Source organism: Archocentrus centrarchus, chromosome 7 (genome assembly GCF_007364275.1).
Source record: "Archocentrus centrarchus isolate MPI-CPG fArcCen1 chromosome 7, fArcCen1, whole genome shotgun sequence".
In the NCBI taxonomy this organism is placed as follows: domain Eukaryota; kingdom Metazoa; phylum Chordata; class Actinopteri; order Cichliformes; family Cichlidae; genus Archocentrus; species Archocentrus centrarchus.
Genome location: NC_044352.1, coordinates 26,028,951 through 26,248,688, shown reverse-complemented (window position 1 = coordinate 26,248,688; position 219,738 = coordinate 26,028,951). Strand labels below are relative to the sequence as shown.

The 219,738-nt window shown below is 41.7% G+C and overlaps 5 protein-coding genes across 7 annotated transcripts; 4 read left to right on the top strand and 1 right to left on the bottom strand.

Annotated features, from left to right (window-relative positions):
- Positions 1-6,138: 6,138 nt before the first annotated feature.
- Positions 6,139-135,373, top strand: celsr3 (cadherin, EGF LAG seven-pass G-type receptor 3). 2 transcript variants are annotated; one of them, XM_030734282.1, is made up of 36 exons: positions 6,139-11,911; positions 29,798-30,141; positions 32,284-32,572; positions 53,119-53,341; positions 60,169-60,284; positions 60,649-60,737; positions 61,441-61,598; positions 66,197-66,360; positions 70,010-70,135; positions 71,179-71,348; positions 72,440-72,625; positions 75,330-75,440; positions 75,592-75,760; positions 88,196-88,337; positions 91,016-91,136; positions 92,433-92,616; positions 93,688-93,789; positions 93,913-94,007; positions 95,030-95,239; positions 101,105-101,303; positions 104,781-104,969; positions 105,061-105,247; positions 106,012-106,179; positions 107,951-108,077; positions 109,141-109,347; positions 114,105-114,279; positions 115,834-115,946; positions 116,504-116,583; positions 117,019-117,145; positions 117,264-117,383; positions 128,164-128,261; positions 128,766-128,857; positions 129,057-129,230; positions 131,061-131,255; positions 133,550-134,371; positions 134,990-135,373. In XM_030734282.1, coding segments are annotated over exons 1-36 (11,739 nt in total). In that variant the 5' UTR covers positions 6,139-6,246; the 3' UTR covers positions 134,992-135,373. The 2 variants fall into 2 exon arrangements, with proteins under 2 accessions (XP_030590142.1, XP_030590141.1); XM_030734281.1 differs by having other exon boundaries at positions 133,550-134,615.
- Positions 135,374-139,371: 3,998 nt separating this feature from the next.
- On the bottom strand, positions 139,372-146,591 carry fsbp (fibrinogen silencer binding protein). Its single transcript, XM_030734288.1, has 4 exons — positions 146,129-146,591; positions 142,753-142,805; positions 142,463-142,631; positions 139,372-140,298 (listed from the first exon to the last, which is right to left on the bottom strand). The coding sequence occupies exons 1-4, from the start codon at positions 146,331-146,333 to the stop codon at positions 139,937-139,939; spliced, it is 789 nt and encodes a 262-aa protein (XP_030590148.1). The 5' UTR covers positions 146,334-146,591; the 3' UTR covers positions 139,372-139,936.
- A 279-nt stretch (positions 146,592-146,870) lies between these two features.
- Positions 146,871-153,886, top strand: wdr6 (WD repeat domain 6). The gene is given in 8 exon segments (XM_030734285.1): positions 146,871-146,984; positions 147,262-147,410; positions 147,703-147,807; positions 148,233-148,564; positions 148,566-150,982; positions 151,545-151,622; positions 152,433-152,549; positions 152,806-153,886. Coding segments are annotated over 7 exon segments (4,047 nt in total). The 5' UTR covers positions 146,871-146,984; positions 147,262-147,340; the 3' UTR covers positions 153,734-153,886.
- A 5,727-nt stretch (positions 153,887-159,613) lies between these two features.
- LOC115783675 (solute carrier family 26 member 6-like) lies at positions 159,614-182,007 on the top strand. Its single transcript, XM_030734613.1, is given in 20 exon segments — positions 159,614-159,839; positions 161,603-161,793; positions 162,949-163,139; positions 163,227-163,366; positions 164,044-164,154; positions 164,363-164,502; positions 164,651-164,815; positions 168,031-168,183; positions 168,940-169,022; positions 169,665-169,812; positions 172,144-172,257; positions 172,425-172,502; positions 172,757-172,852; positions 172,956-173,062; positions 173,311-173,380; positions 175,384-175,473; positions 176,876-177,037; positions 178,081-178,135; positions 178,588-178,712; positions 181,876-182,007. Coding segments are annotated over 20 exon segments (2,475 nt in total). The 3' UTR covers positions 181,906-182,007.
- A 10,728-nt stretch (positions 182,008-192,735) lies between these two features.
- On the top strand, positions 192,736-216,747 carry slc26a6.2 (solute carrier family 26 member 6, tandem duplicate 2). 2 transcript variants are annotated; one of them, XM_030734287.1, is made up of 21 exons: positions 192,736-192,852; positions 192,978-193,061; positions 193,188-193,327; positions 196,504-196,643; positions 196,847-196,957; positions 198,107-198,282; positions 198,833-198,997; positions 199,363-199,515; positions 200,414-200,496; positions 200,682-200,829; positions 200,910-201,023; positions 201,895-201,972; positions 202,194-202,289; positions 203,720-203,826; positions 204,338-204,407; positions 208,049-208,141; positions 210,427-210,549; positions 210,702-210,848; positions 211,085-211,139; positions 213,432-213,568; positions 216,378-216,747. In XM_030734287.1, exons 3-21 carry the CDS (start codon positions 193,200-193,202, stop codon positions 216,399-216,401), a joined length of 2,148 nt encoding a protein of 715 aa, XP_030590147.1. In that variant the 5' UTR covers positions 192,736-192,852; positions 192,978-193,061; positions 193,188-193,199; the 3' UTR covers positions 216,402-216,747. The 2 variants fall into 2 exon arrangements, with proteins under 2 accessions (XP_030590147.1, XP_030590146.1); XM_030734286.1 differs by having other exon boundaries at positions 193,182-193,327.
- The last annotated feature ends 2,991 nt before the right edge of the window (positions 216,748-219,738 follow it).

Below are 219,738 nucleotides of genomic sequence, written 5' to 3'. Positions count from 1 at the left end.
TATTCATGTATTGAACACGACTCCGTCCACCTCCATCTTTCTCACTTTATAATGGCAACAGGAGTCTGCCCCACTTATCTACATGTGTTTGGTCAATTTATAACATAGATATGCCTTTTAATATTTCTTTTTGGACTTCAGGTTTGCCCCTACTGAATCAAATGACATGCCAAAGCACCTCCCTTTGGAATGCACGTGTAAAAAAAATAATAAATAATGTGTAATGACCATGTAAGAAAGGAAAGTTGTATAATGCAGTACACTATCTTTAACAATAATTACAAAGAAGAAGAAACATTGTTTACATAAAAAAAGGATACTTACATATTAAATTGTGTATATTTTGTTTATTTTATGACAAATTTTATTTTAAAAAAGCTCAAAGGTATTTGTGTCTCCTGTGAATTGTTTTTTTTTTTTTTACACTTTCTTGAGTTGGACCTTCCTCCCTTCATCTCCTCCATCTCACTCTTTCCTCTCTTTCCCATTCTGCTTTTTTACCCTTTAGCTACCATTTCATGTCTCAGATCAAACACTTGTTGCAGCTGAATTTTTTTTTTGTAGTGGTCACTTTCTTGAATATCAATATCCACATTCATGTTAAAAGTGTTAACTTGGCCATTTCACAGATAATAGCCAGTGTGGGCAGAAGGAAACCTCCAGGGGGACGAGAGAAAAAAAAAAAATCCCACTGAAATTTTTCAAGATTCATGCGTTACAGCAGCTTATCATTCGGCTCCTTTCTCGACCTCTTACACCCTCCTCCCATCATCCTCCTTCTCCCTCTCTGATGTCAGTGTCCCACTGGGTCCTGTAGTAACTGTCTGTCAGTCATTTTCGTTTAGTGTTTGTAGTCAGCACCTCCTCCCTGATCCATTATAAATAGCTGTAAGTGGCACAGCACTCCCTCCATGCCATCACTCAGCGCTCCGTCAATTAGACTTCACCTAATTAATCTGGCCGGTTGCTCAGAATAAATATAAAGGTACACAAAACAGTCACATTGGCTGAATGTAAAATCCTAGTAGACTATCATTATTAAAAAAAAAATGACTGAGCATATCAAAGGTAACTTAATTTTTTTAAATGTGTTTATTTAATGAGACATGCTGAATCATTTTGTTTGCTTAATTAGAGCAACAGGGAAGCAGGACTTAGCCCCAGCTGATTTACGTCAGATTTTTATTTGATTTGACAGCCAGTGCTATTTATAATTCAGGAGTTTTCAAGGGTGCACCGGGGATTCTTCAAGGTCTTAATATCGGTGATGTAATCTACACCTAGTTTTTTAAATTGCTAGTCAAAATAAATATAGTGAGGGCTGAACGCCCTTATTAGCACTAGAATTTGACCTTTTTGGCACATTGGGAACTTTTTTAGGAATGTATGCTTTTGTATTTCCAGGATCTTTCATTAGGTTTAATGAGGGTTTGTCAGGGCACTCTCTACTCATTAGAGTCTGTTAGCAGATGATTAGCCAATAGCGTACCAAGGCTGTACCCATGGAGCCAAAGTGGCTCCGATGTAGATGTGTGTCATAGCTCTTGCTCAGGTAGGGAACATGCAACACATGAAGACTTCTGCTTCATCAAGTTACACAAACTACACATGCATGGCAACATACAGTCATTGACTGACACTTCATTCAGTCTGCATGTGGGATTTCTTAGAGATATAACGGAATGAAAACATTCATTTTAGAATAAGCCTGTTTTTAGTTGCTGGTTGAATCTCTGGGTGATTAAATTTCCAGGTCTCTTAGCCAGAACCGACATTAGTAATTACTGACACCTTTAAGAAAAATGTTATTTATCCATCCATCCACTCCACTTATCCAATTAAGGGTAGTGGGTTTTGGGGGGCTGGGGGGGGGTGCCTATCCTGGCTGAAGTGATGAGTTCTAATTGGTATGGTGTTATGACTTTCCCATCAAAAACTGGCAAGTGGAATATGTTTATATCCTATCTTTTCATTTTTAATACATTTTGATTATTTCTGAATATTTTGGGTGGAAGTCTGGGGTTGTTCCCTCATATATATATATGTGTGTGTGTGTGTGTATATATATATATATATATATATATATATATATATATATATATATATATATAAGGATTGGCCCATTCTGATGGTGTATTCTTCAGTGCAAATGAGACTTATGTTGTTTACTTCATGATGAACAAACAATTTTATTTTGGTATTCAGCCTGGGTCTGTTTACATCTCAGAAAGTTTCTAAACCAACAGACTGTGTGAGTTTTCACATTCTGGTGTTATTAGAGTCGGTATAATTGGCTGTCTATCTTCCAGAATAGGAACCTGAATTACTTCATGCCAGAAAATTTCCCCTGGTGGATTCACTGCTGTCTGGATTTTATGCGCCCTGATAAACCAGAGGCTATTAATACCTCAAAGATTTTCAAGGGGCAAACAAGGGCAAACAAGGATTAAAGTTATGAAATGAAGAGAATTTTTATTTATGTTAAATATGCAATTTAAGTTGCACCTCTCATTGCATTGATATTCACACCTTTGATAGTATATTAGTCTATCAGAGTTCTGTTACTTTGTAGTGTCTGTTCTAAAAGGGGTCATATGTTCTGTAACATTACATCTTGATATCTCAAGTGTGACCTCTTATGCTGCCAAAAAAATTAAAAGCCTCAGTTTACCTCATCCTGAAAACAAAGATCCCTAATTACCAGTGGTCTGCTCCAGTTTTAGGACATTAAAATCCAATTCAGGAATTTAGCGTAGAATGGTTGATGATTTCTTTGAAATCTGTGAACTTCTTCTTTTCTCAGCTGGAGAAAACATAATGCAGCTTTTGCATAACTGAGCTGCATTCTCACACTGAAAGAGGATAACAATGAGATTTAATTACTGGTAATTGTGCTACAATGACTGAAATTAAAACTGTAATAGCCTTAGTGTGGTAATTTTCTAGTGAGGAACGCTGTAACAATAAACCATTCCAGTGTCAGTTTCTGTGGTCTTGGAGACAGCGCAGCAAAAAGAAAGACCTTTGTCTAATTAGAGACTCAGTCAGCAACCACCTGCCCTGTTAAAGTGCTCCATGGGCCACTTTGACCTCTGACCCCACCCTGATTGGTAGCAAACAGAAGCTTCCGCAGTGTTTCTGAAAGAGCTATCATTACATCTAAACTGTCATTGCTGAATGTGTAAACTGCATAATACCTGTCACACTCTTTCTCACGCTGCCTAGTCACAACTTGTCTAGACATCCTCATGCTCCCCCGACACATACCCATTCCAAATCCCGTTAACGCCGCCAGCCTGCGCCACAATAACCTACATTCCACAGTAATCACACTCGCTGACACTGGCGTGTGAGGATGTTGGACGTGCGACAGAAAAAAAAAAATTGGTAGCAAATCCCGGGGACAGAGCACGAGGGTGGTGGCAGGCTGCTGACACTCATTGAGGGGAGGGTGAGAGGGAGGGAGAACATTCTTTTTTTTTTTTAAGTGCTTCCAAATCTTTTCTGGAAAAGGAGGATATGCATTTCGGAGTACCATATTGCTGTGGCGGTGCTCCAAGCTTCTGTCAGCTTTGAGAACAAAAAGAAAGAAAAGGTTCCAAGCTGACTGAGCCACACAGAGAGATGAAGACACGGTCATTGTAGGAACAGTTATTTGTGACGTTTATTTTTGATTTACACAGCTGTGGTTACATCTGAGCTTAAAGAGAAAAGACTCATTACAATCTTTGACCAGTGTGTGTTTGTGTATAAGTCAGAAGAATTAGAAAACAATGTTATGTGCACCTTTATGGCTGACACAACTGTTTTTATGTCTGACAGATTCCTGATAGCACTGTGCTGATACATGGATTCTCATTAGTTTGACAAAATAATTCTTTTCTTCTGTTTTACTTTTAGGGAATCATTTTCAGCACCACAGTTTCTCAAGTTGTCTTATAACAGTCCAATTGAATTCTACAACCCAGTTACTTCAGACAATTATGTGACATTTTGTGTCACAATCATATTAGTCTGTCCCAAATACAAACCCAGTTCCAAAAACATTGGGACAATTTGTAAAACGATAATAAAAGAAAGCAATGATTTGCTAATCTTATAAACTCAAATGTTATTCACAGTAGAACATATAAAACATATTAAATGTTTAAACTGAGAAAACATGTTCAGAAAAATATTAGCTCATTTTGAATTTGACGGCAGCGAAATGGCAAAAAAAAAAAAAAAAAAAGTTGGGACAGGGCCGTCCTTACCACTGTGCAGCATCCCCTCTTTTTTTTAACAACTGTAAGTAAACATCTGGGAACTGAGGAGAGCAGTAGCTGGACTCTTGGGAGAGGAACTGAACTGAGGTTGTATTACACAGGTGACACAATATGCTATTTTGTAAACATTCCCCATATGCATATGTGTACTTTTTTAATATTGCAGGATATTTTTTATAACTGGTAGAAAATGATTTTTGATACCACTCTGACAGTCAGACAAGACTACACTGTTAAGGCCTCAAGGGAAAGAGAAATGAATTGCCCCAGTTTGGGGGATTTCCTCATATCTTTCTATCAAATGCAATAGGAATCAGTTCAAAAATACAGACTAAGACAACAGCAGACATGCAACACAGACAAAAGGAAAGCAAGAACACCGGGTGGATGTGCATGCGCCCGTATGCACAGATGCTGGCAGCACCAGAGATCAGATTTTGGCTGCTTTCCTTCTTCTCTGGGAGCTGATGCAGGCATCCCCGACTGACACGCCTTGTGCATCTCCTCCCATCAACAGGAATAAATCATAATCAGTTTCATCCGTGTCATTAGAAAAACTACCACCACCCAGCCGGCATTACAAATTGGTACTGAATAGGAAGATGGTGAGCAAATAGAGGAAATTTGTAGCCAACATGTTTGCATAATGTTTTTTTTTCAATAAGTATCAGGAAATGGATCTGCCCATTTAACCATGCAATTAGTGTTAAATAGGAATGACTGCCGGATTGGGCGCATGTGCCTTTACTACTGATATAATCACAATAACCTCTATAGTAAAATGTGGGGGTGACACCTCTGGGACTCCCCTGCTATCTCTCTCTCTCTCTCTCTCTCTGTCTCTCTCTCTCTCTCTGTGTACGTCCGTGAATTACTCGTGGATGCAAGATGACGTCACTTTTCCTTGAGCTAACCTAAGCTTACATCACCGGACTGGAATATAAGATGCTGCTTGACATATTCTGCAGGGACTGATACAGACAAGAAATTCGGGGGAGGGGGGGGGGGGGGGCTGATGTATTTCCAGGAAATTAAATATCCTGGATATCATATAATAAACAGAAATGCTTTATCACTGCAGAACTAAACTTACCACAGTCTTTGTCCTTTAAGTAAAGTTTCTAAAAATTACTTTTTTGCTCTAGCACTTCCAAAACCACTCTTGCAAAATGTCATTTTATCATTAAAAAATGCAATAAAGACAGTTTCTAATTTCTAGGACTCAGCCACGCTCCTCTAATCTCGGTGAAAGGTGACAGACCTGCGGGGAAATTTGTTAAGACGACAATTCACCAGACGATACGGTGATGACGGTGTTATTGTGTAAGATAAGAGTTTTTTTTTTTTCTACCTCATATTCCAGTGGTGGATATGGCGACCGCCGCGGGTGCTGTGTAACAGCCCTGCGCACCGGAGCCAACCATTATGAGAGAGAGAGGCTGTAGAGATGCAAGCAGTAGGGGGAGGGGTGGAAAAGGAGAGAGGAGGAGAGCGTGATTGTGTGTGTGTGTATGTGTGTGTGTGTGTGTGTGTGTGTGTGTGGATGGATAGTAGCCTGCCACCGCCACTGCTAGAGGAGCGCGCACACACATACATGCAGACACACAACACATACACACATACACTCTGAAGGCTAGTGTGTGAGCCAGTCAGCCAGTCAGTCAGTGTGAGTGTGTGAGCCATGTTGGATGTGAATGAACGGGAGGAGAGATGCTGTTGCCGCGCCGCTCCTAACGCTCAGACCTCCAGCTCCACGGACCACAGCGGGTAGATGCCAACTCTCCAGGCCGACAGAGAGACGGGGGAGCCTGGGGGAAGGTGTCGGGCGGTGCTGGCGGTCCTGGAACTGGCCACATAGCCGGAACGAGGGAGAGAGAGAAGTAACGGGGAGAAGGGAAGGTACACTCGTGAGAGAAAGAGAGAATAGGCAGAGGTGGAAGAGGGAGAAAGGAGGGGAGATACAGAGAAAGGAAAAGACTAAATGGCTGCACCGCTACCGGGCTTTACCCCGCTCCTGCTCTCATCTCTGGCACTCCACCTGCTTCTCCTCGGCCCTTTGTTCGCCTTCACCCCGGGGACGGTGAATACAGGAGGAGTTTCCAACAGATGGACCCCGGGCCTCTGCTATCGAGACGCCGGTAAAGTGAGCCATCAGCATCAGCAACACCAGTGCGAAGAGGCAAGGGAGTCGCCGAGAGGCAGCTGGAATCTACGCCCAAGCAGGTGGACCGTGGAGCGGATACAGAGTGAGGAATGCTCTGGGGTGCAGCGCGCAGGAGAGACGCTGGGAGGAAATCAGCTGGATGGAGCGGAGGGGACGCAGAAAGAAGGGCTGAAAGAAGTCGGGACGTTTTGGAAGACTGCATACGGCCCCCCGGCTCCATGGCCACCTACTCTCGAACTCCACCCCGGTATTAGGAGCAGGTTGAACTCCGATGGCGTCGGTGGAAGAGAGAGAGTGGAAGGAGGAAGGCAGGGTAGGAAGGGCGTTGTTTCACCTCCCACTTCACCTGTTTCCACCCCCTTGCCGGTTCAAAACGGCAAAAAACGGGCAGTACAAAGGACTAGAGCGTGCGCGCAACGGTGGCCGGCGTCGCGACCACACCTCGCCAAACGTGGTGCCGCCAGAGCCTTTGTGCACGCCTCTGGCCTGTACGGGGCACCCGGAAGTGGAGGGAGGAGATGGGGAGAGGTGTGTGAGAGGGCTCCTGAGGTGAACAGACTGCTCGTTACATGGTGCTCCCCTACACACTGGCCATACCCCGACAAACAAGCCCTCTCCGTGGCCAACACTCCCTCACCTGGCCTCTTTCCAGCCGGTTCCTCTCGCTGCATTCATCCTTTTTCTGGATACATTTCACCACACTCTGATGCTTCAAACCACACATTAAAATTCAAGCTCACTTTTACCAACACTTCAGACTGTATCCGGGCATCACAATTGGATTGCATGTGTAATTTTCATAACATTCAGCAACGACCAGTTTACAGGAACGGCAACAGCGAGAAGAGCTTTTATGGCTCAGTAAGCGTGAACAGGAGGCCCGGTAATTGTTCTCATTTGGGCTGGCATAATGTTATCGATCCCAACAAGAAGAGGGAGAAGGGTGATGATAGCGGGTTGACGGGGTGCATTAGAGAGAATGAACGAGGGCCGAGAAGTGGGGGAGATAAGGGGAAGGAAGCGTACAGGTGTAGCACGCTGGCAGAGATTAGCCACGGTACCGGGGCGCATCTCTGTTGTTGGTTACCTCCTCTCTGTGAAGCAAGGTCTAAACGTGCCAGAATTAATCATAAAGGGAAGGAAAAGGATGAGAGTAGAGAGGTAAATTATGGAAGAGGAGGAGGAATGAATCATGGCAACAAACACATCAATTTATCTAATTATCCGGATAATGGTTTGCCTTTTCTGATACTGACGCTCTCATGTAGTACTAATAATGAGCTTCAGCAGGGGAAATCAGTACCAGCAGCTAAGGGGCAGAGAAGTCAAACCCGGGGAGAGAGCAGGGAGGACAGGGTGGATCCCAGTGCTTGCTTTGGTTATTTAGACAGAGAAGAAATGGGGGATGGATATTTAGCCGAATTTACGATACCCAAGGGAAGCATAGCTCAGAGGAATCTCCTCATTCAATTTACCCTCAGCAGCATCACAGAGACGCCTTGCCAACAGTTTCCATCCAACAAAATCACCATTCCTAAAACCGCGTCAAAATATTCTGGCTCAGAAGGTAACACGCCCACTCAAACAGAAACAGACGATAGTGCAGAGAGTGGAAGACTAATCACAGCGCTCCGTCTATCTGCTGAAAAAGTGAGAGCAACTTCAGAGACAGAGTATCCCGGTGACTCAGGCTTTTCCTCGCCTGCTAAGTTTCCCGTTACATCTCCCAGTCACTCAGCAACAGCAATGCAGCCACATCTTCTCACGCAGCCTGATCACACTACAACAAAGTACCTCTCGTTTTTCTCGGAAATTAACCTGACCACGTGGCAGGTGGACTCTCCGCGTTCGCTTCACTTCCCCCATGTGGAGGATGTGCTTTCAGCACGACGGACAGCTCCCCTAGACGCTGGGCGCGTGTTTTTGTGGAGCACGTTCAACACTAACAATAATAATAATAACAAGGAAGTGGAGAGAGGCGACGAGGTAAATGGATATGAGTCTGAAATAGAAAAATCGCTGTGGCATGACCAAACACAACAGCAAGATCTGTGGGAAAGCGCACTGAGAGAGATGGTTCACTCAGGCTGCGCTGGCAGCATTTCTACTGACTGTTCAGCTACCGAGCGCGACGACGGTGCACATATGCAATTAAAATCCGGTAAGCAAGTGCCATTAGAGCCCGAAAGTGTCAGACAGTCAAATGGGCGGCAGATGGGAGCTGAAGGAGAAAGGGAGAAGGATGCGGTGAGGGAGGAAGAGGGTTTCGAGGGGTCTGCTGTTGCTGCTGCCTCTGTTTGGGGAGGAAAATTACAGGTGGGGGAGGGCCAGAGAGAGGCGCGGCTGATGGGAGTGAGAGAACCAGGGGCAAAGGAGGAAGAGGAGGAGTGGGAGAGGGAAAGGAGAATAACAAAGGCAAGCCAGGCAGAAGAGAGAGAAACTGAGGGAGAGAAGGGTCAGGATAGGGGCAGTAGCACCACCATCACACAGCCAGATGGCAAAATAGGGAAGAAAGAAAGCCAGGGGCATGAAAGCCACTGGGGAGGAGAGAGGGGGGAGGGGGAGGAAGAGAAAAGGCACAGTTCAAGGGGAGAGAGGAGCCTGGAACAACTGATAATAGTAGCAGATGATGAAACCTCACAGGGAGAAAGGGAGAGGAAGATTTCCATGCCATGGTCTCGCTCTAGACGTGCAGCCAACAGGCATCCCCATTTCTCCCAGTACACCTACCAAGTACATGTAGCTGAAAACCAGCCACCTGGCACCTCAGTGATTATCATGTCCGCCTCAGACCCAGATGCTGGAGATGCTGGCAGGATGAGCTACACAATGGCTCCACTGATGAACAGTCGATCATCTGACTACTTTCACATCCACCCAGACACGGGTCTCATCACCACCACTCAGATTCTTGACCGAGAGCATATGGATCTGCATTACTTCAGAGTCACAGCGACTGATCATGGCTCCCCTCGCCTCTCTGGCACCACAATGGTGGCCATTACTGTTTCAGACCGGAATGATCACTCTCCTATATTTGAGCAGTCAGAGTACAGGGAGACGATTAGGGAAAACGTAGAGGAAGGCTATCCCATACTACAGCTGAGAGCAACAGATTCAGACTCCCCGACCAATGCCAATATTCGTTACCGGTTTGTGGGTGACTCGGCTACAATGGCACGGGCGGCCTTTGAGATTGACCCACGCTCTGGCCTCATTACCACCCGTGGATCGGTGGACCGGGAAACAAACGAACACTACACACTGCAGGTGGAGGCCAGTGACCAGGGGAAGGATCCAGGGCCACGCTCTGCTACTGTTAAAGTTTTCATCACCGTGCTGGATGAAAATGACAATGTGCCACAGTTCAGTGAAAAACGCTATGTCGTGGCAGTGAAGGAGGATGTCAGGCCTCATTCTGAAATTCTCCGTGTCAGTGCCACAGACCGTGACAAAGATAGCAATGCTGCTGTTCACTACAACATCATCAGCGGTAACAGCCGTGGACAGTTTTCAATTGACAGTGTCACTGGTGAGATCCAGGTGGTGGCACCACTAGACTATGAAGCCGAACGAGAGTATACACTCCGTGTTCGTGCACAGGACAATGGGCGGCCACCTCTCTCCAACAACACTGGAATTGTCAGTGTCCAAGTGACAGATGTCAATGATAACCCACCTATATTTGTCTCCACACCATTTCAGGCATCCGTGCTTGAGAGTGCCCCAATTGGTAGTTCAATCCTCCACATCCAAGCCATTGATACAGATTCTGGTGACAATGCCCGCCTGGAGTACAGGTTAACCGGCACAAGCTCTGACACGCCATTTGTTATCAATGCTGCAACAGGCTGGGTCACTGTCAGCTCCATTCTTGACAGAGAATCTGTGGAGCACTATTTCTTTGGCGTGGAGGCCAGAGATTACGGCATGCCGCCCCTTTCTGCTACAGCCAGTGTTACTATCACAGTGATGGATGTTAATGACAACCGCCCCGAGTTCCTCCAAAAGGAGTACTATGTTAGACTGAATGAGGATGCAGTGGTTGGGACCAGTGTAGTGACTGTCACAGCTGTGGATCGTGATGTCAACAGTGCAGTGACCTACCAGATAACAGGAGGAAACACCAGAAACCGCTTTGCTATAAGCACAGCGGGAGGGGGTGGGCTTCTGTCCTTAGCTCTCCCACTGGACTACAAACAGGAGCGCCGTTACGTTCTCACTGTCACTGCCTCAGACAGAACCCTCCATGACACCTGTCAGGTGCACATCAACATCACAGATGCCAACACACACCGTCCTGTTTTCCAAAGTGCCCATTACTCTGTTAGTGTGAATGAGGACCAGCCACCTGGAAGCACCATAGTTGTGATCAGTGCCACAGATGATGATGTTGGCGAAAACGCTCGAATCACATACTTCCTTGAGGACAATATCCCACAATTCCGCATCGACCCAGCAACAGGAGCCATAACACTCCAGGCTGAGCTTGACTATGAGGACCAGATGACCTACACTTTGGCTATAACAGCTAAAGATAACGGCATACCACAGAAATCAGACACAACGTATGTTGAGGTGAATGTCAATGATGTTAATGACAATGCACCTCAGTTCCTCAGTCCCAGATATCAGGGGACAGTGAGTGAAGATGCCCCTTCCTACACTAGCATTCTCCAAATTTCAGCTACTGATCGTGATGCACACGCCAATGGTCGTGTTCAGTACACCTTCCAAAACGGCGAGGACGGGGGTGGAGACTTTACCATTGAACCAAAATCTGGCATCGTCCGAAATAGCAGGCGTTTGGATCGTGAGAACGTGCCATTCTATGAGCTCACTGCTTATGCCGTTGATCGCGGTGTTCCCCCTCAACAAACCCCGGTCCACATCCAGGTGACCGTCCTTGATGTGAATGACAATGCTCCTGTTTTCCCTGCTGATGACTTTGAGGTTTTAGTAAAAGAAAACAGTGCTGTGGGTTCTGTGGTAGCCCAGATCACAGCTACTGACCCCGATGAGGGTGCCAATGCTCAGATCATGTACCAAATTGTAGAGGGCAACATCCCTGAGATCTTCCAGATGGACATCTTTTCAGGAGAGCTCACATCACTCATTGATCTTGACTATGAGACCCGCAATGAGTATGTCATTGTAGTCCAGGCCACATCAGCACCTTTAGTCAGCCGGGCTACTGTCCGAATCCGACTGGTGGACCAGAACGACAACAGGCCAACTCTACAAGACTTTCAAATTATCTTCAACAACTTTGTGTCCAATCGGTCCAACAGTTTCCCCAGCGGGGTAATTGGGAGGGTACCTGCCCACGATCCTGATGTGTCAGACAGACTGTACTACACCATCGAAAGGGGGAATGAGCTTCACCTGCTGCTCCTGAATCACACCAGCGGAGAGATCCGACTGAGCCGAAAACTGGATAACAACAGGCCGCTGGTGGCTCCCATGCTGATCTCCGTCACGGGTAAGAGACCATGAAGGGAAAAAAAGTGAGGAGAGGAAAGGAGGATGCATGTGTGTGTGTGTGTGTGCAGTCTGTTTAGGTTGCTCTGTAGCGTTATTCAGTGTAAAAAACACTGTGAAGATAAGGAGTCCAACTCCACAGGTTTGTATGTGAGTGAGGAAGTGGGATGATAAGGCTGTATGTCACATGGCTGAGCTTTGTGCATCGTTTCTACATTTTCTTTTTGTGTCTTTTTCTTGTCAAAGATAAGTTTTTTTAAAAAATGTTTCAAGTGGGCTTTCTGAAACACATCCCATGTGCATGTATGTTGTGCTGATTGAACGAGTTATTGGAGCTGAAGTAAAAAAAGAGTAGTATAGATATACTGATAAAAGAGAAATACTGATAGAAGCTGAGTTTCAAACAGTTTTAAAATGTGGTGAGAAAGGCATGTGTTTTGTGTCATGTGGATCTTCTGTGAGAAAAACACAACTGAGCAGTGAAAAATATTCAATGGCATTTCTTCCAGTGTGAGATGGGATGCTGATGATCATTTTTAGTGTGCTCGCACATCTAGTCTTTATATCAGTCAGCATGGTTGCCTATTTTCAAGACATGCTGTTGCAAGTAGTTGGTGTAAAATGGGTGTTTTTATTCTGGGGATGGCAATCACATTTTTCTTGGTGGAGCAGGAGCTGTGTAGTTATGAGCAGCGATCAATATCACAGCGCTGCAAACACGGTTTGATTGGCAGGATCTAAGTGCAGTCCAAGTTGCCTTAGCAATTTTGCACAATTAAAAATCTACTGAGCAGGGAAACAAGAACCTGCATGACTCTGACAGGAAGAGTCAGATATCCCATTAAATTGTCTTACTGCTTCGCAAACGTGACGTCTGTTCTGATGAAATATGTCACAGGATCAGCCTTTGCCAGCTTCTCAACTTAACTCGTTAATCATGCACCGTGGATGGCACTGAAGAATATTAAACTCAATTTCTTGGCTTTTTTTTAACTTAATATTTTAAGCTATATTTTTTCCCACTTTGTTGATTGTTTGTGTGCATTTCTCAACTTTGGCTTAAAAATAAAGCCCTTTTAGGAAGTCTGTAAAGATACTGATGTTATTGATCAAAGCCTTGGAAACAAACAAAAAAAAGGAAGAGAAAAAGAAACGAGTGCAGCATTGTTGTTTTGAGGACCTGGATAGTGCTGTGTTTGTATTCTGTCACAAAGCATTAGTAGAAGAATGCCGGCTTGGGACTGTGTGTGGCCTCCTACCCTATTTATGCTGTTCTGATACGAGCCTCACCAGTGATGATGCTGGTTTATACATATTCCATTTGATGTCATTCTGGATGAGTGAGTGAAGAGAGTATCATGTGAGCTAGTGAGGCATCCATCGAGTGAGCGAAGAAAGAAGTGAGTGAGTGAAGAAATTAGTAAATTAACACAAAAGAGACCAATGAATGAGTGATGGGGTCGGAGGTGATGGCATGAACAAGGCTGAGTAAATGAGTGCAAAAGCAAATTAGCTTCTGTGCTCATACCCAGAGCTGCGTGCATGAGATAACTATATTAAGGATATCTGTTCTCACTGATGTCATACGGGTCCAAGAACAGAGGAAACTGTCTGAATCAGAGCATTTAGAGCAGTCTGAAGCTTCAACTTTTAGCCCACTGGGATAACTTCTACATATACTGACAGTGTAACTGCGTATGAGCTCAAAAACCCAGAATTCACACTATTTGAAAATTAAAATGCAATGTCATGTTCTTAACATACATATTTTCCTAACAACTGCTCTTTTGGTAGAAGAGATATAATAGACTGTCCTAGGATGATGTTGTGGCCTGAATTATTATCTTGCTCCACCCCCCCGTTGCTGGGAATTTACTGTCACACCCAATTTAAACTCAGTATTAAAAAAAACATTAACAAAGGCCAAATTAGTCCATAAAATAAGTAACTTTGTAAATCAGTTAAAGAGTGAGCAAAACTGCAAATGAACAAAGGAATGAATGAGAAGTGTGCATGTGTAACACCTGAACTAACTAGTGATTAAATAAGAGGAACAGTGAGTGAAAAGGTCCGCAAGCAAGTGTGTGTGTGTGTGTGTGTGTGTGTGTGTGTGTGTGTGTGTGTGTGTGTGCGTGCGTGCCATAAACTGTATGCATATGTGTATATTTGTGTGCGCCGGCCTTTGTCTCCACCTGCATCTCTCGATGTGCATTCAGCTCGCTTGAACCAGACGTATGGATTCATTTCCAATTTTCTGACTATTTGTCTCCCACCACGAGCATGCTTTACCCTCCCTCACCATTTCTTTCCTTCCCCTCTCTCCATTGCTCCAGGATTTGACAGTTATGAGATTATAATGAAACAACAGTCAGCCAGAGTCAAGCTCGGAGCAAAGCTGTCACTTTCATTGTGTGCTGTGTGTTATCTGTGACTGCCCGTCCCTCCTCTACCCACCACTTTCTTCTTCTCCTTTATTCTACCCATCTTTGGATGGATGAATGAGTTCTTCATTTTTATCCTTTGTATTTCTCCCTCCTAATAATTCCTCTGACCATTTCTTCATTTTTTTTCTTCCATTAGCCATCTTCTTCTTTAGTTTCTACCTTTTTCTTTCCCTCGGTCCATCTCACATCTGTCGTGCCCCTCTTGCCTGTTTCCCTCTTTTCCCTTCCACCATATTCACTCCTCCTCTTCAGTTTCCCTCCTGGTGTTCCTCACCTAACTCTCATGGGTTATTTCTCTTCCATGGCATAATCTTTTCAGCTCTGCTCTTCACTCCATTTCTCCTGTTTTCACTTTCCTTCTTTCCTCTCCTCGTGTGTGGTTGTGCATGCTCTGAATGCCTGAATGTGTTGTATACTATCAGCAGGCATGTGCAAGTGTGGTTTATGTGTGCGCTTGAACCGAATTTCTTTTTTTTTTTTTTTTTTTTACCCCATTCGTGCTTGTGCATTATTTGTGTTTGTACAGCACTTCTGTGTGCTTCTGTGTTCATAAGTATGTGTGGGTACTCTCAGGTGGCTCAAAGCATTGCACTTGAGGGTGTATTCATATCTTCTCAATGAATAATATCTATGTACACCAGAGTTCTGGGACATCTCTCCTCTCTTTGCCTGTCTTGCTTCCTTAGTTCCTCACTCTTCCGTACTTTCTTCCCTCACTGTCTTTGTCTTCCCTTTTCATTTCACTCTCATGCTCTCAATCTCTTCTCACTCTTATTCTCTCTTTGACGGTTTGTCGGTTCTCAAGATAATTCTTGTTGTTTATGGTGCGCAGCGATTAAACACAGCATTCATGTGCGTGCTGACAACAGTTTAAGCACACACAAACACACATGCATGAAACTGGCTTTAGGGTCAGCTGGTTGTGGCAGTAACCGTGCTGTTTGGCACCCCAAAAGGATCAGCTCAAGGTGCCCTTGAGCAAAGCAACCCCCAACTGCTCCAGTAGCCAGCAGCAGAGACTGTGCTTATACTGGCAGACTCCCAGTAGTGAATGTGTGTAGCAGTTTGACTGCACAGCAGAGCTTTACTGGGACAGAAAAAAGAGCCTAACTAGACTTCTCTGGGCAAAGGAAGGTTGGAGCAAAGACACTACGGTGCCGTTTACCTCAGCAGACAATTTGAAATGGCACAGTAAAACCTCTGGTGTATATTATAAAATGAATGACAGCTAAAGTTTATTAAAGGTCCCGTTATTATATGCATATTGGTTTTTAATGCTGAAATTACTCAGACTAAATTATGTACTGCTTGTGCTGTAAAAGCAAAAAAATGACCTAAATGAGGCTATAAATCAATATACAGCTAAGGAGTTGGTGATAATTATTGGTGTGTTTGTCACTGTATACACTTTGTCTCTGGGTTATTAATTTTGAAATTAAGGACATATGGGGAACAAAATGAAATGGTAATGATGTAGTGACACAGACATTGTAAGTTGGGACGGTTCGTGCTGTAGGTTCTGTGGGTGGGTGGACAACTGACACGATAGCATGCTATTAATTATGATTGTGGTATATTCCACACATGCATGCACTGGTCACTTCATTAGTTGCATCAATGCTGCTTTAATTTTTCATGGCATAGGTTCAGTAAGTTTGAGATGGTTTGAGCTTTGTGACATGTTTAAGCAGCCATCAGAAGATGGGCAGTGTGGTCATAAAGGGATAGATAGCAATGCTCATGCAGGCTGTGGGATTTAAGCAATGCTCAATCAGTACAAAGGAGCTTAAAGCGTGCCAAAAAATATCCCCGACACCATTATACCACCACCAGCCTGCTTTCACTCCAAATTCTGAACTTACCATCCAAATGTCGCAGCAGAAATGGAGACTCATCAGATAGGCATCAGTTTCCTGTTTTTAGCTGACAGGGGTGGCTGCCAGTGTTGTCTTTTGCTGCTGCAGCCCATCTGCTTCAAGGCTTGATGTGGTGTTGTACTCAGAGATGCCGTTCTGCATATTCTAGTTGTAATGAGTTGTTATTTGAGTTACTATTGCTTTCCTCTCAGCTGGAAGCAGTATGGCCATTCTGCTCTGACCTCTGGCATCAACAAGGCATTTTCACTCAGAGAACTGCCGCTCACTGAATATTTTCTCTTATTCGGATCATTCTCTGTAAACACCAGAGATGGTTGTGCTGGAAAATCCCAGCAGATCAGCAGTTTCTGAAATACTCAGACCAGCCCTTCTGGCACTGGTAAACATACCGCATTCAAAGTCACCATAATCACTTTTCTTCCCCATTCTGGTGCTCAGTTTGAACTAACAAGCCAAACTCACATTAGATTAAATCAACATGCCCAACATGAACATACATACATAAGTTTAATTTATTATATATGGTGTCATAAATAAACATGCATCAAATAAGTACAAAACAGTGAACATATATATAGGTCACTGCACTGATGTTAACTAGAATCTTATAGCTGAATACGTCGATGGTTCATGCATGCATGGAGGTCAGCTGAGAAAGTTAAATGCCCAAAAGCATATATATGTTCTGAATTATATTTATTTTACATAATAATGTGTTTTTACAGAGTGCTATAACCCTGGAGGGAAAAGAAGATGAGAATGGAGTCGCCATCATTCTCAATTCATTGTGGTAGTTGATGTCATGGTTAAAATAAATTTTTCCCTCTTTCTATTTATTTATTGCCTTTCCTATTTTTTAGATTCCACAGAGAAACAAGGTTTTTAGTGAAGCAGGAGAATTTCAATTCAAAACGCAAGACATACTGCAGGACAGAGGTTCTCAAACTCTTTCCAGCATGCCCCACTTCTCACGATGAAATCTTTTCTCTACAAAACAATTTCTGTCACTTTTATGTGTCTTCCAGGAATGAACCTAATAAATATCTTCCTCTATGAGATTGACTGACTCATGAGTCAGCCTTGGAGTGAAGCTTTGTGTCACAACCTGGCTCAGATGGGCCGTAACTAAAAGGAAAGACACACTGTTTTCAGCAGTTTATCAAGCGCAGCCAAAAAATAAAGCTTGAAGATCAGAAAAATCTGTAGTGCAGCATCTGATTTAGAGTGAAATCTAGTGTGTGTGTGTGTGTGTGTGGTAAGGTGCAGAAAAACTAAATAAAAGGACAAAACTTAAGAGAGACTGAAAAGATATAACCATGAGGTAGCAAAGCAGAAGAGCCGGAGATATTGGAGCATCAGTTTTATAGACTGGGAACACTGGGTGTCATCCAGGTGTTTCCAGTAGATCAGTACATCAGGTACCAGGGGTCAAACACTTTTGCCTTCAGACATATTTGGATCAAGTCATACAAATTAGTAATTATCTAGCATAAAATCAGCTTGATTACTTCCTCCTGTGGTCGTCTGATAACGGGAAGCCATGCTGATGTTTTTTGCTAAACCATGCTTATCGCCCCAAAGAGCTTGAGAGAGGATAAAGACACACATGGAGCATGAAAGTGTACAAAATGGGCCCAAACCCATATCATCATGACTACATAACACCAAAGTTCACTTAGCATCCACACTGAACTACATATACAATACATAGCTAACCACAATGCAGCAGTTGCACTTCAGAAAAACTTTCACCAACCCATTAAAATCCATTAGATGTGCTCTGTCTCCGTCTCAGGGTCAGGCTGTGGAGTCTGACGTATTTTCCTTTCTTTTCAGAGTGATGCAGAGCCAGATGGCAGGTTTCTCTGGTAGGTAATTAGTGTCACGTAATCATGACATTCAACCTGTAATCTGGACAGATTTTTGCACTGGCCAGTCTCTGTCCTATTTTTCATATCCGTATGCTTTTGAGCTTCTCGTAAATGTAACTGTGTCATAATTGGAGATACAGGGAAATACGGGCGGTGACTGGTTCTGATATAAGACAAATGTCTGTGTAAAGCCGTCTGTACAGGAACATTAATCTGATTTCATGCAGTGGATTTTTTCGCTAAGTGAATGTCGGAGATATTTAGTGGTGGATGGGTCGGGAGCCGTGACACCATCACAGAGTTAACTGCTTGATGGGATTGTCTTACAGGAAATTAGGCTTCAACTTAAAGAACTGGCTTGGGTGGTTTTATGCAATATAAACAGATTAATGAGTCACAGTTGTGTCTTTTCCTCAGCTTTCATATTTGCAGGATTTGCAGTCAAGGACCTCTCAAATGTCAGGTTACTTTGCAGTCATGCAGCTCTGCAGGTTGTCACCTGGGAACTGCCCTTTATGAATGAAGTCCACTTGATAAATATCTTTTTGCTAACAATGTGGTTTGAGTGGCAGAATAACTGCTACAAAATAGTGATAAACAAGGCATCATTATACACAGGGGGATTGCTGAGAACGTGAAAGAATATTCTGACAGACATTTTTACGCAGTTGAGAGCATAACAAATTCGTGCTCCCCACTGAGAGACTTGCAGCTGCTCTGGGAATCCTCTGTTACTGAAATCTGCTTTTTACACCTTTTTTTTTGCCACCTACACTCATTCTGAGCAGACTAACATAAAAATCTGTCCACTTCAAAGCCTCTTAATAATATACCTTCTTATATTGAAGACACAAAGTTCTTATCCATCAATATCTGTCTGAAAAGAGCTTGAAATAACACAATTTTCAGGTTGAAACTGATGTAGATTAACCTTTTTTAATGGAGAAGTGAAAATCAAACCTTCACGCACAGCCAATTTCTCCAAAAACCACTTCAGCACTCAGCCCTCCACAAGTGTTTCTTTTTTTTTTTTTTTTTTTTTTTTGTCTGTAACAATTTCTTTGTGGTGAAGAAGAGACTCAGAACTCATTAGAAGTGCATCACAAACTCCAAGATATACGGGGTTTATTACCCAAAGACCAAGTCTCCTACCTTTGAGGCATGAAAGAGCCAAAAACGAATTACAAGATTTCATAAACAGGGTTTTTTTTTTGTTTTTTTTTTACGACTTGTTTATGCTCATCTGAGGCTAAAGCAGAAACTGGAACAGGAATAGGGTAGAACTTCAGTGCTATGTTTAGCATTGAATCATCAATAAATCATTACCACATTAGGTTTACGACTCTAACATGATTATTGTAAACAAACAAGATCACTGCAAGCGGAGAAGGTGGACAGTAACCCAGCCTCTAGAGACACAGAGTTGGATTTGAAAAGGCTGCAGGAGGCTGTTTGCTGCTGCCTTCAATACAGTTCAGCTTTGCTGTCTCAGGTCATGTTTTATCATGTTAACACTCCCATAATTGGACTGAGATTTGACCTTATGCACACATATTTGCCATTAACTGGGACTCCCGATCCACTGTGATCACAATGGTGCATAATAATTGCATCACTGAATTATTGGCCAAAGAATTGTGAACTGCAAGGAAATGACACATATTGCTGCTCTTGTAAACAGTTTTAATTGGTAGTCACGTGCTGCTGTTTGCGTTCTGTGATTCTCTGGGTGTGTTCGGGTTAGTCGAATTTTGGCTTGGGTCTAATTATCCTCGCATTAATTTGTATTTGGGCCTAGTATATGTCAACATGTTCCCCCAGAGGTCTGTTTTGGATTGTCGTCCATGTCATAAGGAGGATTGTGTCAGGATTACATTTTCCGCTGTGAAAGCGTTTTTTCAGCTTTTCTGTGCCGTCTTTTGATTGATGGTGCAGCACTGAGAAAAGACACATTCCCGCATTGATCCTTTAGTGCAATCAGACTAATAAGTCAACACACAGACTTTTTTAAGTGTTTTTGAATGATTTCTCAATCATATAGTATCAGCATGTCTTTTTGTACATAAGTAATGCTGTCACCGTTTCTTACATGTGTGTTTGTGTGGCTGTTTTCTCCCATATGGAATCTTAATAAAGTCTGAAGCTGGATTTGAAAAGATAAAGTTATACGTACAAATCTGGTTTACTTCAGAACAGATGTCTATAACTTGGGGATTTATTATCTCATGTAACTAACCCTTATGTTAACTAGGTAAGTGGCCACACCTGGAGCATTTTCTATTTGCATTTTGCTGGTTAAGCTCCTATCTGTTTCTCCATCTGCCACATTGGGGGGTGGGGGCTGGTGGGGGAAGCTGGATGCTTGTGTTTGTGTAAGTTTTGACTTGCAGAATGATTTGAAAAACTGCACTAAAAAAGCCCCACTTCTGGCGACAGTGCAGTTGAAGGATTCACAGGGAGCCAGGGTCTTCTACCGACAGTGTAGTTTCCATCATTTTTGCTCTTTAAGTTGAACGCTCCCAAAGCTGAAAGCCAATAATTATACTTAAAAACATTAGTGTGCATTCTCTCTACATGTGTTTGAATGATTGGCATACATAAGTAAGAATCACAGTTGTCCTTTTTTGCTGCACATACTGTGCTGAGTAGACCATTACTGCTGCACTATTGCACCGCCCCACAAGAGCAATTGTTTGGAAAATTTAAATTTGGGGTCTTTTCAGCTGAGAGAAGGCCCTACCAGTGATAACAGCAATGAAAAGCTTCTACAGACACACCCAACTTCAGGAGCTACGTTTAATAAGGCAGCTACTGTGCAGCCCATAATGCTATGTTCCAAAATACCAAATTATTTAACATAAAAACAGCACTGGGCAGTGCCCGCAAAGCACAAATAATTAATAGCATTGCTTTCCTTTGATTCCAATTCAAACCTAATGTTTCTGTTGTTGCACATCTGAGAGAGAGTGCAAAAAAAAAAAAAGACAGATGCACGATGGAGGATGATGGCTACTGCTCCAAACAGCTGCTAACCAATGTCACATCTGCATTTTAGAGAGGTCACTGCAGATTTGTTTCTAAGTACAATAAACATGAGAGTGTGTGCAAATGTGATACGGGCTAAAAGTGAGAGCCGTTACATGTGAGGAGTCGAAGTGCATCTGGTTGAATGCAAAGGATTAGAGCTTCTGTTGTAAAAGGGCGGTTTAACCCATTATGCTGCTGTGGCTGCTGTGTGTGTGTTTTTTTCTCTTCATGCTGTGTTCCACTTTACACTGAAAATAATGAGTGCCTGGACCTCAGGGGCAGAAAGGCTTTAACAAACAAACAGAACACAGAAATCAGCTGTCAAGCCAGCGCCTGGGTGCATGTGATTGGTAGTGATGCATACCTGCTATTGTTTTACGCTTGTATTATTTTATCAGTATTAATATATGAGCTACCTCTCCATCTGTTTATTATTTTATTTGTGTGCGAGTGCCACTTTGCCCGTCCGTACTGTTACGCTCTCTCTGGGAGGCAGAGTCATTACTTTTAGGTGATTGTGCTTCAGACGGTCTTTCTGCGCTCTTTTAGCAACTTCAGAGAATTTGTGCGTGTTCAAAAAGGGCACCATTTGTTCAGCAGCTACCGTGCCTATTTATTTTCCCAACCTGAGGGCATCTTACGCAGCTTTAAAAGTCCACACAATTTTTGTTACACGGCGTTTCAAAATTTCAGCCTGCCCTTGTATTTATTTATATTTGTTAGGGCTCCTCCACAGTGGAGAGGGAGGAAAAGGGGCAAACAGAAGGATGTGACAACACAGTGTGAAATGGGATTTAAACCCTTGTGGTTGTGAATACATGGACTGTGAAGTAATGGGCTGAAGGCACCATGACAGCATTTAGCATTTCGGAGATGTGGCATATGGCTTTTGTTCAGTGTAAATCCAATTTGACTGTTTTTGGGTGTTGCATGGTTGCTGTAATATATCTCCCCTTTTGGTTTTTTTTTTTTTTTTTCTTTTAATCTCAGCTCCTTTTATAGTGCCCAGAGTGCACACAGTTTGAGCCAGACATTTAACAATGGCAGTGTTAATGCCATATGTGAATGGCTGAACCATGCACGGATTTGAACTACTAAACCTGGCAGTGTTACGTAGCATCCACACCCATAGCCACAAGGAAAATTAAAAGAAAAAAATGTATGTAAAATGTATCGCTGCATATACAAGCACTAAGATCCTCCACTCAGAGTTCATGTTTTAAAATGACGATGAAATGTCCATTCGTAAATTTTCAGCTAGTAGCTGAATCACCTTGTTGGTGCAAAAATATCATTTTATGCCTCTCGAACATTTTTTTGTATATTCAATTAAAGAAATGAGAACAAATGATGTGTTTTAGCGACAGGCTGCAAGGACACCTCAAACACCCCAATTCCTGTGAAAATGGTCAAGTAGAAGGACTGGACTGAAAATGAGTGAAAAAGCAGCCAGTGTCTAAAGAAAAACTTTGAAAGACCTGGAGCACTACTGCTTAAGACCACTTTAAAGACTACAATAAAGTCTGGCTCCTTGGAAGCAAAATATAAAGAAATGAGGGGTGGCTCGAGACTTTTGCACAGCACTGTATGTCTCCACATAAGCCAGAGCCTGTTGTACATACTAATATTCACTCAAATTCTATTTATAATTTTCCTCAGCCCGTCCCCTCAGCTTCTGCAGGGCAACCAGGACAGCCTTCCGTAACACCTGTGTGTTTTGTGATGTTTTCAGAAAAGAAAAATGAAGTCCATCCAAGCAGTGTCGCCAAACCTTTGGTGTTGTGACTCTCCTCTTTAAAGGAAAATGGCAGGGCCCTGCTTTGTGGCCTATCCTTCTGCCCTGTATTGCAGCTATTAAAAATGCTTCTAGGACTGTTTTTTAACTCCAGCCATGGGCTTCAATTGTATGCTGCTTTGCAGACTATTTCCATCCGGATTTCCAGGAAGCGAGCTCAGGATGCTCTGACATTCAAGATGCTTTGAGTGTGCTATTAGTCAGGCTACCTGGTGCAGTGAGATAGCACTGAACCCCTTCAACCCTGTGAAAGGCTGGGGACCCACAAAGCATCTTAGAACTGGAGCACCGATCGGAGACCAGCCTCTCTTTCACGGTGTGTTCATGTTCAGGAATCCATGGGACCATGCTGATGATTCCAGATCAGTGTGTTTATTCTTGGAGTCTTTATGCATACCATCCCCAAGCTCTCCACCCTCTTTGAAGTGCAGACACACGTGGGGAGAAATGCTGGCTCAAAGCCCAAAGGAGCCATGAAAGCTTGCGAACGCGTCTCTAAGTTGTTATTTACAAAATGCTTTGTTTTCCCATGGTCCTAACGAAGTTAAAATAACCTTCCATTTGTGGTGTTTTCAGTTTGGAGATTATAAATGTTTTATTGTTTCCGTCCAAGCTAAAGTGGACTGGCATGAAGCTAGGATGATGCATTAGTTATGACTTCCTGGCTTACTGGGGAAGATCACCTTTACTCACCTCTCACCAACAAATCCTCCTCCTTAATCAAGTGGCAGCACGAAGGGGTTCGAGTCAACATTACCCATCAGAGTCACAGAGATATGATTGACATCAGGGAGTTGTGGTGGGAATTTAAAGGACAGCAAGTGACTTGTCATGTTTGATAAAATGCTGCTTTTATGCACTGGATTGTGTTTGAATTTGAGATGAATTTATTGATGTTAGATTGAACTGAATGGCTGAGTATATGTGTCAGGCCTGAGGCAAAGTAAAGAATTCCTGAATAAACACAGCGGAAATGTACTTTGACACAAGCTGGATTCGACTCCAACTGCCCAGATTTCCCACTGATTTATTGGTTGTAACTTTTCTGCTTTAGCCAGGCTCCAGTTAGGATGCCAGGTCATGTACCTGCGTACAGCTGACCTTACAGAAGGAGGTGATTAGTGAAATGGCCTGGTCTGTCAGGAAGCGGGCAGGGTTTGCTGTCTTAATTGGCCGTAATGGTTGCGCATGCTGAATTGTTGCTTTTTTAGCCTCAAAGTGTCTTTGTAGAGGAATGTGTGAAGAGCCTCTTGGTAGTGCATGTTACCCAAATTACTTGCAGTCACAAAAAGGAGCCAAATGAAGCTATTTTATGTGTATATTTATGTCACGCCTGCCAGATTCAGTGCAGAATGTATTGTCTGCTGGGGGCTGATGCTAAAAAACCATCAAGACAAACATGCAGTGATTCTTTTGAGTTTTTTTTCATTTGAGGCTGTTAAATGACTTGTCAAATGTTCCTGTTTGAATGGCACTGTCGGTCCCCTGTGGGCCACTGAAGGCGATTCTGAGGAGGTACTGAAAATATTCAGCATCTCTGGCAGATGACACTGTATTTTTTTTTTTCCTGTCAGAAAACAGTTGAGCACACAGTTTGCAGGAGACTAACATGATATGACTATTACTCTCAAAGCAGTGTGCCAGCAAATAACACGAAGCACTCAAGAGTTGCACCAAGTCTTTGTGGTGCAAACTCACCGTTTGCCTGTCAATATAATCAATAATTGTTTGAAAGGAGTTCTCTGTGTGTGTACAGTATGTGTGTACATTTACTTCTGCCTTTTTACGAAATGTTTTTGGAAAGAGGAAAATGTGCCATGTTCTCACTCCTTGAAAGAGCTGTTTGAGGTTTAAGATGAGGTTTTATGTTTGTGTTTAAGCGTAGAATTAGACTAGTAACTTTCTTCGGCTAAAGGTGTAATTTACAAATTTTACAGATAATTTTTTTTCTGAAGAGGGGAAAAAAAAAAAAATAAAAACAGCCAAATCTGCAGATTAGCAAGCTTTGGCTGAGCTGGAATGGATATTGTTAAACCTTTGAGCTGAACTCCCGAGCTGGGCTAGCATCCAGACACGGATCCTTTGAATCAATCTTTCTCATCTTGCTCTCAGCAACATTCAAATTTTTACCTACTGGATACAAGACATCACTGAAAGCACATTCTCCGTGTTTGAGCAGCTGAGGCTTAAGTTCATCACCTCGTGTCACACATGTCTGAGTTGCTCGTTGGATCGGGATTGGCTTCCAAACTAGTTGTAATGACACAAATCCTGCCCAAAGGTACATGGCTTAAAAATCAGACTTCATAAGAGAGCCTGGATTAATTTAAAAACGGTCTCCTAATGTCAAATGCTGAACATACAGCGTTAAGAACGTGTGTGTTTGAGATTGGATACTACTCGAGCAGATTATCCCGGGTCCTTTCATAGATCCCTGTCTCATTTCAATGACAATGGGAGATCAGTGTCAATTAGTGGTGTGTCTTTGCATTGTGATCCGGAGAGGCGATAATAAAGCTGGCTTCTAGCCCCAGAAGACGAGGTGACATTTAATTACTTCACCTAATGTATCGTGTATGCCCTGTACTGTATGAATGTATCAGTCTGTTTTATCCAAATGTATACATTATTTTCTCCTTATGTCCCATTAAAATGTCCCCTGAAGATTTTTGGTAGGTTTCCTCCTCTTTCCACTCATCCCTCTGGCTGTTCATTTGTTATGATGGGCTCTGGATTTGAGTGTGTGTATGTGTGCATGTGATTGTACATGTGTGTGTGTGTGTGTCTGTGTGAGATAGAGGTCAGTGGGGAGTGAGGCTCTTCATAATCCGGTAATCAAACCAGCTGCCACCAGACCCAACCCCCAGGCTCCATACATCCCTCCGTCCGTTCTCGCTCCCGCTGTATGTCCTCCTCCATTTATTCATTTTTTTTTCTGACAGTTTTAGCTTCAGTGTTTTTCTTCCTTTTGATGTCTTTTTTTCTTTTCACTTTAGGGAAATGCCAAACAACAATATATAAATAGAAATGTAAATAAATAAGTTATTTGATTTCATTCCTTTTTTGAATTAAATTTGCATCATATAAATGCAGTTAATAGCATCCTGATGTATTTTTTGCTATAGCAATAATAAAAATTCCTTTTTATTTACAGTAGCACCAACAAATCAAACCATAATCTCTCCTTTTTTATTAATCCCCGGATAAAAGCCCTCATTCTCTCGCTCTTCTTTATCATTTTTCTTTTGCTTTGTCCAATTTTAATAAACCTTCTTTGCGCGCCTTCACCCTCCACCGCCTCTCTGTCCTCCTGCTCGTGTCCATGTCACATCTTCTCTCTGTCTTTTTCATCCCTCACCCCCCCATCCACAATGATCTTTCCTTTTTTTTCCTTTCTTTCCTGTCTTTTTTTGGTATGGACACCACTCATGCATTGCTTTCTTATACTTTCAATTCCTTTGTATGATCATTTGCCCTGGTTGTGTACATTTGTATTCCTGTATAGCTTATTTGCCAGCTTGTTGCACCAAATTGCTTTACAGTGTAAAGCATAGCCCAGCTCTATATCCAGTGTAGATTAAACACATCTCGTGTCAGTGGATGAAATGGGTGTTGTTCTGTTTGTGAGGGTTGTGACCTGCTGCGACTCCAATGAGCTCATTTTGCAGACTCCCAGCAGCAGGAGTGAGCTGTTGAATTTGTAACTTAAGCTTCGTGCAGGAAGAGGCTGGAACCTCTTTTCTCTTACTTACTGTAACACACGATAATGAATTGCATCATCCTTACTCGAGACTGAAATGAACCTCAGAGGATTCAGCACTTTTATATTGCAAATCTCATATCAACCACGTGTTATGCCTGGCATGTAGGTCCACAGATGATGACTGAATACATTCATACTGCATTACTAAGTGTCTACAGCCAAGCTGTTTGATCTGCAGGGTTGTAGTGGAACTAAGAAGAGCAAAAAGAAAAAGCAGCACTAAAATGCTTTGTGCCATCCTGTCTACATGAGGATTAAGTGGGTCTCAATGAGACCCAATGCAAAAAAGAGTTTATATTGAGCTACAGTATCTGCTGACAATGTTCAAAATCACTGTCTGCAAAATACTCTTATTGTATTAAATCTACTGCTCTGAACTTGTTGAAGCTTAGGTGGTTCTTCTTATTAGTGGTTATTGTTAAATATTTAAGGCAACATGAATTATTACACAAACCAAGGATTGTAATACTCTAAAAAGACAGTGTGAGGCTTCTGTGCTTTGTATTTCTAACCATAAATACCACAGTAGGTCAGTCACATTTTAATGTTGCCTATGCAAGTAGTCCACCTCTTTCCTCCAGTGCTTACCCGGACACAGCAATCGAGCAGGCCACGAATCCCTGTACGTCACCCAATAACAGCCCATCTGACTGCCAGGCTATCCTATTTTTTAAATTTTTTTTACATTTTTCCTTGGGGGCTCACTAATTTAAGTTGCTTAAGCTTGCCTGCTAGTTGCTGCTGCCTCTGCTGCCCATCTTTCACCCCAGCTCCTTCTCATGCAATAACTGACATAATCAGTGTCATATCTGTTGTCATGGCTGCCTGCCCTGTTTTGTACCCCGGGGTCTTTGTGCTGCTGTCCCTTCATTTCCAGGTTTCCATCTTTATTTATTTAAATTTTGTTGTGGACATAAAAAATTAAAATATTTATTAAAATTATTCAAGTTAGGTGGCATCAAAGTGCCCTGTAATATTTATGCACTGTAGATTAAAAAAAATAAGAAAAACAACTGTTGTCTACTCTGGCCTCTAAGGTTGCAACGATTCATCGATGTAATCGATGACATCAACTACAAAAATTAGTCGATGTGGAATTTCAGCGTCAAAGCATCATATTTTAAAACATAGACATTTATACCATATTTTAAAACCCATCCATCTATTTTCTTCCGCTTACACGTATCATGTGATTTTGTAACTGCAATACACTACAGGAAGATATGGGGGCAGTATCTGGTTGTTAAGTGATGACGTAGAATTCCATTTCCGGGTCCAGGATAAGCGGAAGTGAATGGATGGATGGATAGATGGATGTTGTTTCAAACTCGTATTTTTATGGGTCATTTTAATTGTGAGAAGAGACAACAAAGTGATATTAAGAGGTGGGCAGGCTTGAACAGGTGAGGTAAGATTGAAATAATCGTTGACTAATCGACTAATTGATAAAATAATTGACAGATTATTCGACTACCAAAATAATCTTTAGTTGCAGCACTAATATGCTCCATAGGCATTCTCTTTTTCTTCAAAACCTGCAATCATAGAACAAAGGCACTGATACACTGACACATAATTACATTTTAAAGAGGTCAAGTAAAGAGAGTTAAACATTAACTGTAAATGATATCATAAAGAACTTTATCTAAACTATCCAATAACCAGAGAACATTTTAGGTCAAAACTTGTATTCAATCCATGAAGTGACAGGGTCTCAGATAGTGTTCCTTGCTAGACATTAAGACATCTAAGTTTCCGCCTCTTGATGCAAGTGACTAGCAATTGTTTTCTGTTTATATTTATGAATTATAAACAGAACTTGGATTCTGTGTAGGCAAAACTAAAATTAACTCAAGCAGAAATAGAACGGCAGTCAGCAGAGCCCACAATAAAATTTCCTTTGTGTCGATACTATGCTCTAATAGATACCACCCAATGCCGTCAGTAAGTTTTGGTGTTAGTTGTGTGTCACTGGGTTTATTTCTTACTCTACAGGAGTGAATCATTTTTTGACCCTATAATTTTTAGCATTCCGGATCATTAGAGCTGAAGTCCTCCTTGGATTATGAACAAACTTAAGATCATGTTGCACCCTAATTCTTTTTAGAGGATTCCGACTTATCCTCATGTGGTTAGTTGCAAATATTTGGAATATTGTGCCTATCTCAGAATAGTAAAGAATGCTTAAAAATTCCTGGATCCAGATTATGATCCAGATCACCACCAAAATGTAATCAATTGTTCCTTGTACCACCCCAACAACTCCAGAAATAGAAACCCATTCATAACTGTCTTAGTTATCCTGCTAACAGACAAACAGACAGACTGATGTGAGTGGAAACATAACCTCCCTCCACCTATTGGTGGGTGAGGTAATAAAACCATCTTTTATCAAAACCAGCTAATGAACATTGCCAACAGCTAAATTCTGTCTTCAGTCTGGTAAAAAACTTAGTTTTTGTGTTATTATAAACACCACACCTCTGCTAGTTTCAGTTACCTGTGAGCTTCTCTCTCACTCTTAATCAATTTGAGTAACATAAAATTACATTATGTTTCCTTTTACTGCTCTAAAATTACATTAAGGCTTCTTTTACCGCTCCAGGTTGTGAGTGCTTTTTTCCTGATTTCCGGAAGTGGCCTCTTCCAGCATTTTGACTTTTAATACAGCTTCAAGCATGACTTTGTTCATTTCAGTGACAAAATCATTTTCTTTCTGACTTAAGGGCACCATTAATTGTAAAATGTCATGATTGCAGTCAAATACCAAACAGTTTTGGAAATAATCCTGGATTTTTCTTTAACGTATTTCTCTGTCTTGTGTGATAACACATCGCATGAGGTAACATAGAGTCTTGCCTGCCTGCTTGTCTACACTCATCTCTGCTGACATGGTTGTGACTGCTTCCTCTTCTGTCTTAGTATTTGTGATTCATCCCTGACCTTCTGTATTTGTCTCAGTTCTTTCTCACCTTTTCAAGCTTCCTCTCAAAGTCTCTCTTTTTGCTCTTTGCACTGTCCACAACTTAATCCCTAACTCACTTTTTTAACTTCCTCTTCTATCCATTCACCTAACTGGCTGTCCTCCGCTTTCTTCTTCAACTCTTCAGATGGTGTCCACAGCATTTCGGCCCAGTGTGTTCTCCGCGTCCTCATTATCACAGAGGACATGTTGGGCAGCAGTGTCACTGTCCGCCTTCAGAACATGTCCCAGGAGCACTTCCTGTCACCGCTGCTGGGAACCTTCCTGGAAGGTGTGTCCGCAGTTCTCTCGGTTCCTGTCGAGGATGTTTTCATCTTCAACATTCAGCCGGATCTGGATGCAGCACCCGGAGGGATCCTGAATGTCAGCTTCTCTGCTGCTTTGCCGGGTGGACATTTTTTCCCCTCTGAGGCCCTGGAGGAGCAGCTGTACCTGAACAGGCCGAAGCTTACGTCACTGACACAGATGGAGGTTAGTACATGTGCAAAACGATGCACGCAGGAATCACACTTCTGAGTGTTTCATGTTAGTGTGTGTGTCAACTTTAACCCCTTCACTACGCCACAGAGACAAAAATGTTGGGAAGCATATGAATCAAATTTAAGCCTCTCTCATGTGGTGTTTCGGAGTGATTCAAAGCGTAGTCCTTTTTGCTGTATTAAAAATGAGTATGCTGTGAGATTATGGAATATGCCTTTAATATGATCAGTTCAAAACTTTCTTTTTGTGAATGCATTTAATAATAGGATTACACTCCTATATGCTACATATCTGCTGCATAAAACTGCAGTAAACATTTATGAGATATATCATATTTCTTGAAATTATTTATTTGCAAATGTACTGACTTATTCATTCACTTGATAAAAGTAATGACAGTAGGGCCTATATGACAGGGAAATATTCATTAGGCACACCTGTTTAACTGTGCATTAATGCAAGCATCTAATCAGCCAATCACATGGAGCTCCTCAGTGCATTAAGGTATGTAAACATAGACAAGTCGACCTCCTGAAGTTCAAACTGAGCATCAGAATGGGAAAGAAAGGTGATTTAAGTGTCTTTGAACATGGCAGGTTTGTTGGTGCCGGGCAGGCTCGTCTGAATATTTCACACTCTGATGATCTACTGGGATTTTCCCACACAATCATCTCTAGGGTTTACAGAGGATGGCCTGAAAAAAGAGAAAATACCCAGTGAGCCGCAGGTCTCTGGGTGAAAATGCTTTTTTGATGCCAGAGGTCAGACGAGAACTGCCAGAATACTTTGAGCTGAAAAGAAGGTAACCAACTAAGAACAGGAAACTGAGGCTACAGTTAGCAAAATTAGACAATAGGGGATTGGAAAAATGTTGCCTGGTGTGATGAGTCTTAATTTCTGCTGCAACATTCAGATAGCAGGGTCAGAATTTGGTGTAAACAAAATCAAAGCATGGCTCCATCCTACCTTGTATGTTGCTTGTGGTATAATGGTATGGGGGTTATTTTCTTGGCACACTTTGGGCATCTTGGCCCTGAACATTATTTAAATGCCGCAGCCTACCTGAGTATTGTTGCTGACCACGTCTATCCCTTTATGACCACAGTGTACTCATCTTTGATGGGTGCCTTCAGCAGGATAACCCACCTTGTCCCAAAATCCATATCAAACTGGTTTCTTTAGCATAATATAGTAGAGCTGCTGTGGCACAGCAACCGTGTGACTTTATAGAACAATAGGCAGATATGACCACTATATGTTCTCATGCATGAAATCAGGAACATCTGGACATGCACATCAGTTATGTAATGTTTACACAACCCAAGGGAATCTGTACAGCGAGAGAGGGAGAAGCAGAAGGTGAAACCAGAGGAAGAAAAGATTTATAAAGGGCTGAGAGAGAGCCCAGTGGCGAGGGCAGAGTGCCGATGACCTCTTAACAGGCACTGTTGCACAAACACACAAAAACACATGCAAACAGAATCTTGGCTAAAAAAAAACACACAAAGACACAATCTAGTGAATATATCTGGTCCACTGGCCTTAACAGCACGCAGCAGCTGTAAATATGCTTTTTAGGAAAGTGACTGGTTATGCAAAGAAAAACAGCACACTGTTCTGATGGTGTCCAAGGAAGCATGTGAAATGACTGACAGCTGGGAATTATTAGACCTGTGTCGACGTTTCAGAGAGATTGTTGATACGACTGAGTATTTACCGAAGTACTAAAGAGACCTGTGGGTGTATTTCTTGAGATGCCACACATGTTTTATATTATGGGTGTTTGTATATTCTATATTATTTTGTAGAGCTTGTATTTTATGCCATATTTGTTGCAGTTTCGAGATGTTTTGAGTTTGTATGGCTGCTGCCTTGGCCAGGCTTTGCTCGTAAAAGAGATTTGATCTGAATGGGACTTCCTGGTTAAATAAAGGTTTTAATAATAATGTTCAAAGTAAATGACTCTTTTGATACCCTATTCTTATACTAATAATACATTAGTACTATGTCTATGCACAGAACCTGCATCATGAGTCACAAGTCACTTTATTATGAGTCCTGCGTGAGGATCTCTGAAAGATCTAAGATTAGATCCTTGCCTCATGCTTCACGTTTCTCCTGCCATCACTCCAGGTTCTGCCATTCGATGACAACGTATGTTTGCGGGAGCCGTGCCAGAACTACATGAAGTGCATCTCGGTGCTGCGTTTCAACAGCTCTGCCCCCTTCATCTCCTCACCCTCCATCTTGTTCCGGCCCATCCACCCAATCGCAGGACTACGCTGCCGCTGCCCAGTGGGATTCACGGGTGATTACTGCGAGACAGAGATCAACCTGTGCTACTCCAACCCCTGTCTGAATGGAGGGGTGTGCGCCCGCAGAGAGGGAGGGTACACCTGTATCTGCCGTGAAGACTACACAGGTGAGTAGAGAGCAAGTGTGTCTGTGTGCGTGTGCTGTGTATTTTTGCAGCGGTGGATAAGAGCATGCGTAAAAAATCGGTTTGTGTGTGTGGGAATGATGATGATAAATTATAGTGCTTGTATATATTTGTTTCAATCAAATGTAGAATAAGCCCAGCTTAATATTCATTAGAAATCATTCGTATCTAACCAACTGTCCTCCGTACTGATCACTCTAGTTGTCCACCTGCACCACACACTGTACTTGCCTTGGATTCAGTGTCTGCAGGGTATTCGTTTAACTGGTTAACATTTCCAGTGAGTCTGCTTTAATAAAGCTGACACTAAGTTGGAAATGTGGTTAAGAAAATAAAAGATTTCGACAGTCTTGTGAGTTTACTAGAAGACACACTGTGCAACATGGACCTTATCAAGCTTGGAGTGACATCAAGGTTTAATGCACACTGTTCAACCACTACACCAGCATGGTGTTACTGTCTGAATCACAGGCAAAGCTGCTCTTTCTCAACATGCTGTGTCCTACCTGGCGCAGTCTTTATAACAGCTGAAGGACACATCATACAAACAAGGCTTCTGCTGCCCACCACCTAGCCAGATTTTCTTTTGTTTTCATTTTTCCTGTTGGTTCATCAGTAGACATACAGTGCTGTGCAAAAGTCTTGAGCCCCCTCTCTTTTCTTTATATGTTGCTTCCAATGAACTGCAATTTCTAGTAAATTTTAAAGTGGTTTTGTATAATAGTTTTTCAGGCTTTCTGAACATCTTTCAAAGTTTTCTTTGAACATTGGTTGCTTTTTCTTGTACCCACTTATATATATCATTTTTTATGTTAAGATACTTAAGACTGACCTATTAATCATTTAAGTATTAAAAAGGCACCTAACTCAAGGGATGAGCCAGTGTTGTGTCCACACATAACAGACAACTCGGCAAAGAAGCAGTTTTAAATTGTATTGTTATACACTTTGTTACTAGCAGCCTTTTGCAAAAGCACATTGTTTGTTTTCATTTCTTTAGCTGAACCTGCAAAACACGTCAACAATAACACAGTTTGGTGTGCACAAAATAATATCTCTATCTCAGCATGGTGGGTGTGCAGTGTGTCTTTAAAAAAAATCTAAAGAAACTGGACAAGTGGAGGATAAAAGAAGAAACGGTAGACTTAAAAACTACAGCAGATAAACAGTGTCTGGAAGTCATGTCCTTAACAAAATCCATCAAAGAGCTGACACAGGACCTGAGAGATGCATCCGGCCCTTCATTTGATCCATCTGCTTTTCACTGAAGCCTCATCAGGAATGGTCTCAGTGGAAGGGTGGCTGTAAAGAAGCCATTCTTAAGGAAGGGAGACAGGGAGAAAAGGTTGAGGTATACCAAATCAGATCCGGATAACAGCAGTTAATAGGATGCCAAACACATTTCTTCATCTTTGTTACTATTTCCTATTTTAAGCAGCAGGAGAAAAAAACCTTAAGAAAAAAACAGCAAAAATGTTGGTGAAGTTTGTGAGACTATATGCTGCCAGTACTTCAGTTTTTAAACTTTCCCAGCCCTGGTCTCACAGCTTCTGCTTCTATTGTGCCATAACAGCCACTTTTAAACTGCGTCACCTCCATCATGTATTTTGGATCTTCACCTCTTCTTCACCTTTCCTGCTCTTTGGCGTCTCATCGATCTGCTGAACTTTTAACCTCCTCTGCTCTCTCCTCCTGTTCTCTCTCCTGTCCTGGTTATAAAAGGAATGCAATCTGCATGTGACAAACTCCATCCCATTTCTGATGTGATTATTACATATTTAACATGCTATTTATCAACTTATTTTATACATTGACTCAACCAATTATTCAACAAATATCTAATTGCAGAAATTAAAATGATTAATGCACTAATTCATGCCATAAGAGCAAAGCAGTCATCAAAGTCAATACTGAATGTCGGCTACAAGCCAATATTTAATGCAGTCGCAGATGTACATAAATCCTACTGGATTCTGTCCACTTTCCACCTAATGAGGTACCTTTTATCACTGAAACTATTTTTTTTTGCACGGTTTTCTGTTTTCTTCTGTTTGTTGTCTTCACTAAAGCCAAAATTGTGTCTAAACAACAGACACAGCATTTTCATTTTGGTACAAGCTGCTTGAGTTTTGCAGTCGGCTCAGTGTTGGACTTTTCCTCCTCATCGTTTTGCAGACTGCAAAGTCACAGGTTTTAAAGAGGACAGTACATAAAGGGGGAAGTATTAACAGAATATAAAGAAAAAATTAAACCGCCGACATGGGCAAGACTACACCAATTAGAGGTGTATAAATGTGCAAATTCCCATTTTTCTAATAAAATATAAAGAGATGAGGGGTGGCTCAAGACTACAATACTGCAGTTGTCAAGATATTTAATTTTAACCACATATGAGACTCTCATAGCTACGTTAGAGGAAAAGCCAAGGCTCAAAACAGGATCCTGATCCTGTGAGGACCATGACTCTTTGTTAAAAATAATAATAACAGCTATCCATCTGCATCATGAGTGACACCACAAATGCTAGATCCATATGAGAACAGCTGGCCCCGACAGCATTTTCAAACACATTCAGCTATTTAGCTCATTTATAGAGCACAGAGAGTGTGTGACATCATCGTAAACACTGTATACAGATACTTCAAACAACATACCACTACTATTTTGGGGACTAGATTTACTTGTACTCTAATAATTGGACTATCAATCTTTTTAATGACAGTTTTAATGAGTTTTACCCATTCACAGTCTAAAGAGCCTAGTCCTTTCGCACAGCACTGTAGGTCACAGCATCAGTCCCATTGTGGGATGGTTCTGTCCCACATGTCAGTTCTCTGTGGTCCCAGGACTGCTTCAACAACCAACAATTTTTAAAGTGCGACACAGGACCTCAATTTTGGAGCCATGACCAAAGAAAATGCTTCTTTTATGCTTTTATGTTGATCTTTTTTGTGAAACTGATTTTTTTTTTTTATGTGTCTTCTTGTTCAGTGGCACGCAGAAAGTCACACTGATCTTTGGAAAGTTGATGAAATGTTTTGATTTTTAAAGTTAGGTCGTTAAAATAAATGTACAGTAATGACAGACTGATTGATAGGTGTCTGTATGTGTGTGTGTGTGTGTGTGTGTGTGTGTGTGTGTGTGTGTGTGTGTGTGGGGGGCTTGTGTGGTCAGAATTGATTTCTTTGCCGCATTGGTTGGTGGTGGCCACAGAGAAGAAGAGAGGTGTGTTTTGAAAGGAAAAGAATGGAGTGTGTGTATTTGTCTGTTTGTGTCTGAATGTAGTCTTTAATGCTACGCTGGAAAACTAAACCTGACTCCCTGTGCCTCTTTGTTCATGTCCCACACTGACTTCTGTTTTGATCTGTGCTGTTTTCTCTCTTTTGTCATGTTGAGCTGAACAACATGAAAACACACACACTGCCTCCTGGGAGAGCTTTTTCCTCCTCGGCACTCTACCTGTTACATAGTCTTTTATACTCACACATACTCACATGTACACACTACCACCACTGCCACGCTTACTGTTTTCTAATTTGTTGCCTTTTCATGCAAACTCTAACACACACACACACACACACACACACACACACACACACACACACACACACACACACACACACACACACACACACACACACACACACACACACAGAGTGCTTCATTCTTTCTCACCTTTCCCAATACACCAGACTCATTTCAACGCGACTCCGATTTTTCCTGTCCCTTCATACTGCTGCATTGGCTCAGCGATTGAATGGATGTGGGAGAGGGTAGAAGCTATGAATGTCAGCGTGCGTGTCTGGGGGATATTTCACATTGCCTTTTATTCCGAATCAAAAGAGAGCTGGGGGAGTGAAGCAACACTTTTCTTTCATGAGTGAGACAGAGCGTTTTCTGAACTCCCACTGAGGCAGACCAAAAAAAAAAAAGAAAGAAAAGAGATGAGCAGAGAGATAGGAAATGAGCAAAGGAGAAATGGAGGTAGAAAGAGATGGAAAATGAGAGGGTGGGAGACAAAAAGTTGAGTTTGAGTATGATGGAAAAGGAGAGAGAGATGGAGGGAGGTGAGAAAGTTTAAGAAAGAGAGAAAAACGTTAAACAAGGATGAAAGGAACTTGAAGAGGAAGAGGTATTAAAATCACAAGGAGGAGTAAAGATGTTTTTATAGATCATTGGATTTTGGCTGGTATCAGAGAGAAATTTGGAACTGAAATGGAAATAGAAATTTTTGACCCATGTTTACAGCATCTACAAGAACAGAGAACATGTGAGTGAGGGAAGAGAGGGTGGACAGAAAGAAATGACACAAACCGTGAAAGATTGGACAGGAAAGATGGAAAAAGAAGACAGTAAAGCTTAAAAGATGAAGGAAAAGAAGCAGAAGGACGGCCATGACAGCAATATGAGATTTGGGAGACGGATGAGCTCACTGAGAATAACACGGGAGTAGAGCTATAGGGGGAAAAATGGGATGAGAGAGATCTATGAGAGACTGGGATAGAGCAGCGAGAGATGGAGTGAAGGAAATCAGATGGATTCTGGGCAGTCATTGTTGTGCTTTTGCTGCGTAGGCGTCGGGTGTTACCGTGTCTAGTCAATGCCCCGGGGCTAGTGGGAAGAAGAAGAGAAGGAATACAACAACTAAACAAGGACGAATTGATTCCCAAACACAGAACTCTCCAGATATTTCCCGACTAAGTTTGTGCTACTGCTCATTTGGGTTTTCAGTTTTCCATCCAGCCATTATCCATCCCCTCGTACGGTCTTTGCAGCTTTGAATTGGGTTTCCCTGAATGTCTGTGGATTGCTCACACAGGCAGGAGGTAAGCCTGAGGTTTTGACCGAAAACTTTCTTTTTACACTGAGGGGAAAACCTAAAAGTTGAAAACAGCAGCATCCAACAGATCTGAGTCAGATGTGATCTCTGAACAGCTGCGCTGTTTCTTCGGGGTAGGTGGAGCACAGTATGCCTATCACAAGGAGCACATGGTCCCCCCCCTCCGAAAAGTCGTATCTTTATCATGAATGAGATTCTTCACCCTCTTCACCAATAAGGCAAAAACTTTCAAAGGTTCTCATAGTACATGTAACCTCAGGCTAACCTTTCTCTAAACTCCACTTTTAACCCCGGGATAAGTCATACCTGACACTTTGAAGGTGGGTTACTGCTGCTTTTTACCCAAGCTGTGTAGAAAGGTTCACACTACCTTTGTGGTGCCAACTTCAGAGCTATAGCACTAAAAAAAATAGTGTGAAATACTGCATCAGCGGGGGTCATGTACTATTCAACTGAGTACTGAATCCCCGGGGTTAGCCCGGGGGGTTTACATAAAACTGTGACATACTATATGTTAAACCCTGTGGGTTAGACTCTAAGATTAAACTATTTTAGATTTTAAAAAAAAGCAGGATTTTATGTCGACTTTGCTAACTAACCCTTTTCACAGAGGACATTTAAGATCTTTGGGTGTTTCTAATAACAATAATGACTTTCCTGCACCCAAGTTTGCCCGGTAACAGTACCCATTTATTTTACCACCTACTTTCTTTTCTTACTGTTACATGTTCAAATTCTTCTTGGAAAAATATTAATGAACTCTCGTTATAGTCTCTTGTCCGAGTCCTACCAATGCTACTGAGCTTCGTGCCCCCCCCCCCAACACATACATGGTGACAGCAGAGGAAACGAACTACAAGAGAAACAGTAGCAAATCAAGTTAATAAATTGCAACCATTAAAATGTGGAAGTCTGTGGAGAAACAGAATCCTTTATCGAGCCTTCTGAATAAATTTGTGTTTTTAGAGAAGATGTCTGATTTTAACAACTGGAGCTACAAATACTGCTAACAAATGAGACCATATTTGATAGGCTAACATCTGATTTACACCACTCAAAATTAGGATCATATTTCCCATTAGCCTTCTACACATATCAAAGATTTTTTTTATTTGAATAGCAAACTTTTTGTGTCCTGGCATCTTCATCCTTAAGTAGTATCAGTTTAAAATGGGAGTAGAGCAACTCGGTAAGCTACTTTCTCACATTTAACCTCTGACCTCTTCTTCAAGGTCAATAGATTGATCTGAAGGTCAAAGCTTTACAGAGCTATTTAAAACTATGTTTCTTTCTTTTTTGGAGAAAACTTGCACTTTACACTTGTTTTTACTGCACTACAAACTTCTTAAGTTTAAAAAGAACAAAGAAAAGAAAATGAATATATACATAATATAATACTGTTCCTTTAAAAGTAAATACTGCCCAGAGAGTGAGCTGCCTCGGCTGAGGTTTGCGCTCTCGGAGTGCTTCTTGTTTCTTTTACCTCTTATATTATTAAGCACTCCTCTTAAACTAGACTTTATTCTGAGCTGCAGGTTTTGGTGATAAAAAGTAGACAAAAGGAGACATTTACACTAACTATAGCAATCTAATCTTTTTTGTTTTTGCTCATTTTCCAAGGTGACATATGTAGCATGGAAATTATAGTTCTTATTTTCACTTGTACAAAACTCAGCTGAAGCTCTCTGTGTTTCTATTCATAAAAAAGAAAGAAATATTTCTTGCCTCAAGCACTCATTTCTTTGAAAAACATGCTAAGCTTACTGCGCTGACAGGGATGAGCAACAGTCATTAACCCTGAAAACAGGGAAAAGACCTCAGTGGTATAAAGACAAGTTCCCGCTACACCTTGAAGGCAGAGATAACAGCTGACTAAAAGAGACGATATCTGATCCTTCTTACAAAGTGAAGGAAAATAGACTCAGAAGTGATAAAGATTGATGCACATTATGCAGATTTAGTAAGATATACTACACCTCGGAGAGTTGGGAGATGCAAAGAGGAGATGACAGAAAGAGAGAAATTGGCGTGGCTGCAGACTAAATAAATTCGTGAAAAAGATAAAATGGGGAGAGATGGCATAGGTAGAAATTACTTGGTTGTGGGGAAGCGATTTGTATGTTACATCGAGAAACAGAAGAAGAGGGAAGGAGACGGAGAAGAAATGCGGTAGGCAGAGGTGGGATTAGTTTTGGATGTGATAAAGAAGATATGCATGTTCCACTGAGAAATTCAATCCAGCTGACAGGGATGAGAAACAGAGTACATACTAAGAACAAATTAGCTATGTGAAGCTTGTGAAGAATGATCCTAGCGTACAAGTGAGTTTTAGCTTTTTGGAGGAGGTGGAGAAGGTTTAAAAGTTAAAGAAAATGAAAGAGGAGTGAGTGACTGAGAGAGAGAGTGGGCTGCAGCGAGATAGGCTGTGAGACTAAATTAGTTTGGTTATGGAAAGAGAGAAAATAAAGTTATTGGAAGGAAAGGACAATGAGGTGGAGTGAATTAGTTTTAGTTTTAGTTTTAGTTTAGTATATTCCTCATAGGCATGCATGGTTCACATCTATCCTGCTGTATCATGGGAAGAAAATCAGTAGTTCTCCTTAAATCACCTTGACTCCACAAGAAGAGAAAGAATCCCTAATGTTGGACATTTGAGGCTCAAGAACATTAAAGAGTTCATCCATGCTCCTGGAGGACACTGCATTTATTTGGTTTCTTGTTTTAATCACACCTTTTAATTGACAGATACTGAGAACTGTTATTATCTACATCGTATTACAGCAAACAATTTTAGTCGTAGGTATTAGTGTCGTCCTGATACTACCCAGAAAATACCCAGAAAAATGCTCAATACTCAATACCATTTTGACAAAAACACAAAAACTTGAGAGGCATTTTTTTAATATTAAGATTAAAACAGTACAAACAGTAAGATCAATGACTGCACTGTTTTTAAACTCACATAACTGTAAGATATATATATATATATATATATATATATGTATATATATATATATCTATCATTGAATGGTTTCTGTCCTCTGGGTGCTAAACTTCAAGCTCAAGGATGACATGAACACCTAAAACAGCTCCAGAATCAGCCATCTGAATAGCTGCTGTTCCGCTGTCCTACATACCTGTTTACTGTATCACACATGCTGGAGCAGAAAGAGCACCAAAGACTGCTTTGTGAAGAAGAGCTAATCCAACTGGAATCTGAAGTGTGAATTACAGTATTTCACAGTCGCTAAAACACTAAACCCCATTCCCTCAACTAACTAAACGAACTTCCCGAATCACACACTCTTTTGGCCAAACCGTGAACACAGTTCAGGCACTTAGCTACATCCGGTGCAACTCAATCACTCTCTTTTGTGCAACAGCGAATACATTCTCGGTCACTAAACACACTTCACACGTGTGTTGCTGAACCTTAAACACAGTCACACTCACTGAACACATTGCTGCAAAACCGTAAACACTGGCAGCAGAATGCGAACACAGCTCCAACACCGCTGTCAGCTGTCACACACAGCAACTCACAATTTAACACAATTTGACCAATGATGTGACCAGACCAACTGGGCAGGATAAAAGTCAGTTTAGTGTGCAGGTGGCACATGTGCATCTACAATGGACAGACACATACAGAGAGGCAGAGAAGGAAGAGTGCATGTGAGAGGTGGCGGACGAGGAGGAAGAGGAGGAAGAGGACGAAGATGACCGAGAAAACAAACCATGTCCTCGTCCACGGGATGACATCTGAGCAGATTCTCTGTGGCAGCATCTTCAGGACATTCACTGTTCCATGCTGTACAACATTTGACACACAGTATGCCACACTGCAAGTACTGTGATGTTCATTACAGTGCAATGTCCACTGGCAATATACATTCGTAAGTGCACTCCCCCTTTCCCAGAATTGAACAACCACCACATGTGGGTCGCAGGAGCGCCCTTTTCATGCAACATGTGGAAGTCCCTAGCCAGCGGGCTGGCAGTGTCACCCTCTGTGCAGCCATTGGTAACTGGGGGGGGGTGGGGGTCCTCCACCGTCATGCTAACCTGGGGCCATACAACACCGGACATCTCTTCACATTTCTGGGTGGTCTACAGGATTGCATGGCTGCGTGTGAACAGCTGGATGAGCAAGCAGTGCCTCCGTAATACGTCATAATTTGGGACAATGTGAACTTTCACTGTGCCGTCCAGATATGCGAGTGGTTCGCAAACAATCAGCACTACATGAACGTGTTCCATCCACCTTCCATCCCCTTCCTCAATCCAATAGAGGAGTTTTTCTCTGTGTGGAGGTGGAAGATGTTCGACCGGCAGCCCTACACCGGAGAGAATATATTGGAGGCAATGGAACATGCATGTGACAATGTTACACTGTAAACCCGGGTAAGTTGAATCTACTTAAAAAACCAAGGTAACTCGTTGCCTTAAATTTTTTAAGTAATGAAACAGTTCATTTAACTCAGCTTGTTAAGTAAGCACTACTTCATTTCCAATTGAACTAAATTGTATGTTTTAATTGCCCAAACTTATCTTTTATAGTTCATGAAAAAATAAAATCTCTTTTGATCAGTCAATTCCCCTATCCTTTTCATGGTTGTGTGGGTGTGGAGCCTATCCCAGCTGACAAGGCAGTAAGATGCAGGATACATCCTGTACAGGTCACCAATCTGTTGCAGGGCTGACACAGACAACCATTCACACCTGTGGGCAATTTAGAGAGATCAATTAACATAACCCCAGTAACTGCATGTCTTCAGATTGTGGGAGGAAACCCATACAGACACAGGGAGAACATGCAAACTCCACACAGCAAGAGTCCCGGGCTAAGGTGGAATTGAACCCAGGCAGCCGTGCTAACCACCACACCACTATGCTGCCCAGTAACACAAATATTTTTTACAGTGTTGAACTGTGTCTGTTTAAATTTGGTAAATAAACATGATAAAACTCAGCCCTGCTGAACACTGGTACATTAACATTTACAAATAACATTTGTCCATGGAACAATTAAAAAAAACTATACGAGAGAGTGAACAAAAACACCAAATGTCTACTATTCCAAACGGCGAGAGACCTGGGCCAAGCCGGAATTGAACCCAGACCTTTTAGATGGCATTCTACCTGTAAGGTAGCAGTGCTAACCATCATGCCACCATGCAGCTGCGCATTAAGTCAGTCTGTTAAAACTGGTATAAACTAGATTTTTAGCAGGTGCAAAACTTGATCATATTAACTTGTTTGAACTCAAACACATGATTACAATAAGATAGACCATCAAAAAGTACAGTCTACTCAGCATTAACAAGTAATGTTCACATTCTAGGTAATTTTAAGTAATATGAACTCAGTATTTTTAAGTGGAATCAAAATTTGGGTTTACAGTGTACTGTAGAGTCCTGTCAAGGCTGGATTCGGCACAAAGGGGGGGTTTCCCCTGTTGCCTGGCAAGAAACCACATTGCCTGTGATGTGGATGAGGTCCTCTGACCGGACCCCACACAGAGACATGACGGTGCAGACTGAATCTGTGTCCTACAGTGCTGTGCTTTTCATGTACTTTTTATTTTTATTTTTTTGTTTACATTCAGCACTGTCATGTCAATCCAACTATGGCAGTGTTTCACTGTATACATTTAAAATAAACATTTTCTGTTGACTACATGCCCTGCATGCTGTGTCTTAAATGATTTGATGTAGTGTGTAACAGATGGTCTTTGTGAATAGATTTATTACTTGATGTGTGTGACCACAGTGTTTGGTTTTGCACAAAGGTAACTGCTTTTCTGCAGTGATTATTTGATTTTAACGGGAAAGTCTGGGATTTGGGGAAATTAGCTTGAGTTTTTGGATTTGTGTTTAAGGTTTTGGGAAAATGGGTGGTGGACTCAGGAAATGTGAGTTAGCAGTTCCGAAATACTTCAATAACAGGGTGCACACGAGCGGTACACAAATTAAAATTTTATGAGAAGTCTTAAGTGAATTCTAAACCAAGAATCTGTGGATTATTCTCCAAGGGGAACATTTTAAGGGAAGCAGGAAAAAGTATTAGCCTAACTTGCTACGCTCCCAAAGACAGAAAAAACCCTTAAAGTTTGCACAGATGACAAAAAAGCAATACAAATGAAAACTAAATTAGTTTTAGAAAGATAAGACACAGCGCGAGACTTGACAAGGAAAATGAATTATGCGTCAAAGACAAGCGCCTTAACGATAAGACAATGGCAATATTTGAAGAAAAACTGATGAGAGGTTGTAAAAGGTGGAATTAAGATCACTTACCAGAGTGGGGAGGAAAAGACATGGTGCTGAAGACTGTGTATATCATGCAAGAGATAAAGTTAAGAGAAAGAATACATTTGACAAAAGAGAATGAGATGAGTTAGAAATAGGAGTTTTAGAAGTTTTAGGAGAGCGCTGAACTGGGAGAGAAAGAGAGCAAAGAGAGCAGAGTTTTATGGTGAGAGTACGAAAGAGATGGAGAAAATGGTATAAGATGAATTATTTATAGTGACATACGTTTTAGAGGTCATTAATAGAATAAATGATTTTGTGTGTGTTTGTGTGTGTGTGTGTGTGACAGAGGAAACAGATAATAAAGTGTTTGCCAGAGCAATAAGACCAATTGGTTTCTGGAATAAGCACAGATAGCACAAGAGGATAGAAAATAGAGGAAATAGAGACATGTAATATATATAACATAATAGAATAGAGGTAATGGAAAAGTGCAGGGGGACGTGATTTGTGGAGTTGAGTGGGCTAAACGCATTAAACAGTGTGAGAGGAAGGAAAGGAGAGGCTAAATTAGTTTTAGGAAGATAAGTTGGGGAGCAGGAGGAAAGAGGAGGAAGTTCACATACCCCGGCTCCTCTCTGGTGTTACACATGTGTATAAACAGTCAGGATTTCTTCATGTGAGCATAATTGCAAATGTGACAACTGTAATTCAGAGTCATTTCTGGTGATTCCAACATTTACTTACTCTCTAACGCGAGTATAGATAGTACTGGTAGGTTTACGACTTCAGTCATTAGGATCTTTCAGGTATGTTGCCTGTTCTGTTTGTACCACCTTCCTTTCAGTGGTCCATGCAGAAGTCTGCAAGTGTGTGACTTTAGGCCCACCATCAGGTCTGTTCACCATTTTCTACTTCACCAAATAAAATAAATTGAGAAGGTCCAGCTGATTCTAATCGTGTACAAACTCTGTCAAACTTAATGATTTTCAACTAAAATGCAGTTGCAGCTTTAAAAGTTAGATTAATATATAAACAATTCTTATATTTAAAATTATTATAATCTTTCCAGTTGTTTTTGAGGCTCTTAATTTGGGGGGTGAGGTGGGGGTGTAAAATTAGCTGCAATTCCTAAACAGTTAATGCAGTGCTTTTGCTAAAACCCATGAATTAAAGCTGAAAGTCTTCACATCGTGATTTCAAATCTACTGTGGTGGTGTACAAAAAAAAGGTGTAATTGTTCAAGAACTTATGGACCTAACTGTATTTATTTCACTTGAAAATATATAATTTCATAAAATATGATTAATTTTATCTCATAAATTATTTTTTAAACTGACTTTGTGTCATTTTTTTTCAGTCTCCCAAAATAACCTCCACTGGGCTGATAACTGGTACAGATGCCAATATTTTTTAGTTAGTTTATTATTTGAGCTTTCCTTCTTGGAAAACATTTTCAGTGTGAGTGTCTTTTGTCACTTTTTCACACTAACTTTGAACGAGCACAGATTCAACCATAAAAATGTAAAAAGTGGATCCTAGAAATATGGACTGAAAAATACAAGTCAACATTTGGCCAATAAATCTGTGCATACCTGATAATTACTACATTAATTTACAAAGTAACTCATTCATGTAATCTGTGACATTGAACACAAAAGTTCCAGTTTCTGTTTGCACGCTTATAGGTTGATATTCAAACTCATTCAGATGAGGACGTAACACTGCAAAATCATAAAAAAAAGAAAAAAAGAAAATGTACGGTGCAAGAAAAAAGAGGAACAGAAAAAGACAGAGAGGGAGGCCTGGAGGGTGCAGAGAGAAGGTTAAAGAGAATCAAAAATCAATGTGGGAAGTGATGGTTATCAATGCCCATGATCTGATCTTTTAAAAAAGGAGAAAACAGCGAGGCAAGAGAGAATTGTGACAGAGCTGGAAGTAGATGAAAGCTGAAATGGGATTACTGAAAAAGGAAGAACACATGAAGAAAACGAGGAGCATCAAACAAAAGGGGAAAAATGCATAAGAAGAAAAGTGAAGAAAAAGTGAAAAAAAGCTTTGAGGAAAAACACGTTTGCACGGGAGGGAAAGACGGTGACTGTGTAACAGAAATAAGTAAATAGCAAGTAAACTAATAAACAAGATAGAGCAGAGGAAGAGAAATATGAAAGGTCAGGAAAACAATATGAAAAAATATACAATATTAATCAAAGATGCCTGAAGGAAAAAAAGAAAGGAGAAACGTACTGTAGAGACTGAAGAGGAGGAGAAAAATTGAGGGAGAAGGAGGACATCTAAAAAGTGCAAATCAAAGCTGCTACGTAAGGAACTAACAAATTAAAATTTCTTCACCACTGACACAACACAAAATCTGTTGAATGTGCCCAGTGGATGTTGTTTGAGTCAGCACGGGCAACGACTGAGGACTGAATCCAGTCCAAAAATCAGTCTGTGTGGATTTCAGTTAAAGAAGTGAGCGTGGAAGCCTGATTTTCATCTCTGCTTGAGGCTAGCAGCTCAAGGCTACATTAGATGCGCTGCTGGTGGAGTTGAATTCTGGGTAATAGAGGGACCAGGGCTTTATTTAATTTTTTTTTCCTAAGAAAGAGACAATATCTCCCTCATCTATTGTGAGTCTGCGGTGTTACACTGTTGGAGCGCTCTTCTCACCAAAGGCACGCACTGCAGCGCTATCATACATGCACATCTTGAGCTGCATGACACACAGTGAATAATGGAACAAATAAGACGCTATGACAGAAGCTTTCCTTTGGATGGCACATCTCAGAAAATGATGGAGCTGGAGTCACCTGATGACATCATCCTGATTCACATCCCCAAGCTTTGATTTCCAGTCTCAGCAGCCTGTATGGTCCTATTTCCTCCAGTGAGTCACTTTAGAGTTCTGGCTTTCCTGTTAGATTTGGCCCTTTTTATGAATTTTAAAACAGCAGTAATAGCCTTTCAGCTTTGTCTCTTTGTGTAATGCTGAGCTGCAGGGCCACCTGCCAGTCAAACACTTTCTGTATGTGGTGTTATTTGCTTTGTTCCGCTGTTGTTGTGGCAGTTTATTCAGAGTGAATGAATAATGATAAATGAGCCATCACTTCTTGCACGCAAGAGAGTTTTTTCTAAGAATTCATTCCCACTGAGTGAATACTACTTATAAGATCATTCATAAATAGTATCAGCATAATTGAAAATGTAGATGCAATTTTGCTATTATTCAATATCGCTACTTAATATCAGATATGAGAACACATCACAAATTGGAGCATACGTTTCACTAAATGAGGAATTTTCTCATGGGGTTGTATAGGCAAAAAAAAAAGGAAGCAAAAGCAAGACCTACAGTATAGAGGTGATACAACAGGAAGAAGCGGGGGGGGGGGGGGGGGGGGGGGGGGGGGGGGCAACTGGAACGTGTTGGCCTCAAGGGATGCACCATGTGTTGGGGTGGAGGCGGAGGGTTATAGGGTGGGCTATTGGGCGGAGCGAACTAAGATGCCGGCGGTGGTTGAAGAATACTGGCTTTGATGAATAAAACATCTGAATGAATGAAGGGGTGGTGTGAATGCATTAAGCCCAGCATAGAGGGAGGTTAAGAAAAAAAGAAGATGGTATAAGATGAAGGGAGGAAGGAGAAAAGGAAGAGCAAAGCATGGAGCGGTTTATATATAGAGAGATAAGGTGGAAGTTAGAAAAGGAAGGAAGAAACAAAGAGCACAAGGAGGATGTAGGGAGGGGAGGAAACGATGAGGTGAATGGAAATAGTGCTCTGCTTCAAAGAACAAAGGCAAGATGGAAGCGGAGAGAAGTTTTCAGACTTGATTTTTAATTTATTTCTTTTTTTTTTGTTGTTGCTTAGTTTATGAAAAGTGGGCAGAAGCAGACAAGTCTTTAAAAATAGAATGACATATGAAAAGGTTCCGCTTTTTAAATGATAAAAGTAGAAAAATGTACCTAAGTATCAAAACTGAAATTAGACATTATAACGTATCCATGTGAATCCAACTTTTCTAAAATAGGAAGATTTACTGTGTTTCTCTGATTCATTTCACTTTCAGGCGTTGCACAAAGACGACTTTGTAAAAATAGGGGTTTTTTTTGCTGTTTTCTGGTCATTTTATCAACTGAAAAAACCAAAAAACAAAAAAGGTGTTGCAGCCCTGCTTCGACTGTTTAATCTCATTCAGGGCAACCAGTAGCTCCAGCAGACTGGCGTGCATTACCGTTCCTAAAATGTATACAACAAAGCATGAAATGCACTTGTTACTTTTTTACCAGTGGGAAATGTGCATGACGCCTAATTGTGTGCGTGCGTGCGTGCTTCTTTGTTTGGCTACATGTCTGTATTAAGTAAGCGGTGTCTTATTTGTGTGGGCGTGTGCATTCCCGTTCTTGTACGCTCATTAAAAACCATCTGTGCATGTTCGTGAAGTGTTTGTGGGGAATTTTAAGTGCTACCTTGCTATCGGACACCCACGGTTTAGCAATCGCTTGACCTTTGTGCCTCTGTGTGAGTTAAAATGCAGAGCCAAATGAGGAATTGCACTCGCTCTGTCCTGCTTTAGTTCTGTGTGTGTGTGTGTGTGTGTGTGTGTGTGTGTGCGTGTGTGTGTGTGTGTGTGTGTGTGTGTGTGTGTGTGTGTGTTCTGCTGCTGTTGATCAGTCTAAGTGCCTTTGTCAAGTGGACGCCTTCACCGTCTGGGCAGAAGACCATTGTTGAGTCAGTCTGAGATCACATCTGCTCTGCTTTACGCCTTCTAATTCCAGCATGAGTGGGTCTGTGTGTATCTGATGGGATTTTTGTGTCAGCAAATTTGATTTTTGATACTGTATAAGTGCACACAATGGCTGTTTTCTTCTTCCTGTCACTCTTCCATCATCAGTTTACTTTCAGTCAGCTTAGTGAGCATAATAAATACACATGTGTAGGTGTGTGTGTGTGTCTCTGTGTGTGTGTGTGTGTGTGTGTGTGTGTGTGTGTGTGTGTGTGTGTTTTTGCAGGTGTCTGTAGTTAGAAGTCTCACTGCGTCCATAATTCATGAGTATTAATGTCTATTTATTTATTTTAATATTAATGAGGGGGTCTATACGGATGAGTGGCTGCAACGGACAAAGGCAGGAAAATGGTGCTGTGTTAGTGTGTGTTGTGTGTTGTGTGTCTGTGGGGTTTCTCGGTTTAATTGGTTCCCTGTTGTGTGCACTTACATAGAAGTATATGTTTAACGTGAGAGTGGAGAGAGGATAAGAGAAATCTAAACAAGGGCAGACAGATGTGATAATTTGAATGTCCTTGGGCTGTTGTAGGCTGGGCTGGGTGTTTGACTGGGCTTCTTGCTGCATGTCTGTGTGTGCGTGTGCATGTGAGTGTGTTTGCCCATCCTCAGGGTGATTTGGTGGTGTGTGAGAGAGTATGTTTGTCAGCCAAAACCGGCAGACATCGGCTGCCCGGTGGCACATGGGGGAAGGTGGTGTGGGAAAATGGGTTGGATGAAATGAATAAACTGATAAAATGACTGATAGAGCAGTTATGGATTTGAAGAGCTTGGTTAGGAAGTGGAGGACAGGCAGATGTTGGAGAAATGGAGGAAGGGGGTAATGGCAGGGGAAAGATGATATATTAAGCAATTTATACCATTAATTCTTATGCAAGCATAAAGTGCTTTATCACTGTTCAATTCAGGTTATGTTGTATGTGTCACGAGTAATCAGTGTGAGTGTGTATCGAGTCGGACTGCATGTACTTTTAAAGCTTTTCTTGTCTTTGTGTTTCTGACTGTCAGTGCATTTGTGTGTGTGGTCATGACTCACCCTCAAGTATCTGTGGATGCCTTATGCTGTGTGCGTCAGATATTATTTGTATCTGCGGAAAGGTGAAGACGTTTATTGACTTACAGCCACAGTAAGTTGTGTGTGTGTGTGTGTCTGTGTGTTACTATTAAGATGTGAGGACTGCGCCAGTGGGTACGTTGGCACAAACTAAAAGCAGCGCAAACATAGTGCCAACAGAGACAGTTACATGATAAAACCCGACAGCCTCGAGGGCAGGAGCGATGATCCATGTGTGTTTGCACGCTTGCGCATGAGCGTCCGTGCATGCGTGTGTGTGTGTGTGTGTGTGAGAGAGAGAGAGAGAGAGACAGAAAGAAGAAGAAAGGACATGAGATTGGTGTGTGTGTGTGTGTGTGTATTTGCATTCATTATTTATATGTTTGGTTATGTGTTTTTGTTTGTTTATTTGGTATCTTCCTGGGCTTGCTTGTGTGTGTGTGTGTGTGTGTGTGTTTGGAGCCGTCAGCAGGTTCTAAAGTGGGTCCTCAAGGAGCCATCTGTCTTAAGGCTAGTTTCAAACCCCGTCTGCTCTGGTTATATGGAGGCCACTGGGTGTAGGTGTTTTTTTGTATGCAGCTGCTAAATGTCAGAAAATGTGTGTGTCCAAATATGCTTTAGGAAACGTGAAAGCCTCAAAGAGAGAATGTTTTCCTTCATACCATTTTATGTGGTTGATTGAATATGTGCTTCTGTGTGTGTGTGTGTGTGTGTGTGTGTTGTGTGGGTGTTTATACCTCTGGAGACCGACGCTTCTTTGACTGGCAGCCAAATCTGTTTATTCTTGTCTGTAGATTTGTTCACGTTGTTTTTGTTATTCAGAATTTAAGTCAACAGAAAAATACCCCCCCCCCCCCTTTTTTTTCCTAGCATAATTTTAACTCCAAATACTACACACCTAGACTGTTGTTGTTGACAGGTGAAATCTTGCAGCTGTAATTTTTTTATATATTTTTTTTATACATCCAGCTTGTGTTTGTGTGAGCGATGGCAAATGCTAGTCCTGTGCAACAATTCCTTTTATTACTGCTTCTCAGGAATCAGCACCCTGCTGCTTCCATCTTCTAATCAGGGAATAATTTACATGTAATGCTCTCGGTGAATGCATTTGACTGCTTGATAGGAAAGGAAACTCTCAATAGACATAACGTGTCCTTCACTGAGGGTAAGGAACGTCTGCAAAGCAGCAGTGAGTGTGAAGACTGATTGCATCTCTGAATGTACATTGTATTTCAGATATATACAGTATATATATATATATATATATATATATATATATTAGTCCTAATTTAAATGTTAAACTCAAAATTGTATCCACTTTCAGTATTTAGTTGTGCTTTTGCTCTTTTGCAGAATAAAACCTGACAGTTTAGATTTACTATAATAAAACAAAGACCCCAGAACAGGAACTGATATAAAAGCCAGAACAGCTTTCATTACTGAGCATTACTCTTCACTCAGGCTTCTGGAGACTGTGGGAGTCATCGCAGACAGTATGTTGGTATATCCACAGGCACTGAGTAAAAATGCCAGTTTACAATCCTTTTTACACCACTATCACACTCCTACCTTTGTGCACTAAACATGATGGACCCCATCTGAGCCAAAGAAATACACCACACAATCAAAAATGGTGCTAACAATGATCAGGAGGCCTTTTGTGATGTTTTTTTTTTTTTTTCACTTGCAGTTTTATGCTGAAGAGCAGTAACATTTTCCTGCAGTTCAGTGAGGTTGACATTATACATTATGTGATCACAGATGTATTCATGGTTGTTGCACTGAGTTCCTGTATTTTAAATACAGTTTTACTCAGGATGGAATTTGTGAAAATAACACAGGGGAAGATTTTTTATTTTTTCCTCCTCTTTTAAGCACATCCTCAAATCACTAGACAGGAAGCAGTGACCCTGTTCCATTTGTGTTCAACAGCAGACTTTTAGACCTTGAGAGTCAATAAATATCTGAAAATGACTTAGCACACTAATGTGCTACAGCACATTTCTATCCCCACCGGGGATAAAGAATAATTTAGCAGAGGCAGGGACGTCTAGACCAGGGTGGGAGAAATCCCCCTGTCCCCCTCGGCAAATTGCACCCTGGTCTTATTGAAATATTGTTTTTTGATTGCTCATATGAAGGGCAGCATGATGGTGTGGTGTTTAGCACTGCTGCCTCACAGCAAGAAGGTCCTGGGTTCAAATCCACCATCTGGCTGGGGCCTTTCTGGGTGAAGTTTGTATGTTCTCTCCAGGTCTGTGTGGGTTCTCCCTGGGTTCTCTGGCTTCCTCCCACAGTCCAAAGACATGCAGTTAGTGGGGTTAGGTTAATTGGTGATTCTAAATTGCCCATAGGTGTGAATGTGAGAGTGAGTGGATGTCTTTCCCTCTGTGTTAGCCCTGCGACAGGCTGGCGACCTATCCTGGGTGTTGAACAGGTGTAACTATTTAAGTGGCCCGTGAGTCTACATAAAGAGTTCGGTTTTCACTCCTCTCATTTGCTGTCTGTCTCACCGTGTGTTTCACCCTCTTCTCACAAAAGTGAAGTTACATTGAGTATAACAGATTGGGTTAATTTGTCTGTGTGGGCTGATATTGGTGCCAAACTTATAAAAGTCAAGTTAAAATATCTGCGATTTGTACACCAGCACACCTGAATGTGGCAACAGTGGTGATGCTAGAACCTCTCCCGTCTTGCTGATAAGATTACAGCCGCCTGTCGACACTGAGGAGACAGACAACCCCCCCGTCTCCAGCTAATGCATCACAAGGCGATGATGTAGCATTATGAATCGATCCCAGACTCTAACTGTAACACACTGACTGTGCAAAATTTCTAAAAGTATCTGAGAGTTTGGTGTTTATATGTGTTCTTTATGAGTAAGCACACTTTGTTGATTTATTTATTTAATGTGGAAATTTTGAGTCATTTAAACCCTGAGGGAGTGAAGTAAAAGAGTAAACTGTGCACAGAAAACAGCAATAAATTAATAGTAAGTGCATTTTTGATGTTGATGTGGCAAATAAAACAAGCAGTACACACAAAATATTCCTGCAATACTTGCAACACGGTGAGAAAAACATGTTTTACACTTACACGGTGATTCATATTTACCGCTCATTATTCCTGTCATCCTTAGATCAGTAGATTATTCAAATCAAGACTGTTTTATTTCAACAATAATCAAGCATTTATTGCATTTCAGTAGAGCTCCACTGTTCTGAGCAATGCTTTGTTGCACAGCACCTGTGTGTTTTGATGGACCTGCCAATGAGAGCAGTGAGGTCAGAACCTGAATATTAATTGCCTGAAATCCCTGTGAAACAAGCATCGAAATGGCAAAAATGCCAGGATACTGATGGGAAAAATCTTTCTTTTTTTTTTTTTGATGGTAGCTTTTTATATTACAGAAAACAATTGTGGACATGTTCATTTATATCAAGCATGTTTATTTCTGAATCTGTTGCATGGCTATTTTCACCTAAATCCAGAAACTGCGAGTGTAAGTTTGATGATCTTCTGCTCAATCACTTGAGGGATTTATGTATTTTTCAGTTGGTTTATTTTGATAACAAACTTTGACTTTTCTTCTTCTGCGTCAGGTGACCGTTGTGAGTTTGACCGGCGGCAGGGCAGGTGCATGCCAGGTGTGTGTCGTAACGGAGGGACGTGTCGGGAGCTTTCAGGTGGGGGTTTCCGATGCGAGTGTCCTGCAGGAGGCTATGAGCGTCCGTACTGCACGGTCACTGCCCGGTCTTTCCCGCCTAAGTCCTTTGTCATGTTCCGGGGCCTCAGACAGAGATTTCACCTCTCCATCTCGTTAACGTGAGTAGACCGAGTAAGCGTTCTATCATTTTGTTTGTCTCTCTTCTTCTGTATTTTTTTTTTTTGTCTTGATTTTTACCTTGTCTGCTGTTCTTGGTCCTTTTTTCAGTTCACATCAGTCATAGCAAGGCTGGATAGACCACTCTCTGATTCCCTCTTACAGTGTCTACACTTTTCTTTAATCTATTTTTTTTTTTTTTTATTATATCATCTCCATCTTTGCGATTGATTCTTTTATTCATGCTTTCCTGTATGCTGCCTCTACTTCTCTTCAGTAAGAAGTGTGGTTTCTCCTTTCACTCGTAGCTCCTTTGCTTTCTCTCTTCCTCCTCTGTGTTCCTATCTTACATCTGACCGACCACCCTTTCAGTTTTGCACGTTTATGCAAAGTTCAGTGACCTCACGGTCTTTTTAATATGCAAGTTACTAACTAACAAAAAATGTGACATTAATTTCAAATGCCTTGTTAATACTTAAAACCACAGACTGTACATGAAAGATGGCCATGCCACCAAGATGTGACATTCTGATTAGAGGACCCCTCTTCTGAAACTTCAAGTTTAACATTAGAGCTGTTGCCATTTTGTTTTGGAGAACGTGACTATATTTGAATGAGAAGATGAAGTTTCTGAGCCAGCTCAGTTAGCAAGCTGCACACAGTCATGGTTAAAAAAAAAACAACCAAACAAACAAAGTGCTCCCTGTTTCAGTTAAAAGATTTTGTGTATCAGGAGTTAATAAAAAATCATCATGATCCTTATCAGGTCTTAAAATTAGGTAATAAACAACAAACCACAAGGCTTCTGGGACAGTGTCTTTTGGAAAGATGAGGCCAAAGTGGAGATTTCTGGCCATAACGCACAGTGCTCAAACACCTCATACTAACTATCAAGCACAGTGGTGAAGGGATGATGGTTTGGGTACCTTGCAGTCATGGAGTCGACTATAAACTCCTCTGTGTATGTACCAAAGTATTCTAGAGTCGCATGTGAGGACATTTGTCCAATAGCTGAAGCTTGGCCCAAACTGAAGTCCAAACTTGAAATGCTGTGGCTCTTAAGAGGGCTGTGTATAAATGAATGAAACCTCAATGATCTGAAGCAACATCGTAAAGAAGAGTTGGCCAATGATGTGAGAGACTGATAAAATTGTACAGAAAGCGATTACTTTATGTTATTGCTGCTAAAGGTTTCTGCAAGCTACTGAATCATTATTTTTTTATGCACTATTTATGTTGCCCTGATGGCTCTGCTCTACTCATTTACAATAGCCAAACACCTCTGAGTCTTTGTACAGTTAAACCTCCACTACTTGCGGACATACACTGCCTACCACTCACTTTACCCCCTAGGACAGGGGTGGGCAATTCCAGGCCTCGAGGGCCGGTGTCCTGCAGGTTTTAGATGTGTCCCTGATGCAACACACCTGAATCAAATGGCTGAATTACCTCCTCAGTATGCAGTCAAGTTCTCCAGAGCCCTGCTAATGGCTTCTATATGTGATTCAGATGTGTTGGCTCAGGAACACATCTAAAACATGCAGGACACCGGCCCTCGAGGCCTGGAGTTGCCCACCCCTGCCCTAGGAAGTTCTCAGAAAAGGGGCGAAAACAGGGTGGCATCCTGGTAAAGACTTACCTGAAATCTGTTAGATGGACTAATTGTAATACTATTACAAATGTGTTGCCACCTTCTCTGCTCTCTGGTGCCGGTCCAGAGTCAGATGCCTCCTGTTTCTTTGGAACCTACAGGTGAAGCCTCCACCTGTCCGAGGGTGGGTGTAGTCCTACAAAGGCAGCGTGAATCATGGAAATCTTAGCTTGCTGAGACATGCTCCTGTTAGTACTAGCACGATCACACTTTGGATGGATCCCCTGAGCACCAGTTCGCAGGCAAACAAAAATTTAATCTTAAATTATTTTTGTGCAGCGTTTGTAACTAGTCTCCTCTCCCTCAGTACTCTGTGCTGTATTCTGTATTCGATACAGTTTGATATCGATGTATCATCCACCAAAACACAGTAAGGATTTTAACCATGATTTTGCTGACTTATGTTAACATGTAATCTTGTGTAGAGATATGACCGTGTTTTAATTGTTGGTGATTTTAACATCCATGTTTGTTGAGAGTCTGGACCACTAGTAAAAGACTCCCTCGCTCTTAAGTTTGATCGCCGAACATTTATGGACACAAAACAAATTAGACTCACATTCAGCTGTGTTTACAATCTGATCACCACCAACAAAAGCCGGCTCCTCGGTGCAGCACAGTGCTGAAAACTTGAAGTCACATGGTCCAATTTTGTATTCTGATTGGTTCTAGGGACATGGAGGCTTTTGCAGGAGGTGGGAAGTGGTGTTTTGAGGCTTTTGGTAATTCAGATTACTCAGAGACGGGTATTTAATGGGTTATGATGCAACATGATTGATTGATGTATAGTACGTGTGGAAAGGATTCCGTAAATATCATTACTTCATTTTTGATGGAGGTGACGTTTAGCGGCTTTTGCAATTGAACTCTTCATATTTTTTCCTCCGCACTAGGCTAGTCTTGATGGAAAGCTCTGGCAGGTCAGATGTGGCGTTTACAGTCGACGTTCACTTCCTAGATTCTGGAGTAACCTGCCGCTTAATATTCATACCGATGTCTACCCAGTCTTTTAAATCCCATCTTAGAACTCACTTTATTAGCTTGGCTTTTAATTCAAGTTCAGTTTGAGTCCCATCAGGTTTTTTCTATGTTGTGGTGTCTTTTTGTTTTAGTTTGTTTTTGGTCACGTTTATTGTATTTGTTTTTATTATATATATATATATATATATATATATATATATATATATATATATATATATATATATATATATATATATATATATATATATATATATATATATATAATTTACTAAGTTTATAATTTAAACAGGGGAACTGACATTTACATACAAGAGCATTTTTGAAATACTTTTTGCTTGGCTTGTTACTTAACCACAGCTCTTAAGCATGTTTTCCTTTGGTTTAATATTTTGTGCCTGAGAACATATGTAATGCTAATGTTGTGGCAGAGGTCAGTGACTTCTTTTAACCATCCAAAATCGTTTTTCAGTTGCTACTCGCCTCTAGACATACCAGGCTCACGAGAGATTTGAAGTGGTTCTTAAGAGTGGTCAGGCAGGGTTATAGGATGGATGGTTGCCATGGGTGATGTCGTCTAATGATAGTTGCTAGGGTGATGTTGCCCATGGGGTTGTTGCTAGGCTGATGTGGCTACGTGGAGTGGTTGCTGTGAGACACTGTGGTCATTTGTATTGCTTGCTAAATGAGCATCATTGGTGTATAAAAGCACTACATGTGGTTTCTTCTGTTGATTTGTGGTCACCATTAGTCAAGTTAAGGAATGAAGTGTGAAGGGCAGGTTTCCTTCTTAAAGAGAAGGTTTTGTGTTAACATTTCTCTGTGTGTTGCTGATGGTTTAAAAATCCCAAACTGGGTGGAAAGATCTGGGTGAAAAAAGTAATTAATATTCTCTGTTCTTTCAGAATGTCAGTCAAGCAGTTCTTGAGAAAGGCAAAGTTTCTTTTGAACAAATACTGAGGTGTCTTTTTCAGCACTGCCCAGCTTCCACGTTCACTCAAACCCAGTCAGAGCTCTGAGATTTGTAACTAGTTTGTAGCCCTGTCTGTATGGCACCTCCAAGCAACAATCTCCAGGGCTGAAAAATGAAGCCAGTGTGCCAAAAGCTGCAGTTTTTTGAGTGGCCACTAGAGGCTGAGAACTTTAGAACCTGCTACAAAAAGCTCTGCAGCTAATTTGCCTCATCATAACAACTGTATGAAGGGTGATTTTTTTTAGAATGATTTTTTTATTAGTTATTGTTACTAAACTGCATTAAGGCTTAAGTATGTAGTTACATTTTTAATGCAATTAAAATCAAATAAATTTTATGGCTTGCTTTGTTCCTAATAGTATTATTCTCCCAGAAGCTTGTGCTCCCATTTTTGTGAAGGAAATTCTTGTATTTTATTTATATGTCACCAAATTGGAAGTATCCTTTTTTTCTTCATGCCTTAATTGGCTGACCTCTGGCAACTTTTGGTCGCTAGGGAAAAAAATTTAACTTTGTGACAGCAAGCAACCTCCAGCAACCACTTGCCAACCAGTGACTGGTCTCTAAGCATACGTGACTGGGGTTTTAGCAATCAATTTCACAGTGACTCCCAGCAACTACTCATACCTGATCAGGGAATACTCACCTTCCCCTGGTTAAAAGGTGGTTGCCATCTGGTCTCCAGGCTTGCGACTGGGGCCTTACCTAAACAAAACATGCTAGCATTAGCTGACAACTTACCCCTCCACACTTTCATCTGAATATGCTCACTTTTGGCTCCAAATCAACAATATGGCAATATGCTAATGCTGAGACTTCAAGGCAAGGGTTCACAAACTAATGTGTGACAGCCCATTGGCTATGTCCATGTGCAGTCCAGGGATGACATATTATATGGCAGAATAAATACACATGACTTGGATTGTGAACTTTCCCCCTACTCAGAGTTAAATTTAGGCTCCTGGTTCATGGGCTAATTGAGGGTAAAACAGATTTCCTTCACAATTAAAAAAAAATATATATATTTTTTTTTATGTCTCCATAGCTGTAACTGCATACAAACACATAGTGTGTGTCTGTGTGTGTGTTTTTTTCCTCAGCTCTGCTTGAAATTGGCTGCTAAGCTAAAGGAGTTTAAGGAATAAAAATTATCATAAACACATGATGTTCTGCCTTGTAGTTTATTGCTTTTGGGAACAAGTCACCTCATATTAATTTGTTTAATGCCGTTCTTGGCTGCATATAATGAATTTCTACAAACAGTAATAACACTGACAAAAACAGACACGCTGAACTTATAAAACATGCTTCTGTGCATTTATTTGCTCCTTCGGTCCCTCTGTGTCTCTGCTTGGCTGACTCCACACATAATCTCCAGTTATTCTATCAAAGCTCAGGTTACAATAATTATTTTGGGCTATTTCTGGTGGCACGTACAGATTAGATATGCATACTAGATATGTTGCCACGGTGCAGTTGGAGCTACAGCAAAGAAGGCACATATCTGCTACCAAATAACCCGGGGTTTATTTTAGACAATGGCAGCATTCTCAGATAACACGGGTATAATGTTAATGGAAATGGCGATAAGATGCTCTTCTTTCCTTACAAGTCTACACTGCAGGAATGACAACCCAAGAATATAAAATGCAGATATGATATTTTTAACTCAACAAAATAGGAAACGGTATGAATATTTTTCTTCGACAACTTAAAACAGTTTGAAAAAGCGGACATTTATAACCACGCTGCTCTGGGGCTTCTTTTCTGTAGCCGATCCTGACCTTTTACATTTGTGACTGGATTTATTTGACTCTCCAGCGCGGTTGGGTTGCATCCAATTTTTGACACCACTGAACCTTTCTGAAGGCAGAGAAACCTTGAATAAAAATTTCAGGGCCCTGCAGGTGCTGTTTGCCAGCAAACGTACAAATTTTAGTGTAGGAATTTCAAATTGACGGGCTCAGTTGAATGAAGTAGAGAAAATAGTCAAACTGTTCTGGTATTTTATTTAAGACAAAATGAGGGTACTTTTTAATGTGGACATTTTATGCAGTGCGAATCATTTCTGTATCTTGCCACCAGGACAGAGTGTTTTTCATCTGCTCTGTGCAAAATAGACTTCTGTATGTGTCTGAGCAGCTGAGGGAGAGGAAGACTCCAGCAGCATAGTTTATTAACTCTAGCATTGTCTGAATACCTTTTGTTCTTCCACACTAAGCAGGAGTCATTTTTGTTCTGTTGTGTGAAACTAGTTTGTTTTTTTTTTCCTATTGCTTGCTGTGTCAGGGTGAAGAATATCATTTAGAATGTATCGTATTTATATCATATAAACATGTACAAGGTTGGTGAAAAGAAAGTACACCCTCTGTCAATTTTGAAGGTTTTACTTATCAGGACATAATAAAAATCCTTATCAAGTCTTAAAATGATTTAAATATGACCTCAGATGAACAACAGTACATGGCATATTACACCATGTCATTATTTATTTAACAATTACTTCAAACCAAGCCCCCAGTAGGTATGAGGTGTTTACTCTAACTTAGTGCGTTTGGTAAGTTTGCAATAAGCCGGGCGACTAAATGGCATTTGATGCCATAGGAAAAGCTTACACAGTACTTTTCTACAGTACATGAGCACTCAAAGGGCTTTATACAACATGCCTCATTCACACCCATTCATACAGGCACTTCTATATCTTTCCCAAGGATACTTTGGCATGCAGACTGGAGCAGCCAGGAGTTGACCCATCTTCATTCTGATTAGTAGATGATCTGCTCTGCTTCCTCTGTAGGGGACGCTCATTTCGGAAATGCTCATATGGGTCGTGTAGGAACAAACAACTGATAATGTCATTCAGATTGGAGGGTGTGTTTTTCTTATAGTGCTGTAATGAACTTTAATATTTAATGTGCATGCATTTTAATTCCTACGGAAGCAGTAAGGGTGTGTTTATTTTTTCACACAGTGCTACTTCATTTTAACTGACTTTTTGTTAAATAAATGATAATACGGTGTAATATGTCACATGTTGTTGCTCATCTGAGGTTGTATTTACCTAATTTTAAGACCTGGTGAGGACCAGATGATCAGCAGATAATTTAAGTTCGGATAATTGACTGAGGGTGTACTTTCTTTTTACCATGACTGTATAACAAATTGCACTTTACTGCATACAGAATTTGTCAGTAAACTTCACATTTCTCTGTGTTGGCATCTTTTAGATTTGCCACCCTGGAAAATAGCGGTCTTCTCTTCTATAATGGACGCTTCAATGAGAAACATGACTTCATCGCCTTAGAGATCCAAGAGGGACAAGTGGTGTTCAAATATTCCACAGGTATTGTATCTTTCTGTGTGTGGTTGTGCTACACATGTGTTCTATAATGTAATTGTATTTATAGGAAACTTTGTGAGATCATATGTTTGGTGTTGTAAATTTTTCTGTGGCTCACGAACATATGCAGCAGACCCATAAAACAAACTTCCCTCCCGGGACAATAAAGTCCATGTGTGGACTGAGGTAATGACTGATGCTGCTTTGGTCTTTACAAACAGCGCTTACAGAGGTTTGGGGTAATTGTGCATATTGTATATATATTTGCAGCATTTATACCCTTGAAACATGAGGATACACTTAAGAGATATAATAGTAATGAATATAATACATTTTAATGACACAAACTTCATCCACCTGCCTGTAGGTGAATCGTCCACCCAGGTGAGTCCCTTCCTTCCTGGGGGTGTGAGTGACGGAAACTGGCATACAGTTCACATTCACTACTACAACAAGGTGGGTTTGCATCTCAATCCCTGTGTGCCCTACACCCAGTTTCATTTTGATTCTTGCATTTGAGCTTGCATTTTACATTACCACTGTCTATTTGGGAAAGTTTTTTTAAATTTTATTTTACAGTTTGTATATTTTACTTGTTTTTAGTTGTACTTTTGTTGCGTCGGCAGAACAGTTTCTCAGCCTTCGTGCCGACAAAGCACTTTGAATTGAGCTGAAGTGTTTGTGTGTGTACAATTATGTGGGCGTCTGCATGTCATCATTTTTATTCATGCATATTCGCCGCACATCTCCTTTAATTTTCTTCATGTTCTTTCATTTTCCTCAGCCTGCTACACGTTATGTGAGTATGAGTGTGTCTCAGTGCACATACACTTCCTCTTTTCTTAGCTTCTTTTTATCCATCTGTCTTTCTTTCACCAGCAGACAGTAAGGGAGGAATGAATGTGTTCGCCTTTCTAGCTCTTAGTCTGTGCTCTTGTGCAGAAGCAGTGTTTATTTCTTCCTCTATGTCCTACTAACAAAAACTTTCCCTTTTTTCTTCTTTGCATTATGTGCAGTAACAGTGCAAATACTAATCTGATGTGTTGAATCTGATGTAGTGTATAATGCAGTGATGTGAACTCTAGAGCTCATGAAGGCTCTTGTATTTCTTTCATGTTGACTGATTTTCTGTTTTCTCTTGGACTGTCTGCATGTTCAGCCCAAGCGCAGTATGAGTGGTGAAGCTCAGGGTCCATCAGATGAGAAGATCGCTGTAGTGAGCGTCGATGACTGTGACACAGCTTTGTCACTTCGCTTTGGCACCCAGCTTGGAAATTACAGCTGTGCTGCGCAGGGCAAACAAACCAGCAGCAAGAAGTAAGTTTTTCTTTGTTTGTTTGTTTTTTTTTTTTTATCAGTTCTTAACTTTTTTGATTATTGATGCATTTATTGTTAAGTGACTTAAAAACATCACATCTGGAAAAATACATCATGATATCTGGTTATGACTGTGAAATGATAACGCAACTACATTCGCAGTCAGAACAGAGTCACTCGCAACAGACTGCATATAATAGATGGATTTAACTGTAACAGTTAACACTAGCACTGCTAAAGGGGTCATTTTGAGCCCTTTGCATTTCAGTAAGGAGAGATCGTTAGGAGGAATTGAACATGACTTAGTGATGAGAGGAATTAGGGCAGGTCCCCCCAGGAGTCTAGACGCTGGTGGTGTTGAAGACCAAGATGAAGGCTTGGAAGGAGCTCTTGGGTGGTGGGTTGCACGAATGAGTCTGAAAGGGAGAATGACAGATGAACAGTGGTATTTAAAATAAGCTGGATGGAGGCCGGTTGGCTCAAGGAAGGCCTGCAGAAAGATGATTGGACTAGAAGTGATGAAGTCAGCACTGAGTTTGACAGTGTGGGAAAGTGGAAGAGATGTAAAACAGAGAAGCAGCCAAACACCTGGGAAAGTAGGCAGATAAGTGATTACAGATCCTTCCTTATTGAACTTATGCCTAAGCTTCTTCTGACCCCTGTAGAAATATATACATATATAAAAGGCTCTGTAGTTATTAGATAAAATCTGAATAATTGCTGCAGTTCTGAATGGGTTGTGAATGGGATATTGAGCCATGGCAGAGCGGGGCAGGGGGCAAGACTGAACACATGGAGAACCATGTGGGTTGCCCACTGTGCAGAGCAGTAGGACAACTGTAGCTGAACTGAGCGAAGTCCATAGAGTAGAGTACTAATCTGAGCAAATAAAGAGTGAAATCAAAAGCAGAGCAGCCTAATCAGATTTTAAACATCAGTGTTTAAAAAATGATTTTTGCAGTGAATTCAGTCGAGGTGTTTTAAATAGAAGCAGAAGCTAAAACCTTTAAACTTGTAGTTAAAGACATTTCTCAGTAGTGACACAATGAAGCAGAACATAGCAGGAACACAGTGCAATACTGTGGCTTGTTCTGTAGTATATATGTCTGTGTACCTGTACTGAGATAGTTGTGCTTCATCTGGAATGAATTTATGACATTTTTGGTCAACGTATGGAATAAATACTGTATGATCAATAAAAAATCTCAATGAAAAAACATTAGGCTGAATTCTATCCATCCATTTTCTTCCGCTTATTCGGGGCCAGGTCGCAGAGGCAGCAGCCTAAGCAGAGAAGCCCAAATCTCCCTCTCCCCATCCAGTGGTACACCAAGGTGTTCCCAGGCCATCTGAGAGATATAATCTCTCCAGCATGTCCTGGGTCTGCCTCAGGGCCTCCTAACGGTACGACATACCCGGAACATCTCACCCAAGAGGCACCCAGGAGGCATCCTAGTCGGATGCCCGAACCAATGGCTCCTTTTGATGTGGAGGAGCAGTGGCACTACTATGAGCCCCTCCCAAATGGCTGCACTCCTCACCCTTCGGAGGAAGCTCATTTCTGCCGCTTGTATTCGCAATCTCCTTCTTTCAGACACTACCCAAAGCTCATGACCATAGCTGAGGGTAGGCGGGTAAATTGACAGCTTCACTTTCACACTCAGCTCCCTCTTCACCACAACAGACCGGTGCAGCATCCGCATCACTGCAGCCACACCCCCGATCCGTCTGTCAATCTCCCGCTCCTGTCACCCGTCACTCGTGAACAAGACCCTGAGATACTTGAACTCCTCCACCTGGGTCAGCAACTCGTCCCTGAGCCAGAGTGGGAACTCCACTCGTTTCCGGCAGAAGACAAGGGCCTCAGATTTAGAGGTGCTAATTTTCATGCCAGCCACTTCACACTTGGCTGCAAACCATTCCACTGTGAGCTAGAGGCCACCACCTGATGAAGCCAACAGGACTGCATCATCCGCAAAGAGCAGAGATGAGATTCTGAGGCCAGGTGGAAACCTTCTTACACTTGGCCATGCCTAGAAATTCTGTCCATAAAAATTATGAACAGAATTGGTGACAAAGGGCAGTCTTGGCGGAGTCCAACACCCACAGGAAGCGAGTCCGACTTATTGCCTGCAATATAGACCAAGCTCTCGCTCCGCAACAACGGGCCAGACACCCATACTCCTTTCCAGCACTCTTTCATAGACCTTACTGGGGAGGCTGAGGAGTGTGATCGCCCAATAGTTGGAGCACACCCTCCAGTCCTCCTTCTGAAAGATGGGGACCACCACCCTGGTCTGCCAATCCAGTGGCATTGCCCCAGATCTCTATGTGACATTGCAGAGGTGTGTCAACCAAGACAGCCCTACAACATCCGGAACCTTCAGGAATTCAGGGCGAATCCCCCTAGGTTGAATTCCTGCAGGTAAATTTGTTCTGTTGTGTTCAGCATTGCAAATGAAGGACTGAATAGTCACTGACCCTAAGCTGTGCGAAGTGTTTGCACAGGATTTACCAGCTTCTTTGCAAAGACAACTTTCATTAAACATAATCTGTGACTGAACAGAGGCTTAAGAGATATTCAAAGATAATTTCCACTAAGTAGAAAACCAATAAAGCTGGTTAGTATGTGCAGTAGAGCCGTCTATGAGCAACACGCTGGGCAGCTGGCAGCTAGTGGGATGTAGCTTGCTAGATTTAAGGTATCAAAAGGTAAACTATGCAAAGTGACTGATGGTAGCAGTATTATATTGGTATACGTGTGCGTTCGCTGAGCTTGGCTTTGGTGCCTGTGTTCTCTTAACTGCCAATTAAAGACTCACAGATTTGAAATGCTAAAGTTAAAACAATATTTATTCTGGCTTGTAAACAGATGTCGTGGAAAATTGCCTCCAACAAAGATTTATGTTTTGAAAAGAAAACAAAAATATGTTACATGTGATTCAAACAATTGCATCTGTTAAAAACATGCTGAAATTTTTTTAAATCAGACAGGATCGGGGTGATGAGGTGACTAGCAGAACTCTGTGGGGGGCCTCAGGCTTTAATGAGGCACGACTCTTTGACGTCTTTATGCTCCTTCCTGTCTGTCTGTATCTCTCTGATGGTCTCGTTACTAGTCGGCTCATTCTGCTGCATGGATATGTTCATTTCTTTTCATTATCTCTGCTCGTCTCTCCGCCTCTCTCACACAGTCTCATAGGTGCGACTAAAAGATCCAGATTGCTGGTTTTAAATGCGCTGCACTGCTGAGCTTTGCCTGTTCTATCTGACCTTGTCAAAGTTTTGTTCAGTCTTTTTTCAGCTACGTTTTGTGTGTGTCTAACAAATAAATGTCTCCATATACAGTATACTTACAAGTGAACACACACACACACACACACAGTGCATCCACACACGCACTAAAAGAGCAGCCTGTCATAGTGTTGATGCCTGGCCTCGCCTCTGTAAGCTGTAATCACGTTTGCTGTGTCTGTCAGCACTGAGGCTGAGCAAAGAGAAGACGGATCAAAGAGGAAGGCCAAAGACTAACACGTCAACACTCTTCCTCCACTCCTTTTCCATTTCTCCAATAAAAACTCTCCCTCCTCTGGCTCAGTCTTGACTCGTCTAATGATGTTCTCTGCTGATATTTGCTGTAACTCGTTATTAATCTCGTGTTTATTTGATTCAGCCACCTTTTGTTTCTTTGACGTTTTGATTCATATTCCACTCTTGCTTGGAAAGCAGCACGTGTCGATAAAGCGATCTAAAGAAAAGAAATCTCAATATGACAACACGACATTTTCCTTCTCTTTGGTTCTTTTCACTTGCGCAGTCCCTTAACTGTCATTTCCTATCCCCCAAATTTTTGTCCTTGTATTCCTGCTTTCCTTCCCTATACCCGTCTGTTTTGTCATCTGCCTTTACTCCTCTCTCTCTCTCTCTCTCTCTCGACATTTGGTGTAACTCACACTTAATCTCTTGTTTGTTCATCTGTCTTCTGAGTTGAATCCACGTGTCCCTTTTGTCATAGCCATTTTTTTTCCACCCTCCTTTTGATGCAAGCGACTCCGCTATTTGTTGAACATCCACCACCTTTCATTGCTGGATTGGGTCTCCTTTCTCCTCCTTTACTGCTACGTCTCCTCTCAAAGCATTTGCTGTAACTCCTATTTAATCTTCTGTTTATTCATCTGTCTCTCCATCTGTCTTTTCTTTCTCAGTTTATTTTTTTCCACTCTCTCTCTCTCTCTCTCTCTCTCTCTCTCTCTCTCTCTCTCTCTCTGTCCCTCTCTCTGTCTCTCTCTCCCCTGTTTCCACGTTTACCTTAAAAAACACCATCATCTCATGTATCCTCCACATCTGCTGCTTTTCTCTGATCTTGATTCTGAATGATGACACATTTCATTTACCTCTGATGACACATTTAATCTCTAGGTTTGTTTAATCCCTTTGCCTCTCTTATACCATCTTTCGTGTTTTTTTCTTACCCTTTCTTCCTTCATCGCCCTCTCCTCTCACCTCCCCTCCATCCTTGAAAAATAATGCTGCATTTCTTCCATAACCCCATTTCTTCTTCACTACATTTACTCTTATTCTTTTGTATCTTTTCTTAGATCTCTGGACCTGACTGGTCCATTATTTCTGGGTGGAGTCCCTAATGTGCCCGACAACTTCCCCTTTGGCACCAGGGAATTTATCGGTTGCATGAAAGAGCTGCACATTGACAACAAACCACTGGATATGGCTGGATTTATCGCCAATAATGGAACGCTTCCCGGTCAGTGATGTGAACCATGTTTGTTGTCCTTGAAACATGAATTACTTTGCATTTGTAACATTTAGCACCTTGGCAAGGGCCTCTTGGCCCGTCTTGTGACATAACATGTACAAATGATTGTATTTAAATGAAGCATCTTTTGAAGGTTTGTGTGCTACTTTGTAACCGTTTCAAAATATTATTGAAAATAATAATAACATCATTGCGCTGAACTTGGATTTTCACTGATGACTGGGTGCTTGCATTACATTTTTTAATTATAGTTTTCCTGATCGCTTTGATGCAATTCTCACAATAGGAACCTCATTCTCAGCACTCTTAATGCAGTTCTCAAAACAGTTAAGGCCTTTTTCATAAAACAGACTCACCTGTGCGAAACAGTCAAAACCAATGAATAAAAACCTTTTACCACTGTTTTAAAACTTAGACACCTTCCTTTTTTATTTTTATCTGAACCTTACTGACTTTGGAAAGATTACTACAAAAATGGGGGCCTAATGTGGAGTAAAAAGAGAAAGGAAAAAATTATGCATCAGAAAATAGTCAAAGAAAATACACAATCTGAGAACACAGCACACCTACTGTATAATCCAGTCTACATACATTCATTAGCCACTTCGTTAGGTATGCCTGTTCAACTGCTCATTAATGCAAATATCTAATCAGCCAATCATATATCAGCAACCTAAAGCATTTAGGCATGTAAATATGGTCAAGACAGCCTGCTGAAGTTCAAACTGAGCATCAGAATGGGGGGAAAGGTGATTCAATGTGGTTGCTGGTGTCAGACAGGCTCATCTGAGTATTTCAAAAACTGCTGATCTACTGGGATTTTCCCACACAACCATCTCTATGGTTTACAGAGAGTGGTCCAAAAAAGAGCAAATATCTACTGAGTGGCAGTTCTCTGGGTGAAAATACCTTGTTGATGTCAGAGGTCAGAGGAAAAATGGCCAAATTTCTTTGAGCTGATAGGAAGGCAACAGTAACACAATCAACCACTTGCTACATGTAAGGTATGCAGAAGAGCATCTCTGAATACATAGCAGACCTTGATGCAGAGGGGCTAGAGCAGCAGAAGACCGCACTGTGTGCCAATCCTGTCAACTAAGAATAGGAAACTGAGATTACAATTTGAAAAATGCCGTACTGCAATGGCCTCCACTGTCACCAGATCTCAGTTCAGGAGAGCACCTTTGGGATGTGGTTGAAGGGGAAATTTGGGTGACCAGCTGACAAATCTGCAGCAACTGTGTGATGCTGTCATGTCAATATGGATCAAATCTCTGAGGAATGTTTCCAGCACATTGTTGAATTTATGCCACAAAAAATTAGGGCAGCTCTGAAGGCAAAAGGGGGACCAACCCATTACTTGCAAGGTGCACCTATTAATGAGTGTGTGTGTGTGTATATAGTTTGCTTGTGTGCAAAAGTACTAACTGTTTTGATGAGTTTTTGAGATTCAGATGAGAAGTGCTTCAACACAGGAACAAATATCTTTTGAAGTGTGTGTAGAACCTATAGCAGTGTGTACAAAAACAATGAAAGAGACTAACGTGGGTGGGGGAATGTGTTACTGATTTGAGAACTGCATTAAGAGTAGAGAGAATGACGCCTTTGATGTGAGAATCGCACCAAAGCAATTGAGAAAAACTGTATAAATGAAATGAAAGGAATGCATTTGTTATACACTGCCTGCCAAAAAGAAAGTCACCACCTGGATTTAACTAAGCACATAGGTACGAGCCTCCTATTGGATAATTACTGCATGGGCAATTATCTTTCAGCTGGCAACAAGTTATTTAACCCCAACTGGTGCAATGAGTTGCTTCTCATTTCTTAAACAATCATGTCGAAAGTCATCGCGTGGTCGTGGAAAAGATGTCAGTCTGTTTGAGAAGGGTCATATCATTGGCATGCATCAAGCAGAGAAAACATCTAAGGAGATTTCAGAAACTACTAAAATTGGATTAAGAACTGTCCAGCGCATTATTAAAAACTGGAAGGATAGTGGGGACCCATCGTCTTCGAGGAAGAAATGTGGTCAGAAAAAAATCCTGAATGATCGCGATCGGCGATCACTTAAATGTTTGGTGAAATCAAATCGAAGAAAAACAACAGTAGCACTCAGGGCTATGTTTAAGAGTGAAAGTAAGAGCAGCCTTTCCACATGCACAATACAAAGGGAACTCAAGAGATTGGGACTGAACAGCCGTGTAGCCTTAAGAAAACCACTAATCAGTGAGGCTAACCGGAAAAAAAGGCTTCAATTTGCTAGGGAGCATAAAGGTTGGCCTCTGGAGCAATGGAAGAAGGTCACATGGTCTGAGAGTCTAGATTTACCCTGTTCCAGAGTGATGGGCGCATCAGGGTAAAAAGAGAGGCAGGTGAAGTGATGCACCCATCATGCCTAGTGCCTACTGTACAAGCCTGTGGGAGCCTCTGGGGTTGCTGCAGTTGGTCAGGTCTAGGTTCAGCAACATTATATGCTCAAAGAATGAGGTCAGCTGACTACCTGAATATACTGAATGACCAGGTTATTCCAACAATGGATGTTTTCTTCCCTGATGGCACGGGCATATTCCAAGATGACAATGCCAGGATTCATCGAACTCGAATTGTGAAAGAGTGGTTCTGGGAGCATGAGACATCATTTTCACACATGGATTGGCCTCCACAGAGTCCAGACCTCAACCCCGTTGAGAATCTTTAGGATGTGTTGAAGAAGGCTTTGCACAGTGGTCAGAATCTGCCATCATCACTGCAAGATCTTGGTGAAAATAAATGCGACACTGGATGGAAATAAATCTTGTGACTTTGCAGAAGCTTATCAAAATGCATGCCGTAATCAAAGCTAAAGGCGGTCCAACAAAATATTTTTTTGGTGGTGACTTTTTTTTGGCCAGGCAGTGTATATTGTTGTTTTACTGTGGGACTATGTGGAACTGTTTGGGGGTCTTCATACAGATATTTTTGAAGACTGCTGACAATAAGTTTTACGACCCCATCTTATTATTTTATACACATGATAACATCAGTTTCACATTTCAAGCCTTATTTTGTTGCACAATAATTCTCTGTGTTTTAATAGTAGAACTTATCATGGGTATCCTGCAAAGATAACTAGACTGAAAACATTAAACACTCTGAATTAGAAACTGACTGATATACTGCAGACTGATACTGCTATCCCATATTTTAAAAATCTGATATTCGATATATTGTCGATTTTTTTTTCCATGCATACCAAACATAAACAGATTTCCCAATCATTTGTTATTTGTAGTTAATTATTTACTCGTTTACTCTCTGCCTGACTAGCTGGTTGTTGCATCTTTGGCGCTCCAAATACTCTGCCAAATGGAAAGTTGCAGATTGCCCTCTGATGGAAACATGGTGCAACGCTCATAACATGGTTAAAGGGTGTTTCATCTCTTCTTTACTTTTTACATTTTAATTCATCGGTCATAAATGCTGATACGTGGAACGATAAATAGCAAATATCAGTCGTTAATATCGGCCTGCCAATAAATCAGTTTGACTCTATTTTGATTATGCACTTGTGTAAGTGAGGAAGATGTTATAAAACTGAAAGTGACAGCAGGAAGATTTATCAGATACCTTTAGTGATTCCTGCTGCTTCTGATAGGCTGCAGTGCCAAACACCCCTTCTGTAAGTCCAACCCCTGTCAGAACGGAGGAACCTGCAGGGTGAGCTGGGAGACTTTCTCCTGTGACTGTCCCTTAGGATACGGAGGGAAGGACTGCAGCCACGGTAAGAGGCCATATTTTTTCTTATCCTGACGTCCTACAGTTCACGCTGCTTTTGTAACTAATAGTAATTTTGTAACAGTAATAGCAACCTTTAACAATGTTTTAACAATGTCACTTTTTGGGGCCACTTCAGTAATTATTAGTCATATAATTGCTGGCAGAATGAGTGGTTTCTGTCTCAGTGGTGATCACAGTGGCCATGGTTTTCAGGTGTTTCAAAGGCCTTTATTTTCTTGCTGTAATTATAATAATGCCTCTTTAATTAGTTCACAACTTACCATTGCTTACATTCTCCAGGTAACACTTTTTTACTTGAGTGGTGTTTCCGTGAATGTTGACCTACATAATATGAATGTATTGACTTAAATAAAAAGGGAAAATTGATGATGGAAAACTGAAGTCCAACACACTGAGCTAAGAATGAATTTAGCATGTGAGACAATTGTTGCTGGATATCTGGCTTTATTTTCTGTGTATAATTGAACTTTAATAAACCTTAAGAGCTTTCCCAGTCACGAGTGGACATTTGGTGGCCCAGGTGGTTTAAAGACAAGTTTTGCTCATTTATTTTTACTGGCATGTCTTGATTGCGAGCTCAGACGTCCAACTCTAAGGGGAAATAAAGCGGCGAGATGCACTTGAGGGGAAAATAAATAAATAAATAAAACCCATGTTCATTGATCTCAGTGACAAATGTTCACAAGTTCTGGGATTTATTTTGTACTTGAGAGACTGCAATGTAACATATGTTTCATCACTTAATTTTTGGAGGATTTTATGCCTTTAATTGGTAATTAAACAACAGAAAAAGAGAGCTATTCGGGCCTGATGTGCATTGAAAATCCCATCATGCCCATGCAGACAGTCTGTTTGTCCTTAACCTCCAATCCACTAGCAAAGTTTATTGATCCAGTCGTCTAAATGTGCTACCATCTAAAAATGAATGATTCACAATAATTATGTCACGGGCTGGGAGTTGTACCATCTGGAGATTGTTTTGTATATTTCAGCACTTTTTATTTGCACTTTTTCTCTCCATCTCAGTGATGACACACGTACATCGCTTTCTGGGTAACAGCGCCCTCTGGTGGGACCTGAAGAATGACGTAACCATCTCTGCGCCGTGGTACCTCGGCCTGGTGTTTAGAACCAGAGCGCGTGAGGGGACTCTGCTGCAGGCCCAGGCTGGCCAGTACATCAGCCTGGTGTTCCAGGTGGGCACACACACACACATGTTGTGATCTTTAATCTTTAACATTTAAGAAGCAAGGCTGAGATGGTTTGGACATGCACAGAGGAGGGGCACCTGGGATATACTGGGCAGAGGATGTTAAAGATGGAGCTGCCAAGCGGGAGAAAAAGACGATGAGAAGAATCATAGATGTAGTGAAGGAGAACACTTGTATGTGCGTGTGCGTGTGTGTGTGTGTGTGTGTGTGTGTGTGCATGTGCGTGCATGTGTGTGTGTGTGTGGGTGTGTGTGTGTGTGGGCGGGGGGGGGGGGGGGACAGAGGATGATGCTGGGGATATGGAGAGAGACAAATTTAGAGGGCTTCTAAAGGGAGCAGTATTAGTGCCAAATGAAGTATTCAGTAGTTCCCATAATAACAAATTAATCTACATCTAAGATTATTGTCCTCTTTCAAATGACACCAGCCTCAATGGAGGATCACATTTCTTAAATCTGTTCATTTCTGATGTTTAAGGACATTTTTGTGCTTCGCGCTCTGAAACACTGACTGCTGGTTTTTATTTGTCTGTCAAAGAGGATAAATGGTGTCCTTTCCTTTCACCAACCTTCCACCTTTGCCAGAAGCTCAAAAAGCTTTAACTGCATTTAGGCTAAAACCCAGTTTGATCTTGTGCTTTAAATCTGAGCTGAACATTTAAAGCTCAGGCTTACCAGCTGCTCCAATCCGGTGTAACAAATATTATGTTGGCTGCTAAATGTGTTAGCAGCATTCACACTGATCAGAGGAATCATATTTATTCCTCTGTTTATTGGATCTATTTGCTATTTTTATGTAAATCTATTAACATAAATACCTTGAATTGCTATAAATGTATATAGTTTAAATTTCAGATGCTAAATCCAAAGAGCGTTTTAAATTAGCAGAATCTTGGTGGAAGCTGAGCCAAGACGCTGGATTTCACGCTCTTACACACAGTCGCACACATGCAGGTACACACGTGCAGGTACACATATACAGTTACACACATACAGTTTTCCTCACTCTCCCTGTTTTCGTTATTTTGTTTTTTCTTTTCACGTGCTTTGCTAACACTTATTCTTCTCTTTCATCAGGTAGTAAATGGTCAGCTGGTCTTTTCAGTGACCCGCGGTTCAACCAGACCCGTGCGTTTGCGGTTGGATCAGGTTCAAGTGGCAGATGGTCAGTGGCACGACCTCCAGCTGGAGCTGCGAGACGTTCGCAGTGGCCGCGAGACTCGCTATGTCGCAACACTGCGGCTTGATTTTGGACTCTATCAGGTAGTGCAAATTAGGATATGAATCTCAAAGAGGGGTTTTTAATACAATTTTAATGTCCGGCTAAAAGGGAACACACTTACAGTAGAGACACATAACGCAGTGGAATTTTTTTAAGGGGAGGAAATTCAAGTCCTTAAATAGTGTTAAAAACGAAGTATTAAATTTATCCTGTAAGTATTATTTAAATGAATAACAAGGTTTTTGTCATATCTGCTTTATGAAATCAATAAGACTTAATTTGCCTTAACAATTAATTTTCTGGTAGCACCAAGCATAACAGATTCCCAACTATAACTGACTGTGTTCAAATTAAAAGAGGCAGTTTTTTTTTTTTTTTAGCTGTAATTCTCAATTTATATTGTCTGATTAAAATCTGCAGCTATGAGATGGACAATATTATTCAGCCTAATCACCAGAGAAGTAGGCAATTGAGCTTTTAAAAGAATTAAATAATAGAGGCAAGTGATCATATTTAATTTCCATATTTAATCCAGAATGTCCCCACATGCACAGATTTCTCTCTCACTTCCTGCTTCGAGTCAAAGCGGTGAAGGAGAGTACTGAAAAACACGTGTGTCAATATTGTGTACCATAAAAACTAAATAAATCAATAAACAATCAATGTTATTAATGCTTTTTATTATTAGGCTGAACAACTGCCTAAAATAAGCATTTTTTTTTAACTATGAAAACTTTTTGATGTTAGCAAACAAATTCCACAACAACAGTTGCCTTAAGGTGCTTTATACTGTAAATGAAAGATGCTGCTCTGGTGGACATTTCTCTCTAATAATCAGACGATCACCTGTGAGCAACAGTGGGCGAAGGTGGGAAGGAAGAGAACTCCCTTTTAACAGGAGGAAACCTCGGGCAGAGCCAGGCTCAGGGAGAGGCAGGCATGTGGAAGAGAGCACACAGAGTCAGGGTCAAAATGTGGGGGCAAAAGGTGAGTGCAGAAGAAATGCTCAGTACATCACAGGAAGTCCTCCAGCAGCTTGAGCCTGTAGTACCATAAGAAACAGATCGTTCAGGGTCACCTGATCCAGCCCTACTGTAACTGTACGCTTTCTCGAAATGCGAAGTTTTATGTTTGAAAAGGTTGAAGAGGAAATGGCGAGGTTTTGGTGTTCTCGGTCAACAGGTGCTTAATAAAGTTCTCATCTCTGTTTCTGAATGCACTGCTCTGCAGAATGAAATTAATAGCTGAAGTTTTAATATCAGAACATAACTGCCGTTTATTTGTCTTAATTTTCCTTCCTAATTTTATTGGCCACCATTATATTCAGCCCCACATGCAAATAGTCTTTGTAACGTTCCAGAAATTATTTCACAAAAATTTTAGAGCAAAGTTTATCCCTCAAGTGCATTTCATTATCACGACTTACTGCCGCCATTAGCTTTTTTTCAAGTCATTCAGGAGAAGATGCAAATATGTGATGCACAACTTTGTATATTTTGTGAAAAAGTAAACAAGGATAAATCTTGTTGTCTTCCTATCTCTTTATTTCTCACCCCATTATTATTTCTCCTTCCTTCCTTTCTTTGCCTAACAATCCTTGAAAGTATTATGCAGCAACCTGCCTTTTTAAAACAAATACAAAGCCTATCTCAAAGAAACACACACACGTACATACATATAAATGTTTATAGCATATACAGGTTTTTTCTATAATCCTGCATAGAGTCAGACTCCCCAAGATGTGGGCTCCTAATCCTCGTTTCCCTAATCTCCGGTGTATTATTGTGTCAGATTGTACCGGATGATGTCTGTTTGATGTTTATGTGCGTGCGTGCGCTCGTACAATGTATGTGCATGTACATATGTGGCAGTACCATGAGCACAGAGAAGCGCGCACACATTCACGGTCTGTATTCTAATCATCTTTGGCTCGGTTTAAGCAGAAACAAACAAGCCTTTGTTGTGTTTTTATGTTGTGCTATTTCTTAAATCATCTGCCAACAACTTATGTCTTTCATCTTTTCCCTGCAGTTCTGTGGGCTATTCTCCAAAGTGCATCAAGTAACACTCTGAGTAAATGGTGCAGAAAACATTTTAAATATGGAATTACGAAACAATTAAACGGCGTTTGCCTTTGAAAGGGGTTTGGCATGTGTGCCGCTCTTATCAGACATATCTCAGCCTCCATTTTAGCATCTTCCACTGCTGCTGAAACGGTGATGAATGCGGCTCATTGATTTTACTTTCATGGTCCTTGCAAGCCAAGTTGCCTGTCAACATTTCTTCACAGTTCTGCCAGAGTTATCACTCGAGCATTGACCTTCTCCGCAGTGATTGCATATTATGGTTTTCTTCTATTTAATGAAGCCAATCATTCAGTCGAATCCTTTTCGCACTCCTCTCCCCTCCCCTTCTATTTGACTGTCACAAGCCTCATAATAACCCGGCTCTGCTCAGTGATGTATCAGTAAATAAAAATATAGAGGTTTTTGAAAATCAATAATCCTTCCAAGAAAAGAAAAGGACATTCTTATCTTCTTCACTTAAATTTGGTATAAACCGATAAAATAAGCACATCATCTTTTTATTACATTTTTGCAGATGCTAATGGTCACTTTCCTTTACTTGTAACTATTTTTTTTTATCCTTAATAGCACTGAGTGTGTTTACAGCTATTAATAATCATATTCTTTGCCTTTGCTATCTCCATCTGTTCCCCCACCTCTTTCTCTCTTTCCCCATTAGGGAACAGTGATAGTGGGAAATGAGATTCATGGATTGAAGGTGAAACATCTGCATGTTGGAGGAGTGTTGGGCTCCGGGGAGGTTCAGAATGGAATAAGAGGATGCATACAGGTGAGGATGGAGTTTTTCACACCTACAGTGAAGACATAAAAATCAACAAAAAAAAATGACTCAGGGGTAGGCCAGTGAATACATTAATAAAGCTGCTGTTGTTTTGTGTATTGTGTCAAGGCAAAATGACCCTCGCTTTCTCTTCTTACAGGGCGTTCGTTTGGGTGTGAGACCGGACGCCCCCACTCTGCCCCGCCCGTCTAGAGCTGTCAAAGTAGAGACTGGCTGCAGTGTTGGTAATCCCTGCATCTCATCTCCCTGTCCAGCTCACAGTCGTTGTTCCGACCAGTGGGAGCGGCACACGTGTGTATGTGAACCTGGTGAGTGAACAGGCAGGTGGTGTGGGCTTTGTAGGTGAGTTTGAGGAGGAACAAAGCAAGATGCATATGTCCGTTCCCTGTTGTGAACTGGCATGTGATATCTAGGGGGTCTCCAGTGACTGGCCAGTTTCAGGAAAACTTTTTGATAAGGAAAACAGATTAAATTAAATTAAATAGAAGCGTTATTTTCAAGTTCTTACGGTACAGTTACACTAGGGAAACAAGTGGTTGGAGACCGCAGCATGACTGAAATTATTGTGACCATGTGCAACAAAGTTGTGATCTCATTGCCTTTGAGGTGGTTGTTTCGAAGATGTCATCTTCTTGTTGTCTACGCTGCAACTTTGGTTGCGATAATTACTCCACATAAAACAGCAATAAGATGGAGTCAGGCTGTTATCAGTCTGCTATCAGTTTGCGATTGCAGGGGGTTGGCAATTACAGTACATGCATGTCTGTTTGTGACAATATGACAACTGATAAATCCTCAAAAATCACAAGTCTGTTGCCACCCGTTGCAAATGTGTTGCTGTCCACATGTGCAAAAATTCACTGGTCACATTCAGAGTCCACCCAGAACCAGCCATAGATTTGAAACAGAAATTCAGAAATTACTAGTGACGTAGTTGCTGCAAAAAGGTGATTTAACTGCAAAATGGCATGCGCACCTGGCAACCTTGCTTTACTGTATGTAGGAATATAACTAGAAACATTGGAAAACCAGCTGAGTCGAGTCCCTTAGTGCAAAGAGATGCGTCACAGAGCGCTCATCAGTGCAGACTGACTCAGATTGATTGCAGTGTGTTGGCAAACTGTCTGAGAGTGATTGCAGTCAGTACGAGTCAACCCACCATCATTTGGAGACAAGTTGCCTCCCGCCAGGCGACCTGTCCATTGATTGAAAGTGGTCACGCAGAGGTTGAGGGTGTTGCACTTACACATTGCAACTGCTCGTAATCAGGAGCTGAAGATGAAAAAAAAATTCAATGCAATCACAAGGCAACCAACAATTTTCCCTAGTTGCAAGGAGGTTGCAATTTTATTTTTCTTCGAGTGTGACATTAGATCTGAACCATTACAGCGCAGTGGGTAACTTTTTTTGGCCTTATGATTTTTTTTTTTTCTGGCTAAACTGTGCATCAGATTGTTTTGTGAAGTAACGTTCATGTCTTACCCCAAATGTTTAAGACTGGTTCACCATTTTTGTCATCCTGCCTGAACTAACATCAGGCAAATGTAGAATGCATACAACAGACAGAATTTAAGGCTTGGAACTGCTGGGTAATAATTTATATTATTTTTTGACTTTACCAATGAATGCATTCAATAAATTTCACACAGCCAAAAACTATTTTCCACTTCAGTTGTACAAGTTAAATTGCATGTGCACTAGCCTCTGAGCCAGGGCAAGGCGCCTAACATTTTGAGCACTGTGGACAGAGTGAAAGGTGAAAGAACCTGGCTTAGTGAGAAACACAAAAAAAGGGGAGTAATTATAATGTGTCCATATGCGTAGGTGTCTGCCAATGCTGTAACTGGGTTAAACTGATATTTGGGTTTGCATAATGAGGCCCCATCCACCTGAGACCAAGAGAAAGAGACCAAATGCAGGCTAACTTCCAAAATCTCCTTAGTAAGGTGAATATAATGAGGCAGAATTAATGTGGTGGAGAAGAATATGATTAAACGAGAAGGAGAAGGGTGGAGGAATGGAGAGACAAATGAGAGAGAAAGGAAAGTATACACTGTATGGAGAGAAGCAGGGAGAAAAAGAAAACAATAGAAAGATGAAAAATGCAGAGGAGGAACAAAGAGAGTGAAAATGTTAATGATTAATGAACAGTAAAAAGGCGGGTGGCAGAAATAGTGTTAAAAAAAAGTTTGGAGGCAAGAGAAAAAAGAGGGCGCGAGAAAGTCAAATCAAACAGTCTGAAAACACTGGTGACACGTTTGGGAATATATGTACACAGAGATGCACTTAGAAGCAAGAGAAAATTAACATGACAGTTGCACACGCGAGAGGGTAGCATGAAAGAAGAACAGCGTAAAGAGTGATATTCGATATTTATTTGGTGCTTTATTGGCGGCAATGCATGCAATAGAAGCGCTTCAGCTCTAAAAGCATTGAAGAAACATGCAAGACGAACTGAACTGGTGGTGATTAAGAGATTATTTATATTATGGATAAAGGAGCTTGGCTAGCAAATTAGGAGGAAAAAGAACCGTGTGAAAGACGGAGAGCAAAAGTTGCCTATCCCCTTTTTCAGATTAGTTTGTCAGGATATTGATGCTCTTTTTCTCAACATCAGTCACCTTCCTTCTGCCTGGATAGATAGCCATATTTTCTGTGCACACATCAAAAAAGTGTCTAAAACTACAGTACTTTTTTTGCCTTTTTTTTATTTGATAGTGCAACAGTGAGGAGTAGACAGGAAAGCTATGCAGCAAAGGGCTGCGGCTCAGACTCAGACTGTTGACGTTCAGCCTTAAGGCGTATGGTTGCCAGTTCATGGTGTGAGCTAATCTGGCACCCAATCTAGGTACCTCATTTTATTGTGAAACTCCAATATTTGTTTCAGATTAAGAGGAAATCATGTAATATAAAGCAAACATTCAAAGAAACAGTGGATTATAATCAAGCAGCAACCTTTAGGGCTGAGAAATGAAGCTGAAGTTCAACAAGTGGCCACTTGAGGCTGCCTCCAAATGCAGGTCAATGCTCACAGGCCCAATGCTGAAATGACTGGATAAGCTACTTTCTTTCTTTACAGCAAAATAAATAAAAAAATAAAAATACATCTGTTTACAGCCTAGAAGTACAAAGAAATATTTAAAACATTTTTTATAAATAATAATTATTATTATTTGCTAATAACTCATTTGTGAAAGGATCAAAGATCTGAAAGGTTTTAATGTGTTTGTTGTGAGTTTGCGTTATTTCAAGCATTTTTTTTATTTGCTAGCCAAAATTCAAAAATCAAGTTAGTGAATTTAAGCTTTACTTTCTCTAAATATGGCCAAATGATAAAGTCAAGCATTTAAAATGGTAGTCCACAAACCACATGGTGAACTTTTATGTACATTTTATGGTTATGACACAAAACAAACAGGAAAAGTGATGGTCTTCACTCTCATTTTTGGTTTTTCTGCATTTTTCTGTTCCCTGGGCTATAAATGCATCCAAAACCCATGGAGGACAACCAGTCCGTCCGTCCGTCCGTCCGTCCATCCATCCATCAATCTTAACCACTTAGGCTTCAGTCACACAGGCCTAGAGACCAGTTGGCTGCCCCCTGTATGTATTCCCTTAGTCAGGGATCCTCACAGGTGAGTTGAAGCAGAGACACATCTAAAACCTGCAGGACACCGGCTCTCGAGGCCTGGATGTGAGGATCCCTGCCTTACTGTAAGTGGTTACTGGAGGTTGCAGGCTGTCACTAGGTGAAATTGGTCGCAACTAAGGTGCTGACCCAAAAAACTGTGAATGCTTTGGTTGTTAGCATATTGCCGCAGTCAGCTGTAGCTTGTATGAAAGGTACCATGTTGTCTGCAGACACTCACCATTAACTCTTTGAGCGGCAGTGAAGCTTGAAAAAGTGCAACACAAACCAGGAATGGAGAACATTCTCCTTCAAAAGTAAAAGTTGCGCTACTGCTTACCGCTACTGCCAACACATTTCAAAAGGCGAAACTTTTACTTTGAAGCCGAACTGTCTCCTTTTACGGTTTACATTGCAGTCAGGCCTGAGTGATGGAGCTTTTGCAGTCGATTTCACAGAGACTGCCAGCCACCCAACTCTCCAGCCGTTCATGGAATACACATTTTTCCCTAGCGACTGGTGATTGCCAGATCATTGCTGTCTGGTGTTTAGGTCCGTGTGACTGGGGCCTTGTGCAGTTCAGGGTTGGGGTAGACCCTGGGACAGATCGCCCGTCTACTGCAGGGCTAAATCAGAGAGATGGACAACCATTAGTCAATTTAGAATCACCTGGAGTCAGGAGTAGCCAGAGAGGATCCATACAGCCATAGGGAGATCATGCAAACTCAAGCCAGAAAGACTCGAACCGGCCAGCCCAGGACTTTCTTTCTATGAAACAGCAGCGCTAACCACTGCTATTCTGTAGTGTAGGATGTGATTAGACAGGCATGTTACGCCATAAAAACACACAAGCAAAATGGGTCACATTTGTCAAAAATCAGACTGATTTTGCCTCGTAAGGAAAAGCAGCAAGCTTGAAATGAGATTCATGAGATTGGTGTGTTGGGCTTTTTAGCCAAAGATGTCTGCCTGCAAGGTCAAACTAGCTCAGCACACAAGAAACAAACAAATAAATATATCAACTTGCATCACTCACTCCTCTGTGGAAAAAGAAGGAAAGAACATCACTTGTAGCACCCCAAAGTCTTCTGCATAGACTTCTACCGCAGCAGCTAATTTTAGAAGGCAGAAGTAAGTAATGAAAAGTTGCCCAAGAAAGAAAAAGTGATGAAAATGAGGGTGAACCTTGAGGGAGTGAAAGAAGAGTGAGGGTGTGACTTTGTGGAGGATATAGTGCACTGAAGATAGAGAGCCTCAGGCCTGACAGCATGGGAGAGGAAGCAGAGAAGCACTGCTATCCCTGTAGCATCCTGCACCAGCCCGCAAGCTAATGCTAACACCTTGACTTATTAACTTGGAACACGCGCTCAGGATGGGCGCGCACACACAGAGATGCACTCACACCGTGACTCAACCACACACACACATACAGCATTTCCACAAACTTCATATGCGTGCACTTATTTACTGTACACACATGCGCTCTCATTATCATTACATTTCATCAGCACAATGAGCATTAAAAATTGAGACTGTTAGAGAATGAATGCCGCTTAGAGACAAATCAAAGTTTAATAACAGCAGAGAGAGAAAGAAGTAGATGTGCACCCTGAATAATTCCCTTTCATGTGTGTGTTTGTGTGTTTTGGCCTGGCGCTGAAGCTGGCTTAATGGGTCTCATGTAACTGACAGTGCATCTGACTTTGTGCAACACTACCTCCTAGAAGAAACATACCGTCTCTCTATCGCACGCGCACGCACACACACACACACACACACACACACACACACACACACACACACACACACACACTTGAACAAGGTTCTGCATGACAAAGCAAATATCTGCCTTCACAACTCCTCACTGTGTGTGTGTGTGTGTGTGCGCGCACGCGCGCGTGTGCGCGTGTGTGTGTGTGTGCGCGCGCGTGTGCGTGTGCGTGTGTGTGTGTGTGTGTGTGCGCGCGTGCGTGTGTGCATGTTTGTGAGTAAGCATACAGTATGTATGGCTTTATGTGTATGCTGCCTCCAGCTGCTTCAGGCTAATTCACTGCTGTGAAAAATTAGATCTAATATGAAAAATTGCAGCCATGTTGATTTATGTCCATTTGAGTTCTGGGAACCATTTAGAAACCAACACGATCATATGCAGAAATCACAGTTTGAGAGCAGGAACTCTTGTAACTGCTTTTACTGCAACAGGGAGTCATTTATCAGTGTTTTTACCTTTTGTCAAGTTGTTAGAGACTGTAAACAAGTGGCAAATAAATATTTCTTTAAATAGAGTTTGACAGGGGAAGAACATTGTGTGTGGTTGTTGTTTTGGGCGTGGTGTGCAGCTGCAGTATATTAAGCTCCATCCCTCTGGGAAAAGTGGTAGAGATTTATGAGTTTCGAGTTGTATTTCCTGTGTTCTAACCTATAGTAGATGTCAGATCCACAGGGTGCTGAATCAGGGTAAAGTTGTTCACTGTGACAAATGGCTCCTCAACTGGAAGTGTCATTTATTGATCAGATGTGATATAAAAATAAGAAATGTACAGGTACACCACTGTTATATAAATAGTGTACTGGATATACTGTATAATGTTTACTTCTTTAATCAAATATATCTCTGAAATGGTTGTTGCTGAGTCTCCAACTCGGTCACAACATCTGCAGCAAAATGTTTGCTTCAGCGGCAAAGCCAGAAAATCACTATAGGCAGTGTAGTAACTCTGGTAACGGTAACTTATAATTTGTAAAAGCAGGGATGATGCTCATGTAGAAGCATATGGTGACTCATTTACAATAACCTTTTTTTGCTTTGAATATTGTTTTGTACTTAAAGGATTTCACTAATTATTCAAGACCTCAGAATATTTTTGTTCTATCAATATATATGTGTATATACGTAATATCACAAGAAAGAGCAGAAAGCTCAATTTTTAACACTGATGTGAAAACATTTATTGCTGGGATATTTTGTCATAGTGTTAATGTAACCCTCAGTTTATTAAAAAAACCCATAAATGGTTGCCAAAGTTAATCTTTTTAAATTGTGTGTCCTAAAATGTGTCCTTGTGGCAACAACAGCCATTGCGAAAGGGTTCCACAATAAAGTTCTGATTAATGAATGCATTTACTGCATTTAATTCCTCATATAATATCTGATCCATGTTTCTCACTGGTCTGGCGCAACCTCTATTCTGCATGGAAACAACGCTGACATCTGCCTGTCTAAGGTTCAGTTTTTGGCATCATATCGCAACCAGTTTAGATCAGAGCGATGACGTCGGGGTATCGACCGTTTGCTGGGTATTTGCTAATCGACCTTTTGATGCAAGGCAGGTAGCACACAGTGAGTCGCCTTTCCACAGAAAGTTCCTGTAAAAACAAGTGATGAGACTCAGCGGTTCTGCACATGTAACTAAAAAAAAAACAGCAAAACACAAACTGAACTAAAGGCGCGGTGCATATATGAAAGAGCACTTTGGTTCTTTCATCGTGAGCCATCATTGTGAGGTAGTCACTGAGCTCAGTGCTCAGTATGATCATTTTGTTTTGGAAATTTCGACATGCACAATCTTCCCTCTGTCAGAAAAGACAGTTGGATACACAGAGGATGAATGGATGGTTCAGTGAACAGATGACTCATTGGTCTTTCCTGATTGTAGTCCTGTGGAGAAGTCAAGCCGATGTTGGTTTACGGAAAAGTCAGACACAAAGCTGTGACTCACGCTGAATGTGTGTAGAGCTCGAGAAGCATAACTTTTCAAATAAACTCCAGCACCCCGACTGTGAAAGATGAAAACATATGCACGCCACTCTTTGTTCTTCAGGCCCGGCCCTCTCCCTCGCTCTCGTGTTGTTATGAGAAGGCTAAGCATCTGAAAACAGCCAAGGCCGTTGTCGTCTCCCTCTTTCAGTTGCCATGGTGAAAGTGTAAAGACGTATAGGGCTGATAGAAGATGATTGAGAGTGAGCGCATGTGTGTACTTATGTGCGTGTATGTGTGTTTAAGGGAGAGCAGCAGAAATGGAGAACAATAAAATCAAAATAAGCACAATATTTGTGTGCATTTGTGTGTATTCCTGTGATCTTACCTGCGTGTATTTGTTGTTAAAAGAAAAAATGGAAAGTGAACAATGGATGTAATTATCTTCACTATGTGAAGGTTGGAGGCAAATCAGGGCCAGTGTCTGTTTTTTTTTTTTTTTATAAATTATATAGCGTGTGTGGGTTTGTTTATTTCACAGAGAGCAGAAAAAGTTAGAGAGCGATGTATTTTCAGAAAAAGGATTCATTTGAATGCTAGTGTAAAGCAAAAGCCAAGGCCACACGCTTGAAAGCCGAGCGCATTTCTGCATTTTCTTTAGACAGACAAGTGAAGGCAGAACTCACACATGTTTGTCAGCTTCACAGATAGGAATGCAGACCTCAGCAAGCTGCACACACATCAGGCACTCACACTTCGATCTGCAGAGATGTCCTTCTGTTCAGTGCTGGTAAATTAAAAAAAGAGAGCTTGAAAGCCAAGATGGCTTAGGACAGGAAAGCAGGCATTTGTTGATCAGTCTGGGTTTCTGGGTAAAATATGATAAAAACATTTTCACTGGATGGTTAATATTGATATGAATATTAACATGACAGCATTGTTTCAGTTTTGTTTGTTTCTTTTTAACGCTATCGGGTAAGAATGTAGAATTTCTGAAACTCTGGTTTATGACAGACTTGGCTGCACTTTGTGTTTATTACTAATTAGCAGATCTTGAAACAAATACCTTCAATCCCAACATCAGCCATACACACATTCAGTAAAAGCATGAGTCTGTGTTCCAGGCATTTGTCATATATTTATTATATATAAATATGTGATAACCACATTTTACTGAAACACACATTAATAAACAAATGGAGCTATATTAAGTAAATGGAGCCCATCCATCCGTCCATCCATCCATCCATCCATCCATCCATCCATCCATCCATCCATCCATCCATCCAGGGGGGATTCTAGGATCAAACCTTTATGGGCCCCAGCCCACCTGTCATAATTTCAGTGCCTTGTATTTAATATTATTGATATATAACAGAATTTGCTGCTTCCAAAAGTTTACGTTTGCAAACCTCAATTCAGTTGAGTACAAATTAGAATGTTACCTTTAAAAGCAGCCTAATTAGTTGGATGACCTATTGCAGTGCAGAATGACTCAGAATGAATAATCACAGATTTCAATATAAATGTATGTATTCCACATATTTTAGGGTGGAACAATTTGTGACAAAGCAGATAAGAGGAGAAACATGCACAACATTGTTTCAGTGTCTTAACCACATGCAACAGAGGTAGTCCATCAAATCATCAAGCAATTAAAGTAGCATTTGAATCATGACAGTGGCCTCTCCATACATCTGGACAAGAAGCAAACTGGTCAGAGATTTGCTTTGACATTAAAGTTTCTGAATTCATACAAACGCTCCCTTACTCAGCACAGAGCATCGTGCACCCCGATTGTGGAGAATAGATTTGTAGTCTGCCACATCAGTATAGTGGCAGCCATCCTGTTCAAGCTATGAGAAATATGAATGCTGTAAAATGCTAATATTCATTTTTTCTGTGCTACTGGAGAGCACACAAAGCACCCATGAGAATATAAAACAATGATTGTTTTTCCATCTAACTTCACCATCTTGTACAGTCTCTCTGTCCTCTTTCTCTATCCTCCTCACTCCTTTGCACTGACAATAACAAACATTGTATTCACCTAGAAAATAACAACAATATAATCTATAATTATTATTACATATAACACACTGCTTAGTTCTGTGAAATCATCATCAATGAATGTGGGTAAAACAGAACCTACATTGACTTAATAACTTTTGACTCTAAAAACTAATAAAAGGTACAAACTGATCCATATCAATTTCTAGCAATATTCAAACCGAATACAGGCTGCTGCTGCTGGCCATTGACGGGTAACATAATTTTGACTTGCTCTAGCCTGGATCTGGAGCTGAACTGTAAACAAACAATGAAGCCCAATCGAACCAGAATAGAAATGGAAGTCTTTAATAAATTAAAAAATATAAACTGTACTAAAGTACATCAGCTGGCTGGCATATGGCAGCAGACTAATGGCTTTGAAAGCTAACAATCTCCAGTGATCTAGCCTACATTAGCTAACGTTTTTGACGCTATTTAGAGAACAAATACACATAAGCATACTCTTTTGAAGTCCCAGCAATGTCCCCACATTATCAGAACACTTTGTACTTTGCCATATTTCAGGTAAAGTGTTTTAAATCGCCACTGCTGACTTGTGTCATGAAATTACCTCTTTATCTTCTTTCAGCTGCAGCAATGAAAGTCTGATTTATTAATGACAAACCTGCTGTTGAAGCAGCAACACCTCTGTGTGAGTGACTGTATCGTCATGACATCAGGAACACGGTTAAACCTGTTTTTATTCTCCAGTAGACGAGTTGGCAAAACATAACATAACAGAAGACAATGTCAAAAAACAATACTAAAATGCAATATGATTACTCTTATTACCATAGTAGGAGTGCTATGATGAAATTTAGATGTGCCTGAAAGGGTCAAAAGACTAAACTCACCCATCCATCCATCCGTCCATCCGTCCATCCATCCATCCATCCAATCAGGGTGCAAATGAAACCCCAATCAACAAAATTATTTTACTGTAGTAAATTGCTGTTTTTTTTTTCTTTCGGCTCTGGTTTTATGAATTGGATTCATTATTAATTATTCAAGTCAAAAGCTTCATTTTTATTCTTCATTAGAGTGTGTGGAATGATTTTTTTGGATTAATTGCTTTTATTTCTAGTCTAACACGAGTGTAGATTCTTGTGTTGCTGCATAGTCCTTTATTTAATCCTCCTATTAAAAAGGGTTCCCTAATGACTAAATAGCACAATTATGCTCTTTTTAAATTAAAAGCAGGTCTGGGTGAGAGGCCTTCACTATTTGTGCTCAGCACACCTCAAAGTATGCATGAAGCTCTCTGCTTTAGTCATTAGATTAAAGAAGGGTTTTATGTGCTGGCCTGCATTACCATACTGTATAGGAGGCGGGCGTGTTTGTGTGGAGTGTCTCGGGATTGCATTGAAGTGTGTGATGGCTTCGTTCATCATGCTGCCATGAGTATACCTTGGGAGTGTGTGCGTTGTACCTTGTGTTGAAGTGGCTTGTTCAGCTGTGGTGGAGTGTACTGTCTTTGCTTTTACTGTACCACATTTCTGTGCTGTTATGAAAAATAGATGTTTACACTTTCTTTTCTGATGACATCACAATTTGCTGTCTTTCTACATACATAGTGTTTGTTATCTTTTTATAACTCGACAGTGTTTTTGTAGATTTATACCTGAAAATGGGTGAAGGTCCAGACAAAAGAGCGGTTCAGAAGACCCCTTATGGAAATAGAAACCAGGGAACAGTTTACCCTGCCTGGGATAGAGTTACCAGGGCCACACCCTGGAGCTAGGCCTGGGGAGGGAGCTTGAGGGAGAGCGTCTGGTGGCCGGGCTTAGCCCGTGGTGCCCGGCTGGGTGCAGCCTGAAGAGATGACATGGGCCCGTCCTCCTGTAGGCCTATCACCCGCAGAAGGTGTCGTAGGGGTCGGGTGCAGTGTGAGTCTGGCGGTGGCCAAGGACGGAGGCCCTGGCAGACTGATCCCTGGCTACCAAGACTGGCTATACCTGAAAATCAGGGGGCTGTTATGGAAAGGAATTATCAAAAGCACACTAAGACAGAAGCTAATTACAATAACATCATATCGATATATGTTCTTGTTGTTTAAAGATTTATGCTGTAAAATCATTCCACCATGGAAAAAGAACACTTCAAAGTGATCACCAAAAGCCCAAAATTACATGACATTCATGCCCATGAGGTGTGGGTGACCACAAGTGTATATCTGTATAGCAAGGGTAACGTTTCCTTGATGCTACTCTTGTACTTGTTTTGAAATTTTTTAAAAAAAGAGCAAAACTTTGGTGTTTTTCTCAAGAGGTGGTGGTAATTTTCTTTCAGAGGAAGTGTTGTGTTCATGTTTCAGTTGATGACAGTGTAGCAGTGCACAGTTGCGGCATGTTTTCCAGTGGCTCGCCCAGCCGAAGTGTGTCAGGAGAATGACATTTGTGATAATCGCTGTTTGATGTTTGAGATGTTTACTTGTGAGCTGACAGGTTATTATGTGTGGTACACAGATGGAAAACACAGTGATGCTCTGCATATTAAGATCTCAGTCTTTTTTGTGTTGTGCTTTTATTTCATGAAATTACTTGAAAGGGAGGTTCTTTACACACTTTTTGACTAAGAGTGTTTTTATTATATTCTGTAGATGATTATCTTATCAAAATAAAATCAGTTTTTATCCTCCCGCGATAAATAAAGTGGGAGGATGCTGTTGACTGCCTGTTCATCCATCCAGTGGTCAGTTCATGAGGTTTTACTTTTCTACTAGTTTATAAACTCCAAAACCACAAGGAGTTGAGCCATGAAATTTGGCAAATGTGTTCTTTACTCTTCAGAGATGCACAATACAATATTCATATTCCTGGATGTTTAGTACCCTTTGTGCACTCCGGCTGTATTTACCTGAACTGGAGAATAAACAACATGGAGGATTTCAGGCTGCTAATGCCATGATAATATATGCTAATGATATAAAGCCTCTCTCTCATGCCTGATTGGCTTAGCCATCTGATTGACCATTATTGACTGAAAAGGAGAAAGTGGGGATTCCCCATATCTAGCAACTGACCTAGGCCACAGAATAGCTGGTAGTAGTTAGACAGTAGTATGTGCAGTATGTACTTTCTCTAATGTGATTACCATGGAACTTTTTTTGTCTGTTCGAGGGCATGGTTTCCAAAAATCTTTGTAGAAATGTTAAAGAATATCAGAATATCAATCTCTTACAACATGCTTAAAATCATTTTGATTTAATGAGTATTGTTAATATAGAAAACATATTTTTGCTGGAATATGTATTATATCTTTACTAAGCCAGAGGTGACTAAAAATATTCCAAAGCAAAGAAAAAAAATGGAAACAAGTTTTTTTATTCTGCTGAAGCTTTTTGACATGTCTCTTTATCTCTGTCAGGTTACTATGGGAAAGGCTGCACTGATGCCTGTCATCTGAATCCATGTGAAAATGAGTCTCACTGCCACAGGAAGCCCACCTCTTCCCATGGATATATTTGTGACTGTGGAGACAACCACTATGGGCAGTATTGCCAGCACAGGTACATATACAAACGGCCACACAAGTGACGTAACATTTGAACTTCAGGTTACCTACGAGGTGCCAACGCACTCTACAGCTCTTTGTAATCTATAGCCCATCTAAGCTCTGTTGAGTTATGTGTGTGTCTTGGTAGCTTTAGTTCAGCCTTGTTGCCCCACATCTCCAGCGTTCCATGTAATCCACTGGGGGATGAGCGCAGTCTCAAGTCGTAATACACACACACACACACACACACACACACACAAGTGTGTTTTGCTATCTTTGTGGGGAATTTCCATTGACTTCCATTCATTTCTACAGCCTAAACCTTACCTTTACCCTTTTCCTAACCCTAACCATCACATACCTAACCCTAACCCTAACCTAAACTCAATTCATACCTTAGCCCTAACTCTGACCCCTGACCCAAAAACAGGGTTTCCCCTTGTGGGGACAAGGTTCCAGTCCCCACAAGGAGCAATTGGTCCCCACAACGTAGTATATGTCAAGAAAATTGTCCCCACAAGGTATTATAAACATACGCACACACACACACACACACACACACACACACACACACACACACACACACACACACACACACACACACACACACACACACACACACTCTAAGGTTATCTGTGGTTATGTTAAACTGTGTGAAGTAAGCGTGACCCTGACCTGACCCCGTCCCTTCTTCCTGCCTGTGAAATCCACACAGCTTAAGATTTATCTCATGATCTGCTCATTGTGTGAGCTCGTGTCCCCCATGGTCGTCTTTGATCTAGTGTGTGTGTTTTTCACAAAGACACACATTTTCTTCTGCTGATGAAATATCTGTCTACGAGTCTGTTTCCCCCAGAAATTCAAAGTGGCTTTAATGGCATGAAAGATTTAGAAATATTGTTCTCATATCGTAGAGTTTGTCCAAATATTTGATGAGTACACAGTGAAAATTGTATGAAATTTAAACCAACATGAAAATTGGATCTATATTAATTTTACACAGTTTTTGCAACAAAACATATGCATGCATCTGCACATAGTTCTTCCTCTTTTTTTTCCTAATAAACCAAATCGCTCATTAATCATCTTTGCATCATGAGTGTGCCTCATTTTCCTTTTTGTTAAGTTGCCACCATGCACTGAAGGATGATAAAATCAGTTATGGATTAACATTTTATATTATGGCTTCTTTCATATGAGGGGTTGCTGATTTTTATCATTTTAGTTTAAGGTTTTATGCCTTGTCAGAGTACTTTTAAAGTGTTCTGAACCCGGGTGAGCTCATTATATTTTATAGAGGACTACTTTTTTATGGCTCTATTTGTATTTGTAAACCTATACCATTTCCTATAAGTATGTCAGACATTATGAAATATTATAATGTAATTAATAATGGTTATCAATCATTTTTATGCAAAAAGGAGTTAACCCGACTCACCTCTGTTAACTGAGCTTTTTTCATCGTCACTATCTGCCTCAAGGCTGCTCCAGTAATAAATCGTTCTGCTGTAGGTCTGTTAGTCACGGTTCCCTGCAAAACAATGCAGTGATAATGTTAAAAGCATAAATGTATTTCCGGGCTCATAAATGACCCTAACTTACCAATATCCTTGTCACACTAATGAGCCATTTCCTGTAAAATAAAAAATAAAATAAATAAATAAAAGTTCAGATGGCTAACATCTTGAAATAGAGAAAATGTAAAAGTTTTAGCAGTTTTAAAGCTAACATGAAAAATAATCTTAAATGACTCGCCAGTTTGAACACATTTCTCATTTAGGAAAGACCCCTACTAGGCACATATTCATCAAAGCACAGCTGGAGCAGCTTCCGCTAAAAGCCCTGTCTTTGTTTCTGTGCACCCTGAGTTATGATCAGACAAAGTATTTTGCATTTAAGATGCCAAAAATACACAACAGGGAGAGACAATCTTGATATTCTGTTAGGCTCACTTACGTCTGATTTTTGCACTCCGAGAGGTTCCACGAGGTGCAATTAAGGGGGGTGCACGACGGTATGCATTAAGTGTGAGAGGCACTCATCTCCTCAGTGAACCATTAGACATTAGAGACCAGGAGGAAAGCACATTAAGTGAGATGTGAGCAAATGATGAGTGAACATAAAAAATGTTATTTTTATGGAGCCAAAATTCAGTTGCAGTTTAGTAGGATGGGAAAAAAGGATTTTAAAATGAATGAATGAATGAGTACCAAACCTAATAAATGATTTAAATGGGTGAGAAGGATCTCTTCTCTGGTAGATTACTGTTCAACGTGTGGCTGTGCCAGCAAAAATGAGTTCTTGATGCTTAAGTGTTTTAAGTTTGTGGGTGTATCGGAAGTCTAATACACATCCTTAATCTTATTGTTAAAAGCCTGCCTATACATTTTGTATAATATCTTCTTTCTGTGACGCAGCGTATGCAAATGTGCACATTCTTGTAATGTTTGTATGTTTACCTTTGTCTGTCAATATTAATACCCCCCCCAGTTCAATCCCTTCCATGGCTTCCTCCATTTCATACTTTTTTCCATCTCTTTGTTCCCACTAATTATCTCGAAGTCAAAGGGAACATCGAATCCTTTGAAGAATGAATAAAAGTTTTTGACAGGCTGTGCTGCTCAGTTGGTGTTTTTCTCTTTTATCTAATCTACCCTGTGTTAATGGCTTTGTTTCTGTGTGTGCGTGTAGGATTGATCATCAGTGTCCCAGGGGTTGGTGGGGATCTCCAACCTGTGGACCGTGTCACTGTGACACCAATAAAGGCTTCGATCCTGACTGTAACAAGACCAGCGGACAGTGTCAGTGCAAGGTAACCACACAAAGACACACAAAACCGGCAGCGCACACTCTGCAGCTTTCATGCGTGGTTTGAATGCTAACTTGTATATTATGTCATAAAGTGCATAGAAAGATCTAACTGAAATACTCCAAGTCTTGTATTAGAGGGTTATCAGAGGTTAACACAGGGAGAACTGTTTGCATGTTCTTCCTGTGGGTTCGCGGTTTTCCTCTGGGTATTCCTGCTTCCTCCTACAGACCAAAAGCATGCAGTGTTAAGCTAATTGGTTGTAGGCGTGGATGTGTGAGTGTTTGGTTGTCTGTCTCTTTGTGTTAGCCCTGCGATGGGCTGGTGACCTGCCCAGTGTGTATCCCATCTCTCATCCTATGATAGCTGCGACTGGCGCCATCCTATGACCCTAAGTTTGATAAGAAATTGGATGAATGGATGAGTAGTTGTTGTATTACATAATTGATGGAGGTAAAAAAAAAGAAGAGTAAATATGGCCCTTTTGGTATAAAGATAAATATTTTAAACTGTCATGTTTAAAATGTATAACTCTGTTGATGACGTAGACCCCCAGCCACCCAGGAAACACCTCTCAGGTTGATAGGCTAATCCAGATGTGCAGACACCAACCATGATATGATGATCATCCCCACATATTGAAATCTCTGATCTGTAAATGTGTGCATGTGTGTATTGATATGCTTGTGTGCAGCCACTATGTTTAACTGTTTTATCTTGGCTTTAATCAGATTTTTTGACCCTAATCGTTAATCTGTGTGATTTTTCCCTAAAGCCACTCCTGATAGCTACTGTACACGGTGCACACATGATCACAGATGAGTCCAAGCATTAGATGTGGGAGTTTTACTGAGCAGTCGCTATATTGAATTTCAGCTGGCAGGAACTATGTGCATGGGATAAACAATGAGTGTGTCTAAAATGAGGTGTCTTTTCTCTGTAGTTGATCACTGTGTTGATTTGAGAATCACGTTAAATACATTGGTGATGTTGCACCATCATCCATAGGGAAAAATGAGTATTCCCGAACTGGTTGGAAGTGGTTGCTGGCAGTTGGAAGGGAAAAATGTGTATTTCCAAGTGAGTTGTGGCGAGTGTTTGCTGGCTGTCACTGGGTGTGTGAGTGGAGCCTTAAATGTACTCTGTATTCTCAAGCTGAGCAAACTTTTTTTTTTTAATTCACTGTATAAATCTCACACTAATGCATGGTGACATGATTGTAACACATTGTTAATTTGTATGGTTGAGACTGATTTGTGCGCAGTTGCCTTTGCATACCCTGTCCTTGTGTGTGTTCAGGAGTTCCACTACCGTCTGCGTAACTCTGACACCTGCCTGCCATGTGACTGCTACCCGGTGGGGTCTTTCTCACGGGCATGTGACCCCGAGTCAGGCCAGTGTCAGTGCAGGCCTGGCGTAATCGGTCGCCAGTGCAACGCATGCGACAACCCGTTTGCAGAGGTCACAAATTCGGGCTGTGAAGGTGAGAACAAGAAGCAGCTCAGTTCAGAGTTTGTCATTTGTTTTTGTCAACTTTTAGCTGCTTTTCTAAGAAATCAAATAAAAAAACAGTGAGCGTCAGTGGGGACTCTGAACTTTGAGTCTGCTTATTTTCATATTTCAGATTTGGGAAAATTATGCATCTCACTGTTGCCTGTTGAGATTACTCCTGTTTACACAGCAGGGGGCTACAGCATTCATTCATTCATCTGCTGGTGTGCTCAGCATCACATCTCAGGCATCAGCGCTTGGGGGTGAAAAAGAAATTGAATAAATAACTTCAGTAATTCTAAAACTCTGCCTGAAGGCAAGCAATATTAGTGTGAGGGAGTCAATCACTTGTAGAAAACAGTTTGTTCTAAAAGCTGCTTTGTGTATTAAAAGTGCTTCACTGACTTGATGAAAAAGAACCAAATGAATGAAAAAAAAAAATCAGCTGTTTTTTCCAAGTTGGATTTAGTATGAAACCTTTTCGTGGCGTCATATTTTCTAAAAGTTGTCAGAACAATTTCATCGTCTGCATGTCTTTTGTGGTAAACTGCAGATAACTTTAAACAAGGAGTGTGATTTTTAAGATGGGTTCAAAAGCACTCAGAGTAAATTATATGTCGAGACAAAGAGACGTGAATGAAAATAATGTGCCACTTGTGAGCTTTTACCATATTTACCTATCATTGTGTAATCACAGGATTCCAGTTTCGACACTGTTCTGTCTTTTTTTGAAAATGGTCATGTTTGTCAAGCCTCTGCCCGAGTCTGGAGACACAAAGAAACTGTTAATTATATTCATCGTCTATTTAACAGCTTCCAGTCGATTCTCTCACCCTTTTCTTCCTATTATGTGCAGCTTTGTTAGTTCCAGCGTCCCCACTTGTAATTACTTCTTTTAGTGAGATGCCGCTGTTTTATTCTCTCACAATCATTTACATTTTCTTTGCCGCAAGTCAAAAGAAGAACTTTTTTTTTTTTTTACATTAAGAGTGATGTTTGTTATGTTTTTAAATGGAAAAGGTTGTTGAACTGATAAGGGTTTTAATTAATGTTCTCTCTGCAGTCATTTATGATGGGTGTCCAAAGACCATTACTCAGGGGATCTGGTGGCCACGTACCAAGTTTAACCTGCCTGCTGCAGTGCCCTGCCCCAAAGGCTCTGTCGGTCCGTACACATTAACACAAATGCATTCAAACACAGTGATATGGATGCACGTATTAATGCATTATTCATGCCAAGTCCTTGTGAGAAGACATTTGTAAAAATTCATGTTTCTCCTCCTTGCAGGTGCTGCCATTAGACACTGTGATGTGGAGAGAGGCTGGTTGGAGCCAGACCTTTATAACTGCACTTCACCTCCATTTGTGGAGCTCAGTGCCGCTGTATGTAGACTGCTAATGATCATGGGCAAATCTGTAAATATAATAACAGCAATTTAAGGGCATACCAGTGGTGTGGCGATTAGCAGTGTTGCCTCACAGCAAAAATGTCCTTGGTTCAAATCCAGGCTGGGGCCTCTCTGTGTGGAGCTCTCCCCGTGGTTGTGCAGGTTCTCTCCGGGTGCTCAGATGTCCTCCCACAGTCCAAAACCTGTGTGGGTTAGATTAACTGGTGATTCTAAACTGGCCGTAGGTGTGAATGGTCGTCTGTCTCTTTGTGTTAGCCCTGCAAAAAAATGGCAACCTGTCCGGGGTGTATCTGGCCTCTTGCCCTACGACAGCTGGAATATATCCCAGCTACATGCATGGATATACTCCAGCATACCATTTTTAGCTCGGCTGTTTCAAAGAATAAAGTCGAGCTATTGTCATAGCCTTGGCGTCTGCGTCAGTGTCTATGCCACAAAAATTTTAACATTGGCCATAAATTAAGAACGATGTGACCTAGGATGATCAAATTCACACCATAGAGGCATATTGTTCAAGCTTCACACACTTCTTCAGTGACTTTACTATAACAGCACTTTGACCCACCCCTCCTCATTCACCACAGCTGCTCAGTGGTGCTCTTGTTAGAGATGGACTAAAAATGCCTCATAGCCCCTCCAGTTTATTTGAACGCTTGCACCTGCTTCTCTTTAACACACAGAAGTCCAGTGATTAAAAAGTTAGTTCTGAACATCTAAATTAAAAATTTTCTGCTGCAGGAATATTTAAATTAGGTTTGAGTTAATTTTCTTTTTTAAACAGTCACTATTATTTTTAATATGCAGCTGAAATGCTTTCTCAGTCATTACCAATTTCATTCCTGTCTTGAAATAATCCTTCAGTCTGAAAGTTATTCAAGGACAGATTTGCCTTTTGAACAGACAGCTGAAATGCTCTTACATGCAAATATGTCATCTGGCATTAAATCTCTTTATTCATTTCTTAAATGTTTTTCCTGCTTCTGGATCTCTGTGTAGCTCGATTCCCTGGAGCGCAATGAGACAGAGCTGAACACCATCATGGAGAAGAAGCTTGCCCACCAGCTCCGCGATGTAACCGAGGCTACCGCCCGGCTCTATGGCAATGACCTGCAGATAGCTGAGCGACTGCTGTCCCGCCTCCTTACATTTGAGACCCAACAGAGCGGCTTCGGGCTCACCGCCACCCAGGATGCACACTTCAATGAGGTAAAAATTACATCTTTTTGAAAATTTCTTCACACTCTGTTTGTGTCCGTGTATTGTACACTGATGTTTCAGCAGGCGGGAGAAATGTGATGAGGAGGGAGGTGCTGGAAACAAATGAAGGGGCTGTTTAGTGGCTCTTAGGATCCTTTCTGATCGGAATCTAAGGGACATGTTGGAAAAGAGCGGACACCAGCATAGAAACAATTCATCAAACACCATCATGAGCAGTTCAAAGATAATTTGTTGGTATATTGATAAAATGTCACATTTATTGACCAGATATCGAAAGTATAGATAAAATGCAAGTTTTGAAAGTTTTTTGGGAGAACACGGTAGATGGAGAGGTGTGAAAGTAGATTTCTTTTTTTTTTTTTTTTTTATGTGTGAAAATCAGAATATGTTCTTCTAAAACTCGCTTTACTGGCCGGCTTTATCAGAATGTCAGTGGAAACTCAACAAGCCGATCACTAAGGAGAGCATCCATCTAACTACTGTAAATGTGTCTCTCTTTGAATGCTCTATTGGGAGAAATTATTAATAATATCTGCTCTGTTGGTGCGAAATTAAATATCACAATGAAACATTGAGTACGTTAAAACTTTCTGGAGTTATTCAGACTTTCTATTACTATACTACTGCCACCAGCAGCTACAAATCTGCACAGGATCTCCCAGAAGACATAAAATAGCTTCTGTTATTTAAAACTCTAGATGTGATTGATATACTGTACCATTATGGGGTACAGACCCAGTGACTAGACATTACAACAAGATGTCTTTTCTCAGAAATGGGACGTAACGTTGCTATGGTGATGTGGTGACAGTAACTCGTGAAATATTGCACCCATGTCATCTCCGCATATTAACTGACAGAATCTCGTTTTTACCTGATACGATGCCTTCAGCTGAGGATGCATGAGCTGACAGACGAGCATTTAAAAATGTTGGCGTTCTGACATAAAGGAGGTAACAGACATCACTGTTTTATTTCGCCATAAATATTTAGGCTTATATATCAAAACTGGCTGACAGCGAATGAGCTGTTCCCGTTCCATACATCAGAAATAAGTGGCTGAAGAATCCAGGAATGCAGGAATCCCACCTCCTGCTAGCTCCGGTTTGCAGCCACGTGTGTCAGTAATTTCCTAATTGCTTGCTGACATGAAACTGACAGCTCACTTGCTTATAATACTTTACTGCGGTAGTTACACTTATTCTCATTCATGAGGTGAATTTAAATTGTAATTTCTGCGGGAAATTTCCTCTCCGTGTCACTCAAACGGTTGTAATAGTCGTAAAGTATCGTGTGGAATTTCTGTTCGAAACGAGCAGTTTTTCTCAGGGTTATTAATAATGATCTCACCACATTTTCCCTCTTTAATCTTTAACTGATGAGTTAGTTCCAGCTTTTTTTTTTTTTTTTTTTTTTAATGCAGCCAGGGTGTGATTCATTCACTTTAATTAGGGACTATAGTGGGCAATAAAAAAGATGCATTTTTCTCCAGTACAGTATCCACAGCTGACACTGGGATGCAATTCATAATTTATGCTAACAGGGAGGATTTTGGGCCACCCAATGGTATCTGTAGCTGTGCTGAAGCAGACCAGCTAGCAATAGAAAGTGAGTGGTTGTGATTTATTCTCACATAGTCCGAGCAAAAAATGTCACATGCGACTGTTTAGATGTAAAATTCCCCTAATGCACGCCGGCTGTGTTTTGCCCGTGACATTTGCTTTGTTAGTCCATACTGTATAAGACATTTGAACTAGTCCTGGTTTAAGGTGCGGTCTTTATGCTCCATCCGAGCTGCACACCTTGTGGCTAAGAGACAGAAAATGCACGCCAACCCACTGGAGTAAGACTTCACTATGTCATCTTATGAAGGAAAAAAGTAATCTTAAATCAGTGTAGCTGAATTTGCTGCGGCACTCGAAGGTATCACAGTTTGAACATCACACCAAACATACAGCGCACGCACACACACACAAGCAGTTGCTATGGCGACCTGGTAGCAGCATTAATGATGTCTTCTACTGAGTGAAAACAAAAACCTTTTCCTGCCTGTCATTTCATTGAACCTGACAGTCAGTCGGAAACACGGCCATTAGGATTGGTTAGCGGGTTTGTAGTGTCACAAAGCCAGTCTACTGTATGTTGGCGCATTAGCACATTAATGGCTGCCGTCAGCTCGGCTCACCTGACTTGTAACCTCAGCCTCTGCCGCTAAAACTGTTGCACTGACTGCATCTCAAGTTATAATGAGGTAGCTTTGTTTTATTGTGGCATCACTGAAGGGAAGCTACAAGCTGCCCCTTTTTTTTTTTTTCCCTCAACAATGGAAAATATATATCTGATAATACTTGACACATTTCAAACAACGGCAGCTATTAAGGCCAGACGAACAAGTAATGCTGAACACGGTTACTATAGTAACCCAGTGGCGGTGATAGAGCCCTGTGGCTTCGGGAGAAATGGAGGAAAGTAGAGTTACATCAGGTATGTAGCGGTGACTGGAAGAAGATGAAAACCTTTCATATTCAAGCTGTGATCAAATCCATGAATACTGCTCTGCTGATGCATGGATGTGACCGCGCTGTGACAGAATCTTAAAATGTAGTTGTAGTTTTTCTTAAATGAAGAAAGAGAAGTGCTGAAGAGCTGAATTTAAAAAGACAATTTTTAAAATTGCATGTTACAAAAAAAAAAAATTGGTCTCTGTGTGGCAAGAATTATATGTTAACCTGTCATCCATGCTGCCTTTGTCAATCTCTCTCTGTGTTTCTGTCATCTGCTGCCTTTAAAATTGTTCTTTTTCATCCTCCTTTTTTCTCGCCCTGTTTCTTTTCAATAAAGTTTATACAGGCTCTTGCGGCATGCACGGGCGCTGAGCTCAAGAGCCACCGATTTTCCCTTTTGCAATTTTTCCAGTTTCCAATTTTCCAGTTTTCTCTACGGCACAGATGAGGTTTAACTGGGCGTGTTTTCTAAGAGCACAGCAAGCACTTTTATTCAGAGACTAATTTATTCATAGCAGTCTTCTGACCCTCTTTGAGCCAAGATATCTCACTACACATGCAGCAGCACTCACAGAGGTCATCTTCAAAAAGTCAGCAGGAACATTAAGAGAGAGAGAAGTTCACTTCTAATATACATACAGTAACTTGACTCAATAACGTCTTAAGAACAGTGAAATGATAAGAAGCACAAAAAACTAGAATGATCCCTTTTTTTTATACTGTCACACAATTTATTTTGTCCTTTCTCCCACCTCCAACACTCCCTATCTTCTCTCCATTTTTCCATCTCATCACAACTTTTCACCTCCCTGCCTCTGCGCCTTCTCTCTCTTATTTTCTCTTTTTTCTGCCCTTTTCACTCACTCATGCACAATCCCTCTTTGCGATTCTCCTCCCCCTTAACAGTTCACTGCGTTCTTCATATACGGCACCGCATGTACCTTCCCTTGTTTGTCTGACGGTTGTGTCGTATGTGTTTTTTCTTTCTTTTTTTCTCCCCAGAGCAATATATGACACCGCAGTGCTTTATTGGGTCTAGTGCAGTCTGACCGTAAGGAATCAAAATTCCTCACTCTCTCTCTCTTTCACTGTTATTACTCTTTGTTCAGTCCTCCTACCAAGGCTGTGCAGTCCAGACTAATCTCTGAGAGGCCTCCATCCATAGTCACCAATCCTCTGTAAAAAAGCAGTGACATGGGAGCACTGATGGTGGTGAAGCTTGTTCTAATTGGGGTCAAGACTTGTTCGAGTTTCAGCTTGGAATTTTTATCACTGTTGTGCTCAAAGCAGCCGGACAAAAGGCGTGACAATGAGGCCTGTGTCTCCTTTCCTCAGCCAGAACCAGATTCTCATGTTCTGACCTTTTATTCCTCATTTTCCTCCCTCTCTTAATCTTTACTGTCTGAATCATCTCCCTGTGCGCCTTCACCATCTCTATTTTCTGTATCTTATGTCTGTCCTTCCACAAATTGGTGTTTTATATAGTTATGTAGTGTGTGTGTGTGTGTGTGTGTGTGTGTGTGTTTTAAAATGAGTTCCATTATTGATCCTAAAAAATGTCCAAAACAAGTAGATAAATAATTAAAAACAATGTTACCATCAGAGGGACACTTTGATAGATTGTAGCAGTATTTATATATTGTTGTCAGTATAATAATAATTCTGTTGGGATGGGCTAAAAATTATTTTAAAAATTTTTTATTTCTAGTAGATAATACAAACAACATCTTTCAGATACAAAAGGCACTTCACGAAAAAAAAAAAAAAGATAAAAAGAACAATGGAAATGAATGTTTGGTAACAAGAAACTGGCGGTCGTCATAATCCAGCCACACAGCCTCAGCAGGCTTCGTGTAGTCTTCCAGTCATATGCAAACTAAAACACTCTGTTGCCTTAAAGTCTTGGAACAACAGCTCTGATAATAGAAGCCATCAGAGGATTAAGTCTTTTTTCTGTTAGCAGAAAACATTGTAACTGACTGTCCCTGGTGAAAGTCTTGTGGCTAAATGTTTGGCTTTTGTGAAAATGAACAATTCATCTTTTTTGTTAAATCTTTAACCAGTGTTTTAATAGTTGTGTCCCTCTGTGTAGGACAAAAGAACTTAACTCTCTCTCTCTCTCTCTCTCTCTCTCTCTCTCTCTCTATATATATATATATATATATATATATATATATATATATATATATATTAGGGGTGGGACTTTAACGCGTTAATTTCGATTAATTAATTATGGGGAAATTAACGCGTTAAAAATTTTAACGCATTTTAATCGCACTTTGCACCGTGGAACGTTTCTCAGTGCACGAGTTAATTTTTTTAATTGAGTCCCACCCCTAATATATATATATATTAGGGGTGGGACTCAATTAAAAAAATTAATCGAATTAATTACAAGCTTTGTAATTAATTAATCGAAATTAATCGCATTTTAATCGCATTTCAATATTTGACATGAGAAATATTAATTTAAGTTTAGTTGATGAATAAATCAATATACATAAGCTTAAACTTTAAAATTTTGTTCATTTTCCCACCAGTCTGCTACACAGACCAACGAAGGGTGGAAGTGCTCCTGTGATAAGCAAACTCCTGAAATTAAAGTTAAGCATCATAACTGGATAGTTTTATTCAACATTAATGTCTCACTTGTTATAGTTGGAAATTAATCATTAGCTCAGCTGTATTCCTTGATGTTGAAATGTGTTATGCTTGTTTTAACAGCTTATTTTGAATTAAAGACTTAAAATTAAACCACAAAAAGGAGAAAAAGTTCGTTCTCCGTTTAACCAGCTGTTTTTACACAGCTGTGCTTCACACTCACGGTTGCTAGGCGACATGAGCTACGCAGAGGTGACGGCAGCTGATATGAAGGCTAGCCGCTCACTTCCGGCCTTTGTGGTGTTCGTGGGCTGTGAAAGACGTGGGCCGGGTCCTTCGCAGGATGCGGCCCCTAATTTGGACATTGTGCGTCGATATAATCTGTATGCCTGGAACTCGCGCACTGAGAAACGTTCCACGGTGCAAAGTGCGATTAAAATGCGTTAAAATTTTTAACGCGTTAATTTCCCCGTAATTAATTAATCGAAATTAACGCGTTAAAGTCCCACCTCTAATATATATATATATATATATATATATATTTTTTTTTTTTTTTTTTTTTTGAGTTTTCTGTCTGTTTTCCTGTTCCACTATCTCAGATAATATTTAATATTTCTTAATGGTTCTTAATAACTGTCCTCGGAGACAATGCACTAAAGCACCCCCTGAGAAGTCATGTTACTTTAATGGGTTCTTTTTTTAGTTTTGTTTCCCTTTTACTAATTCCTAATCCTTCTGCTGCTGCCAGAACGTCCTGCGAGGCTGCAGTGTGCTGTTGGGTCCTAGTACCTCTGGGCTTTGGCGGGCTCTCGCTCAGAGTCAGAACCACATCCCAGGCAGCGGTCCGGGAGCGCTGATGGAGCTGCTGGAGCAGTACGCCAAGAATCTGGCTCAGAACATGAAACTCACCTACCTCAACCCCGTGGCGCTGGTTGCTCCCAACATCGGTGAGTGTGGACTGCATATGCAGTGTGCAGACATGCAGACGTGATACAATAATTAATAATCACTAGTCAGACCCAAAATTAAACGAGACAGTAATAAAATCTTAATCTTTACAAATGATATGCTGCATTTTTCTCACAATACTGTAAATCAGTGCTGTGAAATCAGCCATAATGAGTCATTGTAAAGCATGAGATGAACAGCACTAATGCGAATGATGATGATGGCACAGCCAGAATGTTGGCAGCACCACAGAGAGAGATGGATTTCACACTCCCACTCAGACAGCAGCTAATGCTTTCAGCACATGCACAAACTCCCCCCGAAGCACTGCAGCGCTGGCCAACATACATCATTTAGATGTACAGATGCCAAACATACACATCATCACACACGTGCTGGAATTTAACATTACTGGACATGCAGGCTCCTAAGAGTCAAGGTTATTAAAGTTTTATGCAGTTGCTGCCATCCCTTGTGCGCTTCGCTCTAATCCACATTTTTCTGTCACTTTCACAGTGTCAGAAATGCTGTTAGATAATCTGCACCACATACAACAAGGCGAGGTGTTGAAATAGCAGCAGCGGCAGCTTTGGCAGGGATCAAGCCACTGACAATGAATTTCACACTCAGTTAATACTCTTAACTGAACGATTGAATTCCTTTAAAAATACTTTTCACCCAAAACTCATCAAAGTTGCCAGCCACTGAATTTTGCCTGAGCAGCTTCTTCCAGTGTAGTTTGGTCACACAGAAACCACAATCTCCTGTCATGCCAGTCTTGGCCAGTATTGACTTGACACACACATTTCTTTATCTTTGTGAATCTCTTTGTTAGTTAACCTGTGTTTGCTTTGGAGTTCTTACAAAATCCTGTCTTTTAACTCTGAATTGAAGCCAGATGATGAGCACAGTGAAGGCAAAGTAATGAGAAACATGACTGACAGAAATGTTTTCACTGCAACACACACACGCACGCACGCACACACACCTACGTACACGCACAGTTGATGCTGTGGGTAAACATGACTAACATGGGAAAGAATATGGATGAATATTTATTAAGGTTTTTGTTGTCGTTGATGATGCTGGCAATAAAAACACACATTTGCCTTTTCTTAAGTTCTTAAATTTTACATCAGCATTATCAGATAAACTTTCTTGCTCTTCACACCAGTAGGCAAGCACACACACACATGCACACACACATGCACGTGTTTTTCTCCTCTCTCTGTATTGAGGGCTGTTTGTTGGATCAAGTGTTTAATCATTATTGAACACTCCATATTGATGCACTTCTAAAATTGTGTGTGTGTGTGTGTGTGTGCGTGTGTGTGTGTGTGTGTCTGTGCGTGTGTGTGTGTGTGTTTATGGATTTTTATATTCTCTCATCCTACTGAATCACAAACACAGAACAAATGTTATAAAAGTGAAAATTGTTGTGTGGTTGAATCAAAGTAAAAAACTAAACTTTGAATAAAACTGTCAAATTGAGTAATGGTACGAGCCATCTCAGATTACTTTTACTGTCTCAGTGGAAGCTGATTTGATGCTTGATGGCATAAAAGAGGATACAGGTGCTGATTAGGGCTCCGCAATCATGGTCAAAATGATAATTACAATCATTTTGTCCAATATTGCGATTTGTCACAATTTGTCAGTTGTAAATGTAAACAGAATATTGCTTCAGTATCTTTACATCTATAGAAATGTTTCCATCAAATTAATATTGGTCCTCCTCATTCACCTAAATTCACTGTACCAAAAACCCCAACACAGAACTGAATTCAGCAGGGCACATTCCTCCTAATCTGTATAAATTAATCTTTGAGGGCAAATAATGTCTTTCACACTGTTCATTCTACCTCCATGATGGATGTGGATAAAACTTGTAGCAAAGTATTACACAGCTGTGAGATTCCTCTCTTTCTCCCCTGCAGCATTTTGCTTATATGTTTTGCCACTTTAGAAGAATAACTAAGGAGATGGTAACACAGCTTTTGTGCAGTGTGTTGACCATTTGTTACTCACCGTGTTTATTGGAAACGTGTTGTTGGTGACTTCAGTGCATCTTTGTGAGCTGGATGGATACGCTGGCATGCTCACTGTTAAGGATGTCTGAGCTGATGTTGGATGATTCACGTCAGCAACCTCTGCACTGTTTTCCTTGGCCTGTATTGATTATAGTGCAGTTTGTGGTGGCTTTTCAGGCAATTGAATTTTGTTGTATATCTGTCTTTTAACATTGTGGTACTCGTGGGTGCAGGGAACAGCTGTGATTTGACACATACAAGCACTAATTTAGGGAGTGCTTGATTTGCTTTTGCTTTGCATTTCAGTTGGTTTAGCACACATTTTAAATATCGCTTGATCATGCTCATTTAGCCAAAATCATGACTCAGATTAAAATTGGATTGATTTAAATCAGTAGTCAAGTCCAGCTTTTATCAACCGGCCAATGTGAAGCCATTTCTTTCTCTGTATCACTTTAAGATTTGAATTCATGCTTTTGTCACAACTAGTTTAGATTACTGCAGTGCACTTTAGGTTGGGCTGAACCAGACATTTACTTTCAGATTGATTTTAAAATTCATTTATTTGTTTTTAAATGTCTTCATGGCCTTGCCCCACCACATCTCTCTGACCTGTTTCAACGTCCCCCTCACGCTCACTCAGATCAGCTGACCAAAGACAAAGAGGGCGCTGAGAGGTGACCTCGCTTTTGCAGTTGCCGCCCTAAAACTGTGAAATGATCTCCCTTTGCACTTCAGGAAGGCTTAATCACTCTCTGCCTTTAAATCCTCTCTTAAAAACACATTTCTTCTCTTTGGCTTTTAACTCAGTCTGAGACATTGGCCCTTGTTGTTTTAAATTGTTTTAACTGCGGTTTTATTTTATTTTATTTTTAATGTTTTATTGTTTGCTCTGTGGTCCACTTCCGATCCTCACATGCCCATTGTTGGTGCTTTCGGCAGGTAACAGGGGTCAGCTTGGACACCTTGACTGGTCTGCAGCTGTGCGGCCCCATATACAGTACAACAAACTACAGTATTCTGACACCTTTGTATCAGAAGCAGCATTAACATTTCTGGCAATTTGAGCTACAGTAGCTCATCTGTTGGATTGAACCACACGGGGCAGCCTTCACTCCCAGTGTGCATCGATGAGCCTTGCCCACCCATGACCCTGTCGCTGGTTCACCACTGTTCATTCCTTTTAATAGATACTGACCATTGCAGGCCGGCAACGCCCCACAAGACCTGCAGTTTTGGCGATGCTCTGACCCAGTCGTCTAGCCATCAGAATTTGTCCCTCGTCAAACTCGCTCAAACACATCAACTGCCTCATATAACATCAATTATTGAATATTGCCCTTATCTGCCCTTTAAAGTCTTCTTTTTCTCCTCTGACTGACATCTGTGGCATTTATTTTGTCCAAAAATGTGATTATGTTTGTTTATTGCTGCATGTTTGTTCAGTCATGAACCTGGACCGTGTGGAGAACCACACCCATGTACGGCGCCGTTTCCCGCGCTACCACACCACCATGTTTCGGGCTCAGACTTTATGGGATCCCTACACCCATGTGATACTGCCCCCTGCTGCCCTAGTGCCACAAAGGCAGCGGCAGCACAACTGGAAGGAGAAGGAGCGGACAGAAAAAGAACGTAAGAAGAGACGCGTAAACTGAATAAAGGTTTTCAGAGTGTTTTGAGCTGAAGCCAAGAAAATGTTCTCATTCAAACTTTTCAATTTCAGCCTCAGCTCCTCAGAACACCGCTTCAGCACCTGTCAGCATCTCGGCCAATCAGACGGGAGAATACACTGCAGCAAGACGCACTGTTTCGCTGCCTGAGGCACCCATAACCATCGTGATCCTGCTGATCTACAAAAGTCTGGGCGCTGCCCTCCCTCCCAAGTACCATACAGACAGAAGAGGAGTGAGGTGGGAAGCTATAACACTTAGAATGCTAAAAATCTCATTATTGCAACTCTAAAAACCTCTAATGATTTATACCCATGTGTCTTTTATTTGGTGGAAATCAGTAGGCCAAAATTGCTTTTAAACGTGAGCATCACATCATTAAACAGAGATAATTATCTTTCAATTTTAACAACTTGCTGGGATTTTTTTCTTTTTTAATTCTGTGATTATAATTCATGCTATTGATCATTTAGTATCTAACGATGGAAAAAAAGGCTGAAAAAGATCCATCGCTGAAGCTTAAACTCACATCTTCAGGTTGCTCATTTGTATGAGCAACCATGAAAGATACGCGATTCTCTGCTGGATGAAACATCCAAAATGGCATCAAATCTTTACAACTTGAACATGTTTGGCATCTTTTCTCAATAAAAGCTGTCATACAGTATGAGTAACACCAGGAGTTCAGCAGAGTATCAGGACTAATTCAAGGGCTCTTTTCTCTGTTTTAATCATGCTGCCTTTACCTTGTTTTCTCTCCTCTTCTGCTGTTCCTCACTTCTCCTTTGGGCCTAATTAACAAGTAACAAGCTGTCCACTTTTCAGCTGGTGTCAATAATCAGTCATTTGTGTCTCATCTGGTTTACAAAACCCATTCCTCCCTCTTTCTTTTTTCTTTCTTAACTGTGTTTCTGCCTTTTTTAGAGTCCTAACCGGGATATCAAACTCTGCTTTCTGTCTGATCTGGAGGATGTGCTGTAACTTCTGTACTGTCTCTCCCTCAGGCTTCCCAGACATCCAGTAATGAACTCCCCGGTGGTCACTATCTCTGTCTACAACAACCAGACGTTTGTGGGCGGACAGTTGGAGCAGCCCATCTTACTGGAGTTCAAGCTGCTAGAGACTGCCAATCGCAGCAAGCCTCTGTGTGTACAGTGGAACCACAGCAGCCCGTGAGTACATAACATGTGATGTTTCACACTGTATTGATACTGTCTATACAACTGAAGTCCAGGGTACTGTGATACATCACTGCATGGCTTTAACATGCATTACTGTGTAGATGTGGGAAATACAAATTTGAAATTTGCGAAAGGTAAAGTAGTTGTCATAAAACTACAATATCTTAACATCAAAATATAAAGTTATTTTGAGTGCAGGTTTTGTCTTGCTTGTTTTAAAGTGTGAAATACATCAGCATTCAGGCTTTCTTGCTCTGCTGTTGAGGCAGCTGCTCTGGGTTTACTGCAGAGCTCTCACAGAAAGAAAAGCACCGATGTAACTATTGACAATAAGAAGTGAAGCGTCCACTGCAGTAAGTCGGGATGCACAATAACAAGGTTTAGAACTGGTCTGTCGAACAAGATTTGTTTGCTGAGGAAGTGTGGACATGGATATTAAACATATGAATTTGTGTTATGTGTTATCGTTACCACTGTAAAAGCTAAAGCTATTTAAAAACTAGCCAAAGGAGCGCCTTCGTTCACATGAAGATCTGCTTCTAAAATACAAAGCTTTAAATCAGTCCAGATCACTATAGCCAAAAGAAGATTATTTATAATGCCACTAATTTTCACTCTGTGACCACTTTTTTAGGTACATGTTTTCAATACAAATGTCTAATCAGCCAATCACATGGGAGCAACTCGGTACATTTAGTTGGTCAACATGGTCAAGACAACCTGCTGAAGTTTAAACTGATCATCAGAATGGGGAAGAAAGATGATTAAAGTGTGAATGTGGCATGGTTGTTGGTGCCACATGTGCTGGTCTGAATATTTCAGAAACTGCTGATCTGCTGGGATTTTCCCACACAGAGATATCTAGGATTTACAGAGAGGATCATCCAAAAAAGATAAAATACCCAGTGAGCGGCAGTTTTCCGGGTGAAAATACCTTGTTGAGGCCAGATGTCAGACTGCTTCAAGCTGACTGGAAGGTAACAGTAACTGAAAAAGCCACTCATTGCAACCAAGGTATGCAGAAGAGCATCTCTGAAAACACAACATATCCAACCTTAAAGCAGATGGGCTACAGCAGCAGAAGACCAAACCACATAGGTTCCACTCCTATCAGCTAAGAACAAGATATTGATTTGATTTGCACACGGCTACCATTGTCACCAAAACTGGATGATAGAAGATTGAAAAAGCATTGAGTCTCAATTTCTCCTGTGATATTGTATTTGGATGGTAGGGTCAGAATTTGGCATAAACAACCTTGTATCAACGGTTCAGGCTGGTGGTGGCGTAATGGTGTGAGGGATATTTTTGTAGCACTCTTGGGCTCCTCTGTACCAACACCACAGCCTTCCCTCAGGATTGTTGGTGACCACATCCATCCTTATATGACTACAGTGTATCCGTCTTCTGATGGCTGCTCCCAGCAGCAGATCCTCATCATGGATGAGCAGCTGACAAACCTGCAACTATGTGATGCTATGATGTCAACATGGACCAAAATCAGTGAGGGATGTTTCCAGCACCAGCCAAATCTGAGCCACAAATAATTAAGGCAGTTCTGAAGGCAAAAATGGGTCCAATCCAGTACCAACAGGGTGCACCTAATAAAGTGTCCAGTGAGTTTATTTTGGGCAGAATGGCTCTGTTCTTCTCTAATTATGGGAAAATGTCAGTGTGGACGCCAGCAGCAGGATCGCTAGTACAGAAGTCTAGTCATCTTTCTTGAAAGTTTGATTATTAACTCCCCGTTCTGTCTCTGCAGGTATGAGATCGGAGGCTGCTGGACGGTGAGAGACTGTATGGTGGTGTACAGAAACACGTCTCATGTGCGCTGTCAGTGCCAGAGACTGGGCACCTTTGGTGTGCTGATGGACAGTTCGCAGAGAGAGGTTAGTGATCAGCTACTTATTCTTAATCAAGATAAATCAAGATTTCAATCCTCTACCCTTTCTGTAGTGATGAAGCATTTCCCCTCAGTGAACCTTTTACTTCACCATGTCTGCCACATTGTCACAAGCCTGTTTTTTTTTTTTTTTTTACATTTAACAGTCTCAGCTGGTAATTGCCCAATCTGAAGAGAAAAAAACGTCTGGAACTGTAAACGAACAAATCCTGACTGACATTCAGAAGGCTACAGAAAGGCCTTGTTACAGCTGTAGAAGATTTCTACAGCTTAATGTAAACCTGTTGCCCAGCACTCCCCAGCATACTAAGTTGATGCTGTATTAGATATTGAGACAGGGAGCGTGTGGAATCAGAAACCCATTGTCTTATGATGACAATTTAAATTTTCTCCAAACTCAAAAGAGTTAATAGTTATATGAAATTAAGTAATTCATCATCATTAGTCCCATGGTATGAGGGGTATCTTATTCTCCTTCATCTGAGATGCTGTGGGGAAACCCAGTTTGCCCAAATGAAATTCTGCTGGTGTCTGCTGTGTTTACTGGCAGCAGAGGCTTTCAGAGGAAGCTCAGGCAGTGATGAATCGATTTGATGCTCTGGTTTCCCCCGACAGATAAGCTCGCTCTGCTAGTTGGTTTGGTTTGTTGTCTGATTCCTCGATTTTAATTAGTATTTTGAGGTTTTTTTCCTGAAAGGCATTTAAAGACTAACTTACCTTTCATGAGCTTTTTTTTCTAAAGATCATGCACTTTCTTGTCATGCAAATATTGTCAGCTCCCATTGAAGGCAGATGGGAGAGGGCAGACAGAGATGCAGACTAAAGTAGCAGCGTTTCAGCCTGTTGATGATGATGATTCATCTTCTGGCTTTTCTCAGTGTTTATCCTTTATGTTTGTGTCTGTCTTGCGTTGCAGTTTCTTTTCTCAGTAAGTTTCCCCCTCATTTCTTCTTTCTCCTTTCCTTTCACTCCGCGTACCAAAAATGATAAATCCACTAACAAGTTCTCTTTATCTCCTCCCTCCTTGTTCCCCTTCTCTCTGTGAGTAGCAGTTGGAGGGCGATCTGGAGACATTGGCCCTGGTCACATACTCTTCTTTGTCCATCTCCATGCTTGCTCTTCTTCTCACTGTCCTGGTGCTCTCCTGTCTGCGGGGCCTCAAGTCTAACACCAGAAGCATCCATTCAAACACAGCAGCAGCCATGTTTTTATCAGAGCTGGTGTTTCTGCTTGGGGTCAATCAGACTGAACAACAGGTATGTACTGGCAGGGGGGGGGGGGGGGGGGGGGGGGGCTTTCTGCATCCATCACTGTTCTGTGTTGCCTATAGCTTTATTTCCTTTTTCACACCACTAGTGAGTCCAGTCAGTCACCACTTTTTCCAGTGTACAGCCATAGTAAAAACAAAGCACACCCTCTGTCAAGTCTAAGGTTTTACATATTTGACTGGATCATTGCATCACCTTGATTCTTTTCTTTTTTAGTCATTCTGTTGTAGATTTGCTGCTGTGTTTGTGATCATTGTCCTGTTGCATGACCCAGTTTGGGCTAAGGATTGGCTGTTGGACAGCTCACATTTGACTCTAGAATACTTTAGTATACCGAGGAGTTCATGTTTGACTCAATAACTGCAAGGTTTCCAGGTCCTATGGCTGCAAAACAAGCCTGACCCTCCACCGCTGTGCTTGACGGTTTGTATGAAATGTTGGTGCTGATATGCTGTGTTTCATGGTGCTGTGCATCATGGCCAGATTTCTCCAAGCTGGTTGCTTGTACATTCAGTTGTCAGCATCCTCTTCTGATAGGTCCATATCTTTGATAAAGACCACGTTCTTTGCCTCAGGGCACGAGTTGTTATTTTTCTAGCGGTAGGCTTGATCAAGTTTGTTTTGCCCACTGAGTAATTCTTGGTCCATTTGTTTGCAGTAGTGCATTGCAGTAGTTCTTTTTTAATTTATCAGACAGAGGTTGTATTTATATTTTTCAGATTGTTTGGAAATGGGATTATAATCCATCCCAGACTGATGGGCAGTAACAATTAGATCATTGTTGATGTCTTTCCTCCCTGGCATTCAGGTGTTAACACACACCTGAATGCTCCAGAGCAGCAAACTAGCAAATTGCCAAAACTTGTGCTTTTTATAGAGGTGTTCATACTTGCAGGTGATCAGTTAATCAAATGCATTTGATTAGCAGCACTTGGCTGCGGCTTGCCCTCTTAATTCCTATGGAAGCACTAAAGGTGTAATAATAATAATAATAATAATAATTATTATTATTTTGCTTTAAGTCTTTTTTATTTTTCCTCTTCCTCTGCATTTTCTCTTGCTTCCTTCATTTCTCCTGACTGCCATATCTCTCAGTTTTGTTACATTACAAGCGTGATGTTTAAGTGTGTTTAAAGAGCAGCGTGTGTTGTCAAGAGGGTACTCCAAATATGTGCTCACTCAGCATGAAATCCAATTAATTAATCTTTATCCCCCACATATTCGACACTGCTGCTCTTACAGTGCGACTGGTTACTTCTAGCTGAACAATATGTTCTCTGATTCATGTACTCCATGCTTGGGAGAGCATGTTTATGTGCTTATGTGCATATTTTAGTCTTTCCATGTTTTTTGTGTGGCTGGTAGTGTTTGCTTTTTGTGGGAGGGTGAGATTCATCAGCTGGCTGTATTACTGCCAAGGCTGCTGCTTTTTCTGTGTCATCTTTGGTCCTTCTTGGAAATTTAGACTGAGCTTCTTTTACCCTCTGGGGCTTAAATGTCTATTTTTCTTAATTCTAATAGTTCGGAGTTACATTAATTTTTAGAGTCTATTTCATAAGAGAAAGAAGCTGTTCATGCACTGGAATCTGATAATAAGTGATTTTGATGGCACAGTCATATTTGATATAAACATCTTTGAGACAAACTTTAATTTAATGCATGTCTGTAATTGTTTGACTAGGTCATCATTTCTAAACTGACAACCTCAAGACCCACTTGCATGGGGTATTATATGTGTTTAAGTGTCTGTCTTGAGTGCAGGGTGCAGTCTCACATTTTAGAAAACCAGCTTATAGAAGCTCACATGGACTCAGAGGAGGGTTGTTCATTAAACTGAGTGTTCAGTGAACCTGAACAATTTTGACAGAGGACATCAAAGCAAATCTGATGTCAGTCTTAAGGCAAAAAAAGAATTGACTGCTTAAGCTTTTTAAAACTGTAATCTACAGGACTTTACAAAAGGCTTGAGCCACCTCTCATTTCTTTATATTTTGCTTCCCAAGGAGCCAGACTTTCTTGTCATCTTTTTTAAAGGTTTTGAGCAGTAGTTCTCCAGGCTTTCAGAAGCTCTTCCAGAGTTTTAATTTGGACATTGGCTGTTTTTCACTTATTTTTAAGGGATGAACCAGTGTTGTGTCTACACATAGCAGACAAGTTAGCAAACAACCAGTCTGAAATGGTATGTTTAGGCTCTTTGATACTAGCAGCCTCTCATAAAAACAGATCATTTGTTCCCATTTCTGAGTCTATGAGAAATGGCATTGATAACAAAGTTTGACAGGCATAAAATAGTATCTTTACACCAAAAGGTGATTCCTAAAGAGCTATTAGCCAAAAACCTGGCATATCTCAAAATAGAGTGCAGTGTGTCCTAATAAAAAAAAAAAAAAAAACTGGACAAGTGGAAGACAAAAGAAGAAGTGCAGGCCTAAAAATCTATCTACAGCAGATGAGCAGTATCTGAAAGCTGTCAGCTTAAGAAACAGGAAAAATCCAGCAAAAAAACTGACATGGGACCTGACACAGAACATCTGGCCCTTCAGTTGATCCATCTACTGCTGGCCTCATCAGAAACAATGGATGGCTGTCAAGAAGCCATCCTTAAAGAAGGGAAACAGGCAGAGAAGGCCGAAGAATGCCAAGTTACACAAGGGCTGAACTGTGGCAGCAGATTTGATGAAGAGATGAATCCAAATTTATAATTTGTGGTTCAAATCATCGTTGATATGTATGGAGAAGGTCAGGAGAGGGGTCCAACAGTGAGTAACGGCAGTAATCTGTAAAACACAGTGGAGCCTCGGTCATGGTTTAGGGCTGCATTTCAGTAGTGTTGGAGATCTTGTCAAGACTATGAATGAATTATGAATGCAGGATGTGTCATCAGAGTTTGATCCACCATGCAGTACCATCTAGAAAGCGTTTGATTGGTAACAGCTTAATTTTTCAACATGACAATGATCCCAAACACAGTGCCAATGCAGTGAAAACATACCTGGAAAGAAAAACACACATCAGTCGTGGATTGGCCTCCCCACAGCCTGGACCTCAACATTACTGAAGCAGTGTTGGGTCATCTTGACAGAGAACAGAACAAAACATCGAAAGAAGAACTTTGAGAACTATTCCTGTGTACTATATATTTCCATTTACTTTGCACTTGGCTCAAGACTTTTGCACACTACTGTACCTTATCTTGTCTGTATATCAGTTAAAACACATTTGCCTACAAATGCACATCACATCATTTGTTTTCTGTTTATTTTGTTATACTTAAACGTATCCAAGCTTCACGTTGAAACCTGCCCGTCAGGTTCCTCAGACATCTCGAAGCGCTGCTGCAGCTTCAAGCTGTTTCCTGAGGCTGGTTTAGATTCGCTTCATACTTAAACAAACAGCACTGCAATTCTCTTAGAAGATGTTGACTTGCTGTTTCAAAGTGCTGTAATTCAGTGGCACTTGAGTTTGAATGGCATCGTCCTCATCTGGTCAAACAAATCAATTCAGACTAAAGGGCTCCGAAGTTCAAATAAACCACTCCAGCCATTCTTGAATGCAGCCTGAAGGTAATTTCTCAGGAAGCCAAAATGTTAATGCTCTGCATTATTCATGGGGAAGCTGAGTATCACTGCCAAACCAAACAGCAGCGTCTAACCAAAGATGATTTTGAAGTTTATCTCCTGCCTTTACTGATGATATGCAATCCATGTGCGCTTTGGCAGATTACATCATCCTTTCAGCGTTCATGCAGCGTCTCAGTTATTATAAGAAAGATAAAGTTTTCTATGTGGATCAGTACTGTTTCAGAAGAAAAAGAGACATAGATTAACCATCACCTGACACACCAGATGGTTTGTTAAACAGAACCATCTGAGAAGTCGTCCTTGGAAACTGTTTGGGAAAGGGTAGGCATGCACTTGGCAGGTATTTGGGTGTGCCATCTGTCCGTCACCATCGACCGTTGGCAGTCAATCAACACATTTGTTTTTGAACAAATAATCAATTCCCTCTGTTGTTGCCATAGGCTTTTATAAATCACACCCACAGATACCAGTAGATCCTCATAGGATGCTGATTGTGACCGTGGATTGGAAGTAAGGTCATAGCTTGAAGCCAAGTGCAGTTTGGCTTCATTCAAACTAATAATTCTCCTTAAAAAAGGAGTTAGCGTTATTTTTGTTTTCCTCCTGTTTTTATTGTTGCAAATGCATCGTGTTCACTGAAAGCCGTTAAACGTCTACAGTTGCAATTAGTATAAAAGCAACATTACCTGTTTGGGCATTATTTACCTTCCTCTGCAGATGGTGCGCACTTTCATATCCATAATCATAATTAAAAGACTCTCTTGGGTGTTATTGGTAAAATTCAGCTCTCTTACAACAGCTCATACAATTTTTTTTATTCTTTTCCTTGACAAATTGTCACATGCTTTCATTAGCTCTATTCATTAGATGCATTAGTAATTTAATCATGTATGGCTGTTATTTCATTGCTGGCACCTGCTTAGCTGTAATAAAGACTTGTTGGTTGGTTGCCAAGACATCTGTATTTCAGCTGTCGCACAGTCCGTGCAAAGGATTTTGTTTTTTTACTTTTCCCTGCTCTTTTCCTCCTTCACCCACCCCACTCACCCCCTTAATCCTTCTTTGTCCCTTTCCTCCCGCCACCTACAACTTCCTGCTCCTTCCCTTTTCTTCTGTCCCCTCTTTTTGCTTTTTTAATAACTTTTTTTTAATGTCTCCCCTCAGTTCCTGTGTACCGTTGTCGCCATCCTGCTGCATTACTTCTTCATGTCCACGTTCGCCTGGATGTTCGTGGAGGGTCTTCATATCTACCGCATGCAAACAGAGCAACGCAACATTAACTACGGAGCCATGAGGTTCTATTACGCCATTGGCTGGGGCGTCCCCGCCATTATCACAGGTAACACAGTCATGTTGACATGTCTACACGCGTGCAGGCATACAAGCTGTGATATAGCTTAGAAACATGTCTGCACATCCATGTAAATACAGAGTCACAACTTGTTCTTGGTGCAGTTACACAATGATGATTTTCTTATATGAGCACAGTCTCACACACACACACACACACACACACACACACACACACACACACACACAGTCTGAGTCTGGCTGTGTAGATAAGGTGTCCTATTGACATTTGGATTAAACAGGTTTCAGTGGCATTTTATAACGGAGACAGTAAAGCAGAGATACTAATGCAAGCAATTTCTGCCATGACACAGTGTATGCAAGTCATATCTTTCTGCTTTCTTCGCTGTCCCCTTCACACACACACACACACACACACACACACACACACACACACACACACACACACACACACACACACACACACACACACACACACACACACACACGCAGATTGGTAGTTTGCATCCAGGCTCATAACATGCTGTCAGCTTCCCTTTATCTGTCGCTGTTTGTGTCACTGTCTCTCACACGCACACGCACACACACACACACGCGCATGCATGCACGCGCACACACACGTACGCACAGACTGCAGACTGCTGTCTCTCCTTGCCTCAAGAATGGATGTCTCCCATCATCATAAACACACATTAGCACACGTCTCTTGTCTGAGGCTCAGAGGTGTGTTTGTCTGTCTTTCTGTCTTTGTTCAGGCTTTTTTTCTTCTTTTGCAGTTTAATTCAAATGTTCTTTTTAGCCACACCAGTCAAAACACTGACATTGTTGTCCAAACAAGGATACATGACAGTTAACGATATCACAGTGAAAGCCACAAATCTCCTACCAAACATGTCTGGCACTAATATGGAGGTCTGGGGCCTCAGGTTTTGTACCAAATCCATACCTTAAGTGTATGTACACACACACAGAAAAAAGAATTTGACCCCTAAAAAGATAATTATTTAACTTGAGGTGAAACCGTCTCAGTATATCCACGCTTAACACAAGGAAAAGGCAAGCCAGACTTTCATGAATCCTGCCACCTGCCACATCCTGTCATTATCCTGCACATCAGCTGTGGTGCACTCGAGAGCTGACCGTCAGCATCATTAGCATGCAGCCTGATCCTCTCCTGACTGACAGTTGGAAGAATTAAATGTCTCTTTGGCAGAACTTTTGTTTGTGAACTTGAGAGGGTGAAACTTTTGTGGCTCTGAGTTGGAATAATGCATTATAAAGGTCATATGATGTTATGAGGTTGAATTAAACAGAGAAATGATGGCTTGTGCCTTTACTGTTTAATTGTTGCAGCCATTTAGTCCAATCTGAAGACCCAAACATGTAACCAGACATTTATTGAGTGATTTTTACCTAAAAACTTTACTAAAAACATACCCAGAATTCATAGGTGTGTTATTCTGATTCTGGCATGCTGTCACTGTCTCAATCTTTGAGGTTGCTGTGTCTCTGTGAATGACAGCAGAGGACATCACAGAGTTGATCTCCCTGTCTGATCTGACTCTATATCTCTTTGCTTTAGGCCTGGCAGTAGGCTTGGACCCGGAGGGTTATGGGAACCCAGACTTCTGTTGGATCTCAATCTATGACAAACTAATCTGGAGCTTCGCTGGTCCCATCGGCATCGTCATACTGGTAAGCATTTCCCTGTTTGGCTGATACACCGCAGTGAATTCTACATGCACACAAACTAAAATGAAATTTCAGCTCTTCTTTCTAGACTAAAGCTAAGCACTTTCTCAAATGAACATTGGTTTGAAGCTAATTTCAGGATTCCCATCTTGTGAATTGCTGGCTGGGTTTTTAAAATTAGCCGTCATGAGTTCCAGCTCTCCAAATGGATTTTAGAAAGGCGACCCACTTAAACTCGATCATTTGATTTAGTCCTTTCAAAATTTCACTTAGATTAGATGCTGTGGTCTAAGTGAATGATTACAGTGTAGTAATCAGCATTGTACACATACCTGTGAGTCCACCTCTGCTGTGACTTTATTAAGTGATCTGCTACTTTAATACAAGAAGAAAAAGTTTTCTTAAGAGAGCTGAATGACTTAGTCTTTAATAAATGTATCTTTTCCCTCGTACGTGACTATTTTATCTGCATTGATTTTTGTCCCAGTCATTGCTAATGGCTGTGGTGGATTAGCTGGAATGCATTAAAATGTTTTCTGTATTGATCTCTCACTCTTCAGTTGAACGGAAGCCTTTTCATGATTGTGGCCAAGATGTCCTGTAACCCATCTCAGAAGGAGACCAAGAAGCTCCCAGTCATGTGAGTGCCTGCGATGACACTAGTCTCACTTTAAAAAAGTGACCGACGGCTATTTTCCACAGTGCAGTCTTTTTTAATGTTTTGGGCTCTTTCAGGCTTCAAAGGGTCCTATATAAAATTCCATAGTTAAAGTTTCTCTAAAGTCATCTTTTGAGTTTAAACTGCTTGATAAGAATTTGTTTGCACTTCCTGTGGTTTCTCGCCTGTCCTCCATTAGTATGGCTTCTCTTTTCTGTCTCTATATTTCTGCATTACCCTCATCATGATGATGTATAGTGAGAACATTATTATTGTGTTGTAACTAAAAGTATAGAGCAGTATCATGCCGCAGACATCGGGTGTATCGGTCAGTGTATCACAGATCCATTCTGGTGAATCCAGTTCTAATCTTTTTCTCCTCCATTGCCCTCTTTGCTTCTGTCCGTCTCTCTGCAGCGCCACTATCCGCAATGCCTTCTTGCTGCTGCTGGTGGCCACCTCCACCTGGCTCTGTGGTCTGATGGCTGTGAATAACAGCATCCTGGCTTTCTACTACATATTTAATGTCCTCTGCCTAGTGCAGGTACGAACAAAGTGTGATCAGATAGTATGATCTGTTTCTGTAGCTGGATCCTGACAAAGTGAAACCTTGAATTTTGTTTGCTCTATCTTTTTACACCTCTTCATCATTTTTTTCCCAGGGTCTGTCGGTGATGCTCGTCTTCACTGTGTTCAATTCAGAAGTTCAGGAGGCCTGGAGAGTTGCCTGTTTGGGTAAGAAGAGTCCTGGAGAAGATCCACCAAGACCACCGCAGAGCACAGTAAGTCCAGCTTACACCAATATCCACTTTTGGAGTATGTTTATACTGCTACAGGTAAAGCTGAACATCTTTTGTCATTTTGGTTCTTGAATTAGCCTCTCTATGAATTCATTAACAAGGCACATTAGCAGCAAGCATGCAAAAAAGTATACCAAAATAAAAAATAAAAAATAATTGTAATCATTTAAAAGAACTGCAGTGCTGGAAGGAAATCATTATGATTGCACAGTGATGACAGGCTAAGTGAATCTAAGGTTGTAATGTGAAGGCATAAATATTCCAACATGATCCTTTTACTATGTTTTCTCCTACTGCAGCCTCTCGCTGTGTCCATTACTAGACAGCACAATAGCCCTCCTGCCCTGCATTTCTCCTTCCCTCTATCCTTCCATCAATCTTTCCTGTCGTCCCTCTGTCCTCTCCAACTGCCCTCAGGGTTTGCAGCTGACCCACATAAAACATTATACCAACCAGTGGATCCCTGCCTGCTCTTTAGCCCGCTTTTGCAAAAGCGTTGTGCAGTGCCTATTTAATGATGCGTGTGTGTGTGCGTGTGTGCGCATCTTTACCATCTTTTCTGTTTGAACTTTGTGTATGTGTTGTGCATGTTCCATATTTCCTTGAAATCTCTTTCATTGCAGTGAACCCCATACAGTTTGTTGCATGTGAGTGTGTGTGTGTGTGTGTGTGTGTGTGTGTGTGTGTGTGTGTGTGTGTGTGTGTGTGTGTGTGTGTGTGTGTGTGTGTGTGTGTGTGTGTGTGTTTGTGTGTGTGTGTGTGTGTGTGTGTACTGTTTCATTATCCTTTTTGCAAATACAAAAAAACTAAATTTAAACATGCTGAATCCTGAGTTTGGTTTTTGAACCTGATTTCTGATTGCTGAGCTGAACACCTTTAACATTTCATCTTGTCACGGCACACTGGGGCAGGACCCAGACCCAATGCTGGGGCAGGACCCAGACCCAATGCTGGGGCTGGACCCAGACCCCAGGTTGCTGCAGGTCCCAGACCCCAGGTTGCTGCAGGTCCCAGACCCCACGCTGGGGCAGGACCCAGACCCCGCGCCGGGACAGGACCCAGACCCCACGCCAGGACAGGTCCCAGACCCCACGCCAGGACAGGTCCCAGACCCCAGGTTGCTGCAGGTCCCAGACCCCACGCTGCTGCAGGTCCCAGACACCACGCTGGGGCAGGACCCAGACCCAACACTGGGGCAGGACCCAGACCCCAGGTTGCTGCAGGTCCCAGACCCCAGGTTGCTGCAGGTCCCAGACCCCACGCTGGGGCAGGACCCAGACCCCTCGCCGGGTCAGGACCCAGACCCCACGCCGGGACAGGTCCCAGACCCCACGCCGGGACAGGACCCAGACCCCAGGTTGCTGCAGGTCCCAGACCCCACGCTGGGGCAGGACCCAGACCCCACGCTGGGACAGGACCCAGACCCCAGGTTGCTGCAGGACCCGGACCCCAGGTTGCTGCAGGACCCGGACCCCAGGTTGCTGCAGGTCCTGGACCCCACACTGGGGCAGGACGCGGACCCCACGCTGGGGCAGGACGCAGACCCCACGCTTCGGCAGGACGCGGACCCCAGGCTGCCGCAGGACCTGGACCCCAGGCTGCCGCAGGACTCGGACCCCAGGCTGCCGCAGGTCCCAGACCCCAGGCTGCCGCAGGTCCCAGACCCCAGCCTGTCTTGCCTTCGAAACCACAGCCATCCACATCCTCTGCTGCCGGGACCTCTGACTTATTGGGAGAAAAAATCTTGGGCAATCATGGAGGACAGACAGCACAGCTAGAAGCAGAAAAGGCTGTCTTGCTCCAAGAAACAGAGCAGCTGATAGCAATGCTTGAAGCTGGGGAAAAGGACATTGAAAAAAATAAAAGCAGCTTTTCATCAAGAAGTTACTGAAAAAGACGGGATATACACCGGTGTTTCACTGACAATTGAACAACTGGAAGCAGCAGGCAACAGGGAAAAAGAACAAAAAAATTAAGACAGAGAAGCTGTTGGCACAACAGGTTGATGAAAATAACGCTCTTAAAGATGAGCTGGCCCAGGCCCAAAAGAAAGCTGAGGAGGAAAAACATCAGAGGGAGGAGGACATGTCACGTGTCCTGGCTGAGCACAGCAAAATAACCTCAATGATGAGAGCAGCAGAAATGAAGGCCCAGGAAGACCTCAAAAATGAAAGACTACAATGGCTCCAGGAAAAGTCCTCCCATCCAGGCAGCTCTAAGATCACTAAAGGAGTCCACTGACAAGAATATGGAAGAGAAAGACAAATTTATAGCTGATGTAACGAGCCAAGTCAATCATATAGAGGAGGCTCAGACAAAAAAAAAAAAAGAAGAGATCTTTGTGGAAGAGATTTCTCCACCTATTTAAAAGATCCTGAAGGATCCTGTCAGGACTCGAGGAGGAAGAGGACACACAAGCGGTGGCTGATGAAAGCAAGGTGCAAGTTTATTTACAGTGATCGATAAAGGTGCAAAGACAAGGGGGTCCAGGGAGGCGAGGGGGGAGGCGGCTGAAGCGGGTCGAGAGGCTGAAGGAATTCCCAGGTGGTGAGGGGCCAGCTGTGGTACGGCGTGGAACGGCGGGTTGACGAAAGCCGGGGTTCCGAAAGGACGAGCAGGAACTGACACGGGGATCTGAAAAAGGAGCGAACACGAAGAGCAGGTAAGTAATATAAATCCACGAAAGCGAGAGTCACACAAGAGAGCCGGTACTAACTGAGAAGTAGTCAATGATCCAGCGAAGAGTGATGGTCTGCTGGCAGCTTAAAAAGACCCTGCCTGATGGCTTGATCCGTAGCAGGTGTGGTGATCTCCGCCCTAGGGAGGCGGAGACACCGGAACCTCCGCTGTGGCCCGCAGGACAAACACACATGTATACAGACACACACACACGCAGACCCTCCCCCTAGGTTATGACAGTACCCCCTCCTCAACGGGAGCCTCCTGGCGACCGAAACTTCTCGGGATGGCGCCGCCGGAACTCCCGCACCATGGCCGCATCCAGAATGTTAGCTCGGGACACCCAGGATCGCTCTTCGGGACCGTAGCCCTCCCAGTCCACCAAGAACTGATAACCCCGCCCCCGACGGCGGGCGTCCATAATGCGACGGACGGTGTAGATCCGCTGGCCATCGAGAAAACGGGCAGGAGGAGGTGAGGCAGCTGGAGGGCACAAAGGACTGGTGGCAACAGGCTTAAGTTGGGAGACATGGAAGACGTTATGGATGCGCATGGTACGAGGGAGTTTGAGGCGGACAGACACAGGGTTAACGATGGAGTCGATCTCGAAGGGCCCCAGGAAGGTGGGGGCCAGTTTCCTAGACTCGGCACGGACTGGAACATTTTTCGTGGAGAGCCATACCTTTTGGCCTGGTTGGTAGTCCGGCGCAGGGGTCCGATGGCGATCAGCGATGCGTTTGTTTTGCTCCTTCGTCCGGAGCAGAGCTGCGCGGGTGGACCTCCATAGCCGGCGACAGCGGCGAAGGTGATGCTGGACGGAGGGAATGGTGAGATCCTCCTCGATGGCAGGGAGGAGTGGCGGTTGGAAACCCAAGGAGGCCTCGAAGGGGGACACCCCTGTGGCGGAGGAGGAGAGAGAGTTATGTGCATACTCAACCCACGCCAAGTGGGAACTCCAGGTGGCCTGATTGGTGGACGCCACGCATCGTAATGCTGCCTCCAACTCCTGGTTGGCCCGTTCCGTCTGCCCATTTGTCTGAGGATGGTAACCAGAGGAGAGGCTCACCTTGGCTCCGAGAGATGTACAGAACTCCTTCCAGACCTGAGATGTGAACTGGGGCCCCCGATCCGACACGATGTCTTCAGGAATCCCATGGAGCCGAAAAACGTGGGTGGTGAGAAGCCGGGCCGTCTCCAAGGCGGAGGGGAGCTTGGGTAGCGCAACGAAGTGGGTGGCCTTGGAAAACCGGTCGATAATGGTCAGGACCACGGTGTTTCCTTCAGAGGGAGGAAGTCCTGTGACGAAGTCCAGAGCTATGTGAGACCACGGTCGCTTAGGGGTGGGTAAGGGCCGGAGGAGACCTGATGGAGGTGACAGAGAAGGTTTATTTTGTGCACAAACGCTGCATGCTGCCACGTACTCACGGGTATCCTTAATCAATGTAGGCCACCAGAAATAACGCTGGAGGAAGGCCACAGTGCGATTGGCCCCGGGATGGCACGTGAATTTGGCTGCGTGTCCCCATTGCAGTACGCGGCTTCGCACTCGAGAGGGAACATAAAGGCGGTTGGGGGGTCCCGTCCCAGGATCTGGTTCAGTCTGTAGAGCTGCCTGAATGGCGGATTCGATCTCCCAGGTGATGGCTCCAATGATGCAAGAGGGAGGCAAGACAAACTCTGGCTGCGAGGAGGAGTCCGTGGAGCTGAACTGTCGGGACAGAGCGTCGGGCTTGACATTCCGTGATCCAGGTCTATAAGAGATAGTAAAGTTAAATCGGGTAAAAAACAAGGCCCACCTGGCCTGCCGGGGTTTCAAACGTCTGGCGGTTCGCAGATAGGCCAGGTTCTTGTGATCAGTCCAGACCAAGAAGGGATGCGTCGCGCCCTCCAGCCAGTGCCGCCATTCCTCCAAGGCTAGTTTGATGGCCAGCAGCTCCCGGTCCCCTACGTCGTAATTCCGTTCTGCCGGGGAGAGGCGGCGAGAGAAGAAGGCGCAGGGTCGGAGGCTACCCATGGACTGTTGGGACAACACTGCCCCTACCCCCACGTCGGACGCGTCCACCTCCACGACGAATGAGTTGGATAGGTCAGGTTGGATGAGGATGGGTGCGGAGGCAAACCGACCCTTCAGGAGCGCGAAAGCCTCTGCAGCGGCGGGGGTCCATCTGAAAGGAATCTTGGGAGAGGTGAGAGAGGTCAGAGCATGGGTGATGGAGCTGTAATCTTTAATGAAGCGGCGGTAGAAATTGGCGAAGCCCAGAAAACGCTGCAGCTGTTTCCGATCCGCTGGCTCGGGCCAATCCAGGACCGCTTGTACCTTAACTGGGTCCGCCTTGATCTGCCCTTTACCAATAATGTATCCCAAGAACGCCGTGGACTCCACATGAAACTCGCACTTCTCCCCCTTCACGAACAGACGATTCTCCAGTAACCGCTGCAACACCTGCCGCACATGTCCCTGATGCTCCTGTAATGAGGATGAGAAGATCAAAATATCATCGAGATAGACAAACACAAAATGATTGATGAAGTCCCGGAGTATGTCGTTTACGAGGGCCTGGAACACAGCTGGCGCGTTGGTTAGGCCGAAGGGCATGACAAGATACTCGAAGTGGCCGAGGTGAGTGTTGAAGGCAGTCTTCCACTCGTCTCCCTGCCGGATCCGGACGAGATGGTAAGCGTTCCGGAGATCCAGTTTGGTGAAGATGGCTGCCCCCTGCAGGAGCTCAAAGGCAGAGGTGAGAAGTGGCAAAGGATATTTGTTGCGCACAGTGATTTCGTTCAGACCGCGGTAGTCAATACAGGGCCGGAGGGTCTTGTCCTTCTTGGCCACGAAGAAAAACCCCGCGCCCATGGGAGAGGTGGAGGGTCGAATCAGACCGGACGCCCGAGCTTCGGTGATATATTTTTCCATGGCATCCCGTTCCTGCGGAGAGATGCTGTAGAGGCGGCTGGAGGGGTAGGGCGCCCCCGGGATGAGGTCGATGGCGCAGTCGTAAGGCCGGTGGGGAGGCAGGGAAACAGCCCGGTCCTTATTGAATACTTCAGCGAGGTCGTGATAGATCGAGGGGACGCCGGACAGGTCAGGTGGGGTCCCCTCCCCCAAATCGGTGGACCGAGGGAGAGAGGGAGTTGCGGATCTGAGGCAGCGCTGGTGGCACCGCTCACTCCAACCCGAGATGCTGCGATTCGCCCAGTTGATCTGTGGATTGTGCAGTTGCAACCAGGGAAAGCCGAGGACGATGGGCGTCTGTGCAGAGTCAAACAGGTAAAAGGAGAGCCGTTCAGAGTGATTACCCGACAGAGTCACAGAAAGCGGTTGGGTCTTATGAGTGATTTCAGAAAGCTTGGCGCCGTCCAGAGCGGAGACCAGGAGAGGCGTGGGTAGCGCTGTGGATGGAACACCCCACTGCTGGGCGAGGGCACGGTCCATGAGATTTTTCTCAGCTCCGGAATCGAGGAGTGCCAAGACTGTGTGACTGCCTGATGGAAGATTTATCCTTGTCTGAAGCGTGAATCTGGGCAGGGAGGAGCATGCGTTAGCTTGACCCGCCAGTATCCCCACCATTACTGACGGGCGCGGTCTTTTGGGCAAACAGGGCATGACGCGATGTAGTGGCCCTTTTTGCCACAGTAGATGCACTCCCCCGCCTCCCATCTCCGTCGTCGCTCAGAGAGAGACAGCCGTGCGCGGCCGAGTTGCATGGGTTGCTCCTCCGCGCCGCAAGGGGGCGCCGTAGCCGGGCTGTCGTCCGCTAGGAGGCTCCTCCGGTCCGCGGAAACCGCCCGGCGAGGGGCATGCTGGGAGTTGTAGTTCCTCGGAGTCCGTCGTGCTCTCAGGCGGTCATCTACATGGATACACAATGAAATCACGGCCTCCAAGGACTGAGGCAAATCCCTAGTGGCAAGTTCATACTTGAGATCATCATTAATATTGTTCAGGAATACTCCCCTGAGCGCCTTTTCCTCCCAGCTGGCCTCCTCCGCGAGGATCCGGAAATCCACGGAGAAATCCGCCATGCTCTGTTGTCCCTGCCGCAGGCTGAGCAACTTCTGGGATGCGGATTCGGGGCTGGTTCCTTTATCAAACACCTCCTTAAATCGAGACAAGAACGCATGGAAAGACAGATCGGGGTTTCCCCGTAACACAGCGTGCCCCCACTCTAATGCTCTACCGCGGAACAGATTGACCATAAAACCAATCTTTGCACAATCAGAAGCGTAGGCATTTCTCTGTTGCCGGAAAACGAGGGAACATTGGGTGAGGAAACCTCCACATTTCCCTAACTCACCGCGGAACACCTCCGGGATGGGCAGGGCTTTCTCCAACGCTACGGCGGGCTCGGTCGCGGAAGCCAAACCAGCCGGCGGATCTGTCGGCGGAGGGGATAAATCCTGGTGACGGGGCGTAGCGGATGACATGGTGGATTCCAACATACCTCGGAGATCGGCGAGCTGTTGGGTGGCTGCGCCCAGCTGACTGGAAACCAGACGGAGCATATGGTCGTGACGCTGGAGGGTTTCCTCTTGAATAGCCAGGGCCCGATGAACCGGATCAGCGTCCGCGGTGTCCGGTTTTGGCTGGATCATTCTGTCAGGACTCGAGGAGGAAGAGGACACACAAGCGGTGGCTGATGAAAGCAAGGTGCAAGTTTATTTACAGTGATCGATAAAGGTGCAAAGACAAGGGGGTCCAGGGAGGCGAGGGGGGAGGCGGCTGAAGCGGGTCGAGAGGCTGAAGGAATTCCCAGGTGGTGAGGGGCCAGCTGTGGTACGGCGTGGAACGGCGGGTTGACGAAAGCCGGGGTTCCGAAAGGACGAGCAGGAACTGACACGGGGATCTGAAAAAGGAGCGAACACGAAGAGCAGGTAAGTAATATAAATCCACGAAAGCGAGAGTCACACAAGAGAGCCGGTACTAACTGAGAAGTAGTCAATGATCCAGCAAAGAGTGATGGTCTGCTGGCAGCTTAAAAAGACCCTGCCTGATGGCTTGATCCGTAGCAGGTGTGGTGATCTCCGCCCTAGGGAGGCGGAGACACCGGAACCTCCGCTGTGGCCCGCAGGACAAACACACATGTATACAGACACACACACACGCAGACCCTCCCCCTAGGTTATGACAGATCCCATAAATTTCTCTACCACCGAGCTAACAACTAGCCCCAACTGGTCGCGGCAGATGACCGCCCCTCCCTGAGCCTGGTTCTGCCGAAGGTTTCTTCCTGTAAAAAGGGAGTTTTTCCTTCCCACCGTCGCCAAGTGCTTGCTCATAGGGGGTTGTTTTGACTACTGGGTTTTCTGTGTAATTATTGTAGGGTCTCACAAGATAAAGCACCTTGAGGTGACTCCCCTCAAGGTGCTTTTGATACTAAGGTAAAGACCCAACAATTACACAGAAAACCCAACAGTTAAAACAATAGTAATCACATCAATAATTCTTGATGTGATTTGGGGCTCAATAAATAAAATTGAACTGGACCAAAACAGAGCAGTGTTAAATTCAAATATCAATAAAACAATTGGCTAGAAAAAAAAATAAAAAATTGCCTTGTCCTGTCTTGTTTTTTTATGTCCTGTAATTAGGGTCACATTTCCTGTTTGGGTGCAACGGCTGAATTATTTGCAGCAGCTGCTTCTCCGAGGAGCAGTGCTGTTTACCCACCGTCAGAAGATTGTCTGTAACCTTCACTAATACTGTTTCTGTACTGCGATGAATCTGAAACCTGATTGGAACTCTTCAAACAAACCATTCCTCTCCAAATGATCAGTTTCAATGATTTTTGAGAGGAGAGGAAGGTTCAAGATTGGCCTATAATTAGCTCAGATAGTTGGGTCAAGTGATGACTTTTTAAGTAACGGTTTAATTACTGCCACTTTAAAAGTCGGTGGTACACAGCCAGTAGACATGTTGATGGTTTGGAGTAAGTAACTATTGAAGTTTACTCTGAAAGATCAACTGGACTGGAACAAATACCAGCAGTGTTGAAAGCAGCTGATCGTTGAGATGGTTATGAATAAGTTTTTCTCTAATGCTTAAACTTTTATTTGGGAAGAAATTTACAAAAATCACTAGAAAAAAGCATTTCCTGCAGAAAATGCATTGGGAATGCTGAATGATTTGAGCTGCAATGCCTACAAATGCATAAAATACCTAAACCATAATTTCACCTCAACAAACCTGTCTGAGAGCTGTTGCTTAGTGATAGGCCTGCCCGTGCGAGGGCCTGCCCACAAAATGAAAGGTTGGTTACTAGTTCGGAAACTCTTAACCCCGTCCAAATAAGCACGCAGAACACGAACAGGACACAGCATGTGCAACCTTTGTTCTTCATCAGAAAAAAAATGGTAAATAGACCAGTTCTTATATAGCACTTTTCTACTCTGAGCACTCAAAGCGCTTATAGAACACGTTTAATTAAGCCATTCACACCAGCTCTACCATATGTAACTAAGCTAAGCGCTTATATAGCGCTTTTTTTTTGTCTAACATTCACGCACATTCATACTCCAATGCTTGCATTGGACAGCAACTTGGGGTTCAATATGTTGCCCAAGGATACTTTGGCATGCAGCCCAGAATTGAACCACCAACCTTCCGATTAGTAGATGACCTGGTCTACCTCCTGAGCTACAGCTACCCCCAAAAAGGGTGTGGGAAGAATGCTGTCAAGGTAATAGGCACATATGACCCAAGTTGGGCTCTGCTGCTTTCTCTGCAGACTGCTGCCATTACTTTAAGGACCAGCGCGGTGATGCGCACGCACGCACACCGCTGCACGATGGCGCTCCCAGCTTAAACTCAGAGAGCGGAAAAAATGATTTCACACCAAGCCACAAGGCTTTAAAAAAATGACAAACAAGAAAATGAAAGTCAGTTTATGGATAATTTCAGTTACTTTTAGTTAGTTCTGTAAACTCACAATTCAGTTTTATTTAGTTATCGTTTTTTCCTTTTATTTATAGTTTTTATTTATTTCAGTTAACGACAATGTTTTTTCAATTTCAGTTTTCGTTATTTCGTTCGTTTTCGATAACTATGATAACCCTGCTAGCAGGACCAGGCACAGTGAGGGTCACCCATCTGTTTAGCATGTTTTTCTATGTAAGAAGAAAGAGATGACAGAAAAGGAAAATGCTGTGCAGCTACAAAAAGTGAAGTCAGATTTTTATCATTACATTTTTTTTAATTGTTTTAAGCTGTCTTGAGGCCTTAAAACTAATTTTGACATTATCTTCTCTTCATCACCTCTATCTCAGCCTCAGGATTAAAGAGTATGTTTATTTAATAAGTACAATCACAGAGGACAAAGTCTCCCAACTTTCTCTTAAATAGATTGTGTCTTTGTGCTCAGTTTTTTTGGCTGCAAACATATTTGTCCCTGTTTGTTCACTGTCTTCATTCCCTCACATCCATTCCAATAGTTTCAGCAGTCTCCCTCCAGGAATTTGCTGACATTTGTGAGTCCTTATATTGATGCTTTGATTATTATTCCTGATTGTTATTCCCTAACTGATAAAGTAGCGAAAAGCAGCCCTAAGCGCACAAGGACTATCCCTGTCATGCTGAGTTTGTGTGTGTGTGTGTGTGTGTGTGTGTGTGTGTGTGTGTGTGTGTGTGTGTGTGTGTGTGTGTGTGTGTGTGTGTGTGTGTGTGTGTGAAAGACAGAGTGTGAGAGTGTGTTCTTTCCACCCTTTTAACCCCCATTTCCTCCAAAGCTCTTCCTATCTATCACTGAGTCATCTGGGGCAAAATTCAAGACTATTATTACGCACACTATGCTGTTTTTAGCTTTGATGGATTAGATGTATGAATGACCACCTATTAGTGTTCTTTAGCCTGTCTGAGTGATGCCTTATGATACATTATTTTGTGATTTCAGTGATTAGCAGATAACAGAAGTCCCGTCACGTCTCAAAGACTTATGTCTGCCATGCCTAGCCTCCTTTTAGTTATTATCATTATCTTAAGATGCTGACAGAAAAATGATGGAACACAGGTTGAAAACTGGGACTGTTTTGAGTGCTCTATCAGTAATCAGCTATTTTCTCAACCCTGTCATGTGTGTTTGTGCGTGCTCAGGCTCAGAACCCCTATCACAACGCTTCTCTGTTAGAGCAGAGCGGGCTGCACCGCATCACACTGGGAACCTCCACCATCTCCTCTGTCAGCTCTGCCAGGTACCTGCACATACATTAACGCACGCACGGATGCATACGTGTCACAACTTTTATCAACAAACTAAGAATTATTTTGGCTTGCAAATGGTTTAATTCCATAAAATTTAACAACAGTAAATTGATGCTTACAAAAGGATAACTCATCATTCGAGTAGGAATCTGGTTCTCTGGTTTTGGATAAAATTGCTCCAGGGAGGAAATTCCCTGCCTACTAAAAACCCTGTTGTTCATTTTGTGGGTCAGTGGGGTAAAGATGAAGAAGATTGGATTGAACAATGTGCCGTACTGCATGTAGAGCAACACTAATGCTCCCTGAGAGTGGCTGTTAATGTCTTCATGCCTCAGTGATTGTCTGTATTTATGTCTTGGCCTATATGAAGAGATCACACTGGTATATGTGTTTGTGAGGACGGTCTCTTTTTAAAAATATGTACTGGCCTGTTTTTGTATTGTTTGTCTTGTATTTGTGAGTTTTTCCGAACTTCTCTTCTTCTTCCCTGTTAGAGAAAACCTTTTGGCTCGTCAGACACTTGAACAGAACATCGTCCACACTGGTGCGACAGACCTGGATGTAGCCATGTTCCACAGAGATGGGGGTGAATATGCACAGACATATGCACAATGAGCAAACGTGAATGCATGCACACAAACACCTTGTCTCTGCATGCATTCAATTAAAGATCAAGCACATTTACCAATAATGTAGAATAGCAGCACATCAACTCTATCTTTTTCTCACCCCCCCCTTCCTTTTTAAATCTTCCCTGCTCTTTCCTTCTCCCCATCTTCATCCAGGTGAAGATTCAGACTCAGACTCAGATCTCTCTATGGAGGAGGAGCGCAGTCTCTCCATCCCTTCCTCTGAAAGCGAGGACAACGTCCGTCTCCGTGGCCGCATCCAGCGGCGATTCAAGCGCTCCAATCACAGCGAGCGTCTGCTCACAGAGCCCGCCAACAACAGCACCAAAGGTAGACAATCAAAATGTTCTGAAAAGTCATACGGTGTGTCAGCACATAACATTTCATTTATTTGTTTTTTCATGACTTTTTACAAACAATGCTCCTCCGAAAAGGTTTTTAAATTTCAAATTATCATGTTTGAAAGGTAATTTAACTTTACAAGGAGCTCCTTTGTAGAGTAATAAAGCTTTAGCCAGTTTGAATTCACAGCAATTACAAGGACACATATTCAGTGTGCAGACTCAAGGCAGCAGCAAAGCATTATGACTTCAACAGAAACTTTTAAAACAGCTCCTGCAGCATATTTCAATTATCTGCAATAAATCTCTATGTTTAATATGTGTCTCCACAACAAGGCTAACTGCACTTTTGAAGGTCTGTGAAACAGCAATTAAATCATTTGCATTACACAAACATGCACGATGTGTAAGCAACATAGCACCCACCTACAGGAAGAGGAAATGTCAGTGCAGGTATACAGCAATCAATATCTCCCTTCTACCGATACACAACAACAAGTTCATCATGCATAATATATGAGCTTACGCACTTCACAGCGTGTGACATAAATGTCATGCAAGTACAGTTTTCGTGAAAGGTTTCACAATGAGAAAATGCCAAATATGTGCAAATCTATGAATCGATATAACTAATCAATTCTTAACTTAATAAGCCATCGGGATCACATGAACTCTGCTCAGAGTCAAACCAGAGCGCAGCTGTCGCTCAATAGAGGAGGGCAAGATCCAGATGGCCGGCACAGGCCGATCAATACATCAGTGCAGTCAAACTGAGAGGCCTGAAAGATTTGGGCTTTTTACTGAAAGGTCACAAGTCTGAAGGCGTCCACTTCTTTGTGACATAGAATTAACCCCTGCATCACCGCAGTGTTTAAGGATGTTTTATTAATAGCCTGTTACTGATGGTTTTTGTTGTTGCTGTTGTTGTAGTTGTTTTTGTTTTATTTACAGCTACAGCAGGCTTGCTGATCTTAAAGTCTGAAAAAGATGGAAGCATTTGATGTATCAGTGTCAGTTGCTCTCATGCATGTTATAGCACAGAGGGAATACTGATTACTTCATTTCTTGATGGTTTTGACAATGGATTATTTCAGAAGTTAATCAGCAAACAAAACTGTAAAATATTCTTTGCTTCCCTTCGCATAAATTTGACAATTAATAAGTGAGGAATGTGCTGCATGAAGATGTCACCTGTGGCTCAGAAAAGATTCCTTTAAAAAAGTAATTTTAACATTAATTCATGGTGGCAGGAATCTTTAAAGTGCTCGACCATCTGCGCTTTTGACAAATCTAAAATCTCCACCGCCTCCCTTATGGGACTCCAGATGACACGGATTGGTGTGAAGGGCTGGTTTTGTCACAGAAAGAGAAAACTCCGCCGCTTGCTGCACTCCGTCTCATTTTTCTTAAATCAGTTTGTGCTGTAAACATTAAAAGCGTGAATTCGTGGGTCATTTGCAGTGGTCTGAAAAATGTCCTATTTGACACTTTTAATTAGCCTTGGCTGTGATTTGATAATGAACATATGCTATTTTGTGTACTGACAACTGCTATTAGTTGCAGACATCTGTTTTCGTGTTCATGTGGCAATAAAATGCTGATGTCAAATTACAAAGATAAGAATGTGATCCGTTAGAATATAGCTTTTTATGGCTGTTTTTGTTGGCCGTAATAATAAAAAAATTTTACTGATGACTGCAGTAGTACTGATTTAGACTACTTTCCCATAAGCTCTCCTTTTTTGTTACTATTTTCTACTCAGTGACCTGTCAGTATTTGTCAGTAACTGCAGCGTGTTTTCTCTTTCTGTGCGTGACAGACCTGGATGGCAATGACCTCTTGTCCTACTGGCCAGCTTTGGAGGAGTGTGAAGCTCGCACTCTGCAGAAGTGGGGCTCAGAGCGCCCCCTGGGGGCAGATTACAGTAAGGACGCGGCAAATAACAACCAGCTAGACGCAGCGCTCACCAGTGGAGACGAGAACGGCCTCACCCAGCCACACAGACACCGCAAGGGTGAGAGAGACAGATAAACACACGTGAACAACTAAACACAATCTGAAGGGTGCACACATACTTTGGATTTTCCCTCGTTTTTTTCTTTTATTTCTAAATACAGCTTTAGTCACTCATGTAAGATACAAAAAGCAATCTGCAAAACAATAATAAACATTAATCTAATGTTGACAGACTGTAACCAATTTTATTTCTTCCTCTTTAAAAAGGTCATTGATTGTCAGCCAGACTGTGCCTTTGAATATCAGTGTCTGGTCTGAGTATCCTAAATCCATTATCTTCTTCATCCTATTAGCTAATGAGTGTGTCCAGATATCCTGTCTGAGTAATGCAGTTCGGTCATCAGAATGAAAATGTGACATTTTGCCAAGAGGAAGATGGAGGAGGTCTCAGCAGCATGAGCTGAATCAGCAGAGCATAATTTAAACCAAAGTTCAATAAATGAGAATTTATCTGCTGTTTGTGCAGTTTGTCTTGTATGCAGGTTGATTATTTCAGTACATGTTACAGATGACCCAGAGACCCTTCACATTTTAAAATATGAAGATTGAACTCTCAAATATTTTTTTTCAGGCATTTGCTTTCATTTATAAACTGATGGTTATCTTGTTATGATTTATACTTTGATAGCCACGTGGGTATTACCTACAGAAGATTTGTATCCTCACATAACTCATAAGTTCAGTCAACCAAATGCTCCTTGTGAATATAAATAAGACTGTTATAGTTATAGTCTAAATCTGGCCTTAAAATCATGGGTGGTACATTAATGCTGTATACACTCACTGGCCACTTTGTTAGGTACACCTTGCTGGTACCAGGTCGGACCCCTTTTGCCTTCACAACAGCCTTCTTCACAGCATGCTGTTCCTGAAAATATTCCTCAGAAATTTTGGTCCATATTGACATGATGGCATCACACAGTTGCTGCAGATTTGTCAGCTGCACTTCAATGATCCAAATCTCCTGTTCCACCACATCCCAAAGGTGCTTCATTGGACTGAGATCTGGTGCCTGTGGAGGTCATTTGAGTACAGTGAACTCATTGTCATGTTCAAGAAACCAGTTTGAGATGATCTGTTTAATGTTACACTGCACATTATCCTGCTGAAAGCAGCCATCAGACGATGGCAACAGTTTAAACAATGTAGTAAGGGGCCCAAATATGCCAGGAAAATATCCCCCACACCATTACACCACCAGCAGCAGCAGCCTGGTGGTGGTGTAATGGTGTAATCTTCTGTTGTCCAAGTTTGGTGAGCCCTTGCAAACTGTAGCCCCAATTTCCTGTTCTTATCTGACTGCAGTGGCACCCAGGGTGGTCCTCTGCTGCTGGAGCACACCTGCTTCAAGGTTGTGAGTTCAGAGATGCCCTTCTGCATACCTTGGTTGCAATGAGTGGTTATCTGAGTTAGTGTTACCTTCCTATCAACTTGAAGCAGTCTGGCCATTCTCCTCTGGCTTCTGGCATCAACAAGGTATTCTCTGTCAATCCTAACAGTGGCTGTGTGGGAAAATCCAAGCAAGATCAGCCCATCTGGCTCCAACACCCATGCTACGTTCAAAGTCACTTAAACCACCTTTTTCCCCCATTCTGATGCTCAGTTTGAGCATCATTGTGAACAAGTCTACATGCCTGTCAGGTGATTGGCTGGTCAATTTGTGTTAACAGTTGAACAGGTATACATAGCAAAGCGGCTAGTGAGTGTATACAAGCCAATTTGTATACTCAGTATACGGTGCATGCAGAGAGGATACATTTCGCATGTGCACATGTAGAAACAAAGGCACATGCAGAGATGAGCTGAGAGTGAGTGAGTCAGAAAAAGAAATGAGTGCAGATCCGGAAATCACTCCTGTAGCCTGAAAGAATGAGTGACATTTTAGGGAACGAATTAGCATACAAGACACATATATTCATATACCCACAAAGGAACACGCACATAGACATATAGAAGTGGTTAAATGCAAGATGTCCTGCTTTTGGTAAATGTGATAAATGTGTGACTCAGACTGATGGTTGATCCAATCATCTGCCCAGTATTTTTTGACAGTGACTGACTGTGAGCACAAAATACAAGGCTCAGAAAGCTTAGATTTCTCTGAAAACTCTTTGCATGCTCAGGTTTCTTGATGTGACAGGATGAAGCCATGGACTGTGATAGAATGGTCTAGTATGGTACATCCAGCAACCTAATTAAATCTTGTCTCTTCTACAGGTTTGTCCTTCTTTCTCCATTTCTACCACTTACACCTTCCTCTTTTCTCCTTGTGTTTTTATTGTCGTGTCCAAGGTATCCTTAAGAACCGTCTTGGCTGTCCTCCAGCACTCCAGGGTCTTTCCAGTATGGGTCGGGTCCCCAGTGAGCTCAACTGGTATCGAACCTCTACTCTCGGCCACAGAGGCGTTCCCGCTGCCTCATATGGTCGCATGTACTCTGCCACAGCTGGTGCCAGTGGAGGTTCTGGCTCTCTCTCCCAGCCAGCTTCCCGCTACTCCTCTAGGGAGCACCTGGACTCGCTTGCTCGGAGGCAGCTATCCAGGGATCCACTAGGGAGGCAGACAGTTGGGGGGTCAAGGGACCGGTTGGACTCCCGGGGCTCCAGGGACAACTTGGACCTCTTACCCAGGAGGAGAGAGCTGGGGATGGGGCAGGGGTCAATGCTAGGGAGCCTGGATCATCAGCGAGTCTCATTATCCAGGGAGAACTTGGCAGGATCCAGGGACAGATTGGACAACCACCATACTAGCACCTTCCACGGATCGAGGGAGGATGTGAGTGGAAATGGAGGAGCTGTTGGAATCGGGATGGAGGGATACCTCAGCGGATCAAGGTTGCAGCTAAATACGCTGACTCGGCGGCAGGGCTCATCCCGGGAGCACTTAGGAGAAGCACTTGTGAGCAGTAGATCAAGGGAACAACTTGACACCAATGGAATGGGAGCCCAGGCTCAGCCGTGTCGGGAGTGGCTTCGTAGTCTGCCACCCCGCCAGCCCTCACACCCTGATCAGCCTCCCTCTTCTTCTCCTCCTCCCCCAATATCTGAGGAGCCCCAGCAAGAGCAGCTACCTCCTTCAGCTCACGCCAGAGGGCGACTGGACTCAGCACCTTCATGTAGGTTTCCCGGTCAGACCGTCCCCCAGGTCGCAGGTCCAAATCCAAACCCCTTGGTTCGACAACCATCCAGTGAACACCTGGATATTCTTTCCTCAATTTTAGCATCCTTCAATTCCTCTGTCCTCACTCCTCCCCCTGCTGCCCCTAACCCCGGTCCTAACGGCTCCGTCCACGGGCCCTCCCTCTCCCCGTCCCAGTCTGCCACCTCCCATAGCATATCTGAAGTCTCCCCTGACTCAGAGTAAGTCCTTCTGAGTGGAAACTCTGCCTCAACCCACTCTCCTTCTGTCCCATTCTGACATACATCATCTTCTCTTTCTCTTTTTATCCTCATATCATCTTGAACTTTTGACTTGTTCTGTTTTTAGGCTGCCTTCATCTCAACTTTCCTCAACTCCTTCAGTAGTTTTCCTATTTTTCAGCTTCTTCATCATCTCTTCCCTCGTGTCTCAGTCTATTTTGTTTTATTCTCCACCTCCCTCCTCTCTCTGTGTCCTCTTGCGTGTACAGCTCATTTCCATTTTACTTCAGTATTTTCACTGTGAACTAGAATTTACAATTAGTGAAGTGTTGTACAGGCTTAGCGATGACTCATTTTTCTTTCCTTCACCTTAGAACCAACAGAAGTGAAGGACAGTCTTGATGACAGCCTCCATATCCCTTAATGCATTGCTACAGTGCTGGGGCCAAAAAGGTCATGGATGGACCTGGAACATTGGAGGACAAGAAACAAAACTGAGACAGAGGAAACGCAGAGACAAAAAAGACGGAGAAAACAGCCAATGACAGCACTGATTCAAGAGAGGCTGTGGGCGGCTTGTACTGTGTAAATCAAGTTTTTTGAGTGTCACCGCCTACAGCAAACTATGATGGTTCTATGGACGATGAGTCAACCACCTCTACTACCTAAAAACTGTTAAAGACAAACACAAACTCCTCAGATTTCAAACGTTAGCCTGAACCAGACAAGATCCGTCAAAATGAGAAAAAAAAAAAAAAGCAACTGTAAATAACATTTTTATACATTTTGTATCTTTTTCATTGGAGATGAAGAAGAAATCTCTTGTGATGTTTGTTTTTTTTTAATGACTGTGCCCATGTGAGGTTGTGAGTGAGGTTGTGTGAGTGCAGTCTTGGTCGTTGCTGAGGGGGAAATCCCCACCACCACCACCACCACGCCCCCCGCAAAGAAAAAAAAAATCCCCAAATTTCTCCCTGAAAACGGTTTTCCTTAGAAACTTTTCCTCACACCCATCAACTTTATGTATAGTGACAGGGGTCTGGCAATAGAATCAAATGAGATTATTGAAACCGTGAGATGTGGTTGAAGGGGGAAAATATCAAAGCAGGAGGAAGTGATTGTAAATAGAGGAAGGAGTTATTTTAAGAGATTTGATGGAGCAAGATGATTGTGCAGAGAAAGACTGAAGGTTCAAAGTTGGTGGTTCAACTGTTAAAAAGCTCAGTCACGAGTCTCAACGTATCAACTCTTTCGGGAGATTGTGCTGTATATGAATGTGACCTTGTCACCTATCTGTGTATCTTTGTGCGTGGTGCTATCTGAACCAGACCATATCAGGCCGCTGATATTACAAGACCATATCTTTAGTGTTCTGGAGACCCGGTGGGTGACGGCTGATATCTCTGTCTGCCTCTCCAGATGAGGCTGTATCGTGTAAGAAACATTTAAATCCCCTCAAAGTTTCTTACACTTTGATGCATCCGACTCAGCCTGCCTCAAGGGACGACACGGGAGCAGCTGAACCTCGAGACTCGTTCATTAAAGCTTCTCATTGCAGAAGTTCTGTGCAAAACTAAGCCAAAGGGTCTTAAAATCTGTTTGAAACACTCACAGTCGTCTGTTTTCTCTGATGGAAATGATTTGCGCAGGGTGTGAAAGCTATAATTGTGGCTCGGTTTTGTTTAAATCGTGATATTTTTAAGTAACTGTGCCAGTGAGTCTAAAGTGAAAATTTGTTTCATGAGGCCATAGATCAGCGCTACTACATAACTCACTGTGTTTGGTATTTTATTTTGTCTGCGTAACGCATAAGCAGGCGGATTTTCATGTGGGAAGAGAGCGGATAAGAGCCACCATAACATGCTCAGATATTTGTTTGATGACATGAAAGTATGTTCACAGCATGGTGCCAACCTGAATATTTAAATTGCTTAAGAAAACCCTTTAAATATGTGAGAAATTCTACAGGAAAGAAGCTTGTGCTTCAAATCTAAACAGGCTGAGAAACATTTGTCATGAGCACACCAAAAAAAAAAAAATGTTAATACAGATTTTCTTCTCATTTAGAGGGTTTTACAAAGATGAATTATCTTTCAAGATCTGGCAAAGCTTCTGCAGATTGCACAGGGGTGAAGAGGTGTCAGCTGTGTCAGTGCTAAAAGCCTCTAAGTGGTTTTGAAATGCAGGTCTTTCCATCAGCAGCTGCACCTTTCTCACAGATGTTGGAGGTAGCCCCGAGTTCAGGCCTTAAGGTAACAACACATGGGCATTTTCAGCAGTGGAGACAGGGAGATGTAGGAAGGGATTGTGGCTAACATATTTTTTCCTAAAGAAAAGCACAGCGGCTCATAAAGACTGAAGGCAAAATGGGAATTCAGTGTTGCCAACATGTGTTGTGCACGTCCTTGGGCAAAGTGCGCTGTGACAGTCGAATGTGAATGCAAAAAAGAAGGCTAAAATATTGCATAAGAGACAAGAATAAAACAAACGATACAAAACCAGACAAGGTTGCAAGGAGAGCAAATTGGGTCAGAAAACATGACTGCAGAAATGTAGCCGCAGGGAGGAAGGCGTGGATGTTACTCATCACAGAGCAATAGAGGGGGGGAAAAAAAGCAGTAGATGGAAATGTTCATAGTGGAAATAAACACACGCCTCACAAATAAGTGCATATCTGCCTGCTCTGACCGCTGCTCCGTCAGTCCCGTGTCCCTGAGACGTGACAAGCAAACCTATGTGTGACAGTATTATTGCCAAAAAAAAATGCTCCCGAGTGCAGAGGAACACCACCCACCAGCCTGTTAGACTGAAAATCCTGTTTTCTTCTGCATCTATATTTTTCTTCTGCTGACCTTAACACCTTCAACTTTGAAAGACATGAGATTTACTTTATTTATTGATAATTTATTGACACTGTATTGGTTATTTATTTTTGCCATTTGAATGAGAGGATATTGCTGAGGAAGCTTGTGCTTTGTGTGTGCGCGTGTGCGTTAATGTTTTTGTCGTATGTAACGTTTCTTATCATCCGAGTCTCACGGCAACAAATCCACAGATGGACGGCAAGAAAAGAGAGGAATCTGAATCCAAATCTGAAGAGTTCAGTCAGTATTTCAACTGGATTTGTTGTCCAATCTTGACAACATCATAACTGGTAACCTGTCTGCTTTGACACGTAATAACACAGGACTCTAACTTCAGGTTTAACATAGTTTGGAGGAGTGGGAGCCACAGAGGTGAAGGCAGACAAACAAACAAGCAAAAATTAGATTAGAGACAGAAGGAAAGAAACAGAGAGGTGGAGAGATGATGGGAGATTGTGTTTGTTAGCTTGTGTGTTCCTTATTGGATGCCTTCTATCTTGCTGTCTGGATGGAAACAGCTGTTCCCCTGTTACCGCGGAAACAAGAGAAATGTTGGACATTAAAAAAAAAAAACAGACTTATTCCTACAAGGCTTTGTGTGTTTCTGATTATTCTGTCTGGGAGGCACAAAGAGGTTTGCTGTTTCATATTCATACCAGCAGACATCTTCAGGTGTGAAAAAGCGAGTAGAGGAAACATCCTGTGACGGGGAGGACACGGTTTTTTTCTCTAGAAGACTCTCAAAGTATTCTGTCACATTCAGAGACATCAGAGGAGCGCAGAGATGTTCAGCTGCCACCTTGAGACGTTCGGCTCGAGAGACGAGACATCAGAAGTGCTTGCATAAATCTTAGATTTTTAACCTGCAGAGGGCTGAAGCAAAAGCTCATCAGTGCCCGGTTTTTAATCCTACCACTTGGTCACAGCCAGGTTCATTAGACACTGATGTGCAGTAGTAAAGATAAAAATATTTGATCTAAAACGTAGGGCCCAAAGGGGAAAAAATGGACAGTTTTGGAAATATGCATCTTGCCAAAAGTTGGCTGTGAAGATCAGTACTGCTCTCCTGAGTGTGTAAGCTGGCTTAAAGCAGGGGGAAACCAGGCATTTTCCAAAGTGCTTCATCTATTCTCTAAGTGTCTCAACTGTACTGGAGGCCTAAGGAGCATTCATCAAAAAGATAATTGCCTCTTCTGGTGTTTTGATCATCAGTGGGTACTCCTACTTATTTTACCACAGATAATCTCAAAGAGTTTTGAACATTTTCATGGCACCAGGCAAGCTTACAGTCCCAGTATAGAAGCAGCTGCATTTTAAATATGGGCAAAAGAACGTGGGCACAGGGCAAACTGACCCTCTGCCCGGGAACTCTGGTGTATTTGCAGTTTGGGGTTTTCTTCGCTATAAAAATAATACTTCAGACAATAGCACATTTCCAACTCAGTGGTCACACTTTGGGTAAAGTTTAACACTAGCCATGTGCGCAAAGTGACAGCTATGAAGAAATCTTACAATCCCAGCTGTGGATAAAGTTGACTGATTTGACCTGTAAACACCATCAAAGCCCTTTGGGGTTATCATGCAGAATCAGCACAGAGGCACATCTCTGTAGCCACGTTTTAAGCATACATACTGGGCCACCTACACATTCCACCCACAGGGCCTGCTGGGACATGGAAATCCATGCCAGGAAGCTGCCAGCACAGTTTTTGTGCTGATGTTAATGCCAGAGGAGGTTTGGAGCTCTGCAGTTATTGAGTCAGTTGGAGAGCGTTGGAGACTTTTATGCGCCACAGGACTCTGTAACTTTACGTGGTCTGCCACTGTGGCTGAGTTACTGTGATATCTAAACACTTCCACTTTGCAATAATACCAGTTATATGTTTCTCCCACTTATTTATTCAGCCAACTTCAGTGTAGTACCAAAAAAAATGGACATTTACTTACATATCAAAAACAAAGCGTACATATTCACGTTAGCATGCACTACAAAAGCTTGTTAAAAGATTGTCCTTTTAGGAATGTCACTTTTTCATGTGTAGTGTGTGCATGTCGTCTCAATACATCCTTTAAAATAACCTAGACTGAGAAAATAATACTGCCTTAAACAATCAATGAAAATTGATTTTGTATCCCGGGGATAGATTGTGATGGATGACAGATGAAACAGGGTTGTTATTAGAAACTGTTTCAACAAGGTGCACAAAGTAACACTGCAGTTGTCTATACTGTTGTGTAGCTGTATAAGATTAGTTAAAAATACTTTAAATGTTCCTCTCACAACTGTTAGAATGGGGGGGGGGATTTAGAAAGAAATCACATTGCAGAGGGATGGTTGGTGTGATTCTTACTATCAGCAGCGATGTAAAAATGTAGAAAAAAATTGTTCCATGGCATACAGACAAAACAATACAAGAACAACACAAACACTCTAGAAAATAGAAATATTTAAGCTCATCAACCAGTCGGGACAGATGTTTTCTCAGCTTCGTCGCTGCTGCTGGAGGAAGATGGCGGCACGTCCTCGCCCATTCTCTTCAGCTTGGCCTTGTAGTAGGCCTTTTTCATCCTGAAGGCTTTCTCCTTCTGCTGGGCCGCTCTCCTCTTCTCCCTCACCAGGTCCTGCTCCCATGCCAGCACCTTCATCCTATTCTCCCACTCCAGGATCTTCATCTGCTGTTGCTGCTCCAGAGCCTCGGATATCTGCTGGTGCTCCAGTCTCGATATGCCTGTGGAGTCGTGCTGAGCTGCGCGCCGACTGGCGTCTTCCGTCTTGCTGCCTGACGGTTGGAGATGCTGGCTGCTAAGCCTGGAGGTGCCTGCGAGGTCAGAGTTCAAAAACTAGACTGAGGTCTGTACTACAAAGCAAGACATGAGGTTTGCAAGGCAACTTTTGATTTACTTTCTTTGCTTCCAAGGCTGTTAAACACCAGCATTGCAGTTTAAAGAATAAGGCTAAAATAAAACTAATAATTAAAATAATTCATTATTATACTTCCCGATAAGCCTGCTGTCTTACAGTTTTTCTGGTCTTTAGCCTGGATTATATTTTGAAATTCCTCATATTTTTTAGGATAATAGTTTGTCCTTCTTGAGAAAAATATGCAGCTTTGTGCTTGTTCATTTAGTCATCTGATGCCAGCACAGCTGTGCTTATTGTTAGCTGGCTTGGCTGCATATGTTGAATGTACTTTGTAGTACAGGTCACAGGTATCAGCTGATTTTCACAGAGTTCATATGTGTCTCAAATTTACTAGAGAGAAGAAGGCTGTTCTTTATAAATATGTGAAGGTTTGATAATAAAAAAAAATAAATAAAAACAATTCCACAGCCAGGCCAGCAGCTCTGTGAGACTATACCTAGGCACAGTCAGCATCATAATATAATAATATAACACTATAATTTTCAGAAGCATGCACAGCCTTGTCTCACCCCCTCCTTTCTAGGGTAAAAGTATATCCATTTATTTTAATATTGGCAGTGGGATGGTCATTACAATGCCTGGATAGTTTTAATAATTGTATCACGAAATCCAAATATATGCAGGGAAAATTCCAATTTACTGAGTCAAATGCCTTTTCTGCATCTACCCCTATCAGGATTGCTTAAAAGTGCTGTCAGATTCTGATCCGCCATGTGATGCCACCTGGAAAGCATCTGATTGGCAACAGTTTCATCTGTCAGCATGAAACACACACACACACACACACACGCTGTCAATGCAGTAAAAGCATACTTGGATAGAAAAACATAGCCTGGAGAATTATTCCTGAAGACTACTTAAAGAAATGACAGCAGAATGGGAGCTTTCAGGCCCCTCTTCTGTGGAACCAGCTCCCTCTCTGGATTCGGGAGACGGACACCCTCTGTGCTGGATGTGTTTGAAAATAATGGCTGCCTGGTTCTGCCGGAGGTTTCTCCATGTTAAACGGGAGTTTTTCCTTCCCACTGTTGCCAAGTGCTTGCTCATACGCTCAGACTGTTGGGTTTTCCCTGTATTACTGTACCTTACAATATAAAGCACCTTGAGGCAACTGTTGTTGTGATTTGGTGCTATATAAATAAATGAAAATTGAATTGAAGGGAGTTCAGGCTGTGTTGAAGAATAAAGGTGATCATACCAAATACTGACTTTCAAGCTTGTTAGAATTGTACAAACTCTGTTTTTGCCTCATATACTCTACTTCCATGTATGTTTGTGCATTTCAGTAAATCCCTGCACCCATTTCCCTAACAAAATATAAAGAAATGAGAGATGGCTCAAGATTTTTGCACAGTACTGTAGTTGTCAAAATATTTTATTTTAACCACAGAGCTAAACTAGAGGAAAAGCTGAGGGATCAACTAAACAGGATCCATCCTGTGAGTACCATGAATCTTGGTAACAAAACATTGAACAGCGATCCGTCTGCATCACAAGCGACACGACAAATGACAGATCCAAATGAGAACAGCAGAGATTCTTCCACACTGGCCATTAATTTCAAACACATCCAGCTATTTAGTCTCTTATTTATAGTGCACAGAGAGTGTGTGACATCATCATAAACACTGTATGCAGACACTTTAAACACCATACCACTGCTCTTTTGGAGAGTATTACTTGAACTCTAATAATTGGACTATCAATCTTGTTAATGACAGTAATTTATTTAGGTTGGTCACATGGGCTGCTTCTTCCCATTCACAGTCTAAAGAGCCTAGTCCTTTTAATGAGTATCCAACATTAAAGCCATCTCTGCAGCAAAACAGCTGTAACTTATCGTGGTCTGTGTATAATTACACTCTTTCCTCCTCACCCTCAGTAATGTTAACCGAACCAATTATCTCATTCAGCTCAAGGTTATTGTTTCTTAATTAAGAGTGGAGTATTAATCAAATTAATAGTAGAATATTCCAATATGTGCCAACAGAAAACTCGCTGTGCAAAGGTTTCCAGGCAACACATGCTCGAGCAGCTTGTGGGCCTTTATTTGTGGGTACCTGGTGCTGTGAAGTAGGTAGCAGGAAATGCCACATCCTGTAGCTCTGCATTGTGGGAGGTGGAGTTTGTAGAGGGGCTGTGGTGCAGATCTGACCAGTCGCTGCCTGTTATTCTGTCCAAGGCGTCACGCTGGAGGCAGATGGCCACTTGCTCCTTGCTGTCCTCTGCCTAAGAAGGAGGCGGAACATTTGGTATTTCTAGCATTAATGCTTCTTTATCAATCTGAGGTGTCACGACCAGCTCCAGGTTAACCCCCAAATAAACTGAAACCAAAACTTTCAATAATTACCTGGTTCATGCTGCCGTTCACCTGCCCAATGGCATTTGTCATCAGCAAATTGCCTGATAATAATAATAAAAAAAAAAAAAAAGGTTTAAGGAGGCAGACAGGGAGGGACTGCAGGTACGTGTGTATCAGAAAAATTAACAAAGAGCGCCTCCCTCTGGTGGACAGAGGAGCAACACCACCTTTCCACAAACACTGTGTCCAAAGCACCTTACACCGATATTACTGCCCATATTTGTGGTGTATGGTAGCAACTGATACTAATAAAAGTGTAAATGATATTTGAGCATGTCCAAAGCAAATTTAAAAAGTAAAAAAGTCCACAAAGTAAGTACAGTCAGTAAACAAGCTCAAGGTTGAGTTCTCTAAATGGAATCCAGCAGAGGTGGGAAGTAACGAAGTACAAATACTTCGTTACTGTACTTAAGTAGATTTTTTAGGTATCTGTACTTTATTTGAGTATTTATTTTTCTGAGTACTTTTTACTTTTACTCCCTACATTTTTACACAAGTATCGGTACTTTCTACTTCTTACATTTTCAAAACAGACTCGTTACTTTTTAACACGTCAGGGAGAAGTTTGCGTTTCCGGTCAGTGCGCCGTCAGTCATCAAGCGATCTGAGCCTAAACGGAGGAATATTAACATATAGGAGACAATCGTACTGGCGTATCCTCCATCACCGGGGCTTATCGGGTACTAAGGGATTAAATACACAAACCCATGTAATTAATGTCTCATTTATAGCGCTATAATCAGGAATCACAGCGGGCCGGACCGAATCCGTAAATTATGCTCGCGGCACATAAACAGCTTAGCTAGCGCTACTGAAGAGGAGCGAGCATGAAGGGAATAACGTGTGGCAGGTAAATGCAACGTTTTTAAATGCTCAACAAATATCAGCAAACACACAAAGTGTCTGCAGTTTGTCACACAGTGTGTCTACTAGCTAAAAGAAGAGCTGCTGTATTTCAGGGAGAGCAAAGAGAGAGAAGTTCACTCAGAGATGGAGAAAGGGGACAGGAGAGGACGAAGAGAGGCTAGAATTAAAGGTAAGGACTGGAAAATAAACAGAAGTATGCTGACTTTGTGTTATTCAAAGATTGTATGAAAATACTGCAGTTTAGTACGTAATAAACAGGTTATCTTGTTGTACTGTATTTACAGTAAAGCTCTGTGTTGGTGCACTTTGTGTTCATGGTCAGAGTTACAGGTTACATCAGTGCAGCAGAGATGAGTTTGAATCAAAGCTGCTGATGCTGAGATCACTGAATCTAACATTTCTACAGCCTGTATGCTGTCAGTGTAGGGGATGGAGATCAGCTCAGAGAGCTGTGAAATACTGGGTTACATCTTTGTGTTAATTCAGTTCATCCACACAGAGCAGTAAACCTCAGAGCAGCAGCAGGTCAGCTGATCACAGCCTGCACACCAACATCATTTACTGCAGCTCACAATAGAAAGTTGTGATTCTTCTCCCCATGCAGAGCCACTACAGCTGATCTTAGGGTTCCTCCACCTTCTGAATCCCACTGTAACCCCTGAGTATCCTCATGTTGGTGTTTAGGTGGAGACACAGTCACCCTCTACTATGGAGGACACAGAGAACAGAGCTGTGTTTAAATTCCCTTTCACAGTTTGTGATTCAAGCTGAGTACATTCATTAGAATTAAAATTTAGATTGGAATAACGTTTGTGTTCTCATGTATTATTTTATATTATTACAATAATATATAATAAGGTTCAGTTAGCTTTACACAAAAATAGCAGGTAGAAACGTCCTCCAAAGAGCTACTTTTACTTTCTTACTTTGAGTAAATTTCAGAGCCTGTACTTTTTTACTTTTACTTAAGTAAAGAACTTGAACCAGTACTTCGACTTTTACCAAAGTATTTTTTAACACAAGTACTTGTACTTCTACTTAAGTACAGAATGTCAGTACTTTTGCCACCTCTGGAATCCAGTGGAAAATTTAAAAACTGTACACTTTAACATTAAATGCAGGGGTTATTCACTCGGCTTCCAGGCTGGCTGCATTATACTGTAGGACACTGTGCCTGCTGGGTAAACTGACATGGCTTTGTGGAGATAATAGTATCATGAAAACGGGGAGCTGGCACTAAAATGAGCACTCTCTTTAGTAGCAAGTGAGCATTTTATATAATCTGCATGGCCTGACCCTTTAAACAGGTGAATATTGGGGTTTATGAGAGCTACCTCCGGTCGCTCTCTTATTCATAAAGTTGTCTCCACAGTGGGTAGCTGCACATGTTTGATTAGGCAGATTTTTTTTAGTATGTTAGTATGTCAAAATTTTGACATACTAACCCAAAATTTTGATTTACAGACAGCATAATTTTTTTCTTTTCCGTGTCAGAAACAAGCTTCCATACCTTCCTGACACAACCCCAAAGGGATTTGTGTCTCCTCTGGGAATCCTTTGCTTGTTATACAAATGTATAAACCACTACACTGTTACACACAGTTCAACGTTTCATACCAATGCTCTCAGGTTATTAAATGCCATCAAATACAACACATCTTTGTAGAAATTGTAAATAATTATTATGATAAGGTAAACAAAACAATTTAGAGTTATATGAAGGTGTTAAAGGTTTTTTTTAATGTTTCCTAAAATGCTAAAGTGCACTAAAAAAATGAAAACAAACAAAGGCTGAACTTTTCAGTTAAAGTGAATAATCACAGATTCGTTTTTCCTACTTGGTCAAAATTACACACTTACCCCCCAAACATAGTTTACAGGTTTAGTTTATTCATGAACACTGAATGTTCTTTGCATATGAGATATTAGTGAGATATGATTATTGCGTTTTCTTCATGGATTTGCAGCTTTTTGTAAAATAAACACAAACATCCTTACAGTCTTACTTTAATTAATTGCCTTAATTCAATTCATTGGTTAACCCCTTGTAGTGGGGCCAAACTAATGCACCTTATATTCATTGTATTATAAGAATGTATTTAGTCATTATATCTTAATGACAACATAGCTGTTACCCCAAGAGGAGGTCTTATTCAGTAGTCTCTGGATGCAGACTGCTGCTCCTTACTGTTGTTTTTCAGCTATAATGATACATCATATAAAACCTGAAATAAAGTCAGTCAAGACCTACACTATATAAAATAAGATGTACTCAGTGATTTCCTGATAACCGGACGTCCTGGGACAGATGTTATTACATTGTAGTCTAGACTAATGTAGCCAAACACACGCCCACCAACGACAATATAATTTTATAATTACTCAAGCTGAAACAGACAGCAATGAATCAGTTATTACAACAAGCAATGCATATAGTGCTTTAACACTTTCTGGCATTGCTTTTATTTTCCAGCTGGATAAACTGGAAGTGACCCACCTTCCAGCAGCTTGCGGACCGCCGCTTTGTGGCCAGCTCCCCCTGCGTGGCTGGTAAGAGCAGCCTCGCCCATGGTCTGAAGTTTGATTGATTTACAACAGGCCCTACATCGGGCGAAATGAATGTCCTGGACGTCCTTAACCAGCCAGTCCTTGTAAACGTCCTTTGCGAGCCAGGAATCTTGGAATTTACATTTCCCAGGCATAGTTAGCTCCAAAGTTAGCCGGACCGCTACCTCACACAGCTGGGAGCAATCTCTTACCTTTCACTGCCTCGTGATGCGTTTAAGGGCTCTCCGAGGATTTAAAGAGACGATTGTGCTGTTGCGCATCTTGCCTTTTTGGCACAAGATTACAAAATATGTTACATTAAACATTAAGATAGGTGACGTGACTTTACACTTATGTATCCAAAATCCCACTACATTAGGCGAAGCGTGAGAAAGTGCAAAAACCGCATTACTGCAGGTGCAGCTGTGGTATTAAAAATGATAATAATAGCTTTGGTAAAGCAAAACAAGATAAAGTAAAGAGTTCAGAAACTTAGAGTAGGTATCCTATTTGATATTTTAAAATCAATGCCTATGACTGAGGCTACTGACCTAGTTTTATCGACAATCTTTAAAGGCAGCACAACTTAAGGGCTGTCTCTCACGTGCGCCGATTTCGCCAATGAAAACATGGCTACCCTCGTACTAGCCAATCAGCGTTGAGCAACCCAGTAGTGCAGCTTGATTGGTTAAAACGCGGCAGGAAAGCCTGGACAGAAACACATGGGTAGTCCCAGACTGCCTTTGGTGGACCTAAATAGTGACTTAATACTTGTGTTTGAACACTTTCCTGCACCGAGAGTGTGTGTAAGTAGGCATGTAGCGATATTATTGTTTACCTGTCAAGGTTTTCGGTCGTTGGATATCTTATTCTTTACCAAACAACACCAGACGAACTCCTGCTGTTAGCTTGTTTTGCTAATTTTAAGGTTAATGTTCACTCAGCACTCGATTTCACTGCCCGTTTTCCGTCTTCTCTGAATCCTAACATGTTTTACAGTGTAAGTTGTAAGTTGAAACTGTAGAGCTTCCGGGCTCCATTCATAATGTGCCTGTGGTCTTCTTCTTTTGGCTGGTCCCTTAGGGCTCGCCACAGCGGATCATCTTCTTCCCCATCCCTATAAATGTGCCTTTGGTGACAGTTGTTTTTGAGTTATTAAGAGATGGAGACAGTGGCCCTGGTTGCGCCAGTCACAGCTTTGGAGTTCCTTCAGAATGCATTCCTGCTTAAAGGTTAGTGGCAGTATTTGTGCTCGGCATACAAGACAGCAAGTGATTATTCTTGTGATGCACTGTTGTGTTTTCCACAGTGCTCCTATATTGATTACATTTTTGTTAAAGTGTAACTTCTAACTTCCAACACTTCTTCATTTTGTATCTGCGTGACGTTCTGTTAGTAACTCTGTTTGGTATGTTGGTTAGCTTGACACACACACACACACACACACACACACACACACACACACACACACACACACACACACACACACACACACACAGACATAATCCTTTTCTTTTCTGGCAGGTGAGGGTCCAGTCTTGACGGTGTACAGACTCCAACCTCACCCTAAAGTCTGTGTCTCCCAGAGTGTCCTCCAACATTACCGGATCCATGGAGTAAGACCCAGAGGTCAGGAAGCTGTGCCACGACAGAGCAATTGTCAGTATGAGCTAACAGGGTTTTTTTTGGCTATTCTCTTATGTCTTGTTTAGTTTTATTATTTTTATTATATGTTAGTATATATGGAAAATGAGTAACAGAGTGATATAGTTAAAGATGAGCAAATCTGGAGCCAAGAATAGATCACTTTTGTTGTCATTGGCAGATGATAAAATAATTGAAAATAAAGTATAAGCAGTGATAGGGATATTTGCAAGGCCTTTACACGAATCCGAAAGATTCGGAATTTTGTGTCGTTTTTACCCAATGCATCCAGTGTTAAACGGCCTTTAGATTAAATTGAGGGTATATGCATTACTTTTTATTCACCTAAAGCCTCTAGTTATTTTTGCTTTATTTTTAACATGCGTACATTTTTGGCTCTTAATCCCCAGCACTGACCACTACAGAGCCAACCTTCTGTGACCTTGCAGTATTTGGAGGCAAAGCTGTGAGGCTTTTAAGGCTTCATGTGGAGGATGGGGAAGAGTATTCTCACCTGGAGGTCCTGGGTCCTCTCATGGAGCTACAGGACTGGGCCCTGGATGTCCGCTGGCTCTCTGGAGACAGTCAATCAGTGTTGGTTGTGGCTCTTGCCCATAACAGTGCTCTTCTCTTGGATGGCGTAACAGGAAATGCCCTGGCTCAGCATTCCTGTCTGGAGGGGTGCTTGCTGTATTCTGCTCTCCTTCTGGTTCATGAATCCTGGGTGGATACTGTCATAGTTGGGGGGGACTGTGTTCAATCAGCTGGTTCTCTGGAAGCCTGGAGGAGGAAAGGACAAAAGTAGCAATCCCAAATCCAAAGCTCCAATTGAACGACGTCTACTGGGCCACACCGGAGTCATTTTCAGAATCTCTTACCTCCAGGAGAAAGGATATTTAGCTTCAGCCTCTGATGACCGCAGTGTGAGGATATGGGGTGTTGGTGCTTTAGGTGGGCCTGAAGGGAAATGTGGGGACTTGAACCCAGTTTGTTTAAGGGTCCTATATGGACATCAGGCCAGGGTGTTCTCAGTCCGTCTCTCATCAGGGAATGTATTCAGTGCTGGAGAAGATGGGGCTTGCTTAGTCTGGGACTGGGCTGAAGGTGGGAAGGTGGTTCGCATGTTGAAGGGACATCGAGCAGGGGGTGTTCGTGCACTGGCAGTCAGTGAGGGAGATGAAGCAAGATGGGTGGCTACAGGAGGGGCGGATGGAGGGGTTAGGCTGTGGAAAGTGGAGGGCAACGAGAAGAAACAGAGTATAGAGGAGGAGGCAGTGGCAGAGAAGCTAACTGACCTGAAATTTCCTGGTCAAGGCCTGCCTAAAGCAGTTTGTATAGCAGGAGAAGAGGATGAAAATACGAGCTGGAGTCGGTGTAAGTTTGTAGTTTGCACTGACAAAGGAATAGTTTACCAATATAGTGCTGGAAAGTGGGAGGTAGTGTGGCATGGGACTCCTGAGTTTCAGTCCTACTGTGTGATGGAAACAGTAACAATCAGTGTGAAAGAGTCAACCACCACAGCTGATTTGTGTGCTGTGGGAAACCTTAGTGGGTGCTTACAAGTCTTTCCCGTGTCTCATTCTCCGTCTGGGATTCCACTTACATGTGGATCAGGGAAGATCCATACTCTTATTTGGCACAAGGGAAAAGAATGTGCATATTTGCTAGCTTCAGGTGCTGAAGGACTTGTCTATCGCTGGCGTGTAGAGACAAAGTTAAATGAATCCTATTCTTTAACTCTCAGCATCACTGCTCTGCCTTCTTTCTTCCTCCCTCCATGCGCTAAACGCTGGCTTACAGCTGCAGTGCGCCTCCAGTCCAGGTCACAGGAGGTGCTTTGGGTGTGTGGAGACAGGAGAGGATCCCTACTTCTGTTTCAGGAAAGGGAAACATCAAAGCAAAGAAAAGGAGATGATGAGGAGACAAATGAGGAATCACTGACAGACAGTAAACAAAGTGATTATGAGGAAGGGAGGGCTGAGGGAAATGGAGGTGGTGGAGATGGGAACAGCAGAATGATGGAGAATGAAGAAAGCAAAGAGATGTGTGACCGGTTGCTGCATCCTTTGAGCTGTCTGTTTGGGGTGCATGGAAAACAAGGTGTAACCTCAGTGTTTGAGTACCAAGGCCTGTTCTACAGCACTGGCAGGGACGGCTGTGTTAGAGTTTTTAGAGTGCATTCATCTCCCCCAGAAAACCTTGAAGAAAGTAGACACAATAATACTGCAGAAAGGAGTGAAGAGAATGAAGAAAGGCTTCGACTGGAGGTTCTCAGGGTCCAGCGTGCCTGCAAGGGAATGGAGTGGCTGGAGAGGATTTTAATTCTTGAACCTGAAAAAACAGAGGAGGAGGAGGAGGAAGAAGAGGGCACAGAGGAATGTGAAGAGATGTATAACAAAGAACACAATTTGAAGGAGGAAGGCAGAGAAGCCAGATTTGTAATTGTTGGCTTTCATGCAGTCCACTTTGTGGTTTGGGACCCTGTGAGGCAGGAGAGACTGTTAGCAGTGCCTTGTGGTGGGGGACACCGTTCTTGGAGTTTGTGGCCATCCCACAAAGGGATTTGGCCCGGATATGGAGCTTTGGTCTTCATCAAGCAGGGGGCTGTCCTGGCTTCACAACCCCCCGGAGAAGCAGTGGGCTGCAATGGGAAGGCAGGAAGGACTGGAGGGATGGGCTTGAAAGAGGGAGTCCATGGAAGAGGCATTGGGTGTGTATGCAGGCTGGGGAGGATAGGGGAGTTTGGGAATGGGAATCAGACAAGAAACAATGAAAATGAAGGAGGCGAAGTGGCAAGGCACTGGGAGTTAGTGGTGACAGGGGGAGAGGACACTAGTCTAACTGTCCTTGCAGTGCACCCTGCCTCTGGCAATATTAAAGTTCTTTCAGTAATCACTGACCACATCTCAAGCGTCCGCACAGTGACAGCAATAACACGGGCAGAGGGAGGGAGTGGAAACCCGTCTAAATTTCTCTCTGCTTTGCTCGTGTCAGCTGGCGGCCGGGCTCAAATACAGTGTTACCGGCTGTTATTTGTTTGGGACAGGCAGAGACTGGCTCCTTCCTGTCAGGTGATCCAGGTAGCCAGTCACCGGTTGGACAAAGAGTGGGAGAGGAGGCGCAACAGACACAAGATGGTGAAAATGGACCCAGAAACAAGGTAAATTTTGACCAAATTTTTAAAGTTATTTGGTTTGTGGAGCAAAGATTGACATGCTTAAATATTTAAATAGCCAGTGACATCCTGGTATTTGTTTATTCTCTGCAAAGAAAATTCTATAAATGCACCCTAAAGAGGTCCTTATATTTCTGTCCTACCTTCGTCATTCATCCCCAACAGTCCTCCTCATAAAAAGTCTGTGTGTCTGTTTTTTTGGGCGGGTTTTTTGGAGGCTGACGGTGGCATGGTGGTTAGCACTGTCACCTCATAGCATGAAAGTCCTGTATTTGAATCCCACCTGGGGCCTTTCTGTGTGGAGTTTGTATGTTCTCCCCATGTCTGTGTGGGTTTTCTGAGTAATCTGGCTTTCTCCCACAGTCCAAAGGCATGCATGTTCTTGGTGAATGGTAAATGAACTGTAGTTATGAGTGTGAATGGTTGTCGGTCTCTGTGTGTTAGCCCTGCGACAGACGGATGGATAAATTCATTGTTTTGGAGTTTTTTTGTCCAGTTTTTCATTCAAAAATGTGCCTTTGATTACAGTCTTTGTTTGTGTTTTTAGGTACATGTCTGCAGCAGTGGTGGATGAAGAAGTAAACCGTGTCCTTGTGGCTCTGGCCTGCAGTGACGGGGCTGTCAGGTTGGTATTCATCATCCATCCATCCATTCTCTTCTGCTTATCCTGTTCAGGGTCATTCCCAGCTGTCATCATGGCAAAGTTAAAGTTTTCCAGCTTTTCCTTGGGGCTGCAGAAGAGAAAATCACAATGTCTGATGCCCTCAAAAAAGTATTTTATTGAGTACAGGGTTGGTGATGGTGATGACTGTAACAGCTGTAATAATGGAATCAAAGGCTTTAAATTTGTACTGTCATGTGTGTCTGATTGTGTATTGTTTCATTTATGAGCTACAATCAGAAAGTTTTATGCGAGTGTGTCTCATCAGCTTTTGTAGTTTCGAGTACTTTTAACTCAAAAGTACTCAAAAGGAGTTTATATTTCTGCCATGTAACCATGTAAGATGCAAACATTAACATGTGTGTAGGTAAACACATCAAAGTCACAGATTAGTGTGGTTTTGTGTGTCTGAACGTCAACATTATGGCTGATGAAGTTACTTCCAGAGTTACTTGACATTCTTTTGACTTATTTATATTCCAAAACAACAATGGAGTTTTCAGGGCTTGATATATTATTCTGTAAATATCTTAGTGTTTTTGTTGTTGTTGTTGTTTTTTGGTTTTTTTTGTATACACATAATTTGAATTTAGTCAAGTTATGCAGTGGTAAATTTGTATATGCAGAGAATTCAGAGAAATTATGGTCATTAAAAGTAGCATGGAAGATTCATGGAAATGTTTTGGTAATGTGTACGATTCCTGTGTGTTGCTATAATTTCTAATATTCTCTTTTAATGCACTCCTTCCTCACCTCAGTTACTGTCTTTTCCAGACTGTTCTCTGTCAATGAAGGGAAAGGGAAAATTGATTTGCTGTGGGAAACATTTTACCATCAGCGCTGTGTGCTCAGTGTCGCCACCTGCAGCCTGGAAGATGACAAAGGCAACAGGTTATAACGATTATCTTTTTATTCATGAGTTATTACTTCTTGCTGTACAGAAACAGACCATAGTTTTGTTGTTTAATATTTTTTGGTTTCTTTGTTTCTTTGATTTTGATTAATTAAAAGGCAATATTTTAGAAAAACAGATGGCATATAATAATGTGTTTAGATATACAGTGTTCAGGAAAGCATGAAGAAATCATTTCCTTTTTTAACACTCATGTTTATAAGGTTTATCCATAACAGTGTGTTTCTCTTGCAGGTGCAAACTGCTGTTCACTGCTGCAACTGATGGAAAAATCACTGTGTGGAATTTGAGTGACTCTTCATCCTTCTCAACAGATTATTCCAGTAATGCTACAACAGCACCAATCCCCTGTCTTGATGTTCCCGCCCACCAGAGTGGCATTAACTCATTGGCAGTTTGGGCAGTGAAACAGGGACAACAACAGGGTAGTTGCCTGGTAACTGTTGCTAGTGGAGGAGATGATGGACAGCTGACTGTGTCCATAATCAGGGTGCAGCATCCAGAAGATGGGAAAATTGGGAGCCACAAAGGATTTTCTCAGATTTCTGAGTCCCAGCCTTTCCTGCAAACACAGCTCCAATGTCCAAACAGGCTTCAGATTCAGCTCCACTCCCAGTGCCACATCCCGCTGGCCCACGCTGCCCCTCTGACTGCGCTGAAGCTCATGAGACCAGGCCTGTTGGTCTCCACTTCCTCAGATCAAAGGGTTTGCCTTTGGAAAGTCTGCAGTAATAGCATCAGCCACACTGGGGCACTGTGCTCACATGTTGCTGATGCTGCAGGGCTCGCGGTGTGGGAGGGTGAGGAAGGAAATCAGAAAGTGAAGATAGGATTTGAGTCTGTGCAGGAGAGTGTTGGGAAGCTCAAGAGGGATAAAGAAACAGCTGATGAGACCAGCAGTAAAGCACCTGTTGAGGTAGAGAGCGAGACAGGTGACCCAGTTAGTAAGACAGCTGGTGAGAAAGAAGAAGAGACGACCACTAATCCAAGAAATCAAACAGAGAATGACTGCGTAGGTAAGATGAGGAGTGCGGTAAGCCCTGAGACGGGTCTGAAGGAAGAGAGAGAAGGCAAGAAGGCGGGATGGGTGCTCGTCTGTGGTCAGGGCTTCCAGCTGCTGCGAGTCAGAGATATGGACAAAGAAGAGGAGGGAAAAAAGTAAAGATGAACTAACGTGACTCTCCAAGAAATGTGATTCTGAATGGAAAAATTAAAGCTGCTTTTATAAACATTTTAAAGAGGGACACATTTTTTACAATTATTTCTCAATTACCTCTCCTTAATTACAGCTGTATACATTGATGTAAATACATGTTTCTGGACATTTTTTAAAAGTGAAATATTTATTCTCCAGTGTTTGGTTGTTTTATTATTATTATTATTATTATTATTATTATTTTTATTTATTTTTTAATTTTTAATTTTTGGTACAAAAAAATTTTTGGTAAAAAAAATATATATATATATTGCCAGTGTAGCTAAATGAAAGAAATCTATGTTCTTTAATTTCTCTTAACAGGTTTCAAATTGTCTAAAAATCCATTTATTGACTTAGAAACAATCGTATTTATGAGCAGCAATTTTTGTCTGGTATTTCTTTTAATAAAACACTAAAAGCATTTAGTTTACATCAAGAAAGAACATTAATGGCAAAAAGAACATTTAAGACCATCTCTGATCTGTTTGTGGCATCTGTGACCTGCTTCAGTGAATACCAAGCTGCACAAAGATGGCTGAAGCGACAAATTATTTTTTAAACCGTATGGTGCATCTCATCCAGCCAGGACATAAGCCATTTTTTTTTTTTTTAGTTGAGGAGGGACTTGGGACGTAATTTCTCCACACAGTAAAACTCTCTAAATAGTTGTGAAATCTGAGGTTTAAATTTAGGCCGTCGCCTCACATCACCTACTCCAGATTTGCCCTCAAGCAAGCCACTTGAATTCATTGTTTTATACTCCCTAAATACATCTTCCTATCATTGTGATGGGCGTAAAGCTAGACATAAAATGCAAAACTGTCAACATAATTGTCACAGGACCAGATATTTGAGATCGCAACTCTCAGGAATCTGATCAGAGATCTGACTAATCTTGCACAGCAGAGGCTCCCACCCCGTCTCACAGAGACCACGAGGGTTTAAAAAGGTATTTGTAGTTTGAGTTGATTTTATTGTGTCAACATGCAGCGTGTTATTGGCTGAAAGTCAGGATTTTTATAACTATTCCTACTCATGCTGTGTACATTCATGGGTGTATTTTTTTTTCTTCTGAAATGCAAATACTGCTTAAGTGATATGGGGCTCTGTGTGTGTGTGTGTGTGTGTGCCTCCCCAGCATGCAAATGCAGCTGTGTTGGATGAAGTGCAAGACCCCAAGGAGAATATTCACCTTCAGCATGTTAAATGTCACAGTAAACAAAGAGTGTGTTGATTCACTGTCACCTGCGTGTAATTTAACTATGAAGACCAGATGAAGTGTGCACCTGTATGTGTGTGTTTGTGTATGCTTGCTTGTATTAGTAATGTTGTGGGGACCCAGTTCTTTTTGTGAGGTATGAAAAGCAATGTTAAAGATTTAAGGGTGAATTCCTGATTTAATATTAAAGTTAGAGCAGGTTTCCAATAAATTACTGCAAGTCCTCAGAAGTGATGGAAACTGGACTTTGTGTGTATTTGTGATGGTTACTGGTTACCCCACACATGGTCTAAAACACTGGATTACTGACACTAGCTAAATGAGATGCCAATATGTGCACATATCTGTATGTGTGCATATTGCATGCATGGAGGGGCTGCATGCAGTTCAGGGCACATGAAGGGGCCGACTGCAGGTGTCCATGAATATTTTAATATTTTAGTCTTGTCTCATATTGCTTTCTGTCGACCTCCCGTCTCACTGCCTGCCACTCACAGTGAAAGAAGAGAAAGACGAAGGAGGAAATGGTGAGTGCAGGGAAGAGGGGTGTAGAAGAAGAGGGGCTTGAGGAGAACAGGGAAGACAGCTCCTTGCCTCGTCCTTTAGTACTCTGTAACCACAACTGTCAGTTACATCGAAGAAAAGATGAGGGGGTAGGATAAGTGTGTGATAAGGTGGTGTTGATGATTTTTGTTATTTGAGAAGTGAGATAATTAGGGAGATAGATTTTTACTCCTGCAATTTTCTATCCAGTTTTTCTAAATTTTACATTTTCTTAAAAACGCCTTTTTGTGTATTTTGATTTTCACTTGTTTTTCGTAGTATTCAAGCAGAATGTTGGGACAGTGGAAATAACTTATGGGGTCCAGTTTCAGAGATCTTCACAGACTGTTGTGGGGAAGCGCCAGTAGGGAAACTGTCCCTGAGTCTTCCTGTCAACCCCCGTCTGTCAGTCTCTGGCTGAGTGCAGGACGACAAACAGTTTGCATCTATCAGAGAGGAAGAAGGTACACACTCACACTCACACACTCACTCTATTCCTCTCTTGGCTTTTCTTCAGTGCTTCTCATGTTGAGCCATTCCTTTTTGTTTGTTTGTTTGTTTCTGTTTGGTTTGATTTTTTTCCCTCTGCCTTATACCTTAACTTTAATCTGTAAGGCAGACACCCTCTCCACTTTTAAGATTAGACTCATAACTTTACTTTTTGATAAAGATTTTTGATTTAGGGCTGGATCAGGTGACCCTGAACAATTCTTTAGTTATGCTGCTGTGGGCTCAGATTGCTGCAGAACTTCATGTGATGCACTAAGCGTTTCTTTTTCTACTCCCCTCCTGTTGTACCACCATGTACCACTGCAGCATGTCATTAAATTCTGCCTGTTTTCCTTCCCAAGTCTTTGCTCTTAGAGGGTCGTTTGATTGTTGTTGTTTTTTTAATTTTTTATCTTAAATACTGTAAGGTTCTTAACTTACAGCAGAAACTTTTTTTTTATTATTTCCTGTTTCAATCAATAACCTGCTAGTTGGCACTAGTTCATGTTAACAGTTTTAACATAATAACTGATTTAAAAATCATAAATCAACTAAAGCAGTGGCATGATAGTGTTACATGAAAAGTTGGCAGTTCAGTATAATTCACATTCATCCTGTGGTGCATATATATATATAACATACACAGTAAATTCCATGACAATCCACATTTGAGCCAAACCCCAAAATAACGCACTGAATTAACTAAACAGTGAACATTTCATACTTTCACAGAAGGCATTTTTGATATTTGCTCTCAGGCTCCCCGACTGGTAATGCCACCTGACCGCCTGCCTTCCATCGGTTCCTCTGGGAAGAAATCAACAGGTAATCCACACAGTTCAAGGGCCATTTTATTGAAGGTTAAAACAAATCTGAGTCACAGCTGTTATAATTAACCTGAGTGTTCAGTTTTGTAGAGTGCAATGTCATTGTGGCGGATTTGCTTTTTGACAGTGGAAGGTCTCCAGGAACAACATGTTGAAATCATACAAACAGAAACTTTATTGTAAAGTAAATCCAGCTTAAATTGTTTCAGCTCTTTATTGCGTGTACTGAAAGAGTTCACACCACCTGACAGTTCTCTGATTACACCGGTCAGCAAGCATTTTGCTACTGGCGTTCTCTCACCTGTAAAAATCTGAAAACCATTTTCTTAGCTGTGATGTTCCAAGTATCAGATGATACAGGGCGACCTGGACAGAAACGGTGATGCGTTTCAGCATCGAAGAAATAAGTTTGGTTTCTCGAAAAGGGAAGCCAAATTAAGGAAGGTGTTTAATGATGATTTCAAAAGGAAACTGAAGCCAGCTGAACCAGCAGCACGGGAAGCATTCATGCAGGTTGTCCAGAATTTTCTTGGCAATCACAGAGCAGAGAATTATGCTGAGTCTGCGGATAACATGCTGAAAGCAGATCAGCTAATGAGAGCCAGGATGTCACTGAAGATGCACTTTTTCCATCCTCATCTCGACTTTTTTTTCCCCCATCAAATCTGGGGGGTGTCAGCAGGGTTATAATAGTTTTGGATTTTACATTATAGTTTAGTTTTAGTTAGTTTTTACTTTTTTTTATTTAATTCAGTTAGTTTTAATTAGTTTTCAGAGTGGTTTTTCTCGTTTTTATTAGTTTTTATTTTTGGTTTCATGCTTAGTTTCAGTTAGTTTCGGTATTAGTTTTAGTATTTTCATACTTAATCAGGTGCAAGATTCAAGGCGCAAAAGTGACTATTGTGTAATGAAAACTTGACAAAAGATACCGTTTAAAGAAATATATTCAACAACCAACTGTTCACAAGACATGCTAAATGTGTGTAATATTAAGGACACACATGAACATCAACAGGGAGAAACAAAGAAAAACATGAACTCCCAAACTCAATAAATTCTACAATAAACTCCACAATAAACTTCAGCATCAGTGCAGCAGATTAACAACACCTACATGTTGTTCTCACCACCTGATGCTGCTTCTGTTTTGGAGCTAGCTTGGTTAGATGCTCGCTAATTAAACTTGCAGGGTCTTTGCAGCCTCTGTACACAACCTACAGAAGTTGCCGACCTCATGTCCACATTTATGCTTGTGTAGCTGGATTGTGTGTGTTAATTACCTTGTGGTCATGTGCAGGTGTTTTATATGCAGCGCAGGCTGGGACTTCTTTTTTGGTCCTCGCTCTTTGTGCTCAGTTTTTTGGCTGCAAACATATTTGTCCCTGTTTTTTTTAACTTTCTTCATTCCTTCATGTCCATCCTGATAGTTTCAGCAGTCTCCTACCAGGAATTTGCTGACAGTTGTGAGTCCTTATATTGATGCTTTGATTATTATTCCTGATTGTTATTCTCTCACTGATAAAGTAGCCGGAAACACACAAGGACTAAACAGTTTAGTCACAACTTTCTGGGCTGCGTGGACCCGACAAGTAGTCCCGTTTCTCAGAGGCGCAGGCCAGGTTACCTGGTAGGATCAGAGCGGTTTCTGTAGCCGTTGTGCGCTTCTCAGTTGGACGTTGATGTTGCTGGTTTTTCCTGACTGAGAAGTGTTCTGCACATTTTTCATCATCCACAACAAGACTTTCGATTCTATCTGTGCTCTTCTACTCAAAGAACCTCCATACGGGACTCTGCCGCTTTCTCGGCAGACCGCAGCCATTACTTTGCGGACCAGTGCGGTGAGCGCACGCACATGCGCACACACTCACACAGTTGTCCGATGGCGCTCCCAGCTTAAACTCGGAGAGCGGAAAAAATGATTTCATATCAATCCACAAGGCTTAAAAAAAAAAAAAAACAAGTAAATGAAAGTCAGTTTATCGATAATTTCAGTTAGTTTTAGTTAGTTTTGTAAACTCACAATTCAGTTTTAGTTAGTTGTCGTTTTTTCCTTTTAATTATAGTTTTTATTTATTTCAGTTAACGACAATGTTTTTTCAATTTCAGTTTTCGTTATTTCGTTCGTTTTCGTTAACTATAATAACCCTGGGTGTCAGTGATGAGCATGGGGAAAGATTTCATCGAGATATAAAAGTGATAGAAAACCGATATGAGGGAAACCAACTACTGTTGGTTTTCGCAAAGAGAGGCGGGTGTGCAGCGAAACAAGTGCCTCAAACATTTTCAAGCACGCTGACTTTGTTTCACTTTGAGCTAAATTGACAGAAATATTCTTTAATGCATCGCATTAAAACAGTTTTGGTGGGAATATATATGAATTACTGACCCTTAAATGATTTTCAGAACCAGCTCCACACTAGTTAATCAATCTGCCCTGAAGCAGTAAGTCAAAAATATTTCAGGTATATAATAATAATGTATAATATTTAAAATGTAATAATATATATATTTAAAAAATCACTTCTTGTTAGTCCAAAAGTTCCAATTAGAAAAAACTTTACTGACAAAACACAATCAAAAGACCCTCACTTTCTCTTACCATCTCCACCATTTTTGTTTACAGCCAAGCCAACCCTCTCCTCTCCGGCCCTCCAGCACCTCCACCAGCCCAGTCGCAGAAAGCGTGACCAGCGGCAGACGACATCTTCCTCCTCTGACTCTCACTCTCATCCAGGACCCTCTTCCATCCTCCTCTCTGACACCACCATGACTCCTTGGGGAGGCCTGGCTCTCTCTGAGTCCTCCTTTACTTCAATTCCCAAACGATTTACTCCACAACCCTCTCCGCCTCCATCCCCAGCCCCTCCTGTTCCTCGGCCAACAGCTGCCCCTCATCGTGGCAGGAGACGGGAAGAAGACAAAGAGAGCTCAAGCTCAAGTTTTAACTCTGAAATTCCATCTCCACCTCTGGCAGTCATGCAAAACAGCACAGGTACAGTTACAAAAAGGACAATCATTACTAAACAAAACTAAAAGAATATTATTCAAATTCTAATGAAGACCCAAAACAAAAAGCATCATGTTGAGTCCAGCCACACATATTGGGTCCCTTCAGGAACCCTTGGTAGTGCTTGATAGCTGATCTTAAAGTGATGCGGCCTGTAAAATTTAAAATAAACGAAAGTGAGATTTGTCACTGATTCTGTTCATAATTTTTATGGACAGAGTTTCTAGGCGTAGCCAGGTGGCGGAAGGCTTCTTCCTTGGTGGCCTCAGAGTCTCATCTCTGCTCTTTGCAGATGATGCGGCCCTGTTGGCTTCATCAGGGGGTGGCCTCCAGCTCGCAGTCGAACAGTTCGCAGCCAAGTGTGAAGCGGCCAGCATGAGAATAAGCACCTCTAAGTCTGAGGCCATGGTCCTCAGCCGGAAAAGGGTGGAGTGCCCTCTCCGGCTCAGGAACGAGTTCTTGCCCCAAGTGGAGGAGTTCAAGTATCTCGGGGTCTTGTTCATGAGTGATGGGAGAAGGGAACGGGAGATCGACAGATGGATCGGGGCTGCTTCTGCAGTGATGCGGACGCTGCACCGGTCTGTCGTGGTGAAGAGGGAGCTTAGTGTAAAAGCGAAGCTCTCAATTTACTGGTCGATCTACGTTCCTACCCTCACCTATGGTCACGAGCTTTGGGTAGTGACCGAAAGAATGAGATCGCGAATACAAGCAGCAGAAATGAGTTTCCTTCGAAGGGTAGCTGGCCTCTCACTTAGAGATAAGGTAAGGAGTGCGGCCATCCGGGAGGGGCTCAGAGTAGAGCCGCTGCTCCTCCACATCGAAAGGAGCCAGTTGAGGTGGCTCGGGCATCTGATTAGGATGCCTCCTGGCCGCCTCTTGGGTGAGGTGTTCCGGGCATGTCCCACCGGGAGGAGGCCCTGTGGTAGACCCAGGACACGCTGGAGAGATTATATCTCTCGGCTGGCCTGGGAACGCCTTGGGGTCCCTCCGGATGAGCTGGAGGAGGTGGCTGGGGAGAGGGAAGCCAGGGCTTCTCTGCTTAGGCTCCTGCCCCCGCGACCCGGCCCCGGATAAGCGGAAGAGAATGGATGGATGGTTGGATGGAGATTATACATACAGTATACTATAGTACAACTATACTTTACTATACCAGCAAAAAAATCACCTACCAAACTAATTTTATTTTTATTAATGCAAATAGATCTTTAAATAGTAACTACAAACCCAATGTCATCACATGTAAAGCATTAATACCTCCAGTTTCCTTATTATTAACTGTGATAACTTTAGCACTGTATTATTTGTATCATAAAAGACATTTTGACATGTTACAGTATACAAAGCACGTGTATAAATAGAGTGAATGCAGCTGAAATCCACGTATCTGCTTCAGTTTATGGGTCTTCTTCATGCTGGCTCAAAGATAGACAGTAAGGACACTCTGGAAGAAGAACCATCATAACTATTAGTGGCACAACTGCTTTTGTACTGTGACAGATCAAAATGTCTGATCTTACATAAGGCTTACTAACACACACACACACACACACACACACACACACACACACACACACACACACACACACACACACACACACACACACACACACACACACACACACACACAGACACACACACACACCTGAGAGAAGGTCTAATTTAACCTGTGCAGGCTGGTTGTTGAAGTTTAAGAATCTGGTTTTTAGTGACTGCTGCCCCTGCCCTAACTTAAACATCTTTCTGCGCAGGTGGAGCGGGTAAAGGGTTGCAGGCGAGGAGGAGGAGGGTGTTGCCTCAGCGTCGGGTTTCTCACCCGCCCCGTCTCCCACCGCTTCACCCCGTCACTAACCTCAGTTTCTCTCGGAGCTTCACTTTCTCCTTCTTCGAGCTGCCGCTGCACCAGTCTCCTCGCTGGCGTGCAGAGCGCGTCAGAAACCTCGTATTGCTTTTGAAGCAGATCCACTACTAAAGTCTCACAGCTGCATGTTCCTACTGATAGTTCAAGGGAGTCTGTCTTTCTTAAGTATATTATTTTACTGTATTAGCAAAATGTAACATTTTCAATTTATTGTCAAAGTAAGAGTGATGTAGCGAATGATTTTTTTTTTGTGTGTGTTTTTGTTTGTTCGATGTTTTGAACATTATAAAAATAGTTTCGATGGCTTTGATTTCCTTGGAACTACTTTTAATGACCTGAGGGTCTGAAGCCCTGTGGTCCTGTGTGCTGACAGACTCAGCAGTGATTAATTCACTCTCCTGTTATAGAAAAATGTTCATATCATTCATATTTCTTATTAGAATGAGGTTAAATGGCAATTAAAACAACTTTATTATCATCTCAGCTGCTCTTGTTTTATCAGCTTGCTCTGTTTTAATGGGTACTGTTTTATCCAGACACACCTCATAGTCTTTATTTCCTCCACATCAGGCCTTCATGAAATTGCTCACTCTCTCATTTGGATTAGCTGTTGAAAATGATGTAGTTTTCCAAAATGGATCAAATTCAGTTTGAATAAAACAGAGATTTATCTTTCTCATTTACTCTCTATCACCTTGTCCCCACCGGCCTCTCTCTCTCTCTGTCTCTCTCTCTCTCTCTCTGTCTCTCTCTCTCTCTCTCTCTGTCTCTCTCTCTCTCTCTCTCTGTCTCTCTCTCTCTCCCTCACACACACACACACACACACACACACATGATTCTGTGAGAGTTGAGCTGGAATAATAGAGACATTCAAAGGTACTGAATGAGTTGGTGAATGGGAGGAGAAAGGGGCTGTAAACGTGATGTAAAGTCCAGAGTACAAGGCTATTTTCCCCCTTCCCTGACTCACGTGTGAAATCTTGTGTAATATGTGTGTGTGTGTGTGTGTGTGTGTGTGAGAGTGACCCTAATACATGCCGACTCCCTATCACACACGTGATCCCTTAATAATGATGTGGCTTCTTGCTGCTGCAGATTAAGTAAGACTTTTTCTCTCATTGCTTTAATTTGTTTTGGTTTTCTGAACAGAAACTTATTTTCTCTTTTGTCACGTGACTTTATTCACAGGTTTTGAACACATAAAAAGTCAGTGAGTCACATTAAACAAACACACAGTGTACAAGCAAGAGCAAAGTGAAACTTTATGCTGTCAGTAATCTTTGACAGTGATTTCAGATGGACCCCGCTGAGCACTCCAGGCAGCCCGATCTCGCGGACGCCCTGGACGAAGCACGGCTGGATCTCCTCGGGCAGAGGGTCGAAAAGAAGTCTTTGTCCCTTTTGGAGAGGGTAAATGCACAATGTTGGTGAGTCAAAGGATAAGCTTAAACATTTTGGCCATGCTGCATTCGCTCCAACCATGCGATGTTTATCTTGTGTGTGTTTTCCTTCAGGTGCTCTGGTTCCAGGGTAAAAGGACTCCTGCTGAACTTTTTTCCTGTCCTGTCATGGCTCCCTCGTTACCACATCAGAGAGAATGCTCTCAGAGATCTGATGTCTGGAATCAGTGCTGGGATCATGCACCTACCACAGGGTGAGATAACAGATAAAAGTTACGTAAGAGTTACATTAAAAAAAAAAAAGTCTTGTTGCACCATTTCCAAGTCTCCATAAAGTTCAATTCAACATTGAGTCAAGTGGTTCCATTGGTCAACAGTTGTTCAGAAGTTGTCTGTGTCTGAGATACTATTTCATATGGATGTACTGAATCCAAATATAACAATTAATATGGCTAATTGGCTATGGCAGCCAACATTTTACACCAGTGTGCAGTGCATTGTTTAGATAGTTGAGATGTAATCAATAATTTAAAGCTTACATCTTCTTATCTGTTTGTGGTCACTTCATATGATTATATTCCACATTTCTTCATCATGTAGCAATTTTAAAAAAATCAGGAAAGAGTCTGCATACAGAAGACTTAATATGAAGCATTGAATATCAAGCACAGTGGGGTTCTTACACCCCACCCCACCCCTGTTTATTTAAAAACACCAATCGAGGAACTGCAAAGGTTCCAGTTTTAGAAGTCACAGGAATTTCTGCAGCAAATTGTGAAAGAAAATCCAGAATATTTTTAAATGCTTTAAAAACACATGTACACAATTTGATCAAAATTGAATGACTTGTTTAAGATGAATGGCTGTTTTAAAACGAGCACCTACAGTATGCACTGATTTATTCAAAACTGGTTTGCTTATTCTTTTCTAGGTATGGCCAACGCCATGTTGGCAGGAATTCCTCCAGTGTTTGGTCTGTACACTTCTCTTTATCCTCTCATCATCTACTTCATCTTCGGCACTTCCAGGCACCTCTCCATTGGTGACTCCTCCAGTCTTTCCATGGTTCACATTCACATTTTTCTGAAGCAAAGAAAATTGTTTAATCGTTTAAAAAGTATTCATATTATTAAATCAGTTTACTTGTGAAATTGAAGTCCAATTCAAAAATCCCAAATGCTCTGGGAGAGATAAAGTGATTCAGTTTCTGTGTGTGTGTGTGTGTGTGTACCTGTATTCATGTGTAACAGGTGTTTTTGCCGTCCTGTCCATGATGATTGGGACAGTGACAGCTAATGTGGAGTTGCTTAGCGACGGTGATGAAGCAGCTGTTGAAGCAGCCAAAGTAAACGCTGCAGTGCAAGTCACCTTCCTTTGTGGTCTCATACAGGTATGCACAAACACATGCATGCATTCAGAATCTACCAATTTGTTTATTTTTAAGTAATTAAGATTAGAGTGTCACTCAGTCTCCACAAATGCTCCAACCTAATGCCCAAACAAAAGAGCTTTGTGTTTTTTGTGTGTATGTGCCATAGCTCCTGCTGTACCTGCTGCGGGGAGGTGTTGTGTGTCACTGGATGTCAGATCGTGTAATCAGAGCCTACACCACAGCAATAGCTCTGCACATGATCATCCTGCAGTTGCCGCTAATGACAGGAATACCAGTACAGAAACATACTGGACTGCTGGCATCAGCGAGGGTCAGTTGAAACATCAGTTGTATCGCACACAGACTCGGCCACGCCAGCTGTAAGCTTAAAAACTGCTTGGATTGTGGCTATCTTTGTTTTCCCGTTCCTGGCACTACATGGTACAAATTAAACTCCTTCAAGAATGCACTTTGCTACCTTTAAAGTGACAGTATTGCATTTATAAAGTGTCTGGGTGTCTTGTCATCACTTTGCAGGCAGCTGATTTGCTCCAGATCCACCGAGCTGTAACCTCTGATGTGCACTAGAGCACATAAATCTGAAAATGTGAAAACTTTTATGTTTAAGGACGTTGATTTTCAGGAAAAACAACATACCGACAAGGAGGTGACCACAGGGTAACAGCAGATGTCCTGGGGATAGCAGAGGAATGATGCTCAGTACATGCAGGACTGTGAAACAGTATTTGCTTCCTTCCTGATTTCATGTTTGTCACACTTAAATATTTCAGATCATCAAACAAATTTTAAAATTAGGCAAAGATAACCACAGTAAATGCAAACAGCATTTAAAAAAAAAATATTATTCATTAATTATCATGGTTTATCATTTATTAAAGGAACAAAGCTATCCAAACCTACGTGGCCCTGTGTGAGAAAGGAATTGCTGCCTAAATCTAATAACTGGTTGTGTCACCCTTGGCAGCAAGAACTACAATCAAGCATTTGTGATAACTGGCAGTGAGTCAATGGAGGAATTCTGGCCCACTCTTCTCTGCAGAATTGCTTTCATTCGGCCACATTGGAGGGTTTCCCAGTATGAAAGCATCTCAGTCAGATTTAAGTCCAGACATTATCCTTCAGGATTTTCAGGTAGAGCAGAATTCATGATTCCATCAATAATAGCAAGTCGTCCTGAAGCGGCAAAGCAACCCCAGAGCGTCACACTGCCACCGCCATGTTTGACTGTTGGTGTGATGTTCTTTTTATGAAATGCTGTGTTAGTTTTACACCAGATGTAAAGGAATCAAACCTTCCAAAATGCTCAACTTGTCTCGTCAGTCCACAGAATATTTCCCCAAAAGTCTTGGAGATCATTGAGATGCTTTTGGCAAACAGGAGACGAGCCTTTGTGTTCATTTTGGTCAGTAGTGGTTTTCTCCTGCTCTTCCATGGATGCAGTTTTTGCCCAGTGTCTTTCTTATGTATGAACTCTGACCTTAACTGAGACAAGTGAGGCCTGCACTTCTTTAGATGTTGTTCTGGGTTCTTTTGTGACCTGGCCACTCTTGGGAAGGTTCACCACTGTTTCTTTAGACTGTGGTATTATGTGTTACTTTTTTAGGTCTTTCACTTCGTCAAGTTCTATTCAAGTAATTTCTTGATTCAAAGGGTCTGGCAGTAATCAGGCCTCAGCGTGGTCAGTGAAACTGAGCTAAGCTTTTCAAAAAAATGTGGTTAATAACAGTTTATTTATGATTTCACAGGGCATGTAGGTTTGAGTAGCTTTTTTCCCTTAATAAGTGAAATCATTATAAACTAAATTTTCTTGGGTTATCTTTGTCTAAAAATAAAATCTGTTTGATGAAAAAAAAAATCTAATCAACTGAGAAATCAGAAAGGGGGCAAATACTTTTTCTCTGCACTGTACTTTTTTTTTTTTTTTAAAGATGTTTTAAGATACAGTAGTTGAGATTTAAATATATTTTGAAAACTAAATAAATACATTTGATCAGGAAGACCTGCTAAATTGTGAAGAGTGTCAAAGGATGCATGTAAATACGGTCTTCTTATCAAGAATCAAGAAGAATTTTATTGTCATTATACATCAAGACATACATGAGAGACAAGCATGAGAGAGTTTTTATTTATTCATTGTTTAAAGTTTTTTATTTAAAAGAAGTAAATTGTCTTTCTTATTTCTTCTTAATCAAAGCTATATAAATAACAGCCTTTTAACAACGAGTCCATAGACTAATACATACATAGACCATACACAAAATATGGATGTAGCCACTGTGATGTCAGCTAGTGTTTTCTGGACTCCACATTTTGAAGCTTCCATCATTTTGGATTTTTGTAGCCACACGTGACTGTATTTAGATAAGAGTGGAGTCCTAAGCTTTCTGCTAACTTGATTACAGACACAGATATGTACCTACTAATTAGTGTTTAAGTAACAGGCCTAAAATGTAGCATTTTTACTCAAATACACTGAAGAAAACTTCTTGGACAGACTGCACCACACAGGAAGCCTTATTATTGTCAGATGGTTCCATTAAAAATGCTGCAAAAGGAAACTCCAAAACAGTTAAAAGGTCCAGTTGGGTTAGTTGAATTACCAGAAGTAAGACCTAGTGGGCACAGATATCTGTGTCAGCACTAAGCCCTAACTTTAAGCCTAACTAATGCCAAACCACTAAGTTATAAAATAATTCAGTCTCCTTACAAGTGCTATGAAGGAGGAAGTTAGCTAGACAAAACCTGCTTTATAGCACCATTAAGTTGGGTATTTCATCATAGTATTATATTCTTTAGGAGCCGCCTCAGAGGAAATGCAGTTTATTGAATTTCTCTTTTTTCAGCCCCCAACATTCCCGTTTGGATATTACACCACTTCCTAAAATTTGCAAGTGCAATTGTCAAATTTGATGCAACATAAAAGAAGTGCAACTAATGCTATTTCCATTTTCAGAGCAGTAGAAGGCGGCCACTTCAATGAACGTGGTTCACATGGTGGGCTTCAAAAAAGTTGTTTGTTGCAGGTTCCACTTTCACAGTGGAACGGCTTCTTCGGATTCTTGAAAAATAACAGGATAACTGTGTGTGTGCGCGCGCGTGTGTGTGTGTGTGTGTGTGTGCGTGTGTGTGTGTGTGTGTGTGTGCGTATGTTTATAATACCTTGTGGGGACAATTTTCCTGACATATACTACGTTGTGGGGACCAATTGCTCCTTGTGGGGACTGGAACCTTGTCCCCACAAGGGGAAACCCTGTTTTTGGGTCAGGGGTCAGAGTTAGGGCTAAGGTATGAATTGAGTTTTGGTTAGGGTTAGGGTTAGGTATGTGATGGTTAGGGTTAAGAAAAGGGTAAAGGTAAGGTTTAGGCTGTAGAAATGAATGGAAGTCAATGGAAATTCCCCACAAAGATAGCAAAACACACTTGTGTGTGTGTGTGTGTGTGTGTGTGTGTGTGTGTGTGTGTGTGTGTGTGTGTGTGTGTGTGTGTGTGTGTGTGTGTGTGTGTGTGTGTGTGTGTGTCTTCCAGACTTTAATGGAGCTTCTCTATGGAGTGAGCACTGCTGTAACTGGAACTCTGTTAGTCTCCTTGGTTTCATTGGTGATACTCATTGGAGGCAAACTGCTGAATGAGCACTTTAAGAACAAGCTGCCTGTCACCATACCTTGGGAACTTATACTGGTAAAACACAGACACACACACACGCACACACAGAGTCACACACACACAAACACATACAGAGTAGACTCATGTCCATAAGATGCACCCAGATGGACAGATGCCACGGTGATGAACTGACAAATGACTCATAATTATATAATAATCTGTTTTTATCTCCAAAACCACGAATCTCCACATACAGCAAATATCTGCACCTGGCCACTGGTTAATCATCATTCTCTTGTCTGATGTGTTGATGAGAACTGAATTTGTGTTTTTTGCTTTTTTTTGCTTCTCGGTTCTTCGAGTCATTTAAGGATTTCAATTTAATGTTACTGTAACATTTTTTTAATGTAATTACAATTGTATAGTTGCATGCACATTTATACATCTTTAATAACAAAAAAGAGAGCGCGAGAGGGGACGAGGCAGAGTAAACAGTGCTGAGGCAGAAAACTTACTGCATGCAAACTAATTGTGGACATTTGATCGGGTTTCTTTGAAACGTTTCTTTACAGTTGAATTTATGATGTGCTGAGTTAGGTAAAATTGGAGGTTGTGTCATATATTATGGAGGAACGGCTTTAAGACGCTTCAGCTGACTTGAATCTGAAGGGCTAGTTTATCAGTCTCTGATCGTATGCCTGAGTTTGTGTCACTGTTTGTATGAACTGCCTGATTAATCTGATATTAAGATGCAGATTACTGTATATTGTTCTTCTTTTCCAAAGTGAACATTCAGTGAAGAAAATGTCACTTCCACTGTTTCTCTCATAGATTGTTCTCAGCACCCTCCTGTCAGTGCAGATGGATCTGGCTGGACAGCACAGAGTCCAGGTGGTGGGACACATACCCAGTGGGTCAGTAGAACTGGGTTATTGTCTGTTTGCCTTAGTCATTTAGTTTGGTTTAAAAAAAAAAAAAAAAATCAAATAGTCACGATTGTCAGTTATTGTCAAGCTGGTGACTCTAAATCCAAATATTTTTATTGTAACCATTTTAAGTCCAGTGTGTCAAATGTAACGGTCCCTCCAACACAGAAGCAACAGAATAGCCTAAAAAATTACTTTAGCAAAATTACGGTGAATGAATCGTTTTCATTTGACTCCACAAAAATTTTATTCTGTTCTTAACACAAAGTGAACCAAGTGAAATTCATATAAGAAAGACACATTATACTACACATTATACAGTTTGCGCTATTAGCTTTAATTATTGTTCACTGAAATTAAAGTATTGATATTATGCAAAGAAAATGAGATCTTATTAGCAATTAAAGATAATGTCTACAATGTAGTATATGCCAATATATACCAAATGTGCCAGTTAGCTTCATCACATTGGCCCCAATAGCTTTAAGAAAATACTGTGTTATGATGAATAATTCACAAGGTTGTCATAATTCTTTATATTGCTGTATATTTAATTTCTTTCCTTGTAATAATATCTGAGTCAATGAACCTTTCCTCTCATTCTTTCCTCCTCCACCTCCTCCTCTGCAGCCTGTCTCCCCCAGCCCTTCCCTCGCTGTCTCAGTCCAGAGAGCTTTTCATTCCAGCTCTGTTCTTAGCTTTGATTGGCTTCAGTTTCCTCTCAGCCATGGGCTCAATGTTTGCCAACAGACATGGCTACTGTGTGGACCCCAGTCAGGTACATTCACCCCAATAACACTTTAGCTGAGATCAGCACAGTCTGTTTTTGTTTGTTTTAGCAATTGAAACAAATCATATATATATATATATATATATATATAAAAAAATTTTTAGCCATTTGCTAAAATCAGAACAGCTCATTTTATTTCTCATTAATGTACACTCAGCACCTCATCTTGACAGAAAAAAAAACAGAAATGTAGAATTTTTTGCAAATTTATTAAAAAAGAAAAACTGAAATATCACATGGTCATAAGTATTCAGACCCTTTGCTCAGCACCCTTTTGAGCTCGTACAGCCACGAGTCTTCTTGGGAATGATACAACACGTTTTTCACTCCTGGATTTGGGGATCCTCTGCCATTCTTCCTTGCAGATCCTCTCCAGTTCCGTCAGGTTGGATGGTGAATGTTGGTGGACAGCCATTTTCAGGTCTCTCCAGAGATGATCAATTGGGTTTAGGTCAGGGCTCTAGCTGGGCCAGTCAAGAATGGTCACAGAGTTGTTCTGAAGCCACTCCTTTGTTATTTTAGCCGTGTGCTTAGGGTCATTGTCTTGTTGGAAGGTGAACCTTCAGCTCAGTCTGAGGTCCTGAGCACTCTGGAAGAGGTTTTCTTCCAGGATATCTCTGTACTTGGCCGTATTCATCTTTCCTTCGATTGCAACCAGTCATCCTGTCCCTGCAGCTGAAAAACACCCCCACAGCATGATGCTGCCACCACCATGTTTCACTGTTGGGATTGTATTAGGCAGGTGATGAGCAGTGCCTGGTTTTCTCCACACATACCGCTTAGAATTAACACCAAAAAGTTCAGTCTTCGTCTCATCAGACCAGAGAATCTTATTTCTCATAGTCTGGGAGTCCTTCATGTGTGCAGGCTTTCATATATCTTGCACTGAGGAGAGGTTTCCATCCGGCCACTCTGCCATAAAGCCCCGACTGGTGGAGGGCTGCAGTGATAGTTGACTTTGTGGAACTTTCTCCCATATCCCTACTGCATCTCTGGAGCTCAGGCAAAGTGATCTTTGGGTTCTTCTTTACCTCTCTCACCAAGGCTCTTCTCCCACAATTGCTCAGTTTGGCTGGACAGCCAGGTCTAGGAAGAGTTCTGGTCGTCCCAAACTTCTTCCATGTAAGTATTATGGAGGCCACTGTGCTCTCAGGAACCTTGAGTGCTGCGGAAATTCTTTTGTAACCTTGGTCAGATCTGTGCCTTGCCACAATTCTGTCTCTGAGCTCTTTGGGCAGTTCCTTCAACCTCATGATTCTCATTTGCTCTGACATGCAGTGTGAGCTGTGAGGTCTTATATAGACAGGTGTGTGCCTTTGCTAATCAAGTCCAATCAGTTTAATTAAACACAGCTTCACTCCAATGAAGGAGTAGAACCATCTCAAGGAGGATCAGAAGAAATGGACAGCATGTGAGTTAAATATGAGTGTCACAGCAAAGGGTCTGAATACGTATGACCGTGTGATATTTCAGTTTTTCCTTTTTTAATAACTTTGCAAAATTTTCTACATTTCTGTTTTTTTTCTGTCAAGATGGGGTGCTGAGTGTACATCAATGAGAAAAAAAAATGAACTTTTTTGATTTTAGCAAATGGCTGCAATGAAACAAAGAGTGAAAAATTTAAAGGGGTCTGAATACTTTCCATACCCATTGTGTGTGTCCGTGTCTATATATATATATATACAGTATATATATATATATATATATATATATATATATATATATATATATATATATATATATATATATATATATATATATATATAATGCAGACTTAGAGTTGCCATGATTTGGACATTGTGCAGAGAAACTGAGAGAAGTGAGTGCAGTGTCTTCTAAACAAAAGACTGCTACAGTGCAAGGCAATTCAAGCTGTTTTAATGAAATTGCAGTTCCAGTACCTTCTGAAGATTAAAGGTGTCCCTAAATTTCTGCAAATGAAGGCACCGTTGTTTAACCTCAGTGATGAGATGAGCTTTGAACTGATTCAAAGCTACATTGTTTGAAGTTTGTCTGACTTTCCTGACGAAAGGTTCTTTGATCCAGTTACTGCAGTTACGTCTTCTACGGCTCATTGTTGAATCTGCTGTAACGAGTCAGCCAGTCAGTTTTCTGCCTGTGTATCCAAGTGAAGGACAAACATGCAGAACAAGGTCTTGTTGGATCATGTACTGCACATGCAGAACATGTGCCAAGCAAATAAAAATAATCAATATGAAGTAGCTATTTTAATAATTTAAAGAGATTCATTATTTTGGTAACATATCCAAATATAACAGCGTCATTATACATGACTACAGACATTTGTCCTCGCTGCAGGAGCTGCTGGCCCTGGGTCTGTGTAACACCGTTGGAGGGATATTTCAGTGCTTTGCTGTCAGCGGCTCCATTACTCGCAGCATGGTCCAGGAAACCATCGGCGTCAAAACACAGGTACTGTTGTCTGCTCCAGAAGTCCAGCTGCCTTCATTAGACTTAATCAGGCTAAACTAACACCTGTAAAACTTTTTGAATCAAGTAATATCCTGCAAGTCATTTTATTCTTTGTTTGTGGTGTTCTTTTATTGATTACCCTGTTGTGTTTTAACCACACATCTTAGATGGCTGGTCTGGTGTCAGCTCTGTTCATTCTGACAGTCTTATTGGAGATTGGTTATCTATTTGAGTCGTTGCCAAAGGTAAAGTAAATGCAGCATGAGAAATATTACTAATCTTTATTATACAAGTTATGAAACAAGAGTTTAAATAGCCAGACCCACCCATTACAGTTTTATTACCTATGGAAAAGGTGTGATTGTGGTACTGATGTTTTTGTAATGGAAACAAATACACCAAAAGTTTGTGTTTGCCGTTCTGCAGTTCATGGAAACTATTGTCAGGGTGATTCACTTGTCTAAGTCAGCGTTTGGTAATGGCCTGCTGTGTGTACCAGGCAGTGTTGGCAGCGGTTATTGTGGTGAACCTTCAGGGCATACTGGCTCAGTTCAAAGATGTGCGTCTGCTCTGGAAGTGTGACAGATTAGACCTGGTGGGCTTGACACACACAGGCATCATTATTCATGGCATAGAACCAGCTACAAACTCTCCTCTGATCCAGGACTCTTCCCTCTCTTCTCCCTCTGTCCCTTTAGCTCGTGTGGGTAGTGTCACTGACGTCCCCCCTCATTTTTAACCTGGATCTGGGTCTGATTGTGGCTGTCGTCTTCTCTCTGGTCACACTTCTCTACAGGATGCAACAGTCAGTAAATGTGACTTTATAGACCATACGTGGAGCATTTTACACCAAAAAAAAATATTATTACTTTATTCAGCATCCCTTCCCAGCATTTAATCTTACATTTTTTAGGGTCTCACCACGTCATTATTTTTATATGGTTTAAAAATGGTTTGTGTTTCCCTTCCTCATCAGAACCCAAGAGAACTTGTGCACTCATCTGTATTCCCCTCTGTCTCACTCATTCTTTTCATCTTGTCCTCATCTTCCAGCTCCTCCACTGTTGTTCTGGGTCACATTCCTGGTACAGACTGTTACAGAGATGTGGGACTCTACCTTGAGGTAAACTCAATCTGTCTCACAGCTTACAAAAAACAAAGGAATTGCTCAAAAAAAAAAAAAAAATCATCCCTAAAACATAATCCCATAAAATTCTGTGCCGGCCATGTGTGGTCCCTGTTCTGCCTGTGCTTGTTGTTACTTTAGCTTTGAAATCCTTCATGGACTACTATAAACTTTCAGAAGATGAGTGTCATTGATCTAAAGATGAAAACCCTTTTTTCACAGCATAAATGAGGTTTCACTAAGCAGCAGCAGTTTCTTGTATCCATATCCAACCATCATCTTTATTACATTCATATCCTCTGAATTTAAACTCTCTTCTGACTTTCTGCTCCTCCAGCATCTCTCTGCTTTTTCAGCCTATTTCCACGATCAGGTTCAGTTTTACAAATTGATTATGTTTGCTTCTTACAGTAACTAATTCTTGGGGTCCCCAGAGACCCCAGTCAGTAGTCCATGTATGTAAAATATGTTAGTATGAGGGTTAATACTTCAATCATTCATAATTGGGTTATTAACACCAGACACCCATCTCCCCTATGTTAGTCTTATCTGTCCTACTCTTGGATGGTTGTTCTGAACGAATTCCATTGTATGTATGATGATTAATTTCGTTGTATGTATAATGACAATAAAGTTCTATTCTATTCTATTCTATTAATATGCCAAGAGCAACAAGGATTGAGGCTTTATTGATTGGCAGAGACGAATCACACTGACATTACATCACTCCCGATGACCACTGCAGTCCATGAACTATTGTATGTAAATTGCTATCAGTGTGAAAACCAGCCAGTTATGAATTCTCCGCAGCTTGTTTTGTTTCTGCACATCTGTCTTTATGACAGCGACTGCTGTGCAGATGCACATAAACACAGCGACATCAATGTCAGTGTGGCATAATGGGAAAGCCTATAAAAATATACATTTATATTTAAAAGGGAATATTTCAGTAGCAGTGTATGCATGCATCAAGGCTACTTTGTCTTTGTCAAGCCAAATTTCCATTGAGTCTGTTTACATAATGAATTATTAAGCCCCACCATATAAACCGACACCCAATAACAAACAAAATTCTCCAGTTCAGGTCAGATTTTATTAACTTAATAAACCACTTTAACGGTGAAACTGTCAGGGAGCCAAAACATGCTAAAAATATATCCCAGGCTGAAACCTACCATCTGTCACACATCAAAATACCAAACTGCCACCAAAGGCAATCTGTCTGGGCTCAGAGCATCAGTGACTTCCTCTCAACTTCTCACTCTCTGTTCCCTCCACTTGATTCTCTCCTCAATCTGTTACACTGGTGGCTGCTGCACATCTCCCCTCTGTGCATTTTCTCCAGCTATCATCTCAGATATCGTGATAGTGTATATAATGGATTTCCCTGTAGAAGACTCTCCATGAATCTTTTTTTAAAATTTTATTATCACTGATCTCAACAGATTAGTTAACCACAAAGACCCCCGTGTCTCTGAAGTACAAATTCAAACTGTCATTTTCTTACTCTTTAACTTATGAGCAACATCTTCAGCACACAATACCATTTATTTTTTTGTGGGCATGGACTTAAATAATTTGTCCCTAAAGTGAAGAAGAATTTTTATCTTTTATGCTGCTAGATAGAAGTTTTTATAATAATAAACGTTATGTTTGTCCATACATCTGCTAAATGAGTTTTTTTCAAATGCAAAAAAAAAAAAGAGAGCAAAGTGCAAAGCAGAGAGCATTTAATTTAGGATTCATTTAGGATCTCCTCCAGAATTTGTAGAGTCATTATGTAATGAAGAGAGGTGGCATGTCTTACTCATCTAATCTTTATCATTAGCTGCGAGCACCAGGCAGCACACACCTGTTTATCCAGTGTCTGTTACTGTGAGCGCACCAGACCTCTGCTGCGAATATTGACCACCGAGGTGTCACTATTGTAACCTGCTACACTGTGGATGCTGTCTGGTGTTAATTGCATTTGTTATGTATATCTCTGTTATTCTTAACAGGCAAAGCAAGTTCCAGGTGTGACTATACTCTCATGTTCCAGCCCGATTTACTTTGCCAACTCTGAAGTGGTGTTCACAAAGATCAGACAGGTGCCAACACACGCACACACAACACACACTGACTGACATGAATTTCCTAGAGCCATATTCTGATATGTAACTACTCTAATCTTGAATCTTAAACCTAATCATATCCAAATATTAAGTCTTCATGCTATAATTGAGATTACATTATGAAGACTTGTTTTCCCCACAGAGTAACTCCATAAACACTGTTTATAGAAACAGAGAGTTTGCCACATCAGTAAAAACAAAAACAAACAAACAAAATATGTATTTGGACTTAGAGGTGGGCTCCTTTAATGAGGAGAATGAATGACTCATTATAAACAGTTATTTTCTCTGCCTGTAAGTCGGTCGGTAAGCAGACATATACTTTGGTGCACCTGCTCAACTCCTCATTAATACAAGCTTCTGTCACAACTCTGTGGATTTAGGCATGTAGAGATGGTCGAGACCACCTGCTGAAGTTCAAACTGAGAACAAATCAGAATGGGGAAGAAAGATGATTTAAGTGACTTTGAAGGTAGTGTGTTTGCTGGTGACAGGCTGGTCTGAGTATTTCACAGACTGCTGATCTGCTGGGATTTTCCCACACAACCCTCTCTAGGGTTTACAGAGAATGCTCTTATAAATAAATAAAATTTCCACTGAGCTGCAGTTCTCTGGGCACAAAAGCCTCATTGATGCCAGAGGTCAGAGAGGAATGACTAGACTGCTGCATGCTGATAGGAAGGCAACAATAACTCAAACACTCATCACAACTAAGGTATGCAGAAGATCACGTCACACACACACACTGAGCAAACGTCAAACCTTGAAGCAGATGAGCTATAACAGCAGAAGACCACACTGGGTGCCACTCCTGTCAGCTAAGAACAGGAAACAGAGGCAGAAACCAAAACTGGACCCTAGAAGACTGGAAAAATGTCACCTGTTCTGAGAAGTCTTGATTTCTGCTGCAACATTCAAATGGTGGATCAGAATTTGATGTTAACAATATGGAAGCATGGATCCATCTTCCCTTACATCAACAGTTCACTGTACTCAAATGGTCTCCATGGTCACCAGACCTCAGTCCAATACAGCACCTCTTGGATGTGGTGGAATGAGAGATTCTTATCGTGGATGTGCCGCCGACAAATCTGCAGCAGCTGCGCGACGCTATCATGTCATTGCAGAGCAAAATCTTTGAGGAACATTTCCAGCACCTAAATCTGTGCCATGCAGGCAGTTCTGAAGGCAAGGGGGTGTAGTTCTAAGTTTCGTCTCCAGCCCATTTGCCATGCATTATGCAAGATGTGTGCGTGCGTGCGCACACTTTGATCCCTCTGGTTAAAATAAAAAAACTCAGATGTGTATTTGAAGCACTGAAAAGTAAATTTCCACTTGTAATGTTTCCTCTTCACTTCCTTCCTCTCACCACTTGTAGACAGTGAATCGTGGTCAGAAGGAGAATTCAGCTGGAGTCCACACCACTGCTTCTTCAGGTTCTTCCCCCTCAACCCAGACACAGACACACACTTATTGCTTGGTTCTGGATCTGAGCTCAGTCGCCTTCATGGACTCTGTGGCCATGACGGCACTTTGCAAGGTGGATGCAGCACATATATTTCTATTTAGTTTCATATTGAGTAAATCAGGTTACTCCAAAGCATGCACGAAATCATTAATTTGTTAAAAGGTGATTTGATAATTTGATGAAGATGATTCTGCACATATCTTCTGAAGCACTGTCATTGTGGGCAGTGCAGGTTTTTATTTGTGTTTTTGAAATGGACTTTGAGTTTCTGAAGGTCGTCCTCTTTTCTTTTTGTTTTCTAACAAAACTTTTGTTACCTCTTTTTACATAGATACCAAGGCGCAATATTAACGTGCTAATCTAAATTGATATACAAAATAATGGCAAGGTGAGGAAAACCCACAACACAGTAACTCAAATATAAGGACGTGCTCAGGGACAAATAAATGTGGTGATACTTGCTCTCTACAATAATGAGTAGCGAGCGGGAGAAAAAGGTTTTGCCAGAATGATCTTTCTAATTTCCTGAAATCTGTTTAAAACAAAATATGATTTTTTTTTTATGGCTGGTAAATTCAGGACATTACCTTTTTTCATCCATGAAATCAGCAGCAGTGTGAAACAGAGAAAATTAAGTCATTTAGAGAAATTATCCTGGCATAAACTGTTTTTTTTTTTTTCTTCTTTTTTCAGTTGTATTACATCAGTGTTGTGGCAGAGAAAATACATTTGTTCAGATTTAGAAAATGTATGACTAAAAAAAATTTCCACTAATCTCTCAAGACTTCTGTACATTCAGCCTGACTTCATTTTGCTGATGCAGAATATGTGCAATAAATGATTATGTAAGAGATGACCAGTGCACTAATTGCTTGTGAGATAACAAAACACATGACAAAGAACATTGTGAGTGCACGTTGACTCACGGCTTCCTCTTTCATCTTCTTGATAAGAGGAGGAGGAAATGTATTCATCACACTGTGTAAACACATGCTTGAATATGATGTTCGTGATGTTCATATGATCGTGTGTGTGTGTGTGTGTGTGTGTGTGTGTGTGTGTGTGTGTGTGTGTGCGCGTGCGTGTGCGTGTGTGTGCGTGTGTGTGTTCACCAGGTTGTAGAGGTTTTGGACATCCAGGGTGTCAGTGTTTTTCTGGCAGCTTGCCCAGGTCAGCCTCATGTTTCATGTGCTCTTACTGAATCTCCCGCAGAGTGACTCTTCTTCTATTTCTCTCTCTCTCTCTCACACACACACATAAGCACACACATAAGCACACACACACACACACACACACACACACACACACACACACCCTTTGTTTCTCTTGGGTTTGGCTTTTACTGTTTCCACAGGTCAGTTTCCCACCACCCCTCCCATACTGTAGCTTTGTTTGAAGCTTTTTTTTTTTTTCTTTTCTTTTTGAACTTTATGCTGGTGCTACAAATTTTTTTCAAGTAGTAGAATTTCTCTGTACATCAGTGCCTCACAGAAGCACAGGCAGCAAATTGAATTTTTTTTTTTTCAATGAGCATAGATGTGTAGAAGCATTTACTCACATCAGTAAATACTTCAAATTGCAGTGCAAAATCTGTATTCCTAATTCTCTCTGTGTGTTTACAGAGAAAGTTTTATCCCAGCTCCAGACTCAGGGTTGTATACCCGACAGCCTGCCCCGCTCTTGTGTCTTTCCTTCGGTCCATCACGCTGTCCAGCACTGCCTCGCCATCCTGCCCAGGTCTCTGGAGGTACGTACTGTGTTGCAAGTACATTGCAGATACAACAAAAATATGTTTGCTTTTTTTTGTTCTACCCATCGCACTCACTCCACTCCACACCTACAGAGGCAACAGAGCTCCTTTTCCCTCAGATTTATTCAACCCTGCTGACAAAGAACGCTTCAGGAAATCATTCCTACTGTTCTCTGTAAAACTCTATAGCAACTCTTCTTTTTTGTGACAGCTGAATACACCTATCAGGATATGAGATTCCACAGACATCTCTGCATCAAACTTTCTTACTGCGGTTTCTCAGATTTATAGACAACTGGTTATTTATTAAGGCCAATTGCACTATTAGCTAGAATTCTCATTTGCACAATCTCAGTCTTATTCTTTTCTGTAATTTTATTTTTTATTATCTTCTTTTATCACTGTTCTATATACAAATTAGTACTATCAATCCATCCATCCATTCATCCATCCATCCATCCTCAATCCATCCATCCATCCATCCATCCACCCATTTTCTGATCCGGGGTCGCGTCATGGGGGCAGCAGCCTAAGGAGAGAAGCCCAGGCCTTCCTCTCGCCAGCCACCTCCACCAGCTCATCCGGGGGGACCCCAAGCCCTTCCCAGGCAAGCCAAGATATGATCTCTCCAGCGTGTCCTGGGTCTGCCCCAGGGCCTCCTCTAGGTAGGACCTCCCCGGAACACCTCACCCAAGAGGCGCCCAGGAAGCATACTAGTCAGATGCCCAAACTGGCTCCTTTCAATGTGGAGAAGCAGCGGCTCTACTTTGAGCCTCTCCTGAATGGCTTCACTCCTCACCTAATCTCTAAGGGAGAGGCCAGCCAGCCTCCGGAGGAAGCTCATTTCTGCCGCTTGTATTCGCAATCTCGTTCTTTTGGTCACTACCCAAAGCTCGTGAGGGTAGGGACATTGATTGGCCAGTAAGTCGACAGCTTCGCTTTAACACTCAGCTCCCTCTTTACCATGACAGACTGGTGCAGCGTCCGCATCGCTGCAGATGCAGCTTCACCACAGCTGTAAAAAGTTCCACTGTGAGCTGGAGGACACCACCTGATGAAGCTAACCGGACCGCAACATCCGCAAAAAGCAGAGATGAGACTCTGAGGCCACCAAGGCGGAAACCTTGCACCACTTGGTTATCCCTGGAAATTCTGTCCGTAAAAATTATGAACAGAATCATTGACAAAGGGCAGCCCTGGCAGAGTCCACAGGAAATGTGTCCAACTTATTGCCAGCAATACGAGCCAAGCTCACTGCAGTTGTACAGGGACTGAATGGCCTGCAACAATGGGCCAGACACCCCATACTCCTGCAGTGCCCCCTACAAAATACCCCGAGGGATGTGGTTGAATGCCTTCTCCAAGTCCACAAAACACATGTAGTCTGGATGGGCAATCTCCCACGCACACTCAAATATCCTCGAGAGAATAAAGAGCTAGTCCAGCGTTCCACAACCAGGATGAAAACCGCATTGTTCCTCTCGAATCCGAGGTTCTAATGGACGGACCCTCCTTTCCAGCACCCTGGCATTGACCTTACCGGGGAGGCTGAGGAGTGTGATGCCCTTATAGTTGGAGCACATCCTCTGGTCTCCTTTCTTAAAGATGGGGACCACCACCCCGGTCTGCCAATCCAGTGGCACCACTCAAGATCTCCACGCGATGTTGCAGAAGAGTGTCAACCAAGACAGCCCTACAACATCCAGAGCCTTCAGGAACTCAGGGCGAATCTCGTCCACCCCAAGGGCCCTGCCACCAAGGAGTTGTTTAACCACCTCACGCCCAGTGATGGGCAAAGTCGTTCCCCCTCATCCCCAGACTTTGCCTCTGCTACAGAAGGCATGTCAGTGTGATTAAGGAGGTCCTCAAAGTATTCCTTCCACCACCTGACTATAGCCTCAGTTGAAGTCAGCAGCGCCCCACCTGCACTGTGTGAGTAGAGCACTGCTTTCCCCTCCTGAGTTGCCTAACAGTTTGCCAGAATCGCTTTGAGACCATCCGAAAGTCTTTTTCAATGCCCTCCCCAAACTCCTCCCACACCCAAGTTTTTGCTTCAGCCACTGCCTAAACCACATTGCACTTGCCCTGCCAGTACCCGTCAGTTGCCTCCGGAGTCCCACAGGCTAACCAAGCCCGATAGGACCCGTACTTGATGGCTCCCTTCACCTCCAGTTACCATCGTCTGCTTCAGGGATTACCACCATGACAGGCACCAACCACCTTCCAGCCACAGCTCTGAGAAGCAGCCTCAACAATGGAGATGTGAAACATGGTCCATTCGGACTCAATGTCCTCAGCCTCCCTCATAATGCTGTTGAAGTTCCACCGGAGGTGGGAGTTGAAGATCATGCGGGCTGAGGCTCCCAGTGCACCCTCACAATACGTTTAGGTGCGCCTAAGCGCTATCTATATTTTATATATATATATAGGAAAAAAGATTTATTTGTATCATTTTTAAAATAACCATTAATCTTAGGATGAAGGATCTTTTGAATCAGGACAAGATGTTTAAAAATATCTGGTTTGTTGAGCAGTAGTTTTTCTATGTTTCTGTAGGCACATTAAACATGTAACTGTTTACAGCTTCTCTGTACTGTACTACTGCATCTGTGAAACTGCCTGACTCACTTTAGAGGGTAGTCAACAAAGGCTGAAAAATACTAAGTGTGAAAATGAAAAAGAAAAACAATCTGGGGGGGTCTGTTAGTAAGAAGTGAACTTACTAGACTAGTCTGCAACCGTATCACTGCTTGAGGTTAGAGTAGTAGCTAGGGTAATGAAGCTGTATTACCTGTGATTTGCATTTTCAGTTGCATTTTGGGTAATGTATGACGGTGTCAGGTTTTGACTGGAGAAAAAGAAGGAGACCGTTTATAAAAGATGATTTCTGTGTCTAAAAATTCCACTTTGTTCATTCAATCGTTACTGTATTAGCTGCAATCACAGCTCTTGTAAAAACACTGTTTGTTTTGTTCTATTGTGGGATTTTGTGTTTTGGTCTATCCTAAGGATACACATTTCAACTGTAAATCAGATAACCTGATATTTTGCTGCACTGATTTTTTTTTTCTCTTTAAATTGTTCATCTAACCTGGAATCTCCTAATGTGTTCTCTTGAAATGTTCTGATATTTTGCTTTTTATTTTTAATTTCTTCTCAGGGAATCAACTTGGATGCGAGCGTTTGTTAAAAGGACATGCAGGATTATTATCCTGCAAATTGCAGGGCGTAATCCTGTATAAAGCAACTCCAAACAAACCCCCAATGTGGATGGAACAATCCCAGCCTCAGTTTATTTTTGAGAGGAATCCTCTTATCACATTTCTCAGTTTGTCTTTTTTTCATATTTGCACAAATAAATGTAATAATAAATGTATTCTCCGTTTCAACGTGTTATTGAACATGCTGTTATCAAATATTGCTGATATGATTATAGACACAGTGAAAAGTTTAAATCTCTTAGTTTGGGGCCTAACACACCTGCTGCTCCACAGTAGAAAGGACTCAAACCACACGTCCTGGCTTTGAAGGCAAGCATCTTATCCATTAAGCTGTTGAGGCTTTAGTGGGATGCCTGATGACAGCACAGACACAGAAGCACCCATGGGTTTGTGTAATTCATTAACCACTGCAGCACTGTTCTTAAATCTGTGTTTTACAAGAACCCATACAGATATAATAGTTTTGAATGAAATGCACAGTCTTCAGAATGACAGTATTTCTAACAACCTGGATGGACAGAACATTTTTTTTTTACCGCTTATCCAATTCAGGTCAAGGTGGGATGTGCCGATCCGATATTCAGTATCGGTATCGGTCCGATCCTGACCTAAATTACTGGATCGGATATTGGCAGTGGCGCAAAAAGGGGGCATGCACTATATGCAATGCATAGGGGCCCCCCCACAAGAGGAGGGCACCAAAACGATGTGGGGAAAATATTTCTCTAGTTGCATTTTCTATATTTAACAGCTGTGCATATGATATGATCAATAATAGTGGCGCTGCGCTGATTAGGTGTTCCTTCACCCTCCCCCCAGAAGTCTTGTATTTTATAAGTCCATGAATAAGTGAGGTCTGCACACATGAACACAGTAAATGTTGAGAAGATGCGGATGGTGCGTTGTGTGTGTCTGTGTGTGTGTGTGTGTGTGTGCGCGCGCACGCACTTGTGGGTTGGACTGGGGGAATAAAAAAAATGCAATAGATCTGACCCACATTAGCTGCATTACAGTTCTCTGTTATTGTCTTCTTCTTTTTGTGGGTCTGCGGTTGACCAAAATCCCAGTAGATCAGCAATTTCTGAAATACTTTTCCACTGACACATGCTGGTGCCAAGAGCTTGAACCATTCATCGCTTTTTCCACACTAAACTTACTCTGTGTTCAGCTAAAACAAGGAATGTGCAACACAATCGGCAGAAGGGCGTGGTTCTGCCATCTCGATGTAAAGTTTTCCACCGCCAATTCACTGCAAGGTGTGTTAGGGAAAGGGGGTGCACTTTTCACGGCCCCGAATTAGGTTCGACCCTACGGCTGAACTTGCTGCGTAGTATCTGTACATAGCAGATAAACTGAAGTACAGCGCGTACTTGTCGACTTGCTTGTAATCACTATCCATGAGTCTCTCTCTGTGTCACACATGGATGTTGCAGTAGTTTTGTTTGGACAGACAAACATGTTCTCACCTCAAGAAATAAAGTTTTCAAAAGGAGCAAATGTTCTGCCGTGTTTGTGCCCTTTGATTCCACCCACACCTACATATGTAACGAATCAGCACGCAAAGCAGAGGAAACTCAGGCTTGCTCTTAAGGGGTTTGCCAGTTCCTTGGAACCGGCACTGACACGAGCACCGGCACCGTGTCAGTGGAAATGTAGTATAAGACCATTCTGTCTGGCATCAGTAACCATGCCATGTCTCTTTAATTACACTTTTTCCCCAGTCTGATGTTCAGTTTGAACTTCAGCAGGTCATCTTGATCACATCTACGTGCCTAAATGCTACCATTAGCTCATTAGATATTTGTATTATTAAGCAGGTGAACAGATGTACCTAGCAAAATGGCCAGTGAGTGTACATGGCTGCCCCTCCCTCTGCTTTTTGTTGCTTGTCTGTTTGCCAGAAGTTCAAAGGTATGGATTTATGGCTAAAGATAACTGTCTGAATAGATTTTTCATTAGACAGGGTTATGTCAGTGAAGGAATGCTAAATACTTTCTTTTGTGCCTTTAATTACCATTGTTTCCAGTATATTATATACAGTCTGACCTCAAATTAACTCAAATTAAGTTTATTAGAAAATTGTTGGTGAATCGTAGATGTGTTTAAATGTCTTTACAAATTATGACATGCCACTGCAATTAATGAGTGACCATTTAAAGAGTAGAATGCAAGCTGATTAAACTGATATCAGAGCCATAACTCATCTCCTCCCATTATTAGGCTTATAAATATCAACTAAATTAGCTAAGTGTTATCAGCCATGTGTCTTTCCAAGAAAATGTTCATGGTTGCAAAAGTCAAATTCGAGCAAAGTTCACAGTTTAAATCCAGCTGTCTTCAAATGAGTGTGCTGTTATAGATTTTCTTTCTCTTCGTTTGTCATATGTAGCTGCTGCGGCCAACAAAGTAGAGGACCCAATGCAAGACTCGCAAGGCGGAGAGTTTAATTTTAAATTCAAGTCAACAACAAGTCTCTATTTCTGGTTTGCGTTGCACTTTTTCAGGTTTCACCACAGCTTAGAGAGTAAATGGCGAATGATTGCAGACAAGTTGGCATTTTCCGTGCTAACTGCCAGCAGCTGCAGAAATCTGCTAATGATCAAAGCAATTCCAAAGAGGTTTTTGGTGCAGCATCCTCTTTGCAGCCAATTCCCCCACCAGCAGCCAGCAACCACTCCCCAGCTGCTTGGGGGGAAGACATATTTTGTCCTATTGTCTGAATGTTGCCAGGGGGTCACTAAGCAGTCTCCAGGCATTTGTAACTCAAGAATATGTGATGACAGCCAAGGTTTCAGAGCATGAATACTTTTTTTTGCTCCACATTTGTACACCCTCACCTAATAACACAAAGAAGAAAATATTCTATAATTTTCACGCAGTCCCTTTTACTTTAGGCCACATGTATTTTAATGTAAGCACTTTTACCTAACATTCTTACACATGGTGTTGTGCAATAGCCCATACAGTTTAGATTAGATTCAACTCATTGTCATTGTGCACACAAGGCACACAACGAAATAATCATTCCAGATCACTCATCCAGAGATGAGCAGAGACCGGCGCTACTGTTAGGCAATGTGGTTTAAGTGTCTTGCCCAAGGACACAACGCAGCGCAGGGACAGGGGCTCGAGCTGGCAACTCTCCGGCTGCAAGGTGATGCCCCTGCCACTATTTATATAGATAATACCTTTGAATGTAATACACACTCTCCAAAATGACAGTATGTTTAACAACATGCCGATTGCTGCACAGTATCACATGCATACACCTGCACTCTTAAAACAACATGTAGTAGATGGGAGCACCTTTATCTAATGTTCATACACACTTACACTCTGATTGATGCATCAGGGGCAACTTGGGGTTCTTGCCCCAGGATGCTTTGACATGCATACTGGAGGAGCTGGAGATCAACTCGTCACCTTTCCAGTTGGTAGATGGCTCGTTCTACCTCTGCTCAGGCTCAGGATTGCTCTGGGTTTGTGCCAGCGTGTCACAGCAAGAATGTCCTGGCTTCAAAACCACCAGCCAGTTGCTGTCTCTGTGGAGTTTGCATGTTCTTCCTGTGTCTGTTTGGGTTCTTTCTGGGTACTCTGCCTTCCTCCTACAGTCCAAAAACATACATGCTGCTTTACATTGCGAAATAAACACCATACAATAATAAGAGAGAACCCTAACCCTAACAACCTCCCTATGAGCAAGCACTTGGTGACAGTGGGAAGGAAAAACTCCCTTTGAGCAGGAAGAAACCTCACCCATCTGCCGTGACTGGCTGGAGGAGGGAAGCAGGACAAAAGACACACTAAAAGCATGCTGTAATAAACTGCCAAACTTTGGCTTTTCTTTGAGACTAACTTTTTTTAAACAGACTGTGTTCACACATCAAATAGTTACACTGCTTCTAAATTCAGATAAAGCTGAAATTCTTATACTCAGCCCCACAAATCTTAGAAACACGGTGTCTCACCAGATACTCTGGATGGCATTACTTTGGTCTCCAGTAACACTGTGAGAAATCTTGGAGTCATTTTTGACCAGGATATGTCCTTCAATGCACACATTAAACAAATATGTAGGACCGTTTTTTTTTTTATTACATTTGTACAATATTTCTAAAATTAGAAACATCCTGTCTCAGAGTGATGCTGAACAGATAATTCATGCATTTATTACTTCTCGACTGGATTATTGTAATTCATTACTATCAGGCTGTCCTAAAAGCTCCTTGAAAAGCTTTCAGCTGATCCAAAATGCTGCAGCTAGAGTACTGACAGGGACTAGAAAGAGAGAGCAGATTTCTCCTATATTGGCTTCTTTTCATTGGCTCCCTGTTAAATCTAGGATATAATTTAAATTTCTTCTTCTCACATACAAGGTCTTGAATAATCAGGCCCCGGTATTCCTATGATGCTGAGTGGTGTGTTTCTTTTTATTCACAATCTCTGGCTCTCTTCCACAGTGTGTCTTTTGTCCTGTCTCTCTCCCCTTAACCCCAGCTGATCGTGGCAGGTGACTGCCCCTCCCTGAGCCTGGTTCTGCTGGAGGTTTCTTCCTCTTAAAGGGGAGTTTTTCCTTCCCACTGTTGGCAGGTGCTTGCTTATAGGGGGTCATTTTGACTGTTGGGTTTTCTCTGTTATCATTGTAGGGTCTTCACCTTAAAATATAAAGCGCCCTGGGGCGGCTGTTTGTTGTGATTTGGCGCTATACAAATAAAGTTGAATTGAACTGAATAATGTAGAGGTTAAAAAGTAATTGCACATGAAGTCAGTCAAAGTTATTATATTTATTATATTTAATATCCATAGGAACACTTTACTTTTTGACCCACACACATCAGCAGATGGTTTGTCTCTTCCCTGGTGATGTGCTCCTTGTCATTCACAGCACTCACTGTCAGCTCTTGGTTGTTGTGGGACTTGGCCAATCAAAACTATGCTACCTCTTCACCATGTGTTCACATTGGCAACATAAAAGATGAAATGTCATCTCATGATTTTCCATAAATGTGGCTGAATCGGAGCACTTACATTGCTGTCTTGGTATTCACTGCTTTTGCGACCAGTAAATCCTCAATAAAGGTTGCCGGTGTCTTTGGCAGCAGTGCGTGCCCAAATAACTTTGGTTTATTATTATTATGATGGCTGGATGGATGGATGGATGGATGCTTGATATTGATAGACAAATCTCAGTGTAACAAGTGACTTTCAACTCTCAATCAATCTGTACTTTTGATGAAATAAATCACAGTTGCCCAGATTATATCTGAATCCTTGCAGATGATGCACTATTCATGAAATGAGCAAGAATCTCACAGTACCACAAGAGTAAATAAACAAATAAATGTCCAAATCTGCATGCTAGGTGTAATACTAGTGTGCAGTAGTAGTAGTATTGTGCTGTACCAGTACTGTTGTTGCAGTTCTGGTACAGCACAGTAGACGGCAGTAAATAGTGGGATCTAAATGGATCTGAGTGGGGTCTAAATACCCTTCAGAGCAGCATTATAAAAGAATTGTGCACCAAGTTTGTTAAAAATCTGTGTATCTGTGTGTGTGTGTGTGTGTGTGTGTGTGTGTGTGTGTGTGTGTGTGTGTGTGTGTGTGTGTGTGTATTAACATCACAGTGAAAGGTAAATGAAATGTATACAACCTTGTTGGTGATATCACAGATGTTTTACAGGGATTAGGATGAGGTTTGTGAACCTTTATGACCCAGTGGTTCCAGGTGAAGATCGTTCAGCTTGACCGATTACCCTTTTGTCTCATTCAAAGTGACTACAGAGTGAACATCCATATCACTGCATCAGAAATAAGAAATTATCAGGGCCACTCTGACAAAAGTTTAACCAGTTTATTAGCAATTACAAATGGATAGCAACAGATCAAGGAGGGTTTCCAGTAGTGAAGTCTGGGTCTCCAAACCAGCAGGCAATTTCCACAGCTCTGTTTCTCATATAATCTTTCTACATACACCAAGGTTATCTACACAGAAGGCAAGACAAGGTAAGTTACTCACAACAGAAAAACAGGGCAATACAAAAAACAAGAGAGGCAGCTTCACAAACTGTGATAAGTACAGCAATCCAGTGAAGACTGAAGGTTTTCCACTACCTTAAGTAGCAGCAGGATAAACCCAGGCAGGTGAGTTCATTCCCTCCAGGTGCGTGAGCTGAAGCGCAGGAATCAGTCCCGCCCGTGAAACACAAGGATGAGGTCAAATCACTCACTGCAAATACATTCACACAGAAAGAGGAGTGAGAAAGAGAGAGACAAAGGTGGCGAGCCAGCACAGGAGGTCAGAGGGACCATGACCACTGTTGCATTGCTGTTGCAAACTAATCAGTAAGACTTAGTTGATGTTTGACCCCCCTCCCCTTATTGGACTTGTAAATATCAACTAGTTTTCTAGCACCAGCTGTGGGTTTTTCTAAGGAAATGTTTGTAGGTGCAAAGGTTAAATCTGAGCTGTTTAAATACTGCTGTGTTCAAATGGGCATGTTGTTACTGAGATTTGGTTTGTCTTCCTTAAAAATATTTCTAGATAAGATATGCTGGTAAATGTTGTAAAGAAGGTCAGAGCCTTTGTACTCTTATCAACAAAGAGTCCACATTAGGGAAGTGAATATTCTTTTCAGAGGATGAAACCAGATCTGTCTGCTGTGGCCTTTGTGAAATGAAGTGAGAAATACTGAAAACAAGAGACACATTTGTTATTCTTCTCAGCTCTTGGCCATTGTTATCATTTTACTGCTCTGTCTGATCTCTATAAAAATGTATCAATTCAGGAGATTTTAACAAACAACTGACTTAATAATTTTCTTTTGAACATGAGTTCCTCTGTAATGCCAACACACACACACACACACACACACACACACACACACACACACACACACACACACACACACACACACACACACACACAAAAATGTTTGGCCAAAGTCTGTGCTAAAAAACATCAAGTATCAATTCAATCCCATTAAAGCAAAAAATAAACTCAATACTGTATTATATCAATTCCATGCTTTTATTTCAGATGTAGTCTAATCACTACCTGAGACCTGTTTCCAATGATTTTCAGAGCAGTTGTTATTTAATGTGGTATACCTCAGACTTTTCTCCCTGTTTCACTTCCTTAAGAATGGCTTCTTGATGGTCACCCTTCCATTAACACCATTTCTGATGAGGCAGTGAACAGCAGTTGGGTCAGCAGAAGGGTCAGATGTATCTCTCAGGTCCTGTGTCTGGTCTTCACTAGATTCTTTTCCATTTCTTAAGGACATGACTTTCAAATACTGTTCATCTTTTGAAGATAGCTTTTAGACCTGACACTTCTTCCTTTGTTCTTCACGTGTCCAGTTTCCAGCAATGCTCTATTCACACAGTATATAGTGCGGGTGTAGTGCTGCTGACGTCAAATGAAGTTGTAGTCAGACGGTGGAAGAAATACTTTGAGGACCTCCTTAATCACACTGACACACCTTCTGTAGCAGAAGCAAAGTCTGGGGATGAGGGGGAAAGACTTTGCCCATCACTGGGCGTGAGGTCGCTGAGGTGGTTAAACAACTCCTTGGTGGCGGGGCCCCTGCAGTGGACGAGATTCACCCTGAGTTCCTGAAGGCTCTGGATGTTGTAGGGCTGTCTTGGTTGACACTCCGCTCCAACATCGCGTGGAGATCTGGGGCGGTGCCACTGGATTGGCAGACCGGAGTGGTGGTCCCCATCTTTAAGACGGGAGACTGGAGGGTGTGCTCCAACTTTCAGGGGAACCTACTCCTCAGCCTCCCCAGTAAGGGTGCTATGCCAGGGTGCTCTAAAGGAGAGTCCGTCCGTTGAACCCTGGATCTAAGAGGAACAATGTGGTTTTTGTCCTGGTCACGTAATGCTGGACTAGCTCTTTATCCTCTCAAGGACAATCGAGTGGGAGTTTATCCATCCAGACTACATGTGCTTTGTGGACTTGGAGAAGGCATTCGACCGTGTCCCTCGGGGTGTCCTGTGGAATGTCCTGTGGGAGTATGGGGTGTCTGGCCCATTGTTGCGGGCCATTCAGTCTCTGTACAACAGCTTGGTCTGTATAGCAGGCAATAAGTCAGACTCATGTCCTGTGGGTGTTGGACTTTGCCAGAGCCGCCCTTTGTCACCAATTCTGGTCAGAATTTTTATGGACAGAATTTCTTGGCGTAGCCATGTGGCAGAAGGCTTCCACCTTGGTGGCCTCAGAATCTCGTCTCTGCACTTTGTGGATGATGTGGTCCTGTTGGCTTCATCAGGTGGTGCCTCTAGCTTGCAGTGTAATGGTTTGCAGATGAATGTGAAGTGGTTGACATGAGAATCAGCACCTCTAAGTCTGAGGCCATGGTCCTCAGCCGGAAAAGGGTGGAGTGCCCACTCCGGTTCAGGGACGGATTGCTGCCCCAGGTGAAGGAGTTTAAGTATCTTGGGGTTCTTATTCATGAGTGACGGGATAAGGGAACGGGAGATCGACAGACGGCTCGGGGGTGCATCTGCAGTGATGCTGCAGTGATGCAGCCCCAGCCTGCTGTCACAGTGAGTGACACCACTTTTTTTGCTGAGGGTTTTGAAAAAAACTATGAAATCACAGATTGTGTTTGGTGAAACTGTGGTCAGTGAAACTAATGTTGTTCCTGCAGAAATGGTTTCATACCATCAGGTAATGGACTTTATAGCTCTATTCCCCTAAGATGAGGTAAGGGATACTATTATATGTTCTGTGGACACACTAAGTTATGGTTGTCTGACCCGTGTGAGGAAGACCAGGAAGCCATTGCTGCCAAGCTCCAAGGACTGATTACCAGCTTTCCTTGGCTGTTATGCTCCTTGCACAGGTTAGTGAGGGATTTTCTAATCAACATACAACACGTTCTTCCACTCAAAGACACTGTTAATGTAATTCAGCCTGTTCCAGTTAAGACTGCACTGTTTCTGAGAGAGCTCACTCTGAAATAATGTTTTGTGTTTCACAACCTGCAGAATCAGTGACTGTCAAAAGTGTGTCTGAGCGAGCTCCTTCTAAGGCTGAGAATTAATCTCTGGCTCTTTTCCACAGCATGTCTTTTTTTCTCTCCCTTCAGCCCAACTGGTCACAGCAGATGACTGCCCCTCCCTGAGCCTGGTTCTGCTGGAGGTTTCTTCCTGTTAAAAGGGAGTTTTTCCTTCCCAATGTCACCAAGTGCTGCTCATAGGGGGTCGTTTTGACTGTTGGGTTTTCTCTGTATTATTGTAGGGTCTTTACCCACAATACAAAGCGCCTTGAGGCGACTGTTGTGATTTGGCGCTATATAAATAAAATTGAATTGAATTGCATTGAATTATTATTGAATTTAATTGATTAGAAAAAGCAAATTAATAGTAGCGCTTCATTCAAGCTTTGCAGGGTTACTAACCTGACATCACAGATGCCTCTGGAGTGTCCAGCAATGTTCGAAAGTGGACAGGATGAGATCTGTGAACCTTCATGATCATTAACTTTGACTGGATTACCCATTTGACTTTTTCACAGTGACTGCAAATCTATGTCACCGGGTCAGAAAGTAATGGGTAGCCTAGCTGTTCATTAGGTTCACATTGTCACGCTGTGGCAAACGAAACAATGATCATCAGGTTTGGAGCACAGGAACATGCACGTAAGCCACGCTAGCAGGAAATATGTGGCTTGTATGTGAACGCAGTATTTTCATGCATTCTCAGCCTTATAAGGTAATTTAACTCACACAACAATGTAGTGTAATAACGCTATATAATGAGTTTGTACTTAATGACTGGGATGCGTGGGTATCCCAAAATAATATTGAATACTAATATAGAATACATATAGATGCATGATAAAAAAGTGTAAATATTGTGTAAAAGAGACCATAAGGATGTGTGGTTCAAATATTTAGAAATTTCTCCTCTAAGATTTTGTGTGTGGTGTGAGTGAGGTAAAGGGTGAATAAGCAATGAGAGGATCAAGAAGCTCCAATTCCAAGAATAATACATATTGTATTCCTGCTTAGTCAACCAGTAGTTTCATCAGTGCTTCCTGTGATTATTCACTATCCTGTGGTGTGACCACAAATTAAGAGAACAATTCAGACACGACATTAAATGGGCAGTACATTTAATCATGCAGAGATAAAACATAAAACACAGATAAGGTGCAGTAAATGGAACTAATGCGCTGCAATGCGGTCTATAGTTATCTGCAGGCTAATTTCCTGTGTGTGTGTGTGTGTGTGTGTGTGTGTGTGTGTGTGTGTGTGTGTGTGTGTGTGTGTGTGTGTGTGTGTGTGTGTGTGTGTGTGGGTGTGTGTGTGTGTGTGTGTGCGCGCGTATGTGCGTCCCGTCTATTCCAACAAGTCAAACCTTGATTCTGAGACAAAATGCGATCAACACTAAAACAATAAATAAATGGAACTACAACGAGTGACATGAATCACTTGGTAACTTATGAAACGAGGACATTGTGAATGTTTTTCTACCATGTCTTCTTTTACTTGTACTGCACGTACGAGGTACTTTGCCCTCTCCTGCCACAGACATGTGCTCTCTCATATCTACAATTGTCTTTAAGGTCTCAAGGCTGTCAAACCACAAGCTAGATAGCAACTGCCTCCAGACAAGTGGGGGCAAGAGGAGAAAATACATTTAAAGAATTAGTTCTTGTCATCTGTAGCTCAGGGAGCACTTTTGGCTGTGGGTTTAAGAATATAACCTTGCCTTTTCTCTTTTTTGCTACAAAAAATAAAATAAATAAATCTGACCTATAGTCTGGATCTCCATGTAGCCACCTGGATGGAAAACTCTACAAAAGATTTAATTTGATATCTGTGCACTACTACACACTGGAAGGATTTATTTATCTCAAGAAGTGTCTACAACTTTATGACTGAAGAAACATTTGTAAAATTTAGGTGGGTCTTCCTTTTTTCTTAAATTACAATCTTGACAGAAATAGATTTGGAGGTGGAGCTTCTGCCACTGAACTGGAAAAAGAGACAGAGCTGGACACAAGATAATACACACACAAAACTTGCAGTGTCCTTCTCAGGGCTTCAGCAGCATTGGAAACTGGAGTCTGGACTTTAAAACACACTTTTGGGACAGCTGGAGACATAAAAAGGTAATTACTGACAGTAACCGTATTTATTATAATGTTTTTTTACAGTAACGGTTATTTTTTATGGTTGTAATGTTTCAATAATGTCTAAAGTATTGGTGAAGATAAGAGGCATTTTTTTAGTTATAGCTTGCTTCAGCCATGGCGGAGAGGAGAAGAATGAGTTACAACATCCACAGGGAGATCCTGGATGAGGAAACAGTGGATGAGATGGCAAAAAAGTCTGCATCTAAAACATCTCTCTGTGAGAAGGTCAAAAAGTCAGTAAGGTAAAGCTCTTCATATCTACTGTACCTCTCATCCATAATGTACTGTGAGAGCCTATAACCTAAAATCACCAGAAGTACTAGAATCACATTATATTGTGCCACTCTCACAGACAACATATTCACAAATGACATGACATGAAAATAAACAATTTTTACAGTTTATGGTTTCAACTTTGAGACTGATAAACTGCACAGAAAAAAAAACAACCAGGGTCTGGTGCAGCGCTAATTACACCCATGAAACACAGATTGTGGTATTTCAATCAAAAATATTGGTATGGACATAACAGACATCATTTGATACTGATTCTAATCCCCTGCTTCTGATTGTAATGACAATGATATGAATGTGGTTAAAAAGCTTTAAAAAAAAAAGTTATTTCAAAAACCCTTTACATACATCCGTTATTTATCATTTTAGACCAGTTCATCTCCAAACAAAAAGAAAATTCTATATATTTTACCTCAGTACAACGCTGCTGCACAAAGTGCACGTCTGTTTCTTTGCTACCTTACACACAAATAAGCAGCTCACCGACAGTCAGTACAGGTTCAGATCAGGTTCAGATCAAGCAGTGATTACTGGCATTATTAGACATCACAATCTCCACAGACAAAAACAAATTATGTATGTGGCCAGAGGCCAGTCTCACATCTGCAGTATGTTTATAAGTTTAGAACTTTTAATTTAAAGATCACAAATAACTCTTTCAAACTATATGTAACTTTTTAACATATGTACATGTATATTTTCATCTCTTTTTGTTGTCCTTTTTCCTCCTCCACCACTGAGTGCAATCTAGCAGCAATATTTTACACACTGTACATTTAAAAAAGGCATTTGATACAGTAACTCATGATATATTAATAAAAAATAACTGGCATCGAGGAGGGGTAAATTAATTGGGTAAGAAGTTATTTAAACATTAGGCAACAGTTTGTCAAGTTGAAATCTCCTTATGCGTGGACACTGCTTGTGGCATCCCCCAGGGGTTAATGTTATTTGTTTTACATATCAATGCTATATTGCCACAAGTATTCACTCACCCGTACGAAGCATTTAATTCAGGTGTTCCAGTCACTTCCACAGGTGTATAAACCAAGCACCTAGGCACGCAGACTGCTTCTCCAAACATTTGTGAAAGAATGGGTCGCTCTCAGGAGCTCGTCAATTCCAGCGTGGTACCGTGACAGGACGCCACCTGTGCAACAAGTCCAGTTGTGAAATTTCCTCACTACTAAATATTCCACAGTCAGCTGTTAGTGGTTTTATAACAAAGTGGAAGCGACTGGGAACGACAGCAGCTCAGCCATGAAGGGGTAGACCACATAAATTCACAGAGCAGAGTCAGCAGATGCTGAGGCGCCTTCCAACATGGCTGCACACCAATGCACAAAGCAAGGCCCATAAAGACATGGATGAGCAAGTCTGGTGGTGAAGAACTTGCCTGGCCTGCACAGAGTCCTGACCTCAACCTGAGAGAACACCTTTGGGATGAATTAGCGTGGAGACTGTGAGCCAGGCCTTGTAATCCAACGTCATTGTCTGACTTCACAAATGCGCTTCTGGAAGAATGGCCAAACATTCCCCAAAACACACTTCACATTGTTTGTTGGAAATTCAGTGTATCAACCTACAGAAGGATGAATTCAGACACCCTGAAAATCAAAGCAAAAAAAAAAAATGCAGCAGGCTAGTCCATTTTGCTGAAGTTTCATTGCAGCAACTCAAATCAGCTGTTTTTATGGCCCCCACATGCTTGTATGCATGCCTGACAACGCTGGGGCATGCTCCTCAGGGATCTCCTCCCAGATTTGGACCAGGGCATCACTGACCTCCTAGACAGTCTGAGGTGCATCCTGGCGGCATCGGATAGACTGAAACATAGGCTACGTTCACACTGCAGCCTGAAGTGACCCAATTCTGATTTTTTTTGCCCTCATGCGACCTGTATCCAAACTTTTCATGACAGTCTGAACAACACAGATCCGATTTTTTCAAATGCGACCCAGACCACTAGGGGTCAGTTAGTTTTATAAAAAATCCCCAGGAACTGTCTGCGTACCCTCACCACATGATACTTAAAGGCAGTCAGGGTGCCGTTGCCCAGCCTGCAGAGGTCTGTGTGTCCCTCCATGGATATGCATCTCCAGACCATCACTGACCCACCACTAAACCAGTCTTGCTAAATAATGTTGCAAGCAGTTTTCACGATGAAACCTTTCTTGTTTTGGGGGTTGTCTCATTCTTGCCCCTCTAGCCCACCTGTTGTTCATTTCATGAACACCAAAGCAGATGAAACTGATTAACAAGTGGCCATCCTAGGAACTGGACTTTTGTCACTTTAACTTGAGCTCAGCTATTTTTTTCTCTTATTTTTCCAGGCATTTCCTATGATGTACATATATTATTTCCATGACAGTAGTTTGAGGTTGAACTCTGGCTCTTGATCACATAAACCAAATCGAACTTGACGAAAAATGATTAAGTGTTGTTTTATCTAACTCTTGCATATAAAACCCATATTGAGGTATGACAGATACATCATTTAGTTGGATATGAAAAGTAGTTTGATTTAAAACTTTTGGCAGCAATAATAAAATACTCTCTTACTACTACTTCTTTTTGTGTGTGTTCATTGACAAGCATACAGCCAGTCACTTAAAGCAGGACAAATATGCAGTATGCCTGCTTAGTGTGTTCTTTTATTCCTACATGAAATAATACCTCTAAATAAAACATAGAAAGGTTAAAGAATGACTTATTAACTTTTTCAGGTTTTGGAAAAAGGTTTGAGTCATCATCATCATCATCAAAAGTGAACAGAACAACACAAAAAACAAGTGGTTTGGAGGTCAGACTCAAAACAAAGTCATGACATGTACTTCTTGACTAATAACTAAGCTAGGATATTTTCTTTTTGAAAAACTACTCTGTGTGTCTCTTTATGGCAATGAAAATAGCAATTTTATTTATATAGCACATTTCAGTATACATAAACTCAATGCGCTTAACACAGACAAAAACATAAAATCCTATGTATGTTTACAACCCCTTAAGGCAGTTCACACACACACAGGCATTTGTGGGCAAAAATGTTTTGAGTTTGTTTTTTTAATGTGAGCATAGATGTAACTAATCTCAGCTTTACCCTCCGTTTGACACAAAAACTCAGGTGTTCTGGTCCCCGGGTGAAGCGCTGCCTGCTGGAAACGGTTCCTGTTATATCGTGGCTTCCTCGTTACCCCATCAGAGAAAATGGTCTGGGTGATCTGGTCTCTGGGATAAGTGTGGGCATCATGCAGCTGCCGCAGGGTGAGATGAAAGTTCAAGAGACCGTAGAGGAGCTAAAAGAAGATTATTATTTATCATTTATTTATATGTTTATTATAAGCTGGAGATTAAATTTTTATTTATTTATTTTGTCATTGTTGTTTCAAAACTAAAATGTTCCTTGTTATTGTTCTCTCTTTTGAAAAAAGTGTAGAAAATAATATCCTTTATTAATATCACTGCAGGTATGGCCTATGCCTTGCTGGCATCTGTTCCTCCAGTATTTGGCCTGTTCTCCTCCTTCTACCCAGTCCTTGTCTACTTCATCTTTGGCACATCCAAACACATCTCAGTTGGTATGAAATTTATGGTTGGACTTTCTATTACAGCTCGGTAATAATGTGGTAATAGGTTAGTAATAAGGTGCAACAATAAGTTAATAACATGGAAATTAATATTTAAATACCGAAGTAATATTCAAGTGATTGTATTGTATCAACAGTGATTATAGCTAAGTAATATTACATTGAAATGTATGTAACTGTTTAATAACAGGCCAGAAACTGGGGGTAATAATATTGATGCAAATGTGTTCCTATGAGGCAAAACCAAAGAGTAATAGTATATTAATATATAGGTAATTTGGTATACTGAAGATGACCTGTTACCAATAAAAGGGTAACATCTGTGCATTTGAATACTGACTTTAAAGTGGCAGCAATAAGGTAATATCAGTTGATTCTTTAACAGATTACGATACTATTAAGGTATTATAATTAATCCTATCCTATGCATCCAGCATGCATCTTTTTTGTTTGAAGGTAACAATAATGTTGTTGCTTATTACCTGGAAACATGTGCAGTAATTTCTGTGCAATAACCAGCAAAAGTGCCTCTTTATATCCAGTTCCACATTAATAACCTCTTAAAACAAGCTTCAAGAAGTGTGATGATTACCTGGAAATGTGCAATAGCTGCATTCAACTACTACAGATTACTACAGACAGGACCAGAGTTTCATAGTTTTATTCTATTGATCAGCTTCAGGACCAGGAAACTTGATTTGGTTTGTGTGTTTTGTGTATTTGACTAAAATATAAAATGTTGCTTTCATGCATGCTTGAAGGTATATTAAAAAAATGAAAGAATGTTGTCTGTAATAATATTTTTCATGAATATATTTATAATGTTTATATTTCCTAAATCACTAGAAGACATTAAAAGATATCACACTTACATAAGTGGCCTTTTGAACTGGCTTATTGAAAGAGAAAAAACGCTCAAGAGAAGTAACGCTAATCAAAAATATATTTCATATGAAAGGAGACTTTGTTTATTTCCCTGGTGATGTGAGTCCTTCAGACCAAAGTCCAGAGACCTTCATGTTCATGTAGGAACACTAAAATTAAAAAAATAAGTTGTCTGTAGCAGTATTCCTCAGTGGAATAACATCGTTTCCCCCCTAATAAAAAAGGCTTCTTTACTTCTCTGTCTCCCTTTTTCAGGAACATATGCGGTGATGAGCGTGATGATAGGAGGAGTCACAGAGCGACTGGCCCCAGACTCAAACTTTATGACATGGGACAATGAAACCAACGCCAGTATAATTAACACAATTGCCCGTGATGAAGAAAGGGTCCGAGTGGCTGCTGCCGTCACTTTACTATCTGGATTATTTCAAGTAAATTCCATCCTAAAAATTTGACTAAAAATTTCCATTCAGTATTCCTACATTTTGGAGATATGAAGGGATCCACTTCCTGCTGGGTTCTGATATTTCTTTTGAACAAATGGAAATATCCTGTCTGCTAACATCACCAGGCATCACCAGGCAGCTGCTGCCTAAACAGTAGTGAATAAAATAAAACGCTGTGCAAATGCTAATAAGCTTACACAGTTCTTTGAGGCCCATCTGCCTGACAGCAAAAGCTTTTAGGCTTTATAAGATCAGGTTCAATATGGTATTGATTACTTCAAAAAGAATGAAAAGCAGTTTCTTGCTACATGAGTCTATAGGGACTCAGCCAGGAAACTGATAGTTTTTCAAGTCCAGGCTAAAAGGGCAATTAATAATCATTGCTATACATTATTTATATGCATTTTCATACATTTGCACAGCACTTGCCTCATCAGTGTGAAATGCAAATTAGTGTTCTGACCGCTGCTATGAACATTCAGTTTTTGCAGCTACTGCATGTTAATCTCAACATATTTATGTGACGTGTGTATAGATTCTGCTCGGTCTGGTCCAGTTTGGTTTTGTGGTGACTTATCTGTCTGAGCCACTGGTCCGAGGTTATACCACCGGAGCTGCTATCCACGTCATCGTGTCCCAGCTCAAATACACCTTTGGCATCTACCCTGACAGACACAGCGGCCCTGTATCCTTGATATATGTAAGAATTACATTACCAGAACCATTTAATGCTCATGTTGGCAAATATTCGCAATTTTCTTTTCACTAAATATTAAACACTTCAGAAAATGTTAATCAGTGATGAAAATAATAATTGGTTGCAGCCTTTTTTTGTGTGTGAGGTTAAGTGATCTTATTATGTCATAAACATCCGAAACCACAGCATACTGTGCCGAACTCAGTCTAATCTGTCTCATCAGTCAGCCCTACCTGACCTGATGTCTGTGCACATGAAAGTCACGTGACAAAGCAATTTATTTTCACGTGTTATTTGCGAATCATTTTCCACTTTGCTTCTGTCACAGCAGGATTTAAGCAGTAATACTCTTGTCTCTCTCTTCCTAGACTGTGGTGGAGATATGCTATCTCATTCCACAGACAAACATCGGCACTCTTGTGGTCAGTATCGTCACCATAATCAGCCTTATCATGGCCAAGGAGCTCAACGCCTGTTTGAGCAAAAAATTACCTGTTCCTATACCTGTGGAGCTGATCGTGGTGAGTAAGCTAAAAATACATACAGTGTTGTGCAAAAGTCTTGAGCCACCCCTCGTTTCTTTATATTTTACTTCAAAGGAGCCAGACTTTCCAGGTTTTCTGAAGGTCTCTCAGAGTTATTCTTTGGCTGCTTTTTTCACTCATTTTCAGTCCAGTCCTCGCACCTGGCCATTTTCATGGGATTGGGGTTTATTTTTTTTTGTTTGATAAGCCACTTAACACTGACCTATGACTCATTAACAGAGTCAAAACAGCCAACTTGGCTTTCTTTAGTTGACTCTACATCAAAATGTCAAAGATAACAGAGTTTGACAGGCATGCATTTGCATGTTTGCATCAGCAAGGTGATTCCCAAAGAGCTTTTAGCTGAAAACTAGGCATATCTCAGCATGATGTGCAGTGTGTCCTTAAAAAATTTGAGGAAACCAGTGGAAGACAAAAGAAGTGGCAGGCTACCACCAGATGAACAGATGAAAACTTCAGCAAAGACCTGACACAGGACCTGAGAGATGCATCTGTCCCTTCAGCTGACCCATCTACTGTTCACTGAAGCCTCATCAGAAATTGTCTCAGTGGAAGGGTGGCTGTCAAGAAGCCAAGTGAATAGTTGCTGGTTTGATTCCAGCTGGAGACACGCCTCCCCTTTGGGGTTGTGTCAGAAAGGGCATCTGGTGTAAAACTCTGCCAAATCAAACATGCAGTGTTTCCCACTGTGCAGAGGGAGCAGCTGAAACTAGCTTTTATACTACGTCTCCAAGCTTGCTTGCACATTTCAGTAAATCGCTGCACCTAATTCCCATTTTCCTAGCAAAATATAAAGAAAGGAATCGTTCCTCAAGCACTATACAGAACGTGTACTCTGTGGACAATACAATATCAATATTATCTGGTTTTCCAGATCATTATAGCTACAGTCATCTCGTGGCAAGTTAACCTGGAGGCAAAATATGGAGTGGATGTAGTAGGAGTTATTCCCTCAGGGTGAGAAACACACACACACACACACACACACACACACACACACACACACACACACACACACACACACACACACACACACACACACACACACACACACACACACACAATATGTGCATACACCAATGTTTGTTTACACTTATGAAAAGTAAAGTTCTTCATGGGTCTTGTTTGTTCCTCTACATCAGTCTCCAGCCACCTGTTGTCCCAGCCGCCTCTCTCTTTGGTCAGGTGATTGGAGATGCCTTTGCTTTGGCTGTGGTCGGATACGGCATTGCCATCTCTCTGGGACGAATCTTTGCCCTAAAATATGGATACAAGGTGGACAGCAACCAGGTAGGGAGGTTACAGATGGACGCAGGGGATGAAGCGATGGTTTAGTGCACTGTGAATAAAAAGTGTCTTTCATATTGTAGGAACTAATTGCCCTGGGTCTGAGTAACTCCATTGGAGGATTTTTCCAGTGTTTTGCTGTCAGCTGCTCCATGTCTCGCAGTTTGGTTCAGGAAAGCACAGGCGGCAAAACTCAGGTTGGTAGAGAGTTTAAAAAAACCCACTCGATTAGACAGTCTGTCCTCTTGTCTAGAAATCAAAATCTCTTCCTTGGAGAGTCTTGTTCAAACGTGCATCATGTAAATGCTACGTAGATCAACTCAGAACCAGCTATTTTAGCTCTGCATATTATACCACAAACTATACACCGAATATGATATTTTGCCCTCAACAAATCACATAACATGAAACTCTGTTGATCTGCTTCCCACAGCCTTCATTTGATGTAATAAACCCACTCAAGTTGAATTAAAAAATGTTTTTCTTTATTTGACTGCTTTTCCCATCTTTGTCCCATTAAGCTGAAAAGCCTTTTAACAACATTTAGAAAATGCTAATTGGTTTTAAAACTTTGCCATTTAAGCTTGAAAAGGATGCTTCATGAGATCGCTGATCACATCAACATCCTCGTCCCAGCACTTCTCTCTGCCTTTAGCTACAACCAGCGATCACAGGGGTTAAATGCAATGGACCACACATCATAATTAACATTACTCTGATACACTGCATCATTAAACAACACTTAGGGAATTGATTTTTGCTCACATCATCAAACTCCACCTACACAAATACAAATTTACTGAAAGGCTAAACTGATTTTGTCTGACAACACCATTAATCAGCTAAGGCTCATCGAGGAGAGGAGAGGAGAGGAGAGGAGAAGAGAGGAGAGGAGAGGAGAGGAGAGGAGAAGAGAGGAGAGGAGAGGAGAGGGTTTAACTGATGTTGACTCCTCTTATAATCATAGACCAATCCAAACTAATAACCCTAACATCAAGTCATTCTTTCTGTGATCTCTCTCCAGATTGCCATTCACTCTGTGTACATTTTCCTACCTCTTCATTGCAGGTTGCTGGAGCTCTGTCGGCAGTAGTCATCCTTTTTATCACGCTGTGGATTGGAACTCTCTTTGAAGATCTGCCCAAGGTACTGTGTGTGTGTGTGTGTGTGTGTGTGTGTGTGTGTGTGTGTGTGTGTGTGTGTGTGTGTGTGTGTGTGTGTGTGTGTGTGTGTGTGTGTGTGTGTGAGAGATGGGCTGAGTACGATGTAAAAACTACAATTAAACAGCATTTCAGTGAGAGGCTAAACAAACTCCCATTCATGCTCCAGGAAACGGTTCCATATAAACTGTTTCACTGATTTTGCAGGCGGTGCTGGCTGCCATCATCTTTGTCAACCTCCATGGCATGATGAAGCAGTTCTTGGACATCCCCGCTTTGTGGAGGAGCAACAGAGTGGACATGGTGAGTGTGCTAAAAAGGACACAAGGAAGTGTTAATGCAGCAAAGGTATTTACTAATATTTCTGTCAGCTTGTCATACTGCATATCTTCCTTACCTGTTTCTTTTTAGAGTAATATCCTACTTCACAGTGCTAATTTATACAAACTATTAGGGATGTAATAAGAATGAATCCTGGCTTCATACAGTTCAACTAGTTTCTTTATGGACTGAATTAGCTAAAAATGTATCCAGAAAATGATGCCATTAAAATTATACTTTTCTGCCAACATGTGGACACCAGCCCCTGTACTTTGAGATAGCTCTCAACTGCTGCAACACCGATGCATTCGGACCTGCTAATAACTGTCATATGTTTGCTGAAAACTAGCATTTTACGCATTATTCAGAATGACCACAAGGACGTCGTAAGTTTAAATCACTTTTACTGGCAAATAAATAAAAATTTTAGCTCTGCCAAAACCTTTGGTCATGACTGTACATTCCTGTCAAGTAGTGCAGTCCAGTAAGTGCAGTCCAGTTCTGCACTTACTGGACTGCAATTGTCACACTAGCTGATACTTTTCAGAATATTTCCAGCTTCTTGAGCCTTTAACCACACACCCAAAACTAAGCATCAAGTATTGCCACAACATCAGTGTCAGTGTCAGGCAGATGGCAGTGACACTGTGCATACAGTGTGGGTAAAGTGACTACAGTTTGATAAGTGGGCTTGAACATAGAGGGCAGCAGTTCACCACTAAGAGGAAGATGCATGAAAAATACATCAAAGACCATAAAAGCATGCACGAGAAGCACAGACGATCCCAGCAGTGTAAAACTTTCACTGTTTTTAACAGTCAGATTCGCTTCACTACAAAGAAGATCCAATAACAGCACAAGTACAAGCAAAAGTAGGCCTAATGTGTGACACAGCCCCCGGTGAAAGTATGCAGCTACAGTTTATAGACACTGGTCTACAAAGCTCTGTATGTGACCAACACACAAACATGCTGATGTTAATGTTTGCGTCTCTCCTGGACTTTGTGCGTCCTAATAAAGCTGATCTGTTCTGCCACGCAACCAGACACACATGAAATAGTGACAAAACACTAAAGACTATATTAGCGTTTTCTTTTATCCTGCTTTTTGTGAGCCAGTAAAGTCCCAATTTTATAACAGCAAAACTGAATATTTGTAAAATGTGAAGACAGCAGCTGGGATTTATTCCATTTTTACATGTTAAATTACAGCTCAGAGAGGAAGCTAGAATCCACAACCAGTCTTTCTAATTTGGTTAAAGCTTTGCAATAACAATGGAAGACATAGAAGGCAAAGGGGCCTTAAAGAGTTAAATAGTGCAACAATATGAAAAATTATACCTTTTTTGGCCTTTGAAACACAGTAACCTGTATGTATGTTGTTCGTTACTCTCTTTCTCCCTCTCTCTGCAGTTGATCTGGGTGGCCACCTTCATCCTCACTTTGCTGCTAAACCCTGATATGGGACTGGCTGCATCCATTGGCTTCTCCATGCTCACTGTCATCTTCAGGACACAGCTGTAGGCAGACTTTATGTTGGTTTGTACACAGTCACAATTAATGGCAAACTGTGTCTTTCACAACCACGAGGGCCTGTTGGGGTCTCGACCCGTACTGTATGTGTGTGTGTGTGTCAGCGCAAAAACTGTCTACGCTGCAAGCACGCAAATAATGCATGTGCCACAAATGGAAAATAGCTGCCTTTTTTGTGACTTTGGTCCTCTGCTTGCCAAGCACCCACACACAGCCTTTTCTTTTTTTCATGTTGGCCAGCCAACACATCAGACAAAACCTTTTGTTGTCAGGAGGTCAGCAACGTGTTTTCTGATAAACATGGGTAAACCACGTTTGTGCGCACATGCCTTTAATTGTAGTATGTCCGCCTGGCTGCATGCAACTTTGCACTTTAATGATACATGCAGTAGGGGAGTGTCAAGTTGAACAATAAGATAAAACACACCACACCCAACATGTCAAACTGATTAAAGTATTAGTAATTGCTAATGCAGTTTTTTTGTGTGTCTGTTTCAGACCTAAGTACTCCGTATTAGGGCAGATCCCAGAAACCGACGTTTACAAGCCACTGGACGAGTACCATCAGGTACAGTACAGCATTTTTTCTTTTGACGTCATCATGTTATGCACTTTCCATAGTTTGGTATTGATAATTTTCAAGCGCCATTTATACCAGGTTCAAAATAGAAAAAAAAAAAATCAAAAGTGAGTCACATGACAGGAGCCTTTTCCCCCAGAATTACTTTGGGTTTGGTCACTTATGAGCAAAACCTGGGGTATAGATAGATAGATAGATAGATAGATAGATAGATAGATAGATAGATAGATAGATAGATAGATAGATAGATAGATAGATAGATAGATAGATAGATAGATAGATAGATAGATAGATAGATAGATAGATAGATAGATAGATAGATAGATAGATAGATAGATAGATAGATCGATAGATCGATCTCTTTATTGTCATTGTTACAAGAACAACGAAATTAAAAGTGCCATCAGTCAGTGCCTAAAAATAAATAAATAATAACCATAATAATACTAAGCATTTACACGTAAAATAACAAATAACATTCTCACACACATCCTACATGTCGATTTTGTGGTTTGTTTAACATTGCATTTAGTTTAGTTATTGCTGTGGGGTAGAAACTGTCTCTGAGTCCATTCATTTTTGTTCTTAATGCTCTGTATCTTCTACCTGAAGGCAACAGTGCAAACATAGAGTGTCCGGGGTGACACTCTATGTTAGCACAAAACATCTTTTGTGATGTTTTGTGCTTTTTTAACACAGTGGTCGCTATGCAAGTCCTCCAGTGAGGGGAGAGGGCAGCCGATGATTTTTTGGGCTGTATTTACAACCCTTTGGAGAGCTTTTCTTTGAGCCGCAGTACTGCTGTTATACCATGCACCAATACAGTATGTTAGTACGCTCTCTATGGAGCACTTGTAGAAGGATACCAGCAGATTTTGCTTGATATTGTTCCTCTTGAGAACCCTCAGGAAGAACATTCTTTGCTGGGCCTTTTTTGTCAGCTCAAAGGTGTTCGTGCTCCATGTGAGGCCCTGCTCAATGTGAACCCCCAGGAAATGGAAGTCAGCCACCCTCTCCACACAGACTCCCCCGATGGTCAGTGGTGTAATGTCTGTTTTGTTCCTCCTGAAGTCTATTACAAGCTCTTTTGTCTTTGAGGTGTTGAGGAGCAGATTGTTCTCCCTGCACCACACTAGCAGCCACTCCACCTCACCCCTGTAAGTGGACTTGTTGCCTCCTGAGATGAGCCCCACCACTGTGGTATCATCAGCAAACTTGATGATGGTGTTGCTGTGGTGGGCCGGGGTGCAGTCATGTGTGTACAGAGAATAGAGCAGGGGACTGAGCACACAGCCCTGTGGAGAGCCAGTACTGAGGCTGAGGGCAGTGGATGTGTGTTTTCCCACCCTAACTCTCTGCTGTCGGCCGGTCAGGAAGCTCATAATCCACGTGCAGGTGGAGTGAGGAAGACCCAGATTCCCCAGTTTGTTCACCAGTCTGTGAGGGAGGATAGTATTAAAAGCAGAGCTGTAGTCCACGAAGAGCATACGCACATAGCTCCCCTGCTGTTCCAGGTGTTGCAGTGCAGCATGGAGGGCTGTGGTTACCGCATCCTCTGTGGACCTGTTGGCTCTGTAAGCAAACTGGTGTGGGTCAAAGCCAGGAGGGAGAAGTGCTGTGATGTGACCCTGGACCAGTATTTCAAAACACTTCATCACCACCGGGGTGAGTGCCACTGGCCGGTAATTGTTGAGGCTTGAGATGTGAGGTTTCTTGGGTAGGGGGACTATGGTGGAGGATTTCAGACAGGATGGGACGGTGGACAGAGCCAGGGACTTATTGAAGATCCTGATGAAGACTCCAGCCAGCTGGTCAGCGCAGTCCTTCAGAACACGTCCAGGGACACCGTCAGGTCCAACAGCCTTCCTTGGGTTAACGGCCCGCAGTGTGCGCCTCACCTCGTGCTCCTCTACAACGAGGGTTGCGGTGTTGTGGGTCGCTTGGTGTAGTGTGGCTGCCTCTGTTGGCTTCACCTCGAAGCGAGCAAAAAAGCGGTTCAGCTCCTCTGCCAGCGAGGCGTCACTTTCCGCAGCTGCAAGGTTGGCCCTGTAGTTGGTGAGATGCTGGATTCCCTGCCACACCTGCCTGCTGTTGTTACTGTCGAGATAGCCCTCTAATCAGATTTAGCCACTCTGATGCCTCTCTTCAGGTTAGCTCGGGCCGTTCTGTAGACGGTCCTGTCCCCAGACCTGAAGGCAATATTCCTAGTCTTTAGCAGTAGCTGGACCTCTCGAGTCATCCAGGGCTTCTGGTTGGGGAAGACCGGGATGCGTTTTTCCACAGCTACAGTATCTATGCAGTTCTTGATGTAGCACAATACACTGTCTGTGAATACCTCCAGGTCCTGGTGCTCAAAAACATCCCAGTTTGTCCTGTTGAAACAGTCCTGCAGCTGTTGTGAGGCATCCTCGTGCCATGATTTGATGGTTCTTGTGATGATTGGAGCAGTTTTCCTGAGGGGGGCATAAGCAGGGATTAAATGCAGGGACAGGTGATCGGACTGACCCAGGTGTGGAAGTGGTCTAGCCCTATAGCCTAGCTTGATGTTCGAGTAGACTTTGTCCAGAGTGTTAGCTCCTCTTGTAGCACACTTTACATGCTGGTGGAAACTAGGGAGCACTGTAGGAGAATCACACTCCTCAGCCTCCCTAGGAAGGTCTGTGCCAAGGTGCTGGAGAGAAGACTCCATCCATTAGTTGAACCTCAGAAGATATTTGCTCCCTGTGGAACTGCAGTGAAAGCTTGGTCCCCATTGCTGCCATTAAATTTAGACTTCTTCCCAGTGGATGTTGGACTCCGTTGGGGCTGCCCTTTGTCACCCATCCTGTTCACAACTTTCTTAGCACATCCAGGTGGTGAAGGGTCTCCACTTTGGTAGCCTCAGGATCTCATCTTTGCTTTTTGTGGATAATGTGGTTCTTTTGGCTTCATCAAGTGGTGACATCCAGCTCACACTAGGGTGGTTCACAGTCAAGTGTGAAGTGGCAGGAATGAGAAATATGCATCTCTAAATTGTGAGTTGCTGTGCCAAGTGGAGGAGTTTAAGTATCTTGTGTTCATGAGTGAGGGCAGAGGGGAGCAGGAGATTGACAGGTGTATTGGTGCAGTGTCAGCAGTGATATGGACACTTTATTGATTTATTGTGGTGAAGAGAGAGCTGAGCATGAAAGTGAAGCTGATGAGTTACCGGTTGGAGTAGAGCTGCTTCACATTGAAAGGAGCCAGTTGAAGTGGTTTGGGCATCTGACTAAGATGCTTCCAGGACACCTCTTGAGTGAGGCGTTTTGGGCATGTCCTACCAGGAGGAAGCTCCAAAACAGACCCAAAACACACTGCAGAAACTGCATCTCTCAGCTTGCTTGGGAACACCTCACTGTATCCCCAGGTCAGCTGGAAGAGGTGGCGGGGAGAGGCAGCTTAGGCTGCTGCCCCCGTGACCTGGACCAGAAAATAAATGGATGGATGGATGGATGGATGGATGTTAGCTAAATTTCCATGACGTTATGAGCAAACATCCATAGATCTGTTTGGCCATGTGTTACTTTAAGTTAAATTAATATATACTGTGGCAAGCATTTGTCAGGTGGACAGTGTTGGATGATTTGTCTATTTAATCCATTCAATTTCAGGTGAAGAAGGTGCCAGGGATTTTGATCTTCCGTTCCTCTGCCACCCTCTACTTTGCCAATGCTGAGATGTACCAAGATGCCCTGGGAGCAAAGGTGAGAGCACACACTTCCTTAACCCAAGCTTAAAACCAAAATAAAACAGCCCTTTTGCAAAGTGACAACAAAATGTCTTTTAAAGACATCACTATTCTCCAAATTCTCACAAGGCGCATAAATTAACTGATGTGGGTGCCGTCAGCCCCACCAAAACTATAAAACCAAAAACAAAACACAGGATCAGTTTACGAAGCACAACATGGCATACTACAAGCCCAGATTAAAATGAATATACAGAAACAACACACCACAGCTACGAACATACACACATGCACACACACACAAAAAGAAGCAGCCAAACACCAACACATCATGTCACAGCTTCCATGCAATTAACTCCTCCTTTAAAAACATGATTTCTGACATACTAATAGCCAACCCAACTTGTCAGCAATTCACACATCACGACTGTGACAGACATTGTTCGAAATGTCATTCGCTTCTCTCCTTTTTTCCCCTCAACTTTTGTTTAAACACCCCATCCCACCCGCTCCCACACTTTCTTCCTCCTCCTCTTCTGTCATGACGCTTTGGGGTCAGTGGGAAGACAGATGGAGGGAAGTTGGAAATAAGATGACAAAAGACATGGAGAGGGCGGGTACAGAGACTGAATAAGAGAAGGAGATAATGGAAATGTTTCATTCATTAAAATGTCAGCATGTCAAAGTCAAAGGGTTGCTCTTTCTTCTTCTTTCTAATGCACAAATAAGCTCTCACTGAGCAGTCCGCCAGAGGCTGCAGTATGTTTGTAAGGTGAGACATTGATCAATAATATGAAAATAAATTGTCATAATTTTTGAATATGAAACATAGGTGTTTTTGTGCCACCGTCATTAAAAAAAAAAAAAAACATAAATCATAAAAATAAAAAATGAAAATCTGATGCTGATGCCTCATTAACCTGATTTCTTTTTAACTATTCCCAATTCTTGGTTTCTTTTTAATTCTTAGATACACAGACAGTGTTTGTTATAGATACTTATGAAAAGTAGCATATGGCTTCAATAAACAGGCATGATTAAATGTTCCATCATTTCACTCTAACCAGGAGAACAACAACATCTCTGAAGTGAGCTTCAGTGAGCCGCTGATATGTGTATGAATTGGTTAGCTCTTTGGATTAATGGACGTCATGTGTTTTGGTGGCAGAGACTTCATAGCAGACTTATCGTGATACAGGTGGCAGCTAATCAGAAAATTGTAACTGATGAAAAGGATGGTATCAAGTCTAAAACAATGAATAGCTTTTGGTTGGTGTACTCACTCACCAGCCTGTAAGTTCAGTAAAAAGATTCTTTACCAAAGTGAATCCACTCTAAGTGATGGGAGATAAAGAACCCACCCAGCTTCTCCTATTCAAGGCTATGGGGGCACTGGAGCCAATCACAGCTGTCACGGGCTAAGACGCTGGGTACCCCCTGGACAGGTTGCCAGTCTATCATGCGAAACAGCCATTTCCACTCAGATTCGCACATAGTGCCAATTTACAACAAGCATGTGGAAGGAAGTTGGAGTACCCTGAGAGAACCCATACAGGCAGGGAGGGAGAAGATGCAAACTCCACACAGAAAGGCCGCACGGGGGATTTAGACCCAGGACCTTCTTGCTGTGAGGCAGCAGTGCTCATCTTTGAGAATGTTGTTACATCAAAATATCCGTGTGCAAAAATACTGGATTTTATCTGTGCATCAAGAAGCAGCACGGTATTTCAAAATGGACTTGATGAAGTATGTCACATCCTTTGACTGTTACTCATTTGACTGTAAGTCATATTCTTTGCCATACATTCAGATTACAGGTTGTTAGAAATCTAAATTATCATCATTTAAAAGGAAAATAAAGTTGGGTCTATGGGCCCAATTTTGTGTTTTTCTCTACAGCTACTCCTCCTGTCAAAGAAAGTAATGTCTTCCTAATACCAGTCATTCATTCAAGCTGCCACCTACAAGACTTGTTCTGCTCTCTTGGTGTCTGTTTATTTTATATTTGTGTTTTACAGAAACTAGACTTAGTGAACTGGCTAAACTGGTGGAACAGCTTTACTGCCAGTCTATACAGCTCAAAAGCTTTAGCTCCCGACATTACGTATGGCCTGATAGCAAAGCTATGGGAAGTAAAATAGTTTGTCTTTTTCTTTTTTTTTTTTTTTTGGTACCATAAAGGGATTTGTTTTGCAGGCGTGTGTTCTGTTATACAACATTCATGATTTGTATAACATTTGTATGTTCTCCTAGTCCTGTATAATTATATATTTGTTTTTTGCTTTTTTGCTTTTTTTTAAGTCTGGCATTGACATTACAAAGTTCCTGTCAGCAAAGAAAAAACTGGAGGCCAAAAGGAAGCGACATGAGAAGAAAGAAGCAAAGAAAGCCAAGAAAGGGCTTAAGAAGAACAACGTGGAAGTGGTAAGGACAGCCCAAGACATAATAGATAAAGAGGACTTTGTTCCACGTTCAAATACAAACATTTTCTCCCACTAATACTTGTTTCTGCATGCCTGACCCTGAATGTTTGTTTGCAATTGTCTTAAATTCCACTTTGATTAATCTCTACCCAGAAGAAGGAGCCAAACACGGAGGAGCAGAACCACGTGTCCGTCATTGAAATAGATGCTGAGCGGGACCCCTCACTCCCAAGAGCCATAATTCTCGACCTCAGTCCCGCCAACTTCCTCGATACTGTGGGGGTCAAGACACTACGAAGTGTATGCACAGAGCAGTCACACTTACACGCACATACACAGAAGGAGGAAAAATCTACAGCTTACTCAGATCTTTAAAAACAGGAAGACAACTGAAAAAGCAGTTTAAACTATCCTTTTGATTCATCCATCCTTCTGCCCCTTTTGCCGTATTTTCTAGTAGTTTCAGCAATGAAATTGTGTGACTAATTAAATCATCCGCAGTCTGACCTTTGCTCTGTGCTTCTTCTTTGTTACAGATTCAGAAAGACTATGGAGAAATTGGAATAGATGTGGTTCTTGCTGGTTGCCAAAGTATGTCCAACTACTTTCAAGACTGTCACTAGAATTAAATGCAATACACTTTGTTATGACTTTATAAGGATTTGGTAGATGAGGCTTTCCTCTTTGTGTAAACCATAAGGTTTAGTTGTCTAAGAATCAATTTATCTTTCTACCAGTGTAATGATCTAAAAATACCTTCTGAAATATCTGCCATTTAGGGGGAACAGAAATACTCCAAAATCATATCAGGGTTGTTTTTTTTTTAACATGTGCTCTCCAGACCAACTCAGCCACATACAATTTAAGCTCATTCAACAACAGTAGATGTTATTTTAGCTGCTTGATGATGTTATAGTGCATAATACTACCTGACATGTAATTAGCCTAAACCAATTGTGTTTTTAAAGCCTCTATTCTCAGTGTTTACATAATAGCTCATTAATTTAGGTCTTACTTGCTGGGGTTTTAGGGGGGTGGGGGATCTCATTTCAGAGGATCAGCACCTCTACTGGGTTCAAAGTCTCTAATTAGAAAAAGTTTTCTCAAGAGCTGCCAAAATGAGTACCGTACTTATTGCAGGCAGCTGAGACAGGACAAAAAGGACAACAACAAAAAGCGTTACAGTGAGGAAGCAGGAAAAGTCAAAGTTTAAGCAACAAAGGAAAACCAAGCAGAGGGATGGCACAGGACAGGAAGTGGATGGCAAACTGCAGATGGCTGAGTGTAGGCACACAGAGAAAATACACAACTTTGGGTGTGGTCAAAGTTTCACTTAGAAAGGTTGCTAAGTAAAGTGAACTGGAAGTGCCTGTGTGGCAGCCATAATAAGAGCAGTTTGAATTCTCTAAATACCAAAGAAAGGTGCTTCAGTGCTTTCTTTATTGCCTCCTTTAGCAGAGTATATACTGAACCATCCTTTATGAAAGTGAGGAGATAATTACATCCCATATTTCATAGTGACGGACCATCACTACCAGCCGTTCGTGAACACAATTAACAAAACTGACAAAGTGTTAATGTTAATTATAAGTACCTTTTCCGGTGAATTTAGCTATATCTTCCTGTGTCTTTTAAATTCCAGCCTTTGTCTTAAACTGATATTTTCACCAACATTTCCCATTTATATGCCCTGCATGATACACCACAGTGAGAATATGTTGCATTTTGCAGTCCACCTTCTGGGCACTGTAGTTTCAGTACAGCAGACACCTGCCATCACATTACTGAGGAGTGTGGTGTAAGTGCGGTCAGATTCTTCTCTTTTTCTAAGTCTTTATGAATTCTCCTTCACAGCTTTCCTTGACCTCATGACGTTTTCTGTCAAGGTCAAGAAAAAGTGGTTGGGAAAAGGAAGTAGTAGGTGAGTTTGTTACTTCTGGGCTATTCAGTCCATAGACAGTATAAAAGATGGGCGTAGCTACTGTCATTTCTTAAGTCCTGTTTTGAAGCCTCAACATGAGTGTTCCCCCCCGCCATCCTTGGTGCAAAAAAACTGGATCTAATGAGGAGGGGTGGGTCTGACTATGAAACTGCACCCTCATTGGCTAATGATTTGTAATTGACACCTTGTAAGCCAATGAGTGTGTGGTTTCAAACCACAAATACGCATGGTATAACCGAGATTTAATTTGACAAGGACTTAATTTTTACTCAGTATGATCCAAATAAAGTGACTGAGCCAGAGACTTCTATAAGACCACAAGTCTTTTGCAACCACAGCGATCGCCATCTGGTGGCCTTCAGAAAGCTTTTAGACACTTCTTCATTAGTTTCATCTTTCTGACCTGGAAGCTGCGTCCATGCTTTACACTGTCTATAGAAAGAAAAAAAAAACAAAGGCTGAAGTAAAAATACAGTAAAAAATAATATATTAAACATATTAATATAATAAAAATATAATATAGGAAGTCCCATGAGGAAAAAAGTGTCAAAATAAAATGTGAAGTCCCTGAAAGGCAGACAGAGGATACATAAATACACATAAATAAACAGAGGAAGGCACATAAGGCAGAGGAAAGGAAAACACTCAGCAGCACTAAGAAAGAGCACAACGAAAACCAAAGAAAAACTGCAGAGCCCAGAGGAAGTTTATTGAAAGCTAATATTTACACAGGCAGACATTTTATACAAGGACAAGAACCTTGTTTCTTTTTCTGCTCATTTCCCTCTCCACGCTCCTCTCTGTGCCTTCATCTCGATTTTTGTTCTATTGCTTTTCTTCCTACACTGACACTCAATTTCCTATTTCATCTTCCTCCAGCTTTTTCATGTGCGTCTCTTTTCACGTCTTCATCTTTGCCTCTCTCTCTGTGTCTTGTCTAGCCGGTGTGGTGGACAGCCTGCAGACTGGAGGTTTTTTTAACGACAAAGTAACAAAGTCGTGTCTCTTCACCACCGTGCACGATGCCGTCCTACACTGCCAGTCTGCCATAACACAGAGCCAAAGCGTGGCATATGAGGTATGAACACTCAAGCGTGCACATCATGGTCATGCAGTATGTCAAAAAGCATCTTGATACCAAAAAGCGTAATGAAGAGGGCAAAGAGTATTGTTGCTTATATTTTAGGGTTATGACTTCTGTTGGAAAAGTTTGTCAGCATTTCTGATTTTCACCGCACTGTGTAATATGTATCCTGACTGTCACGACCTCATAAGAGGAGAATCCTCCTTTGATATTTCTTTGTTGCAAGACATTCAGCTGTACAGCTTTTCTGCTTTTTCACTTTTGTATATAAATTATTGCACTTCTGTACATATATTTAATTCAGTTCAATTTTATTTATATAGCGCCAAATCACAACAAACAGTCTCCTCAAGGCGCTTTGTATTGTACAGCAAAGACCCTACAATAATTACAGAGAAAACCCAACAGTCAAAATGACCCCCTATGAGCAAGCACTTGGCCACAGTGGGAAGGAAAAACTCCCTTTTAACAGGCAGAAACTTCCAGTAGAACCAGGCTCACTGCTCATGTTACCATTTTTTTTTAATCACTGCTCAAGCACTTCTGGTGAGATGCAATCTGCATTTTGTTGCACTTTACTTGTGACATATGCAGTGACAATAAATTGAATCTAATCTAATGTAATCTAAAAACCCAACCTCTAATTTGCCATTTGTGGGCAACTAATTTTACAGGAAGCTGTTGTTACAAGAACTTAGCACAAAAGTAAGAAAATTTGTGTTTGGCTGATTATTTCTTTGTTGTAACAAAGCTTCCTGGCTATAAATCTAATACTGTTGGAAAGCCTGTTTAGTTCACCTTAAATGGCGCCACATTTGTAAGGAAAATGCATTTATGGGTTGAGCAGCAGAGTTGACAGGCTTTCAAAGGGTATAAGATTAATTGCCAAGAAGCACTGTTACAACAGAACTAATCCACCAAACACAAATTTCTTTACTTTTTATGTTAAGTTTGTTTCTTCTCACAAGTTAGATCGACGTACGCCCAAATCTGTCCCTTAAATAATGACGTTGCAGCCAGGAGATGCTTATTATAGCATGTGTTAAAAATCAGAAGCAGCTGTTTCTACATTTACATGTTCTGTTTTGTTGTAATATTTCACTTTCAATTACTTTTTTCGCCTTACTGTAACCAACAGTATCAGCAAATGTTGTCCATGCGGAAAATGAGAAGGCACTTTCCTTATTACCTTACTTTATTGCCAAATATACTGGGGGGAATGACTGAGTTCACTTGCAGTCAGTGATGTGGAAATTATTCATTAAGCTAATCTTTACAGACAGTGATTAAAATGTTTTTCCTGGATTGGTTCATTGATCCTTAATCTGTCCAAGTAGCGTGACCTGCACTGCAAATTGATTGCACACCCTGAGGCACATGGGGGTTGGGAAAACGTGGTATTTTCATTATTTTGGCATTTATAAAATGCATGCATGCATTTGGTTTAACACAAAGTTCAGATGTTTTGTTTAGACACAGTTTAACATACCAGAATTTTTTATTTCATATATATATATATATATATATATATATATATATACACACCCAACACACACCATCAGTCTCTGTCTGAAGGCAAATTATATTCTGCCTAGAATTGGCCAGTGTGTGCATGTGCGTGCGTGCGTGTGCGTGCGTGCATGTGTGTGTGTGTGTGTGTGTGTGTGTGAACTAATCTCATTTATTCACCTGTGCTTCCATGCATGTCTGCAAATTGTTCAGTGTGCATGCTTTTGTTTCTGCCTGGTGTGGCTTAGTGTTTAATTGTTTATGTGTCTTAATGTTTCTGTTCCTGTAGAAAAACAAAGGAACAAAGACTAATCAGTGTGTAAAATGCAATTAACAGAGGCAAAGTCCTTTCACAGAAGAATTAGGGAGCTCGCACAAACACACACACACACAACCATATGGTTGTCTATTATCCTACGACTATTGGCTTACCCTAGCACTATGAAATACATTGACTGGCCGTAGTGCGCTACAGTAACCCGCTTTCTCTTTTGTTCCCACACTGGGATTCCAATATATTGGTATAAACTCTGTCAAAAAAAAAAACAAATTTGAATTCACATAAGCAGCACATACAGTAAGAGGAAGTGCATTAGACTTTGGAAGGTGATAATATGAGAATGATATGAGAAACAGGAGAGGTTGCTGTATCGCCGTATAGGATACGTTATATAGACAGATGCAAATTACACCTACAGGAGCTGCTCAGCCATGGAAACCCATGCCATGAAGCTCCCAGCTCCCAGTTTTTGTGCTGATGTTAATGCCAGATGAAGTACTTTTGTGCACTGTGCACCTCAGCACTCAGCAACCCTGGTCTGTAACTTTACATGGCCTGCCACTGCACAGCTAATTTGCTGTGGCTGCTAAACACTTCCCCTTTCTAAGAATACAGTTGATTGTTGTATTTAGGAGGAAAAAGATTTCATGGACCTACTTGTTGCAACAGTGGCATCATATTACAGCACTGTGCTCATATTCAGTGAGCTCTTTAGAATAAACCATTCTTTCACAAATGTTTGTAAAGGCAGACTTCATGGCTAGGTGCTTGATTTGATATACCTGTGGCAATGGGACTGACAACATCTCAATTCAAAAAAGGAAGAGATGAGGCCCATTACTTTTGTCCACATAGCATATCAGCAGTTAACTTAAACTGAAATATGTCATGTTACATGCACTAAAGTAAGCTTTAATTAGAGTAATTAAAAGTGGGATACACGAAAGACAATGTTACAGAGCTTCTTCTTCTTTTTCTTCTTCTGTGTTTGATCATTTCTGTCCTGTTTCACAGGAGATTACAGCAACACATTTTTGAGTCCACAGAGTAACGATGGGGAGTATTACAAAGAAGTGACAGGTATCCATGGGGCTTCAGATAACTGGATCTACCATCAGTCCTAAACACAGAGACAAACATACAGTACAGCAAACATCTTCTGTATGCATATGAATAACTATTTTTATGTGTGTAAGATTATAAGACTACAAAACTTTTTATGTAATAGAAGTTATTGTAATAAGCTTCATTATTTCGATCAATAATATATTTTACTTTGTTTAAACCTTTATGTGCATCACATTGATTCAGTCTCACATTATGTGTAAAGGTATACTATGTTTGCAGTATGTTTATCCATATAGGCTATGGTGTGCATATTATTCAGTGTTTATTAACTGTAAAACGTCTAGATTCAAATCAATCAATCAAATAAATGATATGTATAGATTTTTTCCTTCAGTGTATTTTTAGACCAACTCTGTTTCCTGGGGGGTTTTGTTGTTGTTATTTTTTTTTACTTTCAATCACCAAATACATGCCTGCATGGATGTATTATTTATGAAAATTGAAAAATGTGGCAATGTTCGAGCTCTTACTTGGAAAAATAAATATTATTTTAGATCACTTCCCTTTGTTCATTTCCTTTCAGAACAAAGGCAGTCTTAATCACAAGGAAGACCTTGCATTTTGTGACACAACAACAGGAAATCTCTAGATACTTTTAAAAACATCTGGACAGATGACAGTTATGGATGCAGGATATTCTGTTCAGTCTCTAATGAACTGGCTGCCTTAAAGCTGCTTAAATATACACAGATACCATTCATCATCTTTTAGAAACTCTTTAACATCACGTGTGGACAAAAGCACATGTGACTGAATAACTTCCAGCTGTCTTTGCTCTTAGATCTGTCCATGTCTGCTGTTAGTTACAGTTATGGACGTATATCCACAAGCAGTTAAAGATGAAGAAAAATATTTATTCCCAGTGTTTCACCCAAAAGATTTGGCATCAATGTTAACTAAAACCAGGTATAATGAGTCATTGTTTATTGGAATAGGAATACAATGAATCATATTTAGCTGTAACAAAACAGGCCATTTTCCAGTAAAGGTTTCCATTAAAATGCCCTTTTTGTTCTTTGGCACAAAAACAAACCTCCCCTATTTTCTATGTATTTACTTTCAGAGGCTAAAAAACATACAGGCTGTACACTTCAAATAAATAACACCATGGTTCTGCTCTAGCACTCAAAGTATGTTTTGCTTAGCGGCCATGTGAAGAAAAAAAAAAACTATGCTTTGAAGTCCTCTCGGGTTAAAAGATTTTGTGTGTTCAGAGAACAGAAAAAAAAATGACTACATCTACGTAACTGTAACAGGGTGAAAACTGAAACCAGTAGAGGTCAGGTTTGATATCTTTAGAAACGCAAGTGATTGTTAATAATGCTCTAATATTGTCAGCTGAATATACAAACAGCATTTAACTTAAAGCTGTCATGTTGTTTTCTTTCCACTTCTTTTCTAACACATTCACTACACCAATTTAAAAAGGTAGACCTAATATAAACTCAGGGGCCACTTCATTAGGTACACCTGTTCAACTGCTCATTAACACAAAAGAAAGAGAAACTGTCCAGTGAGCAGCAGCAGTTCTCTGGGCTAAAACGCCTTGTTGTTGTTGGTCAGAGGAAAATGCTTTGGACTGATAGGATGGTAACAGTAACTCAAATAACCACTCGTTACAGCTAAGGTGTGCAGAAGAGCATCTTTGAATGCGCAATGTGTCAAAATTTAAAGCAGATGGGCTGCAGCAGCAGAAAACCACAGTGGGTGCCACGCCTGTCAGCTAAGAACAGGGAACTGAGGCTACAGTTCAGACAGGCTCACAAAACATTAGAGGATTGGAAAAGTGTTGCCTGGTCTGACGAGTCTTGATTTCTGCTGTGAAGGTCAGAATTTGGTGTATCAGTGGTTGAGGCTGGTGATGGTGGTGTAACTGTGTGGAAGATAGTTTCTTGGCACACTTTCAGACCCTTAGTACCAGCTGAGCATTGTTTAAACACCACAGCCTACATGAGTGTTGCTGCAGACCATGTCAATGCCTTTATGATCACAGGCAACTCATCTTGTGATGGCTGCTTCCAGCAAGATAACGCACCGTGTCGCAAAGATCAAATCATCTCAAACTGTTCTTGAGCATGACAGTGAGTTCACTGCACTCAAATGGCCTCCGCAGTCACCAGATCTCAGGCTAATAGAGCACCTTTGGAATGTGGTGGAACGGGAGATTTAATCATGAATGTGCAGAAACTGTGTGATGCTCTCAGTATGAACCAAATCTTTTAGCAGGGTTTCCAGCAACTTGTTGAATCTATGTTATGAAGAACTAAGGTAGTTCTGAAGGCAAACGGCAGTCCAACCTGGTACAAGAATGTACCTATTAAAGTGGCCAATTTAATTAATGGAATGCTATTGATTGTCCTGCAGAGACTGAAATAATGACTTCTTTTTTTAGTCATGTCTACTTCCACTTCTGCTTGTGTATCTTCTTATTTATGATTGTGCACACTGTGTACATCATCTCCACAAAAATGTCAATTTTAGAAACTATACTTGGAAGCACTGTATACTTTTATTAGTTATTTACTAATAAAAGTATCTCCGGATGTATCAAAGTTTTGCACGAAATGGGGTGAAGTGCTTAGACTGTGGTAGCTTTGTCACTAATAAGTATTGTTACAATAGTCACTAAATGCATATATAGTTTAATTTTATACTATATATGCAATTAATGACATAATGACTATAGTAGAATAGTCACTACTATTTAGTGACTATATTACAAAATCACAAATGTGTGAGAGAAACCGTGTAATTGTTATTTTTCCACCATTGCAGGTCTGTGAGTTTGCTATGGCTAGTTCTTTTGTCATTTTCAGATGGTAAGCACACTATGCTGATTCCCTTCTATATTTTTGTCATACCATTTTCATCATTTCGTGTAAGCATCTGGACTTTTCTTAAGGAAGGCTGCTGGGAGCATGTACATGAGAGAAACCCTGTGAAGGTTCTGCCCTCATAATAGAGCAGAATGTCACAGCGCCAGGAAGAACTTGTTCATCTACATTTCAGAATACGAGTTTTTTTGTTTGTTTTGTTTTTTAAATTACACAAAACAATACAGACAGCATCCTTACCGGGCAGATAATCTATTTACAAAATCTATATTCCGGTACTTTAACCCTAGATCTGAGACAGATGGGGCTGTTTTGGAGGACAATGATGAACGACTTGCTTTGTGGTCTCAAATGAAGTAGAGACTCGATTGCAAATAAGGGGAGAGAGATGCCCATGGTACTATTAATAAATA

What these genes read in the sequence shown, in the direction of transcription:
- celsr3 (XM_030734281.1), top strand. Translation starts at nt 6,247, where the DNA reads ATGGCTGCACCGCTACCGGGCTTTACCCCGCTCCTGCTCTCATCTCTG. An exon ending in TTGTGGAGCTCAGTGCCGCT is followed by an intron (nt 94,008 to 95,029) that starts GTATGTAGACTG and finishes ATCTCTGTGTAG; the next exon opens with CTCGATTCCCTGGAGCGCAA. An exon ending in CATGTTCCACAGAGATGGGG is followed by an intron (nt 128,858 to 129,056) that starts GTGAATATGCAC and finishes ATCTTCATCCAG; the next exon opens with GTGAAGATTCAGACTCAGAC.
- fsbp (XM_030734288.1), bottom strand. Translation starts at nt 146,333, where the DNA reads ATGCCTGGGAAATGTAAATTCCAAGATTCCTGGCTCGCAAAGGACGTT. An exon ending in GGTCCGCAAGCTGCTGGAAG is followed by an intron (nt 142,806 to 146,128) that starts GTGGGTCACTTC and finishes TATTATTATCAG; the next exon opens with GCAATTTGCTGATGACAAAT. An exon ending in TGAACGGCAGCATGAACCAG is followed by an intron (nt 142,632 to 142,752) that starts GTAATTATTGAA and finishes CCTCCTTCTTAG; the next exon opens with GCAGAGGACAGCAAGGAGCA.
- slc26a6.2 (XM_030734287.1), top strand. Translation starts at nt 193,200, where the DNA reads ATGGCGGAGAGGAGAAGAATGAGTTACAACATCCACAGGGAGATCCTG. An exon ending in GTAGGAGTTATTCCCTCAGG is followed by an intron (nt 200,497 to 200,681) that starts GTGAGAAACACA and finishes CCTCTACATCAG; the next exon opens with TCTCCAGCCACCTGTTGTCC. An exon ending in GGGTCAAGACACTACGAAGT is followed by an intron (nt 210,849 to 211,084) that starts GTATGCACAGAG and finishes TCTTTGTTACAG; the next exon opens with ATTCAGAAAGACTATGGAGA.